Source organism: Camponotus vicinus, unplaced genomic scaffold, assembly GCF_025532165.1.
Source record: "Camponotus vicinus isolate PSW18456_S1 unplaced genomic scaffold, iyCamVici1.0 SCAF_4, whole genome shotgun sequence".
NCBI classification, from domain to species: Eukaryota; Metazoa; Arthropoda; class Insecta; order Hymenoptera; family Formicidae; genus Camponotus; species Camponotus vicinus.
Genome location: NW_028141976.1, coordinates 10,978,827 through 11,232,867, shown reverse-complemented (window position 1 = coordinate 11,232,867; position 254,041 = coordinate 10,978,827). Strand labels below are relative to the sequence as shown.

The 254,041-nt window shown below is 34.3% G+C and overlaps 30 protein-coding genes, 4 long non-coding RNA genes and 2 pseudogenes across 81 annotated transcripts in view; 15 read left to right on the top strand and 21 right to left on the bottom strand.

Annotated features, from left to right (window-relative positions):
- Nucleotides 1–2,761: 2,761 nt before the first annotated feature.
- On the bottom strand, nucleotides 2,762–9,503 carry LOC145970167 (uncharacterized; annotated as a pseudogene). Its single transcript, XR_014438345.1, has 8 exons — nucleotides 9,370–9,503; nucleotides 5,540–8,341; nucleotides 5,083–5,358; nucleotides 4,534–4,590; nucleotides 4,304–4,354; nucleotides 3,956–4,202; nucleotides 3,529–3,688; nucleotides 2,762–3,000 (listed from the first exon to the last, which is right to left on the bottom strand). The product of XR_014438345.1 is annotated as an uncharacterized LOC145970167 (transcript).
- A 7,105-nt stretch (nucleotides 9,504–16,608) lies between these two features.
- LOC145971137 (uncharacterized) lies at nucleotides 16,609–19,083 on the bottom strand. The gene is made up of 4 exons (XM_083098477.1): nucleotides 18,888–19,083; nucleotides 18,512–18,708; nucleotides 18,124–18,434; nucleotides 16,609–18,035 (listed from the first exon to the last, which is right to left on the bottom strand). The coding sequence occupies exons 2-4, from the start codon at nucleotides 18,693–18,695 to the stop codon at nucleotides 17,781–17,783; spliced, it is 750 nt and encodes a 249-aa protein (XP_082954603.1). The 5' UTR covers nucleotides 18,696–18,708; nucleotides 18,888–19,083; the 3' UTR covers nucleotides 16,609–17,780.
- A 176-nt stretch (nucleotides 19,084–19,259) lies between these two features.
- LOC145971136 (uncharacterized) lies at nucleotides 19,260–35,779 on the top strand. Of its 3 annotated transcripts, none has more exons than XM_083098475.1 (5): nucleotides 19,260–19,470; nucleotides 20,111–20,253; nucleotides 21,167–21,430; nucleotides 31,106–31,275; nucleotides 32,106–35,779. In XM_083098475.1, exons 4-5 carry the CDS (start codon nucleotides 31,133–31,135, stop codon nucleotides 34,582–34,584), a joined length of 2,622 nt encoding a protein of 873 aa, XP_082954601.1. In that variant the 5' UTR covers nucleotides 19,260–19,470; nucleotides 20,111–20,253; nucleotides 21,167–21,430; nucleotides 31,106–31,132; the 3' UTR covers nucleotides 34,585–35,779. The 3 variants fall into 3 exon arrangements, with proteins under 3 accessions (XP_082954601.1, XP_082954600.1, XP_082954599.1); XM_083098474.1 differs by having other exon boundaries at nucleotides 19,900–20,253; XM_083098473.1 differs by lacking the exon at nucleotides 20,111–20,253 and having other exon boundaries at nucleotides 19,263–19,470.
- A 7,963-nt stretch (nucleotides 35,780–43,742) lies between these two features.
- On the top strand, nucleotides 43,743–56,816 carry Pxn (Peroxidasin). The gene is made up of 5 exons (XM_083095944.1): nucleotides 43,743–44,323; nucleotides 51,158–51,675; nucleotides 52,976–53,783; nucleotides 53,939–54,290; nucleotides 54,371–56,816. The coding sequence occupies exons 1-5, from the start codon at nucleotides 44,136–44,138 to the stop codon at nucleotides 56,420–56,422; spliced, it is 3,918 nt and encodes a 1,305-aa protein (XP_082952070.1). The 5' UTR covers nucleotides 43,743–44,135; the 3' UTR covers nucleotides 56,423–56,816.
- Nucleotides 52,127–59,276, bottom strand: LOC145969759 (acyl-coenzyme A thioesterase 13). Of its 4 annotated transcripts, none has more exons than XM_083095988.1 (4): nucleotides 58,826–59,276; nucleotides 57,210–57,409; nucleotides 56,798–56,904; nucleotides 52,127–56,621 (listed from the first exon to the last, which is right to left on the bottom strand). In XM_083095988.1, the coding sequence occupies exons 1-4, from the start codon at nucleotides 58,904–58,906 to the stop codon at nucleotides 56,569–56,571; spliced, it is 441 nt and encodes a 146-aa protein (XP_082952114.1). In that variant the 5' UTR covers nucleotides 58,907–59,276; the 3' UTR covers nucleotides 52,127–56,568. The 4 variants fall into 4 exon arrangements, with proteins under 4 accessions (XP_082952114.1, XP_082952115.1, XP_082952113.1 ...); XM_083095989.1 differs by having other exon boundaries at nucleotides 52,127–56,530; nucleotides 58,826–59,272; XM_083095987.1 differs by lacking the exon at nucleotides 52,127–56,621 and having other exon boundaries at nucleotides 56,639–56,904; nucleotides 58,826–58,958; nucleotides 59,097–59,275.
- Nucleotides 59,277–59,313: 37 nt separating this feature from the next.
- Nucleotides 59,314–60,735, bottom strand: LOC145969760 (uncharacterized). Its single transcript, XR_014438240.1, has 3 exons — nucleotides 59,749–60,735; nucleotides 59,487–59,640; nucleotides 59,314–59,382 (listed from the first exon to the last, which is right to left on the bottom strand). It is a non-coding gene; the product is annotated as an uncharacterized LOC145969760 (long non-coding RNA).
- Nucleotides 59,554–62,251, top strand: LOC145969753 (uncharacterized). Its single transcript, XM_083095977.1, has 5 exons — nucleotides 59,554–59,680; nucleotides 59,751–59,972; nucleotides 60,152–60,348; nucleotides 60,426–60,736; nucleotides 60,825–62,251. Exons 3-5 carry the CDS (start codon nucleotides 60,165–60,167, stop codon nucleotides 61,077–61,079), a joined length of 750 nt encoding a protein of 249 aa, XP_082952103.1. The 5' UTR covers nucleotides 59,554–59,680; nucleotides 59,751–59,972; nucleotides 60,152–60,164; the 3' UTR covers nucleotides 61,080–62,251.
- Nucleotides 62,252–63,491: 1,240 nt separating this feature from the next.
- LOC145969742 (uncharacterized) lies at nucleotides 63,492–91,669 on the top strand. Of its 4 annotated transcripts, none has more exons than XM_083095948.1 (3): nucleotides 63,492–63,694; nucleotides 89,114–89,312; nucleotides 89,530–91,669. In XM_083095948.1, exons 2-3 carry the CDS (start codon nucleotides 89,121–89,123, stop codon nucleotides 91,501–91,503), a joined length of 2,166 nt encoding a protein of 721 aa, XP_082952074.1. In that variant the 5' UTR covers nucleotides 63,492–63,694; nucleotides 89,114–89,120; the 3' UTR covers nucleotides 91,504–91,669. The 4 variants fall into 4 exon arrangements, with proteins under 4 accessions (XP_082952074.1, XP_082952072.1, XP_082952071.1 ...); XM_083095946.1 differs by lacking the exon at nucleotides 63,492–63,694 and adding an exon at nucleotides 88,668–88,858 and having other exon boundaries at nucleotides 89,539–91,669; XM_083095945.1 differs by lacking the exon at nucleotides 63,492–63,694 and adding an exon at nucleotides 88,668–88,858.
- LOC145969745 (uncharacterized) lies at nucleotides 63,731–66,469 on the top strand. Its single transcript, XM_083095954.1, has 3 exons — nucleotides 63,731–63,842; nucleotides 63,922–64,114; nucleotides 64,332–66,469. Exons 2-3 carry the CDS (start codon nucleotides 63,929–63,931, stop codon nucleotides 66,303–66,305), a joined length of 2,160 nt encoding a protein of 719 aa, XP_082952080.1. The 5' UTR covers nucleotides 63,731–63,842; nucleotides 63,922–63,928; the 3' UTR covers nucleotides 66,306–66,469.
- LOC145969743 (uncharacterized) lies at nucleotides 67,676–96,864 on the bottom strand. Of its 5 annotated transcripts, none has more exons than XM_083095953.1 (3): nucleotides 96,662–96,864; nucleotides 70,031–70,229; nucleotides 67,676–69,813 (listed from the first exon to the last, which is right to left on the bottom strand). In XM_083095953.1, exons 2-3 carry the CDS (start codon nucleotides 70,220–70,222, stop codon nucleotides 67,840–67,842), a joined length of 2,166 nt encoding a protein of 721 aa, XP_082952079.1. In that variant the 5' UTR covers nucleotides 70,223–70,229; nucleotides 96,662–96,864; the 3' UTR covers nucleotides 67,676–67,839. The 5 variants fall into 5 exon arrangements, with proteins under 5 accessions (XP_082952079.1, XP_082952075.1, XP_082952076.1 ...); XM_083095949.1 differs by lacking the exon at nucleotides 96,662–96,864 and adding an exon at nucleotides 70,485–70,665; XM_083095950.1 differs by lacking the exon at nucleotides 96,662–96,864 and adding an exon at nucleotides 70,485–70,665 and having other exon boundaries at nucleotides 67,676–69,804.
- Nucleotides 72,905–74,027, bottom strand: LOC145969757 (myb/SANT-like DNA-binding domain-containing protein 3). Its single transcript, XM_083095983.1, has 4 exons — nucleotides 73,907–74,027; nucleotides 73,516–73,658; nucleotides 73,239–73,440; nucleotides 72,905–73,183 (listed from the first exon to the last, which is right to left on the bottom strand). Exons 3-4 carry the CDS (start codon nucleotides 73,437–73,439, stop codon nucleotides 72,920–72,922), a joined length of 465 nt encoding a protein of 154 aa, XP_082952109.1. The 5' UTR covers nucleotide 73,440; nucleotides 73,516–73,658; nucleotides 73,907–74,027; the 3' UTR covers nucleotides 72,905–72,919.
- On the top strand, nucleotides 73,982–76,139 carry LOC145969749 (uncharacterized). The gene is made up of 4 exons (XM_083095963.1): nucleotides 73,982–74,257; nucleotides 74,476–74,730; nucleotides 74,861–75,023; nucleotides 75,307–76,139. Exons 2-4 carry the CDS (start codon nucleotides 74,487–74,489, stop codon nucleotides 75,929–75,931), a joined length of 1,032 nt encoding a protein of 343 aa, XP_082952089.1. The 5' UTR covers nucleotides 73,982–74,257; nucleotides 74,476–74,486; the 3' UTR covers nucleotides 75,932–76,139.
- Nucleotides 76,150–79,407, bottom strand: LOC145969754 (uncharacterized). The gene is made up of 4 exons (XM_083095978.1): nucleotides 79,188–79,407; nucleotides 78,800–79,110; nucleotides 77,230–78,711; nucleotides 76,150–77,139 (listed from the first exon to the last, which is right to left on the bottom strand). Exons 1-3 carry the CDS (start codon nucleotides 79,369–79,371, stop codon nucleotides 78,457–78,459), a joined length of 750 nt encoding a protein of 249 aa, XP_082952104.1. The 5' UTR covers nucleotides 79,372–79,407; the 3' UTR covers nucleotides 76,150–77,139; nucleotides 77,230–78,456.
- On the bottom strand, nucleotides 79,747–87,701 carry LOC145969750 (uncharacterized). Of its 5 annotated transcripts, XM_083095966.1 has the most exons (13): nucleotides 87,435–87,701; nucleotides 86,856–86,951; nucleotides 86,527–86,779; nucleotides 85,521–85,735; nucleotides 85,172–85,425; nucleotides 84,434–85,090; nucleotides 84,291–84,340; nucleotides 83,885–84,035; nucleotides 83,100–83,333; nucleotides 82,697–82,917; nucleotides 81,319–81,478; nucleotides 80,838–80,950; nucleotides 79,747–80,579 (listed from the first exon to the last, which is right to left on the bottom strand). In XM_083095966.1, the coding sequence occupies exons 6-13, from the start codon at nucleotides 84,471–84,473 to the stop codon at nucleotides 80,565–80,567; spliced, it is 984 nt and encodes a 327-aa protein (XP_082952092.1). In that variant the 5' UTR covers nucleotides 84,474–85,090; nucleotides 85,172–85,425; nucleotides 85,521–85,735; nucleotides 86,527–86,779; nucleotides 86,856–86,951; nucleotides 87,435–87,701; the 3' UTR covers nucleotides 79,747–80,564. The 5 variants fall into 5 exon arrangements, with proteins under 5 accessions (XP_082952092.1, XP_082952093.1, XP_082952091.1 ...); XM_083095967.1 differs by lacking the exon at nucleotides 86,856–86,951 and having other exon boundaries at nucleotides 85,499–85,735; XM_083095965.1 differs by lacking the exon at nucleotides 86,856–86,951 and having other exon boundaries at nucleotides 87,435–87,699.
- LOC145969746 (uncharacterized) lies at nucleotides 93,887–96,627 on the bottom strand. The gene is made up of 3 exons (XM_083095955.1): nucleotides 96,514–96,627; nucleotides 96,242–96,434; nucleotides 93,887–96,024 (listed from the first exon to the last, which is right to left on the bottom strand). Exons 2-3 carry the CDS (start codon nucleotides 96,425–96,427, stop codon nucleotides 94,051–94,053), a joined length of 2,160 nt encoding a protein of 719 aa, XP_082952081.1. The 5' UTR covers nucleotides 96,428–96,434; nucleotides 96,514–96,627; the 3' UTR covers nucleotides 93,887–94,050.
- Nucleotides 96,865–98,102: 1,238 nt separating the features above from the next.
- LOC145969755 (uncharacterized) lies at nucleotides 98,103–100,564 on the bottom strand. Its single transcript, XM_083095979.1, has 4 exons — nucleotides 100,382–100,564; nucleotides 100,006–100,202; nucleotides 99,621–99,928; nucleotides 98,103–99,532 (listed from the first exon to the last, which is right to left on the bottom strand). Exons 2-4 carry the CDS (start codon nucleotides 100,187–100,189, stop codon nucleotides 99,275–99,277), a joined length of 750 nt encoding a protein of 249 aa, XP_082952105.1. The 5' UTR covers nucleotides 100,190–100,202; nucleotides 100,382–100,564; the 3' UTR covers nucleotides 98,103–99,274.
- Nucleotides 100,565–102,358: 1,794 nt separating this feature from the next.
- Mvd (mevalonate diphosphate decarboxylase) lies at nucleotides 102,359–104,885 on the bottom strand. Its single transcript, XM_083095962.1, has 9 exons — nucleotides 104,750–104,885; nucleotides 104,139–104,209; nucleotides 103,897–103,964; nucleotides 103,772–103,818; nucleotides 103,540–103,691; nucleotides 103,306–103,473; nucleotides 102,920–103,213; nucleotides 102,647–102,808; nucleotides 102,359–102,570 (listed from the first exon to the last, which is right to left on the bottom strand). Exons 1-9 carry the CDS (start codon nucleotides 104,799–104,801, stop codon nucleotides 102,421–102,423), a joined length of 1,164 nt encoding a protein of 387 aa, XP_082952088.1. The 5' UTR covers nucleotides 104,802–104,885; the 3' UTR covers nucleotides 102,359–102,420.
- Nucleotides 104,886–105,045: 160 nt separating this feature from the next.
- On the bottom strand, nucleotides 105,046–110,840 carry LOC145969751 (uncharacterized). Of its 6 annotated transcripts, none has more exons than XM_083095973.1 (6): nucleotides 110,569–110,829; nucleotides 110,186–110,383; nucleotides 110,002–110,142; nucleotides 109,657–109,938; nucleotides 109,565–109,579; nucleotides 105,046–105,171 (listed from the first exon to the last, which is right to left on the bottom strand). In XM_083095973.1, exons 1-6 carry the CDS (start codon nucleotides 110,668–110,670, stop codon nucleotides 105,112–105,114), a joined length of 798 nt encoding a protein of 265 aa, XP_082952099.1. In that variant the 5' UTR covers nucleotides 110,671–110,829; the 3' UTR covers nucleotides 105,046–105,111. The 6 variants fall into 6 exon arrangements, with proteins under 6 accessions (XP_082952099.1, XP_082952100.1, XP_082952101.1 ...); XM_083095974.1 differs by lacking the exon at nucleotides 105,046–105,171 and having other exon boundaries at nucleotides 109,443–109,579; nucleotides 110,569–110,662; nucleotides 110,734–110,840; XM_083095975.1 differs by lacking the exon at nucleotides 105,046–105,171 and having other exon boundaries at nucleotides 109,443–109,579; nucleotides 110,569–110,654; nucleotides 110,734–110,826.
- Bhd (folliculin) lies at nucleotides 105,567–109,256 on the bottom strand. Of its 5 annotated transcripts, none has more exons than XM_083095958.1 (8): nucleotides 108,945–109,256; nucleotides 108,083–108,502; nucleotides 107,747–107,852; nucleotides 107,285–107,559; nucleotides 107,037–107,149; nucleotides 106,609–106,938; nucleotides 106,276–106,510; nucleotides 105,567–105,907 (listed from the first exon to the last, which is right to left on the bottom strand). In XM_083095958.1, exons 2-8 carry the CDS (start codon nucleotides 108,385–108,387, stop codon nucleotides 105,766–105,768), a joined length of 1,506 nt encoding a protein of 501 aa, XP_082952084.1. In that variant the 5' UTR covers nucleotides 108,388–108,502; nucleotides 108,945–109,256; the 3' UTR covers nucleotides 105,567–105,765. The 5 variants fall into 5 exon arrangements, with proteins under 5 accessions (XP_082952084.1, XP_082952082.1, XP_082952087.1 ...); XM_083095956.1 differs by having other exon boundaries at nucleotides 109,043–109,256; XM_083095961.1 differs by having other exon boundaries at nucleotides 106,609–106,854; nucleotides 109,043–109,256.
- A 14-nt stretch (nucleotides 110,841–110,854) lies between the features above and the next one.
- On the top strand, nucleotides 110,855–116,803 carry LOC145969756 (THAP domain-containing protein 1-like). Of its 5 annotated transcripts, none has more exons than XR_014438237.1 (7): nucleotides 110,860–111,258; nucleotides 111,371–111,557; nucleotides 111,635–111,736; nucleotides 111,824–111,880; nucleotides 114,269–114,472; nucleotides 114,645–114,809; nucleotides 115,111–116,803. XR_014438237.1 is itself a non-coding variant. In XM_083095981.1 (6 exons), the coding sequence occupies exons 1-6, from the start codon at nucleotides 111,188–111,190 to the stop codon at nucleotides 114,705–114,707; spliced, it is 681 nt and encodes a 226-aa protein (XP_082952107.1). In that variant the 5' UTR covers nucleotides 110,857–111,187; the 3' UTR covers nucleotides 114,708–114,895. The 5 variants fall into 5 exon arrangements, 2 of the variants coding, with proteins under 2 accessions (XP_082952107.1, XP_082952106.1); XR_014438236.1 differs by lacking the exon at nucleotides 115,111–116,803 and adding an exon at nucleotides 114,972–115,083; XR_014438238.1 differs by lacking the exons at nucleotides 114,645–114,809; nucleotides 115,111–116,803 and adding an exon at nucleotides 112,420–112,785 and having other exon boundaries at nucleotides 110,855–111,258; nucleotides 114,269–114,407.
- Nucleotides 115,377–118,949, bottom strand: LOC145969758 (MAPK regulated corepressor interacting protein 2). 3 transcript variants are annotated; one of them, XR_014438239.1, is made up of 7 exons: nucleotides 118,586–118,943; nucleotides 118,374–118,461; nucleotides 117,443–117,561; nucleotides 117,150–117,218; nucleotides 116,798–116,851; nucleotides 116,499–116,639; nucleotides 115,377–116,415 (listed from the first exon to the last, which is right to left on the bottom strand). XR_014438239.1 is itself a non-coding variant. In XM_083095984.1 (6 exons), the coding sequence occupies exons 1-6, from the start codon at nucleotides 118,635–118,637 to the stop codon at nucleotides 116,569–116,571; spliced, it is 453 nt and encodes a 150-aa protein (XP_082952110.1). In that variant the 5' UTR covers nucleotides 118,638–118,944; the 3' UTR covers nucleotides 115,377–116,568. The 3 variants fall into 3 exon arrangements, 2 of the variants coding, with proteins under 2 accessions (XP_082952110.1, XP_082952111.1); XM_083095984.1 differs by having other exon boundaries at nucleotides 115,377–116,639; nucleotides 118,586–118,944; XM_083095985.1 differs by lacking the exon at nucleotides 117,150–117,218 and having other exon boundaries at nucleotides 115,377–116,639; nucleotides 118,586–118,949.
- A 552-nt stretch (nucleotides 118,950–119,501) lies between these two features.
- Nucleotides 119,502–125,514, bottom strand: LOC145969619 (TOM1-like protein 2). 5 transcript variants are annotated; one of them, XR_014438204.1, is made up of 10 exons: nucleotides 124,974–125,513; nucleotides 124,540–124,709; nucleotides 123,935–124,216; nucleotides 123,580–123,843; nucleotides 123,112–123,412; nucleotides 122,828–122,948; nucleotides 121,823–121,934; nucleotides 121,017–121,067; nucleotides 120,583–120,847; nucleotides 119,502–120,492 (listed from the first exon to the last, which is right to left on the bottom strand). XR_014438204.1 is itself a non-coding variant. In XM_083095685.1 (9 exons), exons 1-9 carry the CDS (start codon nucleotides 125,026–125,028, stop codon nucleotides 120,650–120,652), a joined length of 1,473 nt encoding a protein of 490 aa, XP_082951811.1. In that variant the 5' UTR covers nucleotides 125,029–125,514; the 3' UTR covers nucleotides 119,502–120,649. The 5 variants fall into 5 exon arrangements, 4 of the variants coding, with proteins under 4 accessions (XP_082951811.1, XP_082951808.1, XP_082951812.1 ...); XM_083095685.1 differs by having other exon boundaries at nucleotides 119,502–120,847; nucleotides 121,904–121,934; nucleotides 124,974–125,514; XM_083095682.1 differs by having other exon boundaries at nucleotides 119,502–120,847.
- On the top strand, nucleotides 125,037–131,439 carry LOC145969617 (N-acetylneuraminate (7)9-O-acetyltransferase). 3 transcript variants are annotated; one of them, XM_083095679.1, is made up of 14 exons: nucleotides 125,037–125,527; nucleotides 125,716–125,825; nucleotides 125,931–126,073; nucleotides 126,289–126,385; nucleotides 126,460–126,715; nucleotides 126,813–127,070; nucleotides 127,154–127,389; nucleotides 127,482–127,703; nucleotides 127,796–128,117; nucleotides 128,209–128,448; nucleotides 128,514–128,804; nucleotides 128,918–129,136; nucleotides 129,241–129,469; nucleotides 130,089–131,439. In XM_083095679.1, the coding sequence occupies exons 3-13, from the start codon at nucleotides 125,959–125,961 to the stop codon at nucleotides 129,364–129,366; spliced, it is 2,382 nt and encodes a 793-aa protein (XP_082951805.1). In that variant the 5' UTR covers nucleotides 125,037–125,527; nucleotides 125,716–125,825; nucleotides 125,931–125,958; the 3' UTR covers nucleotides 129,367–129,469; nucleotides 130,089–131,439. The 3 variants fall into 3 exon arrangements, with proteins under 3 accessions (XP_082951805.1, XP_082951806.1, XP_082951804.1); XM_083095680.1 differs by lacking the exon at nucleotides 125,037–125,527 and having other exon boundaries at nucleotides 125,542–125,825; nucleotides 127,796–128,014; nucleotides 128,312–128,448; nucleotides 128,509–128,804; XM_083095678.1 differs by lacking the exon at nucleotides 125,037–125,527 and having other exon boundaries at nucleotides 125,544–125,825.
- On the bottom strand, nucleotides 128,443–131,379 carry LOC145969620 (mpv17-like protein 2). 3 transcript variants are annotated; one of them, XM_083095689.1, is made up of 5 exons: nucleotides 131,044–131,379; nucleotides 130,727–130,885; nucleotides 130,481–130,642; nucleotides 128,910–130,413; nucleotides 128,443–128,828 (listed from the first exon to the last, which is right to left on the bottom strand). In XM_083095689.1, the coding sequence occupies exons 3-4, from the start codon at nucleotides 130,637–130,639 to the stop codon at nucleotides 129,997–129,999; spliced, it is 576 nt and encodes a 191-aa protein (XP_082951815.1). In that variant the 5' UTR covers nucleotides 130,640–130,642; nucleotides 130,727–130,885; nucleotides 131,044–131,379; the 3' UTR covers nucleotides 128,443–128,828; nucleotides 128,910–129,996. The 3 variants fall into 3 exon arrangements, with proteins under 3 accessions (XP_082951815.1, XP_082951813.1, XP_082951814.1); XM_083095687.1 differs by lacking the exon at nucleotides 130,727–130,885; XM_083095688.1 differs by lacking the exon at nucleotides 130,727–130,885 and having other exon boundaries at nucleotides 130,915–131,377.
- LOC145969618 (DNA replication factor Cdt1-like) lies at nucleotides 130,104–134,908 on the top strand. The gene is made up of 7 exons (XM_083095681.1): nucleotides 130,104–130,244; nucleotides 131,546–132,319; nucleotides 132,404–132,653; nucleotides 132,773–133,109; nucleotides 133,202–133,387; nucleotides 133,944–134,191; nucleotides 134,289–134,908. The coding sequence occupies exons 2-7, from the start codon at nucleotides 131,649–131,651 to the stop codon at nucleotides 134,658–134,660; spliced, it is 2,064 nt and encodes a 687-aa protein (XP_082951807.1). The 5' UTR covers nucleotides 130,104–130,244; nucleotides 131,546–131,648; the 3' UTR covers nucleotides 134,661–134,908.
- Nucleotides 134,909–135,694: 786 nt separating this feature from the next.
- On the top strand, nucleotides 135,695–140,144 carry LOC145970614 (DNA replication factor Cdt1-like; annotated as a pseudogene). The gene is made up of 7 exons (XR_014438553.1): nucleotides 135,695–135,760; nucleotides 136,855–137,540; nucleotides 137,610–137,850; nucleotides 137,977–138,313; nucleotides 138,432–138,617; nucleotides 139,104–139,351; nucleotides 139,451–140,144. The product of XR_014438553.1 is annotated as a DNA replication factor Cdt1-like (transcript).
- A 480-nt stretch (nucleotides 140,145–140,624) lies between these two features.
- Nucleotides 140,625–141,845, top strand: Mrpl33 (mitochondrial ribosomal protein L33). The gene is made up of 3 exons (XM_083097662.1): nucleotides 140,625–140,795; nucleotides 141,147–141,250; nucleotides 141,490–141,845. The coding sequence occupies exons 1-3, from the start codon at nucleotides 140,755–140,757 to the stop codon at nucleotides 141,540–141,542; spliced, it is 198 nt and encodes a 65-aa protein (XP_082953788.1). The 5' UTR covers nucleotides 140,625–140,754; the 3' UTR covers nucleotides 141,543–141,845.
- Nucleotides 141,697–153,649, bottom strand: LOC145970737 (uncharacterized). Its single transcript, XR_014438583.1, has 3 exons — nucleotides 153,189–153,649; nucleotides 150,978–151,271; nucleotides 141,697–142,680 (listed from the first exon to the last, which is right to left on the bottom strand). It is a non-coding gene; the product is annotated as an uncharacterized LOC145970737 (long non-coding RNA).
- A 14,832-nt stretch (nucleotides 153,650–168,481) lies between these two features.
- Dmrt99b (doublesex-Mab related 99B) lies at nucleotides 168,482–186,957 on the bottom strand. The gene is made up of 6 exons (XM_083096158.1): nucleotides 186,118–186,957; nucleotides 184,112–184,448; nucleotides 172,769–172,888; nucleotides 171,932–172,218; nucleotides 170,561–170,861; nucleotides 168,482–170,060 (listed from the first exon to the last, which is right to left on the bottom strand). The coding sequence occupies exons 1-6, from the start codon at nucleotides 186,385–186,387 to the stop codon at nucleotides 169,732–169,734; spliced, it is 1,644 nt and encodes a 547-aa protein (XP_082952284.1). The 5' UTR covers nucleotides 186,388–186,957; the 3' UTR covers nucleotides 168,482–169,731.
- A 6,478-nt stretch (nucleotides 186,958–193,435) lies between these two features.
- LOC145969993 (thioredoxin domain-containing protein 12) lies at nucleotides 193,436–194,619 on the bottom strand. Its single transcript, XM_083096330.1, has 2 exons — nucleotides 194,213–194,619; nucleotides 193,436–193,792 (listed from the first exon to the last, which is right to left on the bottom strand). Exons 1-2 carry the CDS (start codon nucleotides 194,479–194,481, stop codon nucleotides 193,528–193,530), a joined length of 534 nt encoding a protein of 177 aa, XP_082952456.1. The 5' UTR covers nucleotides 194,482–194,619; the 3' UTR covers nucleotides 193,436–193,527.
- A 710-nt stretch (nucleotides 194,620–195,329) lies between these two features.
- Nucleotides 195,330–199,716, bottom strand: LOC145969994 (uncharacterized). Its single transcript, XR_014438287.1, has 3 exons — nucleotides 199,624–199,716; nucleotides 197,379–197,467; nucleotides 195,330–196,187 (listed from the first exon to the last, which is right to left on the bottom strand). It is a non-coding gene; the product is annotated as an uncharacterized LOC145969994 (long non-coding RNA).
- Nucleotides 199,717–199,921: 205 nt separating this feature from the next.
- On the top strand, nucleotides 199,922–205,216 carry Cenb1a (Centaurin beta 1A). The gene is made up of 12 exons (XM_083096914.1): nucleotides 199,922–200,230; nucleotides 200,424–200,481; nucleotides 200,693–200,751; nucleotides 201,361–201,534; nucleotides 201,615–202,259; nucleotides 202,339–202,518; nucleotides 202,599–202,705; nucleotides 202,779–202,962; nucleotides 203,053–203,965; nucleotides 204,085–204,184; nucleotides 204,282–204,402; nucleotides 204,472–205,216. The coding sequence occupies exons 1-12, from the start codon at nucleotides 200,178–200,180 to the stop codon at nucleotides 204,638–204,640; spliced, it is 2,763 nt and encodes a 920-aa protein (XP_082953040.1). The 5' UTR covers nucleotides 199,922–200,177; the 3' UTR covers nucleotides 204,641–205,216.
- A 29,364-nt stretch (nucleotides 205,217–234,580) lies between these two features.
- LOC145970613 (uncharacterized) lies at nucleotides 234,581–235,599 on the top strand. The gene is made up of 3 exons (XM_083097493.1): nucleotides 234,581–234,705; nucleotides 235,088–235,321; nucleotides 235,406–235,599. Exons 2-3 carry the CDS (start codon nucleotides 235,177–235,179, stop codon nucleotides 235,597–235,599), a joined length of 339 nt encoding a protein of 112 aa, XP_082953619.1. The 5' UTR covers nucleotides 234,581–234,705; nucleotides 235,088–235,176.
- A 3,191-nt stretch (nucleotides 235,600–238,790) lies between these two features.
- On the top strand, nucleotides 238,791–245,020 carry LOC145971229 (uncharacterized). The gene is made up of 3 exons (XM_083098672.1): nucleotides 238,791–239,305; nucleotides 241,391–241,563; nucleotides 242,280–245,020. The coding sequence occupies exons 1-3, from the start codon at nucleotides 239,189–239,191 to the stop codon at nucleotides 242,404–242,406; spliced, it is 417 nt and encodes a 138-aa protein (XP_082954798.1). The 5' UTR covers nucleotides 238,791–239,188; the 3' UTR covers nucleotides 242,407–245,020.
- An 826-nt stretch (nucleotides 245,021–245,846) lies between these two features.
- Nucleotides 245,847–254,041, bottom strand: part of Sin3a (SIN3 transcription regulator family member A) — a 21,413-nt gene continuing 13,218 nt past the window's right edge. For all 7 annotated transcript variants that reach the window (XM_083098666.1, XM_083098663.1, XM_083098665.1 and 4 more), the window contains exons 16-18: nucleotides 249,344–249,501; nucleotides 249,128–249,263; nucleotides 245,847–248,801 (exon numbers count right to left, since the gene is read on the bottom strand). In XM_083098666.1, the coding sequence (XP_082954792.1) occupies nucleotides 248,547–248,801; nucleotides 249,128–249,263; nucleotides 249,344–249,501 (549 nt within the window). In that variant the 3' untranslated portion in view covers nucleotides 245,847–248,546. The remainder of the gene's footprint in view (nucleotides 248,802–249,127; nucleotides 249,264–249,343; nucleotides 249,502–254,041) is intronic.
- On the top strand, nucleotides 251,681–252,902 carry LOC145971230 (uncharacterized). Its single transcript, XR_014438812.1, has 2 exons — nucleotides 251,681–252,130; nucleotides 252,195–252,902. It is a non-coding gene; the product is annotated as an uncharacterized LOC145971230 (long non-coding RNA).

The following is a 254,041-nucleotide window of genomic DNA, read 5'->3' as shown; positions in this document are numbered from 1 at the left end:
ATAAACATATTATACGATAAAAAAGCTGTAAGAGAAACATTGAGCGCATATCGAGATATCGAGGAGCGAGCAGCGTGTAGCGTCGCGCGTCGGCCGTCGCTTTCGTTGGTAGGAAGAAGACAGAAGACTGTATTCTGTCCTCTTCTACTATCCGAAGCTAGCCGAAGCGCCGAGCTCACACGTACGCTTACGCTCACATCCTCATTACCCCCTCCACGCCGTGTTGCATGTTGCTTGCGGCGGAGATCTGGCAGCTTTGCCCCGTTGCCTCATCTCTTGGATGATACGCTCGACCTCCTCCCTAAGGTGTAACGGGATTCTTCGAGGAGCCTGCTTTATAGGTTCCGAATCTCCCACGTTAATCGAATGCTCCAAAATCTCACAATTCTCTGCGATTAAATTTTCTGAGAACACATCCTGAAACTCCACTAGGAAATCGGCGAAAATATCTTTCTGAAAACAAGACAGATTTTTAGAGTTTTCTTCGAAAAACATTTGCAGAGAAAGGGGGACTTTTCCTTCTGAAATTCGGAAACAAGGAAATTCCATTTCATCCCTTTTCTGGGGTTTCCCGAATTCTGACTCGAAGACCCTATCTAGTCCCAACTTCTCAAGAAAATCCGACCCTAATATACATTCGTCAGAAATGTTTGCCACCAACATCGGGATTTCCAAACGATACTTCCCTAATTCGATCTCAACGATAACCTTATATTTGACTGGAATGGTCTCTCCAGTCGGATATTTAAGGAAACAATTTTTGACCTCAAAACGACGCTTCGGCCCCTTAATCATTCTCTCACTTGCAACAGAAACGTCGGAGCCCGTGTCTATTTTAAATAAGCAATTCTTCCAATCAAGAAAACCTTTGTAAACAAAAGAGCTTTTCTTAGGTCTACTTATCCTAAAACATTGTTCAATTTCTGGGGCATTGGCCATTTTAGTCGAACCTGCCCCATAAAGTTCGACTAAACCTTGTTTCCCGTCAAAGACGGGCATTCTGACCGGAAGTGCCCCTCCGCGCCACATTGCCAACACTCTTTCTTCTGTAGATGGAATTTACTCTTTTTGTCTTTATAATTTGAAAACCTTTCTTTATTTCCTTCTCCTTCCTTCTTTTTATTCTCCTCACTCTGCCCGTTAAATCTATTATTCTTGCTAAATTTGTTAATTTTGTTAAGTTTATTGTTAAATTTATCGTTTTCGTTACTTTGATTGAATTGATTGAATTTATTCCTCGTAAAACTATTCTCCTGAATGACCTTTACAGCCATCGCTCTTTCCACCGCGATTTTTAAAGAAGTGATATTCTCTAACTGAAGAGTTCTTCTCAGGAAACCGTCCGATAGCGCAGCTATAAACTGGGCACAAGCGATCTTATCCCTCACTTCGTGAGAACACTCAGGGTAAGCAAGACGCGAAAGCCTCTCCAGATCTGCACCCAAAGTGGCCAAATCCTCCGAACTCTTTTGTTTTCTATTGGTAAACTGGGTATAGTAAGTCTGGGCCAAATGCCCCTCCCCGAAACGCAACTCTAACTTTGATTTCAGCTCGTCGAATTTCAGATTCTCTATTTCAAAAACCCCATCCAAAATTGAACGTGCCTTTCCCCTCAAACAAGCAGCCAAGGCCACGGCCTTCTGAGAATCGCTCCAGTTATTTGCCCGCGCTATCAAAACGAATTGAGTGAGAAACTCACGCAAGGGGACACTCCCGTCATAATTATCGGTTTTTAATTTTAGGCCCAAGCCGGGATTCGAATTTTCTAATCGCGGACTATTATTAGAAGGACTTAGCTGTTGGTCCTGTCGTAATCTCCCCTCCAGACGTCGGAGCTCGCTGTCTCGCTCCCGGAGCTGCGCCTCAAATTCGGCTCGCATCTGCAAGCGTTCCTCTCGCAGCTCCCGGATCTCTCGCATCGCCGCCTGAAGAGTGATCGCCTCTGACGACGGGCTGGGAGTCGCGGCTCGTATCCTCTTTCGTGTAGAGACGCCCGTGGGATCCTGTTGCCCGATGTTTGTCGTCGACATTCTAAATTTAGCGTCCTCACAAAGTTGACAAAATCACGTCCCGATTGATCCTTCAGTATCCCGTCGATCCCGGACGAGCCCCCAAAAATGTTACGCCCGGGGCGGGGACTTCGATAGATATCGAAGTCGCGCGGTAAAGAGATCGGCCGCTCGCGGGACGCGCTAAATAAACAAGCACTTAAGGAAACTAAAGAACTTTAATGCACTGCACAATTACAACACAAACGGTAACTCAGAACGTAAATACACAATAATAATAACACGGATCGACTCGTAAGAGAAACGCGTCCACACAGCCTGACAGCTGACTCCAGACTCAAATGACAGCCGCCGCTGTCAACAACCTCTTGACAACGGACTTCTTCTCTTTCCACGACGGACTCGACCGCGACCCGAACCAGGGACGTAACAATATATTAATAAAACTGTTTTCGAACTTTATATTCTTTATAAAAAATATATATTATTTATAAGAGTATATAATATATATTTTTTATAAAATATTTTTTATAATATATCTTTATTTATAAAAGAAATAATAAAATTTATAAAAAATATATATTAAAATATATATAAAAATTTATAATATATCTTATAATATATCTTTATAATATATCTTATAATATATCTTTATTTATAAAAGAAATAATAAAATTTATAAAAAATATATATAAAAATTTATAAAAAATATATATTATTTATAAGAGTATATAATATATATTTTTTATAAAATATTTTTTATAATATATCTTTATTTATAAAAGAAATAATAAAATTTTTAAACGAAACAAAAATATTCTTTGAATAAAATAAAATAACATTTTAAACGAAATCTCTTTTAAAATTAATTATTTCTTATTTAATTATGTCTTAATTTTCCCCTCTCAGCAGCTCTTCTCAACCATCCTTGGATATATACATTTTTCCGAATGTTTAGTTGTTTCGCAATATCTTCCTTTCGTTGATGCACCTATTTAAAATAATATCATTAAAATAGAATATTAAAATTATTTTATTTATGCAATTTAACAAAATAATAAGCAAAATAAATTATGCTATGTGTATGATTATATGTTTATTATTTTGAATTATTTGGGAATTGCTAATTTTTTGTAAGAAAGTATTATCAAGAGACATAGTAGTGTCTTATACAGGTAGAATAGGATTGCGTTTCACGCATAATACGCGCCTTTATCAAATTAAATCTAACCTAATAGTATACTATTAGATGCTAGACTATACTATTAGTGTACTATTAGATGTAGTATTATGTACTATTTAAATTATATGTGCATATGCATAAAATAGAATGCAGTGAATCAAACGCATGCAAATTTCTAATTTTTGTAAAAATATGAGATAAATTTTTTTACATATTTTAGCTTTTTTCAATAAATTCATTTTTAATGTTTATAATTACAAATTTCAATAATTTGGATTAAAATTTTTTTATTTGAATATTTGTGAAATAATAATTATTTTTTAGAATAATACTCACTTATTAAAACTTTACAAATATTGAGGTCACAGAATGCTTTTTTCTGTTTTCTCCCAAAAAAGCTGTATTTGTCTGCAAGTTTATTTGTCATTATCATTGAAAGTGCTCTTCGAATAAATTCATATCCATTCTTTCCTCCTAGATTTTGCAATTCATTTATCTAAAAAATAAATAAACGTTGCTTACAAACTAAATATAATTAAAAAATGAAAATAATATATTTTACATGTGAAATGTAATGTGATAAATACGATTTAATTTTTACACACATACTATTTAATATATGTATATATGTATGTGGATGTATGCATGTGTGTAAATATATGTATGTATATGTATAACGTAATTATTTTTAATTTAAATTAATTATGACATATTAATAAAATAAGTAAAAATAGTAATATTATAGACTTCAAAGTTTAATTACCGCATTAGTAATTTCATTTTCATTTTCCAGAATAAGTTCCACTGTCTGAAGTTCTTCTTCGGTTTGAAGGGGAAAATTTAATCTTTATTATTAAATATTGAAATTATTTGTTCTTTTTCTTTGTTAGCATTTGTTTGCTGAGAGACATTTTTTAGGTTCAATTTAATATCTTTGACTTCAGATAATATATCAGTGACCACACTTCGTATTAAATAATTTTGGGCCACTAAATTTTTAACAGTCTTTTCTGAAAAAAATTATTTTAATTTATATTTAATTTTATTATTATATTGAAATTTATTGTCAATATGTATGTGTATATTGTGTGTAATGTTTATATCATATTACCATCAAGTTTCTTACTACTGCAACAACTGCATGTTGAATTGCATGAAGCACCTATAAAAAAATACATCACATAACAATTTCTCATAAATTTATTTTTAAATAAAAATGTTTAATTTTCTATTATTAGTTTGCCCGTTGACAATGTCTCTCAAAATTATTTTTATGAATATGTATAAGACTATAAAATGACGAAACTTATAAAATACACTTACTATATAAAATACACTTACTTTGTAGTGTTGTATCATAACTTGTCGAAGCAACATCTTTATCAAAAATTGAATTATCTGTAAAAAGAAGAATTTTAGAAATATAAAATATAATATATATGTCTGAGTAAAAATAAGTAATAATAATGGTAAATGATCCCGCGAGTGCTTCCTTTTTATAGTAATTTTTGAGGGCGTGTAAAATTTCGGGGCGGGAATACCTCAAGTTTTCTGACGTATTTGTTTGGGCCTATGTTCAAAAATGTTTATGACATTATTGACAAACGGTTTTGTTTATCGGCCGGCCTTTTTCATCGCAAGCCGGAAAATTGTTGTATCGCGAGAACGGTTCTGTTTGTCGGTCGGTCTTTTTGTCGCCGATTGGAAGAGTATTATATATATATATATATGTTTAATCTTGAAAGGAAGAAACGTGAAGCCGACAGGACGTAACAATATATATATATATATATATATATATATATATATATATATATATATTTGAAATATAATATGCACAAATATTAATCAAAATATGTAATTAAATGTTATTAATATGTAACAACTTACTATTTTCTATATTATATGATGTAATCTTTTTGGGAGAATTATACTTTGATTTAAAATTTTCTGCTCCAATATTTTCCTTCTCCTGCTCCAATATTTTAGTTTTTCTTTTTAATTTTGGTGGTTGTGGTAATGAAAGGAAACTTTCTTCTGTTGATGAGGAGGAAGATAATATTTTTTGAATTCTTATTCTTTTAGAACTATCTTCTGCTTCACTAGAATTTAGATCACTTGTAAACTCAGCGATACGCGCTTTCGAGCGTGCCTTAGAATAGTCATCTAAAAATATTGTAAAATTGAATCTTTTTATTTTATTGCATTTGCTTTATATGTAATCATATCAAAACTAGTAAATTGTTTTAAAAACTTAAATATTTATTTTAAAAAAGTAAAATAAAACTCAAAGAAACAGTAAACAGTAAAACTCAGTACATATATTACTTTAAATGTAAAAACTTACTGAAAGTAGAATTTCTAAAGTTCTTAATTTTATACTTAGGCCAGCATGTATTTAAAGGCTCGTGCTTTCGTATTGCACACATTAACTTTTCCCGCGAATATGTAGGCCAATAACAAAATTGTCCTTGTATCCATATTGAAGGTATTGCTTCCACAGTAGAGTCCTCTTCGAATTGCACTACGGTCCACGTTTGTTCGCACATCTTTCTTTTCAGTATATAAAATTCCTCTCCCTTTATATATTCCTTTCCCTTTACATATAAACCATAGACAACCCATATTAGAAATTTCCAGCAAGCGACACAAGTATCATTCTTTTTTCAAATCCAGTGACCAAGAAAGATAAAATAATTTAATAACAAAGAAAAAGGGATAGATTAAAAATAATCGTCATTGACTCTCTTTCTCTTTAATCAACATATTGTACACAATGCAGCGCATATTTATTTCAATTTCATAAAGAGCATACGACATTTGTTAATAGAAAATTATAAAATGAAATCAGAATAATCTTTACAACTATATATAAATTGAAAATATTTAGATTTAAAATTAAAAAACAGTTTTATGAAAAAAGAACAAAATTATTAAAAACACGAAACTATTCTTTTATAATTTATAGAATTTTTTTCCTTAGAAAAATATGCATAATAGTAATTATTAGTATACTAATATTAACAATTAAATATTTGCATGTATTAATGGAAATACTACATGCTTTTCGTCCCAATTTAATATTACACATTTAAATGAAATATCTGCTACATCAAATATTTCGAGAGGACCAACATTGTCAACAGCAAAGATTCCGATCTCTTTTGATTCACAAGGACGCGTATAAAAATTTTCTACGACCAAAAACTTTCTACCAATAAACTTAAATTCATTATTGTAATAGACAATATTTTTAATTAAGATTATGTCTCCATTGATAAGAGTGCAACAATTATTAGGATGAGCTATACACAACATACAATCTTGTAAAATAATTCTTTTAAATTGTTTACAAATGTTCAAGTTGATAGTCGGACCATTAGAATGCTCTTTTTCATAAATAGGATATTTTTTACTTGTTATATTTACTATTTTAGCTGAATGTAAATTTTGTTCGCTTTTCCTTTTAATTATTTGAGCTAACGGTTTTTCACCTTTACGGATAGATTTTAAAATAGTTTGTAAGTAGTTTTCGAACGGAAAGGCACTAAAATTGTCTAACGGACCATGAATTTTAACATCTTCAGAAAGATGCAATAAATTATGAACATTATGAGATATATTTTCTGCACCGTATAAAATTTTAAATGTGTTTACAAAATACAAAAGAAGATTAGAAGCATAATTAATAAAATGTGAATATTTTGGACACGTTAATATAATTATTGCAACATGTAAACTAAGAAAATTTATATATCTATCATTGTTTAATATTTTTCTAAGAACAACAGGGCCAGTATAAAACAAAAATTGTCTGAATTCAGTAGCTTTCCATCTTTTTGCTTCGAGTAATGATCGAGGTTTACGATTAAATTCTATTGGTATATTTTTGGCTTGACTAATTAAATTAGAAGTTATATTTGCAATATTTTGATGTGATAATTTTGTAGACGGTTTTCAAAACACCATAAATTTACTATTAGTTTTTTTACAACTCCAAGACAAATTAGGTGCATGTAATCTAAAGGAAAAGATTTAATCATATCAAGACCAGGAATCTGCTCTAATATGCTAGTGCCGTTGTGATGTTCTTCTTGGATTTTTGTTCTATAGCAAGTATCTGTTCTTAAATGTAAATTATTTGTATTGGAAAAGCAAACACGATTATTAATATAAACTCCTTTTTCATAACATTTAGTACATGAATAAAAACCCGTATGACCGATTGTGTAGGTAATATAACTTTTTGCTACTGCATCACATACAAAATGAGAAATTTTCACAGAATAATGTTTAGTATCGATAATCATGCCAGTATTAATAACATTTGATACATCTTTAACAAAATCATTTAAATAAGAATTAGCGTTTTTAGGTTTTTGATAACCATGATAAATACCAATCATTTCTACAGTACCATGATGTTTGACAAGCCGACATAAAATAGGATAAACTTGACTTCCAGAACTTTTTGCTAGCGGCAAACCATCTATATTAATTGCAAGTTCTATCATTCCGTTATTTTTAAAAAAGTCATTTGAAGAATATATAAGATTTTTTATACAATTTTCTACACCAAAATGATAATATTGACCAGGTTCAATAACTTTGCTCACAATTGTACGACAAGTTCCTAAAAGAGTTCGAGCATCAGTGGGTAATTTGGGAATATGAGATTTTAATAATTTTAATAAATCATTTAATGCTGTATGTGAAATATTATGCTGTAATGACCACTGTATAAGATGTAATTGTATGTCTTCTTCTAAATTATTGTTTTCTTCAGTAGTGTCATGAAACTTATTTATATCAAAGTTGACTAATTGTAAATCTGAAGAAAATGAAAGATTTTCATCTGATTCATAATTCAATAATAGATCTGATTCTAAAGTGCTATGTTCAAAAAGTTCTGGCTGTGAGCTATTTTCAGAGACATTTGTATTCAGTTCAAAACAGAATCTTTTTGTGACAATTTCAGAACGATTACTTGAAAAAGATTCTTCTTGGGAAGTCTTTCTCTTTGCTCTCATATAATGTTTCTTAATTTCTGACATTATTCTCACTAGACTTACACAATATACTTATCTTCAGTACAGATGAGTGATGAGTGATGAATATGAAATGATAGAATAGTAAAGATGACATAAAGCTAAAAAAAAATAAAATTTACATTAAACAATTTAAACTTATAATTTTAATTTTGTAACTTATATTATTCAAATAAAACTAGCAATTTATTAAGTTTTATTTAAAGTTTTATTTAAAGTTTTATTTGAAATTTTATCTAGCAATAAAATGAGATACTTGTTTAGAATTACTTATTTATCTCTTTCAATAAAATGTTTATTCGATGTTTCTTTGTTTGTAAAAAAAAGAAACAATAAATTATTGCCACTTGACAATAGGCAAATAGTCAAATATATAAGCTTAAGATTAAAAAATCTTCTTAACAATATAGAAATTATTTTGATTTTAAAATAATAATGTGCCATAGCACGTATATAAAATTATATATATAATTTTATATTATATCATATGCATATAATGTGAAATATATTAGTGCAATATTTTATGTAAAACAAAATCTGTTCTTCATTATATACTCACAATGCTTATCAAGAAATGGGATTTTAACTTCTACGCAAAAGAAAATTGATTATGCTTTCATCAAAGTAATAAATTTTCTTTTGCATAGAAGTTGAAATTCTATTAGAATATTATATAATCACAGTTTTTGATTACATTGTAAACATATATATGTGAAGTAGTCCTGTTTTACATGATAAGTTGCAAACTTATATAAATCTACAATATAAATTTCACTTATAACGTAAGCTGCTTACTGCTACAAGCAAAACGATATTTATAATTGTAAGATTTACATATATTTGCAACTTTGTACATATATATAATATATATGTGCATAAAATAACACCTTTATATTATTTTAATAAAGTATATTATACATAAATTTTATTTTTATATCAGTATCACCACCGACGAGATATAATAGTATCTCGTCGGTGGTATCACAGATTTTCTAACCTTAAAAGTATTACTATTTTTATAGTTTAAAATATCGTCTCTTCTTCAAGCAATGTTATATACTTTTTTACAGTATGTTGTATCTAAAAATATTATAATTAATAATATGTATTAATATTATTTATTCCTTACCGTTAAAAACGAAAAATACCAGATAATAACTGTTGCAGACACAATGACACAGCACTCCAGCGTTTTAAGGGCGTGTTCCAAAATTCACTGCCAGCGCTGAAAATCTATAGTTCACGTTATGTATATTATATATTTTCAGCGCTGGCAGTGAATTTTGGAACATAACCTAAGTGGTAAAGCAGTGATGCCAACGCAGTATATACTTGTGTAGTACGCATTCACGCTTCTGTGCATATATACATATACGACAAAGCAGAATATGGCATCACTGGACTAAAATTTCTTCTCGCGCAGACGCTCCACATATTATAGCAGCTAGTGAAATCCAAAAATACTGTACAACGAATAAACTTGAAATTATAATTATTAAAATATTTTTAGTGTGAAAAATATTTTCAATGTTGTTATAATTTAATAAACAAAACAATATATTTTTTTTAGCAAATTTATTAAGAAAATTTGATCTGCTAGTAGATATTTTATCGTCTCAAAGATGTCTTAGGAATGTCTTCTGGACATTATTTGGATGTGCGTGCTGTCTGATTTTTTTTATCCATTATTTTTATCGATTTAGACTACACTCTGATTAGAGTATCTCTATTAGATATCAAAGAAAATTGATAAATGTTTCACACAAACAATCATAAATTTTTTGAACAAAAATTTTTGTATATATATAATACATTAAATGGACATTTTTAAAACGTGTAATTATAAATATATTTTGGATGTCTATTAATGTATGTTTTTAAAACGTTCATATTATATCCATGGATCTTTGGACTAAATAAAAACCAAAATTGGATGTCCATTGGATATTTGGTGCTGTCTGGGTTAATTTAAAGTAATTTGTCTAATAATCTGGATTCCTTGTTGGAATTCAGAATATTAAACAGATTATTTGAAATTAAAATAAGAAGTAATCCATTTACTGCATTTATTAAGGTATTTCATCTATTACCGAGTGTACTTACATAATTGTACATAGATTATCGAGATCAATATTAATAAAAATCATTTAATAAACACTAATAGGTGTTTTTCAAACGTTTTATATTCATCTATTAGAAATAACATTTTTGTCTGAAGTTTTGTTTATAAAATAAATAATTTCACATTTTTATTTATTTTTTACATCACGAAGAATCTATTTTTTATTCTACATATAGTCCAACTGTCTTCTATATTCATATATAATTTATTAATGTAAAAATATGCTTAAAATATTCTAAAAATATACTCATAATATACCAAGAAATATTCTGAGTATATACTGAGTAGGTTTCTAAGGCAGACATAGGAACATCCTCCGTACATTCTCAAAATATCATAGTTCTATATCGAATATTAGTGGGATATACACAATCTACGTTTGCGATATACTGAGTACATACTCAGGATCTATCTGTGCTGTATGGGAACTGCGATTTTTTATACAAGCTATAAAAAAAATTCTTCTATATTTTTTACTTTTATTTTTTCACAAGAAGTTATTTTGTCAATTATGATTAATTGGATTACATATATTACCATCTTTTTATATAAATTTTATTATTATTTTACATAATCACAAATTGTGATCATTTTCTGAATGATGACTACATTATAAAACAATTATAAAAGATTTACTTATTTATTGGTAGAAAAACATATTTCAATTATCTACGCTTATCCACGATCCATGATATATTATGCGATTATGCGGAATTAATATTATTATTTATTTATTGTTCTTAATCCATGCCTTACGGCTTTGGATGGACTTCCAGTCTTACAGAGCTTTACATGTTTTGTATTCATTAACGTATAAAATATAAAATATAAAATGTGATATAATATATAAAATTAAAATAGAATAGAAATAGAAATAGAATAAAGTATAATATATAAAGTGTATAGAGTGTAAGGTGCAAGTTATACAGTACTTGAATGGAATAAAATAAAATAAAATCTAAATCTAAAATCTAAAATCTAAAATCTGAAATCTAAACTTTAGCGTAACAGGCGGGGAAAGTAATATGAGATATTATAAAATAAAATAAAATAAGATAAGATAAAATTGGATTAAATTAAATTGTAACTGCTGATAAGAGTAAAATAAAAGTAAAATCAAAATCAAAATAAAATCAAAATCAAAATCAAAAATAAAATAAAAATATAATGAAAATAACGTTGCGAATAAGAAAACATTATCTGTCTTAGCTCCTATCTAATCTAATCTAGTCTAATCTAAATGAGTAAAATGTTAAATGTTATGTATTATATGTTATATGGAGTGTGTAAAAACTCTTAGATCTCCCTTTGTAGTTTAGTAATTCTTTGTGTTCTATCTTTATTATCTTTGGTATCTATGGTATCTTTGGTTTCTTTGGCATCTTTGGCTTCCTATTTTGTTGTTGTTCTTAGTCATTATTACTTCTTGTCTCTATCTTTCGTTGCACCTCGGGTTTCCTTGACTTGCGATGGTTTTATCCGCCTTCTCCGTCCTCTTCTCTTCTCGTATCTTGTCTATTTTTCTCATTACATTCAATCCGTTTCCCTCCTCGCTCAAGAATTCTTCCATTGATATTTCGTCTTTTGTTGCTTCGCATTCCTTTAGTACATGCTTTAGGCTTTCTTCTCCTTTTCCACATATCCTGCATTCTCTTTCTGTCTCCTCCTTCCAGTAGTATCCTCCTCTCACTTCGCTACCACATCTATATCTTGCAATTCTGCTCCTATCTTTCTTACTCTTTTTTCCTTTCAGATAATTCGGTACTCCTTCTGTCTTTATCTTTTTATATATATCGTTATATCTTGAATCCTCTGTTTTCCTCTTCCTCTCTTCTTTTTGTCGTTCTTCAATTCTTTCCATTATCTTTTCGGATATCTCTGTCTCCCCTTCTTCTCTCTTCTTTTTCAGTTCTTCTTTACCCATGTCTGCCTCCTCTAGTATCCTTCTCCTTTTCTTTTCCCATTTACTTTCTTCTCCACTTTCTCTCCTTTTCTCTATTTCTTTCATACATTCTATTATTATCTTCTTCTCCGATTGCCTTGCCTTTTCTTCATATTTTATTGCTCTTTTTATGGCCTCCGTTCTCAGTTCCTTCATTTTTGTTTCTTCTTCCAGTATGTAGTTTGGTGTCCTCCTGTCTAGTTTCAGTATCCATTTTATATATTTCCTCTTTATTTTCTCCATCCTTTCTTCGTTTCCCCATCCCCATATCTCTGCCCCGTATAGAGCCACGCTTCCTACTAACGCATTAAACATCTTTATTCTTCTTTCGTAGTCGTCCGCGAATATCCTTTCTCCTATGCTCCAGGTCTGCTTCATCGCCACCATCGCTCTTCTCATTCTTTCTACTATATGTTTCTCCGCTCCGCCGTTCTTTTGCATAATGTAACCTAGGTAGTTCATTTCTTTTACCTCTTCTATTTCTTCTTCTCCCCATTTCCATTCTCTTCTCTTTGTGCGTCCTCTTCCTTTCTCGAATACCATTACCTTTGATTTCCCTGCGCTTAAGGTTAATCCTTTCTTGTCAATGTATCTTTTAAATCTTTTCATCATCCCTTTAAGTTCTACTTCGCTTCTCGCCATCAACACAATATCGTCTGCATATGTTATCGACCATAGTTTCTCTTTTCCTATCACTACGCCTCCCGTTTGCTCCTTTTTCATTTCTCTTTCCAGATCCATTATGTATATATTGAATAATGTTGGACTCATGGGGCATCCTTGTCTGACTCCGCATTTCGTCCAGAATTCTTTGGACTTTCTATTTCCAACCTTTACTATATTCTTTGTCTCTTTGTATGTTTCCATAATTCTCCTTCTCAGTCTCTCTCCGATCCTTGCCTCCCTCAGCATCTCTCCTAGTTTTGCTCTGTCCACTCTGTCGAATGCCGCTTTGAGGTCTGCAAAGAAGGCAAAGATCTTACCTTTACTCTTTGATAATTCTCTGTTGACTATGTAGTTCAGTGTGAAGATTGCATCTGTTGTCCCTCTTCCTGTCCTGAAACCGAATTGTCCCTCCTCCATCCTTTCCTCCGCCACCTTCTTCATCTTTCCGTTCAGTATGCTAGCATATATTTTATATGCCGTATCCATTAGTGTTATTCCCCTATAGTTCTTCGCCTCCTTCCTGTCTCCTTTCTTGTATATTGGGCTTATTATCCCTTTGGTCCACTCCTCCGGTATTCCTCCTTCCTTCCAGATTTTGTTCAACAATTTAAACAATACTTCTCCTACTTCTTTCGGCATTAACCTCCATGCTTCGTTCTCTATTCCATTTTCTCCCGGTGCTTTCCCTTTTTTCAGCTTCTTTAATTGTTCTATCATCTCTTCTCTAGTTATTTCTTCTTCTTCTTCTTCCTTGTAACATTCCTCCCTTTCTTCTTGTACTTTTTCTTCTTCTTTCTCTTCTATTGTCCACCTCTCCTCCGTTCCTCCTAGTAATTCCATGAAATGTAGTCTCCAATCCTCCGTACTTATTTCTTCATCTACTCCTTCTCTCTTCTTTCTGTATCTGTTTATATATCTCCATGCTTCTGCCTCTGTTTTGATTAATCTTATTCTTTCTTCTTCCTCTTTCTCATGTTTCTCCTTTTCTTCCTTACACCATATTTTATATTCCTTTCTTCTTTTAATATACTCTTCTCTGTCTATCTTGTCTCTTTTCACTTTCCTAAGTGTCTTTCTTAGCTCCCTTTTCTTCATCTTTCATTCCTTGCTGTGCCATTCTCTTTTTCCGAACTTCCATGGTATTATCTTCTTCTTGATTTTCGTAATCGAGTTATTTACTTTCCCTTCTAATTCTTTCCATATCCGCCCATTCTCTTCTTGTGTGCATTGCCATCCTTCGCATTTTTCGTGATATTGTATCACTCCTTCTTCCGTCCAAACGCTTTTCTCTTTTATTATCATGTCACTTTTCTTTCCTCTTTTCCTTTCCATCCCCGTCAATTCCACCTCTATTGGCATGTGGTCCGATTCAGTCCTGTTTCCTTCTCCTACCATTTTAACCTCTTCTATAGCTTTGTCATTTGTTATTACGTAGTCTATGATTGACGCTCCTTGTTCCCCGATATACGTCCATTCTCCCTCTTTTCCATAACTGCCATTAAGAATCATCCAGCCTCTTTTCCTGCATTTGTTTATCAATATTCTTCCTTCTTTATTTATCTCCTTGTCCTTTGATCTTCTTCTCTCTTCTTCTTCCTCCTCTCCTGATCCTACCGGTCCTCCTTCTTCTCCCGTTCTCGCGTTGAAATCTCCTCCCAGCATGAGATGGCTCTCCTTTTCCTCCTGTATTTCCTCCATTATTGCTTCTAGAATTTCTTCGATATTTCTGCTATAAAGTGTTACAATTCTCCATTTGTTTCTATTATGCGTTAGACTTATCTCCATTGCCTCCTTATTAATTTCTTTTACCTTTACTCCTTTCAGTTCCTTGCATATTGCCGTCATTATCCCTCCTTTGGCTCTGCCTCTCTTATTTTCTTTGGTTGCTGGAATACAGAACCATTCGAATTTGTTTGGCAATCTGTTCCTGATTTTGTTCCATGTGTATTCTTCCAGCCATGTTTCAGTTAAGCCTATTATATCAAATTCTTCTAAGTATTTCCATGTCTCTTCGCATTTGTTTATTACTCCAGCTGTGTTCCAGAAGCAGATTTTTAGGCCTCTTTCCTCTTCTTCTCCTCTCTCTTTTCCTTGTCCATCGCGCCTTCACTCTTTGCCTCCTCCTCTTTCTTCCAATTGTTCTTTTTTTTCATTCCAGTTGTACCATTTTCCTCTCATATATATTTTCTTGTATCCTACTTTTACTCTTCCGTCGCCTTTTTCTCTTTCTTCTCTTGCTAATTCTCTCAGTCTTCGCTGTATCTCTCTTTCTTTCCTAGTTAGGTCGTTATCTATTATTATTCCTTTTTTCAATTTATTCTTTTTCTTCATCATGTTGTTCTTTTGTTCCCATTTGTTTATTTCAGCAATTATTATCTCCTTGCTCCCTCTCACTTCAATTTTGTTCGCTCTTTTTATCTCTACGTTTACTTCTATGTTTTCTTTGATGTATTCTATGCGGAATTAATAATAAATAAGTCATGGATTAAAAGTTACAAAAGAGATAAATTTGCTCGTTTTGCTTACACTTAAAGTCAGTACACATGAGAAAATTTTAGTATTTACCATAAGCAAATCGACCAATCACAGGACGGCGTCCATTTTATATAGCTTCCGGCTAACTTCACAATATAAAAAAATTTAATTAAAATTAAACGAATGACTCACAAACCTTTTTAATTATACTTCAAAACTCTTCATACGAAATACAAACGATTCATAAGGAGAATTTTTAATATTTAGTTATGTTGGCTAACTACATACTGTAAAAATGATTAATTTTTTATAATTATTCTAATTACTCACAAACGTTTTTAATCACACTTCAAACATCTTCATACGAAATACAAACGATTCCATAAGGAGATTTTTGGTTGGCTGAAAAATTTCCGGCTAACTTATAGCGTTTTCGATTGGGGTGCACTGGCTGCACTGAGTGTCAGGCGCGTGTTCGATTGGCAGTGCCAATGCGTACTTGGCTAGTGTTGCGTGTTCGTTTGAACGCACGACACTCGCATAGTGCGCACTCAGTGCGCACTAAGTGGCACGAGATATTTTGACGGTGCCAGTTTAGTGCACTGGATGCATGCAAGCAGTAGGGCATTCTTTTGAACAATAACGAACGAAAATTCGACAAAATGAGCAATTCGGATTTGGCTCTCTTTAATATTTTGGAGACATTTTTGGAATCTTCTTCTAGTTCAAGCGAGGAAGAAGAAATAATTACAACTCTTCGAACTAGAAGAATAATTCCAAAAACTGTAAATTACGTAGCATGTGTGAAAAACATGGATAATGACACCGTAAGTGTTATATCTTTTTATATAAACATCGAACCTATATCCTTTTTTAAAATATAATTAATGTACAATGTAATATAATAGCATTTTTATACTGAATAATAATAATTTTTATATTTGTCATAGTTCTGTAGGCATTTCAGAATGTGTCCAGAAACATGTGAGCAATTAATAGATGGTTTTCAGCAATCAGATTTCTTTCCAAAAAATGAAATGCATGGTGGTAGATCAGCAGTTTCTGCTGAAAAGCATATTTTATCTTTTTTGTGGTTAGTGCAGCATAAAACAGTTCCTTTTAATAATTATAATTGTATAAAAATTGATATAATATATTTTACAGGTTTGCAGGAAACAAATCATCGATGCGAGATGTAGCAGATCGATTCGATACAGCTATTTCAACCTGCGAAACGATTTTATCAAGGGTTATGAATTATCTTTTAAGCATAGCGAAAGATGTTATACAGTTTCCCAATAATAACGAAGAAAAAGATGAGCTGGCTTATCGTTTTTCAAAGGTTACATCTTAAATAAAAGAGAGAAAATTACTTCTAATTATTATTGAATTGTTATAAATTAAAATAATAAATAATTATTTCTTTTCAGATATCAGGTTTTCCAAATATATTAGGATGTATTGATGGATCGTATATAAACATTCGAACTCCTAAGTATAAAATAAGATCTACTTACGCTAATCAACATGACAAAACGAGTCTTGTATTACAAGGAATTTGTGATGATAAGAAGAGATTTATTGACGCCTTCACTGGAGTGGCTGGCAAACTTCACGATAGCAGGACATTCACATTATCCTTCATAAGCAAAAATATTAGTGGTATATGTCAAAATGGAAAGTATCACTTGTTAGGCGATAGTGCTTACCCAATAAGGGAATATCTTTTAACACCTTATAAAGATTATGGAAATCTTATTCGATCACAAAGAATATATAACAAAAAGCTTTGTGGAACTAGAGTGCTTATCGAAAATGCATTTGGCTTGTTAAAGTCGCGATTTCGTCAGTTAATAGAATTACAATTTCACGATGTCAAAAAAATGTCAAAATTTATAATGGCATGTTGCGTATTGCACAATTTGTGTATTGATTTGAAGGATTCATTCGACATAGAATTAATAAACGAGCCCAATAATGATGAAATATTTAATATCGATGATCCCCAAGTTTTGGGAGAAATAGAAGCAAAAAGAAGAGGAGAGCAGAAGAGAAATGAAATATGCGAGTCATTTGATAATAGTTAATAGTAAATTCTTATTCTATTATTAATGCCTTAATTTGTGTAACAATCTTTAAATTAAAATAAAATAAAAAATAATAGTAATGAACACAAAACATGACACAATATTAAGTTTGGTAGAATATTTGGAAATAATGCAAGTACTTTGGTACAATATTTGGAAGTAATACCGTTTACTCGGCTAACCCTGAAGGGGTTTACATGTATATAAATGTATATAACTTTTTCGTTGAAAGTGTTTGGAATGTTATATTATTCACTTTTCTTTTCGTAATATTTCTCACAAAATTGTTTAAACAACTCAAGTTTTTCTCGATGTTTTCGTTCTCTACCTTCTTCTTTCTTTTCATGTATTTCCTTCAAAGTGTCTTCGACACTTCGATTCTTATTAGAAATCTTCTTTTTCTTAGCATTTGTCTCTTTATCAGAAACGTTTTCTTTGGTTTCATTTCCAAGATTAGATAATGTTCGTTTCTTGTTTACAACTAGATGTTTGGCCATTAAAACCTATATTTATACACAAATAATGTTAAAATTATAAAATATAATTAAAAATTTATAAGATTGATTACATGATTTAAAATTAAAATTATACCTCAGGTTCTATGCTATCATCTAATCCTACAATTCCTGATAATTCATTTTCATAAGGAACAGTCATTTTACTCCGCCCTGTACTTTTGTTGTTATCGATTGCCTTCTTCTTTCGTTTCATGATGGTTTTATACCGATTTTCACATTGCAGAGATGTTTTGGACACACCAAGAATATTTTTTAAGTCCATTGCTATTTTCTCCCACATAGTTTTCTTTGTTTTAAATTCTTTCATCGGACCAATCGTAACCATGTATTGACCATATTTATCTAGGAGTAATTTCGTTTCACCTTCACTCCATTCTGCCAAATCTTAAAATATTTATATTATTAGACCTTCATTGCATTGATAAATGTCTATTATAATTTATTTACCAAAAATATATTACTTTTGCTATTATCAGTCTCGTCTACTTCTGAATTTTCTTGCGATTTCTGAACATTGCTACATCCAGCCTGGGATTCACAATTGTTAGTTTCTGAATCGGGATGATCGCAATTAATATGATTCAATATAGTCTTATATGATCCAACAATTCCACAGAAACTGCACTCTACATTTATTTTTTCCATTATGCTTTCAATCCTAAATGAATAATATCAAATATTAGTAAAAACTCAAAGATTAGATTAAAATTTTTTTATTTGTGCCATTGCATGTAATAATTTATTGCATGTAAGTGTGTACAATTATTGATAAATACGTGATATTCTTGATCATCTTCTATATTATTTAATTACATATAGTAAAAATCATTACTTAACTGAACACGAGATGTCGAGGTTACTTTTTCGTTCTTCCCGCGATTTAGTCAACTCAAGTGGCACTGAAAATTTCGGCGTGTTCTTTTTCACCTGCACTATTCAGTGCAACCCATGGAACTTGTCCAGTGTTCGTGTGAACTGAGTGCGCACTGGTGCGCACTAACTTTTTCCCAATCGAAAACGCTATTAATACGAATGCCGATGCAGCCAACTCGCCGAAAACAACAACTGCCGGATCACCAACCTAACCTAATCCTAGCGCGCCAAAGCGCGGTGGAGGGGATACGGACCGAGCGTCGCGATAGGCGAACGCGCGCTGTTTGTCTCCCTCGAAAAAATTCCCTATTCGATCGCGGTCGGGCCGTCGGGCGCGCTCGAGTCCGTTCGAGTTTGCTTACGTCACGGGGTTCACACGACCAAGCTCAGGGCGAGAGGTCAGCCATTTCGACGCTCGCCTCATCCACGTCCGCATCTACGGATTCATCGAAGCGCGGGACCGATCGCACAAGTCGCGTCCATAAAATTCGTCATTTGTAGTCAGCGTCCTTCACGAAACCCGCCTCGCTTCCGCGTAAAAATCTCGGTGAGTCGAATATACCGGCGATGTGCCGATTATTTCATCTTGCCCGATATCTCGTCTCCGATCGCGTCATCGACAATGGCGGATTATTGGGTAAAGCTACGTGAAAAGAGAGACGCCAGTTATCGCGCGAGTTTCTCCGAAACTCTCGGCCCCTTGTCATCGAGATTATTTTGAGGCTTCGTCGATCGCGCTATATCGTGTTTGTCGAAAATTAAAATTATGCGCACATCACAATTCTTTTGCGACTTGCTTTAGGCCCATATTCTGAATCCTCTTTTATCGATAAAAGTGCCTCTAAAAGTGGCATATAAGCCTTCTGATTGGCTACAGGCCGCTTTTAGGAGCACTTTTACCGATAAAAGAGGATTCAGAATATGGGCCTTACTGTTACAAGAGAGCTCGCAGAGTGACGAATTACGACTTTTGTAGTAAAAACCGAGTCCCCGCAAAATTTACGTGAAACGAAATCGGGAAAATGTCGCACGTGCCACGTTTGTTAGTGTCGCTTTGTTTTTTTGTATGTTATTATTCGTACGGATCGTGTTTACGCGCATTGAGCGAGAGGTAGGATAAAGTAAAGTCAATCGTATAACATGGAGAAATATTTCGGGCGTTAACTACTCGATTCTTCGTTGTAAAGTGCGGGAAAAAATGGTGCAGTGTATCTATAAAGACCACGTGGAAGGTCTTGAAAAATTTCGATCGATTCCTGAGTTCGTTGCAGAAGATGTAAAAAAATAAGCCTGAAAAGTTATGGAAAGTGTGTGCAAGAATTCAACCAAGGTATAATATATGAATTTTCGCCGATTGCGGCGTCGATGTAGTACGATATGATAAAAAAAAATTACGAACCGACAAAGGCTCGACATAACCTATTTTCAGTAAAAAAAAAATAATGGAGAAAATTAGAAAATGGGAGAGATAGAAAAGAGATAAAATGTAATATTTAAAAGGGAGAAATATTTTTTGAAAAGAAAAATTTATTTAAAAAGTTATTTCTTGAAAAGATTATGTTTACCTCTCGCTCAAGCATTCAAGGCAGTCATTCAGGTCATGTGTTGGTACTTTATATCCGTTCTGTTTAACTTTCTATTCTTAAATATGTATATAAACTCAAGTCTTATATTTATATTTTGGAGTTGTAATATAATCTTGGTTGTAATACATACTTGTAGAATATCGCGTGGTGAATAATGTTTAATTCATTAGTAATATTTTCCAAAAGAAATACAATTTAATGTTGTTGTTTCACAATTATCGCATTTCCTTTCAGTCACAGATATTTTGATAAATACATACAACACTTAATTGCAAAAATTATATTAAAAATTGTGAAACTTGAATAAATTATACTTGAAAACAAATTGATGTAAGAATACTTTTGCAAAATCTCAAAGATAATTTAATTTGGATGTATATATTTTGAGAAATATATCTGAAACTAAAATCTAAGATAAATAATTAATAAAATTTGTATCAGTTTTTTTTTTGTTATAAATAAAAATCTGCAAGTTTGTCAGCATTATCTGCTAAAAGCAAATATTGCCATTATGGGACATATTTGTGTAAAATATAAATTCATACTCGTAGTTTGGCAAATAGTAATATCAAGGATAAGAAGTTGAATGCGGATGCAATTTGTAATTGCTGGAAAATTATTTAGGTACAGTGAGAGGGAACTTGATGTATGTTGCAGGGTCTTAGTGTGTGTTAGATCTCAAGAACAGATTCAGCCTGCTCAGGGGATTTTGTACAATGACAATGGTGCAGCTAACTTTTCTGCTCCTACATTTCATTGTTCTTCATCACTGATGAGTGGCCTCCTTGGTTCACTGCTCGGTCATCTTTGTTCTTGATCGCCTCTTATCTCTCGTCGTACATTTTAGCTGAGAGAGAGACAGAGAGAACAAGAAACAGAGCACAGAAGAAAGAAGTTTCTGAAGTTTCTAAGATTTAAAAGGTAATATTCTATAAATCACGTAATAAAATTAGTTTATAATTTTGGAGGAAAAAATATTGTGATTCTATTATACAGACAAATTTAATTGTCTGTCGTGTTTCTGAGCGCTTTGTGAAGCACCTTTATTTATGTATCTTTATATATCTATATTTTCTCTATATTATTATTTTTCTGCGATATATATTCAGAATCTTATATATAACGGTAAGTAATTTATAAACCCGAATTTACAAAAATAAAGAAATTTTTAAAAACATTGGTGCGAATGGAATGGATGACATGATTTGTATTTACATAATATCTCTTCATGTGTCCTCCATAAAATGTGAACCGCACAGACTTCTCTGGTTCTATTTGATTTATTAAATTTAAATTAAATAAAAAGCTAAGTACAACAATATAGATTTTTTTGCTATGAATAAAATCGTATATATAAATGTTACTTCCTAAGGGAAATATGAGAGAAAAATTGTTAAAAGTACCTTTTATGATTGAGATTAACCTTAAAACAAATTATAAGAACTAATATGTATTTGTAATAAGAATTTTATTACTATTTTATATCTTTTTTTTATACTTTTATATAAGCTATTTTTAATTAATCATATTTGTATAAAGAATTATTTCTACTCGGATATTTATTATATTTTGTATAACATAACAGTTTTATCGTATTATCGTTAAACTTTATCGTACTTGGAGCATTAAATGCCTTTTTAATTGTGATAAAAAAGAAAGGTAAGTTTTAATTTGATCTATCATTGCTTTATGCAATGATGACTAATATATAATTCCTTTCTTTTTCTCAAAATTAATTTTATTAGAATAGTTGAACATTTCGAATTAAAATGAAAACTGTTAAATACTTAGAAAATTCTAAATATTGATATTAAACTAAGCACAAAAAAATAAATAATGTTCTTTCATTAATTTTCTTTATTGTTAAGAGTCTGCAGATCGATTCTACAGAGTTTTATCAAAAATTTATTAAAATATTTTAAAATATGTTTCAATAAAAATCTTGAAATTTAAGATAGAGACAGAAATAAGTTTTTTATTTTAAAATCTGGAAATATATAATTTCCAAGTGGGATATATTTAATTTGTCTTGAGGCGAAATGTAGTTTTGTAATGTGGTTTTTGGAGCCCGATCAAGATTGCATTAGACCAAGAGAGAGTGTTAAACTAACCGTCGAATGTTGACGTTAATATATAATTTCTTTGTATTCCATTGGGATGCAAAAGCGCTAAAACTTATTTAACATAAACATACGCGCGAAATAAAATAGCGTGAGAAATACTATAAATATTATAAAAACCTTTAGATGCAAAAGAGAAGGAATTAATTGATAATATCTATATTCATGATCCAAGGAAACTGAATAAATTAAACTTTCGCACAAGAAAAAATTCTTGTAGAAAGTTACCTCATATGCATGTGTATATGAAAGTATGCGACAAAATTTTCTTTCTGTAGCATTTTTCTACACACCTATTTTGATAATACTTCATGATTCGTTTGTGTGTGTGTGTGTCTAAAAGAGAGAGAGAGAAATGGAATTATTAAAGTAAAGAATCACGTATTATCATAATTGTTATTTCCAAACCGAAAGATTATTGAAGTAGGCATCTATTCGTAAAGAATGAGACGATTCTTCTTGGTGAAAGAAACGTTTCATCGAACCAGAAGATCTCTTTGGGGCTTTGGACGTTCTTAACAATTATCATACATACGTATTTACTTCTGTACAGTCTTATTATAGACCAATTACGATATGTATATACATACATATATACATGTATGTATTTGCAATGCAGCGAGGAAGCGCAGCAACGACTAACTGCGTTAGTGCAGCTACGATTTATCGACTTGCTTCCATCGTTGCGAACGCTTTTTATTGCGCACAATGCATTTCAGGTGGACAACATAGATCGATTTTTCTGATCTTTTTCCCTCACACGCGTCAGACACTTATCGCAGCCGAAAAATAAAAAAATATCCAAGTTTCTTTTTTTTATTTTTCGTGGCTAGTGTCTATCGAGTGTCTATTATTTTTCTTTCATCGTACAATAATCTCTGCAATGGAATTTAATTACGTGAATGACAAGCAGTGTGTTTACGATCCTGGCCTGTCGACGAGGAGAGAAATCTAAAGAAATCTTCATATCTTAAGTGATTAGGAGTAATCATAGGAGCAATCATAAATGAGGGGAAGACGTTGATACTGCAAGTTCAGATTGTCTCGACAAAAAACGACGACTGCAATTGTTGCTATATCTCATTGGCCGATGTACAACGTAGTAGTGCGTCTATATTTTGCGTGATTTCTTCTTCTTATGGTGTTCGAGCTGAATAGCGAATCGCGGAAATCCATATCCGTACACGATCCTCCCCCGAATCCTCCCTTTTTTTTCTTGCAACTGTAAATTGTTCTACATCTTGCGAAACTGTCTAACTTCACGAGATGTTGACAGATTTCTCTCTATCAAGTTGAATAAATATATTCTTTCGACAGAATAATAATTTATCGATATAAAGCACAATTTTAGACACGCGAATTATGAAGTAGGGATGGGCGATTTTTCCAAAGGAATCGATTTTTTGGATCGATCTAGATCGGAGACTTAAAAATCGATTCGTCAAAAAATCGACTGTTAAAGGATCGATCTCTTTATTTAATTTTACAAAATATTAAATATTTTTGAGATAACAATACAACATTATTTCTAATAATAGCACATTTTTGTATAAAAACAAAATTATTCTTCTCACATTCAACTGCGATTGGTTAATTTTTTACAATTCCTTACATCATATAAAAAAAAATTGTGGATTAAGGCCGGGTCTACAATAGATAACTTAAGCCTTAAGTCTTAAGAAATTGGCCAATCACACTCGAGTATTCTTTCAAGTATTCTCTTCATATTTGACTGTGATTGGTCAATTTCTTAAGGCTTAGAGCTTAAATTACCTATTGTAGATCCGGCTTTAAAGTAAAGACTAAATTTCCTTTCAAATAAATTTGTATAAATGCTATGCACACATATACGAAAAATCAAGGCGTAATATGAATTTTATACTTTTATTTTTTAGGATCGATCTCTAATCTTAAGAATCGATTCACTGGATTAATCGAAGATGTAAGATCGATCTAAAAAATCGAGAATCGGATATAAAAGAATCGATTCTTCAAAAGATCGATTCAAGATCGCCCATCCCTATTATAAAGCACACTTTTTGCAATCTTACGATCTGGCATATGCTAAACGCGAGATTAAAAAGATATTAAAAAAAAGATATATAGAAAATTCCTAATTATTTTCTATACAATAATATAATAAAGATAATTTACTACGTTTAATATATAATAACATTGTAATAATATTATTATAAAAGGTGTACACAAACACGACAAAGATTATGAATCCAGATTTATGGTTATATTCCTATTAATATTAAATTAATTATCATATATTTTTGAGCAATAATGTTGCATTGAAATTAATCAGTTGTTTTTAAATTCCAACTTTATGTAATACTTTACTGTTAAGCAGAATACAAACTATTAGATGATAATTGTTACGATGTCGAATTGTTTTTTATCGCATCGGTATCGTAAATGAACTTCGAATGCACAATCTCCGAATTTCAATTTCGTTTTGTTTCGTTATTTCTGACATCTTATTCATTTATACTTTGCTGGGAGAATATTATGACAAGATTATTATGGTAATTAGGTACTTCCTAGCGTTATAGATGGAAATTTTCCAACATAATGCAACACCGACATAATCGAAACGGCTATTTATCCGCACATCAATGTTGCTGGGATCTCGAATACATAATTGGATTCCGATTTTGCATCGCTCTTCGCTGTCTCTGTTGACATCGTTTAATTAAAATCCACTTAGAGAATATCTTAGACGATGAAACATCGCGTTCATCCTTGGCTCCGAAGAATTTGCTAAAACATTTGACGACTTGGTTTTCTCATTTTCGTCGCAAGCACTCTTAAGTACTTCGAAAGTACTCCTCTAAGCCCCGTGAAGAGAAGCTGTGCCGCGCTCTATCAACGATAGGATACTTGCGGAAGAAGCTTTACACAATGCGTTCAACGTAAAACCGATTCGTCGTTCAATCCGTGAGAAATTCACGAGATCACTTCGAATAAGCGCAACCTGTGACTCGTCGGGGTTCTTTTGGCTCGATTTCAACGAAAGGACTCAGCAGTTCATGTGGCAGATGGAAGAGACGAAGAGACGAGGAACGCGCGTGCGGCGTCGTCGTGCTCGTCGACAGAGACAGACACGTGTGTCTGGCACTTCGCACTGTTCTATAAAACAGCACAGCTGGCGACCCGCCGATTAGTCGATCGAGAGAGATTGACCTTTTTTTTTTCCTTACGACACCGAACTCCATTCCGGAAAAAGGATCCCCGTGTATGCGTGCACGGGAATCGACCTGTGTGAAAACTCATTGAAGTGAATTAATTGATGTTTACTGTGGTTTGCCTTGAAATTACGTCTAATGCGCGTGAAAACATTTATTATTATTTTTTCTTTTGGTCAGTTCTGTCTTGCATCGAGTCGCTCGTTTTAGGAGACGCACATGATAAACGATGTTTTCTAATGACGGAGTCGTGGCTGGTAATCACAGTGTCGCAACGGTGGAACGAGTAATATGTTAGTCGTAAATAGCTGTAATCAGGGATCGGCCGATTGCTACTTACATGGCGTGAAAATAACCGGTTACGGTGACGACCGTAACTAAATATACCGAAATACGATTTCCGAGTAATATGCAACAGAGCGGAACTCTCGACAAGTCGCCCCAAATGCTTTCCCTACGAAAGAAGTTTGTTTCCTTTTCCCTTGGCCAGTTATTTAGAGATCAAACTTTGTTTCGATTATGTGTAGATACTATTATTCAGGAATGTGGAAAATTTCCATTAAACTCGTAACACTGATCGAACTGCATTTCGCTGAATAATCGATATCCATGTTTATTTATTCATAAATGTAAATGATTTCCTCCTGAGCTTGGAATAAATATTTCGTGATCGAACTCTTGATTTACTCGGAATATTTAGAGATTGAACTCGAGAATTCTGTAAAATAATCTACATACATATCTGCATTTTTATTTGAATGAAAATTATTTTTTCATCATTTATAATGGGAAATTAAATTGGAAAAGTTTTCTTCTCGTTCAAAGATCGATTTTAAAATTTATTCAATGAATAAATGATTTTTTCTTATTTAATCCAATATAATATATAATATAATATATATTTAAAACATTTTGAAATCAAACTTACTCAGAATGATGAATACTTACTTTTTATTTGTAAAATTAGTTTCCTTATTTTTAACTCGTTTTAAACATTGAATAAGTTTTATTTCAAAATCAATACCTAGTGTCAGTCAAAAATGAAAATTATTTTTATATCTATCATTTAAAATACTTACAAATCGATTTCTTATGTAATTGATATTTATACTTATTTAATATAGAAATTTTCATAGATCGATTACAGATCGATTTATATTTATGGGGCTTCGATTTTTGCGTATGTATATGTCTAAAGAATTTATGATCGACAAAGAAAGAATAAACTCAATGATTCAATTGTTGATGCACGGCCACAACATGCGTGGGTGTTTGTATGTCTTGGAGCGCTCCTGTGCCAAACCTTCGGCGCCTTCGGAATTTGCTGTAATAATAAAGCCATCGAGCACACGTGTAGCTTTTTAGATGTTTTCTAGACTTTCTAGAAGTCTATGAACGTCTGGATATAAAACATGTGTATATTAACGCTAAATCGTTCGCTCTATCTTGATTTATTTGATAGTGAGACTTGAAGTGAATTTGTTTTCATGTCTGTAATGGATTGTCATTAACTTTTTGATCCTCCGAATCTTTATTTATTGAGAAAAAGAGATCTAAATTTTTAGATAATTTTTAGGTGTTTGTATGCGTAATCGTAGACTACAATGATTAAGCGACTATTTTTGAGTTATTTCGGATTAAAAATTAATAGCGATTGATTTGATGATTTATATTATTCTCTTTCCATATAAGATATAAGGTATTAATGAATATATAATATTATCAATTTAATTTTTTTCTCCGGCCTATAAAATTATAATATTAAAAATAATATTAAAAATAGATTTTGACACATTCGCATACAAAATACCACTAAATAATTACAATAATTAAAAACATTTATTATTATATCCATGAATCAGCTGTAATGCTCATAAAAGGATGTCCTCCTTTAATGCGTCTTTTATACTATTCATTTGTTACGTGACTGATATTAAAGTAAGAAAGATAGAGAGCGCAACATTTCTACTCTATCTCTATTTTAAATATAAATTATTAAAATTAGAACGTAGACTGAAGGGAAACTTCATAATAAACACAATGTTTGTTTACGATGACTTAATATAAACAATCAACTACACGAACAATAATTTTCCTTTATGGAAAATTAAATTTAGAAAATTGTACTATTTTTTTATTAATAAAATATATTTAAGATTTTTTTAATCTGTATTTTAAAATTAATATTATTTTCAAGAATTTTTATTATAGTAAATTATTTCAAATTTATATTTCATGCTAATTAAATAATAAACTCAAAAAATAAATATAAACCAATTTTATATACAATTTACATTTACATTAAATGTTATACAATGTTACACTAAATTTATATTTTTGATAATTCTGGTAATAAATTCTATATGTTATAAATAATATATCAAATACATTTAAATCACAAAACTTTTCCAAATAAGTATATCAAAATAAACTTTGCTAATTTAATAATTAGCGTATATAATTAAATGCAATACAATCAAATATTAAAACTTTTCCTGCCCCTTATAAAAAAAAAACAGGGTTGTGAGTCTGTATTTTTAATATATGTTAATTACAGTCTTTAATAATTACCGCATAAGTCAGAGAAAATGAACTCCTTAAATCATCATTATAAATAGATAATGATAAAAGAAAATACTCTCAATTTGACATTACAGCGTCAATTTATTATAAGAATTAAAAATGAAATGAAATCTATGTATTTTACAATTTCTGCAATGCGATGCTAAATGTCAGCGGTAATAATTCTGAATGCAATAATTGATTGCTTGCGCGACTGAAATTAATTTCCTGAAATTAATAAAGCGGAAAATTTTAAGCCATGTGATTATATTAGTTGCGCAAATGTGAAAACATGCACGTGCAACATCCGAATGATTAATAGTACTACAATTAACAGCCAGTACTTCATACAAACTCGATGCAAGCAGCTTAACAAGGACGTTCACCATATAAATTCAATACCATCATCAATATAAAAAAAAGACAACACATTATTCGGCAAGAAAACGGGAAGAGCTCCGTAGTATTTATATCTTTTTAGCTAATTTTATATTTTCATTATTTATATCAATAATTTGATTCAAAATAAATTATAATAATAATGATAAATTATAAGTATCACAGCAAGATAAAAAAAATATAAATAAAGTCTCTTTATATAAAAAATAATTTATAATAATAATAAAAAATAAAATAACGTTAAAATAATATTAAAAATAAACTTTTATAAAATAAATAAATAATATGAAGCTATGAAAAGTTCTATGTTATAAGACCTTATTGAAAAATTACTACAATATAAAATTACTAGAATTTCGCTTATTCTTAATTTCTTATTCTCTTAAATTTATAAAATTATTTATTATATTGAATAAATTTAAATAATATAAATATTTCATATCATAAGGAAAAGTTTAAATAATAATGTTAATGCTAAAACATTTAATGCCTTTGATGTTACTCTTCATTTTACGTCTATCTTTTTATAATATTCAAAATAAAAATTGATAAGCGATTTTTCTTAAAAGCAAATTTATCTCTAATTAAAATAAAAAATTTAAATATTGAATAAAATATTTGAGACAAAAAATTTGTTTCATTTAAATGCTAAAATTGATATATCGTCGACTATATAATAAGCACTTAAACGTTTATTTCATGCATATGATTAAACATATAAAGCGCATGTCTTTCGTGGAAACATCGCTCGAACACCTTTTATGCTAATGAATCCGATTACTCTCTCGTTTCTATTCACGTGCCTATTCTTGCGTGCCCTTCAGCAACGGTTCAGCACACACCGTTAAATGCAAACGACGGATTGTAATAAAGTATCCATAACAATATCTCACCGCTTATGTATTCACGAAAGAAATGAATGAAGCAACTTGGATTATTTCGAATACTAGGAGAGTCATCGACGTATGTGTGTTGCTTGATTAAGGAGACACTTCATTATCTGCTGTCTTGTTCGTACAATCTTATCCGTTTTCATCGGCAATATAGAGAGAAAGTTTACTTGCCTTTACGAAGCATTGCGCAAGTCGTGACAGAAACACGCTGCGCGTGAATATGAGAAATGCCCGTCCATAAACTTGGTCGAAAATCGGAGATTATTTTTATTTAACCAGTTAAAGAGAGCCGTCACACGGAGATTAGGACACGCTACGAGAAAAATGTAGGATTCGAGGAAGAAGATAAATATGTTAAATTTTTTCCATTTAAATTTTCTTTGTACATGTAATTATAATTATTATCTAAATATATGATATCATTTGTAAAGAATAATCGATCGCTATGAAATAAAAAATGTACGCAAGCTATATGGACCATTGTATGGACGAAAGCGTAAATCGTAGATGTGTATCGACCGAATATTGGAAATCTATTTTCAATCTATTTTCTTTTCCTCAGCATAATTTACTCGAGTAATAATGCAACATGTATTTCTATTTGCAACATAGCAAATTCAAATATTTTTATAGTGAAATTAAAATGGGTACCTACACCATTGCTCATCTCGATCTGTTAAGATTATTTTTATAAGGAGAAAGGATCTTTTTGATCATTTTTAGGCTCTGAAATAGTTCTTAAGTGCAAAAATGAAATAAAAATAGTTAAAGAGAAGAAGATGCTTAGACAGATCAAGCTCAATTACAAGATAAAACCAAGATGGAAAAAATAGAAGGGCAGTTGAGAAGAAATAAAAGAAATAATAAAAAAAATAACAGCATTTTACACTTATGCATATATTAGTATAATAAGTATATATAATATAGAATATGTGGAAGTATTAATATTAATATACATGAGTTTTCGTGTGTAGTAAAAAAGCACAGCTAAAAAACGATTCATATATCATTAATGTAATAAATATATAAATAATAAACTCTTATATGATGTACATATATGTGTAAAATAATTCTCCTAGCTAATGGAATTTAATATAATAATGTAATAGAAAAAGATATAATTTAATATAATACTATAAATAATTGTATACAAGGAAAGACTCATATAATAATAATATAGAATAATAATAAATAAATAAAATAATTGTATATAATAAAAGACTTACGTATAATATAAAAGAGTATATTTACCTGAAAAAGAAGCATTTCTATTCCCTCAATTATCCCGTGAATGCGTATATATCTTGAAGATACTTGTCAATTATTCTAACAAACAATTGGCAAGTGATTGCAGCTCATGTAATTACATTGAAGGTGTTCATTATCTTCGTCGTTTATAATTTCGTTGCCTTTTCGTTGGCTCGGTTGCAGATACAGGCATCGAACGAGCTGTCGAAAATGAGCGTCATAATCAGACTGCAAAATCTGGCGTGGTCCGCCAACGCATTGGACATACGCCAGTTTTTCAGAGGTCTCAGCATCCCAGAAGGAGGAGTCCACATTGTTGGCGGCGAATTGGGAGATGCGTTCATCGCATTCAGGTAAGCGCTGTCGCACAAATCGATTGCTTTGACAAGAGAGATCTGACGAAGAGCAATGAATATATTTACATCTTACAACATCTTACGTTGTTGAACATCGACATTACGACTTAAATATTTTATATCATTATTAGATCCTCTATCGACTCCTCTCACGACAGGCTTATGCACATAAATCTACGGTTCAATAAAATTCTGCTCTTAAATAAGATAAATAGAATTTTAACAGATTAAACATTTAGCAGATTATCTTTCTTCCGTCTTTTACAATTATATGCAGCTAAAACTCGTTCATGTGCAATGATCATGATAATAATTTAATAGATTCTAGAGATCTAAGATAACAGTAAAAGATCTTTGCCACTTAATTTGTGATAAATTTTGCTTCAGGGATAAATTAATCGTGGATTACTTAAGAGACTATTAGGTAGAAAGTTGTAATAAATTGCTCATACAGATGCATAAAATAGAAAAGTAATTTCCTGTTATTGAACCTTGTTATTATTCACAGTAATAGTGTAATAATTATCCTTTATATACTCGTATCGCATGTTTAAAGTGGAAAATTATCTTACGCAAAAGAGAAAGAGAGAGAGAGTAGAGGATAAGATCAATATCCGTTATATGAAACACATTAGTATGACAAGTTGTTACTTGAATAAAAATTGTAATTTTCTTATGTACAATTCTGAAGCAGTAATAGACAAACTGATGACACTTACAACTTCTTTTTTAAAAAAGAAAATATACTAGAGTATTAGTTGCGTAACGAATTTACGAGAAAATAAATCGCGACGTCAGGAGTTTCACGAAAAGCTTCACTATTGCAGCACCGACGAAGACGCCCGTCAGGCGATGATGCATGATGGCGGCAAGATCAAGGAGATGAAAATCAAGCTGCTGTTGAGCTCGCGCACTGAGATGCAAAAAGTGATCGAGGCCGCTCGACAGCAAACCATGAGTCTGCAATCGTTCATGCAAACCGCGCCTATAGCGGTGCCGCCGGCCGTAGTTCCCGGCAAGCAGCCCGGCTCGCCGACTGACAGGAGGGAAAAGGATAACGACAGCGAGTCCAGCAAGGATCGGAAGGACCGGCGTGACCGATCGAGATCGCGGGACCGCTCGCGATCACGCGATCGCGACCGCGATCGTGATCGCCGCGACCGGGATCGCGGCAGAGACCGACGACGCCGGGATCGCAGCAGGTCGCGGGATCGGGAACGCGACAGGCGCGATCGGCGACGTCGCCGCGACCGGTCTAGATCGCGGGATCGTACGAGGTCGCGCGATCGCGACTCGAAGAGAGGCTCCGCGAACGATCGTCGCAAGGACGCCAACGAGGAAGACAACAACGACGTCGTCTGCGTCGGCCAGTTTCACAAGGATAAAGCGTTGGCGGCTGCGTCGAAAAAGCCGCTCGAAAACGGTATATGGGAGGTTCCGCCTCAAACTCAGATGCAGGCCGCTCTATTGGCACCCGGTATTTTAGGCGCCGGCGTCGCCGCTCTGTCCCAGGACTCGGAGACTCAGCGTTCGACCATCGCCGGCTTCGGCGTGGTAGGTCAGCAGCCGATGTTGCAGTCGGGACAATTTTCTATAAACGGCCTCAATGGTGTTAGTAATCTTATACAACCGCATGTACAGGCGCTCGGTATGACATCGTTAACGCAAAATCTAAGTACTGCAAATATACCGAGTCTGAGTAGTCTGGGAACTCGTTCCAAGGAACCTTGGAGTCAGAACGAGCAAAGCAGACTGGACCAAACCGGACGATTCTCCGGCCGATCGAATCAATTCAACAATCAGGAATACGGCACGAGTAGTAGCTATCGTGGCTCCAGACCGAATAATATCTTTCTAAGTAAAATGCAGGAGCTCGAGGGTCGGCGCAATCCGCATGCATTCCAAGCTGGTGTCTCCAATTTCGGAAACTACGAGAATGATCGTCAAACGTCCGGTAGGAAATCCAGTTCGAGATTTTCCGACAATAAGAACGGCAGTAGCAGCGGCGGTCATTGCGTGGAAGTACGCAACATGCCGTTGACCGCGACGTATGCGGATCTACGTCATGCGTTTCAAGGTATCTATATCAGAAAGGACGGCATGAAAATTATCAACGATAATCACGGTAATCGCGTAGGTATCGCGTATATTAAGTTCGGTAAAGCCGAGGGGAAGAAACAAGCTCTAACTGGAACGAGATATGTGCGAAATTCCGAAGTAGAGGTACTTGACTTGGACGAAAGTATCTTCGATAAAGCAGTAAATTCTTATTCGCCTGACAAGGAGGACGATGGCGACCTGAGAAATTCCATGTGTATTCTCTTAACCGAACTGCCGTCCTTCACCAAAGAAATGGACATAGCTAAACTGTTCCACGACTGGAAGATCAACGATCTCTTCATCACCAATACCAAGGAATCTGGCACCACGCAGTACATGGCTTATGTACAATTCGCGCGACTCGAGGATGCCAAGTCGTCGTTGAACACGACACTGAAAATCGGCAGCAAGCAGGTGACCGCGACCGCGATCAGCGAGGAAAAATTTGCTCAAGCAAAACGTGAACACGAGCAAGTGAGCTTGAATCAAACGGATTGTATTCTCATGCGCGGTTTGCCCTTCCAGACAATCGACCGCGACATCTTCGACTTCTTTTCAGACATCGGCATCGTGCCGCTCTGTATCCATATGATGCTCAATCAGCAGGGCAAACCAGCCGGCGAGTGTTTCTGTGAATTCGACTCGGCTGAGAAGGCGGAACGCGCTATCGCTAAAAACGGTCTGCCGCTCGGCAAAAACGTACCCACTATCGAGCTAGTACCACGCGCCAAGATGCTTGAGACCCTTGGAATGATGGAGGCGCAGCAGCAGACGCAACAGCAGCACTTCCCGCCAATGGAGCAACATCAAAGACCACCACGCTTCTCTCCCGGTCCATTAGGTCACATGCCGCGGTTCGGCAATACCGGTTTCGGACCCCGCTGCCCGCCCGGGTTGATGGGTATGCCACGACACATGCTGGGTCGTCATCCACCGTCTATGGACTATGTCGAGGGTTTCGGTAAACCTGGCTGCGTGCTATCTCTAGAAAACGTGCCGTTCAAAGCGGATATCAACGAGATTATCGAATTTTTCGGTGACTTCGACGTTAAACGGGAAAACGTAATTCGTCGTTACAACGAGAGGGGCATGCCGACCGGGGATGCCCGAGTGGCGTTCTCATCGCCTAGTGAAACGCAACGAGCGCTCAAGGAACTCAAGCATTGCAAGATGCGAGAGCGTACTATATACATGAAGCTGGCGTGAGTTCCGCCACTCCGTCGTGCGCAAACTGATGCTGATACGTGAAGGGACATCACCGGTGACGATGTCTTAGGTGGGAGCGTTTGGAATGTAACGAGGACAAATGCAATATTTAATATCAATAGATGTACCTTCGGTGAATTATTCTAAGAGTCGGTTTTATACGAGGATCCTTGTCAATAAGCGCCGCAAGAATAAAGGACGCTTTGACAGTGGAACGTCTTCTCTTCGCGCGTACTTCCCTATTAAAGGGCGCGAAATTCCTTAGCGCGTCTATAAATTGATCCATGTGTACATAGAATGCGTAGGTTTAAGAGTGATAATTTTCTTCGTTTAGTCATTCGGATTGCGAAGTGACCATGTCCAATTGTTATAAAAAATATTCAATCGATTATTTTCTATGTCGAGAACTGATATGGTATTATAGCGCGATCATAGTATTAAGTAATGATACGTGGAAAATGCGCTAGTGATTCCTTAAATGACATTAGAAACGTAGGACTAATCATAGGATTTTATTAAGAATATTTTTCATAAAATTCGTCTTGTAAAAAAGTTGGGCTTCTCCATAAAACCGAATCTTTATAGATCGGCTTTTTATGCAAGCCTAAGTTTTCTGTGAAAAGATCGAATTTTTGAAAAATTTGCAATGTATATCCAAATATAAAAAAATTTCATATTATTTTCTCTGATTATTATTAGTTTCACTACCGTGGCAATACCAAATCTTAGTTTTATGTTAAGAAACGGCGGAAGCAGAGTACAAAGTTAGCAGTTTGATCGGTTACATTTTTGCTTTATGTTTTCTTATGTAAAAACATTTGGAGCGCGAAGTAAGTGTCGAAGACAGACTACGTGGAAGCTGCCCGTGCAACATGTTTCCTACAAGAATGAGTACATTACATACATTGCATATCTTGTGTAATATATGTGATACGCATAGTTATACCTTACACGAGAGATAGATAAAATATATGTATATTACATATATTAAATGTACATAGACAAAGATTATGTATCCATCATAATCTTGCGTAACGATAAGTACGTCCACCGTATGTGGGCTTGTGTAAAATAATTTATAGAATGAATGAATAAATTTACAGATGCGTACAATTCACAAACATTGTCATAAGTTTATGTTATAGGATAATGAACACACATTGGAGATACTTCAATAAATTTTTATCTAAACTTATGACTATGTCTTTATTCCAACGAAATCTAACATTAGCATCTAGCATAGTATTAACGCACAGATAATTTTAAAATTTATTAAACATATGTAATTTTAATTTATATTTATTTTTCCGAGCAAATATTTTATAATTTTGCAGGAAATTTGCAAGCCTTGGAATCTCTTGGAATATGCAAATTTTGAAGATCGAAACGTTATTTTTTTTCTGTTGATTTAAATTTCATCATACTAAAAGAATATACCTTTAATATTCAATCGGCTGCAACATGACGGTACCTGATGTCGACGGCAAAATTCCTGTTGCTGGCAGGATCGTGCCGTCCTACGAGACGATTTCGTGACGAAAGAGCGCTGCATCAAATCGGCGCTGCCTAAATATTGAGTCACGAGCTATTTCTGTATCCGCGCCTCGGCCATAAGTCCGTGACACATCAAACAGCAGTAGCACGTTTCAACTTGTGACGAGAACGAGACCCTTTTTTTATATTAAATTAAATTATAAAAAAATAAACGCGCAAAATATTTGAGATCAAATTACACACCCTCTTATATGTAATACATTTTTGTTTAGAATGACATGAGAGAGAAATATTCTAAGAGAAGCCTAGCTTATTTATATTGTATTCCTTCTTCGAGGATGTAGAAAAATGTAGATTCAAGGACTTAATTTAGAGAAATATAATTCAAAATTATGAATGTGATTTTTTAATGAACATAAATATATTCAATCAGGTTGGGAGAGATCTATTTATAAGATAAAATAGATCCCCGTATGAAATATATATTTTTTAAATATAGATTATATATATAAAAATATATTTTTTACTATAATACGTGAAAATATATATCTATGTTGTTAAAAATCTTAAATTTTGAACTTATTTTCTTACAGTAATTAAGTATTTCAAAATCTACATAATTTTCTTTCAATATACTTGTTTCTTTTTACTTTCCAGCTGCAGTAAATAAATTCGAATGCCAAGAATATGTTCGAGTGTTGAATAACCGAGTACTTTGTTGGCTCGCGTACGCACATGATTGTTTTACTATAATACCAGCTGATGCATGTCTCGCTTAAATTCATGATTGTCAAGACAGAAACGTTTATTCTAAGCAAATATACAATTAAAAATCGAATTTATAAAAATTGAACATTCAAAATGCGTATATATATCATAATAAACGGTTTTTTATTGCATATGAATTTTTTCAGTAATCATATATTGATGATATCGATGATATAATTTATGACTATGTGAAAAAATTATAAAAACACTTTTATTTTATTTCTTGCATTATATATTTCTTATAACAGTTAATATATATGTATAATTATATTATATTATAAGTACTAATTTAGTACGAAAAGATATCACCGAATTTATTTTTGACAGTTTGCTTTAGTAAACGATAAGTATGACTAATGTAACTAGTGATCGCTCGATTTAGTGATTTTCAACGATTTCCATCATAATGCCTATCGCATACAGGAAGATTGCGATTAACCTTGTTCGATTTACCATCGATACCGGAAGTTCGACTTTATCTATAAATACATATATCCAAAACACATTTGACACCGGATAAAGAGTGAAACGAGAAAAAAATAGTATTTTGACATATAGCTTTTTTATTTTAGATTTTTCTATAAAAAGTTAAGAGATACGCTTATTTTATGTTTATAAATCTTAAAGCGCAGTAGAAAAATTATAAATATATAATTAAGAAACGCATTCGTCCATCAGCTTAGAATCTAATTTGCGTGTCTCTGTTCGATACAGACGCACATTTGTTACAGTTATGTAACAATAATTGCTTCCTATATATGATCGAGAGCTAACAAAACAAGAGATCTCCCGTTACAACGACGTCGTTGACGTCGTTGCGTTACGAATTGCGTAATCGATATTCGATATCGCGATGCAAATTACGGCGCTGACGATATATCTTATACGCTCCTTCGCGTACGTATGTACATCTGCGGACCGATCTGCAACGCAAGGACAAAACTGAAATAGAGGCGGTGAACAAAGAGCGGAAATCTCTCGGTGGAGGCGTGACAAACTGGTCCGTTCTGCACCAGCCTAAAAACAGACGGGATCTCCGGAAGTAACAAAAACAAATTGTGCATGTAGCCCAGACTTAAATGTAGCCCCAAACGCACCGCCCAAATATCGTATTTTCCATCCTTTGTATTTTGTATCATATCCTTTTCAAAAAACTTGGTTCTTTTCTGAAAAAAAAAATTTTTTTATAAAATCGTATTCAATTATTTGGATTGATTGGACGTTCGATATAACTACAAATAGAAATCTCAATTTGGCGCATTTAGACGAAAAACGAAGAAGAATAGATGAAAAAAAAATAATGATCCATTTGTTTTTTATGATAATAAATGAAAAAGTTAAAAGGTTCCAATGACTGGTCATCGGCTGTGTTTTGCAATCACATACGGACTCCGGAAAAAAAAAGATTAAAGGCAACTCAGAAAATTCCAATTGACACGACTGTAATAATCACTTTTATATCACCCGATTACTTTACCGCTGATGGACTCAATCACACGTGATCGGAAAATACAGCTGGGACAGAGGCTGACTTTGAAATCCTTTTATGATACTCTCGAAATTTTTCTAAAGATTCCTCTCTTTCTGATAAAAATCACATTCTATCTTTCTTTTTCTAAATTAGTATTTTTTCCATTTTATACGGATAAAATTTTCCTTTTTTTGGAATCGAAAAAAATTATCGATATGCTTGCACGTATAAAAATCGCGTGTTGCAGATATAATTGCGTCATGAAATGATTTATCCCGCCTAAACTTCTCCTTTCGACGACTCGAGGTGACTCGCAAAGGAAATTTCATCTGCTGTATTTCGTGTCAGCGCCCACTCGGGATTACGCATCTACCACTTTAAGTAACGCGTTATCATCGTATGCATTGCAAGTTTATCGATGACAAGTATTCCAAGGAATTTCAGTCATCTGGTAAAATGATGGAGTTTGACCATGATCATCACTTGCGCATGTGGTAATAATATAAACAATCTCGAATGAAAGATACAAAAAGCGAAAAATATCTATAAAGCATATTTTATTTGAAAAAAATAAGATTGCTAAAGGTAATTGATTTTTTTACAAGATTAGAAAATTTAACAAAATATAATTGCAAAACTATATATTAAAATTAGATATAAATATTGAGAAGAAAAATGTACAAAGAAAATTTTAGAGAAACGAAGCTGATGAAGAACACTTAGAGATCATCATCATCAAGTTGATGTAAATTTATCAATTTATCTACAGAACCAGTACAGAGGGAGATTTTAAAGCACGATGAGAATCTTTCGTATGAAAGAAGGGGAACAAAATAAAAAACTGCCCACGTTAAACTTTCCGAAGAATATATTCCGTGGCTTCGAGTGATTCATATCACTCTCGACACTTTAGAGAACTCGTCCGGATTGTAAATGTAGAAAGGAAGAGCGTAGAGAACGAGTGGAGAGTAGACCGTAGGAGGGGAAGGAGGAGAAACCATCGGGTACAGGATTGAAGAAGAGAGAACGCACCTGCTGAGGGCTTTTGTACCGCGTGACGTTGAAAAGAGACCGACGAGAATGGACGGTAATTGATTACAGCCCAGGAAACGTACCCATTCTTCAACGACGCAACCAGGAGAACGAGAACGCCTCGCTCTTGTGCTACCACCGCAATTCTAAACTGGATATTTTCGTTACGAAGGACGTTTTCATCTCGAACGTCTCGGAGTAGATCTGATCGTAGCGCATGCTTCGAATTCCTCGCAACCACCATGATAAAATCATATATATATGTATGTTCGTATTATTGTACATAACGTTATCAATCATTAATATAAATAATTGTTGATGCTACGCTTATTACATCTCTGTAAAAAAAGGATAATGTAATTATATTCTTTCTTTTTTAAATGCGATATATGATATTTAGTTTTTAATTTTTATATTATTATTCTAAATTATATGAAGCAATTTAGGCTAGTGATTACTCTTAGCATTAATTTCGATTTTTAATTTTATCTTTTTAAGTTTTATAAATTTTTACGTTTTTAGTAGTGTGTGTGTGTGTGTGTGTGTTTAAATATAAGATTAGATGCGTTTTTTAGCACAAAACAATTGCATTATTTTGAATATTTCTTATTCATCATCATGTGATAGATTTTATTTCAACTTGGATGTTATATAAAATTGATATTTATACTGTTCAAAAATTTATTTATGATTCCAGGATAAATTTTGATTAGAGGCTAAGACACGGTAAATGTAAGGTTTAAATTTAATAATTAATTTAATATATAAGGTACACGCATTCTTTTTTCATCAAATGACAAGTAATACCGATTGCCGTATTCTTTATCGTGACATGCAAAGAGCAGACTTGTAATAATAAGGTCAACAAATTTTCCTCCGCATAATTCTAGCCGGAACGTCTGGCGCACATAAAGTCTAATACAAAGCATGTATCTCGCCATCACGGAGCCGGCTGGAAACTCAGGCCGATGTTAAGACTTCGTTCCTCGCGATTTCCTTCGTGTAATAAGGATATCTTTCAATATATTTACAAGCAGCAAAATATAATCTACATGTGCCGCTTTATATAATTGTAACAATTAAAATAATTTGTGTGTAAAACAGTCTTTTACGATTTAAGATAACACTATTTTGTATAAATTCAATGAATAATAATATTTTGTAGATTAAAATAATACTATTTTACATTCACACAAAAGTCCTGAAAAAAAAGTTTTGTTTATGTTATGGTTTTTGTCAGAAGAGACGCGCACGTATCAATAACGCGTCCCCCCACTTTATCTATCCCACTCCCAAATTTTTCACAATTTTATACCATAATATTATTACAGTCACGTCTGAGGTCGGTTCGTGTGTTTCATGTTTCTCGCGCCTCTTTATCTGTCAAAAGTGAATTTCGCGTACGAACGAATGTCGGGAGTGATTGTTTTTAGTGCGTCTATTATTCCGCGATTAATACATCTTTTGATATTCGACATCACTGCGATTTATTGGCGAAACATTGCACATGATGGAATTAGAAAACTCCGGTATTTTTGAAAACGTAAGTAGATTATCATTACTTATATCATGATTATTTGCACTTTTCTTTTTGCATGTGGAGTAATGAAGGATATAAAGCTGTCAGTGTGATAAAAATAACTAGTATTCCCAACATTGAAAATAGTTGCATATATTGTTCATGACAAGATGTTAAAAAAGACAACCAACATTGATCGATTATGTGTCTTGTTAAATTAATTGATTATTCTTATCTTGTTTAATTAATTGATTATTCTTATCGTTAAAAAAATATATAGGACTGATATAACTCAATTATAGCTAATGTCTAAATTATTAGCAAACAAAAATAAATAAAAGAACTCGCGTCCAAAAAAATTAATAACTGTGCGCATTTCTTTTTCATCATAACAATTATACGTTGTCGTTTTATGCGTTATATGTAAAGATATACGAGCGACAAGAAGACACGTGGATGTTGTGTCAGTTTAAACAATGCTCGATGATAATTTTAATATTTGCGTAATGATTTTCCAGATTATATACGTATGTACTTTACACGCGGTGACTCGGTATGTTGATACTTTCTCTCTCGTTTAATGTTCTCTTCGGTGATCTCATTGTACCTTGTATTGTTCTTACGCGTATACAGATGTGTTCAATGACAGGCGACAACGACCCCTCTATCGTTGTCTCTTTGAAGAACAGTATTATGAATGGCAGAAGAATGCCCGCGCCTGTTTCTTTCGCCACTCGATATTCCTCGCAAGGACAATCGTTTGTTTTCAGAATTTTCAACATTTCTGGAATGTTTCATCTATTTTAGTTGTAGAGAATGTTTCATCTATTTTAATTTTAGAGAATAATTCAATGAAAATAATTCAATGATAATTAAAAATAATTGGATTATATCGATCCTATAAATGTATATAATCGACTTATACAGGGTGACCCATTTTAACTTAGGCAGCCAAATAACTCGAAAAATAAGCAAGATAAAGAAAAATGTTTTAGACAAAAGTTGTATGGTTTCGAGGGGGCCATAAGATGGTATCATTGGTTTGACCTTGAAGAGTCATTTGAAGGTCACGTGAAGGTCACTTCAATTTTTTTAAATGGAATACCCTATATATTTTTGTACATTCTTGTAGCTTATTTCGAGAGCTTTCCAAAACACTATAATTAAGTACCTTTCCGTTAAGTACTTTTTGAGTTATGATGCTTGAAATAATTTCTTAATTTTACATAAACCGTAAAATATCTTGTAAAATATTCATTTTTCGATTATCTTACCTTAATACTTTTATGTACAAAATAATGAGAGGAATCAATTGGTGTAAAGAAAACACATAGTTGTTTTTAAGAAAAAATATGGAATTGTTAATTGCAAATTACATATTTTTTCTTCGAAACAACTATGTGTTTTCTTTACACCAATTGATTCCTCTCATTATTTTGTACATAAAACTATTAAGGTAAGGTAATCGAAAAATGAATATTTTACAAGATATTTTACGGTTTATGTAAAATTAAGAAATTATTTCAAGCCTCATAACTCAAAAAGTACTTAACGAAAATGTACTTAATTATAGTGTTTTGGAAAGCTCTCGAGATGAGCTACAAGAATGTACAAAAATATATAGGATGTTCCATTTAAAAAAATTGAAGTGACCTTCACGTGACCTTCAAATGACTCTTCAAGATCAAACCAATGATACCATCTTATGGCCCCCTCGAAACCATACAACTTTTGTCTAAAACATTTTTCTCTATCTTGCTTATTTTTCGAGTTATTTGGCTGCCTAAGTTAAAATGGGTCACCCGTATAAAACTATTCCACGTATCAATTATGTGAAATAAGAAAACATTATTAACGATAAGAATCATCATTTTCGGTTTATTTGCATGCAAAAAATAATTATCTAATGAGAGTAAAAGATTTATCACATTCTAGTAAATATTTTACTTTACAAAAATAGTGATAATCAATATCTTCATTTTTCACCCATTCTTCTTTAAATCACATTTTTATAATTTTTATCATAAAAATATATATCATAATTTTATATATTGAATATACATTATATATATTATAATTTTTTTTATTATTTCATATATAAAACGAAAATCAAGATAAAAAAGTCAAAATCTGTTTTCTATAAAAGATTCTTTATGATATTATATTGATTACATTGATTATTAATTATTATATTGATTATTAAATTTTCTTTTAAGAAAAAAATTATGTATTTTAAATAATTCCCAAGCTGGGAATTATTGGATCTGAGAAAAACGCAAGAAAAAATTGAATAAAAAAATTGCAGGAAACTTGGATAATATAATTTTCTGGACATACAGATTCCTCGATATTCTCTTTTATCAGATTTGATATCAGGGATGAATTATTTGAAGAAGAAGAATCGAGGAGACGACGAAATGAGGATACGTGATCGATGATATCTGTGGAAAATTAATCAAATCTCGTCTCATCGAACTGTCAGACTCGTAAATGCCTACAAAATGTTAACGTGCAAATACATTTCTGTGTCTCGCGACGCTATTTATAAACTAGATCGCCTCGGCGAACAGTCGATTCAATTAAATACTGTTATCTTTACAGAGCGACTTAGGCTGCTAAGTCAAGACGATTGGCGCTCTCTCTCTCTCTCTCTCTTTCGCGAGCTCTCGGCCCTTTTTTTTTCCTTACCTCGTTGCCGCACGGTAGGATGGAAATACCGCGGGCATAGATGGGTACCCTTACTTTGCATACGATGCACGCTCGCGTTTCGCGGCGCGTAGCCCCTTCGGCGTGGCTGCCGGTGCGAGAAGGGACCGGTGGAGGAAGGGATGCGGTGGGAAAGAGCGGAGCGAGGAGAGGTCCCCGCGTACTCGGGGAGGCCTTTTGTACGTGCTACTCCCGCGCGATGTGCGATGGACCCGCTCCCGGAGTGGTCGTGGACGCGAGTTGGAGCCGCAGTAGTATAGTGGCTGCCGCCGCGCGGAAATTGGACGGGACGGTCGCGGCGGCCGCGCTCCTCGCCTTCTCCTCCATCTTCCCGGCTCCTCGGTCCTCTCTCGCGGAACGCGAGTTCCGAAGATCCAGCGGATCCCTGATCGGATTCTCTCCCATTGATCTCCGGTGAAAGTGCTCGGGAGAGCGCGCGAATACATCAATACACGCGTGTGCGCGCGCGCGCGCGCGTCCGATGAACTCCACGTGGTGCTCCGGCGCGACGTGAAAGAGGCTGCTTGTCGGACACTGCTGGTCGGCGATCGAGCGAAGGACATGAGGCCGCTCGTGGACGTATCCGTCTGGATGCTGCTGATCCCGCTGCTCCTGGTGGCGGCGGACCCCTCTGCGCGGACGACGAACGCCGAGTGCCCGCCGAGATGCGTGTGCTTCACGATGCATGTGCGATGCATGTTTCAAAAGCTGAGCCAGATGCCGCGGGTGCCTGCCAACACCACCGTCCTGTGAGTTATTCTCCCTTTCGTTCTCTTCGCGGATCGATAAGCGCCTCTTAATCGTCGGGACTCGAGGATTTTTTTTCATCGTTAAGTGATACCTTGCGTAATCGTGACGTAAGCGTTACACCTGTCACTGTAGCGACGAGATTTTTTTCTTGCGAGACAAAAATTGGAAATTGTTCTGTGTATCTTACATCGAGTTTTTATCCAATGATTCTTGTTTTAGTAACTAATGAAGCGTTTCATTTAATAATCAGATATAATTACAATATTTTATAAATATTTTTTAGTATGTGAAAATTTTATAATTTTACAAAAATCCATGATATGATCGTTGCTTGATAAACAGTGCAGTTGTTGATAATATTACGGTAAAAGGTCAAGAGAAAGTATACTATATAGATGCGTATTCGCTTATGGGAAAGATACTAATCGAAACGTATAATCATCCCAGTTAAGATCGAGACTGACACAGCGCTTTCAACAGAGAATGCATTCGCTCTCTTCGAAGCATTCAACGAGAAAGATAACGTTGTATATTCCAATGGTGTGAACTCGTTTGAAGAATCGATTGTATTATAAAGTAATCGATAAAAACGATCGATAAAAGTAATAATTGTATCAATATCAATCTGTCTCTTAACAATTACCTACAATTGAGATGCATGAAGTCAGAATAAAGTTGACTACATTGATAAAAATGAATTATTATACTCGGATTTAGCTAAGGAAATCAAGTTATTGATTCGAGACGCAGTAGATTAACAAAAGGAAATAGAAAATCGCGCTTTTTAGAACTATATATAAAGCCTACGGCACACGGTACAATTTTTCGTACTGAATTTGATAAGATTTAGTAAAATATTAGAAATGCTGCATTCTGATTGGTGCATTTTTAGTATTTTACTAAATCTTATCAAATCCAGTACGAAAAATCGTACCGTGTGCCGTCGGCTTAAGTTACGACTAGTAATACTAAAGTGGAACTTCGGCGAAAAGGAATAAACGAGAATACAGTAAAGCATCTCGGGATCTCAATGCAAAACTAGAAATTTATTTAATCTGACATTCTTTGAGATTTGTAATTATAAGTAATATATATAAATTATTTTATGTGTGTATAATATATATATATATATAAGTGTATATATAAGTACGTGTAATCCCATGATCGATCTTTCTCAATCAAAAAATAATTTAAATATATATTATTTATAATAAATAAATAATATATATAATAAATAATATATATTATTTTATAATAAATAATATATGAAAATATCAGAGTAAATAAATTTCTAATTTTACTTCAAGATATCACGTTGCTTTACTGCTTTCTCGATTTAAACCTTTCTCCGAAGTTCTATTTTAGCATTACATCGAAACTTATATATAGTTCTAACAATAAGACAAATTTTGATATATACATATATAAAATTTTATTTTTACATATATTATATATTATATTATATATCGAAAAATATTGTTAATATTAACATACTTTATTAAATTTAAATGTTACTAATAATTAAAAATACGTTACATATAAACCGAAAGACAAAGTTTAATTGAGAGACCATATAAACGAAAAATGCAATAATTAAATACATTTTGAATCATCTATCTATCATCTATCTATACATATAATATATGTATATCTATTTAGCTTTGCATTGCGGAGGACTGTTTCTTTCGTTTCAAAGAAACACGTACTACCAGCGTTATCAACGAACGTGTCTTTCCGATGGAAGTAAAAACGATATATCGAACCAGCTTCATCGTGACAATCGTTCTCCTACTTTGCGTAAAACACGCGAGTAATATCCCGAAAAATATTTAATATTTGAATCAAAGAAAGCAAGATAACTCGCGTGCTATCTCGACATGTCGAAACGGCCGACTATTTTATCATTTCACCCCGATTTAGCTCGAACTTCGATATCTGTCATTGATATCGCATCTATAAATTTGCTTTCGTTGGAAAAAAGAAAAATAATACGGACGATAATCTGTACGAAGAATTCTTTATCATTTTTGTTGGAAGTTGTTGCGCAAAATCTCTCAGACAAAGACAGAATAAAATGACAAACGTCGGCGAATCAGCAATAAAAACGTGATTAAATCCCGTTTGTCCTAATGTGGTTTCGTAGCGATGCATTATGTCATCGTCATGTATCTCTTTTTTCCTTCGATTTACATAAAGCAATCTAAAAATAGTATTGCTAACGAGCGTTGCTATTTAATTGTCTCAAGAGTAAGATTACTTGTTCCTTTCTTTTACTTTAACAATTGCTATTATTTATTGCACAATTTCTCCCTTTCTCTTTCTCTCTCTTTTTTTTCTTTATTCTTTTTTTCTTTATTTATATATTCTCTTGTTATCTAATTAATTTTAGTTGGGTTTTTTAATTTGAATTAGTATATTTTTTAAAACAAAATTACACTTAATAAAGATTTTAACCATGACCTATTCTGTATTAGATAACACAGATCATTGTAACCTTGGAACCGCATTGTGGAGTCACAAGCCACAATGGGGATAACATTCATTTAGGAATATAATTGCTTGCATTTAATTTCTTTGTTTAAATAATATTTTTCTCTTGTTTCATTTATTGTGATAAAAAATAATTTTAATTGCTATTGTAACACACACAATTTTAACTTTATTAATAATTCATATATTCGCATATAAAGTTCCATTATACTTTTTCAATTTTAATATTTTAAAATAATTGATATCTAAAAATAATAAATTTAAAAAGAATAATTGATACAATTGATACAATAATTTTTTTTTAATACCATAACTATCTCGAATTAATTTTTTCAAAAGTTGAATAGTGACAGCAAACATTTTGGATGTATTACTCGGGTTCGAGACGGGTTCGACTCACTGATTAATTCTGTGATTATTGCTCGTGCGATGGTGACGAAATTTTGTTGCAATAAAGAACAAGTAAACATATGACCCGCAGAGAGATCATAATACGTATATATTAAGACATGAGTCACATGTGCGAAAGTTCTCCGGCATCAAATCCTTTCTCCTTGCGTTGCGTTCTATGTTTAAATGTGCTCATAATTTATAATCCTGTCCGCTATTTCCGGTAACGATGAGTTACCCAACTCCAGTTCCCTAGTATACTATCAGGTTTTGTTTGGTAAATGCGAATAAAGGATTCTCTAATGAACTGGATAAATGAATTTAATCTTGCCTCTGGCAATTTAATACCAAAGAGATTGCGAGAAAAGTTTATAAACTCGGATGATCACTGCTGCAAGATACAAAGAAACGCTGAGCATAGCGATGTCAAACGACGTGAGTCAAGTGTTATCGTAATTATATCTCTCGACAATGTTCAATAATTCTAAATGTAATTTTAATGAAACATCCAACTACAGAGTTTGACTTTTCATTCCCTTTATTATTTGTTTCTCTCTGGGAAATTTTATTTAATCCTCTCTCTTTCTTTTTTTCTATTTCTGATTTACACAATGAAAAATTACGATTATGACAGTGCGTTTGATAGGTTTTTCTAATATATCCGGTTTTACCGTTAAATCCTCGCCGCGTGTATCGCGCTTTATGCTATAATTATCTGTTTGCGATCTTTTAAAATTACGGAGAAATAGACGGTCGTCCGTGCTCGGTCAATAATTGATGGAATATTCATTATGGTCGAGTTGTGTCGAGCATCCTTAAGTATCCCGTCTTTCGGGATGTTAAGCGTCTCTTTGTTAATCATATATACTTGTCCGGTGCACGATACTTCGATAATCACTGAGAAATCATTATTCGCGTTGCACGTCGCGCCATAATCTTTGATTACATGTTAATTATAGTGTGCATAAAAATTGCGGCCGTTCTGTAAAGGAGGTCAGAAATTATGCATCTGTTTAAACCCTATCCGCGCTCTAACGTTCGATATCGATATCACGCTATTGTATATAGTCAACTGAATTCGATTAAATACATAAATGCACAGGACATACGTCAGCGATTCTAAATATTTTGAAATTTTTTTATTCTGTTAAAAAAATTTATAATGATCTACACGGTTCGTATTTTTGTACATGCTTATTTTGAACGATTCATGTACTTATTTTTATCTTAATAATGCAAATGAATACATCAGTGTCACCTAAAATTTTTATGCTCCTATGAATCTACGAGGAGACTTTTGTAATATGCATAAAATAGAGAGGCGTATACAAATCCAAGGATGTAGATTCCAGAATATCTGCTCCTTGAGAAAATGAAGAACCTTGAATTCTTAGAGATTTATATTATACTTGAAAAAATCAGGGAATTCTTATCAGGGAATTATATTGGAACTCGGAGAATTTTTTAAACGAGTAAAAAACGAGTCTTTAATAATTTTGTTCTTATATTATATAAGCAATCGGTAATTCAATTAGCTAAATTATGTGTATATATTTAAAATAAATATTAAGAGAATATAGAAATATGCAGTATACATATTTTTATTATAATATTTAATGATAAAAAGGATAAAGTATTATATAAGCAGGTGAATGATATTTATTTTAAAGCTAATCAGTTATTTTTTAATAATTTTTCAAATCTAACACTTGAAATGGCTTGTCCCTTTGTATAAGTGAAAAGCGCTAAAAAAGGCGCACAATAAAAAAATTTATTTTAAAAAATTGCTTCCAAAAATCTCCAAGAAAATTCTCTTTGCCTGAAATTTTGAATAAAAAAACTTGAAAAATCAGAGAATTTTTTTACAAGATTTGAGTAGACATCCTGGATTCGCGTCATATAAGGGAATAGATTGTGTCATCGTTATAATTTTGAGTATTCGATCGAGTATCTCGATGATGCGAATGGCGATGACTTCGAAAGGCTTGCGGTTAAGCTGGACGTAACCAAAAGAAGAAAAGAGAAACTGAATACTCTTTGCGAAACTTATTACATTTTCCACCCGCTATTAACGTCACTAATTTGCTTGCGCGATTTGCCGTTATTAATACGAGCCTTTGATCGTACCGCATTAAATGAATGAATCGCTGATATTTGTATGCATCGACACACACAAATCTCTATGGACAAAGAAAAATCGAAGTGGCAGCACGCGATGGTTGGCTCTATAAATAGCATAATACAGAAATGTATTTGTACCTGTGAGAAACAGAAAGACATAAATTGAACATTTCAACCTCATTTTCAGGACAAACTAGAGAGGGATGCATTTTTGTAATTCAAGAATTAATAGAGATACATTAATTTTTAATTATTGTATTTTATATATTAATATTCTCCTTTTTAAAACGATAATTAAATATGTCTCTTGATATAAATATGTTTGTCGGTAATTTTAGATTTTTCTATTTCCTTTTGAATAAAGATATATAGGTAGGAACTTAATACTACAAATTTCTCTGTCAACATTAATACGATATTTTATTGAAGCTGTTTTTAAGGTGTTTAATTACCGTGAGAAGTAATTATGTCATCATGAGAAGTAATTTTTCGTTGAGGAAATGGGGGAACTAAAATTACTTTCTTTGATATGAAACGACGCTACACATTTATTGATGTCGATTGGCACTGCAATTTGCTAACACGTCTGATAAAGAAGATTCCATTAAAAATTTAGATAAAACGGAATGTTTACATTAATTGCCATATGATCGACATTAGTTGAACAGTAATGCTTGTGTAATTTGAATGAAAAAGCGCAAGAGTATCGCATATGGTGAGCAATTTACGCTAGTTAAACGTCGGGAACTTCTTCCACTTTTCTCGCGGCACGCGTGCGATTCGCTGGTACGATAAGAAATAGCGAGAATTGAAATAGCGCCGGGTCGAGCGCGGGAACTCGAGGCCATAATTTAGAAAAGACGGACCGAATAAAATTGTTAATTAAGAGCCTAATATAATGGACTATCCTTGTTACAGCGAGCCGCTGTAATAATTAAGTATCGCGCTCGATGAATTTCCGAATCGTTGATTCATGCGTATCTGAATCTCGCGATCAGATTGATTCGCACTCGATTTCCTTATCGTCATTTTATACATATCATCTACTCTTATGTTGGATTATCTTTTCAAGTGCCGTTAATTAGGCATATCTTAATTCAGATTTTAATGACCTTTATCATAAAAGCAGGTTCGAGTAGATTTTGAGTTCCGCTAATCTAATCATTTATAACTCGACTCGAGTATTCGCCGTAATTAATATACCGTTTATCGAGAAAAATGACGACTGTGCTATTTATCCTCGATCTATACTCGAGAAAAGCATTCACACTGATCGCCCATTCTACTTGTTGGCGGGTGGGCGGTTAGCGAGTTCACAATTACGGTATTCTCGCCCATGCAAAAAAATTCTATTTGAATCTATCTATATCTCACACTTAACGCAGAATGCGGTCATCTGAGCGCAACCGCCTGATTCTAAATCCGAGATAATATTGCACACGGTTTTCATATGTAATTGTATAATGTAATCTAATCATTAGAATCGATCGAGTTTATTCTATTTTTGTCTCAAATCCTGATAATTCTTCGATAGCACACAAAGGCGTTTTTTTCTCTCTTCTAACGTGCAAAAACAATATCATAATATTATATATCATCAATAATATTATAATAATATTACATATTATTTTATATTATATTAATATTATATACATTACATTATTATACACATTATTTTATATTATATTAATATTATTTAATATTATATTAATATAATGTATATATAATGTATAGATTTTTATTATATTAATATAATGTATATATATATCATTTTTTTGCAAAATACGAGTCGCGTAATCTCTTTTTTCTCATGAATCGGAATCTTTTTGCAGGGATCTCCGATTCAACAGCATCACGGAGGTGCGGTCGGGGACGTTTCGCGGTCTCGACAAGCTGCACACCCTGCTGCTGAACGACAATCATATTCGACGGCTGGTCACGGACGCGTTCGAGGGCGCGCCAAATCTACGGGTACTCTACTTGTACAAAAATCGAATCGAGCACATCGCCCCGGGCGCGTTCGCGGGGCTGCCGCGGCTCGAGCAGCTGTATCTGCATCACAACCACCTGCGGGAGATACGCCCCGGCACGTTCAACAATCTGCCGGCGCTGGAGCGTCTATTCCTGCACAGCAACAAGCTGCATCGGCTGCCGGCCGACGCGTTCGTCAACGCCGGTCCCATGACACGGCTGCGTCTTGACAGCAACGCGCTCGTCTGCGACTGCAATCTGGTCTGGCTGGTGGAGCGCACCCGGGACAAGCCTACGGAGATGGCGGCGATTTGTCAGTCCCCGCATAAGATGAAGGGTCGCTCCCTCACGACGATGTTGCCCGAGGACTTTCATTGCAGTTGAGTAAAATTCTAGGGTATCTATTTCCTGGAAGAACAAGGAAAACTTGGAATTCTCAGGGATTTCTTTTGTACCGGAAAAATGAGGGAATTCTCATGGAATTTTATTGGGGAGTTTGAGGATTTTTAAGAACAAATTTTCTCTGATCATTTTGCTCTCATATAGTAAACAGTCGACAAGCCAAATGAATTGTGTGTTTAAATTAAATTATAAATGTATACATCTATCTTTTTTTACTTACATGTTCAATGTCAATTTGTTAATATATTCAATATCTTGGTAAAATATTGAATGCAGTATATATCGTAATTTTTAGTAAAAAAAATTGAAATTTTATGCAAATGACAAATGCTTATCTTACGAAAGTTATTTAACTTTCACTACATTTATAAATCTAGTACTTAAAACTTAAAAGGTTCTATGTTTTCTCTACGAATAAAAAATAGTAATAAATGCAATAAAAAAATTTATTTTAAAAAGTTGCACTAAAAAATCTAAATATTCTCTTTACTGAAATTTTGAACAAAAATATCTGGAAGATTAGAAAATTTTCGTAAGATTTGAGTAAACATCCTGTAAAAAGAGGTTCCCTTTCTACTGGTAGTTTCCACTTACAAATTTTCTGTATTATGCCTTACCATACATGTCTCATAGGATTTCAATATTACCGCTGCTGTAAGCTGTCAGCTTAACGATTATGTTGTCGCGGTCATTGACATCATTGTGGTCGTATGCTGCTGATGCAGGGATAACATCGCGTGATCAACGCTAGGATGATTCGCGGTATCTGTCACGTGATCCTTCATCGAAAGATTAAATCGAGACTTCCATTCAAATTCAGTTATCGCTGACTAATTTTAAAACTAGGCTTCATTTTCATCAAATCGATGGATGGCCGCACGAGCCCGAAACTACATTAGCATATATTTTTTGTAGGTTTCTTACAAAAAAAAATAATTATATGTGCAGCTGCTACATATTATGTAAGAATTGAAGGATAAATTTTCTCGCGTGTATTTTGTAATTTTTTCGAAAAATATTTTTTCTAACAGTGATCATAATAATCATACATTTATCTTTAAAATATTAGAGATTCGGATTTTATTTATCTGTATCTTTTTTTAATTATTTTCCGCGTTTTTTCATGATGACGTGGATAATACATATTAGCTAATATTAAGAATAACAGCGAATAAAAAAAACGAAAATATCACGAATAAAATATCAATAATATCACGTTAATTTATCTATTTAACCCATTTTTAATTGTCAACAATAAGAAAGAATTCTTTTTATAGCAAAACCACGTATAATAGAAGGACCCGAAGATACCGTGGTGCGATTTGGCGAGACGATGACGTTGACGTGCCGAGTAACGGGCGATCCGACGCCGAAAATTAAATGGATGAAGAATAAATGGTACTCGGAAGCGGACGATGATGACAGCGACAAGTACGAAATCCACGAAGACGGCGAGAAGTATGTAATTCGCGAGGATGGCAGTCTGGTGATCACCGACATGACTGAGCAGGACAGCGGGGTATACGAATGCATGGCCAGTAGTGATATGGGCTCGACCAAGTCCAGGAAGGCGAGGGCAGTGATCACGGCAGCGTCCCATTTGATATTCGCCGAGAAGCCAGAATCGCAAAACGTGACCGTCGGCACCGACGTGACCTTCTCTTGTCGAGTACTGAACAACGGACTCAGTGTCAAGCCCAATATTCGTTGGCTTCGAGACGACCTACCGATCTTGTTCGGCGACAGAATCTTCCTCGAGAACGATGATACCAAGTTGCGCATCCTCGCGGTTAAGGAAACTGACGCTGGCAGATATCAGTGTCATCTGAGGAGCGTCGACAGAAGCGTAGTCCTCTTCGCGGATCTGCACGTCATCGACTTCATCGCGCCCCGATTGGTCTTCAAGCCGCAGGATATGGAAGCGGAACCGGATGCCATAGTCGAGATACCATGCCGGGCCGAGGGCAGACCGAAGCCGGTGATACAATGGAAGAAGGATGGTAGCGCTCTTGAGGGCAGTAGAATTAAGATCACTCGTGGCGGGAGTCTTCTCATTTTCAACGTGACTCCACAGGACACCGGCAGGTAAGACTGGGGTAATGTAAGCTTGATTAATAATTCCTAGTAATCAGTCTCAGAAGCCTGACGACTTGCAAATCTACATAAATGATAAAAATGGATATCAAGTCACATTCCTTCATTAAAAGTCTTCTGTAGAATAATTATACAATTTTTTACAGATATGAGTGTTCAGCAATAAACGATTATGGCCGCGCAACCGCCGATGCTCTGGTACGCGTTCGGCAACCAGGTGCAACGAATACAATTATCGTACGAGCTTTTCAAAGTGCCACCGAGGAGATCGATCGTGCCATCAATAAGACGCTATCATCCTTATTCAATGGTGACTCATCTAACCACGTCCATCCATTCCGGTTAATACGATTCCCGAATGCCATCAGTCGCGCGGCTGCCAGACCTGCTGAACTTTTCGAGAGGACTCTCGTCAATATTCGACGTATGGTGGACGCCGGCGCTAAAGCGAACGTGACCGGTGAATTTCGTTACGAGGAGATCCTGACGCACGAACAGGTAAAAACAAACAGATAAGATCTTGTGCATCAAATCACAGTCTTTTATCAGAAATCTAAGATTTCATTTCCATTTTCAAGGTCAAAGAAATTGAACAGTTATCCGGATGCACCGGTCACAGACATCGGCAAAATTGCACCAACAGGTGCTTTCACCGCAAATACCGCACCATAGACGGCAGTTGCAACAATCTGCGTCATCCCACTTGGGGCTCATCGCATACGGGATTCCGCAGAGTATTGCAGCCCATCTATGAGAACGGTTTCTCGACGCCGGTCGGTTGGGAGAAGGAACGACGATATTACGGTTATCCGAAGCCAGCTGCGCGTCTCGTGTCGACTACGTTGATATCTACGCATGACATTACATCCGATCATCAGATTACTCACATGGTGATGCAGTGGGGCCAGTTCCTGGATCATGATCTCGATCACGCGTTGCCATCAGTATCGAGTGAATCCTGGGACGGGATTGATTGTAAGAAGTCATGCGATAACGCAGCACCTTGTTTCCCGATGGAGGTACCGCCGGATGATCCGCGGGTTAACAATAGACGGTGCATCGACTTTATAAGAACCAGCGCCGTGTGCGGATCAGGCTCGACCAGCATCTTATGGAGTGAGAGACTGACACGGCGAGAACAGTTAAACCAGTTGACTAGCTACCTCGACGCATCGCAAGTCTACGGTTACAATGATGAAGTGGCGCGCGACTTACGTGATCTCACGACGGATCACGGATTGCTACGGGAGGGTCCTACGATCCCTGGTCATAAGCCTTTACTGCCGTACGCGTCCGGACAATTCGTCGATTGTCGTAGAGATCCGCTGGAGAGCTCGATCAATTGCTTCGTCGCTGGTGATATTCGCGCAAACGAGCAAGTTGGCCTGTTAGCTATGCATACCATATGGCTGCGCGAGCACAACCGCATCGCTCGCGTGTTACGCGAAATGAATCCGCATTGGAACGGCGAGAAATTGTACCAGGAGGCCAGACGTATCGTCAGCGCCGAGATGCAGCATATTACTTATCAGCACTGGTTACCGCGGATATTCGGTCCAACAATCGACGACTTTTTGTTGTCTTACCGCGGTTATGATCCCAGTATAGACGCCAGTATATCCAATGTCTTCGCTACCGCCGCTCTGCGTTTCGGTCATTCGCTTATTCAGCCGCGCCTACAGCGTCTAAACGCCTCGTTCCAGTCGATTCCTCAAGGTGCTCTCAATCTACGTGATGCCTTCTTCGCGCCCTGGCGGCTAGTGGAGGAAGGTGGGATCGACCCCCTAATCCGCGGTATGTATGTTACCGCAGCGAAGTTGAAGCGGCCCGAACAGAATCTCAACGTCGAGCTCACCGAGCAGCTGTTCCGTAGCGCGCACGCGGTCGCATTGGACCTGGCAGCGATGAATATTCAACGGGGACGGGATCATGGACTACCCGGTTACCTGGAGTGGCGCAATTACTGCAACATGTCGCATGTGGAGACGTTCGAGCATCTGGCCGCCGACATTAGCAGCGGTCGAGTGCGGCAAAAGCTGCGCGAATTGTACGGCCATCCGGGTAACATAGATGTTTGGGTCGGCGGAATTCTAGAGGATCAATTGCCAGATGCGAAAGTCGGGCCGCTATTTAAGTGTCTTTTGCTGGAACAATTCAGACGTACTCGGGATGGCGATCGATTCTGGTATCAGAGTCCCGGACTCTTCCGCGCGGAGCAACTTGCGCAGATCCAACAAGTGTCGCTCGCCAGAATCCTGTGCGACAACGGCGATAACATCACTCGCGTGCAACCCGACGTATTCCTGCTGCCCGAGGGCCGCAATGACTTCGTCAGCTGCGACGAGATTCCCTACGTGGATCTAAGCGCATGGTCTGATTGCTGCGACAACTGCGAGGATCACGACAATACTATTTCTCGCGTACGCAGAGAGGCTAAAAAATATCTTGCGCCTGATCATGACTATACAAAAAAAGTAGAATCGTCGAGTCGTAATGAAAAGGTGAAATACCTGGAGAACATGTTGGAAAAAAGCGATCGAGAGGCTACGAGATTACGAGAGCAGGCCGATGACTTATTGCACAGAGTAAAAAAGCTTAGGTCATTATTAGAAGACGTCAAAACACGATAATTGCATAAATATCCTTGCTTAGGTCCCTTCCTTCTACTGCAGATAGAGTTCTTGCGCTTTCGTCTCTGATATATTTTATCTTTCTCTCGTGCATTTATTAAAAACATACTGTAAATAGAAACGCATTATCTTTCTTAGTGCAAGATTTATATCATCAAATTGTAATTGTATGCACGTATTGCAGCAAAATTTAAATGATCTAAAAGAGACAAGATATATTACGCTATAGAAATTTTACAACATATTCTATTCTTTCTTTTATTATGTACATATAATACAATACATGAATGGATCACTAAGTTATTATTCAATAATTTTATTGTTTATCTGACATAATAAACTTGGTATGTTGTCCACGGGCAACAATGTCCTTACCGTCGTTTTTCGTAAGCTCCACTTCAAGAAATGCTAAAGTCTTACCACTACGTATAGTCTCAGCATCGACTGTCACTACTTCACCAGGAAATGCAGCCTTCAAAAACCTGTGCCATTCACTTTACTGTATATTATAAGCATTTGTATGTTTTGTATTAATGAAGATGATTAAGTTTCAATTGTCATATTTTTCAATTTTTAGATTTTAACTGATATACATCTCATCTTATAGATTACTATGTACATATATATCTGCATAAGGAATAAAGAAATTCAATTTATCAAAATATTGAGAACATAACACCAATGTGTGAAAAATATTACAATGACATTAATTGCATGTATAAATAATACTGAAATATAAAGAAATAAAAAAATTTGATAATAAAGGTTTTCAGATATAGATTCTTACGTCATATGTAGATCTACAGAAACGTGCAACTCTCCAGGAGGTTTAGGTCCTCTTTCATAAGTCGCTAGAGCATACGATGATATAACATCTACGATGGTACTAGTGAAACCACCATGTAAAGTACCAAGAGGATTTAAATGCTCCTCAGCCACAGTAAATTGTGCTTTGCATTTTCCATCAGCAGCCGAAAGTAATTGTACCTTTTCAGAAAGATATAAATGTATATTTATAGATAACAATATAATAGAGAACTTTGATAGAAAAAATGGATAATTTATATCATTCTTGTTATAAACTTTTTATATAAATATACAACTGTCAATTGCAAACATGAATCTGTATTTTAACATAGATCTATATTTAAACATAGATTTTTATTTTGAATTTGAATTTTATTTTTCTTAAAAATGAAAATTATAAATTATAAATAAACGAAAAAAATAAAACTAAATTTGTCTGCTGAAAAGTTGTGTTTACTGTGAATTCTGTTAAAAGAAGTGAAAATAGATGTCTCGTGTAAAAAAGAAGAAACCAAAAGTATCAAAAAATCTTATAGTATTATTCCAACAATGAAAAATACTTGTGACGTTTCGTTAAAAATAGACATATTCAAGGTAAATTATAATATATGCAACTTGCAAAAACAATTGAATTACAAATGTCATTGATATAAATACATACATTTAATTATACAGGGTGACCCATTTTAACTTAGGCAGCCAAATAACTCGAAAAATAAGCAAGATAGAGAAAAATGTTTTAGACAAAAGTTGTATGGTTTCGAGGGGGCCATAAGATGATATCATTGGTTTGACCTTGAAGAGTCATTTGAAGGTCACGTGAAGGTCACTTCAATTTTTTTAAATGGAACATCCTATATATTTTTGTACATTCTTGTAGCTCATCTCGAGAGCTTTCCAAAACACTATAATTAAGTACATTTTCGTTAAGTACTTTTTGAGTTATGAGGCTTGAAATAATTTCTTAATTTTACATAAACCGTAAAATATCTTGTAAAATATTCATTTTTCGATTACCTTACCTTAATAGTTTTATGTACAAAATAATGAGAGGAATCAATTGGTGTAAAGAAAACACATAGTTGTTTTTAAGAAAAAATATGGAATTGTTAATTGCAAATTACATATTTTTTCTTCGAAACAACTATGTGTTTTCTTTACACCAATTGATTCCTCTCATTATTTTGTACATAAAACTATTAAGGTAAGGTAATCGAAAAATGAATATTTTACAAGATATTTTACGGTTTATGTAAAATTAAGAAATTATTTCAAGCCTCATAACTCAAAAAGTACTTAACGAAAATGTACTTAATTATAGTGTTTTGGAAAGCTCTCGAGATGAGCTACAAGAATGTACAAAAATATATAGGATGTTCCATTTAAAAAAATTGAAGTGACCTTCACGTGACCTTCAAATGACTCTTCAAGGTCAAACCAATGATACCATCTTATGGCCCCCTCGAAACCATACAACTTTTGTCTAAAACATTTTTCTCTATCTTGCTTATTTTTCGAGTTATTTGGCTGCCTAAGTTAAAATGGGTCACCCTGTATATGGATTTAATACTGATTGAATGAAACTTGTAGACTTACATTTTTCATACACCTACTGAAACTTTTGCTATTTATCGCCTTCTCCCACATGGTGAACACAAGTTTCATTCTTTGCGACATGATCAATATCCTTGAATCTCTTACGTTTTTCCTAGTCGTCGCGCGCTTCAAACTAATGAAGTAACGAAATAAATATGTATCCTCGCGTTAAAAATTTAAGTAATTCCATTTCCTCCGATGATTTTTCTAGTGATTTTAAAACTATAAATGTGCATCATCATGCTATTATTATGCTGTATCTCACTCTTACATCAGTAATAAAAATTAAAGTCGAAGGTCGAGATTGTGAATAGCACAATATAAGAAAATATATAGCCAATTCTCGTATTCCTTTTTAAAGAATAGGGCTCAGAGATGCGCCAATGACTCCCCACCACGATTTCTATCCGCCATCTTGTACTCTATGACGTCATTGAAATCACATGTGAGCTGCGTTCCAAAATTCACTGCCAGTACTGAAAATCTATAGTTTACGTGACGTACACTAAAGATTTTCAGTACTGGCAGTGAATTTTGGAACACAGCCGTGCTTGTTCCTAGCAAAACATTCTCAATTTAAAAAAAATTTATGTAAGCTAATTGAGATTATTATGTTATGAACTTATAATATTACATAATACATGAAAAAACAAGCTCTTACTCAGATTTAACACAAGCAACAAACCGTCTTGCATAACGTCAATAAACATCATCAGTAACATGGACCTAAGAAGATATGGATGGAGTCTAGAGCCGGGGCGGTGTGAAATTTGCGGAAAGGGGGGTGTATAGCTCTGTCTCTTTCCAAAAGCAACCTTCGGGTGTTTCCGTCGCATATCCGATAATTCCCGAAAGGTTATATATCCCATATTAGCTTAACTTTCGAATAAAAATACATGTATTTTTATCACGGTCTTACATACAGGTCTGGAAACTCCGGTGGTGGGGGAGGTCTCACTTATAGCGTTTTCGATTGGGAAAAAGTTAGTGCGCACCAGTGCGCACTCAGTTCACACGAACACTGGACAAGTTCCATGGGTTGCACTGAATAGTGCAGGTGAAAAAGAACACGCCGAAATTTTCAGTGCCACTTGAGTTGACTAAATCGCGGGAAGAACGAAAAAGTAACCTCGACATCTCGTGTTCAGTTAAGTAATGATTTTTACTATATGTAATTAAATAATATAGAAGATGATCAAGAATATCACGTATTTATCAATAATTGTACACACTTACATGCAATAAATTATTACATGCAATGGCACAAATAAAAAAATTTTAATCTAATCTTTGAGTTTTTACTAATATTTGATATTATTCATTTAGGATTGAAAGCATAATGGAAAAAATAAATGTAGAGTGCAGTTTCTGTGGAATTGTTGGATCATATAAGACTATATTGAATCATATTAATTGCGATCATCCCGATTCAGAAACTAACAATTGTGAATCCCAGGCTGGATGTAGCAATGTTCAGAAATCGCAAGAAAATTCAGAAGTAGACGAGACTGATAATAGCAAAAGTAATATATTTTTGGTAAATAAATTATAATAGACATTTATCAATGCAATGAAGGTCTAATAATATAAATATTTTAAGATTTGGCAGAATGGAGTGAAGGTGAAACGAAATTACTCCTAGATAAATATGGTCAATACATGGTTATGATTGGTCCGATGAAAGAATTTAAAACAAAGAAAACTATGTGGGAGAAAATAGCAATGGACTTAAAAAATATTCTTGGTGTGTCCAAAACATCTCTGCAATGTGAAAATCGGTATAAAACCATCATGAAACGAAAGAAGAAGGCAATCGATAACAACAAAAGTACAGGGCGGAGTAAAATGACTGTTCCTTATGAAAATGAATTATCAGGAATTGTAGGATTAGATGATAGCATAGAACCTGAGGTATAATTTTAATTTTAAATCATGTAATCAATCTTATAAATTTTTAATTATATTTTATAATTTTAACATTATTTGTGTATAAATATAGGTTTTAATGGCCAAACATCTAGTTGTAAACAAGAAACGAACATTATCTAATCTTGGAAATGAAACCAAAGAAAACGTTTCTGATAAAGAGACAAATGCTAAGAAAAAGAAGATTTCTAATAAGAATCGAAGTGTCGAAGACACTTTGAAGGAAATACATGAAAAGAAAGAAGAAGGTAGAGAACGAAAACATCGAGAAAAACTTGAGTTGTTTAAACAATTTTGTGAGAAATATTACGAAAAGAAAAGTGAATAATATAACATTCCAAACACTTTCAACGAAAAAGTTATATACATTTATATACATGTAAACCCCTTCAGGGTTAGCCGAGTAAACGGTATTACTTCCAAATATTGTACCAAAGTACTTGCATTATTTCCAAATATTCTACCAAACTTAATATTGTGTCATGTTTTGTGTTCATTACTATTATTTTTTATTTTATTTTAATTTAAAGACTGTTACACAAATTAAGGCATTAATAATAGAATAAGAATTTACTATTAACTATTATCAAATGACTCGCATATTTCATTTCTCTTCTGCTCTCCTCTTCTTTTTGCTTCTATTTCTCCCAAAACTTGGGGATCATCGATATTAAATATTTCATCATTATTGGGCTCGTTTATTAATTCTATGTCGAATGAATCCTTCAAATCAATACACAAATTGTGCAATACGCAACATGCCATTATAAATTTTGACATTTTTTTGACATCGTGAAATTGTAATTCTATTAACTGACGAAATCGCGACTTTAACAAGCCAAATGCATTTTCGATAAGCACTCTAGTTCCACAAAGCTTTTTGTTATATATTCTTTGTGATCGAATAAGATTTCCATAATCTTTATAAGGTGTTAAAAGATATTCCCTTATTGGGTAAGCACTATCGCCTAACAAGTGATACTTTCCATTTTGACATATACCACTAATATTTTTGCTTATGAAGGATAATGTGAATGTCCTGCTATCGTGAAGTTTGCCAGCCACTCCAGTGAAGGCGTCAATAAATCTCTTCTTATCATCACAAATTCCTTGTAATACAAGACTCGTTTTGTCATGTCGATTAGCGTAAGTAGATCTTATTTTATACTTAGGAGTTCGAATGTTTATATACGATCCATCAATACATCCTAATACATTTGGAAAACCTGATATCTGAAAAGAAATAATTATTTATTATTTTAATTTATAACAATTCAATAATAATTAGAAGTAATTTTCTCTCTTTTATTTAAGATGTAACCTTTGAAAAACGATAAGCCAGCTCATCTTTTTCTTCGTTATTATTGGGAAACTGTATAACATCTTTCGCTATGCTTAAAAGATAATTCATAACCCTTGATAAAATCGTTTCGCAGGTTGAAATAGCTGTATCGAATCGATCTGCTACATCTCGCATCGATGATTTGTTTCCTGCAAACCTGTAAAATATATTATATCAATTTTTATACAATTATAATTATTAAAAGGAACTGTTTTATGCTGCACTAACCACAAAAAAGATAAAATATGCTTTTCAGCAGAAACTGCTGATCTACCACCATGCATTTCATTTTTTGGAAAGAAATCTGATTGCTGAAAACCATCTATTAATTGTTCACATGTTTCTGGACACATTCTGAAATGCCTACAGAACTATGACAAATATAAAAATTATTATTATTCAGTATAAAAATGCTATTATATTACATTGTACATTAATTATATTTTAAAAAAGGGTATAGGTTCGATGTTTATATAAAAAGATATAACACTTACGGTGTCATTATCCATGTTTTTCACACATGCTACGTAATTTACAGTTTTTGGAATTATTCTTCTAGTTCGAAGAATTGTAATTATTTCTTCTTCCTCGCTTGAACTAAAAGAAGATTCCAAAAATGTCTCCAAAATATTAAAGAGAGCCAAATCCGAATTGCTCATTTTGTCGAATTTTCGTTCGTTATTGTTCAAAAGAATGCCCTACTGCTTGCATACATCCAGTGCACTAAACTGGCACCGTCAAAATATCTCGTGCCACTTAGTGCGCACTGAGTGCGCACTATACAAGTGTCGTGCGTTCAAACGAACACGCAACACTAGCCAAGTGCGCATTGGCACTGCCAATTGAACACGCGCCTGACACTCAGTGCAGCCAGTGCACCCCAATCGAAAACGCTATGTGATTGATCAATTCCTTAAGGCTTATTCCTATTGTAGATTCGGCCTTAATGTAAAAGTTTATTTTTCGTTTTTTAAGCAAATAATGAACCAACAAACGTTATAATTAGGCCAACAATCATCTCCAAACGATTCCGCATCGATTGAACCGCTTTTTAAACGAAAATGAGATTTCGCCGGCTAACTTCACGTTGATTTTTATTTTTTTGTTTAAAAAAAAATATAAACCAACAAACGTTGAAATTAGGCCAACAATCACCGACAAACGACCAACAAACGATAAAAAAAAAAAAAATTAAAAAAGTCGAAGTTGCCCGGCTAAGTTCCCGGAGGTGGTCTATGCGTATATTATATATTTTCAGAGCTGGCAGTAAACTGGCAGCAATTTCGGAACACTACCGAGCACATTTCGGACCGCAGCCCTAGTGACTTTAACGGTGAGTGACGTGGCGCAAAACGATTGGCTGTGAGAGTTTTTGGCGCGACCCGAGGTGAGTTACCACGACTACCGGCGAGAGTCTTTTTCCGGCCGTCGTACAGTGAGCGCGAGGTCGTTACTTTGCACGTGGTGGCTATTGCACATTTTTCCCGGTCTGTGTTCTCGTCGCGAGTTTGTCCTGTAGCCATCGGTAAACTGGCCGAGCGTTCCTAGCCTTTATTCCGCGGTGCTATCGTGGAACTGGCAAATACACAATCTTTATCTCGGTACTCTCCGGGTCATTTATTGTATTTATTTAACCCGAAATCTCTATCATCAGGCATTCCCCTCCCGACTCGCCCATTACCTGACGGCGCGGTTTCTATCTCGGAAACCGCAGCCATCTTTCATCCCCTTACAATATGCTTATTATATGTATTAATCCAATAAAATTCGCTATAGTGCCATTAATGTTTATTAATTTATTTATTCATTGGTAATATCTCTATTGTAGACAATTTATGGATGAACCAGACAAAAAAAGACGAAGAATGAATACGGCGGATCGATCTGTCAACAGGGATGATGACAAACCTGAAACTAACGATGCCAAAATTGGAAGTGTTACTGTATCTGAATTCTCTATCAATTGTGGTGTCGATCATACAAAATACGGAACAAAGAATAAGCCAGGGAACTTCGACGAGGTAAGAATTAGTTAAATTTATTGATCGACATATGCTAAAGTAATTTCTTTTTCGCCTTCTTTGCATGTTTTCTGCTATGGCTGCATCTGTACTCGCTTGCGCTTTCGCACGTTCTGTTGGTATTGCGACCTTCTTCTCTTTACTGCTGGTATATATTTCATGCGTATCTTGAGTGTGATTAGCAAAATTAATGGGGCCTATCTGATTTTGTTTACAGTTACCGAAGGAATCAGATATAGCTGATCTCTCTACAATGGATTTTAAGATCGTCAAAACAAAACTTACATTTGTGGATAAGAGCAAGTATATAAAAAGTTTCTTTAAATGTGGAGCATCTGTGATTCGTATAACAGCCCCGAGCCGTTTCGGAAAATCTACATTTATGAATATGCTCGAGAACTTTTTGAAGATAACAGTAAATGAAGACGCAAAGCCAATTTCAAATCCAGAAGATGGTGATAATTACAAGCTGTTTATGAATTTGCAGCTAGGTTTCGAGCATCCAGAGTTCGTTAAGGAACATTGTGGTCAGTACCCCGTGATATTTATGAGTCTTAAAGAGGTAGGAGGAGAAACAAAGGGAGACATTTTAGAATCGCTGAAGGAAGCTCTTTGTCGGGCATTCCGGCAGCATTCTTACCTTCTTGAAAAAGCTGCTGATGGTTCTTGCAGTTTTAAAGATAAGAAAATAGATGATATCGAAATATTTCTGAACTATTATAACCGTAATAGGCTGAAAGAACTGTCCCAAACTAATGTACAATACGGATTGCGATTCTTGTCTGAAATCTTGTATTCTCACTTCAACAAAAAAGTTGTTATTCTCATAGACGAGACCGACGCGCCCATTATGAAAGCTATTATGGAGAACATGGATGATAAACTCCTGCGATACCTGTTAAATTGTATTAGCCATCTGATGTCGGCAAGCTTAAAGGATCAAATAATTGTGGCGCGTGCATTACTTAATTCCTGTGTTCGTTTATCTGGAATATTTTCCTGGGAATTACGCAATCATTGTAATGTTCTATTCTTGCAAAAACATAATTTTTCTGGAGTATATGGATTTACAGCACAGGAAGTAGATAGTCTATTTGAGAAAAGTGAATTTCAAGCAGTGAAAGATTCTGATGGTGTCAAAGAGTGGTATGATGGATACCAAATATTAAATAGTGAAGAAACAAGAATTTACAGTAGCTGGTCTGTCATAAATTATTTGCAAAATAGTGTTACAGAAAAGAGAAAAATGTTCGATAGCTATTGGGCCAGGTCAGGCTTTGTGGATATTTTAGGAAACTTGTTTGTGAAATCTGAGATACAAAAGCCAATCGAGAAACTTCTTGAAGATGAGAACATTGAAATAGAACTAGCCGAGCCAACAGTTGATAATATTTTGGAACTGAAAAAGACAATCTATGATTCACAGAATGAATTAGAAACCTCGCAAGTGAATTTCTTCTTACAGCTTCTGTGGGATGATGGTTTGTTGAATGCAGTTGAAAAGAATGCGAACATTGTAAGTCTGAAGATACCAAATTGGGAGATAAAGAGCGTAATCGAAAGTAAATGTTACAGTAAAAGGATGTTTAGTAAGAAGTATAAACTCCAGCCTAAAAATATAGAAGAATACATACAAGCACTGAGGAATTTGCTATTAATGGCAAATGATGAAGAGGAAACTGAAAAAAGTAAAGAAAAACCATTTCGTGAACTCGTTAATGCAGTTTCAGGCCTCTTTTCAGAAGGTGCGACAATTCCATATAATGAGTCAGAGTTACATCACATTCTTTTTTATTTGGCATATAATAGTACAATTTTCAGTGCACAAGCTAACAGAGCGGTCTGTCAAAAGATCTCCAAGGAAAAGCGAGGAAGAAAACACGAATTTGACATGCTTGTAATTCTTAGAACAGTTGGAGCCATATTTGAATGGAAATATTGCAAGGCAAATGAAACAGAAAGATCACAAGATGCTCTTAAACAAATTATTGATAAACAGTATTTCAAGGTTTTTGACAAGGAGGAGTATAAACATGTTAAAACAAAAATTTATGTTGGTTTGTGTTTTAAGATAAAGTCAAATGTGACTATGCGATACTTAGTGAACACTACTGATGTAGATAAAGCAAAATTTCTGGAAAGTACTTCTACAGAGGCTACTAAAGCTGATACCGCTACTGTTGTCAAATGATATCGTGCATTGGCTTTGTTTGTGTTTAATAAGTAACAAATAAGTATTGTCGCATTCTTCTCTGACAGAGTCACGTGTAAACAAATAAGTTTTTATTTTTTTCTTGTAATTTCTTAGTTATATTTCATTACAGTTAGTTGATAAAATAAAGAGGTCTTTGTATATTTTTATTAATAATAAAATATTTTGCTAAAAAATTGAAAATAAGGTCTCATAAGAAGTAATTGCTGCGGCATTAAAACAAAATAAATCGTTAATAATATATATGTATAATCGTAATAATATATATTAGACTACCAATGAAATGTGCTGTACTGGATGAGGTCAAATGAGGGTGCAGTTTACAGCTTTTCATTGAGTTGCCTAGCTTTCAAATAAATTTTTTTAAAGTTATATAATAATATATAAAAGTAAAAAAAAATAATGTTATCAAAGATGATGGTGCAGAGAATTATGAATTTAATATACATTTAATACACATTAAATTTAATATACATTAAAAGCCTCTCCTGTTAAATGCTACGTCCCGATCTACAACAGGTAATTTAAGCCCTAAGCCTTAAGAAATTGACCAATCACAGTCGAGTATTCGCTTCATACTTGACTGTGATTGGTCAATTTCTTAAGTCTTACGCCTTAAAATCTCAAGCATAGTCTACAATGAGATTTTAAGGAGACTTAAGGCGTAAGACTTAAGAAATTGACCAATCACAGTCAAGTATTAAGAGAATACTCGACTGTGATTGGTCAATTTCTTAAATCTTACGCCTTAAGTCTCTTTAAAATCTCATTGTAGACGACGCATCATTGTAGACGCCGCTTAAGGGCCGCTTCGACCAAACTCCGATTAAAGGCCTGTGCGTTGACTGAAGTTTAATTTTACGTACGGAGTTAAATTTACGATCTATATTTAACGTAACGTAATGCGATACGGAAGACCTTGTGCGGAGGTCCTAAGTCTCCTTAAAATCTCATTGTAGACGACGCATAAGGCCGGGTTTACAGTAGGTAATTTAAGCTTAAGCCTTAAGAGGTTGACCAACCACAGTCAAGTATGAAGAGAATACTCGGCTGTGATTGGTCAGTTTCTTAAGGCTTAAAGCTTAAATTATCTATTGTAGATCGGGATTAATTCTCAGCACCATCATCTTTGATAAAATAATTCTTTTTTACTTTTATATATTATTATATAACTGAAAAAATTTATTTGAAAGCTAGGCAACTCAATGAAAAGCTGTAAACTGCAGCCTGCAGCCTCATTTGACCTCATCAGTACAGCACATTTCATTGGTTGTCTAATGCTGCAGTAATTACTTCTTATGAGACCTTATTTTTAATTTTTTAGCAAAATATTTTATTATTAATAAAAATATACAAAGACCTCTTTATTTTATCAACTAACTGTAATGAAATATAACTAAGAAATTACAAGAAAAAAATAAAAACTTATTTGTCTACACGTGACTCTGTCAGAGAAGAATGCGAGAATACTTATTTGTTACTTATTAAACACAAACAAAGCCAATGCACGATATCATTTGACAACAGTAGCGGTATCAGCTTTAGTAGCCTCTGTAGAAGTACTTTCCAGAAATTTTGCTTTATCTACATCAGTAGTGTTCACTAAGTATCGCATAGTCACATTTGACTTTATCTTAAAACACAAACCAACATAAATTTTTGTTTTAACATGTTTATACTCCTCCTTGTCAAAAACCTTGAAATACTGTTTATCAATAATTTGTTTAAGAGCATCTTGTGATCTTTCTGTTTCATTTGCCTTGCAATATTTCCATTCAAATATGGCTCCAACTGTTCTAAGAATTACAAGCATGTCAAATTCGTGTTTTCTTCCTCGCTTTTCCTTGGAGATCTTTTGACAGACCGCTCTGTTAGCTTGTGCACTGAAAATTGTACTATTATATGCCAAATAAAAAAGAATGTGATGTAACTCTGACTCATTATATGGAATTGTCGCACCTTCTGAAAAGAGGCCTGAAACTGCATTAACGAGTTCACGAAATGGTTTTTCTTTACTTTTTTCAGTTTCCTCTTCATCATTTGCCATTAATAGCAAATTCCTCAGTGCTTGTATATACTTTTCTATATTTTCAGGCTCGAGTTTATACTTTGTACTAAACATCGATTCACTGTAACATTTACGTTCGATTACGCTCTTTATCTCCCAATTTGGTATCTTCAGACTTACAATGTGCGCATTCTTTTCAACTGCATTCAACAAACCATTATCCCACAGAAGCTGTAAGAAGTAATTCACTTGCGAGGTTTCTAATTTATTCTGTGAATCACAGATTGTCTTTTTCAGTTCCAAAATATTATCAACTGTTGGCTCAGCTAGTTCTATTTGAATGTTCTCATCTTCAAGAAGTTTCTCGATTGGCTTTTGTATCTGAGATTTCACAAACAAGTTTCCTAAAATATCCACAAAGCCTGACCTGGCCCAATAGCTATCAAACATTTTTCTCTTTTCTGTAACACTATTTTGCAAATAATTTATGACAGACCAGCTATTGTAAATTCTTGTTTCTTCACTATTTAATATTTGGTATCCATTGTACCACTCTTTGACACCATCAGAATCTTTCACTGCTTGAAATTCACTTTTCTCAAATAGACTATCTACTTCCTGTGCTGTAAATCCATATACTCCAGAAAAATTATCTTCTTGCAAGAATAAAACATTACAATGATTGCGTAATTCCCAGGAAAATACTCCAGATAAACGAACACAGGAATTAAGTAATGCACGTGCCACAATTTTTTGATCCTTTAAGCTTGCCGACATCAGATGGCTAATACAATTTAACAGGTATCGCAGGAGTTTATCATCCATGTTCTCCATAATAGCTTTCATAATGGGCGCGTCGGTCTCGTCTATGAGAATAACAACTTTTTTGTTGAAGTGAGAATACAAGATTTCAGACAAGAATCGCAATCCGTATTGTACATTAGTTTGGGACAGTTCTTTCAGTCTATTATGGTTATAATAGTTCAAAAATACTTCGATATCTTGTATTTTCTTATCTTTAAAACTGCAAGAACCATCAGCAGCTATATCAAGAAGGTAAGAATGCTGCCGGAATGCCCGACAAAGAGCTTCCTTCAGCGATTCTAAAATGTCTCCCTTTGTTTCTCCTCCTACATCTTTAAGACTCATAAATATCACGGGGTACTGACCACAATGTTCCTTAACGAACTCTGGATGCTCAAAACCTAGCTGCAAATTCATAAACAGCTTGTAATTATCACCATCTTCTGGATTTGAAATTGGCTTTGCATCTTCATTTACTGTTATCTTCAAAAAGTTCTCGAGCATATTCATAAATGTGGATTTTCCGAAACGGCTCGGGGCTGTTATACGAATCACAGATGCTCCACATTTAAAGAAACTTTTTATATACTTGCTCTTATCCACAAATGTAAGTTTTGATTTGACGATCTTAAAATCCATTGTAGAGAGATCAGCTATATCTGATTCCTTCGGTAACTGTAAACAAAATCAGATAGGCCCCATTAATTTTGCTAATCACACTCAAGATATGCATGAAATATATACCGGCAGTCAAGAGAAGAAGGTCGCAATACCAACAGAACGTGCGAAAGCGCAAGCGAGTACAGATGCAGCCATAGCAGAAAACATGCAAAAAAGGCGAAAAAAAAATTACTTCAGCATATGCCGGTTAATAAATTTAACTAATTCTTACCTCGTCGAAGTTCCCTGGCTTATTCTTTGTTCCGTATTTTGTATGATCGACACCACAATTGATAGAGAATTCAGGTACAGTAACACTTCCAATTTTGGCATCGTTACTTTCAGGTTTGTCATCATTCCTGTTGACAGATCCATCCTCCGTATTCATTCTTCGTCTTTGTCTTTTTTTGTCTGGTTCATCCATAAATTGTCTATAACAGAGATATTACCAATGAATAAATAAATTAATAAACATTAATGGCATTATAGCGAATTTTATTGAATTAATACATATAATAAGTATATTGTAAGGGGATGAAAGATAGCTGCGGTTTCCGAGATAGAAACCACGCCGTCAGGTAATGGGCGAGCCGGGAGGGGAATGCCTGATGATAGAGATTTCGGGATAAATAAATACAATAAATGACCCGGAGAATACCGAGATAGAGAACGCTCGGCCAGTTTACCGATGGCTACAGGCCAAACTCGCGACGAGAACAACAATACTGTCCGAGGAACGACCACAATCATAAGGCTTAGACCGGGAAAAATGCGCAATAGCCACCACGTGCAAAGTAACGGCCTCGTGCTCACTGTACGACGACCGGAAAAAAGACTCTCGCCGGTAGTCGTGGTCGCTCATCTTGGGTCGCGCCAAAAACTCTCACAGCCAATCGTCTTGCGCCACGTCACTCACCGTGGCGCACTAGCGCCATCGCAACCGCACGTCAGGGCATCGATCATGTAATTTTGAGCGGAATTTTTCACTTTTCACTTTTTACTCAATGATTTCACGTGAATTTTTCACGAATCACTTTGCGATTGTATAGCAAAATGAAAAGTGAAATTACCAAAGGGGGAGACTAAAACCTATAGATTACAAAATTACTAATATTCACGGTCTTACATACAGGTCTGGAAACTCCGGTGGTGGGGGAGGTCTCACTTAGGCCGGTATTCATAGTCCGATCTTATATTTGAGATCGTCTTAAGTTCGATCTTAAGACGCTTTCTAGATTCATATTTAAAAAAAAGGCGGGATTTGAGCAAACTCTTAAGACGTATCTTGTTTAAGATGATCTTATTTGGAAACGTCTTAATATGATTCATAAAACCCATTAAGCATAGAATTAAGATTATCTTATTAATCATGAATTCATAGTCATTAAAGAACTTCTTATTTCACGCACACACTGACAAATAAGACGATCTTCGCCAAGACATGTGCGAGGACGTCTTATTGGAACAGTTATCTGCGTATGCTTGTAACGTTTATAGATAAATAAAATTAATAATTCTATAATAGTGATTAGACCACTTGAAACTAGAAGAAAGGGAAAAAGTTTAATTCTGTAAGTGAAAAATAGAGATAGTCTGACCTGCATTTTCTTGTTCTTTCTGTTTTACATCGTTTTTTTTTACATTCTAACCTAAAATATTTACCCACACAATAGTGTGAAATAACGACGATAAACTAGACATATTCAAAACAAACAAATCCACACAATTTTTCGTAACATTTCATAATTTACTTTACAGAATTGCTTGATTATACATATTATTTTTAAACAATGGATTTAGAAGATCCAAGAAATTTGGAACTACATGATTTAAACTTGAATGACGACGAAGAAGTAGAAGATATAATGATGCGTGCTCCTAAGCGATATTTCCGTGATTACCAAAATCCTTTTGAATTTTACAATGACAAAGAATTTAAAAGAAGATTTCGGTTTTCCAAAAACTCAGTAATGTTTGGCATTTTACCATTAATAGAGGAAGGACTTGCCAGAATAAATAATCGAGGCTTGCCAATATCTCCTATCATACAATTATTAATATGTTTAAGATTTTATTCGACAGCTAGTTTTCAGGTATATAAATTACACACACATTTGTGTGTGTGTGTGTGTGTGTAATATAATACACATTAAATTATTAAATAAAATTTAATATTTTTACAGCTTGTTATAGGTGATATAATAACAATATCGCAACCAACAATTTCACGAATTGTATTTAGAGTGTCTATTTTATTGGCCAGCTATATTAATCGATATATAAAAATGCCATCATCAGAAGAATCATTTGGTGAGAATAAACGATTATTTAAAGAACTTGGACGTGGTAATGGAGGTATAGGCTTTCCTAGTATTGATGGTGCAATAGATTGCACACATATTCGTTTAACGCATACAAGGCTCCAAAATATTGATGAAATTTATAGAAATAGAAAAGGTTATTTTTCTTTGAATGTTCAGGTATGTATATACATATATACATATTTATTGTTTGAATAATTAAAGAAAATATTGCAAAAAAGCAATATATATAAAACAAAAACTCATTCTTAACTCATTTTTTCTCCTTGTAGGCTATTGTCGGGCCACGCACTGAAATTTTAGATATTGTTCCAGAATGGCCAGGTAGTCAGCACGATAGTCGAATCTTTCAAAATTCTCGCATATTTATGCGATATAAGCAAGACCAATTAGATGGGATGCTTGTTGGAGATGCTGGATATCCCGCATTGCCTTTTTTACTTACGCCAATTAATAATCCTACGACAGATGAAGAAATAAGGTTACATATGTATTTTATAACTATAATTTAAAAATGTCTATATAATAGTAACATATAAATATTATTGCATATTAATATGCAAATATATTACATAAATACCTTGCAAAGTATTAATTTCTATATTTGTAGAAGATTTATTAATTTTGTCTCCTATATTCGTAGAAGATTCACCATTTTCGTCTTCTATAATTATAGGAAAATCATCAAGATTTAACGTTTCTATATTATCAGTAGATATGGCATCAAATGCAGCTCTACGCTTATCTGAAATGTGTAGGAAAAAAATTTGTTTATGGTAGACAAAGTTGAAAAAATAGAATTATATTTTTAATATCTTCTGTGCTAATAAAAGATTACTTTCATACATACTATTAATTTCTGTCTCAGTCATGTTGGATGAAAAGGCAGCTGGAGCAGTCTTCATGAGATCAGGCGCAATATTAAGAATATCAGGGTCGATAGTTGCTTCTGTCTCTTCTGGTCCTCCACCAGTTGCCATACGGAATTGTCTCTCTTTTGTCAATGCTTCTCTTTGGCTTTGTTTTAGATTTGTCCATAATTTTTTCAATTGTTGGACTGTTCTCTATTAAAATATTTTACATTATTATATGTCGATGCACTATTATCGTAGTTCTTACCTCTTCACAAATTAAAGTTGACTGATTGTATTTATTAGAAATTTCACTCCAGGCACATTCTTTGTCTTTCAATGTTGCACCGTCACTTTTCTTTATTTCTACTATATGTTTATATTCTTCTAGGATTTGCAGAAACACTTTTTTCTCCATGTTTGTATAGTGTTTACTTTTACTTTTAGGTGCTTTTTCTTTACATGACATTCTGTAAACAAAATAATATTTTAATTACAAAAAACTTAAAATATATAATTTTTATGTAAATAGACCTTTTACTTACATTGCTAAAATAAGAATGTTCTTCTCTGTTTAAAAAAGTTATGCACACAATTTTCTCTTTTGATTAAAATTATGATTCAATTTGCATATGATTAGAGGTTATGAATATCTTTTAATCATATAAACTAGATAGCATAACACTTCCTAAAATTGAATTCCAAATGCAATGTTTTAATTGGTGAATCCAACGGAAATATTACGGAAACACCCGATTTATAAATAAGCATTGCCTTAAGTACATCTTTATAAAGGCGATCGTATATCACATAAGAATTATTTAAATAAAAATTTCTCAATTAAGATTATCTTATATCGCGACTATGAATTATATCGTTCTTGAGATTATTTTCATTGAATAAGTCAATCTTCACCAAGACGGTCTTGGGCATTACCTTGAGCTTCGACTATGAATACCGGCCTAAAGCGCTCATATGGGCGAGGGGGCTGTGAAATTTGCGGTAAGGGCCTGAGCAGAATGGCTGCCTTATAATTTTAAGACTATGTTTTATGCCTTTAATAAAGGTGGAAGCACATAAAATTACAGGAGCCATAAGCAGAATGCAGAAGTCATAGCGCATGCGCTATGATTCTGAATTCTGCCTATGGCTTGTGGATTTTCAATCTACATAAAAATACATAATGCATAGCCACGGGCATAACTCACTGTAGCCGGTTCTAAAACGTATCGCGTTATCAAGAAAAAATAATTAAGGACGAATATTACACATTATATTTATTAACACGTAAGTATTATCACTATTTAATTATCCATGTAATGAAAATACAAACTGATAATGATCGTATATAATTATTCGTGTAAATTGTCCCAATTTCATAAATATATTATTTTGAGGTTAATTTGATTTTGTGTGCACATTTCTGGAATTGTAATTTATTGCAAAATAAACGAATCTTTACATAATTTTCGGTACATTTCATGCTTAATGCTTTAAATTTATAGAATCAATCCTCATGGCCTACGATCACATGGATTACTGTCATAATAATAATATTAACATGTCCGAAAATGAAGGAAATGAAAACTTGAATCCTGAAGTGATGTTACAGGATGACGAAAATAGGACCTTTGATGACATGTTAATAAATATTGTGAAAGGCTATCCACACCTATATGACAGTAGTTCCAAAGATTATCGCGATGTGATAAAAAAAGAGAACTCTTGGGTAGAAATATCTAAAATTTTAGACACGCCTCGTAAGTTTTATTTTTTAATGTTTAACAATATTAACACTGAACTATTCAATTCATTAACATGCATTTGTACTGAAGTTGAATTCAATCAATTAGTCGATTATTAAATTTATATATTTAATATATATTTCAGCTGACGTTTGCTGCAATCGATGGATTCGTTTGAGAGAATCTTTCTCTAAAGAAAAAAAGAAGAGACAAAATGAAACGACTAGTGGAAGTGGAGCCTCTAAAAGACGAGGATTTATATACTTCGAATCTATGAAATTTATTGACAAATTTGTCAAAACTAGGAAGTAAGAATTCATTACTTTTGATTCTATGATCTTATTAGCGAGACACTATACAGTGTAGATCATTATAATTTATTATTTAACATTATTATTTTAAAGAACTTAAGATTTGACTGAAATTTATGATAGAATCAGAATTCATAATTCTAGAAGTAGATTTATTATATTTATTATATTTATATTTCAATTTTTCTCGATTATCTGTGTTTGTCAAGGAGAATTAATTGACATGTTTTACCACATTCTTATTAATTCGCAAATTTAATCAAATATAATATGATTTCAGTTCGATGACCAATATCAAGTTCAAAAGTCAAAAAAGTTCTAATATTTCTGATTCGAAAGACAAGGATTTAAATAAAGAAATTTCGAATTGGGTGCAGCATGGCAAACAAGTTCTAGAAGAAGAAAGAACTCCATTGGTACAAATTGATAATACATTTTCACCATTAAAAAAATCCCTAATGTCGGAAACATCATCCACTATCAGCAATTTTGATGATGCGTCATGCGCATCTTCTTCGACATCAGAAAGTAATACGAACGATTTCGTACATGATTCATTGTTAGCTGGATTACCTATTAATTCTTCACACCTTTCTCCAACGAGCTCTACTTGCACTTTCAAAAAGCCGTCATATATGAAAGGCAAATTTAATCCAAATATCTCAGTTAAAAAAGACGGTAAAAAAGAATGTGAAAACGATGATTTCGAAATATCTTTCATTAATTTAAATAAAGCAGTTACCGAACATTTAAATTCTAAAAAATATGGTGCACAAATGCAGAATGATCTAGATACTTCATTTTGCAATCTGATTATGGCAGAATTGAAGCAAATGGATAATAAAGAAAAACAGATAAAAAAACAAGAAATCATGCAAATTTTGTGGAGAAAGGAAAACTTGTGAGTAAAACGATTTTAGTAATAAAATATATAATTTATGTTTATACGTACATGTAATACTCTTGCTTTAAGAATACTGTGATATTGTTTATTATTCAGTTGTGATTATAAAGTTTATTATTAAGTTGTGATTATTAAGTTTATTATTAAGTTGTGTGTATTAAGTTTTGTAATAAAATATATGGGTATTATTATATAATAACAATAATAATAATAATAATATTTAAAAAATCTTGTACTATTTATTTTATATTTACATAATAAATACATATTAACATTACATTTCACAATATAACACACGTGTGTAATCAATGATGAAATGTTTAGATGAAGTCTTGATTTTGTCCTCTCGTTACGTAATCATACTGCCAATCGACAATTCCATTTGGAGTCATAAAATAATTGCAAAGACTGTCCCTAATATGTGTCGCAAATACTACACCATTTTCGTTATTTTCAATAATTTCATCATTGTTTTCAAATTGTATAATATTACCTTCTTCGTTCCTTAAGAAATTGTGCAAACATATAGTTGTTAAAACATATTTATTAATATTTTCAGGAGTCGCAGCGATCGGTCTATTATAAATACCCCACTTTTTTGCCAAAATTCCAAATGTATTTTCTATTATACGCCGGGCTCGCGAAAGTCTATAATTGAATATATTTTTGCGTTCCCCCAAATACCGTCCAGAATATGGTCGCATCAAATGCTTTCCAATGGGAAATGCTTCATCTCCAATAAAAAAATAAGGCATTTGTATATCGGTTCCGCTTAAGCAACTGGTTCCTTCTGGAATATCCAGCATTCCATTCTCCACATTCAAGTCGCTGTTTCCATAAATTCCCGCATCACTGTTTTTCCCCATGGATCCAATATCGACCAAAGTGAATTTATAGTTGTAATCACACACAGCCATAAGCACGATGCTGTATCGTTTATGATAATTGAAGTACAACGAACCAGAATTCGGGGGGCATTGAGCATCGACATGTTTTCCATCTACTGCCCCCAAGCAATGTGGAAAATTCCATAATTTCCAAAAACCCTCAGCAATTTGCAAATATTCTTCTCTCGAAGGAGGTCGTAGATAGATAGGACTAAGAAGTCTTCCAAATACGTAACACGTCTCTTTAACTATTTTATGTACGGTTGATAGACCGACACGATAGGCAAAAGCAATTGTTGGAACTTTGTCACCAATCAAAAATCTGTAACATCATTATCAATATTATGATATTAATTACCAAATTGTTTTTACACATATGTATTGTTAAATTACGAGTGATCCGCATATATACCTCAATGTCAAAGCAATTCGATGCTCTGGTTCAAGTGCCCGTGGACTTCGTTTTATTAAACTTGGGTTAAAATCATCGATGCGAGATGTAGCAGATCGATTCGATACAGCTATTTCAACCTGCGAAACGATTTTATCAAGGGTTATGAATTATCTTTTAAGCATAGCGAAAGATGTTATACAGTTTCCCAATAATAACGAAGAAAAAGATGAGCTGGCTTATCGTTTTTCAAAGGTTACATCTTAAATAAAAGAGAGAAAATTACTTCTAATTATTATTGAATTGTTATAAATTAAAATAATAAATAATTATTTCTTTTCAGATATCAGGTTTTCCAAATGTATTAGGATGTATTGATGGATCGTATATAAACATTCGAACTCCTAAGTATAAAATAAGATCTACTTACGCTAATCGACATGACAAAACGAGTCTTGTATTACAAGGAATTTGTGATGATAAGAAGAGATTTATTGACGCCTTCACTGGAGTGGCTGGCAAACTTCACGATAGCAGGACATTCACATTATCCTTCATAAGCAAAAATATTAGTGGTATATGTCAAAATGGAAAGTATCACTTGTTAGGCGATAGTGCTTACCCAATAAGGGAATATCTTTTAACACCTTATAAAGATTATGGAAATCTTATTCGATCACAAAGAATATATAACAAAAAGCTTTGTGGAACTAGAGTGCTTATCGAAAATGCATTTGGCTTGTTAAAGTCGCGATTTCGTCAGTTAATAGAATTACAATTTCACGATGTCAAAAAAATGTCAAAATTTATAATGGCATGTTGCGTATTGCACAATTTGTGTATTGATTTGAAGGATTCATTCGACATAGAATTAATAAACGAGCCCAATAATGATGAAATATTTAATATCGATGATCCCCAAGTTTTGGGAGAAATAGAAGCAAAAAGAAGAGGAGAGCAGAAGAGAAATGAAATATGCGAGTCATTTGATAATAGTTAATAGTAAATTCTTATTCTATTATTAATGCCTTAATTTGTGTAACAGTCTTTAAATTAAAATAAAATAAAAAATAATAGTAATGAACACAAAACATGACACAATATTAAGTTTGGTAGAATATTTGGAAATAATGCAAGTACTTTGGTACAATATTTGGAAGTAATACCGTTTACTCGGCTAACCCTGAAGGGGTTTACATGTATATAAATGTATATAACTTTTTCGTTGAAAGTGTTTGGAATGTTATATTATTCACTTTTCTTTTCGTAATATTTCTCACAAAATTGTTTAAACAACTCAAGTTTTTCTCGATGTTTTCGTTCTCTACCTTCTTCTTTCTTTTCATGTATTTCCTTCAAAGTGTCTTCGACACTTCGATTCTTATTAGAAATCTTCTTTTTCTTAGCATTTGTCTCTTTATCAGAAACGTTTTCTTTGGTTTCATTTCCAAGATTAGATAATGTTCGTTTCTTGTTTACAACTAGATGTTTGGCCATTAAAACCTATATTTATACACAAATAATGTTAAAATTATAAAATATAATTAAAAATTTATAAGATTGATTACATGATTTAAAATTAAAATTATACCTCAGGTTCTATGCTATCATCTAATCCTACAATTCCTGATAATTCATTTTCATAAGGAACAGTCATTTTACTCCGCCCTGTACTTTTGTTGTTATCGATTGCCTTCTTCTTTCGTTTCATGATGGTTTTATACCGATTTTCACATTGCAGAGATGTTTTGGACACACCAAGAATATTTTTTAAGTCCATTGCTATTTTCTCCCACATAGTTTTCTTTGTTTTAAATTCTTTCATCGGACCAATCATAACCATGTATTGACCATATTTATCTAGGAGTAATTTCGTTTCACCTTCACTCCATTCTGCCAAATCTTAAAATATTTATATTATTAGACCTTCATTGCATTGATAAATGTCTATTATAATTTATTTACCAAAAATATATTACTTTTGCTATTATCAGTCTCGTCTACTTCTGAATTTTCTTGCGATTTCTGAACATTGCTACATCCAGCCTGGGATTCACAATTGTTAGTTTCTGAATCGGGATGATCGCAATTAATATGATTCAATATAGTCTTATATGATCCAACAATTCCACAGAAACTGCACTCTACATTTATTTTTTCCATTATGCTTTCAATCCTAAATGAATAATATCAAATATTAGTAAAAACTCAAAGATTCCCACACAACATTATGTCGTCTTAAAGATGTCTTAAAGACGTCATGAAATTTCTAAAGACGTCTTAAGAAGTTATCAGAATTACATCTTTATGACGTCTTTAAGACGTCTTATGTCCCGATTTAAGATATCTATCGGGCATTGTTTTAAGACGTCTCACTCAAGACGTCCCAATCAAGATATAATTAAATGTCTCACTCAGGATGTTATAAAGACGTCTCAGACATTTCAATTAAGACGACTTTTAGACGTGCGTAATTCGGTCGGTAAAATAGCTGCATTGATTTATTGATTTATTCTATAATAAATAACAAAACTCATCTTAAGTTCATTTCTTTATTATATTTTGAATATTTATACATATTTTTATGAACACTATATGCTCCTAATAAATAATTTACGATTACTTTTTAAATTATATCTTATATGATATAGAGAGGAGAATATTACAAGAGAATTATGTATTAAATAAAATACGAATTTAAATGAAGTAATAAAGAATAGAATATGAATGTAAATATATCATAATAAAGAAATACATAAAAATATACTTTAATTTCTAATAGAAATAAACTACTTTAATATTTTTCAAAATGTTTCTTGTGATAAATAAAAAATGATTTTTACTCTATTCATTTATGTGTATAGCATATATATGCTGTGTATATACATACATACTATAATACAAGATTGAAATCTTATGATCTGTACAATCTAAATCATATTATTTTAGTCATTTTTATCAAGGACCTATAGCTTACTATTCTGCTGAATTTACTTCCAAAATTGAACAATTGCTAGCTTAAATCTAATTAAGTTAAACTCTAGTCTAGCTAAAATGATTTAGTTTAAAAGAAAATGGATAGAATTTTTTCTTACAGGATTTCTCTGAGAGCAAAAATTGCAGATCCATAATTTTGCACGATAGTCTACTTGATATAATGGATTTAAAATAGCTCTGCATGTAAATCTTGTACATAAAACTGGATCATATTGAATTGGCGGAAGATCTACTCGTTCCTTAATTGGTTGATACAAAGTTTTCAATGGTACAACTAGTCTAGTAGCATCAATACGCGATGATGACCAAGCATTCCATTGCGCACATCGTCACAATCTTCATTTTGTTGAATAAAATCTTCATATGTCATAGTGCTGTAAAAAAATATACAAAAGATAATTAATATATTTTTTTTTACAATATAGAATTTAATTTTTTACACACACACACACACACACAAAATTAAATATATAAGTGAAATATGATTTAAGATATACATTTACATATATTAAAAAACATATATTAATTTCAATGTTTTCTCATTTTCAACACTAAAAATGTTATGCAGCAACATTATACAGCCCTATTGTTTTTTAAATAACATCGTATGGAATTTTCAATAATTTACCAACCTTTTTCTTCTTGTTTCTTAAATAGTTGAGGCGATCTCCCGCATGTCGTAACCATTCTTGGATGGTCTTTTTAATATCGTGCATATTACTTTTTTCGTCGTCCGAAACGTATGCTGAAAAACGATTTGTTACATAATTATTAAAATATTTTGTGCTTTAATTCCAATAGTTAGAATAGGGTAGTCATGAAGTAAAGTATAGCTATAAACGTTTGCAACTTTTGGAAAGAATATAAAAATTTTGATCCGTAAAAAATTGGAAAGAGTATAAAGTGTAGAAGAATATTTGAACGAAATTTGAAGTAAGATCTTATTAATAATTCTGAAGAAAAATTTAAAGTTAAAAGTGCACGTTACATCTAAGCATATGTTAGATACTATCTCGAATACTGATGTTCGAATACATTAAAGGTGCAACTATTTTTAAACAATATTACATAAAAAGGAGAAATAAAAATATATCTTAAAGAAATAATAATTACCCATAATAACTGTGACAAAACTTGTGTCCTTAATTGCCGTTGATCCTTTTTGGCCTGTCCATGATAATTTGCGGCACAATTCATCCGATAATGTGTATTTTATAATATTCCTTGTCTTGTGAACGAAAGTGTTTCCTCCAATTTTTGCAATTTTCCTTTTCTATAACAGAATGTTACAAAAATGTTTAATAATATTTTCAATTTAAGCCGCTTGAAGAAAAAGGAAACATGAATTTAATATATTTTAAGAGCTTCTTTCAAAATTACTAAGCGACAAAAGGCAGCAAAAATTGTAATAAAATTTAAAAGAATGTTATATATTACGCTTTAAGTAAATTTAAGTAAATATTTTATACTATATATCTAAATTTGCGCACTAATAACCGCGTGTCTTTTGATTTTTATTTGCCTTTTTACCCCTTAGTAATTTATTATTATGTTGAGCCTATTATTTTCATTATTTTATTTTTCACAATTGTTTTTATTATATGAATAAATAAATAAATAAATAAATAAATAAATATATATATATATATATATATATATATATATATATATACATATATACATATATACATATATACATATATATATATGTATATATATATATATATATATATATATATATATATATATATACGGGGTGTGTCAGACCACCCGTATCAGCCGAATATCTCGAAAACCGAGAACGGCAGACAAAAATGTTTTGTATAAAAGTTATAGGGTTTCAAATAATGCACAGTAATATTAGTACGACCTTGAATAGCGTTGTCAAGATCATGTGAAGGTTGTCCTTCAATTTCTTAAATGGAACCATTTATTTTTCATTGCGTTATTATTCTTGTAGCTTATCTCGAGAGCTTTCCAAAACACTATAATTAAGTTAGTTTTCATTAAGTACTTGTAGAGTTATGAGGCTTGAAATCGTTTCTTAATTTTATATAAACCGTAAAATATCTTATTTTGTACATAAAAGTATTAAGGTGAGGTAATCGTAAAATATTCATTTTTCGATTACCTCACCTTAATACTTTTATGTACAAAATAATGAGAGGAATCAATTGGTGTAAAGAAAACATAGTTATTTTTAAGAAAAAATTGTAATTGTTAATTGCAAATTACATATTTTTTTTTCGAAACAACTATGTGTTTTTTTTACACCAATTATCTTATCTTAATACTTTTATGTACAAAATAATGAGAGGAATTAATTAGTGTGACACCCAGTATATTCAATATCTAGATTTTGTCTTCTACTTTTATCTCTACAAAAGAATTTTTGTTGTTGATTGAATTATAGAAATATACATTTATTTCACATTTAAAAATAGAGAGAAGAAGAAAAAAGAAATGGACGCAAAAACAGAAAAGTACTCACTAATTGTTTCCGAATCTCTCTGTCCTTTTGGAGATCCGTGTCAAATTTGAAAAATTCGTCAACTGTTGATAGCGGAAATTCCGGCAATAATTGGACTTCGTCATTATTATATATTGTATTAGCTGGTCCTGCGTTATTTATTAAATTTATTATTATCTCCAACTGTCTCGTATTCCTTTGTATGAGATTTTTAATAATTTTTTGTTCGATACGACACGCATCTGTATAAGATAAAAAAGAAAAATATTTATTTCTCTTTATAAGTATCATTAAAATTATCTGTTTAGTTATTTTACACAAGTACATACATACGAAATTAAGTACATATAACATATTGCTATTATAAGTACAATATAACGATATAATTAAGAAGGAAGAATAAAGAATAAAGTTTAATACATACCATAGCATTTTTCCAACTGATTGCCGTTGGCATTGAAAGTTGTCATGTCATCACCGTCAAGCACATTATCGGGGCTAATCATATTGTCACCAATATCATCATCATCATTATTATTATCAGGCACATTGTCATTATTAAGCCTATTACCATCATCACGCACATTAGCATTACCGCAAGACACGTAATCACCTACTAAACTTTCGTTCAACCATTCCTCATCAGTAATGTCAACATCTGTAAATATAAAGTCTGTGAGTTCATTTTGTTAGTTATACTGTTCATCACAGTGTTATTAAATTTCATTCATTGTAAACTATTTTATATAATTTTCACTTAACGCACAACCACAATCACAATCGCACTCGATGAAAGATGGGAAGAAAGGAGCATCTCAGATAAAGTTTTCATTTATCTTATGATAGCAGTCATTTGTCATAAGTTGCTAGTGTATTCGCAATATATACTGTGTCCATTTTGTGTGCAACATTCAATTTAATTTCAAATAACTGCATTATTGCAAATATTGCAAATATGCAATAATGCAGTTATTTGAAATTAAATTGAATGTTGCACACAAAATGGACACAGTATATATTGCGAATACACTAGCAACTTATGACAAATGACTGCTATCATAAGATAAATGAAAACTTTATCTGAGATGCTCCTTTCTTCTTTCAGTTAAAAAGAATGTCAAAAAATATATATTGATATATGAAATATGAGACCTAAAAGTATCAATAAGTTTTAAATATATCATGTGTTTTATACAAATAACAACTTACCTATAAAAACTAGTTTTATTTGGGGAATTATTGAATACTTGAAGAATTGTGATCTGCGTAAATGATACATAAATTGTGGACACAAGGAAAAATTTTCTGCCAATCTAAAGCTAGTTGGATCATCTTTTGCATATTCTCCGAATTTTTGATACTGCAATAATAAGATTTTACACCTCAAAATAGATAAAATATATATTTATGTGTAAATCTATATGTATAAATATATTAAGTTTAAGCTTTATATTAAGTGTAATTGGGCACAATTTTAATGATAGAAACTACTAACAAGTCTAATCAGAATATGATCAACCCATCTTCAAACATTTGGACCATCATCACTTTCTGCTCGAAATACAGTTAAACGTGACATAAAAACAGCTGTTGCTTCCTCAAATTCTATACTTACATGATGCAAAGATGATGATTCATCTGCCCAACTAATAATTAAAGATATCCCTATAACATCATAAATATTTATGATATATTATTATTTATGATATTATAAATATTTATGATATACATATAATGTATAATAAAAAATATATTTACTTTCTTGCAATAGTAGTAACTCTAATTCGCCTTTGTCCATTACTATGTTAATATTGGATAATGAATTGAATACAGCCTCTTCCACTTTGCGGAATTGGGGCTGTATGTTAATTTGCAACTTCAAAGAATAATGCTGTTGTTGTAGATGGTGTCAATGAACAAAATTTCCACTGACAAGTAAGCCTACTTCTTGTAGTACTCCAACACTTGATCCTTTCTCCCACTGACATACAAAAGATCCAATTGCTCCAGGAACTTTAATTTTCTGAGATGTTTTTACTTCTAAGATTGCATTGAATGCTATTTTCAAATCACCCTTGGCATCTGTAGCAAATATTCGTTGAAAAGTTTGTTTGAATAATGAAGAATTAAATGAATCCCCCATCATCATATGACCACCAGTAGAGTTGCAATATTGTCGCCTTTCTAATAAACCAGTTTGGTGTCAAGAGCACAAAAATAAATATCTATTATAAATATCTATTATGGCCATTAGTTGCAGCACGTGATGCAAGTGTATCATAATGCTTAATTGCCTTTTTATGCTTAGCATTATCTTTTTGAATATTATGATGTGATCTGATTGGTTGTCATAAATCATCAGTTACAACTTGGCCAGGTCCTTGAGAACATGGTCCGCCAACAAATAGCATAATCCTTAAATACATTGATAGCATTATATGTAGGATTACAATGAAAAACATAACATATATACATCATATTACAACATATAAATACCTAGCATCAGTATTTGCATAACTAGCTTCTAAGAGATCCGTGGCGACTGCTAATGCCACAATTGTAGATCGCAATGAACGTTTCTCTGGCCCAACAGACCATGGATCACGTTGCAGTTCTCCTAAAAGATCTGTCGAACTGTCTCATATCACACTTATGTACTGGTTACAAAAAGCGATTAGCAGCTGGCAATAGTTACGCACCAGGTCCTCTTGGTTGATTTGGATTTTGTCCAGGAATTAGTCTACCTATACCTATCAAAATGTAATGTGAATAAAATGCAATAAAGTAATAATGAAGAACAATGACTAATATAGTAAATATAACTTGGGACTTATTCTATTCGTACCTAACATATCTTGAACTTGTTTTGGTTGAAGATCCTTTGTGCTTCTAATTCATGAACTTGAATCATTTTGCCAAATGTGATAAGACCAATAAGAGCATTGAGTGAAAGCAGAGACAATGACATTTGTAATGAATCTTTAAGTGCCTCTAATTCTTCATCATCCAGACATATGTATCCGCAAAAAGTAAAAATATTGATGGCAAACATTGGGCACGCTAAATAATACATATAAATACATACAATTGGACTGAGATACAATAATATTTAAAGTAATATATAAGTAACATATATATATATATATATATATATATATATATATATATATATATATATATATATATCATAAATTTATATATAATAAAAACTATAATAAATCATGTAATGTCAATAAATGATAATAAAAAAAATGTTCGAAAAGAATCAAATCTTAAAAAAAGTAAAATCAAAAATATTTGTTTCATAATATAACTATTCAACATATATAACACATATATAACACTATTATTCAAATAAATGCATACATTTTGATCATTTAAATATATTTCCTTTTTGTTTCTTATTTCGAAGAATTTCCTCATAAATTCTTTTTGCAAAGTTTTTTTCTCATAATTATTAATATAACTCACAATATGTGTATTATAATGTAACTTAAAAAAAATAATATATAATGATAACACAAATTTAGAATTTATTGAAATATAAAAATATCTTTACAATATTTTTATGAATACTATATGCTCCTAATAAATAATTTGATTTTTTAAATTATCTTATATGATATAGACAGAAAATTACAAGAGAATTATGCATTAAATAAAATACGAATTTAAATGAAGTATAAAGAATAATAAAGAATATGAATGTAAATACATCGTAATAAAGAAACACATTAAAATATACTTTAATTTCTAATAGAAATAAACTACTTTAATATTTTTCAAAATGTTTCTTGTGATAAATAAAAAATGATTTTTGTTCTATTCATTTATAATACCTTATTACTTACCACAATAGTCTATTTGATATAATGGATTTAAAATAGCTCTGCATGTAGATCTTGTACATAAAACTGGATCATATTGAATTGGCAGAAGATCTACTTGTTCCTTAATTGGTTGATCCAAAGTTTTCAATAGTACAACTAGTCTAGTAGTATCAATACGCGATGATGGCCAAGCATTCCATTTATGGAACGCACACCGTCACAATCTTGTTGAATAAAATTTTGTTGAATAAAATCTTCATATGTTGTCATAATGCTGCAAAAAAAATATACAAAAGATAATTAATATATTTTTTTACAATATAGAGTTTAATTTTTTTACACATACATACATATACATATATATATATAACGTAGCATAAAGTTGTAAGCGAAATGAACCAAATCCATTTCCTACTATGGCCATGTTCCAAAATTCACTGCCAGCGCTGAAAATATATAATATACGTAACGTGAACTAAAGATTTTCAGCGCTGCCAGTGAATTTTGGAACACGCCCTAAGCCCATTCTACAATGGCAATAACAAGGCTGTAGGAGTAAAGAATAAACTGTTTCTAATGAAGTAAAGACAAGAAGTAACGAAATAGAAATTCTCATTAGTACTCTAAGGTAATAGTAGTACAAAATGAGAATTGTCTATTTCATTACTTCTTCTTCTTTACTTCACTAAAAACGATTTAATCTCTACTCCTACAGTCTTGTTACTGCCATTGTAGAATGGGCTCTATGTATGTTCTACGGCGGACGCGCAATAAGAATTAAGAACGCAGAATTCTTCCGTGACTGCGTATGCGAGACCACCGTAGAACGCACGAAATCCATAGGAAATGGATTTGGTTATTTCGCTTACATCTTACAACCTTATGCTATGGCCATTGCAGACCCGGCTTTAAATATCATTAATTCTTACCTGTGCAAAGCACTGCTCAACTTTGGTAAATGGAATAATTTATTTTCCAACTCGACCCCGTCTAATGCCTGGCTGGCCTGGCACCGCGGCCATCTTAAAAATGGCGTCTTAAAGTAAATGTTCTTAAAAACATCAGAAAGACGTCTATTGGTCAGGTCTTAAAGACGTCATAAGAAAGGCATGTTTAAGACGTTTAAAAAAATACGTCTTAAATTGAATGTCTTACAGACGTTAGAAAGACGTCTATTGGTCAGGTCTTAAAGGCGTCATAAGAAAGGCATGTTTAAGACGTTTAAAAAAATACGTCTTAAATTGAATGTCTTAAAAACATCAGAAAGACGTCAATTGGTCAAGTCTTAAAGGCGTCATAAGAAAGGCATCTTTAAGACGTTTAAAAAAATACGTCTTAAATTGAATGTCTTAAAAACATCAGAAAGACGTCAATTGGACAAGTCTTAAAGGCGTCATAAGAAAGACATGTTTAAGACGTCTTCAAGACATGCATGTTGTGTGGGTTAGATTAAAATTTTTTTATTTGTGCCATTGCATGTAATAATTTATTGCATGTAAGTGTGTACAATTATTGATAAATACGTGATATTCTTGATCATCTTCTATATTATTTAATTACATATAGTAAAAATCATTACTTAACTGAACACGAGATGTCGAGGTTACTTTTTCGTTCTTCCCGCGATTTAGTCAACTCAAGTGGCACTGAAAATTTCGGCGTGTTCTTTTTCACCTGCACTATTCAGTGCAACCCATGGAACTTGTCCAGTGTTCGTGTGAACTGAGTGCGCACTGGTGCGCACTAACTTTTTCCCAATCGAAAACGCTATTAAAGACGTCTAGAGGACTTTAAGACATCTTTAAGTTGTCTTCTAGATGTCTTTTGGACATGTGTGTTGTCTGGGTTGGCTAACTACATACTGTAAAAATGATTAATTTTTTATAATTATTCTAATTACTCACAAACGTTTTTAATCACACTTCAAACATCTTCATACGAAATACAAACGATTCCATAAGGAGATTTTTGGTTGGCAGAAAAATTTCCGGCTAACTTAATACGAATGAAAAATTCACGTGAAATCATTGAGTAAAAAGTGAAAAGTGAAAAATTCCGCTCAAAATTACATGATCGATGCGTGCGGTCCTGACGTGCGGTTGCGATGGCGCTAGTGCGCCACGGTGAGTGACGTGACGCAAGACGATTGGCTGTGAGAGTTTTTGGCGCGACCCGAGATGAGCGACCACGACTACCGGCGAGAGTCTTTTTTCCGGTCGTCGTACAGTGAGCACGAGGCCGTTACTTTGCACGTGGTGGCTATTGCGCATTTTTCCCGGTCTAAGCCTTATGATTGTGGTCGTTCCTCGGACAGTATTGTTGTTCTCGTCGCGAGTTTGGCCTGTAGCCATCGGTAAACTGGCCGAGCGTTCTCTATCTCGGTATTCTCCGGGTCATTTATTGTATTTATTTATCCCGAAATCTCTATCATCAGGCATTCCCCTCCCGACTCGCCCATTACCTGACGGCGTGGTTTCTATCTCGGAAACCGCAGCTATCTTTCATCCCCTTACAATATACTTATTATATGTATTAATTCAATAAAATTCGCTATAATGCCATTAATGTTTATTAATTTATTTATTCATTGGTAATATCTCTGTTATAGACAATTTATGGATGAACCAGACAAAAAAAGACAAAGACGAAGAATGAATACGGAGGATGGATCTGTCAACAGGGATGATGACAAACCTAAAACTAACGATGCTAAAATTGGAAGTGTTACTGTACCTGAATTCTCTATCAATTGTGATGTCGATCATACAAAATATGGAACAAAGAATAAGCCAGGCAACTTCCACAAGGTAAGAATTAGTTAAATTTATTGATCGACATATGCTAAAGTAATTTCTTTTTCGCCTTCTTTGCATGTTTTCTGCTATGGCTGCATCTGTACTCGCTTGCGCTTTCGCACGTTCTGTTGGTATTGCGACCTTCTTCTCTTTACTGCTGGTATATATTTCATGCATATCTTGAGTGTGATTAGCAAAATTAATGGGGCCTATCTGATTTTGTTTACAGATACCGAAGGGATCAGATATAGCTGATCTCTCTACAATGGATTTTAAGATCGTCAAAACAAAACTTACATTTGTGGATAAGAGCAAGTATATAAAAAGTTTCTTTGAATGTGAAGCATCTGTGATTCGGATAACAGCCCCGAGCCGTTTCGGAAAATCCACATTTATGGATATGCTCGAGAACTTTTTGAAGATAACAGTAAATGAAGATGCAAAGCCAATTTCAAATCCAGAAGATGGTGATAATTACAAGCTGTTTATGAATTTGCAGCTAGGTTTTGAGCATCCAGAGTTCGTTAAGGAACATTGTGGTCAGTACCCCGTGATATTTATGAGTCTTAAAGATGTAGGAGGAGAAACAAAGGGAGACATTTTAGAATCGCTGAAGGAAGCTCTTTGTCGGGCATTCCAGCAGCATTCTTACCTTCTTGATATAGCTGCTGATGGTTCTTGCAGTTTTAAAGATAAGAAAATACAAGATATCGAAGTATTTTTGAACTATTATAACCATAATAGACTGAAAGAACTGTCCCAAACTAATGTACAATACGGATTGCGATTCTTGTCTGAAATCTTGTATTCTCACTTCAACAAAAAAGTTGTTATTCTCATAGACGAGACCGACGCGCCCATTATGAAAGCTATTATGGAGAACATGGATGATAAACTCCTGCGATACCTGTTAAATTGTATTAGCCATCTGATGTCGGCAAGCTTAAAGGATCAAAAAATTGTGGCACGTGCATTACTTAATTCCTGTGTTCGTTTATCTGGAGTATTTTCCTGGGAATTACGCAATCATTGTAATGTTTTATTCTTGCAAGAAGATAATTTTTCTGGAGTATATGGATTTACAGCACAGGAAGTAGATAGTCTATTTGAGAAAAGTGCATTTCAAGCAGTGAAAGATTCTGATGGTGTCAAAGAGTGGTACAATGGATACCAAATATTAAATAGTGAAGAAACAAGAATTTACAATAGCTGGTCTGTCATAAATTATTTGCAAAATAGTGTTACAGAAAAGAGAAAAATGTTTGATAGCTATTGGGCCAGGTCAGGCTTTGTGGATATTTTAGGAAACTTGTTTGTGAAATCTCAGATACAAAAGCCAATCGAGAAACTTCTTGAAGATGAGAACATTCAAATAGAACTAGCTGAGCCAACAGTTGATAATATTTTGGAACTGAAAAAGACAATCTGTGATTCACAGAATAAATTAGAAACCTCGCAAGTGAATTACTTCTTACAGCTTCTGTGGGATAATGGTTTATTGAATGCAGTTGAAAAGAATGCGCACATTGTAAGTCTGAAGATACCAAATTGGGAGATAAAGAGCGTAATCGAACGTAAATGTTACAGTGAATCGATGTTTAGTACAAAGTATAAACTCGAGCCTGAAAATATAGAAAAGTATATACAAGCACTGAGGAATTTGCTATTAATGGCAAATGATGAAGAGGAAACTGAAAAAAGTAAAGAAAAACCATTTCGTGAACTCGTTAATGCAGTTTCAGGCCTCTTTTCAGAAGGTGCGACAATTCCATATAATGAGTCAGAGTTACATCACATTCTTTTTTATTTGGCATATAATAGTACAATTTTCAGTGCACAAGCTAACAGAGCGGTCTGTCAAAAGATCTCCAAGGAAAAGCGAGGAAGAAAACACGAATTTGACATGCTTGTAATTCTTAGAACAGTTGGAGCCATATTTGAATGGAAATATTGCAAGGCAAATGAAACAGAAAGATCACAAGATGCTCTTAAACAAATTATTGATAAACAGTATTTCAAGGTTTTTGACAAGGAGGAGTATAAACATGTTAAAACAAAAATTTATGTTGGTTTGTGTTTTAAGATAAAGTCAAATGTGACTATGCGATACTTAGTGAACACTACTGATGTAGATAAAGCAAAATTTCTGGAAAGTACTTCTACAGAGGCTACTAAAGCTGATACCGCTACTGTTGTCAAATGATATCGTGCATTGGCTTTGTTTGTGTTTAATAAGTAACAAATAAGTATTCTCGCATTCTTCTCTGACAGAGTCACGTGTAAACAAATAAGTTTTTATTTTTTTCTTGTAATTTCTTAGTTATATTTCATTACAGTTAGTTGATAAAATAAAGAGGTTTTTGTATATTTTTATTAATAATAAAATATTTTGCTAAGAAATTAAAAATAAGATCTCATAAGAAGTAATTACTGCAGCATTAGACAACCAATTAAATGTGCTGTACTGATGAGGTCAAATGAGGCTGCAGGCTGCAGTTTACAGCTTTTCATTGAGTTTCCTAGCTTTCAAATAAATTTTTTCAGTTATATAATAATATATAAAAGTAAAAAAGAATTATTTTATCAAAGATGATGGTGCTGAGAATTAATCCCGATCTACAACAGATAATTTAAGCTTTAAGCCTTAAGAAACTGACCAATCACAGCCGAGTATTCTCTTCATACTTGACTGTGGTTGATCAACCTCTTAAGGCTTAAGCTTAAATTACCTACTGTAAACCCGGCCTTATGCGTCGTCTACAATGAGATTTTAAGGAGACTTAGGACCTCCGCACAAGGTGTTCCGTATCGCATTACGTTACGTTAAGTATAGATCGTAAATTTAACTCCGTACGTAAAATTAAACTTCAGTCAACGCACAGAAGAAATCGTAACGTAAAGACATTTCGTCTTTCAAACATATTTCAATTATCTACGCTTATCCACGATCCATGATATATTATGCGATTATGCGGAATTAATAATAAATTAGTCATGGATTAAAAGTTACAAAAGAGATAAATTTGCTCGTTTTGCTTACACTTAAAGTCAGTACACATGAGAAAATTTTAGTATTTACCATAAGCAAATCGACCAATCACAGGACGGCGTCCATTTTATATAGCTTCCGGCTAACTTCACAATATAAAAAAATTTAATTAAAATTAAACGAATGACTCACAAACCTTTTTAATTATACTTCAAAACTCTTCATACGAAATACAAACGATTCATAAGGAGAATTTTTAATATTTAGTTATGTTGGCTAACTACATACTGTAAAAATGATTAATTTTTTATAATTATTCTAATTACTCACAAACGTTTTTAATCACACTTCAAACATCTTCATACGAAATACAAAAGATTCTATAAGGAGATTTTTGGTTGGCTGAAAAATTTCCGGCTTACTTAATACGAATCGATTAAGGGCCTGAGCACAAAGATGTCGTAACTGTTTCCGACAAAGCCGTATGCGTAAGTCGGAGACGTTAAGCGTCGTCTACAATGACCGTAGCATAAGGTTGTAAGGCCGTAGTCGTAAGAAATTGACCAATCACAGTTGATTATTCTCCTGAACTTCAACTGGGATTGGTCAATTTCTTACGACTACGGTCTTACAACCTTATGCTACGGCCATTGTAGACGACGCTTTAGTCAACGCACAAGGATTTTACGTAAACATAGGTATCGCATAACATGCAATACAAGATACGGCCTACGTTTACGTAAAATCCTTGTGCGTTGACTAACGTCTCCGACTTACGCATATGACTTTGTCGGAAACAGTTACACCATCTTTGTGCTCAGGGCTCTTTCCCACTGAGCGCGTCACGCGTCGCGTCAACCAGCGTGAGCCAATCAAAACATCCCATTGTAATAACACGGAAAACATGTTATTACAATGGGATGTTTTGATTGGCTCACGCTGGTGACGCGACGCGTGACGCGCTCAGTGGGAACGAGCCCTCAGGCCCTTAATCGGAGTTTGGTCGAAGCGGCCCTTAAGCGGCGTCTACAATGATGCGTCGTCTACAATGAGATTTAAAAGAGACTTAAGTCTTACGCCTTGTCTCCTTAAAATCTCATTGTAGACGATGCTTGAGATTTTAAGGCGTAAGACTTAAGAAATTGACCAATCACAGTCAAGTATGAAGAGAATACTCGACTGTGATTGGTCAATTTCTTAAGGCTTAGGGATTAAATTACCTGTTGTAAATCGGGACGTAGCATTTAACAGGAGAGGCTTTTAATGTATATTAAATTTAATGTGTATTAAATGTATATTAAATTCATAATTCTCTGCACCATCATCCTTGATAACATTATTTTCTTTTTACTTTTATATATTATTATATAACTTTGAAAAAATTTATTTGAAAGCTAGGCAACTCAATTAAAAGCTGTAAACTGCACCCTCATTTGACCTCATCAGCACATTTCATTGGTTGTCTAATATATGTTATTACAACGATTACACATATATATTATTTACAACGATTTATTTTGTTTTAATGCCGCAGCAATTACTTCTTAGGAGACCTTATTTTCAATTTTTTAGCAAAATATTTTATTATTAATAAAAATATACAAAGACCTCTTTATTTTATCAACTAACTGTAATGAAATATAACTAAGAAATTACAAGAAAAAAATAAAAACTTATTTGTTTACACGTGACTCTGTCAGAGAAGAATGCGACAATACTTATTTGTTACTTATTAAACACAAACAAAGCCAATGCACGATATCATTTGACAACAGTAGCGGTATCAGCTTTAGTAGCCTCTGTAGAAGTACTTTCCAGAAATTTTGCTTTATCTACATCAGTAGTGTTCACTAAGTATCGCATAGTCACATTTGACTTTATCTTAAAACACAAACCAACATAAATTTTTGTTTTAACATGTTTATACTCCTCCTTGTCAAAAACCTTGAAATACTGTTTATCAATAATTTGTTTAAGAGCATCTTGTGATCTTTCTGTTTCATTTGCCTTGCAATATTTCCATTCAAATATGGCTCCAACTGTTCTAAGAATTACAAGCATGTCAAATTCGTGTTTTCTTCCTCGCTTTTCCTTGGAGATCTTTTGACAGACCGCTCTGTTAGCTTGTGCACTGAAAATTGTACTATTATATGCCAAATAAAAAAGAATGTGATGTAACTCTGACTCATTATATGGAATTGTCGCACCTTCTGAAAAGAGGCCTGAAACTGCATTAACGAGTTCACGAAATGGTTTTTCTTTACTTTTTTCAGTTTCCTCTTCATCATTTGCCATTAATAGCAAATTCCTCAGTGCTTGTATGTATTCTTCTATATTTTTAGGCTGGAGTTTATACTTCTTACTAAACATCCTTTTACTGTAACATTTACTTTCGATTACGCTCTTTATCTCCCAATTTGGTATCTTCAGACTTACAATGTTCGCATTCTTTTCAACTGCATTCAACAAACCATCATCCCACAGAAGCTGTAAGAAGAAATTCACTTGCGAGGTTTCTAATTGATTCTGTGAATCATAGATTGTCTTTTTCAGTTCCAAAATATTATCAACTGTTGGCTCGGCTAGTTCTATTTCAATGTTCTCATCTTCAAGAAGTTTCTCGATTGGCTTTTGTATCTCAGATTTCACAAACAAGTTTCCTAAAATATCCACAAAGCCTGACCTGGCCCAATAGCTATCGAACATTTTTCTCTTTTCTGTAACACTATTTTGCAAATAATTTATGACAGACCAGCTACTGTAAATTCTTGTTTCTTCACTATTTAATATTTGGTATCCATCATACCACTCTTTGACACCATCAGAATCTTTCACTGCTTGAAATTCACTTTTCTCAAATAGACTATCTACTTCCTGTGCTGTAAATCCATATACTCCAGAAAAATTATGTTTTTGCAAGAATAGAACATTACAATGATTGCGTAATTCCCAGGAAAATAGTCCAGATAAACGAACACAGGAATTAAGTAATGCACGCGCCACAATTATTTGATCCTTTAAGCTTGCCGACATCAGATGGCTAATAGAATTTAACAGGTATCGCAGGAGTTTATCATCCATGTTCTCCATAATAGCTTTCATAATGGGCGCGTCGGTCTCATCTATCAGAATAACAACTTTTTTGTTGAAGTGAGAGTACAAGATTCCAGACAAGAATTGCAATCCGTCCTCTACATCAGATTGGGATAGTTCTTTCAGCCTATTACGGTTATAATAGTTCAGAAATATTTCGATATCATCTATTTTCTTATCTTTAAAACTGCAAGAACCATCAGCAGCTTTTTCAAGAAGGTAAGAATGCCGCCGGAATGCCTGACAAAGAGCTTTCTTCAGCGATTCTAAAATTTCTCCCTTTGTTTCACCTCCTACCTCTTTAAGACTCATAAATATCACGGGGTACTGACCACAATGTTCCTTAACGAACTCTGGATGCTCAAAACCTAGCTGCAAATTCATAAACAGCTTGTAATTATCACCATCTTCTGGATTTGAAATTGGCTTTGCGTCTTCATTTACTGTTATCTTCAAAAAGTTCTCGAGCATATTCATAAATGTAGATTTTCCGAAACGGCTCGGGGCTGTTATACGAATCACAGATGCTCCACATTTAAAGAAACTTTTTATATACTTGCTCTTATCCACAAATGTAAGTTTTGTTTTGACGATCTTAAAATCCATTGTAGAGAGATCAGCTATATCTGATTCCTTCGGTAACTGTAAACAAAATCAGATAGGCCCCATTAATTTTGCTAATCACACTCAAGATACGCATGAAATATATACCAGCAGTAAAGAGAAGAAGGTCGCAATACCAACAGAACGTGCGAAAGCGCAAGCGAGTACAGATGCAGCCATAGCAGAAAACATGCAAAGAAGGCGAAAAAGAAATTACTTTAGCATATGTCGATCAATAAATTTAACTAATTCTTACCTCGTCGAAGTTCCCTGGCTTATTCTTTGTTCCGTATTTTGTATGATCGACACCACAATTGATAGAGAATTCAGATACAGTAACACTTCCAATTTTGGCATCGTTAGTTTCAGGTTTGTCATCATCCCTGTTGACAGATCGATCCGCCGTATTCATTCTTCGTCTTTTTTTGTCTGGTTCATCCATAAATTGTCTACAATAGAGATATTACCAATGAATAAATAAATTAATAAACATTAATGGCACTATAGCGAATTTTATTGGATTAATACATATAATAAGCATATTGTAAGGGGATGAAAGATGGCTGCGGTTTCCGAGATAGAAACCGCGCCGTCAGGTAATGGGCGAGTCGGGAGGGGAATGCCTGATGATAGAGATTTCGGGTTAAATAAATACAATAAATGACCCGGAGAGTACCGAGATAAAGATTGTGTATTTGCCAGTTCCACGATAGCACCGCGGAATAAAGGCTAGGAACGCTCGGCCAGTTTACCGATGGCTACAGGACAAACTCGCGACGAGAACACAGACCGGGAAAAATGTGCAATAGCCACCACGTGCAAAGTAACGACCTCGCGCTCACTGTACGACGGCCGGAAAAAGACTCTCGCCGGTAGTCGTGGTAGCTCACCTCGGGTCGCGCCAAAAACTCTCACAGCCAATCGTTTTGCGCCACGTCACTCACCGTTAAAGTCACTAGGGCTGCGGTCCGAAATGTGCTCGGTAGTGTTCCGAAATTGCTGCCAGTTTACTGCCAGCACTGAAAATATATAATATACGCATAGACCACCTCCGGGAACTTAGCCGGGCAACTTCGACTTTTTTAATTTTTTTTTTTTTTTATCGTTTGTTGGTCGTTTGTCGGTGATTGTTGGCCTAATTTCAACGTTTGTTGGTTTATATTTTTTTTTAAACAAAAAAATAAAAATCAACGTGAAGTTAGCCGGCGAAATCTCATTTTCGTTTAAAAAGCGGTTCAATCGATGCGGAATCGTTTGGAGATGATTGTTGGCCTAATTATAACGTTTGTTGGTTTATTATTTGCTTAAAAAACGAAAAATAAACTTTTACATTAAGGCCGAATCTACAATAGGAATAAGCCTTAAGGAATTGATCAATCACATAGCGTTTTCGATTGGGGTGCACTGGCTGCACTGAGTGTCAGGCGCGTGTTCAATTGGCAGTGCCAATGCGCACTTGGCTAGTGTTGCGTGTTCGTTTGAACGCACGACACTTGTATAGTGCGCACTCAGTGCGCAAGTGGCACGAGATATTTTGACGGTGCCAGTTTAGTGCACTGGATGTATGCAAGCAGTAGGGCATTCTTTTGAACAATAACGAACGAAAATTCGACAAAATGAGCAATTCGGATTTGGCTCTCTTTAATATTTTGGAGACATTTTTGGAATCTTCTTTTAGTTCAAGCGAGGAAGAAGAAATAATTACAATTCTTCGAACTAGAAGAATAATTCCAAAAACTGTAAATTACGTAGCATGTGTGAAAAACATGGACAATGACACCGTAAGTGTTATATCTTTTTATATAAACATCGAACCTATACCCTTTTTTAAAATATAATTAATGTACAATGTAATATAATAGCATTTTTATACTGAATAATAATAATTTTTATATTTGTCATAGTTCTGTAGGCATTTCAGAATGTGTCCAGAAACATGTGAACAATTAATAGATGGTTTTCAGCAATCAGATTTCTTTCCAAAAAATGAAATGCATGGTGGTAGATCAGCAGTTTCTGCTGAAAAACATATTTTATCTTTTTTGTGGTTAGTGCAGCATAAAACAGTTCCTTTTAATAATTATAATTGTATAAAAATTGATATAATATATTTTACAGGTTTGCAGGAAACAAATCATCGATGCGAGATGTAGCAGATCGATTCGATACAGCTATTTCAACCTGCGAAACGATTTTATCAAGGGTTATGAATTATCTTTTAAGCATAGCGAAAGATGTTATACAGTTTCCCAATAATAACGAAGAAAAAGATGAGCTGGCTTATCGTTTTTCAAAGGTTACATCTTAAATAAAAGAGAGAAAATTACTTCTAATTATTATTGAATTGTTATAAATTAAAATAATAAATAATTATTTCTTTTCAGATATCAGGTTTTCCAAATGTATTAGGATGTATTGATGGATCGTATATAAACATTCGAACTCCTAAGTATAAAATAAGATCTACTTACGCTAATCGACATGACAAAACGAGTCTTGTATTACAAGGAATTTGTGATGATAAGAAGAGATTTATTGACGCCTTCACTGGAGTGGCTGGCAAACTTCACGATAGCAGGACATTCACATTATCCTTCATAAGCAAAAATATTAGTGGTATATGTCAAAATGGAAAGTATCACTTGTTAGGCGATAGTGCTTACCCAATAAGGGAATATCTTTTAACACCTTATAAAGATTATGGAAATCTTATTCGATCACAAAGAATATATAACAAAAAGCTTTGTGGAACTAGAGTGCTTATCGAAAATGCATTTGGCTTGTTAAAGTCGCGATTTCGTCAGTTAATAGAATTACAATTTCACGATGTCAAAAAAATGTCAAAATTTATAATGGCATGTTGCGTATTGCACAATTTGTGTATTGATTTGAAGGATTCATTCGACATAGAATTAATAAACGAGCCCAATAATGATGAAATATTTAATATCGATGATCCCCAAGTTTTGGGAGAAATAGAAGCAAAAAGAAGAGGAGAGCAGAAGAGAAATGAAATATGCGAGTCATTTGATAATAGTTAATAGTAAATTCTTATTCTATTATTAATGCCTTAATTTGTGTAACAGTCTTTAAATTAAAATAAAATAAAAAATAATAGTAATGAACACAAAACATGACACAATATTAAGTTTGGTAGAATATTTGGAAATAATGCAAGTACTTTGGTACAATATTTGGAAGTAATACCGTTTACTCGGCTAACCCTGAAGGGGTTTACATATATATAAATGTATATAACTTTTTCGTTGAAAGTGTTTGGAATGTTATATTATTCACTTTTCTTTTCGTAATATTTCTCACAAAATTGTTTAAACAACTCAAGTTTTTCTCGATGTCTTCGTTCTCTAGCTTCTTCTTTCTTTTCATGTATTTCCTTCAAAGTGTCTTCGACACTTCGATTCTTATTAGAAATCTTCTTTTTCTTAGCATTTGTCTCTTTATCAGAAACGTTTTCTTTGGTTTCATTTCCAAGATTAGATAATGTTCGTTTCTTGTTTACAACTAGATGTTTGGCGTCCATTAAAACCTATATTTATACACAAATAATGTTAAAATTATAAAATATAATTAAAAATTTATAAAATTGATTACATGATTTAAAATTAAAATTATACCTCAGGTTCTATGCTATCATCTAATCCTACAATTCCTGATAATTCATTTTCATAAGGAACAGTCATTTTACTCCGCCCTGTACTTTTGTTGTTATCGATTGCCTTCTTCTTTCGTTTCATGGTTTTATACCGATTTTCACATTGCAGAGATGTTTTGGACACACCAAGAATATTTTTTAAGTCCATTGCTATTTTCTCCCACATAGTTTTCTTTGTTTTAAATTCTTTCATCGGACCAATCATAACCATGTATTGACCATATTTATCTAGGAGTAATTTCGTTTCACCTTCACTCCATTCTGCCAAATCTTAAAATATTTATATTATTAGACCTTCATTGCATTGATAAATGTCTATTATAATTTATTTACCAAAAATATATTACTTTTGCTATTATCAGTCTCGTCTACTTCTGAATTTTCTTGCGATTCCTGAACATTGCTACATCCAGCCTGGGATTCACAATTGTTAGTTTCTGAATCGGGATGATCACAATTAATATGATTCAATATAGTCTTATATGATCCAACAATTTCACAGAAACTGCACTCGACATTTATTTTTTCCATTATGCTTTCAATCCTAAATGAATAATATCAAATATTAGTAAAAACTCAAAGATTAGATTAAAATTTTTTTATTTGTGCCATTGCATGTAATAATTTATTGCATGTAAGTGTGTACAATTATTGATAAATACGTGATATTCTTGATCATCTTCTATATTATTTAATTACATATAGTAAAAATCATTACTTAACTGAACACGAGATGTCGAGGTTACTTTTTCGTTCTTCCCGCGATTTAGTCAACTCAAGTGGCACTGAAAATTTCGGCGTGTTTTTTTTCACCTGCACTATTCAGTGCAACCCATGGAACTTGTCCAGTGTTCGTGTGAACTGAGTGCGCACTGGTGCGCACTAACTTTTTCCCAATCGAAAACGCTAACAGTTGAATGTGAAATAGTAATCGAATATGATTGGTTAATTTCTTACGACAAGCATGGAGCTGACACACACAAACACACACACACACACACCCTCACAGGGTGGTGCAAGGGGGGCCATCGGCCTCCCTCCCGCACCCACCCCGTCCCAATCGCTTCGCGTGAAAAGTTGCAAAATGGAACCATGCTTCGCATGGAAAGTTGCACCTTACCTTAGGCACCCTTACAGGTGGGTAGGGTGCAGGAGGGTGCAATTTTCCACGCGAAGCGATCTGGACGGGGTTGGTGCGGGAGGGGTGGCCGATGGCCCCCCTTGCACCACCCCTTGCGAGCGTGCGTGCGTGCGTTCGTGCGTGTGTGTGTGTGTGTGTGTCAGCTCCATGCTTGTCGTAAGAAATTAACCAACAAACGATTAAAAAAAAAAAAATTAAAAAAGTCGAAGTTGCCCGGCTAATTTCCCGGAGGTCGAGGCGGGCTCCTTTCATCGACATATTTACCGATTTTCAGATGAAATAATTATTTCCCAAACGTTAAAAACATTACAGACATATTTCCCAAGTAATTTCACGTTAATTAAAAAAAAAATTTTTTTTTTTAATATTTATGTCTGCTAACAATACGCTCAATTAATTTTAATTAATTATAAATAAACTATTATTTCCTAAACTATGAGAATCTATTCCTAAATGTGCCCAAACGATTCCCAAGCGATTGGTTTAATAGATAATAGAGAATATCAAATTTGTCTGCTAACTATATGATCGTTTATTTATTACATTGAAATTATTATTTCCCAAACTATGGGACCGTTACAGAAGTGTTTCCCAAATAATTCTACGTTGATTAAAAAAAAAAAATTTTTTTAAATTATTTCTGCTAACTATACGCCGAACTTATTTTTATTAATTATAAATAAACTATTATTTCCCAAACTATGAAAATGCTTTCCTAAACTTGCCCAAATGATTCCCAAACGAATGCAATAATAGAAAATGCGAAATATTGAATTTGTCTGCTAACTATATTGAGGTCCCGGCCTACCATCACTGATCAGCAATGTAAGCGCATTTCGGACCGCAGCCTAAATCTATTAATTAATTTTAAATTGTAAAATACTTTAAAAAAAATAAACGTTTCACAAAGTTAGTAAAACATTTTTTATTATACAACTCTAATTTTTTATATCTATTTGTATTAAAATTAGATAATTATTAAAATATATGTATATTCACAAAAAAATTTTACTTTATAATTATCTTATGAATTTATTAACATATTTTTTATATAATTGTTACGAATTTATAATTTATTTACATTGATTAAATAAAATAACATAAAACGAAATAAATAAAGTAAAATACAAAAAAAATATATATTTTAATTTTTTTTTATTTATGAAATAAATACAATTTTACTATCTTTGTGTAATAATGAATACTTTATATTCACTAATTTATTATTATAAATCAGCTTTTCTACTATAAAATAACTATGAAATAAATAAACAAAATCAACAAAAGCAAGAAAAAATAAACGAAACATTGCATAATTAAAAAAATTAAATGTGATAAAATTTATAACTTCCAAATCAAAGTCTATAATATTGAAAAATATAAAAATTCGAAGTATAAAAAATAATTTGTATATTTTAAAAATATATTCAGTTATAGTTCAGAGCGATGAGCTAAGATGATAAGATGATTGTCTATCGTGTGAAAATCTCAGATTTAAATCCTGATATAGCATTTTACGTATAAAGATTGGAGGGAGAAGCCGAAAATAACATAGAGAATTACATTTAAATAATTTATTTGTTATTATAATAGTAGATAATAAAAATATATGTCAAATATATCAAGAAAAATTAATAGGATTACCCTGACCATCTAATAAGTGATCCTGTGGATTATCCAGATATTTAGGTCCATCTCCCACTTTAGTATATATTATGTACTTTAATTGTCCTGGTGGTTGTTTTTCAAACTTTAATTTCTCCAATAAATCCTACAGAAAAATGATTATAATAACAAGTTCATATCAAAATTATTAATATTCAGAACATAGTACATGAAATACATACTTTTGCAGGTTTGATTTCTTCGACAAGTAATCCTCTTTTGTATTCAATCGCTACATTTGCAACAGGGGGAAAGAAATGATTCAAAACACCCATCACTGTTGGAACATCTTTCTCTAATAAATATAATGTAGCATTCGGCCCAGCATCAAAAGTGTAAGCAACCTAGCAATTTTTCTTATTAATAAAAAAATATATATAATCCAAATTATTTTATGATAGATAGTTATTATAGACAGAAAAATGCAAGTAAGATATAATGAAGATATTTCATACCTTCACATCATTAACTTCATCATTATAGGAATGTATAAGATTCATGATACTGTTAGAGATATTGTTCATATAAACACATGGAGGATATGTATCAAGGCACACAGCATGCATTTGGTTCGAATCTTTCATAGTGAGTTCAGCAAAAGTTTTGAAATCCTTCTCGATGATCGCCTGCTGCATTTTATTAGTTCTTTCCGGAACTGTATGTGCTATCCTATATTGTAGAAATTGAGACGTTTCCATGCTTCGTTTCATACCTATTGCACTTGAAATCTTCTTTTGTTCATCATTTACCTATAAATTTGTATTTTATAAATAGTTCAAGTATTTCATTATATTTATCAAATATGCTTATTTTTGCATAAAGAAAAAGTTTTTTTCCTTACAACTAGAATTAAAATCCTCATTTCCGGCCAATGAGAAGCAGATACAATCTGCTTTGCTATGCTGTCTGCTCCATACTTGTCTACACCCATGTGCCATCTTACAAAACCACCAAAAATACTACGACAAGCTGAACCAGAACCAGAACGTGCTATAACACTAATGTCTCCCTACAGAAATATTTATTTTAATAATATAACGCATAATTTTTAAAATGTATTAAATAAAAATTATACCTCTATTTTATAAAGCTTGGCTAGTGCTGTTGCGAGACATGCGTATCCTGCTGCACTGGAAGCTAGACCAGCAGCAGTTGGAAAATTATTCTTTGAACAAATGTGAATCTTCCAATCATTCATATAACCAGGTAACTGTGAACGTTTCTTAACTTAAAAAAAAAAGGAGTAAAATTTTAAATGATCTTGTTTACAGCATTTTTTTAATGAATTTCTTTCTGCGTTAACTTACTTTCTTTCAAACAATTTTGAAGTCTTGGGTTTTTTATATCTTGTTCCCTGAAAAATATATATTTTTATATATAACAATATGAATATATATAATATACATAATGAAACCACATCTTGTCAATATACCTCTCATTCAACCAAATACGATCTTCCTTGAAGTCAAGGCTGATCATGACACTAGTTTTTGCATGCAGCTGTAAAGAAAATAAAACAAGAATGTTATCTGTAAATATCTTACTAATGATAAGAGAACTTTCATTGTTCTCTCTTTCTCTCTCTCTCTCTCTCTCTCTCTCTCTATATATATATATATATATATATATATATATATATATATAATTTAGCTTCGAAGTTTAAATTATATTTACCTGATCTGTGTCTAAAGTAGCACTTATAGAATCATTGGTTGGTAAAATTAAAGATTCATCTCTCTTTCCCCCTAAAACCATATAGAAGACCACATGAAAAATCAATTTCAATTTAAAAAAATGTAAAAACAAACAATAGTCATGTATGAGGAATAATATTGCATATCATTATTATAGCTACTTTAGCACTGATAGCCATTCAAATGCAAATACTTTTGTACAATACAAACTGCCCTTGAATGTCGCTCGAAATATTAAGAAATGAGTGTACAGATGTAATAGAATTTACAATAATAAATTCATTTACAAAATTGTATTTATTATTCAAACGAAATTTTAAAAAAACGAGTATCATAGAAATATAGTAGAAATCCCAAATATTGACATTATTGTTCATATTGATAATTTTCTGTACATAAAATATCAAAATTTTCGTTAATTAGAAAATTATCAGTAATTATTAATCAGAAAATTATCAATAAAATTCAAAAATCACTATTATCAATATTATCAAATATTGATAATTTGCTGAAAAAATTAAAAGAAAAATGATTATACATTAATTAATCATAGATTAATTACTTATAATAAATGTCATAGTGAATACGTACAATATTTAATGACTGCGATATTGACTGGTGCAATGCAAGTAACGGTATTCATAATTGAAATTCGTATACCCTCACTCAATTGCCATCTATCACTCGCAACTACGTCCCGCGTCTCACTGCGTCTTCAGGGTGCCTATTACGGTTCTTGAAGCGAGGTGAAAATTACAAAAGTGAACAAATTTACTAGATTTCGACAAATGAAATTGTAGATACTCTAGTAAATTTCCTCACTTTTGTTATTTTCACTTCGTTTCAAAAACCGTAATAGGCCCCCAGGGGGCCTATTACGGTTTTTGAAACGAAGTGAAAATAACAAAAGTGAGGAAATTTACTAGAGTATCTACAATTTCATTTGTCGAAATCTAGTAAATTTGTTCACTTTTGTAATTTTCACCTCGCTTCAAGAACCGTAATAGGCACCCAGATCCACGTATCAGCGAATGATACATATCTATAAGGAACTCGAAGAATTTAAAATAAGTTCTGGACATCACAAAACGTTTACTTATATAATAGTATATAATATATTATATTTTTGCCTAATATATTTAACATTTGCTAACATATTCTTTTTACTTTATAAATTATATATATATTTATTCAAAACTATAGAAATTTGAAATATATTTTCATCCTTTCAATTATATAAAAAAAAACAGGAGAAAGAGAGAGAGACATTTACTAGCATCTACAATATACTCTAAACTATCATATTTGTTTTAAAACAAATATGATAGTTTGGATTATATTGTATTTACTATATGACAAATGCTTTATTATTATAATTATTTGTACCATATTTTAATAAGTTCTCAAGATAGTTAAAACTTTCGTTTTTATTTAATTAAATCATAAATAAAAAAAGACGCACAACCTTGAACACACATAAGCATTCCTCTCGGATAAATGAGGAATCTGAATAGAGAAATATATAATTTACAATAAATATTACATTATTCAACGATATATAATATACTACATGCGTGCAATAGAATACATTAAATTTTTGTGAGAGATTATGCTGGATTAGATGGTAATCCCATAGACCATGCATCCAGTAACTTTTTATCTTGAGGTCCAGCACCCAAACTGAGCATGAGTCCAGGAAGATCACCGCGATGACCTCGTCCGCACATCGCATGAACAACTTTTGCGATACTGTAATATTAATGAAAATACGTTAATATTCATTAATTTCATAAATACATATATTTTAAGACACAAATAATATATATAATCATAGAAAAATAGTGTTTTTGTTTTAAAATTTATGCAATATATTTTTTTATCACATTAATTCTTAATATCTGAAAAATTATATATATATTAAAAATTAATAATCCTCTGATATTAAAAATTAATGAGAGAATATGGTATAAATTTTTCACAAAAATATTATTAACCTATTTACTTAAAAATATATAAATTCTATATATGAACAAATATATAACTTACTAACTATATACATATATATTACTATTATTATTATTAAAACATTTTCTGCATAATTGTAAATAAATTCATACTTGGCCCATTCTTCTAAAAGAGTTGCAAAATGTGCTTTGAGAACTGAATTTCCGAGTTTCTCATTGTCAAGTGATTTTTCAATTTTTGTTAACAAGGTTGGTAATTTTGATGGTAATACACCGGTCCATTTAACTATATGGGACTTTGTGTTTTCGAATTTATGTTCATTGAGTATTATATCGAGTCTGCATACACTTGCGCAAGGTAAAGGAATTGCCACTGAGGTATCTACACCTGAAGATTTTAATATTACACATATTATTAAGAAATTCTTTCTAATAATTGATCATGTAATGTTTTTATAATATTTTTATTATTTTTTTCTAGAATACCGATAAAATTGCACGTGTCAGGATTCATATATTCCGATGTTTGTGTTTTTACTCTTCGACATGCTCTTGGTATAAGACTGCTAAGTCCGTATAAAGATTCCAATCTTTGAATTTTCGGACCTCTTACCAGCACTTGCACGCCAGTTAGGCAAGAATACAGCAGCTGTCTAAACTGATCCTTCCCTAGTATTTGTTTCAGATCTCGTAAAATTACAACAGTAGACTTTTCCGCGATTTCAGCAAATTCTGGCAAAAATTCCGAATCGTCCGAGTTAAAATTTAAGTTTATTGGCAATTTTGCGTTTACTAAAGTAAAATTTTCTTCAGTATCTGCAAGTTATTTGTGATATATCATAATTTTTATTAAAAAATAGGATATATTTTTTATAATATTAATTATATTTTATCATAAATATATAATTGCTAACCAATTTGATGTTCGAAATTATAATTAAGTTCGTTATCTAATAAACTCATTGGGAAAATTTCTATGAAGTGCCTTGCACCAGCACTAAGGATCCATACTAACCACATGTGAATTCTGAAATAGATACATTATAACATGATTAAAACACGATTAACATATTATTAATTTATAATAAATAATTATATATAAGCATTTTTTTCTTTTTTCTATTACGATTTGTATATAATATTAAATAATATTATAAGTTACCTTATAAAAACATGCTTCTCATTTGTTATATCAGTAAGTGTTCTGGATTGTTTGGTTATAGGACCATGGCAACCTGCTCCACTGTTCGCCGTTGTTAATCTCATTGCCCTCTGAGGGCATTCTGCTTCTTCCACATTATATCTTTTTTCTGCAAAATCTTGCAGCTCTTTAATTACTTCCTTTAAATTGTCGATTAAAAATGGCCACATGTTCAATAAGAATTGTTTATCTCTCATAAAAACAATAAAACTGCACCACCTCCTAAATCCTCTTGCCTATCAAAAGAAAAACATACCAACATATACCAAACATGTACCAAAAAGAAATATAAAAAAAAAACCAAAAAAATTGAATATTATAACAAAATGTTAAGCTCTATAATAATTGAAGTAGTATCAATGACATGACTTGAAAAATTTGTTGTAATAACTACCAAACATGCTTTTTCGTTGCATAATTCACCTGGGCATCTTTCAATGTAAAGGTATGACTTAAAACATGCCCCCTATATTCATCTCCAAAGTAGCAAACACCTTCTTTGCCAGGATGCACTTCGCAGCTTAGACTCCTTGAAAAAAGAAATTGGCAATAATAGAAAAGAATTCTAAGGAATTATATATATTAAATAATATATTTAATAAAACTATGAGAAAAAACTTTAATTTATAATAATAAAATTGAATTTGTGTAATTTATGATTAATAATATATATAAATTCATAATAATTTATATATAATAATTTTTAATATAATTTTAAAAATTTAATTGAAGGATATAAACTGAATACAATTATTGTACCTAATGCAAGCATGTTTTAACAAATTTCCAATATCTTGCATCAATGATTGCTGAGCAGATAGAAAAGATGTCCTTGTTTCATGCTCATTACTCAAGTATTTGATATTTCCAATACTTTGACAGCCTTCGCATTCATCCTGTATATCCTCCAAGGAATTATGGCTCTGTCTTAACACTTCTTTGGGCCCATAAAATTTTAATTTTTCTATGTTTTGTGTATCATAATTACGATACGTTTGCGTGGTAAATATAACTTTAGGTCCATGCATTTCACAGAAGGTGCACAATGCAATTGCAGCATTCATCGCTTTTGGAAGACACAAGTTTTTGTGAATCTCTTATTATTTATCTCAGATGAAAAGTCTACAATATTATAATTCTTCGCATGATCCTAGGTTGTTCCCTTATAAATTGTATAGCCTAAAATTATATCACAGAAATATATGTACTTTTGACAATTTATAAGAATAAAATAACTATATTTATGTACTTTACATTTATGTACAGCAAATAATATTATATTTTTTTAAATGTGTAATATGAATATAATCTAATATAATAATTGTATTTCCCTAACTATAGTCATATATACATAGTCTTATCAATATAACTATCATACATGAAGAATAACATAAACCATATATTAGTTGAATATAATTACAATTGTGACATAATGTTACTTTGAGTGATTTATATTACTTTGAATGGTTTATGATATAACTTTATATACAAAAACGTTTGAAGAATTAGTATAAACATATGTACAAACTTTATATCGGAATATATATATATATATATATATATATATATATATATATATATATATAAAATGTATATATACGCAGCATATAAAATATTTTACCCGAAATTTGATTGCGAATTAGAAGTCAAAATGAGCTTTACGTGATTCACAAATTAAAAAAAAACACAACTTATAAATGTAATAATTTGTGACATAACCTTAATCAAGATATCTTTATAACACACAATCCCATCACCTATTTGCTCGTAGATTGTTCAGCAAAACTTTTCCACAAAGTTAATTTTTTTCGTCCTTTTCACGTGATAAAACAAAAATGAAGTCGACATAGTGACACGTGACATTATGATAGCTAATCTCGACAAGATGAGAATACATATATGTTTGCATATACATACATACACACATATATGTGCATATATATATATATATATATACATACTCAAGAATGCAAACACAAAACTAAATTTACACAATTGCATATCAGGTTGCCAATAGGAAGGTGCTCGACACGATACGTTGTCAAAGCGATTTCATAGAAATTATATGTAGTTATAATATATCATAATTCTAATAAATAATCTTACTAGGATAAAAATGTATATGTAAAAACAAGAAGATATTTTATTTTTCTCCTATACATCAAATTCACAACCAAATTTTAATTTAAAACCTTCATAAGCAGTTCTCATCCATATACCTACAGCATGTGCTCCAGGATCTGGATACTTGAATGTCTATATATAAATTATAATTTTATCAAATATTTAAACCAATATCACAGTATGTATGTGTGAAACATGTTAAATAATACCTTGCAATTTGTAGAATCAACTGGATGTGATTTTGACATATGCACTGTTTGCATAGCAGAAGTTTCAGCAGCTTTAACAGCTTCTCCAAATGCATTAACAGGATTTAATCCCAAATTCAGCGCATCTCTTAATTTATGTTGCGCAGGTATCAAAGCATTCAACATACTTCGTTCACCGATTAATGTTCCACTGACCTCAGATATTGTCTTGTTTGCAAAGGTTAAGACATTTAACCACATATTTGCAGTTAATTGCTCATCATCTCGAAATCTAAGAAAACTCTAAAATATTTTTCAAGATTTCTCTCTGCAATCTTAAAAATAAAAAGAATTTGATAATCTCACCTTGGCAATAGTATCAAAAAATAATGAATATATTCCACCTTCTAAGCTACCCATTTCTCTCTCAATAATTCGACTTATCTGTGTAAATGCTATAGAGGGTCTTGTTGCTGAGATTCTGCCTTCCTGCATATATGAATAATTCTATATACTATCGCTGAAAATACATTTGTTGTATCCTTTGTACCTTGATTGCTACTTTTATGACACCAGCAGTATGAGCAAGTGTAGTTCCATAATTCCCATCACCACATTCCTCATCCATTATATTTAATTGTCTAACACATGCTATTAGAGCTTCGCATGCAAATGTTAGGATTACAAGAAATCTTGGACCATTCTGAGATTGTATCATTGGCCCTATATCACTATTCTTGTATATAATCTATAATTAAAAAATTATAATTGCATTATATATTATATATAAACAATGGTAAAATATTCAATTACAAAAAATGTATAATTTTATATATATACATATATATATGTATATGTGTGTGTGTGTATATAATAATGTGTATATAATAATATATAATAATGTAAATAAATACACCTGACCTATATAGTTACCTGCGAGCTTTGCTCTTCCGCATTATGCGGCATTATTTCATCGGCTTTCATCACGAAACGTGAAAAATAGACTTCTGTTTCACATACTGTTTCTCTTACCATATAAAAACTGACATTAGCTGATATATAATCAAATCATGGTGTAAAAAAAATATATTTACTTACATCAAATCTCTCTTCTATATCCCTTTATTCTTGATCTTGCTTGATCTCTCTAATTGGAACAGCTGATTCTACGCTTGCGCAAAAGAACTTCGTTTGACAGTGTTTGTCTTGTGAGCGCCATCTCATTCAAGATTTCGTTGAAATATTTAATATGGAAAAGGATACATAATGCAAATTTAAAGAATTGTTTGCAATTGTCTAATGTGTATTTTAATGTATATTTTCTTTTATTGATTTTTACAGCATTTCCAAATTGTTTCTAAAAATAGAAGGCTTAAAAGTGCCCCTATTTTATGATTTTGGCACTTCAATGAAATTACGTTCATGCGCAGGTGCGAGAAAAAGCGTCTTTAATAAGAACAATAAATGAGTTTAGATTCTAATCGACTTGACATATTAAAAAAGAAGAGTAGAGTGAATGAGAAAAAATTAATTATACTAAAATAGAGTGATTATGGTGAACAATTGTTGTGTCAAAGGCTGCAAGAATATTTGGCAACCATATAGCAATGTAACCTATCACAAGTAAGCTACATCAGCACGTATACATACATAGATATTTACATCCATTAAAAGAATTAAATCGTATATAATTATATATACATTATATAATAATTAATTAACAATTGATTAACAGATTTCCAGTCAGAGATGTGGAAAGATTTGCAAAATGGATGTCAATCGACCAGTTGCGAGATATAAAAGTGACTTCAACAAAACGCATTTGTAGTGAACATTTTACTCCGCAATCTTTTGAGGAATACGGCGTACTGAAAAGATTAAAAAAAGATGCAATTCCTACTATTTTTGGAGACACTCTTTATGTGAGGCTTTCCTAAATTCAGCTAGTCTCAATATTAACAAGTAATTGTTTATTTAATTATATATATATTTTTTTCAGAAGATAGATGATAATCTCACAGAAGCAGATGATATAGAAACACATGATATTAAAATCTATTTAGATAATATATGTGAAAAGCAAATGGAAGTGTTGGATGAGGTCTGTACACTTAGAAAAACAGTATTATATTACTATAGAATTATGATTTACATACATAGATATATAAGTTATTTTATTAAATTACAGGTTACAAAACCAGATCCGCAAGAAGCCTCAGCATTAAATAAAAAAGATAACCTTTCAGTAAGTATAATGAAATCTCATAATAGTAAACCTCAAAATAGCGTGCAAGATTTATTTTATATGTGCTAGATGCATATTTGAGTAGTATGAATGAGGATAATGATATAATATGCAATAATACATTTATGGGAGCATCGTTAACACTATTGTAAGTCTTTTCTCAGCAGTATACAAAGGATGTATTTTGCGAATGTCACAAATTGTCATGTTTATAAGTTAAATCTCTGTAAGCAAAATGCATGTAATATGTTGCAGATTGATGACAAATTTATTCAGAAGTTAGTAAATTGCTAGTAAATTAGCATCAATTGTATCTACATTAGGCTTATAATATGCCGGTAAAACCTATTCACAAACTTGATAGCAGAAACTGAGCAGAATCTACATGCACAATCTGTTGTCAGATTATATCAGCAGATTCTGTTACAGTTTTATTGGGTCTGTCTATATAATTTATATATATTAACTAATATATTAAATTTATAATCTTTCTGCTGATAAAAATTTGTAGTTGCCATTTAGCAAAATCTATTCAACAGATTTGCTGGCTGACTGGGTTTTTTGGAGTGGATAATATTTTGGATAAAAAAAAATTCTTGACATACGAGAATAAGATTTTTAATGTGAAACAAATTCAAGAAGGGAAATTACAAAGCGATATTTTAAAAATGGCATTTCAAAAAAATGTTTATATATAAAAAGAAAAACGAAATTGCAATTTTATCAAATGACACAGAATTTAAGAATACGAAGTATAAACGCACTTGCCTAGATGGAAAATTAAAAGAATGTTTAAATAAATGGCTTCTTCAAGCAAAAGCATTAGAAGAATCATTTTCAGGACCAATTTTATAAACAAAAGCTTTGCAATTAATTATTTACTCACAAACTCTTCACTTTTTAAAGTAAGTAACAAATATTTATATTAAGTTTAGTATATTTTATTCATGCTATTTTTTTCATGAATTATTAATTGAAATATATATTATTTATTAATTGTTATTATCAGTTATTAATATTATTAATAACTGATAATAACAATTTTACAAACATTATTTGTGAATTGTCTTAATTCTTTATCTACATAAGTTTGAAGCTGCAAAATTATTTTGCAATGAAATATCTAACAAAATTGAAAAAGAAGGTCTTTTAGAAAATGTGTATAATTCTGACAAAAGTGATATTGTGACATATAGAAAGTGATATTTATTATGACATATATAAATCACAAAAAACGGTTAGAGTAGAGATCTGTTTATCGGAATAGTAATTTTCTGATTTAACTTAATATATATGCAGATAGAAAAATGTGTACAATTAATTAATAAAGTTATCATAAATTATATTAAATATGTATAATGACTAAAAAATTTCTATTTTTAATCAGTAAAATAAATATTAATATAAATTTGTTGAATTATTTAATAAAAAAAATCTATTTCTGATTATTAACTTCCAGAATAAAAATTAATCTTCTTACTTATTACCTTCTGATATTAATTATATACTATGTACAGGCTCTGCATAAATAAAGTGATATAAAAATATCACTTTATTTATGCAAAGCCTGTACATTCTATTCATTAAAAAAATTTATTAAATTTAAAGTTTAAAATTTTATTTTAATTTTAAGGAAACCAAATTAATTGATAAAAAAAAATATTAATCAGTTAACAAAATTGTAAATTATCATTTTTCATAATTATCACATGACTAACTTATTATAATTTATATATTTATTATTATTATGAATCAAAAATTAAAACTAATTTAAGTATAATTTAGGTAAATATGACTTCATTCCAGCTATGTTGGAATACAATAAAGTGTATAAATCAAATCTGAAAAATTTATAATGTATATAATGTGTGTGTGTGTATGTATGTATGTATGTGTGTGTGTGTATGTATGTATGTACGTATGTATTGTAACAATTTAGATAAGTATATTATTCACGAAACTTCCAATTCGATATGAATTTAATGTTAATAATATCTATTTGTTTCTTTGTTCAAACTTATAAATATAATAATTTATTATAATTTAACAATTTATTTTAATAAAAAATTGATTGTTAACAAAAGTCGTTCAAAAATACTATAAAGATTGTATTTTATGAAATTTATGCTGCAATATACAGCATTAATTATTAAACAAAAAATATTATTTTATGTTATATTATCGTAATATTTTTACTCAAAAAATGTATATAAATGTAAGTAAAGTGTGTGGACAAATCGATACTATTCTAATCCTGAAATTCATGATTTGGGAATAAAGTAGGGACAACTTTGTTATTACATTCAGTCCTGCACGCTATTAAGAGGTTTCAGTATATATCTATATAGTATAAATTTTATTTATTATCAAATGATATATATATTTCAGAATACGGGCACAGAAAAAAGTATGCATGTTTCTATTCAAACATCATATACATATTTTATGGAACGCAAAAAAATGTTACATTTGCAAAAAAAAGTAAAAACATTGCAACAACAACTAAAACGAAGAAATTCAAGAATTGCCAATATGCAAAAAATTATTTATCATTTGAAAAAAGCTAATCTAAATAAAAAAGATGTATATAAGGTATTGCAACAGCATTTTAAAAAATTAATCTTAGTTATTACAAAATAAGTTCACAAGAATTCCATCAATTACATGTAGTCTTCAATTACAAATATAATGTCCCTAAGTTTAACTATTTTTTAACTTGAAATTATTCACAAAATTATATTAAATTATCAATTTCTTATATTAGGTCTCAAGGACTGATCTCTGTTCTAATTGGAAGGAACACAGTTATTGTTTTCGCATTACATGAGGATTCCGAGAAGATAATTATAAAAGGAAAAAAAGTTATTTTTTTTAATATATTAAAAACCTTTATTCAGTAAAAAGATGATGGAATATCAATCTTTGATTAGTAAGTAATAACTACATATAATTGCAACAGTTTTAATCCATATTTTTTGTATATATCTCAAAATAAACTTTTTTATATATGTCCTATTTATTATTTATATTTTTAAATTATTTTTTTAATGTTACTGGTACACGTTTACAAAAAAATTATATATATTTATAGGCATTGCACACACAGAATTAAATTAAACAATGTTTAATTCTATACAATGAAAGCAAAAGAAAGCAATACATCTGCATAGTGTTCAATTGTACTATTAAATATATAGCAATAATTAAAAAATATTTACATTATATTTCAGATATATACATTGGATAAACATGAAAAAAAAATTACAAAAAATAAATTATTGAATGATAACTCATAAATTTTAAAATTACAATTATAAAGTTTTAATTTAAAAATAATGGTAATTTACAATAAAGTTTGCAATAAAGCAATATAAATTTCGTTTGTGAATCTTATATTTTTAATTAAATAATAATTAATATTTATTGCGTTATAAGAATGATAGGAATCACATAGATATCGATGAAGAATAAACGGGTAAAAAAAGGAAATAATAAATTGTGTATAAAGAGATTTATTCATGATCATGTGTAATTCAGCCACATGTGGCCAAATTTGATTTATGCTACATCACGACTACTCTTGCGAGCTTTGCTTTGTCAGACGCATGATATATTGTGGCATTTAAATTGTCATTAATCGGAGATCTATATATATGTATAGTGGCCCGACAAATACGTAATAATGCGAGGAAGAAACAATTTAATCTGCCATAATATAACAATTCGATGAGCAAACTCTGCAATGGACTCCTATACTGCAAGCTAACGCGAATAATGTGACTTTCAGCGAATAACAATATGATAATTTTCTTATATATTATCAGTCTACGAATTTATGCTAAACCCTCATACATAAAAGTATATTCGGACACAATCGTCGTAACAATACCCGTAACATTGTCATGCATTCACGCGACCATTGCATGCAATATGTACAGCCATTTTCTAAGATTAAAAAATTCATCAACCTCACGCAGGATTCATACCGCACAGCACGGGGCCTTTGTATTTAAATATTTTGGTATATCCATTGGTATACACTGTATGACGTCCTCGGGGCTTCGGTTTGTGTTTTTAAAACCTAATCAGCACTTAATATGTATCTTTTCTAATACGAGGGACGTTTGCATTCGCATATCTTGCATTATTCTACTTATTGTCTACTGAAAGTTTCGCAAAACTTTGCTGCTGCTACATTTCGAAGCTCTCTGTAGGAGAATGATAATTCTCTGTACGCTATTAAAATTGAGCAATTCTAATTCAATAGAGCAACAAAAGAATGATCTATATTCCAAAAATTAGAAAGATCGCGTTAACAAATGCATATAAACAACAATTGTTATTAACAATTTGACAGTAAACAATTTTATAATTAATAACAGTATTACTATTATTGCGTACACGTGTGCATTCTCGAAGCTCGCGGATATATGTATTAATGTATTGCCTTGTAACAAATAGTGTGATGCGATCGTAGTTATACACGAACAATTTGATAGTATTCGATCTAGAATCTTGAACTTCTTCTCACACATCTGTAATTTATATTTAAATTATTTCGTTATCAATTTTCAGACTCAAATTTAAAACGCGACACTGGTTAATTTATATAGTGTACCAGTTGCCCCATATTTTAGACTACTTTCAAGTACATCCTTAGGAAACTGCTTTCAGATTTTTTGAATATTTCAGAGCGACTTCGTGATGTTGTTAAACAATCGTTTGCCCCACCAAGATTCCAAATCAAATGGTTTGAAGTCTGAAATAATTTATTCATACTTTAGCGCGATTTTCAGGAGAGAGACTTTGTACAGTTAATTATTGTCAGTAATTTATAATGTGAGGAAAAAGGATATTATAATTAATTTTAAAACAATGTACAACAAATATTGTTATATATAATAATGTTACATTTACCTTGAAGGCTATTGTTTGGTTCACCATCATTGTAATATACTATGGAATTAGGATCTGTAGCAAGCAAAACATACATATATTGTAATATATTAGAATGTTTTTCTTTTGTAATTATACTATTTTTATATAGAATATAGAAAATTAAACCAGAAATAGGATAACTCTGTTTATGGAGAAATAAGTAAAAAATATAAAATAAAAATTTATTTTATATGTATGTATTGAATGCAATTGAAAAAGATTATTTTCAATATAGAAATATATATGTGTATGTGTGTGTGCAAGGAAAAAGACAAATAATAATATTATTACAAATCGCTAATTAATTTTGGTTTGTCATATTACTACTTACTGCAAAATTCTGTACATTCTGTGCCATTGCAACACTCGCATCTTTGCAGTGTACTAACTTGATTCCATGCTATTAAAAAAAATAATAAAAATTTGGCTCAATTTTAAAGATATATATCACACAATATACATGTAAAATTTTTATTTTTTTCTTGAACTAGAATTTCACACCAAGCATCTCTTTTGAAGATCACATTTTCCTCTATCACACCTCATTTAGTCTATTCATCTCATACTTCACATTCAAGAAAGCAACTCTACATTCTATCGCATGCAGAGAACTTTTCTACCTACATTGTCTAATAAATAAGACAAGTTCCTTGTGTTGCGGCGAAATGTCTTCTTGCATCTGATGTCGCTGTGAGATGAGCTTCGATTTCCCGTTTATATGGAAGACCGGCTTTGGTACATTACTGTGAGCGTGAAATATATGAATAGAGACCTCATTATAAGTACTAAAGCAAATAATTTTTTTTGTTACGCATTATTACACACGCTTACAATCTTATGTAACAGTATATGCAATGGATTGTTAAAATTGCTTGTCATGTAAATATATAGCGTAATTTATAAACTATGCTTGCGTTTACGTGAATAGTTATAGAACGCGATTCGCATACGCTAGCATATAATGTAATAAAGAAATTTTATTTGAAAATTTATTGGAAAAAAAAAATTAATTTAGCATTTTAATATAGTTTTTTAATATAGTAAAAAATTATCACTATATAAGTGTAAAACATCTTTCTTATTACATCATACGTTAACGCGCTAAAAAAAATTTAAGCCTCGCGCTAAGAGGCAAATTTTCAATAATAAACTTTCGCATTGTATTGCATTAGATAAGCCTGGTCAGAAATCTCGATGAGTGACGCATCGCACAAACAAATCGCATAAACAAATTATAAAAACTGATATAAGTGATGTGGAATTTCGGCGATTTTACGCCGCAAGTTGCACGTGAGCCTCTCGAAAGAGAACTCAAACTCTGCTTTTTGTAAATTCCTTAATTTCAATATCACACAAAGCATTAATCGTACGTCGAAATTAAGAAATCTACGAAAGACGGAGTCGATTAGCTCGATTGCCGAGAGTTCATATGATGAATTGCGTAATCGCCCGGTGCAGCGGGGGAGAGGGAGGAACGCATGGAAAAGAAGTGCGAAAAAGAGGTTAAGATCTATCGTTTTCTTTCTCTATTTCTCGCTCGCTCTTTCTCTCTCACCGGGTGACCTCGTGGTCGGGATCCTCGGGATCGGCCTTCCTTGTCATATCACGTAGAGTTTCCAGCCTCTCGAGTTTCTGACTGATCCCTGCGAAAAGCGACGATTCGCGAGAATTCAGTGTCAGTCAGTTTTTTGTTTTTTTCTTTTTTTTCGCAATCGATCGCCGATCGTCGACAATCTCGACGGGCGCGAGAAATCCAGAATCAAGTACCTCGTCGTGTTTTCGCTACGATCTTGCTAGGTCCCTTCGACACGGTATACATGATCCTCGTCCTCGGAGAAGTGCGGGAACCTCGTTTCGCGTGCGCGATGCCCAGATCATCCGCGAGCGAGTCGTTGTCACGCTTGTCGCGTATTCACAGACGGATCGTCGCAACAAACTGCTGCCGATAGCGAGACAAGCCCCCGGTGATTACTCCCCGGCTTCTACTACCACGCGCTTACGAAATCACGAACTGGTGCTGCTCATGACGATGAACTTGGTTAGAAGTTGGACTACTGGATGCACGGAAAAGAGTGGGAGACAGCGCGATAGTGGATGCGGGGGAGAAATTTCTTGAATATCGAGATATTACATCGATGGGCCTGTTCTTTTTAGCTGCACTGCTGCACTAGTGCAATTAGTTAGAGTGAAAGAAAGTACGTTTGTCTATTTCTAACTTATTGCACTAGTGCAGCTAAAAAGAACAGACCCGATGTTACAATCGCTTATCGCATCGTTTTTTTCCTCATTAAGATAAAGATACACAAGATATAAGATATGTCTTACCGTTAATTTCCGAGGAATTTTTTTTTAATGGAGTATTTTATTTTTAATTTTTAATTGTGTGATTGTCTCTCTAAACAAATATTTAATTAATTTAATCTCTCTAAACAATCTTAATTAATTTAATCTCTCTAACAAATATTTAATTAATTTAAAAAAATGCCAATTTTCAATATATATGTTCAATATATAGATTTATGTCAAGCTAAAATCTTTTAAAATATATATGAAAATAATTGTGTCTCTTCAGATACATATAATAATTAATATAATATAAATTACATAGATATTACATATATATAAATTTTTTTTTTATATTTGAAAATGCAATATACATAAAAATCACAGTAAGACAGAATAATGAAATTTTGTTATGATGCACAGTTTTATTTTTTGCATAAGTGAAGAGTACATATTATATCCTTATTAACTGCGAGTTCAGTCAATACAGGCACCGCAGGTGTACTTTTTTCTATTTTTTAACCATCTATTCGCACTAAGTATGCATAAATACAATATAGAAACATAAGCAAAATAAACTTGGGAAGTACAATATTGAATGTTGGGGTAAATAATATAAAATTCTCAGGGGATTCATTAGGGATAAAGCTAAAGTATCACTTTTTCTCCAGAGCTGTAACATAGGACAAAAAAAAAGATCTCTGGTCACCAATGTTACTGCTGCATTTACAACAATTCCAGAGAATATATTAATCATTTATATAATATTGTATAATATTACATAACTGCATTAATGGATACTAGCAGTAATAATAAATTCATGATTCTAAAATTTATATATTAATAAGTTATTAATATAGAGTCTCTACAATAGTAGGAATTATAATAGTAAAAATAACAATAATTCTGTAGAATGTGTGTACCTTTGTATAGAATGTCAAATAGCTGAGACAAAATTTACTTCAACATAGAAAAATAGTTTGTTAATATATAGATAAGATCGATTATATTCAATTGTAAACGTTTGTCCGAATATCCATGCATCAGTTCGGAAATTTGATCTAAATGCGATCTTACTCGATTCTGATTCGATCAGACAAGATTTATCATAAGATCTATTATGATCTCTGGAAATTTTCATGGACGCATATTGTCGCTTATGTACAAACATAAATTAATCCTTAACATGCTATCGTTCGCATAATTCATAATCACAACTTTGAAGCAACTTATCCATATTACGACCACAATTTTATAACAGAAATAATATCTCAAATATGATTGTATAGTATATCAGTTACCTTATTAAGTACGTACAAGCATAAAGCATTTTTCTCCTGTATGTACTTTGTCTCCCGTGCCTTTGTATGTTCTATATCTTATTCCAGCTCCTAATGTTAAAAATACAAATCGACATTTTAAATTATAATTATTATAGTGATACAGCGGGAACGGTGATTTAACCAGAAAATCATACATGCCGTTTAAACTTAGTACGATAGTCCCAGTTTAGTCTCCCACGTTTTACAACAGAGAGTTCCAAGGTACTTAAAGAGCAAATAAAGATTTGTCTTGATCTTTGTTTATTTGGCGCTGAATATTCTGGTTACCGGTAGTCGAAGAATTCGAGGTGGCAGTTGTCGCTGTAGGGAGAGTTGGTAAAGCTTCAGCCGCGGCCGCGCGTTCTGCTAAAAAACGCTCGAATTCCGATGATGTCAAAGATTCCTGATCGCCTTGCCCTCCAGGCTGCAATGTAAATTATACTATTCAACAACGGTTTTCTTATACAAAATTTAATTGCAAAAAAATGTGATGTGTAATCCCTTAAATTCGTATGTTATGATTCTTACAAATATTTGGAGCTTGTTTTCAACTATTATAAAAAGATTAATTTTTACGCCTAGACGATACTTACTGTGCGATCTAACCAGGCTGCCATTTCATTGAATTCAGATTCCACGTTCGGCTGAGTATCGAAAAACAAACACAAACATTGAACAAAATGACAAAACAAAAATACAAACAATATGTATTAATTTTGATGCAAACAAAACCCAACAGTAACATAATCGAAATTAAATCTTTTACGTTTTTAGAAGCGATGTGCAATTGTGATGTAACAAATATTTAAGCATATAAGCAGGATTCATCAAGTTACCATACCTTGTTTCCTTTTAGTGCCTGTATGTTTCCCTAATTTCATCTATTATCTCTACTTAAAGCAATTTCGCATAAATTTTAACAATTTTACTGTTTTAATAAATTTCTTCAGTGACTAATAAAAATTCTTTGATTTATCTTTATTGTTAAATAATTTGAAATATAATCTGTAATATCCGAAATTGCCTTATAAGAGATTTATAATAGTGCCATCAATACTCAGATAATCAATACTTAATTATCTTGGATATATTTACCAAGACAATACCCGATTTATAATAAATATGTACTCTTGGATATTATCACAATTGTAAATAACAAATTGACATCTAAATACTCGGCATAGAAACTATTGTATTAAGTATTAACAACACTTATCACATTAAAGTTAACATCAAATATCAATTGTGTAGAATTTGAATGTTTATATTTAATTATATCTTATGGATTTAAATTCCTTTAAAAAGGAATAATTTTGTTGTATGATTCGAGAAGAATGATGATTAGTTTTTTAGCTAACTAATTAGTTTAAGAAGGAAAGAGAATGTGTGTGTTACGCACGCTAGCGCTAGTTGCAGTCTGCTGAGGTAGCTTAGGATTATTGCGGTTGAGAATTGCCGTACTTAGGCTACCTCCTCTCACCTGCTCCAAGTTATCCTCGTATTTGCTGCCACTGTAAGTTTGAAAATATTAAAATTGATTAAAAATTAATTTATAATATAAACATATACATATGCGTTATAATGTAAAATTTATATCTTTTGTGTTTTGAAATGATTAAAATATGCAATATAATTCATGTTTTCTTGACTTATCATTTTTGCTAAAAAAAAATTTTTTTATATAATTGTGTAGAACAAAAGTTAGGTCTTTGTTTTCTAATATTTTCTGTTACACAATCTTATTTTAACTATGCAATGTTTTCTTGAGATTCAAGAGACTATATTTCTTATAGTGCATACACACATGGGCGCCGGCAGAATTACTTTTAGAGGGGTGCACTCAAAAGAGGATGCACTGGAAAAACGGTTTTTTCCCAGTTCATAATTATATTTTTGTTAACGTCGTTTATGTTATTTATTGAATTTTAATAAAGATTCATTACTGTGTCAGCGTTCATAGAAAAAGAGTGCAAGAGGAGACTGAATTTATTGATAATGTGACAAATGAATTTGGAAAGTAACCAAGACGGCTCAAGTTTTTGTTCAAACATTGATTTTTCTAAAATTGATTTCCCAAAGACTTATTACAAATGTTAATTAATATTTAACCATTGCATTTTTGTTCAATTGAAAAAATTATCGATATTATTCTATATTACATGATTTTTTTATTGAATTTTTTCTCTGTCTCTTCCCCACTTATTTCATAGGCCAGGGCCAGGGGGGTGCAAGTGCACCGCTTTGCACCCCCCTCCCGGCGCCCATGCATACACACACATATATCTATACTAAACTATATATAGTAATATTATTCCATTAAAATAATTTTAATTTCATTAAAGTAATCTTCTACTATTACAAAAATAACAATTTTGTAAATATACAATAAAATAAAATATAGTACCTATTCTTTGTTGTTTCATATGTTGCATTACGCGATTGTGCAAACATATCAAACTCATCATTATCTCCCTCTTTTTTCTTCTTTTGGTCCATTTTGTTTTTATCCACATCTTCAGCTGCACCTATTATTTGGAACAAGATAGAATAATATCAGTCTTAAGAAAAGAAGATATAGCTATACATGAGATATAGAAAATATATGAACAAATTATACATAGGTAGAATTTAATGCAACATCTTATATTGTTCAATTTTATATTAAATTATTTTAATTTCGACGCTTACCGAGTTCGCTCATCTGTTTTGTTAAGTCTTGCATATCGTCAGATAAATCTATAAGCGATTCCGCTTCTCGTTTAGTAAGAGCTGGAGTCGATTCGGCATTCGGTGGATGTCCGATCGCCTGAGCTAATATAGTGCTTGCTGGCATTTGCGTCTTATTTTTTGTATAACGTGAATAACGAAGAAATAGATTGTTTAATTCATCGTTAATGCGTAACAATTCCGCTGTCATTTCGTCATGGGCCAATTTACCGATTAAATCGACAACACGCTCTTGCATTGCCTTACATGTTGAATAGAGTTCCTGCAAATAATTATTTTAATTTATTATAAACTTGTGTTATAAACATACTGCAAGTTATAAAATTATAGTCCCACAAAGTAAAAAACATATATACATGTGTGAAAAAAAATTATATAAAATTCTATAAACAAATTTGAAATAAAAAGAGATGCATTTAAAAATCATACATTTAATAGCTCAAGATCCGCGGGATCTGGTTGTTGTTTACTACTTTGATCCGGGCTTGTAAAATACGCCAACATTTCCGATAATACACGCATGTTTCCTTGAACGACATCAAGCTCGCTTTGTAACTTGGCCAGCTGTTGTTCATTTAACTGATTTAACTGTCCAACAGATTGTGATGTTTGAGGGGGTACATGTGTTCCCAAAGAGGCAGGCTGTTCACATGTAGTCAGACTTGCTGGAATTTGCTCTGTTTCAGGTACACTCTGTAAAAATATTATTTAGAAAAAGAAAAGTAATTTTTAATTTGATAAAACATTAATAATCCATATTCTATTTAAGTAGAAGATGTCTCACTCTTTCTGGCGTGATAATTGGCGCCATGGCATCCAGATCAGTCATTGGAAACTGTATGCCTTTTATTTTCAATTCTTGATAAACCTGTACAACACCCTGAGTGTGTGGCTGATGACGGAATGTATCTGCCCATGTTTGGATCAAACTTAAAACTTTCTCTTGAACTGCAGTTGGTGGTTCGTTTTTGGGACCAATTAATTTAACTAGATCCTGCACAAATTCTCTTGAACAAGCAAGAGCGTGAAAGCGTTTCCCACAATTCTTCACACATGTCTCCAATACCTGTTACATAGAAATGGCATCACTATGATTATTTACACAATTATAATAGTATGCTATAAATTTTACTCAACATAATCGTGCAAAAATACTATTATATTTATAACATATCTATAACGATATAGACTAACTGATCTAATTGACACTAAGTGTATAAATTGATCAAAGGTCAAAAATGTCAATAATGCCTAATTATATCATTTACAACATTATGTTGTAAAGGTACATGCATGACTAATGTATCCTACATTCAATTACATGATATTATGTAAGTGAATTAGGTCATATCCAATCATATGATTTTATCATTACAGTTTAATACTAACGGTAAGCGTATACATGACTATAGTGTAATTTTTGCCGGCCGCCTGATTAAGCCTGCGTTTGATCGCTTTAATAGCGTCTTTCGGTCCGTCTTCGGTTTCGTTTATAATATCACATATTTCCATGTTAAGCGTCCAATTCTCGCTTGGTAAGCTACCATCTGTAGCGGACTCTGAAATGACAAGATAGAAATACTGAAGGCAAGCTACAAGACCAAGACAACTCGCTATTGCAGTTTATCTAGAGCATAATGCTTTTATTTACGCTTAAATTAATTCGTTAAAATGAAATTAAAATACGTAGAACGTCTTCTAGTATACACGAGTTCTCTTCTCTGGCAATCTCAATTGATGTCAACGCGACAATTGCAGGAAAAATGGGTGTAAATACGCAAGCAATACGTCATACGGCATGCGTAAATAAAAAGCAGACGTACCGATCTTTTGCCCTACTGGCGTGGAAAATGGGTTGCCTACTCCGAAAAGTGACATCTTCTCGTGGTTAACGTAGTACAAGGACCTGTGTTGTCAATTGCCGCGTCTTCTCACCGTCCGCGCGGCCGCGATAGTCGCCTGACAGCTGACGGATGACAATTGGCGCACACTGACAATCTGTCAATTCCGCGTAACGCCGCCTGACAGAATCATATGACGGTACGCAACGGTACGCAGATACGCGAAATCGCAAGTGTCACGAAAGCGCGCGGTGGCCGCCAATCAGCGCTGCGCAGAATAGGTGCGAAACGCCCTTTAAATAGGTTTCCCCCCTAGGTTTACGCGCGTTTCGCTTCACCACTGCACTTCTCGCGCACTTTCTCGCCCCATTTCCCTCCTCTTCCGCTTTTTCGCGAGCGCGAGTGCGCCTTTTCCCGGTTCCTCACTCTCTTTTCGAGCGCAGCAGGAAGCGCAGTCAAAGGCCAGCAGCTCTCAATCCGCGAGTCATTCGCCCTTCTGTCCTGTGATTCACTCGGGACGGCAGCGGTGCAGTTAGGTATGGATGGTAGGGATTGCATCGCGTAGAAAATGAGAGCCAATCAGGCGCATTTTCCGGCGTGACGTTACTTTGCCGCACGAATTGCGAATCGTGCCGAATAATCGGGATATTTTTGCCGTCCGCGGATCCGCGTTTTGCGGGTGAAAATGACACGAGTTTCTTTCAAGCGCGATGACACTTTTCAGGTAAATGACGGCGAATAAATTTCGCGTCGAATAATTTATCATCAGCTGATCACGATCGTTGTCAACGACTTCAATGTGAGGGAAAAACACATCGGACCGCATACATTCAGGTATGCGAATGAGTACAAATGTCAATATATAAATGCGCGTAAATTGATGCAAATGCAATACTGGATTGTACAAATGTACTGGATTATATAATTTTTATTTTGCAGTGTCGATGTGAACTACCAAGACTCCTTCATGACATCAGCGGAACACTTTATTAGCCTTATTACAGTAGCAAGTGCAAAGAAATTAGCCACTGCGCTTGTTATCTGTTTTATTATATACCATGGAGTCATACATCTTATTTATGGTATGATAAAAGTAACTTTTTTTTATCTGACTGTTGATTTATTTACCTTGTATATAAAACTTTGAGATAAACAATTTCTATATATTGTTTGAATAATTTTATCAAAAATATATATTACTTTAATTCCACAGCAACTCTTTTTCTTATTACTGTTAAATTTCCTCAAAAGTTTTATTTTCGTCGCATAATTTATTGTCAAGAATCTGTTTTTGTAGGTAGTGATTCTTGCAAGTGGTTATTGACAGAAGGTAGATACAAAGGAGATAAAGAATGGCAACCGTACGGTTGCATGATGCATCACTACACGCAAACGTAAGATTATTATCTTCAATTTGCTTTGGAGATTAACTGTTGTATGCATAAAAAAAGATTGTGTCTTTTTGTAGAGATAGCAGAAGATGTATGAGGTATCTAGCTTTCATGGGCCACCATAATCATTTTGTATTCATTGGTGATGCTAGAGTAAGACAATTATATAAATCTTTTGTTTCACAATTTGTAATTGATGGCAAAGCATCAGATCTCACGGAGTTGCCGGAAAACTCCGACTTAGGCTTTAATGACGGACAGCTTAAATTAAATGTACAGTTCTTATGGCGACCACAACTCGATAACTCTATGATAGCAAACCTTAGAAGCTTGGTAACATTTTTTAAATATTATATAACAAAGACATATGTATATGAGATTATATATAATTGGAAATGATAAAATTTCTATATATAATTTGACATTGCAGCAAACGGATGCACCTAGTGTAATCGTCGCGGGTTCTGCCGCAGCTGTGATTCTTGCAAACAATAATAGTGATACGCAACTCAACTCGGAATATAGTAGAGGTTTATTTCGACTGGTGCAACCGGTAGACTTTCTGGCTAAGAAGGGATCTCGATTTCTTTGGCTCTTGCAAGATCCTGTACTTAAGGAAAGACTACCTGCTCAATTGTCGAGTTTAGATAACAAACAAATCAATTTATGTAATAAAGCAGCTGAGAAGGTAATACCGATGAAATGTGTGTAATTCGATTGACAAAATATAAAGGAAAAAAATTAATAACTACTCTATCGCCGCGTATACAGATATTGTTTCATAGTGAGGCTCGCATATGGCAAAGCAGCAAACTAGTCGGTATGGGTGTTCTCGAACAAAGCCCAGACGGTTATTTGGCAAGTCCATTATCGCTCCGTCATAAAGTTCAAATATTATTAAACACATACTGCAATGATCATATGAATTTCGATGATGGGAGCTGTTGCAGTTATCCTGAACCGGCAACTACTCTACAGCTGTTAAGTCTATCTGCACTTGCATTATTGTAATTAAGTATTTAATTTATTATTTGTATGCAATATATATTTTTTCCAAAAGGACTGATAATTTGTTACAATAATTGATAATCTGTTGCAGTATAACAATAGGAGGAGGAGTGTGGTTATACAGAAAAATGTGCAAGTATCGTTCTGAAGTGTCTTATTCTCATGTTACCGCCGAAGAGGTAAATGATACAGAAGAAGCAAGTGCTTCAGAAGTTATACAAATTCAGCAACCTGAGATGCAAGATTTCTACACTCTTATTACATCATTAGCCCTCTTTTCTATTATATTAGCATATTTCTATTTATGCGATAGGCAAGTATAATGACACATTTAATATGAATCTGTAATTTTATTCTCATTATATATTTTTAATAATTTTCTATTTTCTTATATTTCACTTGCAGGACAAATTTTTTTATGAAAGAGAATAAATATTATAGTGAGTTTAGCTTTTGGTTACCATTAGGATATATCTTGGCTCTTGGATTATTTTTTACTGAAGATCGTGAAAGAGGACCGAGAGTATTAAATAGAGAGCAAACGGATGAATGGAGAGGCTTAATGCAAGCAGTTGTGCTCATATATCATGTTACTGGTGCCAAAAATGTTCTGCCGATTTATATGTACTTAAGATTAATTAATTCTGCTTATTTATTTCTATCTGGATATGGACACTTTTATTATTTTTGGCAAACCGGCGACGTGTCTCTTGTCAGATTTGCCAGAGTATGTATTAGAAAAGTTATATGATTGATAAACTCAAATCGTTAAAGTACGTTTTATGCTCACAATAAAATATAATTGTTGTATGTTTTAGGTCATGTTTAGATTAAACTTATTGACAGTATCGTTATGCCTTTGCATGAACAGGCCGTATCAATTCTACCATTTTGTACCATTGGTGTCATTTTGGTTTTTAGTGATTTACTTTCTCGCTTGGCTACCACCCAGAATATATTCCGGAAGTTTAGCGGAATATGGGCCGAGAGCCTTGCTGTATTTTGCCTTGAAACTCTTGGGTCTTGTATCGATAATTACTATACTATATATGTCAGAGGTAATGAGCAATTTTTATTAGAGAATACGTTCAAAGAATAACACCTATCTTATGTATCAGTACAGGTATTTTTTGAGAAAGTTTTCGTCACGAGGCCCTGGAAAGCGTTATTCGTAACGACTGACGATGACATTCGCGAATGGTGGTCTCGCTGGAGAGTCGACAGATACAGCGTGGTTTGGGGCTTGACTTTCGGAGCCGGTCTTGTCGCACTTCAAAGATTAGACCACATTCCAGGCACCGCATTATCCTCCGTATTGGCGTTGATCTCCTTAATAGCATATACCACTTTTACAATTTTATGCCATTCTGTATCAGAATGCGAGGAGATTCATTCTTACGTCGCTTTTATTCCGGTATAAATTCTACTCTCTGTAATACTAATTATTTTTCAATTTTTCTTTCTCTTCTCTACTTATTAACTCTTATCGTTACTATATTATATTAATGTTATTTTTTACTTTATTAGATTATAGGATATATCGCTCTTCGAAATGCATCACTGGCATTACGGGGAAAACATTCTGCACTTTTAGCCGGATTGGGTAGAATAAGTTTAGAGACATTAGTTGCGCAAGGCCACATATGGTTAGCAGCAGATTCACATGGAGTGCTTGTGTTATTACCTAGATTTCCAGTATTGAATTTGTTGGTTACATCATTTATTTTCATCTGTGCTAGTCATGAAGTAATTTCTTTTAAAATACTTTTTTATATTAAAAAAAACTTATAATTTCTCAATAGCAAAATTACAATTGATTTTGTATCAGTAATGAAAATTTTATATTTCAGATTCATAGATTAACACACGTTTTAGCACCATATGCAGTACCAAATGACTGGAAATTAGTAGCTCGCAATTTGCTATTGTTTACAGCTGTATTGGTACCTATTGGCATTCATGATGGAATGTTTTAAAATTTGAGAATGTTTAAAAAATCAAAAATACTTGCAATATTAATGTGCAGAGTGTAAAAAGACTTCATATCATATGTAAGGCCAAAGCAAGAAGATTAATTAGGTAAACATATTACAGCTTTTCTTACAATATGAAAGATAAAAAGATTGCATATCACATCACAATATATTTTAAAAATTATTGTGTAGCGTAAAGTATTTTTTATCTTATCCATATTTCACATAGAAATAAATTAAAGAAATAGCATCCTTTTTATTTATTTGTACATTTTGTTTATATTTTATTCACACATCTATAATTTATAATTTTATAAACTTATTCAGTTTTAATTATATAATATATATATATATATATATATATATATATATATATATATGTATATGTGTGTATGTGTTATATACAAAGTATGTACATACAGTATATATATTAATATGTTACAATAAATATGTCAGAGATTGAGATTTTAGTCCTACCTACAAGAAATTACTGCAAAAGGCACAAAGGATGCTATAAAAAAGATGATACAAAAGAAGCTTTTTAAATTGATGAATAAGTTTAATTGTTGCTTAAATTCATTTCTATTTATAATTTCATTAAAATTGTCCTATTATTCAAAATACTATTAATTATTAACTTGTTCGTATATCATGCTTTACACGACTGGTATATACATCATAACCAAGAGATATCATGTTATCATAAAGCACTCTGTACCGTGTAGGAAGGAAATAAAAATTAATGACTTGTGCCGGAGGCCATATAACCCATTCAGCTATGTACAATCTGTGTGCTTTCTTTCGGACTTCATCTTTAAATTCTGTCAAACTACTATTCTCCAGCATAGCTAATGTCAAGAAAAATATACCTATACAAAGAGGTGAGCAAATCACTTGATCTACAAGCACTTTTTTTAGAACTGTACCAATGGTACGTCTAGTCATTCTAGCGTCCAAGAAACTGTACCAGTAATGACAAACTATTCCAATAGACATTCCAGATATCGCCATATTTCTTGTTCTGATAAAACTCCATTTATCCCAGTCACCCTGCAAAACAGAGTTGTTAGAATATCATAAAAATTAGCAAAGCATTATAAGTCTATAGTTAACAAACCTTTAATATCTCATAATGCTGCTCTAAGATATCTCCCGTTCCAGAAAGAAAAATTGATATTCCTACATTTGTATATAGTAAGTTTTTAGGTGAGAATAAGCGTTCCTTTAAGTGATTTACTCTGCCAAAAACTAGTTCAATTCCTCTTACAATATTCATTGTCTAAAAAACAGTAAAAGTAATGAGAAAAATAGAATTTATGGGATTTTTATTTCGTTTTCTTATATTTTATATCAAAATGTTTACTTCTTAAGGACTGCAATAGTCGAAATCTCATAAAATTTAAGGTGTTTTATAAAACTTTATTAGATATAAAAAATTGTGCATTTCGCATATAACCAAAATATACGAAACTTCTTTATAATTTTCTCTTAACAACATGCTTCCAATTGAAAGTTACATTTTCTAGGTTAAGCAAAATTAAATTTAATCACCAGTATGAGAAATTTATCGAATTAAATTACTTTCACAATAATATCATTTTCTTTTCATGATATATTGTTTATTTTAATCATATATTTTACACATTTCGCTTAGGCACATTTAATTATATTTAATCTCACGTGTGCACATGGGGATACATTGTATGGGGGGGGGGGGGCCACACTCGATATATATTGAAAAAATTTTGACTCGCCCGAGGCCCGAGATAATAGGTGCTTTCCATTTACATCAAAACTCAGATAAATCTCACTTCTGTCTTTCTTCAACATTCATGTTAAAGAAAGACAGAAGTGAGATTTATCTGAGTTTTGATGTAAATGGAAAGCACTTAATAACAAAAAATGACAATTCCAAGATATTGATTATCGATACTCCGAAAGTCTCAAATCGATTGATTGATTGACCAATGAAAAGAATTTTTTGGTCTAATTGTTTTAATCAATCAAGCGAACATATCAAACGGACCGCGCTCTATGTTTATAAAATGTACTGAGAAAAGCAATAATACTCCGAAATATCTCCCTTAATTAACATTCTTGCCGCCAGAGTTCGCTTCAGTAGTCTATATATTTACCTGTCGTACCTACGTATTGTACATTGCCGATGTTTTACTGCTATCAGCTGATTCGTGACATTGTCGCGTCGAAAGGAGAAAAAGGCGGGCTTTCAGAACTAGAAGGATAACCTCTGCGTGCGTCCGTTATTCTCAACATTATATTGTACCATGTCTCAGCCATCGGTAGCAGCGTACTTTAATACGCGCAAACGACAGGCATGCGACGAGTTACGCGGTAAGTCTAAGGTTTTGCTGCTGGAGCGAGATCACTCGAGTAGTGAAGCGTTGACACGTGCCGACGACTCGGAGCAGATCGCACCTGATGAGAAGAGTGAGAGAACGAGGTCGTTGATCGTGTTAAAAGATGCCCCCGTAAAAAGCACTCGTGTCAATAAAGCGGTTCGAAATATACAGTTTGATTCTTCAAAAACGAATCTCGAGAAAACTCCGAACAGGCCCAGAATGCGAGCTATGCGATCGCGTGCAGTATCCGCCACTGATGAAAGCCAGCCGGATATCAGAGATAGTTTGCTGAAGACGAGCAGCGACTCGGGGACCACGAAAGTGCCCTTCGCGAAGATAGGTATGCTTAGTCCGAAGAAAAAGCCACAAACTCCCATGAAATCTTCCACCGTCCCAAAGGATAGCGTGATCGACGAGAAGAATGTTAAGGAAGAACAATCTGCTAACAATTGTCCGCTCACTCCATTATTATCAAGAAAGGTCGTAGAGAAACTTGCGAATCACGAACAGTCGCTGGAGCAACCGCAGAAACAGAACGATGTTAAGAAACCTCAAATGCAAAAGTTTGAGAAGATAGAACTTGAAATTCCTACGAGGTAAGAAAATTATGCTTTATACTTAATAGTTGAATAGATTTTAATCTTTTTGTAATATTCTTTCTTTTTTTTTAATATGAAAAGCCCACAGAAGGGATATAAATCTCCAATTAAAGCTTTGCGAACTCCAACCAAGAATACAGATCTTCCAAAGACAGCCAGTCCTCAGAGGAAGATTTTATTTGAACCTAAAGAAACAACATCAAGTCCGATAAAATGTAGTCCTACCAAGGCATATCAAAAGTATCTGTCATTAGCTGAAAGTGAAATACCTGGATTGGTATTACCTTATAACTATAGATTCTTGGCTGAATTATTCAGATGTGTAGATATGGTAATAAAACTATTCTACATCTTGTAACATGCATTATATAATTTGGATCTTTTTAAATATTTTATATCATTAGCATGATTTACATGTTTTAAAGATGGAGCATTTGATTTTATCTTTAGGTTTCAGCAATGTTGTTTAACAGAAAAGAAGTGATTACTTTCAATAAATTGAAACCTGCAGTTCAAGAGCAGGTGCGACGAAATTTCACTCTGGAACATTTGGCTCAAATAAAAACTATTTATCCTGATGCATATATTTATCATCAAGAGAAGCTTCGCAAATTTGGTTCAGTATCCAAACAGGAGAGATATGAATTAGTTTTGACACCAGTGGTTGAAAAAAATAATGGAAGGAATACTCCTGATGCAGATAATGTATTAAAGACTGCCTCTGAAAGTAGCATGAGTCCTATAGTATTGCTTGAAAGAAAAAAGAAATTTTATAATGTTTTATTAGGTATCATATACATATATTGTTTAAATAGATTTATCTCTCTCTCTCTCTATATTGCTATATAATAATCTTTAAATCACATCTTCTTATTACAGAGAGAGTGAAAGATGAACATGAGAAATTTTTATCAAGCTTGGAAAGTCCAAGATTAATGAATATACCGAGGGAAAAAATAATACGCTGGCATCCCGAGTTTGATGTGGAGTCCTGCAAGGAAATTGAACAAGCCGAATTACCTCAACCACCTGTTGTCGAAAAGCCAACTGCTAAAGATGTTCTTGGTAAGAATTACGAAATATTTCCATGGAAATAAAAAAAATGGATAATGAGAAAATTTATTTTTTGTATTTATATTTTATATTTTATATTTACTTTTTATATTTTAAAAATATTTGTGTATATAAAATATAAAATTTTTCATATTATATACATTCATATAGTGCATAATGATGTAATATGATCTTAATGAAAGATAATAAGTAGGACAAAATATTGCACAAGAGGATTAAAATGCGTTCACGTATTTGCGAAATGTGTTTTACATAGCTTTCAAAATCTAATTGATTAATCAGCATATAATGCAATTGGTATAAAAGTATTGCTTACATGTAATATTGCTTACATGCAATATTTAAGCAATTATATTGTGCATCTTTGCTTATGAATTACCAATCTTCAATCAATAAATTAATTTTAGAAAATGGATTTAAAATATAAACTTAAGAGAGACTGAATTATTAATAGGATATGTGAGCTTCTATTTTGTTAGCTTGATGAAACAAACTTGTTATATATTAATATTTGTGAGTATTCTGTTTATTCTTTTTTTTTTTACAGATAAAGCTAAATCTTTGTTCAATTGTGGTACACGTATGGAGAAGGCATTGCAAAGACTGGCTGAAGCAAAGTTGACTGCAAAATCAAAGTCTCCATCTTCTACGCATGATTCTACAACACAAACCACAGAAGATGGTATTCCAAAAGTTAATATTGCCATTACGGACAATCCACCAATTACACCAACCACACAAATCAAACATTTGAATACATTATTTAAAGGCATTCCCAAAGCTCTACTCGAAAAGGTAAGAATAAACATTTTAAGATAGCACACAGTTAACATTTATTATATATTTTTTAAATATATATTTAATTGCGCTTTAAAAATTGTAATATTTGTAGGTCCGCGCTAGGCAGGAGGCCAAAGCATTAGAAGCAATGACAAGAACTCCAAATGTAGATAAGGAAGCTGCATTATATTCCAGACTTCCGGAATTAGCAAAGTTTCTTCGCAATATTTTCGTGGCAGAAAAAAAGGGCGTTTTGCCATTGGAGGCAGTGATACAAAAATTAGATAATTCTTTCAGAATAAAATTATCGTCGCAAGAAATGGAAGAGCATATACGGCAATTATGCAAGTTGATACCTATGTGGACCAGTATAATCAATGTACGGAAAGTTAATTATTTGAAATTAGATAAAAATGTTGAACTTGCAAAAGTAATTAAACGATTAGAAATTTTAGCTAATGATAAAGTCAAGACAACATCATGATTTGTAAATGCTATTTTTCTTATCATTATTTTTGTTTTTTTTAATGCTTGATTTGAACATTTTCAAATATTAAAAATTATAAAGCATGAAATAAACCAAAAAATGTGAGTATATATAATATTTTAAATTGCTTATTAATGTATGTTTTCAAGTTTATTATAATTTTTTATTCTTATTTAATGAAATATGATATCATAATAGGAATATTGAGATATGAAGTTTCAATAAAATATCAATATATAGATTTATATATCAAGTTAAGAATTCAAATCAAATCATATAAATGTTCTAAATTTCTCAAAATTGCTGATAATGTGTATGTATGTAATGCACTGCCTTTAATATTATAATAATTAATAAAGCTATTATATTTATATATGTTAAGATTTAGTCCATATTAAATCCACACATGTATAATTTGATTTGAATATACAATTATCAATTTAAGACCTTTTGCAAATACGAAAATTTAATCAAAATTAAAATTTAGTTTTATATAATCTTTTTTTTATAAGAAAAAATACATTATATCTCTCTTTTAAACTATTCTTATATTTTCTTTATTTTTTTAAAAACATGTATGTAATTATTTAAAAGAAAAAACCTCTGTATGTGTTCTTTATTCGATATATTATATCATATCATAACGGCATACTTTAATACGCGCAAACGACATGCGATGATTACGCGATAAGTCTAAGATTTTGCTGCTGGAACGAGATCACTCGAGTAGCCAAGCACACATTCCGATATGTATCGACGAATCGGAGCAGATCGCACCAGATGAGAAGAATAAAAGACCAAGTCCGTTGATCGTGTTAAAAAATGCACCCATGAAGGAAGACACTCGTGCCAATAAAGCAGTACAACATCCACTTAAATTTGTCGAAAGCGAGCCTTGAAAAAACTTTTAATAGGTCCAGAACGCGAGTTATGCAATCACGCATTATGCACCAATGAAAGTCAGATATCAGACAGCTTACTGAAGGCAAGCAGAGCTAAGCCTACTCATCTTGAAAGAGCCCTTTGAGAAGATGGATAGACTTAAACCGAAGAAGAAGCCGCAAATTCTTACGAAATCTTCCATCATCTCGAACACAGTGTGATTGAGAAGAAGAATGTTGAGAAGGAATAATCCACTAGCAGTTGTCTATTCACTCCATCATCAGGAGTCCTAATGATAGAGAAACTTACGAAGAATGATATCGTTCATGTCACATCAATGTTTAAGATCCTAACAGGATCGATGTTGGTTAAAAAACATTACAAATACTTCAAGATTTTAAATTTTATAAGATTCCAGTAATTCATTGTATTGTGGTTTTCAATTCCATCAATCCGGAAAATTTTTAGATTCTGCTTTTGATCTCAGCTAAAATCTCAGCTTAATTCATATAAGTCTCCCAAATTAGTGTAGCTAAAAAATTTAAAGTTAAAGTTTGTAGTATTTTTAATACTTTTTGCCTAACGTCCATCCTGTTAGAATCTTAAATTCCATCAACTGATATATAAAATATAAAATATAAATATAAAATTTAAAATAAATGTAAAATTTTATTTAGTTTTATAACATTTTATTGATATAAAAAAGTGCTCTGTATATATTAACAACATACTTCCAATTGAAGATTACATTTTTTAGATTAAGTCAAATATTAAATTTAATCTCCAGTATAAGAAATTTATCAAATTAAATTATTTTCACAAGTGAAAAATACTTATCTTCTTTTTATGATTTACTACTGTTTATTTTAATTCTATTTTATACATTTCGCTTAGACATATTTAATCTTACATGTGCATATATAGAAAAAAATTGTGATGCTTAAGGCGATAGCAAAAGTTAACAATTCCGAAATATTAACTATACTCTTCGAAAATCTGGAATTGAATGATTAATTAATTAATAAAAAGAGCAAAAATTTTTTTGCTCCAATCGAGCAAACGTACATACATATTGAATGCACGCGCCAGATATTTATGAAATATACTGATGTGAGAGAGGGACAATATTCCCAAATATCTTCTTCGATTAACATTCTTGCCGCCAGAGTTCGTATACATGTATACATTTCCGATATTTTACACTATCAGCTGATTCGTGATACGATATCAGCTGATCCATTGTTCGCGCCAAAGGAATGAAAAAGCGGGTTTTCAGCTTTCACTTCTAGAAGGGTGCAATCATTTCTAGTCCATTATTCACAACATTACATCGTCGCAGCTACCGATAACGGCGTATTTTAATACGCGCAAACGACAGATGTGCGACAAGTTACGCGGTAAATCTAAAGTTTTGCTACTGGAGCGAGATCACTCGAGTAGCCCAGCGTTGATAATTGCCGACGACTCGAAGCAGATCGCTCCGAATGAAAAGGATAAGAAAACTACTTCGTCAATCGTGTGGGAAGATGCCTCTACGGAGGACACTTGTATCAATAAAACGGTTCGAAATATACAGTTTAATTCTTCGACAGCAAACCTCGAGAAAACCCCAAATAGGTATGCGATCACATGCATTATCCGCTACCGATGGAAGCCAGCTGAATATCAGAGATAGTTTGCTGAAGGCGAGCAGGGACTCGGAGACGAAGAAAGTGCCCTTTGCGAAGATGGATATGTTTAGCCCAGAAAAAAAGTTGCAAACTCCCATGAAGTCTTCCATTGTCCCAAAGGACAGCGTGATCGAGGAGAAAATGATAAGGAGGAACAATTGTCCGCCAGCAATTGTCCGCTTATTCCATTGTCATCAGACCTGATGATGGAGAGACTTGCAAATCGGCGAGACGAACAATCGTTGGAGCTACTACAGAAACAAGACGCTATTAAGGAACCTCAAATACAGAAATTTGAAAAGATGGAACTTGAAGGTTCTACTAGGTAAGATTTTCCTATATACTTAATAGTTGAGTAGATCTTAATCTTATAATATTCTTTTCATGTGGAAAGTCTACAGAAGGAAAACAAATCTTCCATTAAGGCTTTGCAAACTCCAATCAAGGATCTTTCGAAAACAGCCAGTCCTCAGAGGAGAATTTTATTTGAACCTAAAAAAATAACATCAAGTCCAGTAAAAGGTAGTCCTATGGCATATCAAAAGTATCTGTCATTAGCTGAAAGTGAAAGACCTACATTGGTATTACCTTATAACTATAGATTCTTGGCTGAAGTATTCAGATGTGTAGAGATGGTAATACTCTATATACTATTTCACATCTTGTAACATCCTTGTAATTTAAATCTTTTTAAATGCTTTGTATCATTAGCATGGTTTATATATATGTTTTACAGATGAAGAATTTGATTTTATTTGTAGGTTTCAGCAATGTTGTTTAACAGAAAGGAAGTGATAACTTTCAATAAATTGAAACCTGCAGTTCAAGAACAGATGCGACGAAATTTCACTCTGGAATATCTGGCTTAAATAAAAGCTATTTATCCTGATGCATATACTTATCATCAAGAGAAGCTTCAAAAGCGAAATTTTGTTTCTAAACAGAAGAAATATGAATTAGTTCTAACACCAGTAGTTAAAAAAAATAATGGAAAAAATACTCCTGATGCAGATGATGTATTGAAGATTGCCTCTGAAAGTAGCATGAGTTCTATGATATTGCTGGAGAGACAAAGGAAATTTTATAATACCCTATTAGGTATACATATACATATATATATAATTTATATATATTTATATATATATATACTTTAAATAGATTTATTTATTGGCGCATAATAATTATGTATAATAATTTTTAAATCTTTTTATTACAGAGAAAGTGAAAGATGAACATGAGAAATTTTTATCAAGCTTGGAAAGTCCAAGATTAATGAATATACTGAGGGAAAAAATAATACGCTGGCATCCCGAGTTCGATGTGGAGTTCTGCAAGGAAATTGAACAAGCCGAATTACCTCAACCACCTGTTGTCGAGAAGCCAACTGCTAAATATGTTCTTGGTAAGAATTACGAAATATTTCCATGGAAATAAAAAAAATGGATAATGAGAAAATTTATTTTTTGTATTTTAAATATTCGTGTATATAAGATATAAAATTTTTCGTAACGTGCATAATGATGTAACATAATCTTAACATGAAAGACAATAAGTAGGACAAAATATTGCACAAGAGGATTAAAATGCGTTCGCGTATTTGCGAATGTTTAACATAGCTTTCAAAATCTCATTGATTAATCAGCATATAATGCAATTGGTATAAAAGTATTGCTTACATGTAATACTTAAGCAGTTATATTATGCATCTCGCATTATGAGTTATCAATCTTCAATCAATAAATTAACTTTAGAAAATGGGTTTAAAATATCACTTAACAGGAATCGAATTATTAGTAGAATATGTAAGCTTTGCTGCTAGTGCTTGATGAAACAAATTTGTAACATATTAATATTTGTGAATATTCTGTTAATTTTTTTATTTTTGTAGATAAAGCTAAATCTTTGTTCAATTGTGGTACGCGTATGGAGAAAGCATTACAAAGATTGGCTGAAGCAAACTTAACTGCAAAATCCAAATCTCCATCTTCTATGCAAGATTCTACAACACAAACCAGAGAAGATGGTATTCCAAAGGTTAATGTTGCCATTATGGACAATTCAATTATGCCATCCACACAAATCAAGCATCTGAATACAAAATTATTTAAAGGCATTTCCAAAACTCTACTCGAAAAGGTGAAAATAATCAATAATTCTAAGATAATAGTTGACATTTACTACACATTTTTTAACATGTATTTGATCGCTTTATAACTTGTAAACGAATATTTGTAGGTCCGCGCTAGGCAGGAGGCCAAAGCTTTAGAAGCAATGACGAGAACTCCAAACGCGGACAAGGAAGCTGCATTATATTCCAGACTTCCCGAATTAGCGAAGTTTCTTCGCAATATTTTCGTGGCAGAGAAAAAAGGCGTTTTGCCATTGGAGGCAGTGATACAAAAATTAGACAATTCTTTCAGAACAAAATTAACATCGCAAGAAATGGAAGAGCATATTCGGCAATTATGCAAGTTGATACCTACGTGGATCAGTATACTTAATGTACGGAAAGTGGATTACCTGAAATTAGATAAAAATGTTGAACTTGCAAAGATTATTAAACGATTAGAAATTTTAACTAATGATAAAATCAAGGCAACGTCATGATTGACATCGTGTATGCATGCGTGTTTGCGTACGTGATGAACACGTACGAACGTGTATGAGTGTGTGTGCATGTAGATAAATATATCGTATGTTTAAACGCGCGTATATGTTTTAAATATAACGTGTCTCTTGACTGTTCTTATAAAATGGAACTAATAATATATAAAATATGGAAATATGGATAATATTATAAAATATGGAATTAATATTACAATATAACAAAGTAATTTGTTAGTGATATTTCTAAAATGTTAAGCTTTTTTGAATCATATAACGCTAAATATGTGAGAGAATAAATCGAAAGAATAAAAAAATTTAAATAAGAAAAAATTGATATAATAAATATTTCAAAATTTTCTAAGCCTACGTTTTTATTATTAAATATTTATTTTATATTGCTTATTGAATATTTATTATTAAATGTTTTTTTAAATTTTTAATTTAATTTATTTTATATAGATTGTTTATTTTATTTATTTTGTTATTTATAAAAATTATCACATATAACAACAATGAAACCATTATATGTATATTTTATGAATGTTAGGCGTTCTTAATGTTTACTTAGATTTAGATTGTGATAGAAAGATGATTAAATGAATGCATCTTATTTATAATATTATCATTATTTTCCCTTTTTTAATGCTTAATTTGTACATTTTCGAAAATTTGTACATTTTTGAAAATTATGAATTTTATTATCGACCATGTAAATTTACTTGTTTATTTGTTATCTATAGTAGCACGAAGCAATTTCTACTAGTTACGCTAATTCCCGTAAGATGGCAATCGTATATTTACTTAACCTAACCTAATCTGAATTAAAGTGTATAGTGCACTCGTGTTAAACGTACGGTTTGTCGAATATTTATTCACGATAGATTAGATGATAGATGATGTTTTAAATCACGATATTGAAGAAAGTTTCTGTCATGTTCTTAACAAACACGTTATTGAAAAAGCCGAAGGCAAAGTAAGTGAGAAAGTTTCAATTAAATGAACCTTAATTTCGAGGTTAGGATATTGATGGAGAACAGATATATCTCTAGTCATAGAGAAGAAACGACGAAATATCGCTTTCTATTCATAATCAGAGACGTATGCAAAAAATTGTGCAACTTTTTATAAAATCAGAAATTAATTCAATATATTGTATGTATAAATGGAGTATTTTTTTCTTTGTGAAGAAATGGGATCAGATATAATTATCAATCGAAAGATGTCTATTTTCATTTCTCGTCAAAGACACTTGTGTCTATATAACAGTGTAATGTATAATCGAAATGCTTTGCATATATAAATGCCTTGTTATTTTTCATTGCAGATTTATTTTAGTCCTCACACAAAGTGTGGCAAGCGGTCATCAGTTCGTGCGTATGCGAGAGAGACTGGCTGACAAACTAGAATTTATACGCTATGATCCTCTTGGTAAGTAGTTATTTATACATTACCTTTTTAGACAATATTTTCTTTCTTTAGATAATTTTTTATAGAATATAGAATGTTAGGATGTGTATATATATATATATAAAAATTATATAAATATAGAACATTTTTATTTGATTTTTAAAATTATAATTTCTCCAATTATGATTAAAGCATGATACGTTAATTAATAGAAAATATTAACATCGAAGTTATGCTAACATTGCAATGTTCCTTTACAGTCCAAAGTGCTGCATTATACAAAGAAAAGAAGAAAATACGTAGTATAAGATAAGATAGTGCATATGATATTTTATTGCAAAATTTCCATCAACAATAATATGCAATGAAAAATATTTATTGTGTATCAATATAGTGTTATTTTCAGAGAAATACAATTTATATTTATTATAAATCACGATTATTAAACGACACAATATAATACGTTTATGTGTATTTAATGCTTATAGCTTTTTGCTTCATAAACATTTAAATACTATACTTTAAATATAAACTTTTGATGTTATATAAATATCATGAGAGAAATAAAAAGTGATATACACATATACATATATATATGTGTATATATAAATGATTATTTCTGACAATATTAATTAATTGTATTACGAAATTTTCCTCACATGTATCTGATTATATTGCGCAACAATATTGCAATTTCCTTGTTCTTTTCTTCCTTCCTTTTTATTTACAATTATTTATCGATATGTCCAATGATACATTTCAACGTTATAAAATTTCGGTCATGGAAATAAAGAACAAGCTGCATCTCGATTCCACTTTACGTATTATTACCGAAAGTTGTTAAGTAAAGCATACAGTCAGTAAACGCTTTGCCTAAGTTTCATGCCGGTCGGAAAGACCGAAAGAGAGACCAGCCAAGAGTCTCGACATCGAGATTGGGGGTAGATTTCCTTTGATCCTAACAAGGAACACAAAGTTGTATTATTTCCACCTGGGTTTCAAACGGTTCGGAATCCGCCAGGCGTGAAACGCGATCCGCCTCCCCCCTTTCTCTTTCTCTCTCTCTCTCTCTTTCTCTCGCGCCCGTTTCGTTTCTCCATTCCTATCATGGTCCTGGAGACTACTCCTTTTCTCCCTTTCCATCCCCCTGTCTTTTCGCTCCTCCCTATCTTCTCGCTCCTTTCCGATTGCGGGAACGAAAACGACGTCGCGCAGTTTACTGATGTTGCAAATTCAATTTCTCCTCTCGCCCGCGGACCATTGTCCAGAGGAAAGGGGGAGAAAAACCGCAGAAGGGGTTGCGTCCCGGAGAGGGAAGCGTCTCTCTATCTCTCGCGATTGTGCGCGTGACAGCTCGTGAGATTCAGAATCTTTCCTGCTTTTTTTCTCTCTTTCTCTCCCTCTTCGAAGAAAAGGCTTCCCGACTTCCTCCTCGATGCACGCACGCGAGCCTGTAATTGCGAGATATAAATTTTCGCAGCTCCTGTATCGCGTCACTATTGTTCAAGATCTGTCAAAGCGTATTTAAAGAATCAGACCACAAATCATATATTATCGTAAAAGAATCATAAGTCCATCGGGTCATTCATCGAGGGTTCTCCATTTATGTAAAATTTTCATTTCACAAATGAAACAGCCCAGTGCTAAGAGCAAGAAGCGAAGAAAAAAGGGGGGAGGGGTAAAAAAATGTGCAGAAAGCGACTGCAGAGAAGCCACGAAGAGAAAGAGAGAGAAAATAAACAGTAAGCAAAAGGAGATCCGGGCGGGAGCGAGGGTGAGTTTCAGTTGCCTCGCATTCGAGGGCGTGTTTTTTTCTTCACGTCCGCGCGAATTATTCTCCGCATTAATAGTGCACGCGAGCCCGCTAAAGTGGCTTGCTAATTAACTGCGTTATTTTTTTACAATTCTCGTTCGTCGTTGCTTCCCCTTCTCTCCCTCTCATCCCCCTCTCCTCTTAGCGGCGCCCGGATGAGGTTCAATATTTTTTTTCGCGGGCGCCGCGCGCGGAAGGGACTTCCGCATTTTATGTAAAAGCCTCTCGGCCTTCATATGTACACGCCACGTCGAAGAGGAAAAGACATACGAAAAGTCGAGGTAATAAAGAGAAGAAAAGAGTGAAGGAGAGTAAGAATTCGAGCTTCTTTTGAATCGCGTCAGATGCGTCAGAATCAACTTGAATTCACGATATAATTTCCCAGTAATGTACTTTGACTTCTCAAGGATAAAGCAGACGTTGCAAACTGTTTCAATCATGTCTTATCGTATTGACGAATAAAAGAAATTCGAGAAGATTCAGGAGGGGGAGGGGGGGCACTTTGATTCGAACGCGAGCGAATCGTAATCGATTGAACACATCCGGAGACACGCGAGAATCGACGACATAAACTCTTAAACCTTAATATCGTCGTGTCGAAGTCCGCGTGCGAAATCGTTTGCGGGCGACAGTGTGTGAGAAACGTATGATATGATATGGTATAGAGGTATCTCTCTGTGCCAAGAGAGGAGGGGAAAGGGAAGGAGGGAGGGAGGGAGGGGGTGCAAACGCGGCGCGGCACCCTTCTTTTCTCCGCCACGAAAAGGCACTTGAAATAAATTGAAAATGGCTGGTATTGAGAATCGCTCTGCCCCCTCCCCCCCCTTCTTCCTCCCCCTCCGGATAAGTGATACCTACATCATCTACACGCACATCAACCGCTATTTCTCTCTCTCTCGCTATCTATCCTCCTCCCTCTCCGCTTTCCTTCATGAATTCGAAACGCGACGTTCGAGTCGGTATCGGGATCCAGTCGAATCGCTTCAATTAATTCAATCGAGGATAGACGGGAGAGGGTCGAGAGGAAAGGAACAAATAGCGCGTGTTGCGCCTCGGAAAAATGTATGCGCGAGCATTGAAAGCTTGTTAATTGCGATAGCTGACGTGAGTCTCGCAGTTTCATAAAAAACACCGTAGAAAATCCGATATATTTGTGCCCTTATATAATAAAATGTTTCAGATTCTTGATTACTTAATTTTTGATAATTGTCAGGCATCAATTACATTTTAGACATTTAAAATTTTCATTTTTCCGAAGGAGAGCAAAGATCTCAATTTTTGACATTTCCAATCTTTATCTTCCAGATTTTAACATTTTTTCTCTCTAGCGGAATTTTAATTTTTTTTTTAAAGCATCCAAAGCTCGTTCTCTCTTCTCTTCAGAGAAAGATTAAAAATTCTACCTCTATCGTCGTAAGAAATAGTGTCGCGAGTCGGATAATTCGTCGGATTTTCCGCGCGTTAATGCGGAGACGCATAAACGAGTCTCGCAGTTTTATAAAAAAAAAAAAACCCTAGAAAATCCGATACATTTGCCCTTATATAATAAAATGTTTCAGATTCTTGATTACTTAATTTTTGATAATTGTCAGGCATCAATTACATTTTAGACATTTAAAACGTTTTCATTTTTCCGAAGGAGAGCAAAGATCTCAATTTTTGACATTTCCAATTTTTACCTTTCAAATTTTTACATTTTTCTCTCTAGTGGAATTTTAATTTTTTTTTTTAAAGCATCCAAAGCTCGCTCTCTCTTTTCTTCAGAGAAAGATTAAAAATTCTACCTCTATCGTCGTGAGAAATAGTGTCGCGAGTCAGATAATTCGTCGGATTTTCCGCGCGTTAATGCGGAGTCGCATAAACGAGGGCGCGGCGGAAACACACACGTGCATGTGCACGCACACACGCACAGTAACTTCGCGACGGGCCAAACACATACGTACGCGCGCGCACGTAGCAGTAAGCAAAGGCACACACGAGCGACAAGGTGTATTGAATCGACGAGTATCATGCAGCTGACAGCTAGAGCTAATTGAATCTTGACTCTATCTATCTGTCGACCGAGGTTGAGACTCGCCACCGCCACCGACGCTGCCACGAATTGCATTTCCCGTTCGGCGGTATCGCTCCCGCGCCCCCGAAGAATTCTATCCTCCCCATTGCCTCGCTTTTCCTTCCTTCCTTCCTTCCTTCCTTCCTTCCTTTTTATATCCTTTGCCTTCCTTTCCTTCCCTCCTTCCATCTATCGTTCTTTCGCGATCGTTTTAATCCCCACCATTTTGCATCGCGAAAATATGTCGCATATAAAATGCGAAGCTACGTGTCTTAATAGATTCCCATTCTTTCTCGAATTTCTTTGAATTTCTGTCTATAAAGATTTGGAATTTTTTAATATTTAAAATGTAATATTTAAAATGTATCTCGGTTTCTTAAATCATCTCTCTTTCCCTCTCCTTTTTTGTCTTTATATGAATATATTATACGATTAATCCCCTTATCGAATATAAATTTTCGAGAAGCGATTTTTATAATCGCATGCGATTGAATTTTCCGAAATTTTTTCGTAATTTTATTTTCGACCGTCAACTTTGAATTTATATCAAATAATATCACATCTGAGGCGACAATCGTATAAATTATAAAGAAATTTTTTTGCTGCATAATTTCTTCTCCCGACTAATCCTCCCTTAATCTTGATCGAATATCAAGTTTTTTCACAATCTTGTAACGTAATCTAAATATAATCTCTTGTTCTCCTTAATTAACCGTCAAAATGTTCAAGTCTTATAACATCGATTACAAATCCAATTTCCGATAATACGTATACTTCTAGAAGTTTAATAGCCTCGGGCGGGTATTGCCGCCTCGATATTGACGTTGGAGGAAAAATCTGCCCCATAGCAGTTAACGGAATCCACGGATGGATTCAAATGGGTACCACCTATTTTCGGAAATAAAGAGGAACCAGGTAAGTTCTCGATAACCATTAAACGCGCGCGAATTCATCACCTTGTTAACGGTGTCGCAAGAAAAGGAACTCGGCGCGCGGCCCCGACCTCAGGATCTTTCGCGAGGGGCTACAAAATGCGGGCGAGATCCTGGCCGGAACTTGGCGCGAACGTTTCCCCGTCCGTGTGAGATCATGTCCGCTCACGAGCGCACATACGTCAGTGAAACGTGGAGAATAGGGGGTGGATGAGGGTGAGAGCAAGAGGGAAAGATTGATGGGAGAAAAGAGGAGGAAGGGAGGGGGAGCGAGAGAGAGCCGATAAAGAGAGAGAGAGAATCCAATATAACTGCACACACGTTTATAGGGTCGATGGGAATATATTGGAGCGGATATTGAAATACTTGTTGGTAGTTTGAGTTGGAAGGCGAGAGATGCCTTTCTCGATGCCATCTTGATTGCGCAATCGAAGCACCGATGCGGCCCCCGCTACAGAATTTGACGATAAAGATCGCGCTCGGATTATAGGAGGCCGCGGAGGTCGTTTCCTCTCCCTCTCCTCTTCTCCTCCTCCTCCTCCTCCCTTTTCCTCCCGCGAACCAATAATGGCGACTGCTCAACTATACCCGTTTCGCGACCTCGTTCTAACCATCGTCTTTGAAACGTCGTTGCGCGATTTTTATGCTGGATCATTAATAGAAATAAAGGGAAGGAAATGTGTGATTTCGATTGTTAAATTCAAACTTTTCAAGAGCTCGAGGAAGAAGCGTCTCTTCAATCGTCAAACTGATTGAGATGTTAATTGCAGAGAAAAAAAACGATGAAATTTTAATTCTCTTCAAAAAGAAAATGTCTCTTTCTTTTCTTCTCTGTTAAAAATTTCATTTTATCGCTATGAACATAATTAATTTAGTTTTTTAGAATGATAGATTTTTAATTAAGAATTAGGAGGGAAATAAAAAAAAATAAAAAAGTTACAAATTAATGTCTAAAGCTGGACTTAAAAAAAGATAATCAATTAATATTTATATTAATATTTAATTTTAATTAATATTTATGGAAACGATTTATGTATTATATAAAATATTAATAACGGCCAAGTGGCATCGATAGGACACAATGATCTCGGCAGATAAGCAGCCATAAGTGATTATGCAGTATATATCGAGAGATCTGGCGAGCGTACAAGATATGAAATAATTTAGTGAAGCGCGAATCCCGGGTACACACCTGGGCACACATTAAAAACCGTAGAGGGCCAGCTAAAACGTATCCCCGCTCACGTCTCTCCCTCTCCCTCCTTTTTCGCTCGTTCCTTTGTTGCTCAACAATCGGCATATTAGTATAATATACCGTGCCGAGAAACGATTATACATCACGGTGCATCGCGTCGTCAAAGGGGTCTTTCTCTCTAAGTACAAGCTTAATTGGCCGGTCCGAATTAGGGAAATGATACCAACGCGACTGGTTTTTCAAGAGAGACGCTTCCATTTGTACACGTATCTACGGTTGATCTTTCCGCACCGATCCCGCAGAACGCGTTTTCGCCCGAAAGGAATGAGTTTAGATCGAATGATTGTAAGTCGTCCCTTGAGATCGCCCATTGAGATCTCTCAGCTACCTGGATCGACGAGTCTCTCGATGATTCGAAATTAATCACCGAATCAACTTTGCTTTCGTAACGAAAGAGACCTTGCCATTGCTAGTTTCCTTCGCAAAGCTATAATTGGATGCTACGTATTTTTAGAACAATATCAATGTTTATTTTCCTTTATATAATTAACTTTTTAATTAAAATCTTTCTAAAGCAAGGTCTTTGAAATTAATTAAAGGATAGAGGTTTATCATCTAGTCGCGTTTCCAGCGCAAATATTAAGCAACTCTAATTAATTCCGTATGATTTTCGTGAGAAAAGTCATTCAGAAATATTCCTATCCTTTTATCCTTATTTTTTCTCTATAAAAAAAGAACTTGAAAAGAAAATTATTTCTAAAGGAAACAAATTAAATTTACAATATATACTCCTGGACAAAATTAACGCATAATTTTTTTTTCACTTTTTCTTTAAAAGCTGATATTTAAATTTTAACGAAAAAATTTAAAGAAAAAGTGAAAAAAAATTATGCGTTAATTTTTTTGTCCAGGAGTGTATATATATATATATATATATATATATATATATATATATATATATGTTTTTTATCGTTGCAATCGATTCGACGTCTACGAAGAACAGGACGATTATTTTAATCGCGTCGCGAAAGATTGACACAAGTAGCCCGAGGAGAGAGGGCGGCTTGTCATCCCCCGCGTCCCTTCAACAATAACATGAGGACAATGTCTAGTTTGGAAATTCGCAGACAAAGTAAACATAATCAAATGGCGCTTGTACGTAAACCGAGGGTACCTGTGCCCCTCTACGAAAGGATCCTGCGTACGTTGGCGCGATCGCGAAACCCTTTCATCGAACGGATACGATCATTATGTATCTTCTGGGGGAGGTGGAGGGAAACCGCGCACGACGATAATAAAAAATACGGATCATCCGCAAAGCCACACCTCGGGCGATCTCGAGGAAGAAGCTCGAACGCGCGCTTATTCGATCCTGGCTTCCTCGAGGATTAGCTTCCGCTTGGAAGGATTCGTCTTTCTGTGCCTTTGATACTACGATAGTTCGCACGGTGATTTGCCGGGAGGGAGGAATCGATTGCGTTATCTCAATCTTGTAGAATCAAGTGTCGTTTCCAACTTTAAAGTGTATTATTGAAGGGAAGAAAACGCAAAGGACATGTGCTTATTCTGCTATTATTCTCTAGGCATCGGCAAAATTTGTGAAAAATTGACACTTTTAAGAAAAAAAAAAAACTTGTTACCAAACCATATATTTACAGTTACTTCGTGTCGTGGGTAAACAAGTTACAGTTATAACCGCAGAGTCCGAGCCGTCAACGAGACGATGCCGGAAGTACACGAGGAAGCGGCGGGGGGGGGGGGGGAAGGGCGAGATGATTATCGAGGTATTACTTGGAAACGGCGTATTAACGTTTTACCCATCGAGAAAGATTGCGTTCCCCGTAACGCGTGTAAGACTTGACGTGAGGCCAGGCGTCTCTTTTGTGCGCCCTTTATGCCCGTTTCTCCATATCCTTTCTCTGTCAATCAGCGGTGATCGCACAATGGCGGACGCGACACATTGTGTAATTCAGAGTGAATGCGAGAGAGCAAAGACCCTCCCCCCCTCCCTTCATCTCCTTCCTCTCCCTCCCCTCGTCCCACGGATAATTATTACGCGACCGCGGCCAGTCCTTGCGGTGCGTTTTTTACGCACACACACGTACAGGCGCACGCACGTGCGTAAAAACATAACCCGCTTACACACGCGCATTGGAGGATCCGATCCGGTACCCGTACCTCGACAATAGGAGATAGGGGGGAGGGAGGGAGGGGGGTCAGCATCGCATTCGGAGACCGCGCGATATCTCGTTACACCGGTAATCGGCGAAGGCCGGGGGGGGTCGAGGGGGTGAGCTCGAGGGGGGGAGGGAGGGGAGGGGAAGAGGGCTATAATCGATCGCGAAGTTTGTAGCGCAAGGTAAATTGACGTGGGCGTGGTGAGAACGAGACGACCGAGAGAGGAATGGAAACTCGAGAGCGCCCGAAAGACAACGGTGGCCGCGGCCACCGTGCTCAGGCACAACGACGATCGGCTTCGAGGAAATCCGAGATTTTTCTTCCTTTCCATCTCCCTCCCTCCCCCTCCCCCCCTCCCTTCTCCGTCCGTCCGTCCGTTTCTATTTTTCTCTGTCGCGTTTCATCCCAGGTTGCGTCTGTCTTTGATCGACAATTACTATTGTGAATGAGAGGGAGGAGAGGGAGGGGTTGGGTTGCTGGAATTTAATAGGGTATATCGATACTTTTATTCGCTCGTTATCGGATGCCACAAGTATCGATGTACGAGAAGGGTATGTTTTGGTGAATGGAGAATTTTGGCTGCTGGAGAATTTTTTTTGGAAAACGTTTAAGATAGTCTGGACACCGAGAAAACTCTGTTCAACCGAGGGATAGAAAATGAGAGTTTTGAAAAAAAATATGAGATATATTGACTTTTCTTGTTTTTATAAAATAATAAGATACTTTGGAAATAAAATTGCAATATCGATGATACCTAAGATAAAATTTCTCGCGACTGTTAAATTAATCGAAAAGGAACGCGAGTAATCAATTTTTGGTGAATTTATTTACAAAGGCACACGCAGAATATTTTAATTAATCATTATCAAAACGAGAAATTGTCAACGTCATAAAATTTTTAATTTACAGTGCTATTTTTCATCCGACACGCTATATCTTTTGTGATTGAGAAAGACAAATTTAAATATCGATATGCGCGAGAGATACACTATTTCGTAAACATAAAAACAAAGATATCGATGGATATCCTCGATAAACGTTCACGAGGATGCTTTTGGAATCCGAAGCGAATAAAAAGCTCGAAAGCGCTCCGCGTGCGCGTTTAAACCGTCGAAATCTTCATTTATTATCTCTCGTCGAGGGTATATCGAGGGTTATTAGCAAACCTGTGGATACACACTCGTGCGGCCATCGTATAAAAATCTCTCGTTGTATAAACCGACACGCCACTGACGGATTATTCTAATATAAATATAGGGAGTTCTATACTGTTTCCTACCAATCTACCGCTCCGCGTTTTCCTCCCTTTCTCTTTCATCCCCTCTTTATCCCTCTCTCCTTCTCCCTCTCTATTCGTGCATTCCCTCGTATCGCGCACGTATTTCTCTCTCTCCACCGTATCTCTTTCTTTCTCGCAACAAGAGCGGCCCTCGATCATCCTCCATCTCTCGTCAATGCGTCCCGGGAACTTCCGCGATTTCTGAATAGAAATCTCCATGGCGGCTGACAATGCCGCGGTGCGTGGACAATTGCATAGTCTAATGGATCCGCCTCACATCACCGTAACTTATACGTACGTGTCGTTCGCGTGAAAAGTGAATATCGACAACGTCCATTCTACGTGTCTTCCTACGGCGCGCGGCTAAAACGAGAGATCGACGTCCTCTATTTTACGTGTCTTCCCGTATGTCATCGAGCCTCCACCGCCCGTGTGTCCTTCCCTTTTTTCTTCCTCCTTCTTGCCTCGCGTAATTCGCGTGACATTTAACATCCCCTTTACGTCCCCGGTGTGTGTATTCCTGCCAGGGAAAAATTGACGCGAGCGCGGTCTCGGTGCAAGAAGACTATCCACTCCGATGGTTTGGGGGTTGCTGAAATAAAAATGACTCAATCTCTTCTTTCCTTTTTCACGAGAAAAAAGGCGAGAGGCGTATCTTAATATTAAACGACATAAAATACAGTGAGAATTTTGAGATTTATCATTTCTTGAAGATAAATCTTTGATAAATTTTTAAGATGGTAGACAAAAAATTGGATACGATCTTGAAACTCACATGATATTATTTTGAATGCTTACACGATCCAAACATGTTTCGTTTGATTTTACACGATATATACTATGATTACAAAATTATCGACGCGAAGGATTTTGATCTTCGATCGCGACAGATTGAGGCGGACGATTCGCGCGAAAGAGAAGCCCAAAAGAAATCGCTTGTCTCCTTCGCTCGCGTGGGCGGCTCCGCGGCCGCGCATTTACCCCGTCGCCTGTCGGTCCAACAAAAGGCCGCAAGTCTCTCAACATTTCGCGTTCTCGCGCGCACTTTACGGTTCGCGTTTGCTTACGAGCGCGTCGTCGAGGAAGACGGAAGAATACACGATGAAGAAGGGTTGGGCGCGCGCGGGGAAGAGCGAAGGAAAGGGTTGGAGAGATCTCAACCTTTTGGTGGTTGGAGACAAGGAGGAGGAGGAGGAGGAGAAGAAGGAGGTGGTGGAGGCTACGAGAGGAGAGATGGTCCGGGCAGTTACGGGCATTATATACCTAACAGGAAGAGAGACAAAGCGAACAAAACACTGTCGGGGCGTCGCTCCGCAAACAGAACCCCTTGGTGAGAAGAAGAGAGGGATAGAAGGGGGAGGGAAGGGAGGAGAGGGGGGGGCAGGAACAGAGAGAACTAAAACTTGGAACAAAAGTCCTCACTTTTGTTCCCTCGAAAGTTTTTCGAATTATGGTCGTAGTGGCGAGGGGAGAGGGGAGAGGGGGAGGGAGGAGGACGGCGGTGGCGCGCGAAGAGAGGACCCTCTGTGATTTATACCTCGCCAAGGTTTCGGAATTATTAAACTTTCCGGCACCCGGAAGAAAGAGACGTCGCGACGTGGGTGGGGACGCGGCCGGAGAGAGAGAAAGAGAGACGCGCGGGGAGAGCGAGAGAGAAAGCGAGAGAGAGAGAGAGCGAGCTTGTACTGTAATTAAGCTCGTTTTCTAATGAAGATTGATCGGCCAATTAGCACCGGCCGCCCATCGCATGTTTGTCTCTTTATTTAGTGCCGTCGTATTGGACGCATCTCCCGGTTGACGTTTGCCTTAATGCTAAAAAGTGCACATTTCGCAATACAATTATTGAATCTCGCATGGTGTTCGGCTACTTTCGAGCCTCATTCATGTTTTCGAATAAAGAATACACGTGTTTATCTTACGAAGTGAGAAAAAAAATTCAGATTCTAATAATTATTAACAATTGAAGGAAATTAGCGGAAAAGTGAGCATTCGATGAAGAGATGGTTCTAAGAGTCCATTGAACTTCTCAGTAGTTTAATTGTGTATCTCCTCTCGTTTCACGATAAATTACGATCAATAATTCCACGTAGTATTTTGTAGCTGTTATAGATCTCCTTTCATCTCCAATATTCACATGAAAACGTCTCTTACGAGATGTCCTTAATAAAATAAAACGGGCTAAAGGCAGCAGTTACCATTACTCTTTGCTTCCTCTTTTTCTGGGCCATTACGTTCTACCATTACATTCCGTCGTTTAATCGAGAAGGCATCGAGAACGACGAGGCGTCGAAATTATATTTACACATTATACCATTACATCGTTGATATATTGCTGCGAGATATTTTCGATTGTCTGTTGAGATGAAATTGAGGGATGCCACGAGAGTAAAATAAATCAGGCTCTCCTCCAATAGATGAGCGAAATTATCGCGAGGCGTCGAAAAGCTACTCCTTATTCTCGTATCTTACTTGCTACGGTTATCCTTGTATATTATCAAGCGAAACATACTTGAATCGTCCATTAACAAGCAATTAAACCGCTGGTAACGAGGCACGATTCAACGGGCCGAGTCGAGTTATCCCTGGAAGAGATTAAAAGCCGCCACTTATGAGTCTGGTGAAAATCACCCTTCCGTCCCGGACCCTCGTGGCGTCCTTCTCCCTCCTTCTCGCGAACGTCTCTGTCTCCTCTGGCTCCCTCGTCCCAATTCCAGCTACTAGCGGCCACAATAGAGAGTGGGAAGCCTCCTTCTGTGGCTCGCACACAATGGATATAGTATATCAAACAAATTCGACCCCGCGGAATTATTGGCCGGGCTAATCCCACGTTACCGGTCGCGGGGACGATACTTCTCCCATCGGCGCGACGACCAGCACGTGACCCCCTCGGCGATTGTCGAGGGGGTTGAAGGGCGAAAATTCAGCCGTGAAGCGTCGTAAGGACGTGCAACCCTAACCGCGATTAATAACGTTTCGACGGCCGATAGATCGTCCGCGAATTCGATTCTCGAGCGATTCCAATCGGACGCTCGATTCATGAATCATGCATGAATATGTGTCAGCCAGTCGCTGAAAAGAATTACTATCGTGCCGAAAATTTGCTATTTTAACGTCTCGAAAGTATTTACAACATAATTAAATTGTTTATATATTTTTAAAAAGTAAATTTAAAAATTTGCGAAACTTGTATCTTTAAACGGGATTAATCTTTCATTCTTTAAATTGCTAATCGTTTCGTTTTATAAAGCTTGAATAATCTAATAAGTCAGTACAATAATAGAAACAAGCAATAAGATGGAAAGACAAAATTAAATGTGTTATTAATAATGAGAAATATATTTATTAAATTTGAAAAACTTTTTCACTTTTCTAAATTTTTAATAAGTACAGAATATAAATTCGAGAAGAGAGCTAGAAAACTTATCGAGAAACATATTTAAATCGAAAATATCCTCAACATTTAATATATCTAAAAAGGTAAAATTCTCTTTAATAATGTCATAGTTAATCAGCCGTATTAATAGGCTTGACTGTACACTCGGCGCATTCATTTTGGAATTATCGATTTCGGAACATGAGCGATTGGCATTAACGAGTCAATACAGAGAATATAAAACGGCGAAAATATATTAAAATATCTTGCACACCTCTCTGGAAACGACGATTCAAATGTGATGATTACGCGAGCGTGATTACGATTGATTTATTCTACGGCACGAAATGCGGTTACGGGCGCAATAAAGATTCTGATGGCAAGTCCGCATGCGACACGTCCTTCATCCTGACAGGATCGAAAGCCGTAAAAATCCTTGTCGGACGAAAGGGTAGCCAGATCTAGGTACGCATGCGTTTGACAGAAGAGATATATTTCGATCATGGATTTTGGATAGCCGGCAAGGATTAGGGGTACACCCCATTCGTGTGTTTGTTGGAAACAATGGGCGACTCTCGGCTGATTGGCCGTTGCCGGCCATGTACAAGGTATAACCTCCACATAATAGAGTATATAAGTGCATAAAGACCGAATAATGATATTCTACTTTAGTTTAAATCGCGACCCGAAATTTCGCCGCTTCACCTCATTAATCCGGCGAGTCGTGAAAAATTTCCGGCATTTTATTTGCCGCTAGTATTTAATGGCTCTCTTTACATGGTTATATATTTTATATACAGCCTTTTTCAATTTATCTTATAATAATCTTATAATGTTTCTTAAAACTGTCCAATATTAATTATTAATGAAATATATCTTTTTTAAGATTTTATACTCTTATATATTTATAATCTTTATTTTATTATTAATGATAAATTCTTGAACGTCGCCAGTAGATAAAATAAATGAAAGTAATTTAATCGACCACACCGGCAATATTTATTGATGAAAAATTCACAACGTTTCGACCATGGGTTTTGGTTTCAAATTTCACTTGATAAGGACCAAAACCCATGGTCGAAACGTTGTGAATTTTTCATCAATAAATATTGCCGGTGTGGTCGATTAAATTACTTTCATTTATTTATTTTATTATATCTATGTTTTTTATATTTGTCAATATTCTTTATGAAAATATTTAGGATATCAAACTCTCGTATCTATTTTTCGAATGATTATTTGGGATTTTTAAATCTTAAAGCAGAGGATTTTCTTTAGGGTTTCTAACGCGATGTCTCTTATAAATCAACTCCAGTATCTTAATTTAAAACAGCGTGTGTGTACTTGGTGACGCTTAAGCTCGAGCAGGAGACGCAGATCGTGGCTCTCGCGAATAAGGAGCAACCGCGAGGAAGCCGCAAGCAGTGGGCGTAGCCGGCGATAATTTGCATGGAAATTTTTATCGGCTCGGTCGAGGGGGCAATATCCGGCAGACGCGTTTAAGATCTCGCCCGTGATAATAACAGACGAGCGGAAACGGCCGTAATGCCTCGCGTACTCGCGGTGATACGAGTACCACAGGGCTAAAGCGTCGTCTATAAACACGTACACACACATGCACACATATCCGTTATATCTTCAACGTAGCTTCTACTCTTGGTAATGCACCACCGGGGTGGTGCAAGGTGACAGCCATTGCCCACCCATATCGTGCTCGCGCCGAAGGGAGGAAAAAAATGGCACCGCGCCCCAGCTAGATTATATAGATTCTTTCTTTTTTGCCACCCCGCGCGCGTTCTTTATCGCCACCTTATGATAATATTATTATGTCGCGTGACACGCGGTCTGCGCTATACATTCTTTTTTTTTTTACGAGAGCACGGAGCGTGTACTCGACTGAATTGTGCGAGCAATCTGGTCCCGCTTTTTATATCGGAGAACAAATTGAGAGGGAGATTACTAGAGATTATTCGAGCTAATGTAGTAAAATTGTGTTATTTGCATATAATTTATTTTTAATTGTATTTTTTGAAATCCATTTTAGACGATTTATATTAATTTATATAATAATTAATCTAGATAATATAGTATAATTTAGAATTTTTTATGAACAATTTTATTTTACCCGTCATATATAATATCGAAAAGCAATTAAAATTGAAATGTATATAGGATAACGATTATAAATAAATTTCTGTCTTGAATTTCTATCACGAATAATAAATAATCTAAAGGAAGCTTTACATCTTTCGTTTTTCAAGTTGAGATAAAAAATTATACGAATTTGAAACTTGTAACATTGTCGATGTTTTATGTAAACCGATGCTGTCTTCATTACATTCTTTCGATTTATATCGAATGAATTGAAAAATTCACAACAGACAGATTCATTTTGTATACGTATAAATAATCTTGTCTAACGCGAGCGAAAATACGAAAGCTCGGGGAGAGGAATCATAAGAAAACAAAGCGTGATCGAGGGATCAGCCGGATTTTGTATCTCCATCGGAGCGGAGTCGTTCTCAACGAGCAAGGATCTATGAACTCTCTCTCTGCGGGAGGATCTAGAGGATCGATATGTGAGACGCAAAAGTATACGACTCGACGAAATATATATATACACCTATAATACCTATGCGAGAGAGAAGAGAGAGCGTGGCTGCCCGATCGTCCGGAAAGTCCCGCGGAATGCCGCGAAGTGCCGTCTTACGAGCGACTTACTGGGAGAAGAAGAAGAAGAGGAAGAAGAAGGCCTACCCCCGGTAGTAAGTGCTCGGCCACTCGTGCACGGAATGGTGAGCACGCAGGCACCATATTACTGTGACCGAGTATCCAGCTCCCAGGCTGGCTGGCTTCTGGAATTCCCGCTGAGCTTCTTTCTCCCGCCCGCTATGAAAGAGTATTTAAGAGACTTTTGCGGAAACAAAAAAAAAAGAAATAGACGCGGGAAGAGAGGGAGGAGGGAAACAGGATAGGAGGACAGAGGAGGGGCTCCGATATATTAGGAAAAGTAGAAAGGGGGGGGGGATAGAAACGAGCATGCATATACATGTGTGAGTGTACGTGTGCGCGTACGCCCCGTGGCGGGCACCCCGTTGATACGCCTCGTCGTTTTCGACGAAGCCCATTGAAAACAATCAAGCACAATGGCGCTCCTCTCCTCTCTCTTGAGAGAGAACGTTCTTATTTTATTATACTTATATATACGCGCGCGACGCTGTGTTTAAAGCGCGGCCGCATAAACGGTTCTGGAGCGCGAGGAGCGTTTCAGAGAGACGTGCGAGAGCGCGTGTGTATTTTGCGCGGCCTCAAAAAGCCGCGTGCGTGAAAGAACGCGCGCGAGCGCGCGATTTTATATAACGGCGGGAAGAGAGGTATTCTCCCGAGAGAAGGATGGTATTCTCTTTTCTTCCTCTTTCTACAAATGCGCTGTCAATTGACAGTGATGCGTCGTCTTGCGAATCCAAATTGTCGCCATCCTTTTCTCCTTTTTCTATGTAAATCGCAGTCGCGAAAAATTCTCTCTTTCACTCTTTCGCGTTTTATAATTCCATTAATCTTCTCTTAGAGATTTTTTTCCTTTATAAAATATACAGAGAAAGTCAATATTTGATCAATTTATATGCATATACACATAGAAAAAAATTTCTTCTTTATTATTTATATTTTTATCTTAATTTATATTATATTTATATTTAATTTAACATATTATATTGTATTAATATTTATATTATATTTATATTATATTAATATTTAATCTAATATATTATTTAATCCATTGTTATATTTAATATGTTATTACTATATTATATATTTATATTTAATTTACATTTAATATATTTTATATTTCTTAAATTTTTTGTGCATAAAAAAAATACATTTTTAAAGATCGGTCTTAACTGAAACAATTTAGAAAAGAGGCCGTAGATAGCTATTTGGTAAAGAGCTAGTTTAGTAAAGAGACAGTCGGTAACCGAGTTGAATTAACAATTCGTTAGATTGCTATTAACAGTCTTTTCACATGTTTGAAGAGCTCAGTTGGACAATATCGTGTGCACAACGTATGCAATGCAACGTTTTTATCTCGAGTATATTCCAAGAGAGAGATACGAGAGATATATACGTACTACTGGCGAGCAGTACGTGAAAAGCGCTGGCGTGTACATAGAAACTCACGACGTGTACACACGCATTTCTAATGCCTCTTATGCGGGTCTCTCATTGTGCAACGATCTCTCTTGTTATCCGGTAGAATCGTTACGAACCACGAGGAGATCCACCCGCGGCAACCCTCGACCGCATGAATGCGCCTACCTGCCGCGGTCGACTACATCACAAAAACTATTAATTTCTTGATTTCTGATCACGCATTCAAGATGAAGGATAGAAATAAAGAAAGAGAGGAATTGAATATTATTCGTCATCGAGAACGAGAGAACCAGAACTAGTCGTGTTCCTCGTCATTTTTCCTTCCTCACTTGTTCTCTCTGTACTCTGTTAATTTTGCACGATATTAAACAGTAATTAAATTATTCAGAATAAATAATAAAATAAAAAATAATTAGCGAGCAAAACATGACAAATATATATAAAATGATATCCTTCATCAGAGAACAGAAACGATGAAACTTGCAATTATTTTCCCGCGTCCGGTTTACATTTTGAGGATTTTGAAAACAAAACGAAACGGCCAGCCCGAAAAAGCGGGGAGAACTTTTATCACTCTATCGCGGCCATGTGACATTGGCTCTGAAATGAACGATGCGAAATAATTTGCGGAGATGGGTGCGTGTGCGTGTCGCTTGTATATTCGGTTTGCTGGCCGTACGAGTGGCCGGATCGCGCTAGCCCGTTGTAATGGACGAATCGCCCGCGCAAGTATAATCGGCGTGTATATACATATATCGCCAGAGTACTTATGGCAACGCGCGTTTATGGCACGTACGCGACGCACACCGGGCGGGCCTGGCAGCGGCCGGACATGAAATCCAGTCGAGAGGACCACTCGATCCACGTCACGTCTGCCACTGATTAACATTAACTTCGTTGAAAAAATTGTACCAAATGGCAGCCGCGCGAATTTCGGCGCTTTGGCTGGCTGGTTGGCTGGTTGGCTGGCTAGCTGACTGGTTGGGCTGACTGGCTGGACGCGTCACTGTCGAGCTTTTCCTTTTTTCTTTTTTTTTTTCATTATCTCGCCGAAACGCGATCGAGAGCGTAACCCAGTTTCCGCTTTTCACGCGGCCGACAAACGCTCGTTGCAATATAAAGGCGAAAACGAATATTTTCATCTGTGACAAAACCGCTATTAAAGTTTCGCGAGAGAAGATTGTATATTTTTAATGATGCTTTTATTAATCAGACATCAAAACGAGTGATTGTACATCAACACATTCCACTTTATTTCAAATAATAATTATTCTCTTTTCCTTTTTTTTTTTGTTAAACGCAGGGGGTATACTTTGTAATAATAATATGCATTGTTAAAAATGGATTTATAGTGAATCGGAAGACGATGCCTTTTTCGTGCAATTATTGCATAAGAAGAAAACAATTATACGATAGAAGAACACAATGAAGAGCGTTAAAAATCAACGTCGGACGCGTTGGTAACCCGTGCGCGACTGTCACCCCCGTATATCGAAGGTCGCCCCTTGGAAGCGCGCAGGGGTGCAGTTAATTCTAAAGCGATTAGGCGCACGCGACGGGGCAAAGGTGTCGACCTGCAATTGACAACGACTCGAGGGTCACGAAGCCTTCGGAAGAAGAGATAGTCGAGAGAGGAGGCGCGGTGGGGTGGACGAAGAGAGGACGAAAAATTAAATTAAATTGCCCGATCCGTGTATCGGGCATACTTCGTCGCACGATCGGAACGTAATCCCGGATTAATATGTATACATGGTGGGCGCGTAGATTCCACGTGGTATTCACGCATCCCTTCTGGAAACTGGATGGTGTGAAATTAATTTCATTTTCCAACGTGGCAAGTTTAAAAGTAATTTCGCTCTTGTTTGACATTTTACTGTATTGATGGTAGTCTACAGAGCTATTAGTTATTCATTTAGATGGACACAGGGAGTTAATTAGGAACAAATAATTACAACAATAAAGTGCATTTTTGCAAAATTAATTTATCCGACAAATTATATAAATTTTAATTGTAATCTCGAAAAAATAGAAAAGTGTAGCATATGATGAGTAGAAAAAATTTCGTTGGATACATCGTCGAGTTTAGAATTGAGGAATATTCGATCCAATTATAAGTGTGCGAAACGTGAGCGTGCACCGAGATCTTAAGGAGGCGACTGCGAATTATTCAAGCCGCCGCCACCCTCGATTATAGAAGACAATTTTAATATCGTCGAATAATAGAGAGCGCACGGGGGCGAAGGGGACAAGGGGACGAGGGTGCGCCCTGAAAACTCGGGCGGGCATGAGGTCACGGCGGTGGAGCCCGATAAAGGAGGAGTTTGAGGACTGTCCCGCTCCTGTGGGCTGCTGGCTGGCTGGCTACGTGGTGGGCATGTGAAACGGTATTCAATATCTTTGGTATCGCGAAGAGGAAAGGAAGAGGGGGAGAAGGAGGTATGTTCATTGTCATCGCGAAACTATTTCGGGCGATTCCGAGGTCACGTAGCCTGCGAAAAGAACAATGCAGTTGAATAGATAGAATCGGGGATCGACACGTGGATATTGCTACGAGAGAGAGATTAATCCTTTCAGATTTAAAACTTCTTTTTTTGGTATATATGAAACTTGATGTTACGCAAAACTTGAAAAATATATCCGACATTTATACTTATATATTAGATGATAGCGTTTAGGACTATTAGAGCAGGCGGAGGGTTTCTGAAAAAAATTAAAGATTACGTGTTCAAAGAAGCTACATATTTTTTTATAATGATGACTAAAGTTAAATTAAAATATTGAACAAGAATATATACACTACGATTAAATGTTGCGTTACAAGAATCGCGGCTGCAATAGATATTTTTGCGTGACGAGAACGAACGAATCGAATACGCCAACATTTTTATACGTCAGAGATTCGCGAGATGTCCGTACTCTCGACGCCGAAAGCATTTTTTCTCACCGTCAAGACTCTCGACGCGAATGAAGACACCCGATGGACGTTGCTCAAGAGGAATAGGGTCAACATCGCGCATAATATAATATACATGTGCACACGTGACGTGGGGGAGGGAAGGGGGGAGGGGACTGTTGCAAGTACCGACGGATGAAAGAGGCGTGGGAGGCATAGAAAGAAGCTGACGGAGTGGACGCTCCTTGTTATTGTAGCCATAATGGATGGGCAAACATAGCGACACACACGCGGCGGAAGCCGCAGGTAAAACCGGGCCCACACGCGGGCCCGCGTGTACCCGCACCGAGTCCGATTACTCGGCAAATATTGCGCATTATTTCGTCCCGATGTTTTGTCGAACGTTACTCAACTCGTCGTCGTGACGCGGAAAATAAAAAAAAAAGTTTATGCCGTCGTTTGTACCCTGGACACGGGGTGGATCTCGCGCGCGCGCGTCCACTTCGTTCCCGCGTGAATACGTACGAATAATTAATCATCCGCGGCGCTTTTTCGAGCAAATATTTATTTCGTTAGCTGGAATCTCGACGTTCCGTTCCGAGACTCTCCACGAGGTGACACGTGACAGTAACAAACTCGAAGCCGAGCGTTGCATTGATATGGATATGAGCCGTGTAAAAGGGAAGAGAGAAGAAATCCGAGGAAAATGATTATAAAAGAGATGGAAAAGCCAAATTATACTAATCACACATCATATGTATGTATACAAATGACGTAGTATAAAACATAATTGTATATATAGATCTTCTCTTCACAATTTATAAGATTATATGTAAAAGAAACGCATCTGTTTTTATAATTTTTATTGTTCAAACAAATTTTTAGCGCGTACATTTACCACATATTTTGGATTCGCGTGTATATAATTATTATGGTACATATAAGTTACTATACAAATTTAATATCTCTTTTAATTTATTGTTACAACACAACTTGCTATATCGCGAGAAGCTTTTCTGGAATACGCCTGAAAGAAAGTAAAGATTAAACCTTCCGATTATTCGTCGTGCTTGGAGATAGCAAGTAGTTGGAAAGGGAATATCGCGGAAGCTACTAACTGAGCTTTCGCTGTCGTGGAGTCGAGATTTCTCGTCGATCTCGCGAACCGGCTTCGGCTTCTGGTAACTTGGTGCCAACAATTACAGGCAATACGCGCAAGCGTTGTATTCCGCCTACAATGCGAAACGTATTTCAATGAGCGGGCGGCGATGGAATCCCGTTGGTATGGGCAGAGAGAGAGAAGGGGGTGGCGGCGGGGTAGGCGAGATGAGGTGACTCGCAGGGATCGAGGTGGCAATGTTCGCGGTGGAGCCGGCGGATGCTGAGGGCAGGGCGAGGCGATCATTGAAATGGAAATGCCATTGACGCAAAGTGAAAGTAATTAATGGAATACGTCCGAGCGACAGAGTGAATTCGATGCCTGGCGCCATTGTCGCCGCGGAGCGAGATACACGTACCTATACTGTAAGGGGGTGAGGACCAGCCCTGGCCGTCGTTTCTAAAGAGCGAGTGAGCGTCGAAGGAGAGGTGGAGAAACGGTGAGAATTGTGCGTAGAACAAATGAGAATGAAGCGGAGAGGAAAAGCGGGAAAGAAAATTGGAATGAGTCAAGTGTGCGGAGAGATGCAGTAACGATACGATGAAGGGTAAAACGGTGCGCAAGCGGAAATTTTTCAGTTTTTAATTAGCGGAAAAAAATACTGCAAGCGTGCATATTTTACAAATTTGAATGAAAATTAAAATGAATCCGAATGTAATCATTTCAGTTTAAAAAATAACGCTTTCAGTTCTTGTAAATTTATTCAATATTCATCGTTCATATAGAGAAGTATTAAAGATTACGAGTGATGTGTAAATATTTGATTGTACACTGAAACTCGTATCGTAAAACATCGAAAGACAAAATGTGTAGAAATAAGGCAGACAGATCTTTCAAGACAAGGTCTGCGCGTAACGAAGGACGCGGTGGTTAAGGAGACTGGATAGTGTACGGGAAACTGAAAAGATTGCTCGAGGAACGATCGCTGGCCGGGAGGAAGGAGAGGGAGAGAGGAGGAGAAAGGGATGGCAAATTTTCCTAGATTTAATTAATATTTCATTTGCATGCTATTTCTCGCCTTGAGCAGCTTCATGATCCCCGCCACCGCGTTCGCAGAGAACTAACACATCCGGACGCGCGAGGCGGGTATCAGCCGCTACGCGATCTATCCATGTGCACCTCGACATCGATATACATACACGTATACGTACACGCATCACCAGGGAGCGGACGTTTATAACGGAGAATGCGGGGCGGCGCGAGCCCCGTGAAACAGCGTGGTGCTCTCTGTATTTCAATTTAGCACGTCCATTGTTAGATACTAATATTATTCAGTTGGGAATTGTTTCGCGACGCCCCTTGGAAAGGGGAAGGAAAAGGAAGGGGTTCTCGATTTGCAGCGACGCGTCGTTCCCTGGACTCTATTACTACTTCGTCCTCTCCCTGTCCTCGCGAATGATTCTGTCCAACGTCGAAAGAATAGTCGACTCGATGAAATATCTCGATACCTCGATATAATAAGGATGCCCCTGAGAAGAATGCTTTGTTAAGAGTGGTACAGAGTAGATTACATCGGCTTGATCAACTCGTTCGTTTCTCGTATTAATTTTTTCGCTACAAGTATTTTTGATTTTTATATGTACGAATAATCAAATCATTTTTTGTTAAAGTTATTATGATATTAAATCATATTTTGTTAAAGTTAAAGTGAAATCATAGATTTCATCTGTAGGAAAAATTATATTTGTTATATTATATATTATATGTATTATATTTATATTATATTTATTTATTATATATTTATTTTATTATGTTATATTTATATTACATATTACATTTCTTATATTATATTTGCTACATCTATATGTGAAATCTAACAAGAATATAAAATAAGAATAACTGAAATAATTATATGTATATTTTATAAATATTTAATAATTATATATATAATTATATATTATTTATTTATTTATTTTTTATTAATATATTATTATATTTTATTGCCATTATATATAATTGAATAAAAGTAGAGACATTATTAATGATTGTTATGACGCAATATTTTTATAAATATTAATATAAAATCTCATTAAAAACATCTTATTATTATTAAATTAAATGTTTTTTTTTTTTTATATTTTATATATAATATTATCACTGGCACAAAGAAACAGATCATTGTATTAAAGCTGACCATATAAAAGAAAAGAATCCGCAATATATAAATCAATTTCTGCGGATTACTCAGAACCGTGTAAAGAAAGTTAATGGAATACTTTATTATAGTTACCAAGTATGGAGAGGTAGTCGCCGCGCGGCCAAAAGACACGCGATCTCCGGTGTCATCCTTCGCACACATTGAATCACGCACACGGACACGTTTTCTATGTGTATGTGTGCACACAGGTTGACGGTTACCAATCGAGACCGATCGTTTCACAGGGCGAGCAAACACGACGCCATGTTTGCCGAAGTTCGGCAACACTTTATTCTCTCTTCCGCGCGATCCGTAGAAAAGGCCCCAAAAAATTTCTCTCTTTCTCTCTCTGCCTCTCTTCGATTGGCTTCTACGCATTTGTACGTATGTATATTTGAGCGAGCCGGTGTGTGTACGTCGTGGAAACATGTGTGGGTGCGCGTGTGGATCCACGCATAGGGTAGAGGAACTCTCGGTTCCCATACGGAGAAGGAGACGAAAAAGAAATAGCGAGCGAGGGAGCAAATATTGATGGAAGTCGAAAAAATGTTAAAAGCTATTCGACTCGTTATTCGGTCAGCTATAGTCGAGGACGAAAATTCACAGTCCGATGAAAAAAAAAGAAAGAAAAAAAAGGACAAGCAGTTGAGGAAGTAAAAAGTCCTCATTAGTATTATGTAACGTCGTCATATTTTGTCTCTCGAATCATATTACTCTCTCTGCTTTATTAAATTTATATTCCCAATAAAATATCTTCATATCAATCGACAAGATATTTATATATTTTATATATAAGCAGTCTTAAATTTTGTAACAATTATTTCAATATATTGATATATTTTAATATATTTCTCTTTAATAGTCTTTTAATTTTCTTTTAATATATGAATAAATTATATATTAATAAAAATTAGTGAGTGTTATTATTTTGAGCTAATCTTTTAATTTATATTTTGTACAACTTTATGTATTTCAGGATGGTAAAATAAAAATGATTTCTTTTGATCGAATATGATAGAGTGCAAAATATTAAAATAATCTTTGACTGCGCGTCTTGCAGATCGAGTCGAATTTATTAAAATCAAGGGAAATTAATAAATGGAAATTGAATAGCGTGATAAAAGGATTTTAAAGCCGATCGTCGACGCAAGCGTAATTCGATGAACAAAATCTCGGCACCTCGACCTCACCTTCACTCTCGAGGGAGTACCTAAAATTACTTCGCTCCTATCATCCGCCGCTCCCCCTTTCGCAACAATCGGATCGGTTTCCAACTCTAACAACCCCTTCCCCATCCCCGTGGCTTAAAATTCCTGGATGCGAACGCGAGACGCGACGAAGGAAAGGGAAGGAGGGAGAATAGTTGCACTCTGCGACTGCGAATTAAGCCCGGTCGGCAGAGGTAAAGGCAGAAAGAGAGATAGAGAGAGAGAGGAGAGAGATGGAAAGGGGCAGGAGGGGCACAGGAGAGTGCTATTATGCTCCATTATGAATGGTAACCAGTAGCCAAAGGAAGGGAAACTCCGTGGGGTGTCGATATATTGCCATCCCTGGAAAACCAGGCGGCCATGCCTCGTAAATAATAACCGGGGCATTATGTGCACCGGCGCGCGGGCACAAATTGCCGGGGTATATAACGCCGGGCGCGTGTTCAGGCATCGACCTATCCGGATATGCGCCTTGTAGGGGCTAGCCGATTATCGGTATTCCATCGATACCGTGTACCTAAGCGTGCCGGTACACGCCGTCGACGTAATTGCCGAAGTATCCGCGACGTGGATCGACTTTTCTCCTCCGTCAGAGAATCGCCCGAAAAACATTAATTGAGGCGATTTGCGCGGTCCTCAATGGGATCATTTCCGACTTTTTTTTATTATTTCAAATGAAACTATAAATCTTAAAAACATTATAAAAATATTAATGCGATAAAATTATCATAACAATATAAAAATAAGAAAATTTTGAAAAGCGCCAGAATGCCTGCCATTAATTCACGACATCACGATATATTGAGAATTTGCAGTTACAAAACGAAAAGATGTTTAATACTGTGCCAGGATGTATAACAATAAATGATCCTTTTGAAAAATTTGTGTGCTATTCTAAAAGGAAAGAAATACGAAAAATTTAGATAAAATAAGCTTGACACGATTCTAATGAAACGCTGATTGCACAGTTTTATTGATGCAAAAATCATTTTGAGAAATATATAATAATTATATAATGAATCTCTTGTTAATTAATTTAATTTTTGTAGTTTTATTTTTACATGAATAACATATGATTACGAATCATATATCCTGATCTATATATGTATAATATCGTGATGTCATATTACTTTCAAAGATATGCGGCATTTTTCGAATTTTTAGTGACTTTTAATTAATTACTGATTAATATACACGTATTAAATATTACCTTTTATAGCGTATTCGATATTTATATTATTTAATAAAATTAATTATATATGTATGTATGTATGTGTGTATATGTAGAATTTTTTATTCTTTTGTGAATGACCTCATTGCATGTGTTTCGAAATATTGTTGAAAAATATGTTTTTAAAGACATATAACTAAATACATCAAGTTTAAAAGCAATATATACAGGGTGACCCATTTTAACTTAGGCAGCCAAATAACTCGAAAAATAAGCAAGATAGAGAAAAATGTTTTAGACAAAAGTTGTATGGTTTCGAGGGGGCCATAAGATGGTATCATTGGTTTGACCTTGAAGAGTTATTTGAAGGTCACGTGAAGGTCACTTCACAATTAACAATTCCATATTTTTTCTTAAAAACAACTATGTGTTTTCTTTACACCAATTGATTCCTCTCATTATTTTGTACATAAAAGTATTAAGGTAAGATAATCGAAAAATGAATATTTTATAAGATATTTTACGGTTTATGTAAAATTAAGAAATTATTTCAAGCATCATAACTCAAAAAGTACTTAACGGAAAGGTACTTAATTATAGTGTTTTGGAAAGCTCTCGAAATAAGCTACAAGAATGTACAAAAATATATAGGGTATTCCATTTAAAAAAATTGAAGTGACCTTCACGTGACCTTCAAATGACTCTTCAAGGTCAAACCAATGATACCATCTTATGGCCCCCTCGAAACCATACAACTTTTGTCTAAAACATTTTTCTCTATCTTGCTTATTTTTCGAGTTATTTGGCTGCCTAAGTTAAAATGGGTCACCCTGTATATATGAAAATAATGAATTATTTTATACTATAATTTATAATAACTTTTTTGAATTGGAAAGAGATTATTATGTACAATTTAAAATGGAGATATAAAATTTGAAATGGAGATCTAAAAATTCGTCAATTTACATCGAGAAGGACATATGCGAGTGTGGGAAATTTTATGACGCATCCTCTGCGACTGTATCCGCGTAAATTGAGCGGCAAAATTGACTACTCGCACATTGACCGAGATCGGTTTATTGGAGACTGCGCAGCGCGATTTGAGATCGATCGACCATGAAACGATTTCGGGAATTCAACGACGTCGCGTATCCCATTTCTTCACCTGCGAACGGCGCTCGTCATCCGATACCTTTTCCTTTCGTTGATCGAAGGTCGCTGTGAAATTTTCACTCAGCCGGAAGACCTGTCTTTCGTAAAATCAATCCACGCTCTTTATCTCTCGCATCTGGAAAAAAGACACGTGTTTCGCATCTCCTTCTGCCGTAACGAATTACGTTTTCCGTTGCAGAGGATGTATCACTTATAATATGAATTACAAAACCTTTGACAAGTATTGTCAAGGATTAGTGCTGATGCGTAAGGATTATTTTTAAATATAATTACGCAAATAGTTTTAAATTATTAATCATATATTATAGGAGAAAGATAAAATGTAAAAAAATTCGACATTAAGTATCTATATTTGAATAGAGATTAATGAGAGGTGAGATAAATTAGTGTCATTTATCGAAAATTATTTGTATACATCCACATTTATAGCCATTACTCTTTGAGCTACGAAATCAAAATGATCTGTACGAAAAATTGATTTAATTGGATCGAGACAAATGGGACGCGAATGAATAGACGATCGATATGGAGTATCAATATCTTATTTATTGGATGTATCTTCGGTCTATACATTTTTTCGAGTAACATGTCATTTGTGGTAACTACGGTAAAACGATGCTTCCGGTCCGCTAGCGGCTAAAATCTAAATATCTTGCAGGCGTTATTTACTTACAGGCAAACACTTATATGTATATTACGCGTTTAACATACTCCGGCAAATCTCGAGATTAATGCAAGATAGAATTAGCTATATAGACTTGTTGTATTTACAGACTCACCTCCCTCCTCGTTTGGCTGATATAGTCGTCGAGAACTTGTTACCTACATACACACACACATATCTCTGTCTATATTAGTCTTTATCTACACATGTATAAAGTATACTCTGAAGACGAATCGCGGTTGCAGATCCTTTCATCTTCCGATGGCGCTTCTTTTCTCGCGTCATGGATGCGATTTTTTTTTAATGCGGAGATATCTGATTAATCCGGGCATCTTTTCCGCAGCAGTAGAGAGATGTATACGTGTATGAATATTAAAACGGATTGTCAGACACCCTCGCTAAGTCCTCGACGCCCTTGCAAAGATGCAAGAAGCGACGATGTTTGTTCGTTTATTGTCTACTGGAACAGCTTCATTGCGACTGTCATTGGATTTACATGTTGCCCGCAAGCGTCGATAAGTGAAGTGGATCCGATTTTTCGATCCTAGAGCTTCTTCCCGAGACGACAACTTATCGATCTCTCGAAGTCGTAATCTTCCTTTCGGAATTGGAACTTCTCTCCGCGACACATATTTTGCTAACCATCGAAATTACGTATATTCCTGCTAGCGAAAGGACGGTCAGTCACTAAATTTATCCGCCGTGTAAAGATGATTTAAAAACGATGTCCAGTCCAAGGGATCGAAAAAAAATCTCCGTCTTGCCTCGTAGATATATTCGTCTATTCCGCGTATTCAGAAATTACAGGAGTATTATCCTCGGAATATTCAGAGTCTTTCGCCGATCGATTATTCCGAGCAGTTGCTTTCTCGATAGAAGGATTGTCGATTCCGCCAGTGTATAATTTCCGATCGAACGTGAAATCTTCACGATCGCGCATTATTGTCGTCGCGATTATAGGATTTGAAATAATCTCTTGGTCATACTTGGATGAACGCACAGAGACCGGACCGCGTCGAAGCCTCCCTCATCGGGCAGCCATCGTTATCCGGCAGGAACACGCGTCGTCGTCCGTTATGGGACGATCGAGGGATACGACCAGACGGCGGCATGGCTTTCGTCCGGTCACTCGGAGTAGCTGGTCTTGTCGCTGGCGTCGTCGGGACTGGTCTCCCGGTAGGCATCACCGGCGGTGCCGTTGGCGTGCAGGCTCTGGTTAGGCGGCTTGATGACGGTGGGCAGGTAGCCAGTGCCGGTGTACGGCGCGGCCAGGAAGCGGTGCCGCGTCGACGGTATCGGGGTGGTGCAGTAAGCGGCGCGGCTCGCGTACGCCGAGACGGAGGCGGCGGACGCCGCGGCGGCCGACGCCAGGGCGCCCGCCAGCGGCGAGAACGCCGACTTGGGCTGCAAACTGTCCTCGCAGACCAGCACCTCCATAGCGGACACCACGTCGCCTGCCGACAAGGCAGAGTCTCTTTTGTATTTTTGACTATCGCAATTATCGTTATTATTCCTTGTTATATAAATTAAATGATAATATCGTCGCGAAGAGAGAATCGTGGCTCAAGAACGACGTTAGAAATTCATAATTTTTATTTGAACAGAAAATATGCAGCTCGCGTGTCAAAGTTAATTTATAATTTAAAAGAAAGGCGGTTGCTGAGGTGAGGAAGAAAATAATGAAGACCAACCTTTTCTTGTGACTTTTCTCGTTTAACAAAATCGTCCAACACATTGCGGTTTTTCGAATAATTAAATACAATTATATTCTCGCAAAAAATTATGAGAATGTAAATTTGATTTTAGATACAAATCTTCTCCAAGAATTGGAAAGGATTACATGCATTTAATAATCAATCATGACTTCGCCGTCGGTGTAACGTTTCCGAAACAAAATTTTGCTCTGTGTAAGACTGTAAAAATTTTTCGGAGAAGCTCCAAAAGAAGATCCTACCTTTGCAACGATGGAGAAGCGCTTCGACGTCGGCGCGACGTCTTCCTGGGAACACTCGCAGCAGGACGTCCACCGGCGAACGTTGTTGCTGCTGCTGCTGTTGTTGCTGTTGCTGTTGTTGTAATTGCAATCCGCAGGTCTGCTGGAGATTCTGCATCTGCATCTGCATCTGAATCTCTCGCGGCTCGGGTATGTGATGGTGATGCTGATGCTGATACAAAGCCGGCGTGCAATACGCCAACGGGCTCGCCGTCGGTCCGTAGAGAGGCGCGTACGGAGGAAAGTGCACCGTCGCTGCGGCCTGCAATTGCGAGAACGAGTTTATAAATTGTCGCTCGCTAAATTGAATCGGATCTCGCGGTTTCGCCTGTACAAAGGTGAAAGAAAAACCTCTTGCCTTTCCCCTTTGACGCTACACCGCGATGTGAATAAATATACTACCTTTTTTTTAACAAAAAGAAACCTTATTCATTCCTATTTCGTGATGATAATTTCGAGAGAGAGAGAGAGAGAAATCTATCAGGGTGTCTATTGAAATCTTAAAAAAATTCTCTGAGACTTCCAGGATATTTTTGTTCCAATTTAAGATAAAAAGAATATTGCAGTTTCATGATAACGATTTTAAGAGAGAGAGAAAGATTTATCAGAATGTCTATTGAAATCTTGTAAAAAAATTCTCTAAAAATTTTAGAGTATTTTTATTGAAATTGCAGATAAAGAGAATACTTTAAAGGTCTTTTGACGCGACTTTCTAAAATATGTTTTTTTATTGCATGCGTTTTATAATAATTTACACGCATGCAGAGAAAAAACACTTGGATTTCAAGTGCTAGATTTGTAAATATATCGAAAGAAAGAAATGAATAGATTTCCAAGGTAAACATTTTTTACTTGCAAACACATTTTCATTCTTTCATCACTGAGTTACAAAAAAAAATATGCATTGCATGTTCAATATTTTGTTGAGACATTGAATATATATAAATGGAGAGATAGATATATATTTTATATATTGCAAATGTGCAAATATAATTTTCACTGAACTTGTAGACTGTTTACAATATAAGGCTAAAATTATCAAAGAGAGAATTTTTGAAAAAATTTCTCGCGTCCCAATAAAATTCGAGAATTCCCTGATTTTTCCAGATACAAAAGAAATCCTTGAAAAATCCAGATTCTTCATATTTTTCCAGAAAGTAATCACCGTGTTTGAAAAGAGAATCTTGTTCGCAATAAAGAAACTTGATAAATCTTTTACTTTTCTTGATGTATCATTAACTCCAATTACAAAGTTAAAATATTACTTCGATGATCAATTAAAGAATCGACAGAGATATACACGCTCGGTAAAGGGTCGTAAGTAAAACTTACAGCTAACGGAGGAAGCGGGGGACTGGGCCTAGGTTGTACCAGATCCACCGGTTGTAGGGACGTCTGCTGCGTCTGCTGCGGGGGGCTGTCGCTCTTGCGTAAGCTGAGGTTTTCCGGCGCCGGTGTGTCCTCCCTTTGCGGCGTCAAGGCCGGTGTCAACGGCGGCGTGTGCGTCGGACTCTGCGAGCCCGGTTCGGGGCTACCATCCTCGGAGTCATTGAGACTGCTGGTGCGCTTCCTCAGCGTCGCCTCGCCGGACTCCGGTATCCCCGACGAAGTCGGCACCACTGTAACATTCGCCACTTCGCAGGAGAACTTTATGCGGGGAACTCGACACTTTATATTGACGTGTGAGAAAATGAGAGAAGTTGTAAAGAAGTCAGTTGTAAAGAGGAGTAATTGGATGCAAAGAAACGGAATGCTTAAGTAATAAAATATTATATTTTTTTTATCAAATATTAAGATTATAATGTTGCAAATATACGATAATATAACATATTATATTTTATATATTATAATATTATATATAATATATAATAGTACAATATTTTATTTATATTATATACATATGAGAAATATATTATATAATATATTAATATATTTTATATATAAATATAATACGTTATATATATTTTTTTTAATATGATAAGTATTTAAAATTTAATTTTTACATTTTTGCCTATTATATGAATAAAGAGATAATTTTTTATATTTGTTTGTCTCTGTCTACGAGAGACAAAGATGTATAAAATTATTATTTCCGATTAAAGAAAAGAATAAGATAAAACATGTAATTCTCAAAAAAATATGTGTGTGTATTAGTGATCTTAGCAATACCTAATGAATGATCGACTCGCAGCTCGCCACCAGAGTCGGAATCACGATCGTCCTCGTTGATATCGCTGGTCGACAGGATCGTTGCCGTCGTGCTCTCGGAGACTCTGGATCGCTTCGATCCTGCAAAATACAACAGCGTCGTGTTTTACAATATACATTTTTAACAACCTTTTTCTCAGCGAGAGAACCCGAAGTTATCACGATTTTCCTTCTGTTTTTATCAATCGAGATTATTGAAGAATAATAATTGACGGAAACATAAAGAGGGGCACGTCCTTCCGGCGCTTTATTCCGGCGAAAAGTAAAGCAGGGCACGAAACGCACTCCTCGAGGGCACGCCTCGAGTTGTAGCATTCGTGTACACACGACCGTCGATGAAATGCGTGAAAGAATCCCTTGCCTGGTGAGAGGGTGCAAGTATCTGACCGCTCGTTAAAAAGTTTAACCATTATTAGCAAGGGAGAGATTGATAGAGACCGCGGGGAAATATGTAGCTAGAGAAGCCTTCAGCTTTCGTCTCTCCCTTCTCTCTTCGTCCCTCCTGCCACCCTCTTCCTAATCGACCCTCCCTCTTATTCGAGCGCCCCTTCGCTCGTGCCGTTCGAGTACACGGGACTCTTTAGCGATTTCTATCGTACGGTGAATTACGTTCCTCGACGCGATACAGGCCCGATGAATACGATGCGATTTATCGATTGGTAGTAGCAATTATTTAATCCTTCTTACGGTATACATTTTAATCTCGTTTCCATTCGCCCCGGAGTTTCTAACCGGAGAGTACAATCATAATACTTTCACGGATATCGTCAACGTTCTCTCCTCTCCGCTGGCAAAATTCCACGCTGCGCTACTTGATTTAAATGCGTTCACAATATGCATTATTTTCATTAATTGTCAACCGCCAATCAACCTTCAATCCGTTCGCAATCCGTCGATTTGTCAGCGTTGAATGAAACGAGATAATATCGAGCGCGAACGGGTTCCTCTCGAGGGGAAAAATTCCGCAGCAGGATACAGCTTCTCCTCCCCCCGTCCTTCGCCCTTCCGGCATCCAGATAATAACATTAGTAATTGACATCCGGCCGACGTCAAAGGAAAGGAATGCAATATCGAGGGCCGGTGTTAATGTAGCTGCTGGCGAGAGAGGACTCTTAAACCCCCCTCCTCCCCTTCCGACATGCCACGAGGCGTTTGTGTAAGTGTCGCGCACACCGATACGCGAGCACCGGGTAGAGAAAATCGCCGGTAGATATTACCGGCGGTTATTAAAATATCATTCTCTCGCGCGCAGGGAGACCTTCCCCCGGTACCTCCCCCGGTAGAATCCAACCCCTCCGGCTCCCTTCGTGCGTGCCACCCGACGCTCTCATGCACGAGGCTGAAAAAAAATTCATATATCCCTATCCGTAACCTTCATAAAGTCCCGGTGGCGGCGTAACGAAGTGCACGTCTACCGGGTCCTTGAGGGTGTCAAGTGTCCGTGCTGCGTTCCTCGAATGTACACAGGGTGTCTCAGGTGACGCCCGGTGCAAACACTGTTACGATCCTGTATCATGGTTCACAATGACAGCGAAATTACCGGCGATTTATGCCCGACCCTTTAAGCGCAACTTGAAAAGAGTTATCCTTTGGCGTGTACTTTTAGAGACGTATGGAGTAACTCGAGGATTCTCGCCGTTTTCCTCCCTATTTACTATTCAAAAACATCGGAAATATGTATACTAGTTCCTGAACTGCAAAATATATCAAATGTATTCGTGGAGGAAAAGAATCGCGGAGGAAATATCTAGCGCGATATGTCTCAGTGTCCTTCTCAAAAGTGCCCTCGAGTCTAATCAATGGCGGAAGAGATGAAGAAAAACGAGAACACGAATCGTGAAAAAACGCCCTTCTGGGCGAGGCGAAGCAACGCGACGGCAATAGAGAACACAGTATCGCGAACGGGAATCTCTTTCTTTCCCCTCCTTCTTCCCTTTCTCTCCCGGTGCTTGTCTTGAATTTCGAGAAGGGTGCGTGTGCAATTTATTGTAATCTCTCCCGTCCCAAGCGCACACACACACGCGCACGAATAAGAGATCTAACTTCTCTCGGGTGTGTCTTTCGACGCAGGGCAACCGGGTATATATATATATGTACCTAGCGTGTATTTTGAGACGCGGGGAAGTTAATAAAACTCGTTTCGCGCCGTGAAGGAGAGAGAAGCGCCAGCACAGATACGTACTCATCTACGACTTGACGAAGAAACGTCGACGTTAAATCGAATAGCGGCGGTAAATATCGAGAAATGTCGTTGGCCAATCAAGTCTCGTCAAATAAAAATATCGCTTTCATCATGTATTTATCTTTGAAATATAAACGAAACGAGATTCTTCTCCTGTACCCGTCAAAATTGCGAAAGCTACTTGTTGCTGGAAAATAACAAGAATGACAATATCAGGAGCTAAACATCAATTTTTATAACTCGCAAACTGACATATTAATTTAACATTGCAAGCTCTATTGTCATTATATAACTATCACTAAAACTCGTGCATCTCTTCGATCATCGGAGGCTGTCGCTTGAAAGCGACAAGCTGACGTCTAGAAAACTCATCTAGCCTGGCGTTAAACACAGTAGCCTCTTGCGTAGGAGCGGCGATTACATCATTTACGATCACCGATCACCGTAGCCGTCACCGACAGGTCCCGCACATTCTTACAGTGCAGCGGCGAGATCGGTGGCGGCGATTAATTAGACATGTTCGACGATGTACATACGAGAGCGCGGATCTCTCTCTTGACCGACGCGATGACAAGACGCGCACTCGAAGCAGATACACGCTCACACAACCCGGCGCGGTGGCGGCCGGGTGTTGTTGTAGGTCTACGCCCTAACCTGCGGCAGCGTGGCGTATCAGCGCACGGTGGAGACAGACGCGGACAATGGAATCATGCGAGGACAATACCGAATAATTTAGAATGGCACATAGATATCGGGAGAGGCTCCCGCCGGCCTACGGCGGCGCCGGCGGCGCATAATAGAGAATAGGAGTAATAGGACACAGAGCCTGGCGGGGCAACTGTGGAGGACACGAAACATCCCTATAAATTAGGCTTAGGCGAAACGAGCCCGCGCGCTCGCTCGCGTTCCTGGATACAAACCCGTCTCCTTGCTCCTGGGCAAGACGATTCAAGATTCCTGCTAAGGATACCTCTACAGTAATTCCACTTTGGAGCACTATATAAAATCGCTTGTCGAGGAAACGGAGCATGTATTGTATGAGCATCGTTATTTAGCTATTTATGGTATAATAGAAGAGCCTTTTATGCGTTATCTGACTGTTGATTTATTCATCTCATACGTTGTTGGGCGATATCAAGTTTTGAGATCGATAATTCTTATAAATTTTTTGGTGAATTATTTTGTCGAAAATAGCGATAGTATTTTAATTCTGCGACATTTCTTTTTTTGTTATTTTTAATATTTTCTCAATACAAATATTTTATTTTTGTCACATTATTTATTAATTCCAAAAATCTATTTCCATGACGATTATTGCAAATAATTATTAATAGGAAATTGAAAAAGTAAATAAAGAATAACCGTATGATTATTATATGCAGACATAAAATTATCTTTATCTTGTGATTTGGAGATTAATATTTTCTTATATATAAAAAAAATTTATCTCCTTTTGTAGAGAAATCAGAAATTGCATGAGATATCTAGCTTTCATTTACAAAGAAAGCAAACTAAAAGTTTTCAGAGATGTGATTGGAATACGATTATCTTTAAAAAATTAGCTATATTTTTTTATTAGAAAGTATCGATGTGTTTGATCGCGATTATGCATGTACATGTTACGAGGATCTTATTTGAATTTTTAGTTAGTCCTCCATCTCCTATCACTTTTCCTCCCCGAACGTAATCCTGTAGCGACATGAATTTCGAGTTTGCCAGTTCTAGACCCCGAGATTATGCGAGGGAGACGGTGACTGAGTGAATTATCAGTTTCTATTGTTCGTAAGACCGTAAAGTAACTGGAGTGTGTACGCGAAACTCGGAAACGCTTTCTCTTTCTTTGACCGCGCATGCGATTGACAAACGGCCTTTGTAAATGATGTTAATTTCGGGAAGGGGTCTGTTAAATTACAGCTGGAGATAATTTACGCCGAAAGTTGTCCTATTATAAACTGAAATCCTGCTAGCGATTTAATATTTATCGGGCAAGCACTAAAATTTATATACATACAAGAGATGCGTTTGAATCGAATAATCTAAAAAAAAATTTTTGGAAGGCGAATCTTAAATTGTAGTTATATATGTATATACAAGACAAATTATGTGAGAAAAATATAGCTGAAAATTTGCATAATAATTCGAAAACTGTCTTCATCATAAAAAACATTTGACAGTCAAGATCATAATATTAATTCAAGAACAAGAATCTTTTCTGTCATTTATTTATTTACCTACATGACAAATATATAATAAATATAATATATAATAAACAAATGTATATAATATATAAATTTGGCTAATAAAACCCGAAATAGAGAATCTAAAAATAATTAATTTCAAAATCGATCATGTGTCTTTATACGAGATTCCAATTAAATTTATGAAACAGCGTGGCTTGAAAGGAAGAAAGCACGTTAGTCAAAAAAGAAAGAGAGAGATTGCACAGCCAGTAGGGTATCGCGATATATACGCGTTGCAACAGCAGCAGCAGCAGCAGCTCGTAGACTCGAGCCCGGAAACGGAATCTGAGCAACGAGAAAAGACTCTCATTATTACGTATCGATACTCCCGGAAAATAGCAGCGCCCGATCTGCCGTAAATGACGCAATTGACTCGGGAGGCCGGTGCGAAAGCTCGAAGAAAAGGCAAGTTCCTTATCGGGCACACCAAGAGAAAGAGAAAGAGAGAGAAGGAGAGAGAGAGAAAGTAGGAACGAGAAGGGCGGGGGAGGAAGAGCCCTTCAGATTGCAGCGACAGCAACAGCGAGCAACAGCCCGATCAGTCATTAAATCGTCGCGATTCCCTTTTATTTCCTGCCTGTATACATGTATGTACACGCGTATGTATATGCGGTCGCGTGTCTGAATGAATGTGTGTGTGTATGTGCGTGGGAGCTACGCTTTACAACATCCCTGTGTTTTCGTTGTGTGCCGCGGTAAAAGGGGTGAATACGAGATGGTTGTGTGTACACCACGGGGTGTATGATGGATAGGGTGAGAGCCGAGGGAAAGAGAGAGAGGGAGAGAAAAAACCGAGGGCAGGAGAGGAGAACGTTGGAGAGCGATCGGGCGTAACGTTTTTAATTGTTTCGCGCCCAGCCGCCTTTTGTTTTGGCGTTTATGCCTCGTAAACGTTTGCCAGAGGCCTCGACTCTCTCTCTCTCTCTCTCCAACGGCTTCCTCGGCGGGAGGAAGGGGGTGCGATTCGCCCTCCTCGTCCTGTCGCGCTTCCATTTCCCCCTTCCCTACAGGGGTTCCTTCGAGAGCTCGTCCTTCCGCGCGCCGCGTCTCGCTTCTTTTTATTTCTTTCCCGAGGAATATAACGTGATCGTTAGTTTTTCCTTCCTACCCGCCGTGCCGGTTCTACAACGATGGCTTTCACGCTCGGCTGGATGCTCGCCAATGCGTTGCGTACGCGAGGTAGACCGCCATGTTGTCGCGTGTCGGGAAAGTTTCGTCTTGCATCCACTCTGGTGAATTGTATTTATACCATTTTCTGAATATCATTCGATTAAGAATTCACATTATTCTTTTATTTTTTTCATCGTATAAATTTTTTGTTTAAATTATTATTGGAAAAAATATCGTTGTAGAATCTCTATTAAGATCCCCTTTTACTGAAGATGTAATATAATTACGTTCAATACTAAACGAGAAATGTGTAAATGCTTTTGTACACCGATCGGACACTTGAACGTACGTTCCTCTGTCAAATTAATTAAGTCGACTGGATCAAATGGTCCCTTTGTGCTCGCGGAAGTAGCAGAAGAGCGAAGCCTCTACCGTCGTTAAGTGTCTGATTTCTCCACCGCTCTTTTACTTTTGAAGAGGGTTGATACGGCTTCTGAAGATGATTTTAACTTCTTCTTCGTCGAAACTAGGTTGCATCGAGTCAACCGTGGATGTACGCGTGACATGATAATACTTCCCAAAATTTCGAGCGCGCGCGTTTTTTAGAAGACTGAATTAAAGGGTAAAAAATTCACGAGGAAATATGCAAAGAGAATTTAATTCAGCAGGTTGCTGTCAAAGAGGACACGTTCGATTATCTGTACATATATTGTTACAATAGTCTCGAGATCTTTTTTCCTCCCCTCAGCATCTTCGTACCAAATTTTCAAACATTTCAAAACGCCGAGCAACAACTTCACAGCCGTTCGCAACGCATCTCCATATCATTTTGTATGTGGAGAGGATCAGCTCTCTTACTCGCTTTGCATTCACGCCGAGTTACCGGCATTGAAATCACGTCTTCGCAAGATGGTATTTAGCGACATTCCCGCGGATCTCTTATCGATCAACAGAGATCGAGCTGCCAAGGCCCGCAAGATCCTAGGGGAATCGCGCAGACGGGGAACGAGGAAGGCGAGGGAGAAGGGCAAGGGGGGGAAAACGCGTAGTCGGAGAACGCTGGCAGAAGTTTTGTTCAAACACTCTTAGAGACGTGCTCCTTCGGCGGCGTTGCACGTGTACATGCATTCGACCCCGAAGAGCGGGTACACCTATGCAAATAGGTAAGGTCGGGCCAGGCCTTACCTATCTGTCCGCGTTTGTGTTCCCCGAAGTCCCGCTGACTCTTTGCAAACAATGTTGCCAGGCACGTCGTAAGAGCATAAGTAGCCGTGCGAGAGCGTGCCGCGATCCTGCCTTATCCGGCTTCGGATTTGATTACTTAAATCCGATGTGTGTTTGTCTTGCCGAGTTCTCTCTCTCCTGCGCGCTATGTACCTCGGTGTACCACAAGCTGATGTAATGCGTGATCGATTAACGGCACCGGCTCTCGCCGTTATTAATATACTATCTTTTTGCTGTATTTTACTCTTTAATTAAATACTCTTACAATTAGACAAGATTATAACTGATTTAATCAAATTTTAACTCATTTTGTATTAAAAAAACAAGATTTTATTATGTATGTTTTAAAATTTAATTTTATAATTATTTTATAATTAATTTTATAATTAATTTTATAATTAATTTTATAATTAATTTTATAATTTAATTTTATAATTTTTAATCACTACTTTCCATTCACGTATAAAAATTGCTCGTATGATTAATGATACATATGCAAATAGAAAGTCGTTATATTCTTGTGACAGAATAATTCGACTTTTTCGAAAATAATTCCGTTTTGAAATTTATCGATTAAATTTGAAAATGCGGACGGACAGGTGGGGCTTTCGATGTCTGAGAAAAATCCAGTCATGTGATCGGAATCTTTCTTGCGTCGCTTATTCCAGGCCGCGTGAATTCGCGCGAGGTGCGGGCGCGGACGATCCAAGGGGAGCGTATTACAGCGGGAACAAAATAATTTCCTGGTGTCCTCCGCAGCCGCGAAGGACGAAGAACGGAAGCGAACTGGTCTTTCACAAAGTTTCTTGGACACTCGAAGAAGCTTCTATCTCTCTCTCCCTCTCTCTCTCTTTCTCTCCTTTACCGGAGAAACTGCCGGATAATGGTCCCCGGTAGACGGAGCGACCAAGTGATCCTTACGGGATAAAGGGTGTGTCGCACACGTACGTACAAAAGGCGCCCGTCGCGTGCGTGTGTGTCATCGCGCGTATTTCTACAAAGACGCCGCGGTACATATCCTCCCTGCTCCTTCACACGGAGAGAATTTCAGCGGAAAGACCAAATCTCTCTCTCTACATCCTACATCCTTTTCGACATAATGATTGCCGCGCGGCATTTCGCCCTTTGCTACGCGAAATCCACGTCTCCTACAGTCTAATCTCTCGTAAATATCAGTTGATACGATCCAGCGTGAATAACATTCGGAATCCGCGATCAATTATTATGGACATTGTATTGCTGTGCAAAGCGAAAACCAAAATTGTCAAATATTGCTTATTATTTATCCAAGGGAGTCTAATTTGATTAGAATATTAAAAGATAAATGTTTTATAATTTTTGAACAAGTTAAATAATCAATCAGAGAATATGAATAAGAAATCTTCGAAATCGTAACAAATATTAGAAATATAAAAGATGCATGTATTATGATTAAAAAATGCACGAGACTATCCTTATTATCTATCCTTACCATTCTAATTATTAATAAATCATCAATTTAATTAAATTAGTGTTTATAATAACGCGTCAAATCGTTTCAGACAATCATTATAAATTTTTAAAACGAGTAAGCTCTGTCAGATAAATACGCTCCGTTTGAATCGCGGAAATATCTCTGAACAAAGAGAATTAATGACATTCCACGGTTTTCCGCCATATCGCAATGGCGATAAAAATTATCAAAACGGACAAGTAGCGTTAACCCGCGAAAAAAGAATAACGGAATAAAGAAACCACCGAGTCCCTCCCGGCGTCGTTTCTCGTCGAAAGTTTTCTCCGCGCGTTCGAAGAAAGGGAGATCTCTTTTTTTCCTCCTTTTTTGCCAACTCGCGCGAGTGTCCGTTCCCTTAACATTAAGTATAAAGAGGTGGATATCTCTTTCCCCGTTCGCGATATAATGGGGGCTCGTCGAGTTTCTCTCTGCCACCGAGAGTGCCACCCACCCACTTGGCAGCAGGGGCAACCTCGTGATCTCTCCGACCTACCCAGAAAGGGAAAGAGAGAGAGAGAGAGAGAGAGAGAGAGAGGAGCGTATGGTTGTGTGTGGGTGCGTATACTACCGACCAACCCAGAATCCCCCGCGGTCGAAGGCACTGGCCCGAGAAATTCAATTACTGCTAAACTTCTCGACCGGAGACTCTCCCCGGCTCGTCTATATACTACTGTAAGCACTCTGTTTCGAAGATCGGTCGGAGAGACATCTTACATTCTCTCCCTCATCCCGCAAAGACGTCGGGCAGGCAGGTACACTTGGAATCGTAATTGAAACCAGGTGCACCCGAGGGTTTTCCTCGTCCTGGTCGACAGTGTGTTCATCGTTCCTTGCGTCTTTTACTGTCTCTTTAACGATACTGACCTTGATGATTAAATTTTCGATGGAATTAAACGAACAAACAAATAGCGGGAATAATTTTGTAACAATAGATTTTGTAATAATAGAAAATTATTATGACGTGAAAAGTTATTTTTATTAGCGCAATCTAGAGTGTGACAAGTCTTTATTTTTTCTATCAATTCTCTTCAAACAGGTTGTGTGTGTTTTAGCAAAAATTAAATTTATGACCCGATGTATTTGATATCAAAAATGATAAATTAAAATTAATTCCCAATGAATAATAATAACAATATTATAATAAGACACTTATATCTTAGATAGTAATTCGAAACTTTCTAAAATGACAAATAAAACCTATGCAGTTTTTGGAAATCTATTTTCACTGATCATTATTAAAAATTTGTAGATATAAATTTATAGGTTTATCGATATCACATATATTAAACTTGACAGATTTGAATTTGCGAATTCATGCATTGACGAATACGAAAAAGAAATAATTTTTTACTTTCAATTAATTTTTAATTATTTCTAGATTATTTTTAAAGAACTTCTTCCTCGCAATGTTTTCTATTTTCCTATCGGCGACAAAATCCGTGTTCTATTAAGAAGCACCTTCATCTCGAAGAAAATGCTCGCTCCTGATATTCTTTGTCGACATCGTTTGTCTTTTTTTGTACACTTCGGATTTGCCTGCATTTGGATCGCTATCAAACCTAGTGCTTTCTTTGTCTCTTTTCCTTTTTTCTCTCTAAACGATGCAATCAGGAATATATCGCAGAAAGCTCGGATAAAATAAAAATTCCGTACAATAATAAAATCGTATGCGCGCGCGTATATAAAGGCGAATTTTATAAAATTTATTAATACAATTTTTCTAAAGTAAAAATTTAATAATGTATAATGTTTTTATTACATATTAAATTGAATTTTTATCAGTTCATTTCTTTACTCTCATCATTAATAATTTATTTAAAATATGTTTATCCTCTCATTTTTTCTCAGAATCTGTCCAAGAGAATCCAAAAAAAAAACGCCAAAGGCGCTTTCGCTTGGAAAAAGATAGATGTAACCAATAAAATGCAATATGCATGAGCAATTGAATGGATTGTTCCGCACACTTTTGTTGCAAGCGCGAGCCGAATGGACATGCGTGTAACGAGATGTGTCACGATACAGGTAGATTTTATCAATCGCAACTATTCGCGATACGAGAGCGCACAACGAAGGGTAATCTTTTGCCGGACGTCACCGCCAGAAATAACAAATAAAATGCAATTGCGAACGATAGAAAAGTGCTACATAAAGTGGTCGTTGCAAACCGATAATCGATTGCAACTGCATTGTTATAAAGTGATACTGGCCGAAATTTAAAAAAAACTGACTTTCAAGAGTAGGTGCTCCAAACATGGATATTCCCTCTCGTTGCGCATTTAACGTTAAATTATCTGTTTAACGAGGAGCAAGCAAAGTGCCGACGCAAAATGAGTATTCAAGGACATAGATATTCGGCTCTGAATTTATGTTAAAAGAGATACATTTTCTTCCTCGAGTATATCAATCACAAGCTAGCGATTTTGCCGAATCGCACGCGCAAAGATGCCGAGATGGCAAGGTGCATTTATCAGAGAAACGAGAGGGCTTAAGCCAGGTCGCGTGTGCATTCCACTTGGGTCGTATGGGGTGAGAATGAGTCGTCGTGGAAAAGAAGCCCTTCCGCGAGGAAGGGTCGAGCGTGGAGAATTAAAGGCCGCCACTAACGAGTACGACTTTCGCTTCGAGTGGTATAATAAGGGCCCGCGAGCTCGCGGCCATTATTTACTTAACAACATTACGGGCCCCGGCCGGGCCACTTGGCCTACTTAAAGGCGTGGTACGCACGCTCCTAATGGGCACTCCGTCCGCAAGTCACGCGCGTGTGCCGAACGCACATGCGCTCCCGCTTCTTGGTCGCGTGCCGTCGATTACACGCCCGCGGTTTTATTGCGCTCTCGCTAAATAGCGATACGTCAACTTTCTCTTCCTGCGGTCTCGACCCCCTTTCCAACGAGCATTTCCGCCCGCGGAAATTTACCTCGAAAGTTGCACGCTTTTCTCCTTCATAGTTACATGGAAAATTTTGAGGGTGCAATTAAGAAGTAATAATAAAGAAGAGAGAAGAGAAGAGAGACCCTTGCGATTCAAGCCGGGGAGTAAACGCGCGATTCGCTTACCGACGACGGGGTCGCCCTTCTCGACCTTGGGCTGCCGGTACTCGTCCTGGGTGGACCTCTTCCTCGGCAAAAGGCCGCACTCGGCGGGTTGATGCTGAAGCTGCGTCTGGATATGCACGGCGGCGGCGGCGGCGGCGGCCGCGGCCGCCGCGGGTATCCCGAGGCCCGCCGGACTCGCTACGTGCGCCGGGTGCGGGGGCGGGCTACCAGCTGGCGTCGCGCCGGCGGCCGCCGGTAGAACCGGAGCGGTGGTGCAGCTGCCGGTATTGTATTGCAATTGCAGGCCCAGCTCGCGCGCCTCGCTCTCCTCCTGGGCCTGCTGCCGTCTGAGCGCGACCTGAAACAATTCGTTCGTAGCTCGTGAGAATGTGAAAGATGGCGAGTGAAATTTCTTCGATTTATTTTCAATTGTATAGGAAGGGGGAGTTGATCTTTTCTCCCGATTTATGAAAGATGACATTTTTCGCTCCACTGTTGAAGGAGATGATCATGAGTTATGTCGCCCCCATCCCTGTTCACTTCTAGAGTCTCGCGACTTATCTGGCGTCCGACAGCCGATTTCGTAAAATGTCACTCTATCTGTCACTCGTTCTCGTTCTTGACAAACTACTACCAGTTGCCAGAAGAGGAGACCAAGTCCCTGGTTATAAGGATGAATAGTCTCTCGCACACTGATTTTATTTAATATCGTGTAATTAAAACATTCCATATTTCTAGAGAATACGCTTTGCAATATTATATTACTTGGGAATCTCGTAATTGCAAACCGCGATTAGTTAAATTTCGTGCCATAGCATTTTTATATCGTGCATTACAAGTTTGTTCACGAATCACAATCAATCGTGTATATTGACTGACATTTTGTTAACCGAGAGATATAAAAAAAGTTTGGAGTTTGCAGAAATAGAATGTCGAGACTTAGAATGAAAACGAATCGAGAATATAAGTCGATCGTATCGAGGGAGCTTGAAATGAAATCTCGGGTACATGTATAGTATTACGACCCTGAAACGTTACATGAGCTGGTAATTTTATCTGATCTATGAGCTACCCTAACGCGATCCGCGCTTGTGCTAAATTTGTATGAAAACTGTCTCAATGGCAGCTTTCAAATAAAATTGTTTCAATAAACAAAAATATAAACATAATATATATAATATTATACATATATATAAAATTAAGAAAATTAAACTAGAGAAGAAGTTTGTAGAGAAAATAAAGTTATAAATTCTCTCTCATACTCTAGAAAAAATATAATAGAATATCAATAGAATTTAGTAGCGGTAAATTGTGATTCACAAATTTCGTTTCATTTGTAATTGATAATTTAATTCTGCAATTCTATTTATTTCTATTGATAATTTAATTCTATTTATCCATTCGTTGCAATTATGGTATAATTATAGTATAATCTTGAAACTTCTCTTGACATAAATAATATTATATTAATTGACATTGATTCTTTAGTGAGATATTTTATCTCAACATATACATACAATTAACAATAATATTATATATATTTTATAATTTATACCTTTTAACACATTTTTGCAGAAATTATAGCAATAAATCATTAAAAAGATATAGAATTCTAATAGAATTACAAGTCAAGGAATGTATCTTTGTATTTCTTGTTGACAATCACACTTTTCTAATACTTTACTCTGAAAGTACAAATAATCCCGATGAATTTAAATTTACTACAAATATCTAAGACAGTTTCTTATATTTATTCTCGATAATGATAGTCTCTTTCTCGTATTTATCCAAACTTCAACCCTCATCGAAGCTATATCTCACACTTTATACACCGATGATTTTTCTCTAGTCACAAGTAAAATCCCATTGATGATTGTTCCTAAAATTATTGGACACAGTAATCCTTAAGAAGAGTAGACAAGAAGTTCCGAGATGTTTTGCAAACAAATCCCTCCCCGGTCGAGACTCGAAATAATGACAGATTCGCGGCACGCGATGAACGTCGGACGGCTTCCCCAGGATCTTACCTGAGCAGCCATGACGCGTTGCCTCTCGGCGATGAGGGTGCACTTGGCACACACGCAATCCCGCCATCGGCAATAACGTTTGTGCCCCTTAAGCGCGGACACGACTCCGTGATTACGACAGCGCGCGCACTTGGGGGTCCGCTGATATCTCTCGGCACTGGCGCGCAGGAAGAACGCGGCCGGTAGCACGTGATGCTGCTGTTGCTGTTGCTGGTGCTGCATCAGTTGGCCCACGTCGACGCCGAGGCCGACGCCGCGGGGAAGCGACATGTCGTCCGCTGCTCCTTGACGTTAACGGCACTCGCGACGCCGGGAGGTATATCTCCCGACGATGTCGACGACGACGACGATGATGCTGACGATGATGATGATGACGATGATGACGATGAAGATGACGATGATGATGACGCGATCACCGCGCGCCGCGGACGATCCGGACCGGGCGCGAAGCCGCGTACTCGACGACGCTCGCCCCCATGCCGGAGAGGACAATTCTGAGGCTTTTCCCCGGGCGCGATCTCTCGCGCTCTCCAACCGACCTCCTCTCTGCCGCGTATTCGCTCGCGGCGGCGCGGAATCGATACCGCTCAACACTGTGTGCCACGATCGCGTCACGACCCGACGGTTCCTAAGCGCACCATCGTCGAGACATCGCGAAATTCGACGCTTACCGCTCGCGGCAAGAGCGACGTAGGCAGATACTTCCCGGTTAACGCGCGCACGCGCCCGCACTTCCGCGAGGTTTTCCTACGACGGCCGTTACGGAGCGTCACGCGGAGAACGGCACCCGGCTTGTTCGGCTGTCGGGGGCCGAAATGCGGAATCGCGCGGAACCCCGCGACATACTCTCGCCCCCTCTCACTCCCTCTCGCTCGCCGGTATTGTCAACAATTGCAGCATCCCGGGTGAGTCGATTCAGGTAGCGCGCGCGGATAGACAGAGAGGCGGTAGCGCGGCGGTATCGGCGGTGGCGGCAGCAAAGTGGGAGCTCACAAGGGGGCCGCAGTTGGCGGCGACGGCGGCGGGCGCTCTCTCATTGCCGGGGGGGAGGAGGGGGAAGGGACCCGCGAGGAAGAGAGCGGAAGAGAGAGAATCGGGGGAGAGGGAGAGAGGAGCGAGAGACGGAAACCCCCGGGGGAAGGATAGGGCAGAAACTAACGGTCCCCTCCACGTTCCACGTAAACGCGAAATAAAACACTGTGCCACAGTGTTCCACCCCGGGGCCTCGGCCAAACGCGAGGCCTCGCTGGGACGCGACCACGCCCCCGTTTGCCGCCGATTGGCAGGCCCGTGCTGTACCAAACGGAGATGTTAAGAGTTTATATCTACCGTCGAGTGAAAGAGGGACATACCTAGCCGCGTACCCACCTACCTATCTACCTTCTCGCCCGCTCACCCCGAGATCGGAGAGGGTGTAAGTGTGCGTCGATTGTGTGTATCTTCCGTATAGCGATGCGATGCGGTGATGTTGGTGATAGCGATAGCGCGACTGTGCGCGACGATAGCGGTAGTAGTAGCGATGGTGGTGGCGGTGGTGGCGAGATAGTAATGGTGGTGGCAACGGACAAACACATTACTCTTTTATTTAAAACCCGTTCCGGCATAAAACACAATGCGGAGCGATGCTCAGACGTTTCTCCACGCTCCGCCTTTTGTTTCGGCCGACTGTTCTTAACCACGCACGCCTTTCGCGTTTCGCTCCCTCTCGAGAAACGTGTCCTTTTTCTTTCTTTTCCTACTTTTTCTTTTTTTCCTCCCTTTCCTCCTTTCGTCCCCGTGAGTGCACTGTATCTCGATCTGTAGTCGACCGCTCTCTCTCTCTCTCTCTCTCTCTCTCTCTCTCTCTCTCTCTCTCTCTCTCTCTCTCTCTCTCTCTCTCTCTCTCTCTTTCTCTCCCCCTCCCGCCCTCCTGTTCCGCCTTCCCTCCCGCCTCCACCCCTTAGCTCTCTCTCGCTGGATACGGTCTATAAACCGCAACCAACACCGTCATCGTGACGAACCTTTTTTGAATCATATTGTACAATGAGATTTGAATGGGACAGGGTGGGACAGGGGGGGAGGAAGGAGCAGGGGCCCCATTGTCGTTTCACCAATGGCGGTCGATTTTATAGTGATCTAATGTACAGATGTTATTTACCCCGCAATGAGAATAGAATAAAAGCATTGTGCGCATTATGATTTGGATCCCCGTATCTCTCTACGTTTCTGCCTCTACCTACCTACCTACCTACCTTCCCTGCCAAACCTAACTTACGTTACACGTGATATATGTAATGTAGAAGTAGCATGGAAGCCCTGCTCCCGTTTCTAATGTGCCTCTAAGAAAGTAACAATTGGTCGGTGTCGGTTATCTCGAATAAGTACTCCGATATATTTGTTTATGAATGTACAAATTGAGGGGTTCGTCCTAAAAGGGGCGTATAAGTAATAAAGTGGCATTCCCTCTTCTATAGAGGCAGGTTTATATACATACATCGAGGCATAATTTGCAAAACTGGTTCTTCGACAATAAAGTTGAAAGATGGAAAGTACAAAAACGCAATTTCGCGTATACGTGTATGTGTTTAATGCATTTTCCATACGTCCTTTTTCGGGCGAATGCAATTAATTATTATGGGAAAGTACACATGTTATTTATCGCGATGTCATATGCGCGTCACGCGCAATCTCCACTCCATCAGATTATCCACATTGTAATTTAGCAATCGATAGAATTGAATAATACACGCCGCGAGCGTCATCGAGAATGTCACACACGAGAGGGTGCGTAATAAATACAATCGCGACCGAGGGGGAGGGGGGGGGTCGCTTTTTTTTTCGATGACGTCCGCAAAGGCATTTTTCATTTGACGGCGTGCAAAATTTGAGCAATAATAAAAAGTATTTCGAACGTATTCGTTGACGTGATTCGATATATACAGCGCAGACACGGACCTTTTTTACTCTCGCACATCGGCCACTCAATGCGAATGTACGCACCGATGGGGAGATCGATAAACCAATAGGTACGCCAATACATGCCCACTTTTAAAGTATCGCGGTACTCCTCGGTACAAGCCCGAAACGCAAAATCTGGAGAAACCATCAGACGAAGCGGATTAAAAACATCGCGCCTCTATCGGAATTCACGATCGTTTTCTTCAGATTAAATTCGCGATAATATCAACGTTAAAAAGTGCAAGCTCGTAGAAAAAAAATTATCACGCGCTCTTAGGAGTCATCATAATCTGACGATTATTACGCGTCTGTAAAGATGTACTTACGCGCAAAAGTTATCTCGAGTATCACCTATAGTAGGCTCTCTTTGACACTTGGAAATGCGGAAGACGAGGTTTATCGCGATTTCTCCCACGGTCTTTGATTCTTGCTCTCTCAAAAAGAAGAAAAGTAAACGTTTCCGAGAGTATCCGATTTATCTTTGATCTTCGAGTGTGGCGGAGTATTGTTGCGCCCACACGCACTCGAGATTTTCCCCGGAGGCTATGTACTTGCTACCCTTAGGTAAATAGGGCGATCGAGATCGAGATCGCGGCAATATCGCGTTACGATGTTTGCAAACGTCGTATTGACCCCGCGACACTAGACTCGGCCAGCGATCGAATAAAGAGCGTCGCGATCGGATAATCGAGATTAGATTATAATCGCCGCGTAAGAGCCGCAGGTACGAGAAATCGCAGGTAAGAGGCGCTTCGATTTTCCTCTTCCTCGTGCACCGAATTACAATGTAACTGTTTGCTCGATGAATACGATAATCCGAGAGAGTTTAGTCGATCGGAAAATTGTTCGAAATTCCACGTGAACCCAATACACCTGTTACGCAAGAACGATAAAATGATAATGATTGTTGACGTAGATTTATTTCATTAGCTCACATAAGTGCTAATTCAAAATTCAATCCACATAATTTTAAAATGGATTGCAAACAGAGGGTGCTCCCTGTAAGATTTCAATTACGAAAGACAAATATATACGATTATTGTGCAGAATATAAGAATGAATGGTGTTGTGTATGCAATGATAATATAAATACTTCTTTCCATTATATTTTAATACAATATTTGAGAAATAAAATATATAATTATAAAATTTTATAAATTTTATGTGAAATTTTCGGTGAAGATGATTATTTTGATCAAATTTATCATATCAATCATCTACTAACTATAGAGAATGTATATAAGTACAAGTATATTAAATATATTATATTAAAATGAATCTAACAAATACAAATACTTTCTCGACTCGAAATTTAATTTAACGAAAATTAATTTAATTTAATTAAAAAAAAAATTTCAGCGATTTTCTCAAATATAAAATCTCTTTAAAGAGAAGATTTTCATTAAAGGGTATCAGTTTTTTCGGCGATTGTTAAAACGATTGGATTCGTCCATTATCTTTGTACATCATCGTATGTATACTGATGCATTTATCTGCTATATATGTTACTGTTAATAAGATTAATTGGTTATTATGCATAATTACCGATAATTATACATAATTACCAATGTAGATGATTAGTGTAATAAATTCAATCAACATAATCATCTTCACCGGACAGTTTACATAAATAAAATTTTTAAAATTATTTTTTAAATATTATATTGAAATATAATAAAAAAAGGAAATTTTTATTGTATTATTTTATGTAACAAGTACGTATATTATTTTAATTATATATTTTTTTATAATTTTTATATTATAAATATATATGTTGTATTTTGTACGTGTATAAAGTTTATTAAATTTGCCATAGTTATTGATAATTCTCTATAATTGCCAAATTAATGAAATTTACGGTAACACGTACACCTAACACCGGCGCTATCGGAGTCAGGACGAAGCTCGCGCGATCCCATCGCCGCGATCTACCGCGCCGGTGAAATACCGTATGACTTTTTGACGTGCTTTTAACAGATTGAATTGAAAATGGCTCTCCCTGACTCTCTCTCCCGATATATCCGCCATCGGGCGCATATCCATATCCGAACCGAAACGACCGAACGGACAGACGAGGGAGACATGCGAGAAAGATATATAATTCTTCCTCCCTCCTCCCTTTCTCCCTTCCCGTCTCCGTCTCCCCTGCCACCTCCCGTTCCGCTCACTCCGTCGAATCCCATCACCCACCGTCGCGCGCGAATTCTTCTTCTCTCTCTTCATTTTTGCACATTCGCTGATGCGGCACATTGCAAGCTGCGCCGGCGGAAACGACGTAAGGGAGGATAAGAGGGGAGAAGGGGGAGGAAGAAAGGGGTGAGAGGGAGGAGGAAGGGATCGAGCGCGACTGGATCGGTCAGTCTGCGCGAGAAGAGTCGGCGAGGGAGGAGGGGACGAGCAGAAATAATGTCCCGGCTCATTTTTTAAAGCTCTCCACCACCGCCGCCACCATCCACCCCCTCCCTCCTCCCCTGCCCTTCTTTCCCCGGAATTCGTCGGTGGAGTGGTGGTCAGGATTCTGCGGGGAACAAAAAAAAAGTGACGGACGCGTAGAGATATAGATGTGCGAGCGGGTGCGATATTACGGCGCAATAGAGGCCGGCACAGGGCGATCGGTCGGTGGGATCGGATCGGATCGGGTCGAGTCCGGTCCGGTCCGTCGCCGGATGTGAAACGGTCAAAGCTAAAAAGCACTCTCCGCCGAAACGGGCGATATATTATCCGCAAGCCTTCAAACACAGAACACTGTCCGCGCGGAGAGATCCATACATAACGTATAACGTGTGCGTAAGCTCGCGTCCTGCGGGATCGCCAGTTCGGAGAAGCCCCCCTGCCTCCTACCCACCCGCTCTCTCTTCCCGCGCGTTGCCTATATGCTTATAAACCCCCTTACTTAAGTACTCGCGTCTCGGCATCGGTTGGATCGTTCACGCAATTCCCCCCTTTCGTCTGTACTTCTACTGTTTTTTGTACTGAAGATTGATGGGAATTTATTTTTCTCTCGCACAGTATATTATTAAGTCTTTTAATTTTTAAAGTTCATTATTAATTATATAATTTATTATTACTTTATTAAATTTCTTCTCTCTCTCTCTCCTCTCTCTTCTTTTGAAGCAGAATCGCCAGTACCTTTTTGTTACATGGATATTTGAGACAATAAAATTATCTATAAAATCTTTTATTTTAGAGACAATTTTGACCAAAAAAGATTAAAAGAAATTTAGGAATTTAAAAAATTCTATATTTATCTTGTGCATCTCCATAAATTTTCACCCCAAAAAAAAGATACTCAGAATACAAATTATTAGTCCAATCACGATACGAGGGGGACTTTAAATAAACACTTTAAATAAGCGATCTGTTATAACGGCAATTGCCGTTAATTGATTTTCACTTTCCATTTATTGCAAAAACAGCAACGCCGACTTAATTTACGGTGTACGCGTATCTACATATATATGCATATAATAGTCATGTGTTACGAAAAGGGGATGAAATGGGCGTGGTTACGAGGGGTTGCGAGTTCTTGGTTACGATCTCGTCGGCCAATACGAGGCCGTTTTACCTTCTGGCAACTGTTGCAAACGCAAGCGCCGTCAAGCCTACCTTTGCGAGCTCGCCATAGGTCGTCGTATATTGGACACGGCACCGAATCTGACGACGTACAAGCGCAGACTCGAATGCTGTCTTTAAAAAAAATGCAAATAAAAGAGCGAGAGAGAGAGAGAGAGAGAGAATAAGAAAAAAAAGAATCTTAGAAGGGAGAAAAGACTGCTGCGCAATCCAACTTTAACTGGTTTCTTCATACTATATAATTATTATTTCATTTCTGTTGAGATGTACAACAGCTTATTTACATTGACAGCAAATAGGAAGGTAAACTGATATACGATGCGCAAGTTTTTTTAATTTTCGATATAAATTTTGAGAATTCCAAACATTAAAAATATGTATATAATGCAAATGTGTAACATTAAAAATATTGACTTTTTCCTATCTCCAAATTTAATATTAAAAACGGCGGTTTAATTTTTACATTTCGTATTTATATTTTAAAAGCACTTTTTATATTGACCAAATAAAAAAACTAAAAATTAAATTCTTATTTATCATGTAGTTTAAATTTTATAATAGGATTTTTTGAATAAAAATTTTTATATATCTCATTCAAGAGAGACAATTAAAATGTTGCATCATTAATATTACTCACATGAATCATATACGCATCTATACAAACGTTATTTTATTCTTTTTTCCCTTGCTTGTCCTTATTAAAATATCATTGATTTAATTTATGAATTCAAAAATTTTATAAAACTATAATATCCTTTTAATTCTAAAATATTAATTATTATTATAATTTAAGAAAATGCTACATATATATTTATAGACAGCAAATTTATTTCCGCAAATTTTAATAATTTTTTTAATGACAGTGAAGCAGTTGCAATTGTCATTCAATAAATCTAAGATTTACTTCTTTTTAGCTTTGTCATCGAGCAGCGATTCCCGGGAGCAAAGTTCCAACGCTAAAATCATACTGTCTATTATTTGACTCGTGCTGCTGTAGAAATACTTGTATTTATCGTCGGCTTTCGGATGACGATTATAAACATCCTCCATAAATTTGCCGTCCGGAGTAAAGAAGAGAATTCTCGGAACGTATGTTCCATCTGGTTGAAATCTCGCTTCGTCTTGTGCGGGAATCTCGCCTTTCCTCGCATCCACCATGACGAAGCTATACATTGGCGGGGGGGGGGGGGGAAGGAAATAATCAGTTTAATATAAAAAATCCTACGTTACTTGTATGCGCTAAATACAAGGTTTATCTTGTTTAATTCTCTGTCACTTGGCTGCTATTTTTTTTAAATTGTACACATTTCTAAAATTCAGTTTGCAAAGAACCATACATTTTACTTATAACTCGAGATCGTCGTCAATATTTGCGCATTTTTGATAAGAATAAAAAAATAAATTCGCAGAGACTTTTTGTATATATTGATTAATTCTATCTTTATTAATTTCTAAATTGTATCTTCTGTAGGTAGAATCTACATAATTGGATTGTTTACGTTAATAGTACGCGCGTACTTTAATAATACTCGCGGAAAGTAGTAATAAGAGGAAGCTTTTTGCAAAAAAGGTACATTACACTCACTGCTTGCTGAGATCGAGGAGCCTGATGGAGTTGGTGAATTTAGGCTTGAGTTTCTCGCAGGTGGGGCAGCCCGGTTTGTGGATCAGGAGGAATATCGGTTTCCTGCAGACCTTGGCTTCTTGGAAGCCCTCCTGCAAATTCTTCCATTTGTACATGTGCCCGAAGTTGTAATTGGAATCGTCCTCGGCCGCGATCGCGCTTCCGAATACGTAATGATACATTAGGGCGGTAAGATTCGCGGAGCCGACGAGACACTTGGCGTAACGCATGATTAATGATTTTCACCGCAAGAGACGTTTCTTTCATTCAATACTAATATTACTATACTTTCATTCGCTACTAATATTAATTTCGAGGTTCGACGTGTTGTACGCGACGCATGCGCGATTTGAAATTTTCGACGCTAACTTCGCGCTTCATTCTTGAAATTAAAGTCACTAGATATACAAAGTACCGCAATCATTCGCCATTTTGGCTCCAATAAGCGGTTCATTCAAATTATATATTTACATGACCCCTTAATGATAATGTATTTTTGGCAATTAATCTCAGCCATTTTTTGCATTTTTTGTTGTTATTTTCGCTTTTTGGGATGCGAAATAAACGAAAACCTTTTTCGCTTTGATTTCTATAGCCTTTTACGCAACAACCTAGTTACGAATGCTTCTCAGATTTCACATACAGGTTAGAAAATTGCATTTAAAGTGTACATACATACGTAACAAAAGTGTGCACTTGTACTTTAGGAAGCCATTTTGGCTTCAAATTCTTATACATTGAGTCTTATGGATTGCGGTACTTTGTATATCTAGTGACTTTACTTGAAACTAAAGTTGGCCTTTTAACTTATAGTATAGTGACTTTACTTGAAACTAAAGTTGGCCTTTTAACTTATAGTATAACTTAATAATAAGTATTAAATATTAAATGCTCTTGTTATATAAGTCGCTATCACAAGTGAATAAATTTTTGTGCACCGTTTAAAACTAAAAAGAGAACAATACTATTGTACTGAATAAAATGACAGTTACAATTACTGTTAGAATTTACATTAACTTTAACTTTAACTTAAGTTAAATTAAATTAAATTGTTATACTTTTGGTTCGCTGGCGTATTACAATAAAATAAGAGAAAAAGTAAATAATCATTGCACAGTGTAACATACAATAGTAGGATATATATACATAAATAATAACTAAGCTAAACTAAAAATATCTATAACTAATTATCTCTTAACCTAAATAATTACTTTATTATCTATTACTATTTACCCACTCAAAACACTTCAATTATGTGCGCATAGAGACCAGACTGGAGAGTGAAAGGAAGCTACGTATTGATACGATTTATATCCGGAAAGGAATTGTGCTAATGAATTGATCCAGAGCTGTGACAACTTGAATATCATTTAATTGGAGCAAAAACTCTGTACTTAACTTGTCCTTAGGAATATGGTTTGAGATATTCTGTACGAGAGTTTCTCTCGATTTTTTTGTTAATAAACATTCCCAAAATACATGTTCCGCAGATTGATTACCCAAACCACAATCGCATTCCGGTGATTCGTTGATATTATGCAACCATAGGCTTTCGGCCAGTGAGGTATGTTTGGATCTTAATCTATTAATTGATACAATAACTTTTCGGCTTAACTTAGCCTTGTAGAACCATGGCTTCCTACTCTTTCTGAAGAATTCTTGGAAAAAATATGTTCCTTTATGCTTGCCTCTTTCTTGGGCCCAATTCCATAGTTTGTTGAATAATTTTTCTTTCGCCAAAGGTTTAGCGTCGCTAATAGGTATTGGAAACTGTGTATCGTAGCCCGTAAAAGCCTCATCTTTAGCCAGTTCATCTGCTCTTCCGTTGTTTTCAATTCCTACATGGGCTGGGATCCAATAAAATTTTATTTCTTTGCCCTTAAGAAATAAATTGTAGGTTGAGTGAATAATGTCCCATATTAAATAAGATCTATTTCTGTAATTTTTAAATGAGATTATAGCTTCCAGCACGCTTTTCGAATCTGAAAAGATATATATTGCTTGAGTGGGATCCGATTCTACTTTTTGTAATACTGTTAATATGGCCATGGCTTCGCAAGTAAAAATAGATGCCTTGTCTGAAGTACGATATTTAAAATTTATCTTATTAGCACTGTTGTATACTGCAAATCCAGAAAAGGGAAGCCCTTTAATTTTTGAGCCATCTGTAAAAAAGTGGACTTGTGACTCTCTAGTTGGGAATAAATTATGGAACAGAGTGGCTGGATGATGACTATTTTTAAGGAGATTTCCTTCTTGAAAGGATACATAAGGAATGAAAAATTTGAGTTTGTATGGGTATAAACAAAAAGTAGGCATGTCTGCTTTATAGAATAGATGATCAATTTGAGAAAATTTAAGAAAACAATTATATAGTAACGAAGGAGGAAACCTTTTGACATTAATTGGATTTTCTAAAAAGCTCTGTACTCTGTGGAAAATATTATTTAGTGGATGACTCGGTTGGGAGATTATTTTAGCTATGAAATTCATGCCTAGGAACTCCACTCTATCAGCGAAAGGAGGCTCGCAGGATTCGGCCATAATAACATTTACCGGGGTACTTTTTCTGTAACCCATTGCCAGTCTTAGTCCTTGATTTTGTATGGATTGAATTTTATTCCATAAATACTTTGGTACGTTGTACCATACAAAAGCGCCGTATTCTATCCTTGATCTAATAAGGCTTCTATAAATTTTTAGTAAAAGTGCAGGATCGGATCCCCATCAAGTGGAGCGGAGAAATTTGATAATATTAAGAGGTTTGATACAATTTGCGCTAATGTTATCGAAATGTTTATTCCATATCTAGTGACTTTACTTGAAACGGCCGTCGAATGCCATCTATCGGTCAGCTGACAGTACTCGAATGACAGAACAGAGGATAAAAGAGACGTTAGTAAAAATATTCACAAATAAATATTCGAATAAATAAATATTCAATAAATATAAATGTTCAAATAAATAATCAATAAATAAATATTTAAATAAATATGCGCAATAAGTATTAAAATTACATATTTCAATAAAAAAATAAATAAATTTTAATTATATATTTCAATAAATATTCAAATAGATATTCTCACAAATCTTAACTTTTTTATTTCAAAATCCTTTGACTATATACCTATGGACTGTTAATGCCTCACGTTTCCCATTGAAGCAATGCGATCCAAGATCTCAGCGCCCCCAGGTACCAAATGGCCAAAACAAGAACTAATAATTAAGAATAATACTAGTTGATAATACTAGTTTATTGACGAAGTTTATCTTTAAAAAGAATTAAAAAGAACCTTAATTTTAATGAACTAAAAGAGGAAGATATTGAAGATGTAACAGTTGATAATATTCCACTTCAATTTGTAAATTCAACAGCACAACATTCCGTGCTTTACATCTCTGGTTTTGTTGAAATGCGCGTACTACAAAAACTTACTTGCGACATATGCATCCAACTCGTGAATGAATCAAAAGAAGCTAATTCACTTTTCATTGATTTAAAAAGTTTTGGAAATTTACGTTATTCGAGGCACATATATTATAACGAGTGTAACAGAAAAACAATTTAATATTTATAGAATAGAAAATAAATTAAAAATGAAACACGCATTTCAAAAAATAAGTGTGAATGTAATAAGAAATATAAATCTTAATAAAGTTTTTAACAATTTTAATATGCATGTAATGAATAATGACTATGGACAATCACAAGTATGAATTAATAAAAACAATTATAGAATTGTATTTAAAAATAAAATTTTATTATTTCGGGAAAGAATTTACTGTGGAAAATCGCATTTGAATTATGTTAGAAAAAATTTTACGAAAACAATATTATTTAAAAAGGACAATAATTGGAAATGTCTTTGAAATATGATATTCTTGAACGAATTCTAAGACTATTTTTCCTCTTGAAAAATTTTGTCCAAAGCTTAATTTTTTCCCCAGACAGTCAATTTTATTGCACAATATTTGATCCTTTGAAGTGTATTAAATTATTATTACAGTTTCTACACAATATTTAACAATATTATTACCGTCTAGGAAGGTTATAACGTAACGCTTAAGAATAAAATATCAAAAAATATAAAAAAAAATTTAAAAAATTAAAAAAATTAAAAAAAAAAATTTTCAAGAGGAAAAATAGTCTTAGAATTCGTTCAAGAATATCATATTTCAAAGACATCAGGTTGTTTTGAATCACCCTGTATATATATATACACACACACACAAGCGCGCGCGCGTGCGTGTGTGTATATTATACGTATGTATGTACGTATGTACGTATGTATGTATAAAAGCAATGCGAGAGTTACGTGATATTTTATCGGATAAAAATACAAGATCTTTGGACGATGCATCATCCATCGCAGCTGTTAAGGACGCGACCATTGATATTATAATATCGGAGCTTGGCAATCTAAAGAACAATATGATAGCAACTCTGAATGATCTGATTGCGTATGAGAAAACCATGGCCGCTACAGCAAAAAGACCTTTTAAATCTTTCCTCTATGTTTCCCTTTATAAAATCAACAATAGATCCAACTCTTCCTTTTCAACAGAGAATAGCTGTACTTAGTCAAGTATTCGATATGTTGGCGAATCTGCAAAAAAACATCACTACAGTCGCGAAGAACTCTGATACTCCGAACAGCTCGAAAGAATCATCAAAGATTCCATTAACTAACAACGCTTCATCAATTAACACTCTCTTGGATGCCATTTTAAAGAAAATATCCATCATTGAATCTGTAACTATGCCTTTTCTTATCCAGCAAGTTCTGTCAAAGATAATCCTATAATAAGTAGGGCTCTGCGTAAAGAGCCAACGGTTTCCTGGGTGTCTTATTCGGAGAATTCGGCATCTGCTGTAAAACGACAAGTGGACGATGATTTGCAATCATACTTGGGATATGAAAATAATCCTCGGCATGATCATAAACAATACACAAGAGGCGTAAAAATACAGATGCATCAGGGATATCAGAGTTTACCCGCGGGCTCGGTGGAATCTGTATAAGCCGGAGGAGGTTCTACACCAGAACATCAAGGAGGAGGGATTAAGTTGCTGGTAAATGTATGATTTTCGTTTGGAACATAAATCTACAATTATAACATTACAATTATAACATTACATCAATCGAAAAATATATTCCACGAAATAAAATAAAATTTTATAATATATGATTCGTATACAGGGTGATCCAGAACAAACGTTTGTCTTTAAAAAAATAAATTGTCGAGTCTATTCTAAGACGATTTTCCCTTTACCAAAATTGTCTACGAGGCTTAATTTTTAAATTATTATATAAAATAGTTTGCGAATTACGGAACGAGTACAAGAGGTAGACAGGGACGGCGCAACTCACCGTCCGATATAGGCGATCATGTGGGGCGCTCGACGCGATCAGCTGATTGCTGCACACGATGAGTGTATCTCTCTGTTTGTACATAAAATCGAAGCCGTCTTATATATAAGGAGTTAGCAGTCTAGTATATATAGAAGTCTGTGGAATCGACCCCCAGGCTTCTCTCTAATAGAAAATATCTAGTGACTTTAGATACCGGAAGTGTCGAGGCGCTGATAAACTCTAGCGCACGAGATGTCAACGCGCATGCGCTTAAGAACAAAGAGACTGTTTTTCTCTCTCGCTTTTAGTACATACACACTTCAAATATACTTGCGGGAGCGCAATGTCCAGTAGTCCATCTTCTTACGTGTTTCTTACTTCTCCATGACGCGGACTGGTGTTTGACAGGACCTGTTCTAAGCGAGTGCGCGCGCGTATAGTTTTCATTAATTGCACTTGGACTGCTGACTAACGTGTTAATTTCATGGAAAATATCGCGCTTACGACGTTTCGAGATTGCAGTACACCGGACAAAGCTGCATTCGAGGATCTCGAGGAATCTAGAGTACAAAATGAAGCCTTTGATCGAATTCGAAGAATGTTTACGAGATACTCCGAAATTTCGGTATAACATCTTCGTGCTTTCAATCTAATTATAATTTCTTTTATACAAAGGAGTACTGATAATGCTGTTGTATTGTATACATCATCATCTTAGTTTTTTAAATATATTTATTTCATCCAAATGTTTTGTAGACAACATTATATACGAGATGAAAAGAGTATGTATAATTTATAAAATAATGTGAATTTTACAGATTTTGCATCGAAGAGGTGGAGAAGAATATAGATCAACTTGAACAAAAATTAGATAAGGTACTGTACGATATGATGATGCACAAGCATGTATTTTATTTATACTAGTTTAATTTTTGTGGCATAAATTTTTCATTATTCAAAGATGATATAAAGTAATATAATCAATGTATGCAGGAAATAAAAATAATATATATATGTAATAACAAGAGAATTTTCTCATCTATATAATTATCTTTTATCGTATTTATTTTATTTTTGTTGTTTATAGGTGTTGAAGAATTGCAGCCTAACCATCGACACTGGAAAAGCCTTTGTTGGACAGCAAAAGTAAGTTTCATATATTTCAACTATTGCATCAATATTAAATTACCACATAAAATGCGTTGAAAAGTAAATTAAAAATTGAAAGTAATAAAGATGTGAAAAATTTATATGAAATTATTAGTATATAAGTACTGTACAAATATTGCACATAATATTGTATATAAGCTTTATAAAAAAGATAATAATTATAAATTATAAAAAAGATTAACACATATATTAAACAAGACATAAGCAAAATATATGCATTAATTCACATAATATATTTAAAACATATTTATGTTTTCACAACACCAACTGCTAGTGAAAATCATGCTAAAATTAATAATTTTTTATTATAATTTAAATATATAAAATTCCAAGTAAACATATGTATTTTTTAATAAGTCATACAAGTCTCTCTTTGGCCTCCGCTATAATGGGTCGTAGGTCGTAAGTCGTAGGCAAATTGACCAATCATGGTTGATTATTTTTGAAATAATCGACTATGGTTGGTCAATTCGCTCACGACTTACGACTTGCGACTCATTGCAGCGGAGGCCTTTGTCTTATAAACTATAGGTTATTATATTTTTAACAGCATAATTATTAATGATAATTTTTTCTTCTTAACAGTCAGTTTGCCAATAGTTTATGGGAGTTGTCTGTGTACTTTAGCGACGATCCGGAGATAATGGCATTCCTAAATAAACTTATTCATGCTTTACAAGAAATGAACAAATATCATACTATTTTGTTAGACCAAGCTTCCAGAACTGTGATGAAAGATCTTAATAATTTTATTAAAAGGTGAGCTCTCATATGTACATATATTGTCAAGTTGACAGGTGATTGATTTACTCTAAATTTTGCCTCGCATGCTTTTCCAGTGACATCAAGAGAGTAAAAGAGTCTCGGCATTACTTTGAGAGAATTTCGGGTGATCTCGACATTGCATTAAATAGAAACTCTCAAGTACCGAAATCTCGGCCTGCGGAATACGAAGAAGCATCGAATATCCTGTCGGCCACTCGATCATGTTTTCGACACACAGCATTAGACTACATTCATGTACTGACGATGTTGCAAGCGCGCAAGCGACACGAAATATTAGGCACATTGCTGAGTTACATGCATGCATGTATCACTTATTATCATCAAGGTAGCGATCTCGCTCAGGATCTCGATCCATTTCTAAAAGATCTCGATGAGAATTTAGTCAAAATGAGAAATGACTCGAATAAGCTTGAGAAGGAAATGGAAAATCGGCATATTTACGTTAATAATAGAGATCTGATTCCCTCTCCGGTACCTGGTAATCCCAAGATGGAAGGATACCTATTTAAAAGGACCAGTAATGCTTTCAAAACATGGAATAGGAGGTGGTTTTGCTTGAAAGACCATCAATTGGTATATCGAAAACGAACAGGTGATGAAGATTATACAATTATGGAAGAAGATTTGCGATTATGCACTGTAAAACCTGTCGTTGATTGCGATAGGAGGAACTGCTTTGAAGTTTTAAGTCTGACAAAGTAAGATGCGTTTCATTTATTTGATAAAAAAAAACAGTTTATTTGCAAACATGAAAAAAATTTGTTTTTTAATTTGCAGGAGCCATATGTTGCAAGCAGACAGCGAAGAAACATATTTGGCTTGGGTGACTGCGATGCAACAAGCTATTGGTGTTGCCATTCAGAGAGGTATGAGTATAGGTGCTAGCATTAATTCACATGAATCGCAATCGCGCGATAACAAGGGTTTCGTGAGACGATTAACAAAACCGAAGTCGAGGTGATTTATAGATTTTCATATGCCATTGATTTATGTTAAATGGTCAAACATATCTTGAAAATTGCCTCAACATTTTTTAGAGTGTGGGAACAATTATTAAAGATCTCAGGTAACGAGGTTTGTTGCGATTGTGGTGATGTTAATCCAAGATGGGCCAGTATCAATCTAGGCATTACACTTTGCATAGGTAAATTACACTTATATATACACTATTATTTATAACATCCATTAATATTCTAATGTCTTTAATATTTGTACAGAATGTTCTGGTGTACATAGAAGTCTTGGAGTACACTATAGTAAAGTTCGCTCCTTGACTTTAGATGATTGGGAACCAGAAATATTAAAAGTAATGGCGGAATTAGGTAATTCTGTTGTAAACAGTATATACGAGGCTCTACCTATAGCTCCCGACATTACTAAAGCTACACCAAAATGCAATAGGTATGTAGTATGTAGTATGTAGGTATGAATTGATTAGTTGCTCTTTAACAATAAGTAAACAAGCAAAAATATTTACATCTTTCTCTTTAGTAATGTTCGGGAAACTTGGATAAAGTTGAAGTACGTAGATCGTAAATTTGTGAAATCTTTAAATGACGTGATACCAACCGGGCATCATGCCAGTCGAGAGCAAACGCATTTTCGAAAATGGAGCGTGCGTAAATTACGTCGTAGACCGCGCAGTTGTGATAAGATCGACAATAGTAATCGCAATAAAACGTTGATGTTGTTATCCGTAAAAGAAGGCCATCATTCAACGAGTTCAGATGATAGCAAGCACACGTCGATCGATAGTTTGAATTCCGTTGGAAAAGCGAGAAAGACGGAACGGAATTCAGTAAGCTCGGATGATAGCGCTACCGTAGATTTAAAAAATAATTCCACTCTGTATGGAAAAATCTTGAATCGTTCGCAAAGCGAATTGAACGATGGTAATAAACATGTTAAGAATACTGCAACTTGTGGGGAAGCTGCGAGCAGCGAACTGATTCGAGATACTAATCTGGTAGAAAGCGAACGGAAAGTAAATGTATCGACAGCGGATATTACTAGTACGCTTTCAGTCGGCGAATCAGACGACAATTCCAGTAGACACACCGATGATACCAAAGATGATAATTCGGAAAATACAGAGCTTAAATTGGAGAAGCATTGCAATGAAAAAACAGAATCGGATATATTAATGTTTGGTTGCGACGTACCAAAACCGATTATGGACGGTAATTTAGAATTGAGCTCTGATCAAGATTCAACGGCTGGTGAGGACGAAGAATTTACCGACGAAGAGGATATCGAGAATCTGTATCCCAATCTATTGCTATACAAAGCTGCACTGGCACACAATTTGCCCGTAATGTGTGCAGCATTGGCGATCGGCGCTGATAAATTATGGTCCAATGTTAATGATAAAGGCCGTAATGCGTTGCATCAAGCGATAATAAGTGTATGTACAGAAAACTTTCCATGAAACACTAAATTATAATATTATTCTTGCTCAATCTTGCATAAAACCCACTGCAAAATATAGAAATCTGATAATGACCGCGCGTTTTCGATACGCAGGGCTCTGTCATGTCGTGTGAATATCTCCTTCTGAATGGTGCAAGAATCAATTGTCAAGATGCCGAGGGAAAAACACCATTGCATTTAGCAACGGAATTAGGTACACATTAATAAATTATATAAATTATATATGTATTTTTCTACGTTTTTTTAGAATGCTATAATCTTATGAATGTATTTGTACTTGTTATATACAGGACATACTGCACAAGTGTGCTTACTTTTGAAACATCGCGCCGATCAACACATCAAAGATGAAAGTGGGATAAAACCTTTGTCGATCGCTGTAAAAGAAGCGAATGCTGATATCGTTACCTTGTAAATATTTCTCAGGAATTGAATGATATTAAAATATTTTCTTTTATTATATTGACATGTATATTTCAGATTACGACTTGGCCTGCTAAATGAAGAAATGAAAGATTCTGAAATAGGCGTTACCGGTGATGAAACATTCAATGATGTCGTTCGCGATTTCAGTCAGTTGGCTTGCTCGCATCCAGAACGATTACAACGTCGAAATGATACCACGAATCTGCCACATATGTCTGAATGAGGTTTTACACATCTCGTATAACTATTCATAAAGATTTATGCGCGCGAACAAATAATATCTTATATATTAAAATGACAGAGTTCAAATTGTTGCAAAGTATTGATTAATCATCATTTAACTATGAATGGAAACAGATATTTAGAATCGTTTCGTATAAAACATCATGAAGTATATCAATTCTTTTTACTCAATATACAAAACTAATTAATTATCTTAACATTTAAAATAGCCCTATTATATTGTCTCAAAATTTCTAATATATAATCTTTATTATTATAATCTTTTTAAGGATAATTCAAGAATTATAAAATTTCAGTTCTTTTTCATTTATAATTTTTCACTTGTTATATATAAGGTAATATTTTACAAAGATTACAGAATTCTCATACTAATTTATATTCATCAGAATGTTAAAGAAGAAACATGTCTCAAGTGAATTTGTTGTTAATTGCATATCTCATATGAGATATCGCATCTTCAAAATACCTAAGAGCAAGTATAAAACATTGCAAGTGAAACATGCATTAGATATGAATATATATATATATATATATATATATATATATATATGCAAAAATATTTTCTTGAGTCGCATTACATCGAATTTATTATATGATAAATGAAGAAAATTATATATATATATATATATATATATATATATATATATATACACATATATATATACATATATATAATGGCCTAATAAAGGACAAGACATTAAGACAAATTTTCTTATATACGCATATATATTTATCTTCTAATACGATTATTATTTGCAATTTAATTCAATAAAGTTATGTTACAAATCATGCTTAGAGAGTAGCATGACATGAACATAACAAATCATCATCTCGTTACAAATATACAACGTGTCAATGTATGTTATTGTTAAGATATCACAGTAGTATATAGTCGCGTATTATATAATTATAAATGCTTTCCAGAAAAAATGAAGTATCTTTTTGTGTACTTTATTGTTAATCTATGCATTATATATAACAAAATATAATTATAAGATAAGTGAGAGTTTTATCATCAAAAATTTCTATTTGTGTACATAAAACGTGAAAATTATTGATCTGATTAATATTTTTACATATTTCTTTAATATAAATAATTCAATTTTATGTAGGAAAGAATTATATACATATGAAATTGCGTAGAAATGCAAGATATATTATGATGAAACTAAAAATAATCAACCGAAATTTTAATCAAACATATATTTCTTGAATTCTCAAGAGAATACACAATGCAATATTATTTGCATGATAGTATATATGCATAAATATTTGCCAATGTTTTGTACTATATATATATATGCATGTTTTTTTATGCATTTATATTTATAATTAACAATATGTAAATAGAATAGATAATATATGCAAACACATTCCTATTATATTATATCAATATTATAATTTTACTTTTCGAGACTAACGGTTAAATATGAAAGAACACAATCCTCATTCATTTCTTAAGTTATATTGAATAGTGTGCATTATAGATATTAAGAACTTTAATCAAGAAAGTAATTATTTTCACATAATTAAACTTCTGTTTTAAAAAAAGTACTATAAATGACTAATAAATATGATGCAACTTTTTGATTACGCGATCTTTGACATATAGATATTTTGACATTTATTCAAGATTTCAATGTATGTTGTTATCAATTTACTTGTATTTATTATTGCACAATGTTGATGAAAACGTTCGAGCCGCGCAAGAGATAAAAAGAGAAATTAATGTGGATAAAATATGGATAAAATATTAATGTGGATGAAATACATGTATACATTTTAAATTTTGATAAAGATATATGGCATGCGCGCAATATATTTATAGTGATTTTTACAAATCAACAAAAGAACGCTATCAACGATCTTTCTATTACTTTTTCATATATATGTATTTAATACACAAAGTTTTGATACTATTGCGTAAACGCATATTTGTATTTTGTATTTATACAATATATGCATCTTTCTATAATCTCTGCGGATATATTATTATTGTAAGTTATAAAAAAATATCAAGCGATTCGATTGATTGCTAATTAAAAATTAATGTTATATTGTACGAATTATTATTTTTTTACAAGTTCATAAATTCGCCGATATACAGATATGTGTATAGACTCCTTTAAAAAAGTCTTGCCATAATAAAGAATCTTGTTAAAGTTATTCAAATTCTTTCAGCTACATAATGTTTTCTACATTAGGTCATCAATTGAAATTTAAGACGGTATAGTAATATGATTTGCGCGGAATTGAGAAAAGAAACCAGAGAGATTTTCAACAAATAAAAAGAGAGAGAAAAGATCATTTATAAATATAAAAAATGTGTGATTTTGCAATGTATGATGTATATAAAATTTACATAAATATGAAAATTATAACTGTATAAAAAAAGTTCTCATCTTATATTTACGTTCTTTCAGCATTAGGAGATATATTTTTCACTCTAGGCTACAACAGCTATGTATATACATATATACATATGAACAGTGATGCCAGTTTCGAGACGCTGCCCCCACCACTACATGTAGAGGAGGTAGCGCACACAAAGAAAGAGCCGTGTCCGTACACGACGCCCAGCGCTCGGCTAGCTTCGGATAGTAGAAGAGCGCAGATATATCAGCTGTCTCTTTCTTTCCCGAGCTAGAGTGACGTCACCAAGCAGAAGAAAATCGAGATCTCGAGAGAATTATATATGTTAAAATTATATATATTTTCAATTAGATCTCGTAATATATAAGAAATTAATACATTAATATTTAAATTAATATATAAATAAATATTTAAATAAAAAATTAAAATATTAATATTTAAATCAATATTTAAATAATTTCTATAAATAAATAAATTCTATAAATTCTAGTTATATTTATTATAAATAATAAAAGATATGAACTCAATTAAAGAAATAAAGAATGGAAGAAATGTAAGTGATAGAAATCCACTCTTGGCCAATATGAACTTAATATATATTTATTTATAAAAATTAATAATTATTAAATATATTTAATATTATAAATTTAATTATACATTAATAATATATATTATTCTTTTTTGTAAATAAGCAACGTACATATTGTTGCTCAACGGAAACCGCGAGAAGGTGGTGGTCTCTTCCGTCAAGAGGAAATGTAAAAAAATGTTTTCTTTAATATTATATTAGATATAATAATTATATATAATAATATAAAATATTTTATATATAATGATTTTAATATAATATTAAGGAAAACATAATATTTTACATTTCCGAAAAATGATAGATACGACAGAGATAGAACAAAGAATAAATAAAAAGGACAGACATAAAATAGATAATATAAAATGATAGATATAAAATATATAGAAGAATATAAAAGACAGAACATAGAAAAAGTAAAGTAATATGTCGAATATTAGCTTCAAGATCACTTTACACGATTTATAAATCACGAGAGAATTTGAATCAAAATTGTATATTGAAAAAAACTAAAAATTAGAGAAGCTATAAATTTAAGCATACACACACACACACACACATATACAGGGTGACCCATTTTAACTTAGGCAGCCAAATAACTCGAAAAATAAGCAAGATAGAGAAAAATGTTTTAGACAAAAGTTGTATGGTTTCGAGGGGGCCATAAGATGGTATCATTGGTTTGACCTTGAAGAGTCATTTGAAGGTCACGTGAAGGTCACTTCAATTTTTTTAAATGGAATACCCTATATATTTTTGTACATTCTTGTAGCTTATTTCGAGAGCTTTCCAAAACACTATAATTAAGTACCTTTCCGTTAAGTACTTTTTGAGTTATGATGCTTGAAATAATTTCTTAATTTTACATAAACCGTAAAATATCTTGTAAAATATTCATTTTTCGATTATCTTACCTTAATACTTTTATGTACAAAATAATGAGAGGAATCAATTGGTGTAAAGAAAACACATAGTTGTTTTTAAGAAAAAATATGGAATTGTTAATTGCAAATTACATATTTTTTCTTCGAAACAACTATGTGTTTTCTTTACACCAATTGATTCCTCTCATTATTTTGTACATAAAACTATTAAGGTAAGGTAATCGAAAAATGAATATTTTACAAGATATTTTACGGTTTATGTAAAATTAAGAAATTATTTCAAGCCTCATAACTCAAAAAGTACTTAACGAAAATGTACTTAATTATAGTGTTTTGGAAAGCTCTCGAGATGAGCTACAAGAATGTACAAAAATATATAGGATGTTCCATTTAAAAAAATTGAAGTGACCTTCACGTGACCTTCAAATGATTCTTCAAGGTCAAACCAATGATACCATCTTATGGCCCCCTCGAAACCATACAACTTTTGTCTAAAACATTTTTCTCTATCTTGCTTATTTTTCGAGTTATTTGGCTGCCTAAGTTAAAATGGGTCACCCTGTATATACATACATAAATACGTACATACATTTATGAATTACCAAATGTCCTTTATATTATATGATACATAAAATTATAAATAGAATTATATTTTTATTCTCTCGTGAATTATAAATTGTCTAAAGTGATCTTTACACTAGAAATACCAAGTAATTTCTAACCGTCTCGATTTTTTAAACTAATATTCTATTGGTCAGGTTAAAACAAAATATTAAATTAAAAAATCGAAACTGTTGGAAAATAACTCGGTATTTATAGTGTCAAACCGGAAAAAAATACATATGTTTTACTTAATATAACATTGAAAATGGTACACACACATACATATATATATATTTATATATATAACAATATGTACGTTGCTTATTTACAAAAAAGAATAATATATATTATTAATGTATAATTAAATTTATAATATTAAATATATTTAATAATTATTAATTTTTATAAATAAATATATATTAAGTACATATTGGCCAAGAGTGGATTTCTATCACTTACGTTTCTTCCATTCTTTATTTCTTTAATTGATTTATATCTTTTATTATTTATAATAAATATAATTAGAATTTATAGAATTTATTTATTTATAGAAATTATTTAAATATTGATTTAAATATTAATGTTTTAATTTTTTTAAATATTTATTTATATATTAATTTAAATATTAATGTATTAATTTCTTATATATTTAAATATTTATTATGCATAATTAATCTAGAAGAGAAGGGACACGCGAGATCTAATTGAAAATATATATAATTTTAACATATATAATTCTCTCGGGATCTCGATTTTCTTCTGCTTGGTGACGTCACCTCTAGCTCGGGAAAGAAAGAGACAGCTGATATATCTGCGCTCTTCTACTATCCGAAGCTAGCCGAGCGCTGGGAGCCGTGTCCGTACACGCCGCCCGAGCGCTGGGCGACGTGTACGGACACGACTCTTTCTTTGTGTGCGCTACCTCCTCTACATGTAGTGGTGGGGACAGCGTCTCGAAACTGGCATCTATGCATATGAAGCGTGTTATTATTAACTGTTTTTTCAATGTCCACCATTGCATAATTTGAAACTTGTTATTCGATTTCCAAACTAAGCGTATTTCTTGCAAAGCACAAAAATGCATCATCAAACAGAACTCGCATACATTGAAAGAAACATAAATATCGCCGACTAAGAAATCATTGATAAATATGTCAGTGCCAAGAGAGAAAAACAACTATATTTAAATGTTAATTAAAGATATAGATATATCCCAGCAAACACAGAATATTGTAGCAACATTGCTGCAATGTTGTAATATTGTCGCAATGTTGCCGTAATATTCTGTGTTTGCTGGGATTCATGTATACATTATAAATAATTTACGAGTTACATGAGTTGCATTTCTTAATATTTCTTAATTGTTTTTATTTTTTTTTATCTTTTGATATGATAATCCAAGTATCGGTATAAATTTCTTTCAGCAGGAAGGTAACAAATTTGCAAATTTAAAGTACAAAGTTTATTAATTTCGATTATGTCGACAGACTGTCACTTTAATCGAACGGGTGTCAATGCTTTATCGTCGCGGTTATCAGTTATCGAGTGCGTACATGTTATGCGTATACCAATGCATCAAAGAAATTTATCAACCAGTCCCTCTCTTCTTCATTTTATTTACGATAAAGGGATGCGCGATCCATTCCAGCATGTAAATCGAATATTCATAATTCCATTGAATATTACGCGTATTATCTATCCGTATTATATATCGTATTGAAAAAATTTATAATGTAATAGCCATTGTAGATTATATATATATATATATATATATATATATATATATATATATATATATACATATATATAATATAATTATATATAATAATTATTATATAATATATTATATATCTTTTTATTTGGATTATTACAATAGAGATTACAATATATATATATGTATAGTTTGCATATTTGGATACTGTAGATTGTAAAACGAAGTAAACAAACGCACATTCGAGGAAGACTGGCAGATCTACGCATATCCCTTTGGAAAATGCGTAGATCGGCTAAAGAAGTCGCCAAAAATGTACATACATAATCAAGTATTGTATAACATGCTGACGAAAACTTTAAGGACGAATAAAAGAAATGCGTATTTGGGTCCGCGCGGTTCTCATGTTTCATGTATACGCGTCGATTGTGAAAATTTAGAAGAGTTGTCACGCGCAAGAGGAATAACGAGCACGCGACGCATGCATTAGCTTATGCACAATTGCTGCCTCATCCGGCTCCCAATACAAAGTATCGCTTATCAACGTCCGTAATATCAATCGTGCGACTGTTGCAATACATTCTATACGCATTTATTTTTCGGCGTCATTGGATGCGTTATCCATTGCATGCCGCATGATTCTCTTCGTGATTCTTTTTATCTTTTTCAGCGATAAAGCTACCAACGCGATTTAAAAAAAAAAAAGCAATTTAGCAATCAAAATTACGTTTCTTCAAAACCGTCATTATTGTATATTGACAATTTACATTTTTATAAAACAGGGTAAAACGGTGTAATATTCATTCCATATTTTTGTTTTAATCAATATAAAATACACTTGCGATGAAAATTTTGTTAGTAGTTGAAATTTACAAAACTTACGAATATCATAATTAATAATTGTATCAATTTTTGATTATATTCTTTCTATAGATAATTTTTAATTTAAGTTATACTAATTATAAGATCAACTTTTTGAAAATACTAAAAAGGCCATTTTCTTCCGAACTTTAGCGAAAAGCGCATCAGAAACTATAATTAAGAAAAAATAATTGTTTTGTGCAATTGTAAAATTCGACGAAACGTAAAAATTCGTATTTTAACTCAATAAAAATATTGATTGAATATTTATAAGAATTGTCTTTTTTAAAACAACGATGTTTTTATAGTGTCTTGATTTTCGCCATTGCTTCTTTCTGTCATTGTAGTTTTCTTTTTATATGTTTTACTCATAGTCGACCAGAAAAAAATGATAAAAAAAATATTATAATGGAGCTAGAGTATATTATCCCTATGTGAGGCATTTTTGGTTGTTTAAAGAAAAGTGAAAATAATGAAAAATGATAAAAAATACTTATTGGTAAATTGTACAACTTTTTTTCTTTAAAAATTATTAATTTTATATAAACTTAAATTTAAGGCCATAAGAGCTAAACGCGGATGATAGTGCGTAAGTTCAACGAGAAAATAAGTTTTTCGTTGAAACTTATTTGTGTGCACAGGGCACAAATTTTCTTGGTACGATACCAAGCAAATTTAAATAATTCTCAATTCGAGAATTTATTTAATTATTATCCCTCTTTCCCCCCTGTAATGTTGTAGGCGAGAAAAATATCGGGCTGAAAGTCGCTGAATCGGGAATCGAACCCGAGTCTTTCGCTTGCCGGGCGACTGCTCTTACCACTGAGCTATTCAGACCCTTCAACTCGATACTTCTCGGTCGCCTACAATTATATATTAAATTGAAGAATAACGCCATCTTCCGCCGGCGTGAATTTAAATAACTATAAGAAATTAGGCTCTGTGTATTGAAACATAAACTTAAATTTAAGGCCATAAGAGCTAAACGCGGATGATAGTGCGTAAGTTCAACGAGAAAATAAGTTTTTCGTTGAAACTTATTTGTGTGCACAGGGCATAAGTTTCAACGAAAAACTTATTTTCTCGTTGAACTTACGCACTATCATCCGCGTTTAGCTCTTATGGCCTTAAATTTAAGTTTATGTTTCAATACACAGAGCCTAATTTCTTATAGTTATTAATTTTATAATTTTTTAAAATATGAAACCCCATTCAAAGCTGTGGTTTTTCCAGTCGATTATATATTGTTATTCATCGATTTGTCTCAATACTTATTGATAAACTCATTACATATGTGTAATGGGACATTCCCTATGTCGGGATGTATTATATCATTTTACTCTACATGTTATATTTATACACATCTTTCAATTACATTGTTGAAATTTTGTAAATCACAGTATACATATTGCGAAGGAGAAGATGACTAGTTTCATGAAAATAATGAATAATCATGGCTAGTTTCATGGTAATTGCGAAATATCTCAAGATTACAACAATATTGCCCAATGCGTCATTTGGCAATGAAATTTCAATATGTCTACGATTTTACTGTATGAAAGACAGAGAAAAGAAGAGAGAGCAAGAGACCAGTATACGATAACCCAACGTGAAATTGATCTTTCCGAAACTATTAAATCAACTATAATCTCGTCGTATCGCTATAGTTTTAATAATATTCATTTGATACACGATATCTGTGTTTACTATACGATTGCGTTGCGAGTCCAGCCAAGTTCAGCGATACCGATGAGCATCTCAATGGGATCGATAACGTGAAACGTCTCAATGAATCCAAACGAAGAGGCAATAATTAAGAAACGAAGGACAGGACGAAGAGTCGACAGAATTACAGATATTTCGTGTCCTCGTCTACGGCGATATTATACATCGATCCTTGCACCAAGATATCCCAAAATGAATTCGTCGCTCGCTAATAATAGCGGTCGTCTTGCGCTGATGTCGCACGGCGGCAGGCAGTCTACGCGCGCGCACGTTCGCGATGTTTACTCTCCTTATTAGAATCATTAATAGAACAGAAGTAGGCTCGAGCGTATACTCATTTCATGCTGGTGGACACGCGCGCGTGTGTACGCGAAGCCTATGAAACATGATTTAAATCTAGACTTCTACATGTTGGCGGTTTTAACGTCCCCGTCCAGGTGACGAATTAACGAAATTTTTTTCCCTTCGATGTAATTGATCTACAAAAGATTCATCTCTAAAAATCTGGGGGATACTCGATGAAAATTTTGCTGCATGTGTATAAAAACCCTTTCTTTTTTTCCCTTTCAGAAAAGAATAGAAAAGGTTTATGCGAGAGAAAAATCGTCTCTGATCCTTGAATGTTTTCTTGGTCGGAATCTGATGAGATAAAGAACACAAAATTTCCAAACATTACTAAGTTGACTAGCAGACATCGCTTTAAGTGCGTAGTAAACTTTGATATCTCGGAGACCCTACCCCCCGCGATAGTGATATAGTGCAAATACTCGCCGAATAGAGCTAGCGAGTCACATGTCGAACACTAGCCATAGCAAGGATAAGGAACCGAGAATTCCATTCGTCATGTGATATACTATTTACGCTTATGCTTTTACTTCGATTTTTGCAACGTTAATCATACTCGACAGATCTTTACGCATTTGACACGATAATAATTCGTGCTCATCTCCTTGACATAGAGTAAATAAAGATTTCTTTCTAATCTAATCTAATGCGTAAAAATTTGCACGCTTGCGTTATCGAATAATCGCTCATTTATTCGTCTTCCGAGCGACGATAGACGGCAACGAACATTTGTAAACACGAATTGACGCAATTGACGCACAGTTCATGGATCATAGAACAAAGTTAGCAGGTGTAAGTTTTTTATCTAATTATTCAGATAAATGCATTTATAAACTATACGTCGATTAATAAAAATAAAATAAAATATATAAAAATTTTTTTTGTAAGAGAGACATATTTAGTCTATCCAAAACATGTGTGACACATGTATTTTGGCAAAATTGTCGTAAAAGATAAAAGATAATTATGCAAATATGTACTTGTTGATACTTGATATCTTTCTAGGAATGTATCAGGAAAAAGCTTAAATTAAAAGAATTAAAAGAATTAAAAAGAAAGCTTTCTCCTTTATTTCCCTATTTCTTTTAAATGCGCAAATAAACTACGCAACACATGGTGTATTTATCACTATCATATCGTCAACATGTGCCAAAGCAACAAGTTACAAAGTCCTAGATCGTAGATCGTCAATGGGAAAAATAAACCGGTAATTCGATGTTATTGATACCCTATTAACGATGGTACAATCCATTGGGTTAGTGTTTGTCTTCGCATGCTCGGTCTCATGATTAAACGAGCGCGATAAACAAATTCCACGTTCATTTAGGCGATTGACATCTTCGTTGGAGATGGCTCGTTAAAAGGGACATTATTTATCCTCGTCATTGCGATGTATGATGCAAGAAAACAGTATTATATATATATCGTGCCAATCTGAGAAAAATCCGCTCTTCGTGCAACGTGAAAATTTGCGATATCGCTAATGTTAAAATATTATAAAAAAGTATCTATTCGTTAAATTTTCAAGACAAGCATGATAAGCGAAGCGATCCCCATCGGAATTCAATTATCCTCATCTTTCATGCGTCTCTCTACATATCTATTTTCGCAAAAAATCTCTCTCTCTCTCTCGATTATCAAAAGTCTATTAAAATATATATTAATTAATAATTTTTTTATTATAGATAACGTGTTTATTTGCGGAACGAGTCGCGGGAGGAATCGGCAGGTGAGAGGGAAACGCGATAGAGGAGGAAGAAGGGGAGGAGATCGGCGAGATGTAAAGCGAGAGGGTCGTCGCATCATTCGTCCCGCCGTCGCCCAGGACGTCGTAATTCGACAGGAACAAACGACTGAAGAAGCTGGAAAAGAGACTGTGTGATTGCGACGGTGACAGCGTCGTCGTGACGACGACCGTCTGCCGGTGCCGGTGCGATTTGTGCGTCTAGACGTGTCCTTGTACGCGCGTTACGGTTTGCACCCGCGGCTCCACGACTCGGTTCGCGCGTTGATTCATCGTAACAGATTTAGACCGGCTTACGCGATAGACGCGTGCATCGCGCCTTCGCACGTTCTGATGAGCGATAAATTTCGAGCAGACGAAAGACGAGAGAGAGAGAGAGAGAAAGAGAGAGAGTCCTTTTAGCCGTTATAAGTAGTCAGAGCAAAATTCGAAATCATAAGAAATGAATGGATTGCATGAAAAAGAAATAGAGAGAGTGTATCGCTTGATTAGGCATTTGATAAAAATCTCCGCGATATGTACAGGATGAGGCAATAACTATTAGCATCTTAAATATCTTCAAATCTATGAGATCTAGAAGATTTGTGTAATCAAAATTGTATGAAGGAGTCTATCATATGACAATAATAATTTTTATTCAGGTAGAAGAGACACTTCGGAAGATCATCTTCATTTTTTAAATAAATTCGATATGTTTTTTTCCATGATAAAGGAACAAACAAGTTCAGAGTTCATGACATAAGATTAAAAAACAAGATTAAAAATAAAAAACCGTACATATGTTACGTGAAATTTATTATTTATAGAAAATGTTTGATAATCATCACTATCAATATTAGATTCTTCCACTTATTTATTAGAGTTTATTTCTCGCAACGAATGAAAAAAAAGCTAGACATTTATCGCTGATGTCACATTGTTCGTTATGTAATTAAAGGCAACAAAATTTTTAACAATGGACCCAATGTATGCTCAAAAAAATTAACGTTGCTATTGCCAGTTAAATACATATAGTGCCAGCTCGTTCACTAAACTTGATACCATTGGATTTTTTTTATGAGGAATTCTAAAAGACATGGTCTAAGAAAAACCAACTACACCTTAAGACATGCAATAATGGATCGTTGCAGCTTGTGCATTAATAACTATCAAACGTTATTAGAAGAGCAAGCTAATTATTGAAAGAATCCAATATTGTATTGATAGTAATGGCCATCATTTTGAACATTTTTTATAAATAATAAATTTCACTTATAATATGAAAAACGTACATTTTTTTCACTTTTAATCTTATTCAATAATTTTGTATAACGAACTTTGCACTTGTTTTGAGCTCCTCTATCATCAAATCCTCTATTATCAAAAAAAAGAAACGAAAGAACAAGAACAAAAATTATCATATGATAGCATCCTTCCTATCGTTCAATTTTGATTACATAAATCTTCTTTTAGACTTTATAAATTCAAAGATATTTAAGATGGTAGAAGAGTGTCATTGCATAATCCCCCATTATTTGAAAACTGAGATATTAAGATATATATTTTTTAAAAATGTGTGAAATATCAAATATGATATCGGTATTGTTTTTTTTTTTATCTAAAACATGCGAAAATTGCATTCCTATATAAAATTCGAATTTTGATTCGTTATTTCTCATTTTTATAAAATTGCGATTTCTTACATCCCTATATATATATGATAAATACCCTTCGATATAAAACATATTTCTCGATATCAAATATGTATCAAATAGACCATATGTGTATCAAATATGTATCAAATAGACCATAAAAATTTATATCAACTTCATTTCACCGAGGATGGCTAAAAACGTTTGGAAATAAATTTATCTATTAATTAATGGGAAATTCAATATTATCTTGCGCTTGGCTCTTATTAGCCTACATATTTGCCTCTACGTATTTGATATCTCTTGTTTGTTTATTGAAATGTTACCCTATCGAATGACGGATGCGCTTGCAAATGATCTCCATGTGCGAAAAAATGACGAAGATCGCCCGAAAATCCGGGACCTGAAAATATCACGAAGCTAATCCCTCCTTCGAGGGATACGCAAACGCGGAACCGATTATATTATTTCCAGCCCGCGGGAAAAAGGAGAGGCTAAAGTCGCTTCTAAAGGAGCCGATGAGAAATGCGACGACGATAACGCGCCGACAACTTTAGGATTGTCGTCTGCGCGTCCAAAGGAGATGTTACTGCTCTCGTCGTCGGTTCCTTGAGAAACGGTCGTCTTCGCCGTCGCCGGCGGCGACATCGTCGTCTTCTTCGTCTCCGGATCTTGTCTTTAGGCGCCGCGGCGTTTTCGACTGTCTGAGTAAATACGCGTAAATTCTCTCAGGATAGTTAGTGGATCCAGCCCGCCCGCGCCTTATTAAACGATTCTTCGTCGTTCATACGCACCGGAGACAGAGGGAGAGACGTTCTTATATATATATATATATATATATATATATATATATATATATATATATATACAGGGTGAATTTTAATGGTTGTGTCAATCTTTTTATCATGCGGGAGATTACCGATCGCAATTTTAATAAATTGATCGATACATAGATGTCAGTTAATTGGATCTACCGTATCGAAGGCCGAAATATAATGTGTACAATTAAAGTAAGTGAAAAGCTGAAATTATATAGTATGGATATATTATTATTGTTAAAGCTACGCACTTATTATTATTATTATTATTATTATTATTATTATTATTATTATTAAATATAAATATTATTATATTTATTATTATTATTATTATTATTATTATTATTATTAAAGCTACGTATACATATTTAATATATTAAAGCAGTAAGAATACATATTTAAAAATTCAGTTCAAATTTAACACTTTAACGTTTTATGTAAAACTTTATTTCAAATTCCGCATTTATTTTTATGATAAAAATTTTTATTATTGTTATACGCTAAAGGTATGTAGTATTTCTGCCGTCTTGAAATAAAATCACACAATTGTTCCACAAGAAATACATTCTTATGAAACAATTGCGTAATTTTATTTTAAGAAGGAAGAAAATTTTTTGCTGCATATTTTTAGCATATAAAACAATAAAAATTTATCATAAAAATAAATGCGGAATTTGAAATAAAGTTTTACATAAAACGTTAAAGTGTTAAATTTGAATTGAATTTTTAAATATGTATTTCTTCCGCTTTAATATACCGAATATGTATAATAATAAATCCCTAATTTAATCACAGTAAAATAATAATAATAATAATAATAAATATAATAACATATATATTTAATAATAATAATAATAAATGCGTAGCTTTAATAATAATAATAAATCCACACTACATAATTTCAGCTTTTAACTTGCTTTAATTGTACACATTATATTTCGGCCTTCGTTACGGTCAATTCAATTAACTGACATCTATGTATCAATCAATTTATTAAAATTGTGATCGGTAATCTCCCGTATGATAAAAAGATTGACACAACCATTAAAACTCACCCTGTATATACACGTGCCGCATCTCACGTTTGTTTTTCGCATCGAATAAACCTGGCGCCTCTTCTTTTGCCCGACTATTTGATACACTTGGGCTGCGTTCGAAAACGCCCAGCAACTCCCGGGTAGGTGATGGGAAAAACTAGGGAACAGATAGTAGAGTGACTCTCTGTATGCTACATTTCCGACCGACTAATGAGAGCAACGTAATTGAAATAAAATTATGTATTTAAAAAAAACGCTTTCTAATTACGTTATTTATTAAATTAAATTAAAATATTATTTTTATCGAAATGAAGAAGTGGGGGAAGATGTTATTTAATGTTTATTTATATTCTTTTTATATATATTTTATTCATATTAATTATTAATTTATATTTCTAGTTTTTTACTTACTTTCGCATCAAATTTTGTATATTTTATATGATTATATTTTATACTTTATACGTTTATTATATGTGCTGTCACTAATTTATTTTTATTCGTTCTTTCTACATACAAAGGACTTTTGTTTATTTATTTTTCGGGTCCCAAATAGCTAAATTGTTCCCATCTTTTATTATTTCGTTTTCTGTGGTAGTTTATAAAATGTATTGAATTTTTATGAGCTCTGTCATGTTTACCTTTAGTGCCATATGATCATCATCACCCAGTCCCAACCCTACGAAAAAGTAAGATGGAAATTTCACCCGATTGGGTGCTTCTCTAAAGTTTTCGAACGCTTCAATCGAGTGATGGAAAGAGCTCCCTAAACATTTTCGAACGCAAAAGGAAAGAGAGAGAGAGAGTGCACCCGAGTGACATTTTCGAACGTAGCCTTGAACTTCAGTAATAATAAAAACAAACAAAATCATTCATTATTCATCTAAAATATCATAATTTCACTATAATTTATAGTATCTTAAGGCGCCAAGCATATATAATAGTGCATTTTACTATAAAAAATATAGTTGATATAACATGAAAATATAGTTCGTAAAATCATAATATCCATTTCATGTAACCATATGGTTATGGTATACGTAGTGTTCCGAAATTCACTATCAGTACTGAAAATCTGTAATACATGTTACGTATATTACAGATTTTTAATATACGCAGCATCAAGACGTTTAAAAGTTTTTTTCCGTCTATAATTTCAAATAATCTGTTTAATATTCTGAATCCTAAACAAGGAATCCAGATTATTAAATAAATTATTTTAAATTCAGTTTGTCTGAAATTAAACTAATAAACAGTGATATGTCAGAAAGAGAATGCTCACATGCATGGGCGCCGGCAGAATTACTTTTAGGGGGGTGCACTCAAAAGAGGATGCACTGGAAAAACGATTTTTTCCCAGTTCATAATTATATTTCTGTTAACGTCGTTTATGTTATTGTTTGAATTTTAATAAAGATTCATTACTGTGTCAGCGTTCATAGAAAAAGAATGCAAGAGGAGACTGAATTTATTGATAATGTGACAAATGAATTTGGAAAGCAACCAAGACGGCTCAAGTTTTTGTTCAAACATTGATTTTTCTAAAATTGATTTCCCAAAGGTTTATTACAAATGTTAATTAATATTTAACCATTGCATTTTTGTTCAATTGAAAAAATTATCGATATTATTCTATATTACATGATTTTTTTATTGAATTTTTTCTCTGTCTCTTCCCCACTTATTTCATAGGCCAGGGCCAAGGGGGTGCAAGTGCATCGCTTTGCACCCCCCTCCCGGCGCCCATGCTCACATGCATACAATCCGAGAACCTGCGCGTGAGTAGCATCCTCTTTCTCGCACTACTGCTAAGAGGAAAAAAATATATTTTAGATCTTACGTGTTTAATACTAGTCCTTTATATACATTTTATGCTAAATATTGAATACGAGAAAAGTTAAGAGTAGTGCGCCGCGTAACGGCAAACGAAGAAACATGTGCCACATACAATCATTCCAAATAATAAGTTTTATGTTGTTAAATGTGCTATTCATCAGGTTCTACGTACTATTTAGATATAGCTGTTATTATAATTTTTTTCATTTATTACTACTATATTAATATCTAAACGAAAGATAATAATATAGTAATATTTACCATTATTAATGTTACAATGACTATATGAATAGTAAAATTATATGTATCGTTCCTTTCTTTCATTTTTTACTTATGATATTTGAAATTATTATAAATTATAGTAAAAAATTTCATTGTTTCTCGGTACCATGCGTATATAGTTTATATTACCAGTATTATAGTAAAATTTACTATAAAAATGAGTATCCTAACTATAATTTTTTTACCATGCAATTATAGTCAATTTTATCATCGATTTTTTTATCAGTGTGGCTTTCGACGCTCAGAAAGCGCGAGGCGTAAACAAAGTTTAAGATATTTAATCATGCCACCACGAAAAATATAAAAACTTATCAATTCTTAATATTATAATTTGTATTTTGCATGTTTTTCGACGGTTATCTTATGCCATTTATAAACATTACAGTGTATTTTGCGCAGATAAAGGAAGAGATTAACGGGTCAAGTGTCGCATGTGCTTTAATCAATTATAGGAAAAAAAATCCATCGGAGAGACATTTGTGTACAAGGATACGCGTGAGAAATATAAATGTTTGTTCGCGGGAATAAATAATAAAAATAATAGCATGTTTAATAAAAGTAAAGGTAAATGTTTACTTTAGGTTATACAGCTCAAAAAATTTTTATTTTCACATATGTTGTAGAGGATACATTCCTAAGTAATACACCGTTTGAATTTTGCGGCGGTCTCTTTTCGTTTCTAAGATATGCACTTTTGAAGTTTCATACTTTTATATCATCTTTTCCTTATATCCTATTTATGTATTTACATTTTTTGTTTACATTTATTCATCACGGTTTCATATTATATTTTACTTGTGTATTTATATTTTTTGTTTACGTTTGCTCGTCGCTTCCATATCAAGAATTGTGTTCTTGACAAGTCGAAGAAAAACGCAAAAAAAGGTAAATTAAAGATAAATAAAAAAAAGGTAAACAATTTAAATTTATATAGAATTTAATACAATTTAATACAATTAAAAATATCACAAATGTATGTGTACACACACGCGCGCGCGCGCGCGAAGGGTGCAAGGAGGGGGCCTTCGGCCCCTCCTCCCGCAGCCACCCCGCCGGTAGGCAAGGTGGACCTCGCTTTACAACTTACAGCATATATCCATTGTGATTAAACTCTTCGCAATGCGTCCCCTACCGGCGGGGTGGTTGCGGGAGGGGGGGCCGAAGGCCCCTCTTGCACCCCCCATGTGTGTGCGTGTGTGTGTGTGCGCGCGCGCGCGCGCCTATATTTCTTCTTAACATACATGATGTAGTAAAATTATATTCTATTCGTGAAACTTTTTTTGTTAATAACTATTTAATAAATAACAAACGGCTAAAACCTTTTGAAAGTTATTCAGAAAAATGACCTCGGTAAATGTAAACAGAAAAATATAAACATATTTAGAATGTAACGAAAAGATGATACAAGCAAGTATAAAATTTCAAAATCGCATATCTCAGGAACGAAGAGAGACCGCCGCAAAATTCAAACAGTGTGTTACTTAGGAATGTATCCTCTACAACATATGTGAAAATAAAAATTTTTTGAGCTGTGTAACCTAAAATAAACATTTCCCAAAGTAAGAATTAAATGTGCTTGATTCGCGGAGAGTGTTGGAAATGTCGAGAAAAAATTTCAACTCGTCATCAAAATCTGCCGATATCGCTTCGATGGCTATAAAGATTCCCCGCGATACCCCCGCCCCCTCGATCCCCTGAGACGACTAGGTCGCCAAGATCTGAATAGGTCGCGATCAAATTGCGTAATCTACATAGGGGACATTCATGCGGCGACCTGGGTGCCTATTACGGTTCTTGAAGCGAGGTGAAAATTACAAAAGTGAACAGATTTACTAGATTTCGACAAATGAAATTGTAGATACTCTAGTAAATTTCCTCACTTTTGTTATTTTCACTTCGTTTCAAAAACCGTAATAGGCCCCCTGGTGTCCGCGAGAAAAGAGAGACACACGCAGAATCACGGACGACACTCTCGAATAAACGAGGACGAGGGGGGGTCGGTCGATTATCGTTACAATATGCGTGTCGGAGATGGACTCGCAAGTCGACCGGCGGGGATCGCGAGCACCTGCATTATTCTATGTGCGTGACACACTCCGAGAGGGATGGGGTGAGCGGGAGGGGGAGGAGGAGGAGGTCGTGCTGGACGCGACGCGCGACGGACAGCGAAAATAAACGGCGTCATGCCGTCTACTGTCTCGCGACCTCGCGTCCATTCCTCTCGCCAACGGCGAGATGAGAGAGAAACCTCGTCTCTCTCTTTCTCTCTTTTAATTCTCTCCATTCATTTTCATTACGAGACGTAAATCGGATCGATCGATCCGATTGATCGCCCGCCCCCCGAGCGCGGCTCCCTTCCGATTTAACGCGCCCTGATCCATTCAAGCTCATCGTTCCCGTGATATTTTAAGAAGGGTTGAAATATCGTGGTGTCGATTATGGTCCGAATCCTCGAGAGGGATCTTTTTGCACATCTAAAAAATAATTGAAGAAGTTTATCTTTCTTTTTCTTTCGAGGATTCTAAACGTTTAAAAATCGTTTGGAAAGAAAAAAAATCAAAAGACAAAAAGTGAGAAAAAATTGTGAGGACGGTTGACAGATACAAGACACTTGGACAATGATCAATGATACAGATACAAATATTTAAAGCTTGTGGGACTCTGACTACATTTAACTGGCTCAAACTGGCCAAGCAGCTGGCCAACAGCTATTCCTCCGGAGTGATTGTGATTGATCAGCCTTGTATAGAGAACTGGATGTTATTAAATCAGACTAAGCGTGACGTGTAAATGATCGGAATCCCTTTTAGATATTTGTACACCGAAAAAATTGTATTCTTAACTTAAGAATATGTCACTTATCTTTAGAATATATACCACTAAAATAGGCGCCAAGAGGATCCTCTTAAGTTAAGAGGAAAATCTTCTAAAGAGATATTCTTAATACACAGAGAAAAATATTTCTTTGGATTTAATAAATTTAATTATTGGTCTAAAAGTTTTTTTCCGCCTAATTTCAAATAATCTGTTTAATATTTTGAATTCAAACAAGGAATCCAGATTATTAAATAAATTATTTTAAATTCAGCTTAAAATTAAACTGATAAACAGTGATATCAAGAAGAGGATGCGGCTCACATGCACACAGAGAACCTCTATGCGAACAGCATCCTCTCTTTCGCACCACTAAGGGAAAAAATATACTTTAGATTTTACGTTAATAGAAGTCCTTTATATACATTTCATGATAAATATTGAATACGAGAAAAATTAAGAGTGGTGTCGTCGCGTAGCGGCAAATGAAGAAACATGTCGCGCACACGAAAATCGAGTTGCGGCGTAGAAGTCGCAAATTAAGAATATATTCTTATTCATTAAGAATATATTCTTATTTATTAAGAATATTTATTAAGAGGACTTATAAAGTATACATTTCAAGAATACAATTTTTTCGGTGATAGGATCACATGAAGTATTTGTATGAAGAAGAATCTCTGAGAAGGAAATGCAAATTCGTGACTTTAGGCTAAAGCTACGTGACGGATTTCGAAATAAAAGATTACGCATACATAGAACACGCACACATAGAAAGTATAGATTGTTCCTATCTAATCTAATACCGAAAAAATTGTATTCTTGAAATGTATACTTTACAAGTCCTCTTAATAAATATTCTTAATAAATAAGAATATATACTTAATTTACGACTTCTATGCCGCAACTCGATTTTCGTGTGCACGACATGTTTCTTCATTTGTCGCTACGCGGCGACACCACTCTTAATTTTTCTCGTATTCAATATTTATCATGAAATGTATATAAAGGACTTGTATTAACGTAAGATCTAAAGTATATTTTTTTCCCTTAGCAGTAGTGCGAAAGAGAGGACGCTGCTCACACACACAGGTTCTCTGTGTGCATGTGAGCCGCGCATCCTCTTTCTGACATCACTGTTTATTAGTCTAATTTCAAGCTGAATTTAAAATAATTTATTTAATAATCTGGATTCCTTGGGGATTCAGAATATTAAACAGATTATTTGAAATTAGGCGGAAAAAAACTTTTAGACCAATAATTAAATTTATTAAATCCAAAGAAATATTTTTCTCTGTGTATTAAGAATATCTCTTTAGAAGATTTTCCTCTTAACTTAAGAGGATCCTCTTGGCGCCTATTTTAGTGGTATATATTCTAAAGATAAGTGGCATATTCTTAAGTTAAGAATACAATTTTTTCGGTGAAACCATAAACGGAAAGTACATACATATAAGAAACTAATCATGTAAGAAACGAAGCTAGCATTTCCTGACGAATGTAAAATGATAGAAACGTTCGCTCTTTCTACCATTGATGGAAGGACGTGGCCATCGTGAATTATCCTTTTTTGCGCTACTACATCTCACTCGCATAATAACAAATGATCTATGGTTCTTATTAGCATTTTCGATTGAAGTTTGATCACTTTGAAAACGATAAACAATGTCATGAACTTCATTTTGGATTACTAGGGTACTTGTATCATTAGATTAATCAAGTACTTCGAGGCATTTGATTGATTAATTGGGGCAAAAAATCTTGTGCTTTAAAACTAAAATAGCGGGATGTACTTTATATTATTTACATTATTAATGTATTATTTATATAACTCAGATTCAAAAGTCATTTTCGATCGAATATATGTTCATGGCAAATTGAATTTAATCTGCTTCATTCGGGCGCTACCGCTATGTCTATGGCGACATGTAAAATAGCACATGCTTGTGTGAACAGCGAAGTACGTGAGGCACTTCACGTAGCAGATTTAAAAACTCAAGTTTTATCTCGAAGGATGAGACAGTTTTTCTTGGAAAAACTGTATCAAGAAGAAAAGATAGTGACACTTCATTGATACAAAAGCACTGAGAGAGAAAAAATTCCGCTTATCTTTATTGTGACATGTAGCAGTCTCTTTTGAGAAATCTACTGATTCCCTCACCGAAGTAAAGTTACAAGAAGTATCCAGATAGTTCATGATATTTTAAAAGATAATAAAAGAGACATATATATATATATATATATATATATATATATATATTTTACAACAATCAATTTTACTCCATATTTTCGAAGAAAAGATTTGATGTATCTTTTTTTATTTATTTTTGATGGGACTAAAATGTAACACAAATCTTTTTATGAATATTTTAGATAAGTATTTTTTATATATAAAATACATTTTTTTAATTATAATTCACATGTATAGAATAATAAATGTAAAACTTTTCCGATTTTCTACTTGCCATTAGTAAAATATTCATACAAAAAAAATAAATAATCCGATACATATTTCTTTATACCATCAAATTAATCAATATCAAACTCATTCATTTAAATAAAATTATTGTATATCGGCTATAAATACTTGTTATATTGAGATTTTTGCGAATAATTATTTACGGAGTAAAATAACGAGAAGATTGATATAAAAAAAGGGATAACAATGAAGTTTAATTCTTCTGTTCGTCTTTTTTATAAGCGGATTTTTGTCTTCCATTTTATTTTATTTTTTCGTTTTTAATAATCTCTTCTTTCGAATGTGAGCGCAAAATTAAATCGATACGTGCAAAGAAATTGTAGTGTGAATTTGTTCTCTCGTACAATTGTATCTATTGCGCAACGCAAGGCACCTCGACTCTGGCAAGGTACTGGCGACTGCCAAGAAAACCGAAAACGTCAACTAGTTCTTCCCGTCTTCTTGGAAAATCGTCTGGCTACGTGGTAGATATTTGCGGACGAGACGCATACGGTAACGGACAGTAAACTATATCGCGTCCAAAAACCGCACGATTTTCCCGAAAGAATATCCTTTCCGGAAAGGACGAGAGCCGAGGTCTAAAAAAACCGACATGTCAGGCGCCCCTTAATAAATGCGTCTTTCAAGATCATCGTACGACAATCTCGAAATTATTTGGTTGAACCATTTTGTCGACCGAACATGTGATTTAATTTTATTTAACGAAACTTATATTATTGAAAAGAGAAATTAAATGTTATATTAAACTATTTTATTTGCATGCATAGAAAAAAAGGACATTCTTGTTTTGAAAATATATTTAGTTTTAACATGGAAATCTTGAAATGAGATTATATTGCGTTAATTAAAGAAAAATATAATTGCTTGAATAATTGCTTACTTGAATGAAGCCATTTTATATAGTTCAATCAAGAAAAATATATTCTTATAATTTAAGATTTAATTTTCTCGAATGGAAAAGAAATAATGTTAGATAGAAAATAACATTTTAATCAAAGATTATAATTTTCTTAAAACAGAATTAAATAATTATATTTTCTTGAGATGACAATTACAATATTGAAATAAGACTATAATATTGTTGAAATTTAAAATTATTAAATTCTTCTAAGAAGATTATAAATTGTTCCGTATATACGAAACAATGAACGCGTTAGTTTAAGTATATAAGTTTTGATTTAACACTTATTTTTTTTCTGTGTGGAATTGCTGTATATTAAAAGATTTATTTGTCACATCCAAACTTAGAGAGATATATAGTTGATTCGACCAAATTTTATCTCGTTTAAAATCCGAGGGGCTCTCGGCGCATTTGACGCAACTACAATTTATGAAGGCAAAGGGAAGGCCAAGGAAAATATACAACAATTATTTCGACATTGAAAAGAGCCTTCTGCGAAAAGAGAGCTAATGACTCTTACGACGATAAATTGCTTGCATTCCTTTAATGGTACTTGACGAAAAGGTCGACTCTCTCGACTCAATCGCTCTCGTTTAGATTCGATTTCGTGTATCAGCATCCGCGATTGACGTAGACCGCATCGATAATTGTGAGAGTGACGTTGTAACGTCTTAACCCGATTCCTTGACCCGAAGACGCAACTAGTTCCGATCGGCTCGCCGAATACAAGGAAGCTGTTTAATCACGCGCCCGAGCCATCTCGATAAATTTCTTCTTGTTATTCGTTGAATGACGTTGACAACGAATGACGTTGACGTCATCAGGCTCCGTTGATAGTTAACGTATCGTGTCGAGGGGCAAGTTGAAATTTTCCTAGGGTTCCTAGATTCACGTGATCGGTCGTAAGAACCCGGGTCCCGTCCCGGTCGCTCGTGTAGCGTGATGCCGCGTCATCACGATTCTTTTCTACGCCTCGTGTCACGTCGCATCCGTCACGCTACCTAACGCACGTGCGTGGGCGCCCTTACGTAAACGATCGGCTCGTTTGCGCTCCGCGCGACTGCAGGAAAAACACGATGCACTGAAAAACACACGGACGACGAGAACGACGAGGCACGTCCATCACTCGTAGTCGAAAATACATTGACATTTTGAATTTCAATGTGGCATTGTCCGAGTCTTATTTCGTCTCTCTGTTAAATTCGCACACGTACTCCGCCATTCCGGAGTCTCTCGTCTCGACGTCGCAAATGACAGATGGAGAATGTATATATATATATATATATATAATTGCACGTGGAGCGAGATTTTTCGAAACGGCTGATGCGCGAGACATATCGCGTTACACTTACACATTGACGGGTAATTGATAAGACGCGATCTAATATTATATAACGATCAATCATCAGGGAATGTAATTACGTGGACGTCTCTTCTTGGAACGATGCGACTTTCGAAAAACGCGAAGCGACGATGGTGTATCATAATCGCGTTAAGATGATTAATCAGCTTAATTCAAACGATGAAAATTCCGCGAGGACTCGCATGTCCGGTATGTCGTGTTTCTTAGCAACTGGCCTGATTTATTTCTCGAAACATCACGTTAACCGCGTTTACATATCAAAATGTTTACGCGGCTTACCACGTGATCACAAGTTATATCGCGCTCATATTTAAGTTGAATCGCCGATGAGGGAAAAAAGGATAGTCGAATTTTGCGAAAAGAGTCCAAATGAGAAGCATGCGTGCAAAAATCAACACGAGTCCTTATAGCTTAAGATAGAAAAAAAGAGAATTTATTTCTGCAAGTTAAAGCGATGTAAGTAATTCTTGAAACTTTTGTAGTTTTATATACATGTGAAATAGATCCGAAAAACATGAAAAATAATTAGAATAATTTATTTATATTATATTTATATTATATTATATTTATTTATAATTATAATCCAAAATCATTTTTACTTTACTCATTTTCACAATTTTTTTGGACATGTTGAGTTTTGCGCACATGCTCTTCAAATATACTCTTCAAATATACATATGTCCACTCAAAACACATGTGGTTCGACTAAAAAAAAATTCATCATCTCGAAATGCTGACAATATGCGCAGTTATCCCTCGAAGAGGAAATGATGAAAATCTTTTTAGTCGAAACACATGTGTAAATGTGTCAAGGATCTGTCTTTTTAAATGCGAGAGAAAAGAATGAATGTTTAAAGTGAGAGAAAAAAAATCGCAATTTCTACTAAATTCCATCAAATAATAATGTCAAATGGAGCTTATTTATAATAATCTCGTATAAGTTTTTTTCTTCGGTTCGAACATTTTATGGAAAATTATGGATAATTATTTTATGGAAAATTATGAAAAAAAGGAATCTTGAAAAATAAAAGAGATCGGGAAAAAACATTATCTGCATATCATTTTACACGAAACGGAAGTTTCGTAAGATAATATTTCTCCTCTTCTTCTTCTTCTTTATAGATTTCCATCTTTTGGAACGCAGTACCACATGTTTCTCCTTATCGCATGATCGTGAAAGCAAATTCATGTCCAAAAAAAAAGGGTGGAGGAAGGGAAAAGGGGAAGGTGGACAGAGTGTGGGTGGAGGGAAAGGAGGGCTTCTCGTCCGACAAACTACTGCGTAGTTTCTCCATATCATTTAGTATTCCTCTCCGAAACAAAATGACGCAATTCGGATCTCGAGAGCGATCATAAGCCACGGCTTCTTCCCACACCCTCTCCGCCAGTTCTTTCCTCCCGACCTTTTCCTTCCCGCGAGGAATACCATGCGCCCGACGAATGTTTTTAGTTACCTCCTCCCTCTCTCCCTCTTTCTAGTCATCATTTTCATCTCCCATATAGCGTCCTGAAAATATATTGCGTCATCCCTCGTCTATGATCGCCTCACGGAAGCTTGACCGATTCGGGAGGAGCCTCGTATGTTTTATTCAAAGAAAGAAACTCACACTGAGAAAAAAATCTGGTCGCATTAATTAGAATCTGTTAGATTCAACCAGTATGTCTGTTGAAAAATGGACGAACCAGAATTCTTGTAGGAATTACCAGATGAATCTGATTAATTTCTTCCTGTTAAATTTACAAAATTTTCTGGTTAATAATACTAAACTCACCAGCAAGCACCAAGTCGTCTAAAATTTTTTTTTTAAATATGTATACATATTTATACATATTTACCACACAATTGTAACAAAAATATAAAACATAAAGAAAAGCTGTAACAGAGAAACATATCGAGCATATATACATATATATATCTATCGATATATGCTCGATATGTTTCTCTGTTACAGCTTTTCTTTATGTTTTATATATATATATATATATATATATATATATATATATATAAAGAGTAGAAAGTAAGAGAGAAACATATCTAGCATATATCGAGATATATATATATATATATATATATATATATATATCTCGATATATGCTCGATATGTTTCTCTCTTACAGCTTTTCTTTATGTTATATATGTATACACACACACGTTTTGCGATAATTTAATATTATTAATTTTTTTATATATCTAAAATAATAAAAAAATAAAAATATAAGTGGCGACTTTCCACACCACCCATGAGGTATCACCAATGGCGCGTTAAGTTTTTTATGTAGACCTTCGCCTGGAGCCCTATTATACCACATTGCATTATTTTGTCATTTACAAGTATGGTGTCTGTTAGACAGACAAAATATTTTTTATACTTTAGTTTATTCAAGTATCTGGGTGTCTGTTATACAGACAGACACAGACACACACACACACACACACACATACAAGATGTTTTTTATATTCTTGCTTTTACAAATATGGTGTCTGTTATACAGACAAGATATATTTTATATTCTTGCTTCTTACAAGTATGGTGTCTGTTAGACAGACAAAATATTTTTTATACTTTAGTTTATTCAAGTATCTGGATGTCTGTTATACAAACAGACACACACACACACACACACACATACACAAGATGTTTTTTATATTCTTGCTTTTACAAATATGGTGTCTGTTATACAGACAAGATATATTTTATATTCTTGCTTCTTACAAGTATGGTGTCTGTTAGACAGACAAGATGTTTTTTACAAGCGTAATGTCTTTAATAAATTTATTATTGAGATGAGGGGCCAGCTATGTCAGTATCTGCAGCATGTATCCTTAAAATACTTTTATTTTTCTTAGCAGCGGGAGCATATAATTTGTCCGCTGACATAAGAGATAAATGCTTTTTGTCAATTTTCATTTTTATAGCTGTTTCGCCCCTCGTTTTTAATGCCGATTTAAATACACAAATAGCATTAACAGTAGTTGACGAAAACTTGTTACGGTTTTTCGTTTTTAAATTATTTAAAAAAGAAAACATTCTTTCAGGATCGGCATTTGAATTTGGAAGAGATCTTATAGTACTTATAACATTTGTTAAATTAGGATATTTAGTAAAATTATTGTGTCGATTTTGTAAAATTTGTTTCCACATGCTGTCGAAATTTAATTTAGAAAAGCTTTGTTTTTCTTCCGTTGTAAAATCTAATGGTAAAGCAATCCATTCTTTTTTTAAACCATTTTCATCAAAACCGCCCATAGTTTTAGCCATAAAAGAAACATCATTGAATGATGTTTCTCTATTATTATCAAATAAAGTTATGTATGGTCGAAAAACTTGTAACTTTGATAAGAACATGTTATTTATAGGTAATCTTTTACGAATTTCTTCCGCAGCAGTCACATAAAATGTTAAACAGTTCTCTTGAATAATTCTAACTATGTTTATGTGACCTTTAAGTGTTAATTCGTTTAGATATTCTTCACATTCTGATCCCAAAATAATTTCATTTATAACTTTTTGATTTTCTTTTAGTGAGAGTATAATATTTGTAGAAAATGGTTTTAAATATTCTTCTTTTAAAAAATTTCGACAGATTTGGAAAAGAAAGTTTCTAGATTTTGGATATAATAAATGAATCCTTGTTTCTAATGCTTGAAAGAATGCATTAAATGCATTAAAGAAATTTAAAACGTATTTTAAAAACAGGAAATAAGCTTTCATCTCTACGTTGTCCATCATAGACAATAGATATTCTCCAGAATTTGTTTTTTCACTCACAACCATTTCAGTAAGAAAGTATTTAATTGTATCCCAAGATTCAAGAAGCATTTCGATGCATAAATAGTGCGAAAGCCAGCGTGTATCACATAATTTCAATATTTTGCGACTTGTTTCTTGGAAACACTCATAAAATTCCCGAAAAATAGCTGTACTCTCTAAAAGTGAATCAGTGTATTATCACTGAAAAACAGTAAATAGTCACTTATTACAACAGTTATAAGTACAGCACTGTAAATCAGTGATATTTTATTGAAAGAATCAGTTAATAATTTTGACTGTTTCAATCAGTAATATTTCTCAATATTAGTAATATTTCTTTCGTTATTATCAGTAATATTAAACTACAATTCATCTCTCTATCTATTTCATAGAAACTTAAAAATTTTATTTATATTTACTAAATATTTATTATATTAAAAATTTTATTTTATTTATATATATTACATGCATATTGAACTTGTTATTTTAAATAGATAACGAACGAATAATTTTCATTAGGTCGCCAGATATTTATTTGTCCGACTTATAAAGATCGATTTAATATCTGAAGCCTCTCTATTGAGATTGTATCAGAAATTAAATCGAAGTAATACTTCTAATTTTAAATGTCGCTCTTTGCAAACTTCATATAATTCTTATGACTAAAATTAAATACGAGAGAGATAGCGATCGTAGCGGTAAACGAACGAACTAGCGATTACTGGTTTTACAGTAAAATTTACTGGTTTTACAGTGAATTTTATTTTAACTGACCATAATCAGTGAGATATAAGATAAAATAACAAAAAAGTAAGCGTTTCCACTGAAGATCAGTAAAATACTCACTGATTCTCAGTGAAATCTTATTTTACTGTTTAAATTAGTGATATTTTCACTGATTCACTTTTAGAGAGTACGTTTTGGACTGCTATTGAGATAAGTAGCAATTTCTTTTAGAAATTCTTCGCAATATGCAGGCATTTTAGAACAAGCAGCATGCGCTGCTAATGCAGAAGAATGGCATGGGCATGAAAATGTTAATAAATGTGGACATATTTCTTCCAATTTTTTTTTAAACAATAAATGTTTTCCTGTCATAACAGATGCATTATCGCATGATAAGGCTACGATATTTAAAAACGGTATCTGTAATTTCCACATTTCACATTTAAATGCCTCAAACAACTTTTCTGCACTTGAATCTTTGGCATCAATATCGATTAATTTAACTAATTGTGAGCGAATATCTAATGTCTCTGGATCAACATATCGAACAAGAAAAGTCATCCATTTATTATTTGTTACATCAGATGTTTCGTCAATAAAAGTTGTAAATTTTGTATTTTGACACGATCTGTTTCGACCGGGCACAAAACATTTGTAATAATGTTTTTACATTTTGTTCGGCTCATGCTCATGCTTTTTAACACATTAGGATCTTCTCCTATATGTTGAAAAAAATTGAGGATTTCTTTTGCAGTTTGATGCGAAATATTTTTATCAGCAATTAATGCAGCATACCGAATTTCTGCTATTTTCTTTCGCTCTTCAAACGACAAAAGTGAATCATCCACTACGTTTACATTTTCGTTCGTATTCTTTGTTTCTGTTTTAATTTTACATATTTCTATATGTGCTTTGGATTCTGCGTGACGATAAATTTTCGACAAATCAGCAACCATGGATTTATCACAAAATGAACAAAAAAATAAATTTACGTCATGTGACACTTTGCGTAGCCATGGCTTAAATAATTCAATATCTAGCCATTGTTCTCTAAATTTACATTTTTCTGATGTTTTTTTATCTGAATTGTTATTATTATCAGTATTTAAAGATGAAGTATTTTTTTTTAATATTATTTTTATGACTCGCAGAATTCGCATGTCTCAAAACATGTGTATTGCACGAAATATTTTTATTACATATTGTACAATGATACAAGCTCTCATCAAAAGATACTTTGCGTATCCAACATTTAATTCGCTCATCATTGAGCCAATACTCTGAAAAGCTTCGCTTAGATTTTTTTTTTAATTCATCGCACATTTTTATGAAATAAAAAGTAGACCGAAACAAAGAATTAAAGAAGAGTGAATAAAAGAAGATAAAGAGTCAAAAGGATAAAGATATATAGAAATTTTAAATAATAACTCACAATCGGGATCGTGATAGTCTCTCGAACACCAAGGTTTCACAAGGCACGTATATAAACAAATGAATAAATGCCGAGTGTGCCTCATTCTCAGTACACGAAAGGACGGCGATAAACGGATTTGGACTGAACGTCAACATAATGGCTCGTAAGTAAATCATTATATATTTGTACACGGTAAAAAACATTTTGTATTTCTGTAGATTTTTCTTGTGTAGAAATTTTTGTGTTAAATTTTTAACATATTCTTATGTTAATGTAACAATATTGTCGTTGTGTTATTTTGATTTTTCTGCATTGAGTTAATATTCACCGTTTCTAAGAGTTAAAACAACACAATAACGTTCAAATGTTACATTTTTGTGTTAATTTTTTACATATTACTTGTGTTATTTATTTACATATTTGCCTTTTGTTAAATTAACATTAAAATTAGTGAATAAATTGGGACATGTTAAATTTAACACAAAATGTTTTACTGTATAAAAAAATACTAAGAAACTCATCTTTTTAATTTTTCTAAATTTTAGAGAAAATCAATGCAGAAATGGGCGCGCTCACTCTCCAAGAGCCAAATATGCAGCAGCTGATGCAACAATTGTTGCATTAGCAACAATTGATGCATCAGCAGCTGCAATTATACATGCAGCAACAGCAGCAGCAACAACAGCAGCAGCCGCCGCAGCCGCCGCAGCCGCCGCAGCCGCCGCAACCGCCGCAACCGCCGCAGCAGCACCAGGAACAACAGGCGCAGCAGCAAAATAGTATATTATTTTTTTATATATTTAAATTATATTTTATCAAATTATATATATATATGCATCATTATAATTTATTTTATTTTTCAGAAAACAACTCAAAAAAAAGAGGAGGCGGCCAGTCCCGTGCCCGGCGGAACCAGGGCACCAGGGACACCAGGGGCGGATGGGGCGTCGCCCGAAATAGTCAAGGCAGCCGAGGCCGAAGAGGCGGACGAGGCCGAGGAGGCGGCCGAGGCCGAGGAGGCGGCCCGACTATTATTAAAAATTATTACTACTATTAATTATTAAATAAAGAACAAAAAATAATTCAGGGAGTATTTATTTTTACTTTCCCATACTTTCTTCCTTTATCCTTTTTTCCTTCTAAAATATGATATAAAACAATGTGGTATAATAGGGCTTCAGGCGAAGGTCCACATGAAAAACCTAACGCGCCATTGGTGATACCTCATGGGTGGTGTGGAAAGTCGCCACTTATATTTTTATTTTTTTATTATTTTAGATATATAAAAAAATTAATAATATTAAATATATCGCAAAACGTGTGTGTGTATACATATATAACATAAAGAAAAGCTGTAAGAGAGAAACATATCGAGCATATATCGAGATATATATATAAAACATAAAGAAAAGCTGTAACAGAGAAACATATCGAGCATATATCGAGATATTGAGGAGCGAGCAGCGTCCCGCGTCGCGCGTCGCCCGTCGCTTTCGTTGCCTGCTTGGTAAGAAAGAGACAGAAAACTGTATTCTGTCCTCTTCTTCTATCCGAAGCTCGCCGAAGCGCCGAGCTCACACGTACGCTTACGCTCACATCTCCGTTACCCTCTCCACTACGCGTGGCATGTTGCTTGCGGAGAAGATCTTGCATCCCTGATTACTGCTCGTAAGAGAAAAAGAATATACTTTGGATTTAATGTTAATTCTAATTCTTTATATACATTTCATGGCAAATATTGAATACGAGTTAAGTTAAGAGTGGCTCGCCGCCTAGCGGCAAGCAAAGAAATTAATGTAACAAGAAATTTTATAGATCCAACCATAAAATACTAACCAAATCCTTATAGTAAAATCTATTAAACGTTCTAGTTATAAAAAATCGATCATGATAACTAGAAATTCTTGTTTGATTTAACCAAAATGTCTTCAATCATATACGTCTTGTTGGTACAATCAAACGATTTTTCTCAGTGCAAGAGAAGAAAAAAACAAACGTCATCATCAATCTAGGTATGACAGCGACGAGCCGAGGCGGAGATCGTATAGCACATTGTGATCGCGTATATGAAGGAATCCCGACGTAAGCGGCAGGAGGCCCCGCGATTGGCCGAGAGCTTGACGGGCCCCCGTCGAGCCCACAAGACTTCTATATAATACACTACACTACGAATTACTTATATACTAGTCGTATATTCGTGTCCCGAAAAAAAATAAGCTTATGAAGAATGTTATTGTAATAACATGTTATGTCATGTCATGTTATGTTATGTTTGTACATGTTATGCTTGTTATGTTTATTGTAATTTTACATCAAATTTATTTTACATTAATTCAATTCATCCGCAAATATTTTATAACTTAACTTCTATGCTAGCAGAAAGCCACATTCCATGTCAGCTTATTTGACGCATACGCTAGTTTTGGACATAAAAGTTGGGTACATCTCACAGACAGGAGCTCGCAGTCTAGTTGTATTGTATAGAAGTCTGTGCTCTCGAGGGAGAGACACATGTATGTACGAGAAGCTATATCGACACGAGCCGCGATTCTCGACGAAGGCGATCGAGGATCGCGCCGAGGATGGCTAGATGTTCTAGATCCATTGCGGCTCGTACGGCACGTCCGAGAGCGTGACCTATGACGAATACGCACGGACTACGTCCGTCGATTGGGTGAATTAAAAGAATGGGGAAAATTGTCAACGATGAGGAAATTTGTTTGTGCTTTACAGAACTGGGGGTTAAGTTCATTACTACTGAAAAATATCTTAATAACGACGATTGCTTTAATGTCGAGGAGGTAATGGTCTTTTCCCGAACGGAGATCGACGAGGATTCTACTTCGACAAATTATAAGCTCTCGAGTGCGCGCAGAATTTTATTCCTCCCGTTAATTTTAAGCGAAATTTAATCGGGAGAAATTTCGATTCGACTTTTATTTATTTCGTTATAATCTTTGAGATCGAAAAAAAATTAATAAAACGACAGTATAAAAATAAAATGATATTTGCATGACGTACTTTTCGCCAAATTGTCAATTTTGCCAGAAAATGCGCTGCTAGATTCGTTAAAAATTTTATCATTGAAATATTTTTTTTAGGAGAGATGTAGGGGGATGAACTCTGCTTCATCTATTTTATATATCGTTAATACATATTGTTGAAATTTATCACTGGCAAGCAAAAACTATCCATACAAAAAGAGAAAACAGATTCCGCTATTTAAATTTTACCATATTTCAATATCTTCAGAAAAATTCTTCGTGTATTTTCTATTCCAGATACCGATCTATGTCCACACAGTTTAATCATGTGCTAGCTGATTGCTTTCCAACTAATATTACATCAGACAGCACGCATTTTGGGAATGACTCTATGCTTCTATCGTCGCACATCTTTCTCTTTATCTTCTTCTCCTTCTTTCTCTGTCTACTATTTATTTGAGTGGCACGCATTAAATTACATAAAGTGCATATTAAATAATCCCGAAAGCTTCAAAATTTTCTTTTAATCCTCATAGATCCCATACTTTTTTTGCTTTATTCCTGGTCACATATGATCGCAACGTCTTGTCGCAGTTTTAGCCCACCTCAAAGTACTTGAAAAAAATCTGAAAATTATATATATTCCTTGATATCTAGAGAATGATCGTAAAACAAAAGTTGGAAAATAAATTTTAAACATTTTCTTTATTAAGATCCCTTCGGGATTTCTACCGTTGAAACATCGATAGGGTCGAAATGACCTATATGCGACCAGGATAAGGGTTAATAATCGTGGAGAAATGAGACAAATTTTCTTCGCCACTTCGATCTTACATCGAAAAAATCGACGGGGAAACTTTGACGAGACCGCGCTGGTGGCGCCGAGAGTAAACACCTTGTTTTCCCTACCACCGAGACACGTGCTCCACACGCGTGCACCCACGAGATCTATCGATCTCGTTGGCGAACGCGAAGAATCAACGGACGGAAGAGATCGCGCAGTTAGAGCCGCCTTATATTACACATACATTCCTTGTTATTGTTGTTATTATTATTATTATTATATCGCTAAGCCCCCTCTCTTCTTCTCTCTCGATCTCGCGTTCTCCGTTTCTCTTCCTCTCTCCCTGTTTCCGTGCCTAAATCTTTCTTCCTCTCCCCCTCCCCCCCCCACACCCGCCCCTTCCTTTCCGTCAGCGAGCGATACTCTGGCAGCTAGCTCAGCCTATATAAACCCCGGCGACTCGAAAGCACCTCACTCTATACGAGAAGACAGTCTATGTTCGAGGTCTCGTGGCGCGTGCAGAATAACACGCGTGATATTAACTCGATCGTTGAGAGAGAGGACGACGGTACATCTTGAATAAAAGGGGAGGAAAGCGACATATATACTTTTCTCGTTCTATATTCTCGAGATCGCTGATTCGAATCGCGAATTCGGCGCGAAGCTGTCAGTGCTCCCTGGAAGACGAGACCGCGACGCGAAGCACTCTACTGTTCTCCGCTCTCGAAGCGTCACGGTACCGGATCCCGCCTGTGCGCGAGGATCTCCGCCGCATCGCGAGGGGTGGGCAAGCGCGGGTCGAGTCGCGAAAGAGGAAAGGAACGATTTCCCGGAGGAGGACGAGGAGAGCCTGAAGACCGTCGTCGGCAACCACGCGAATGAAAATGTTGAACCCGAGTCGAAGCTACTACAGCGCGAGCCTAATTGTCATTATCATGCTCATGATCACCGTGTACTATCCAGTTTTAATTGACACGGCGGTGGTCCGTTCCGAGGTAAGATTCGATCGAATGTATAAATAAAAGAAGGAAAAAACCACAAGTAAATCCAATTAAAAAAATTCATGAGAGAGAGAGAGAGAGGACTGTTGGCAAAAAGATGATTCGTTTGAGCGGAAGTCGTTTTGTGGTCACGTTTTGTGCGTCTCTATGAATAATGTATTTTATGAAAAAATGCAGGAAGAAAACGCGGACCGTTTTTTATGTAGAGATTCCGATGACGTATGTATAACATCGCGACACACGTATCTCGCACACGAAGTGACAAATATGAATATATTGTAATTTTTTTTAACTCTATTCCTCGAGATTTCTCGCTTATCACTCATCGAGAAAATTGAATTTAAACTCGATTTAAATCACGATTTTAGCGATTGATGCTTATTAAACATATACATATAACGTACATTCGAGAGTACAAGGTCTCCCGGTTATTTATCGAAACGTCGCTGGCGTGCTCGAGTAGCTTCATTCATGAATCGGCCCTCACTCGAGACTTACGGTCCTTTCAAGAATACCAGATAATCGCCGCATTTTTTCCATTTATCATGTAAAAACTATTCGATACAAATTAAATTCTGATTGTGTATATGTGTGTGTGTGTGTGTGTGTGTGTGAATCATTATATATATTCACTAAAATTAAATATATCCTTTATTGATTTCGATGGCTTACTATCCTTTTAATCGCGATTTATATAAATATTAATAATTATATATAATTATTTATTATATATTATAATTATAATTATGATTATTAATATAAATATTAATAATCTATGTATATATAAATTATTAATAATTATATAAATCGTGACTAAAAGAATAGTAAGCCATCAAATTATAAATAATATATGTATGTGTGTGTTGCGATTGGCTATTGAATCGCAACAAGAGTTTCGCAAATCGCGGCGATTCTTCATTCATGAGTAGCGTTTGCATCAATTACTCCCGTTAAGACTCCGATTAAAATGTTATTATCGACGTATTATCTCTCTCCAATGCTCTTTTCTCTTTCCAATCGAAACTAGCTCGTATATTGCTAGAAATGCAGAAAATTTTGCGAAAATATTCGACATTTTTAATTCAAAATTTATCGATAACAACGAAATTAAAGTTTCTAATAATAATAATAATTGCGTATATAAAATTAATTGTGGCTTATCGTGTACGCGGATTTATTTAGTAATCATTTTATATAACAGAATTGTTAACCTTACAAAATATATTATATTTAAAATTTATATATATATATATATATATATATATATATATATATAACAATTTGATAATTGATATGTATATATTAATTTTAGATATCATTTTCAGATTTAGAACGATGTAGTAAAATATTATATACGAGAAAAAATATTTTATCACCACGTTTTTTATTCCAAAAGAGATAAAAAGATGATGATAAAATATTTTCGTATCTAATAAAATTATTTATCAAATATATATATATATATATATATATATATATATATATATCGGGTAAGTAATTTGATTAAACACAAAAGAAGAATATTTTATATCACCACCTTTTTATCTCTTTTGAGATTTTGTGTAAAGATTCTTACACAACTTATGTAAACATTTCTTTGAATTTTTTTATTGGAAAAAGATCAGTAGATCTGTTTGGTAACGCTGTCTCATCCGCTGCTTCTTTCTCTCTCGGAGACTCTTCCTATCTTCTGTAGACATTGCAAAGTTTGCAATTTATAAAAAATAAATGCAGCCCATGTAAAAATTTTTAACAAAAAGAAAAGATACTTTCTTAATCGATACATGATGGTCGGTGATTTATCCAATCGTTAAATAAATCCCATTAAAATACCAGCAGTATATTTTTATTATATAATCGCATGAAATATTTTTGATTATTATATAATGGAAAAAAATAAATACGTTTCATTCAACTTTGTTTTCAAGCGTTAAATGTTTAGTCGAGAATTGGTGCTTCGCGTTCTTCGTGTAACGACAGTTACTAAACTGGAATTGAAATAAAAAAGCGAATTATGTATATGTGTGTTAAATGGGGAAATTAATAGATAGAAGACAATTTCGAGGAACTTGTTTACAGAAATTGGATCATCAGCTTATAAAGCAGTTTGGTCCTAGGAACGTAAGAATCTCACGAGCCATAGAGAACAACGATAAGGAAGATGTGCCGAAACGATATTGTTATAATGCGGCTTGTGGATGGGCAGTCTATGAGAGAGATTTACGCTCCATCGAATATTACATGAGAAACACGTAAGTAAACTGCCCATTATTAATTACGATAATACTAAAGATATTCATTTATATGAAACTGTTTTTACGAGAAGGAATTAAAAGTTCTATTATTTAGAGGTCCAAGGAGTTACGTGCCCAATTTTATTTTATTCCACAAATTAAAGTTATGAAATTTTATTTTATTTTAAAATAAAATATTAAGAAAGAGCTATGAAATTTAATTAGCATTTTTAAATAATAATTAATATCATAATATGATATGTGCATTTATTAATATTTTATGTTCAAAAATTGTGAAAATATAAAACAACCATGATTAATTGTACAATATTATTTATCTGAATGAAAAATATGGAAATAAGTAAATGTTTTAAGAAAGACAAAAATAATTTGTATGTAACTAGATTTAATCATATTTGTCTTATCCACTTTTTAAAAACGCGATAACCATAAATATTTAATTACTGAGAAAAAAAAATGAAACAATCGTATCAGGAAACTATTGATTTAATAAATCAATCAGTATTCAAACTACAAATTTTGAAAATTTTCACGAAAAATGCCGAATTAACTCCAATTAATTAAGATTAATTTCGGACATTAATTTCAGTTACTTTCATTTATATCAGTTATACGTAAGAATCACGTAGGGAAATAACGCGGGCGGAAAGAATTTTCGATGAGCATTGGAAATGCTTAATCGTTTCTGATGGATTCCCCCGCTTGATTTCCAGCTGCGAATGTCCTGACAGCTACAAGTGCGTGCGCGTCGGCGACGACCTGTCCGCAAGCGCGTATGTGTACCGCTGCCGTGAGAACATAACGGCGGATGACATCCTGTTCTCGGAGGACGCCAACTGAGAGACGAAGCCGGTGGCACCGTCGCGGAGCATCCTCGCGTGGTCACGCCAACTTGAGATTACCGTGTAACGGCTTTACGAACCATCACCGCCGGGCTCCTCCACGTAATTAATCCGCGTAATCCCTTTATAATGCTAATGTAAGATTAAAGAGATCCTGACTAAATAAGAGTCTGGACGCGCGGGTGATTTGTCAAAAGAAACGGGAATGGCGAAACTAGTAAAAAGTTGTTGCATTTGATGCCATTTAATAAGTATTTAACAAGTAACATTAACAAACAGACATTTTTTGTATATTTAAGAAATTTTTATATATTTCTTCAAACCTCTTTATAAGGTTACAATTTTTTTTATAGAAATATTAATAGAAAAAAGCTGAACAAAATATTTAATAGTATAAATATTCAGATATTTAAATTTAAAATTTGCTATAAAACTATATTCTTATATCTATATTTGCTTATTCTTTTTTTATAAATAAATAAATCATTAAATAAAATAAACAAATGTCTAGAAATATATTAATAAAATTGTAAAAGATTTTTATCAATTATATAAAATAATTTTGCAATTATATAAATTTATAAAAATTGCAAAGAAACAATGTATAATATTAAACTAACCCTGAAAGTTTATATGAATTAACAAATAAATTTAGTAAAGAAGGTCTTTAATTTTCACTCACTATCGAAGTCTGACGAATAAAATTAAAAATAAATTCAGCCACTATTTTCGTTGCGAGTGTCCAGACACTTATTAGAGGGTCTCTAAAAGCGTTTCTACCCGCCATCTGATAAGCTCCTGGCTCCTCGCCAGTTCGAGGATCAATCGAATGACCACCGGGTTCCTCCGCTATTATCAAAGTTCGAATTACTTACGAGTGCAAACGGAGCGCCATCGTTAGGCGCGACAGGTACATATATAGTTAATTCCCATTTGGACTAACAATCTTACAGGTGAGAAGGGAATGAGCGATATACAGAGTATATGTATGCATTTTAGCCTCCGATACAAATTTCCAGTTTTTAAGCTCGCTCGATTTATCGTCACCGCCCATACAGCGCAATATTGCAGCAATATTGTTGCAATGTTCTGCACTGTATGGACAATATCGTGAATCCCGATGAATCCGAGCGATAGCTAAAGAGTCTCGTTTAACACACGCACACACGAATCGTTTTCATTAATCTTCAATCTTTATAATTTTTCCATCTTTACTTGCACTGTCGCGATATACTTCAAATTTCATGCTCATTCATTGATTCGTCTCTCTCTCTTACTGAATATTTCATATAAATAATTAGCGATAAATGTTTAATTAGTTGGTAATAAAATACACATCGGGCAGGAAAATAAGACATTAACTAGACGAAAGAAAAGAAATTTGGTATACGTTTTCCCAGACATATTGATCAATAATCATTTGAGCAACAATCGTACGATCTAAATGTTAAGAAATCCGATGTCTCCTCCTCCATCATTTATATAGGATATAAGATCTAGATATAGATCGAATAATTCTAGAAATCTAGGCTAACGAACTAGTTTAATTATGTTACGATATTATTGATTACACTCAAAAAAAGAAATGACAATCGAAAAATTAACGCCGATCGCTATAATTTGTTAGCAAATCAATTCAAGGACATTCAATTCATAAGCGTGTAAGCGCATTAAAAAAATTGCAATTATCTGAATTTACTCCAATTATTAACTTATATTCGATATGTAAAATTATACGTATGCGTATGTATAAATGTAGAAATAGGGCCTTTGCAAAGAGCGAACCATGTCCTTACACATTTGTACTTAATCGAAGGAGTTGTTACGAAATAATCAAAGAAAGAAAATATTCTTCCTTCTCGTACAATAATGGATCATTTACGAGAAATTTTAATTTTGCGATCGCCCGTATCCATTACTTAACTATCATGCGAGTATCGATATAAATATGAGCGTAAGTCGTTTTTATCCGTGACCTTTTGCTTTAATCGCACGGATAAAGTTGTCGAACTGTCGACCACAAAATTGCGAATAAAGCAGATCGTGCATAAAACGCATATACTGTATGTGTAAGCATCGCGTAATCTTTCATAAAGTCGGTAAGGAGGGGAAGAAAATGTGGACCGAGTCAATTGAAAAGCAGTGTGTCAATAATTCGCGCGAGGCATATAATATATTTCAAGTCGCGAAAATAATTTCTTTTAAAGTTATAGCTATCAAAAATCACCGTAATAATTTGGTCGATAGATTACGTTAGAAACACGCAAACTCGATTGCCATGAAACTATAGTAGTGGTACCGGTTTCATTCCGAATTAATCTTGACATTTTCAATACACACGCTCTGAAAAGAATGAGACACTACACGTTTTTTTCCCAATCTGACCGAGACACAGAATATAAAAATATCTCAATATGAAATATGAAAATGTCTCAAGAAGATGAGCCTATAGACTAAGCCTATTCTCATATGCAATATTTCATTTGTTATGTAATATACAGGAAACGTAAATTAAGATTACGCGATTAAATATCGAGCGATATATTGTATAATAAAATATTGTCTCTAATATTTTATCACTTTTAATATAATAAAACCAAGTTGCAAGACTATTCTTCATCGCTATTTCTTTCATGCATTTCGTTTCCTCGATATTATTCCTGTAAAAAACCGATTATTTTGAGAAAAATGTTATTGCACAAATATAAAAAGGGGATAACGAAGAGAGCGCATAAGCTAAGATATGTATACATATAACAAGATACATATACATATGAAACGGGTAACAGTTGTCGACAACAAGAACATCTTCTTAATATTATAAGTTTTATTATAATATTATAATAATAATTATTTGTGTGCAAAATATATATCAACATTAAATTATCTCGAGTAGTAAAATTGCCTGTACATTTATTTTTGATATACACGTAAACTTTTAAAATTAGCAATTTTCTCGTAAAATACAGTAATATAGTCAGAAGTATAATCAGACATCGGGAAGACCGCGTTTCTCATCCCTCTCTTTCTTTCCTTCGCAATTGGTGTTAAAAAATTAATTGACCAGACAAAGTGATGTAGAAAGAATAAATGACGAAATATTCGATACAGATTAACAAGTTGAATAAATCGGGATAAGCAACAGTTGCACCGACATTTACAGCGTTTATGTATTTTAAGCACAATTGGAGTGAAAAAATATATATATATATATTTTTTTTTAATGAAGGCCACCATATACATATTATAAAAAAAGCTGAATCTCTGAATGTAAATGCCAACTTGTTAATTTGGATTATATATTTCGACACTTATTCCATTTTCCTCTCTCCTGTTCCATTCAGTTTTCCTTCCCTCTTGAAATTGTGACTTCCTCTTTCTCTTCCTCTCTATTTATTTCACTGACGAGGAAATGCTTTAATAAATATACAACCACAGTATCGTGCATTAGAATTACGAAATGTATAATTCATATGGTACGACTACATTATATATTATGATATATAATTAAATATCTAATTTTATCTTATTCTTAATCAAAGCTTTTCTTATCGAATAGGTCACATACACACATTTGTAGAAGAAGCATTATTCATTTAAATATATGTAATATAGACGCGTGTGTGCCCAGAAAATGATTTATGCTCGTCGCGCGCAAATATCTTTACCACCATTTTGACCGAGCTCCAAGAGCTAATAAAACAAAAGCGTGATCGAGACAGAAGCGTCGCATCCACTATCGATTGTGATCGTTTATCACGTGACAGACGTATGATTATTTCACAAAGGCGTATATCACGCACGACCTTCATGCCAGTTTTGTTCTATTAAAATGAGAAAAAAGCACACGTAGTAAAAATTACGCGACTAAGTTTAATAACGATTATTTTCCTATAGCAACGCTGGTGCGTTCCATCGATAGGTGTAATCACATAAGTCTCACACAGATATTCGTGGGATCACAAACGCAGATTTTTACAATGCTCTTTATAATGTGCTATAAATTATGTGCTATCGAGAAATCGCGCCTTTATTGCATTTGTGACATTATATACTGGAAAACTGACATAACACAATTAGATGTGTATGATCGCGTTTAATAGGTCAATGACACCTTCCAGCATAGCCTTCTGTGCTACGTTGATTTCCACTATACTTGACTCTATTGCACTGCTCAGGAACATTACCGTTTTTACATCTTTATTGAAGAACGAATCCAACATAAACTCTAAAGTTTTTATACATATCTATACATGTTTTATACATATATGTGTGTTTGTATGTCTGTATATACATATGTGTATATATATAGTTCCCCATCCGATATGTATATATATTATATATATATATACATACACATCATACTCATACACACGTACAAATGTATATATATATATATGTACATCTTCTCCTTCGAATATATACGTAAACAAATGTGATTTTATTTTGTACAGACAAACAGCATTCGATATTCGAAAAAAGTTTATACTGGCCAACAATTAAAGAAATATTGATTTGAAGAGTGTAATTGGTCAATGGACCGTCCATTATATTAAACATGTTGCAGCACATGTTGATACTTGCGATTTTATATCTCCAACTAAATATGCGCCCATCTGCATCTATACATACTCGCTAAAATATCAAGAATAACATATCAAACGCAAATCAAATTGAAATCATACATGTATATATATATATATATATGCAAAATGCATTAATGTTCTAAATTGCATAACACATCTCCCTATTGATGTTATGAAACAAATACGGTAATTTGATTAAATGTTAATCTTGCAAATAGAACGCAATAAAAATGATTACAATTACAAAAATTAATGCAGTGGATTCAGTACGATAATATAAGATCATCCAGCGTATATTATTCTATCATTATATATATATGTATTTTGTACAGTGAAGAATAAAACTCCTTCTTTCTCTATTGCTTTCTTTGTGTAAAAAACTTTGTATATAAAAACTTTAGAGTTTATGTTGGATTCGCTCTTCAATAAAGATGTAAAAACGGTAATGTTCCTGAGCAGTGCAATAGAGTCGAGTATAGTGGAAATCAACGTAGCACGGAAGGCTGGAAAGTGTCATTGACCTTAAACGCGATCAAAAGTCATGTCTAATCGTTATGTCAATTTTCTAGTGTATAATGTCATAAATGCAATAAAAGTGCGATTTCTCGATAGCAAATAATTTACAGCACATTATAAAAAGCATTGTAAAAATCTGCGTTTGTGATCCCGAATATCTGTGTGAGACTTATGTGATTACACCTATCGATGGAACGCACCAGCGTTGCTATAGGAAAATAATCGTTATTAAACTTACTCGCGTAATTTCACGTAATTTTTACTATGTGTGCTTTCTCGATAGCACATAATTTGCAGCATATATAGAGCATTGTAAAAAAATATATATATATATATATATTTTTTTAACATAAAGAAAGCAATGAAGAATATTATTCTTCACTGTACAAAAATACGATGTATATAAAACGACATAATAGCATACGCTGCATGATCTGATACTATCGCACTGAATTCACTTAAACATTTTTTGTAATTGTAATTATTTTTATTGCATTCTACTCGCAAGATTAACGTTTAATCAATTCAGTTTGTTTTATAATATCAATACAGAGATGTGTTATGGAATTTTGAACATTAATACATTTTGCATCTATATGTATATACATACATATACATATATGATTTCAATTTGATTTGCGTCTCGATGATATTCTCGATATTTGCGAGTATGTATAGATGCACATATTTATAATTGGAGATATAAAATCGCAAGTATCAACTGCAACATGTTTAATATAATGGACGGTCCATTGGCCAATTACACTCTTCAAATCAATATTTCTTTAATCGTCGGCTAGTCTAAACTTTTTTCGAATATCGAATGCTGTTTGTCTATACAAAATAAAATCACATTTGCTTCTTGCATAAAAACAAAATCGTATTTCAAAAATTTCTGTTCCGAATAAAAATTTCCAAATGTTACGCATTAACAGCTGCAAATAAAGTACTTTCGCTGATAAGTCGAGATTATTTATATCGAGCGTAACGACGTTGAAAATTTTAAATGTGGCAAGAAATTCTCCGTTGAGTAAAATTAGACGCATTGTTCCGAAGTCAATAGATCAGATTGCAGACGTTCTACTTTGAAACGATTGTATTGCCGATACGGGGAACGTGTCTGATCGTTATCCGTTACAACTCGCGTCCTATGGGGAATCAAGTTCTCGTATCTTCCCATCAGCCAATCCTGACACAATCGATGCTGAGTGTCCGTGCAATTCTTCGATATCCACGATGCATGCCAATGATGGAATTTCGAGTCTATACACTTCGTTACGGCTGGATGAGACTGTCGAGACAAAAAAATGTTAAAAATAAATTTTCTTTACTAAATTTAATCTAAATTCGATCTCTATGTATATCCAAAATACGTGGACATATTAAAAATAAACCATCGTTATATATAAACATTGTGTATATATACGTGTATACGTATATACATACATATATATTTTATATATACTATATATTATATATACTATATATTATATATATTATATATATATATGTTTGTGTGTGTGTGTGTATTTATAATTAACTGTTAATTGTATAAATATAAACGTTATATATAATTAACGCTTTTAAAAGAAAGTATTTCAATAATTGCAAACGTACCATCCTCGCACGGTTAATAGACTTTTGCTTGTAAAGGAATCTGTCCTTGTGAGCAATGAAAAACATGGTATAACTGTTGGGATTAAATCTACACTGCGTCTCGTCGGAATTAATAATATCGGGAGCATCGACTGATCTGTAATAAATTTACAACAAATAGAGAATAAAATCTAGTTAACATTTAGATTAATCTATACGTTAGGTATATATACTTACTCTGTGACTCTCTCTGGATGATTGGCGTTAAGCAAAGATTGTTTCTCCTTCGCTAATTTCGCAGCGTGTTTTCGATAAGACTTAATGTTTCGATAAAGAAAGATGGGTTTTCGTCCCGCCGAAGTTCTGCCTAAGGAATTCCAAGTATTTCCGTCCATCTATAATAAATGAGATACAACGTTATTTTTAAATAATAATACTTTAAGCTAAAATTAAATATAAAGTAAGTTTTTTTAGGGTATTACACATCGCGATTTAAGAAACGCTTATCGTTAGAATAATATACATATAAGCGCAAAATAAAATTTACAATTTCATAATAAGATTTTTGTATTCTTAAAACACTAATTGTTTGAAAACTCTGACAGAAAAGAGATGTTTGCTTTTAACGATGAGCAGCATGCGCGACAATATAAGCATGATATAAGAAAATTAAGAGATTAATGGAAGAAGTTAAAGCTAAATAAGACCTTATATACAGGATGTTTCAGAAATAGATGGTCAAACTTTAAGAGAATATTTTACTTATCATAAGGATGGAAAAAATTCATATCAACTTAATGAAACATTTTTATCAGTCTGTTGTAAAAAATATTTGTAGTTTGGAAAAAAGCATTTCTGGATCCACGTTCATATGACTTTTTTCATCCTTATGATAACTTATGCTCTTAAAATTTGGTCATCTATTTCTGAAACAGCCTGTATGTAAACGATTCAACTATAACGTTTAACGGTTTTAACTTCATTTAAAACAAAATAAGAAGAATAATAAAAAATAATTATTTAAACAAGAATATCGTTGAATTTTGTATTATATATATTTTGAATTTTTATATATAACAGAGATACAAAGATTATTATAGAGATTATTCTAAAAAGAGAAAATTATTTTAAAGATGCAAAGTATATAATAATAAATCTAGTGATCTAGTCACAAAATAATGTTAGATGATAATAATTAAAATTGCGCGTGCATTTTAATATCCCTTTTCTATGTAAAGATGTTATTTGTATTATCATATGCAGATTTGTTTTTATATACATTACAATTATATATATATATATAGATAAAAATCTCCTATATCATTTTATATACACACATGTATGTATGCTTAAATAGATTCTAGATTCTATATAAATTCTGAAACAACAGACATCACTGATGCTATTTTCTTCTTTAATGGCCACTTATTTGCAAGCTTTAATAAGGTTTAAATAATAATAAATTAACAATAATAAATAATAATAAATTAACAATATTGTTCAAATATTTAAATATCGATTGCTTACTATTATATCTGTATGCTTTGCAAATGTGTATCAATAAAAAAAAGACAAGTGATAATAAAATATATAATCATCAATAAAAGAATTATCTTCCGTGAAACAGCTATGAGTGAAAAAGAGAGAGAGAAAATAAAGAAAATTATATTATTCCAGTTTGAAATCTAATTTAAGGAAGGTAAATTTCTTGAATTTTATCATGTTAAAACAATAACAAATTTTTACAGAGAACGAAAAGTCTTTTTAATGCATTTATAAGAACGAGTTTAAGAAAGTATACAAAAATATAGAATTAAAAAATATATAACGGAAATAACTATGTTGCAAAATAATTTTTTAACTTGTAAAACGTATAATTGATACATTCATTTATGATACAAAATTAATTATTCTTTTTTTGTTAATTGTTTTAGAATTAATTTAACGAAATCTTGATTTGCAGTTTATTTATATGTCGATAGAAAAAAACCGATGCACGAAAATATATAAACATTTAAGATTTTAAAGAATATTTGTATAAAAATATATAAATATAAAAAGCGAAACTCTCTCTCTCTCTCTCTCTCTCTCTCTCTCTCTCTCTCTCTCTCTCTCGTATACACGAAACAATAGTTTGCGTGATACGATTAATAAAACTTTTACGTACTTCGTTTGATCATCTTAGTTGAAGAAAACTCGCCTTCTTTTCTAAATCTCGGTAACTTTATTACGACTCGAGATGTAACGCTTTTATTTAAAAAAAAATTCTAATTCACGATTCATATTTATATTCCCTATTTACATCATATTATAAATTGTACAAATTATAATATGTAACATGTAAAAGTATAATATGCAAGGAACGTAAAAGAGAAATAGTGGGGCATTTTCTTATTTCTTATTTGCATGTTTCCTGTCATAGGCTGGAATTCGTGTGGTCAGAGTATTGATAGTGGATATCGATCGAGCGCGGGTCCGGGGACCTGGGGGAGGCGCGCGTCAAACTCGTTTACGCGGATGCGGGAGAGCCGAGATTGCTGCGTATACGTCACTGGAACGAGTGGGGGAGGAACGACGACGCAGCGCCGCCTTTCTCCTCCGCGTTCCCCGTTATGTGTTTCCCGACCTCGTCGAGGCTTGGACGAGCGCCATTTTGTACGACGGATTTACTTATCGCGAGTGACGTATAAAAGAGAGAGAGAGAGAGAGAGAGAGAGAGAGAGAGAGAGAGAGAGAGAGAGAGAGGGGGGAGAGGCTAAGAGATTCCGCTTCTCGCAATCGACGAGAGATAAGCACCGCATTGTGATCGGTGCGCCGTATCTCGTATAATTTAATGAGTGACAAGGAACGGGTTAACGGTCGATATGAACGCCCTGTGCGAGAATGAAAAAAAAAGTAAAGCGAGAGGGAGAGCGGAAGGCGAGAGAGATGGGTGTACGGAGAGAGAAAGGTGCTGTTTCGCGCGAGGCCGCACATGTGAAGATTTTTGACATCCTCGCGCGTCTCCGCTTTTTTTCTTGCTGCGTAAGTATATATGTTGTCTAGAGAGCGTTCGTGTTTATATCGCTTGAAAGGCGAATTTTTCTAGACGTCGCGCGGTATCTTCAACTTGGAAAACATCGGATGATTAATGTAAGTGACAATTAATGTGCGCGTTTTTGACAAGTGCTACGAAAAAATAGAATGCGAAGGAATGTATAAAATATTAGTACAAACTTAATTGAAATGGAGCATTAATCGTTAAGAGATGAATTCCATTATCGAATATCGCGCAAACATTTCTTGATAATAGCGTTCGATATAAATTTAAATGTCTAGTTATTTAAAGAAAAAGTTAATAATGCATATAACTCTATCATCTCGCCTTCGTATCAAATGCTTTTATATATTGTAGAAATAAAAATGTTGAGTTTGGATCATTTCAGAATTTTATGCTGAAATTTTTATATCTGATTTCTTGTATGAAAATTTGCGCCAAGTAAATAATTGGTTAACTTAAAATCCAAGACGATAAATCCTATTTAATCAACAATATTTGTGAACAGAGGTTCACATTCAAAGAAATGCAAATGAGAAAGAAAGGGAGAGAAAGCTTTTAAAATACATTTTTGTTTAAATAAGAAAATAAAATAAAGATGTAACTTGTAATACATAATCCTATGGAAATCTATCCACATGAAATGATGAATGCATAATGATCTTAATTAGAAAATATATTACAAGTGCCAAAATGCTAAAGTAAATTGTTATATATTTTTGATTCGTATATTTATGTACATTAAATATTCAATCTTTATCTGTGTATTGTGTTGTTGAATTTTATAAAAAGAATATATTATATAAATAAACTGGATACTATTGAAACTTTAGTGTATGTAGTCTGACTTGAAAAAATATATGCTTACAATTTATGCAAAAAAATCATTATTAGGAAAAAACAAGTCAAAAATATTATATGCCGTCACTAATCATATTGTACGAATTCTTCTGAAGAAAAATATACGAAATAAAAGCGGTTGTGTGATATTAGAAGAGAAAAAAGATAAATCTGAAAAGTGCCTTTGTTAGTCTCGTAGAAATCGGTATTAAGAAACGCGAACGACAAATTATATCCTGCGAATCCAGCGCAAGAATTAAAATAAAAAAGAAGAACCTAAGAATGTGAAACCTTTGGTAAAATGACAAAATACTGCGGGATATTAATATTTTATACTGTCGCGTTTATCAAACATTCTTACAGAATTGATGCAAAATTACAACTGACTTTCTATATACATCATATAATGGTACAATGCGTATAGTATCTCTGCTTTATACTATCTATATATCATTTATGTACATAGCAAAGTATATTATGTATATATACATGTGTGTCTGATGAAGGACGCAACAGTTAAGCTAAAAAAACACACTCAGCTCCACGCCACAGTACAGTCTTGTCATACTTCTCGTAGACTCGTTAGGTAAAACCAATGCGAGCGCTTGTTTCATACAAGGGCATAGTGCATCGTACTACAGCTGATCCTGTAACATACTTTGGAACCTTGTAATGTGTAGCATGACGCGCTGTGCCCTCGTATGGAGCAAACACATGGATCCTTTCAATGTGTCATATGAGATTTTTTTCTATATAGAAAACACTTTCAATCTATCTGAAGAAAGAGCCTAAAAAGGTGTACAGCAATGTTCGATGTTTCTCCGACAATTACCCTAATTTTTGTACAAGAGATTACACAAGAGACTTTTATGCGCATCGCTTTCGTTTTTACGCCGTAAATGTCTAACTGCCCATCTTCCAGAATTTGATAAAAAAAGAAAGAAAGAGATCAATTAAAACCTTTGACATTTGTTCTCTTAGATAATCCAAGTAAAAAGAAAAGAAAAACGATACAAAGTGTAATTATTAATATTATTATAATGTCTAATAATGGCGTG

Bases quoted from the DNA above. Each gene is read 5' to 3' on its own strand.
- LOC145969617 (XM_083095679.1), top strand. From the start codon at position 125,959: ATGACATCAGCGGAACACTTTATTAGCCTTATTACAGTAGCAAGTGCA. The intron at 126,074-126,288 runs GTATGATAAAAG...CTGTTTTTGTAG, and splicing joins AGTCATACATCTTATTTATG to GTAGTGATTCTTGCAAGTGG. The intron at 127,071-127,153 runs GTAATACCGATG...CCGCGTATACAG, and splicing joins GTAATAAAGCAGCTGAGAAG to ATATTGTTTCATAGTGAGGC.
- LOC145969753 (XM_083095977.1), top strand. From the start codon at position 60,165: ATGGAAAAAATAAATGTAGAGTGCAGTTTCTGTGGAATTGTTGGATCA. The intron at 60,349-60,425 runs GTAATATATTTT...AAATATTTTAAG, and splicing joins CGAGACTGATAATAGCAAAA to ATTTGGCAGAATGGAGTGAA. The intron at 60,737-60,824 runs GTATAATTTTAA...GTATAAATATAG, and splicing joins ATGATAGCATAGAACCTGAG to GTTTTAATGGCCAAACATCT.
- LOC145969746 (XM_083095955.1), bottom strand. From the start codon at position 96,427: ATGGATGAACCAGACAAAAAAAGACGAAGAATGAATACGGCGGATCGA. The intron at 96,025-96,241 runs GTAAGAATTAGT...TTTTGTTTACAG, and splicing joins AGCCAGGGAACTTCGACGAG to TTACCGAAGGAATCAGATAT.
- Bhd (XM_083095958.1), bottom strand. From the start codon at position 108,387: ATGAATGCTGCAATTGCATTGTGCACCTTCTGTGAAATGCATGGACCT. The intron at 107,560-107,746 runs GTGAATTATGCA...TTCTTTTGATAG, and splicing joins TTACATTGAAAGATGCCCAG to GCAAGAGGATTTAGGAGGTG. The intron at 107,150-107,284 runs GTAACTTATAAT...TATCTATTTCAG, and splicing joins GAGAAGCATGTTTTTATAAG to AATTCACATGTGGTTAGTAT.
- LOC145969759 (XM_083095987.1), bottom strand. From the start codon at position 58,906: ATGTCGCAAAGAATGAAACTTGTGTTCACCATGTGGGAGAAGGCGATA. The intron at 57,410-58,825 runs GTAAGTCTACAA...CTTTCTGAAAAG, and splicing joins TCAGTAGGTGTATGAAAAAT to GTACAATTACTTTCGGCTGC. The intron at 56,905-57,209 runs GTAAGAATCTAT...TGAATGGCACAG, and splicing joins TCTGTAGATCTACATATGAC to GTTTTTGAAGGCTGCATTTC.
- LOC145971229 (XM_083098672.1), top strand. From the start codon at position 239,189: ATGAAAATGTTGAACCCGAGTCGAAGCTACTACAGCGCGAGCCTAATT. The intron at 239,306-241,390 runs GTAAGATTCGAT...ACTTGTTTACAG, and splicing joins CGGCGGTGGTCCGTTCCGAG to AAATTGGATCATCAGCTTAT. The intron at 241,564-242,279 runs GTAAGTAAACTG...CTTGATTTCCAG, and splicing joins GAATATTACATGAGAAACAC to CTGCGAATGTCCTGACAGCT.
- LOC145969749 (XM_083095963.1), top strand. From the start codon at position 74,487: ATGGCCTACGATCACATGGATTACTGTCATAATAATAATATTAACATG. The intron at 74,731-74,860 runs GTAAGTTTTATT...TATATATTTCAG, and splicing joins TAAAATTTTAGACACGCCTC to CTGACGTTTGCTGCAATCGA. The intron at 75,024-75,306 runs GTAAGAATTCAT...ATATGATTTCAG, and splicing joins AAATTTGTCAAAACTAGGAA to TTCGATGACCAATATCAAGT.
- LOC145970613 (XM_083097493.1), top strand. From the start codon at position 235,177: ATGCATCAGCAGCTGCAATTATACATGCAGCAACAGCAGCAGCAACAA. The intron at 235,322-235,405 runs GTATATTATTTT...TTTATTTTTCAG, and splicing joins ACAGGCGCAGCAGCAAAATA to AAAACAACTCAAAAAAAAGA.
- LOC145969751 (XM_083095970.1), bottom strand. From the start codon at position 110,670: ATGGTAAGAGAAACAGTATGTGAAACAGAAGTCTATTTTTCACGTTTC. The intron at 110,384-110,568 runs GTAACTATATAG...TTTTAATTATAG, and splicing joins CGGAAGAGCAAAGCTCGCAG to ATTATATACAAGAATAGTGA. The intron at 109,939-110,001 runs GTGAGATTATCA...AAAATATTTTAG, and splicing joins TTTTTGATACTATTGCCAAG to AGTTTTCTTAGATTTCGAGA.
- LOC145969758 (XM_083095984.1), bottom strand. From the start codon at position 118,637: ATGTATACCGTGTCGAAGGGACCTAGCAAGATCGTAGCGAAAACACGA. The intron at 117,219-117,442 runs GTAGGTAGAAAA...TTTTTTTAATAG, and splicing joins TGTCTTATTTATTAGACAAT to CATGGAATCAAGTTAGTACA. The intron at 116,640-116,797 runs GTAAATGTAACA...AAATTATTTCAG, and splicing joins ACCAAACAATAGCCTTCAAG to ACTTCAAACCATTTGATTTG.
- LOC145969754 (XM_083095978.1), bottom strand. From the start codon at position 79,371: ATGGAAAAAATAAATGTAGAGTGCAGTTTCTGTGGAATTGTTGGATCA. The intron at 79,111-79,187 runs GTAATATATTTT...AAATATTTTAAG, and splicing joins CGAGACTGATAATAGCAAAA to ATTTGGCAGAATGGAGTGAA. The intron at 78,712-78,799 runs GTATAATTTTAA...GTATAAATATAG, and splicing joins ATGATAGCATAGAACCTGAG to GTTTTAATGGCCAAACATCT.
- LOC145969750 (XM_083095966.1), bottom strand. From the start codon at position 84,473: ATGGACAAAGGCGAATTAGAGTTACTACTATTGCAAGAAA. The intron at 84,036-84,290 runs GTAAGTATAGAA...TTATTATTGCAG, and splicing joins AATCATCATCTTTGCATCAT to TATCAAAAATTCGGAGAATA. The intron at 83,334-83,884 runs GTAAGTTGTTAT...TTATATTTACAG, and splicing joins AATAAAACTAGTTTTTATAG to ATGTTGACATTACTGATGAG.
- LOC145971136 (XM_083098475.1), top strand. From the start codon at position 31,133: ATGAGCGTCATAATCAGACTGCAAAATCTGGCGTGGTCCGCCAACGCA. The intron at 31,276-32,105 runs GTAAGCGCTGTC...TCACTATTGCAG, and splicing joins GATGCGTTCATCGCATTCAG to CACCGACGAAGACGCCCGTC.
- LOC145969618 (XM_083095681.1), top strand. From the start codon at position 131,649: ATGTCTCAGCCATCGGTAGCAGCGTACTTTAATACGCGCAAACGACAG. The intron at 132,654-132,772 runs GTAATAAAACTA...TTTTATCTTTAG, and splicing joins TATTCAGATGTGTAGATATG to GTTTCAGCAATGTTGTTTAA. The intron at 134,192-134,288 runs GTAAGAATAAAC...TAATATTTGTAG, and splicing joins CCAAAGCTCTACTCGAAAAG to GTCCGCGCTAGGCAGGAGGC.
- LOC145969993 (XM_083096330.1), bottom strand. From the start codon at position 194,481: ATGCGTTACGCCAAGTGTCTCGTCGGCTCCGCGAATCTTACCGCCCTA. The intron at 193,793-194,212 runs GTGAGTGTAATG...GCCAATGTATAG, and splicing joins CTCCTCGATCTCAGCAAGCA to CTTCGTCATGGTGGATGCGA.
- LOC145969743 (XM_083095949.1), bottom strand. From the start codon at position 70,660: ATGAGCGACCACGACTACCGGCGAGAGTCTTTTTTCCGGTCGTCGTAC. The intron at 70,230-70,484 runs GTAAACTGGCCG...TCTCTGTTATAG, and splicing joins AGTTTGGCCTGTAGCCATCG to ACAATTTATGGATGAACCAG. The intron at 69,814-70,030 runs GTAAGAATTAGT...TTTTGTTTACAG, and splicing joins AGCCAGGGAACTTCGACGAG to TTACCGAAGGAATCAGATAT.
- LOC145969620 (XM_083095687.1), bottom strand. From the start codon at position 131,193: ATGTTGAAGAAAGACAGAAGTGAGATTTATCTGAGTTTTGATGTAAAT. The intron at 130,643-131,043 runs GTGAGATTAAAT...ACTGTTTTTTAG, and splicing joins ATGTATCCCCATGTGCACAC to ACAATGAATATTGTAAGAGG. The intron at 130,414-130,480 runs GTTTGTTAACTA...TCTGTTTTGCAG, and splicing joins AGCATTATGAGATATTAAAG to GGTGACTGGGATAAATGGAG.
- LOC145969755 (XM_083095979.1), bottom strand. From the start codon at position 100,189: ATGGAAAAAATAAATGTCGAGTGCAGTTTCTGTGAAATTGTTGGATCA. The intron at 99,929-100,005 runs GTAATATATTTT...AAATATTTTAAG, and splicing joins CGAGACTGATAATAGCAAAA to ATTTGGCAGAATGGAGTGAA. The intron at 99,533-99,620 runs GTATAATTTTAA...GTATAAATATAG, and splicing joins ATGATAGCATAGAACCTGAG to GTTTTAATGGACGCCAAACA.
- Cenb1a (XM_083096914.1), top strand. From the start codon at position 200,178: ATGAAGCCTTTGATCGAATTCGAAGAATGTTTACGAGATACTCCGAAA. The intron at 200,231-200,423 runs GTATAACATCTT...TGAATTTTACAG, and splicing joins CGAGATACTCCGAAATTTCG to ATTTTGCATCGAAGAGGTGG. The intron at 200,482-200,692 runs GTACTGTACGAT...TGTTGTTTATAG, and splicing joins TTGAACAAAAATTAGATAAG to GTGTTGAAGAATTGCAGCCT.
- LOC145971137 (XM_083098477.1), bottom strand. From the start codon at position 18,695: ATGGAAAAAATAAATGTAGAGTGCAGTTTCTGTGGAATTGTTGGATCA. The intron at 18,435-18,511 runs GTAATATATTTT...AAATATTTTAAG, and splicing joins CGAGACTGATAATAGCAAAA to ATTTGGCAGAATGGAGTGAA. The intron at 18,036-18,123 runs GTATAATTTTAA...GTATAAATATAG, and splicing joins ATGATAGCATAGAACCTGAG to GTTTTAATGGCCAAACATCT.
- Pxn (XM_083095944.1), top strand. From the start codon at position 44,136: ATGAGGCCGCTCGTGGACGTATCCGTCTGGATGCTGCTGATCCCGCTG. The intron at 51,676-52,975 runs GTTGAGTAAAAT...TTCTTTTTATAG, and splicing joins GCCCGAGGACTTTCATTGCA to CAAAACCACGTATAATAGAA. The intron at 54,291-54,370 runs GTAAAAACAAAC...TCCATTTTCAAG, and splicing joins AGATCCTGACGCACGAACAG to GTCAAAGAAATTGAACAGTT.
- LOC145969745 (XM_083095954.1), top strand. From the start codon at position 63,929: ATGGATGAACCAGACAAAAAAAGACGAAGAATGAATACGGCGGATCGA. The intron at 64,115-64,331 runs GTAAGAATTAGT...TTTTGTTTACAG, and splicing joins AGCCAGGGAACTTCGACGAG to TTACCGAAGGAATCAGATAT.
- Mvd (XM_083095962.1), bottom strand. From the start codon at position 104,801: ATGAATACCGTTACTTGCATTGCACCAGTCAATATCGCAGTCATTAAA. The intron at 103,692-103,771 runs GTAAGTTAACGC...TTTTTTTTTAAG, and splicing joins TCAAAATTGTTTGAAAGAAA to TTAAGAAACGTTCACAGTTA. The intron at 103,214-103,305 runs GTAAGGAAAAAA...ACAAATTTATAG, and splicing joins TGAGGATTTTAATTCTAGTT to GTAAATGATGAACAAAAGAA.
- LOC145969757 (XM_083095983.1), bottom strand. From the start codon at position 73,439: ATGTCATGTAAAGAAAAAGCACCTAAAAGTAAAAGTAAACACTATACA. The intron at 73,184-73,238 runs GTAAGAACTACG...ATATTTTAATAG, and splicing joins CAACTTTAATTTGTGAAGAG to AGAACAGTCCAACAATTGAA.
- LOC145969756 (XM_083095980.1), top strand. From the start codon at position 111,188: ATGGTGAACAATTGTTGTGTCAAAGGCTGCAAGAATATTTGGCAACCA. The intron at 111,558-111,634 runs GTGAGGCTTTCC...TATTTTTTTCAG, and splicing joins TTTTTGGAGACACTCTTTAT to AAGATAGATGATAATCTCAC. The intron at 111,737-111,823 runs GTCTGTACACTT...ATTAAATTACAG, and splicing joins AAATGGAAGTGTTGGATGAG to GTTACAAAACCAGATCCGCA.
- LOC145969619 (XM_083095682.1), bottom strand. From the start codon at position 125,028: ATGTCACTTTTCGGAGTAGGCAACCCATTTTCCACGCCAGTAGGGCAA. The intron at 124,710-124,973 runs GTACGTCTGCTT...TTGTCATTTCAG, and splicing joins GCCAGTAGGGCAAAAGATCG to AGTCCGCTACAGATGGTAGC. The intron at 121,068-121,822 runs GTGCGTAACACA...TTCGATACTCAG, and splicing joins AGACTGCAACTAGCGCTAGC to CCGAACGTGGAATCTGAATT.
- Dmrt99b (XM_083096158.1), bottom strand. From the start codon at position 186,387: ATGTCGCTTCCCCGCGGCGTCGGCCTCGGCGTCGACGTGGGCCAACTG. The intron at 172,219-172,768 runs GTATTGCTAAGA...CGAATGTTACAG, and splicing joins GCGAGTCGATCATTCATTAG to TGGTGCCGACTTCGTCGGGG. The intron at 170,061-170,560 runs GTAGGATCTTCT...CCTTGTCGGCAG, and splicing joins GCTTCTCCATCGTTGCAAAG to GCGACGTGGTGTCCGCTATG.
- LOC145969742 (XM_083095945.1), top strand. From the start codon at position 88,683: ATGAGCGACCACGACTACCGGCGAGAGTCTTTTTTCCGGTCGTCGTAC. The intron at 88,859-89,113 runs GTAAACTGGCCG...TCTCTGTTATAG, and splicing joins AGTTTGGCCTGTAGCCATCG to ACAATTTATGGATGAACCAG. The intron at 89,313-89,529 runs GTAAGAATTAGT...TTTTGTTTACAG, and splicing joins AGCCAGGCAACTTCCACAAG to ATACCGAAGGGATCAGATAT.
- Mrpl33 (XM_083097662.1), top strand. From the start codon at position 140,755: ATGTTCTTAACAAACACGTTATTGAAAAAGCCGAAGGCAAA. The intron at 140,796-141,146 runs GTAAGTGAGAAA...TTTTCATTGCAG, and splicing joins TTGAAAAAGCCGAAGGCAAA to ATTTATTTTAGTCCTCACAC. The intron at 141,251-141,489 runs GTAAGTAGTTAT...GTTCCTTTACAG, and splicing joins TATACGCTATGATCCTCTTG to TCCAAAGTGCTGCATTATAC.